The sequence below is a fragment of the Topomyia yanbarensis genome, chromosome 2 (assembly GCF_030247195.1).
Source record: "Topomyia yanbarensis strain Yona2022 chromosome 2, ASM3024719v1, whole genome shotgun sequence".
Lineage (NCBI taxonomy): Eukaryota > Metazoa > Arthropoda > Insecta > Diptera > Culicidae > Topomyia > Topomyia yanbarensis.
This window is the reverse complement of record NC_080671.1, coordinates 80,638,602-80,926,959: the sequence shown is the minus strand read 5'-3', so window position 1 is coordinate 80,926,959 and position 288,358 is coordinate 80,638,602. Positions and strand designations below refer to the sequence as shown.

Below are 288,358 nucleotides of genomic sequence, written 5' to 3'. Positions count from 1 at the left end.
ATGGCTTCCAACTCATCAGTCATCTCCCCTGTATTGGGAAAACAATAGAAATAATGGTAAACAGACGCACAGTGGGACCAATCCAAAAAAGATGGGACAAAACCTATTTGAGGCCTTAGATGTCATTTTAGAGCCAGCATTTCTTTGTAGGATATATTCAAAATATTTATCCTTTAACTTTTTAAACAGAAAATTTTTTGGTTGGACTAAAGTAGAGTACCCGAGCAAAAAAAAATTTTTTTTTAGAGGGTCGATGTTTTCGACAATGTTATAGAACATTATGTTTTAAATAAATTCTTCTAAGATACCACAGACATCAGACCTCATTTTTGAGGCAAAATTGTTGTTTTTGTAAATATGACCAAAAAATCAGTTTTTCGACTTTTTTATGCTAAAAACCTCAACTGATTGATTTAATACTTTCTATAAACTTGCTGGTATCACTAAAATACAACTTTTTGTTGAAGGAACTAATAACGTAAAATCAATTTTTTGGCTTCTAAAACTATTTTTCATATAAATTTGCTCTATTTTCATCAAAGATTTTTGTTTTTTTTTTTGTGCACTTTTGTGCAGCCAAACTTTGGCTATTCCGATACTATATTATTCCTAGAATACATTTAATATTACATGGAAACAGGATATAGTTGGACGCTTTGTTTGGGTTATCATTCATGTACGACGGTTTATAACATAAAATGTATTTATAGTATTTTTAATTTATATACATTATTAGCTATTCCCAAAATCTTATAGTTTGCACGCACCTACCAGCATAGTTCTGTATGTATTGAGATAATGAATTACGATTACAATATGGAAAAGTGGAAAAAATATAAGTTTTGAAGTTAAACTGCCAAAGAACAACGATTGCGGCTAAAAAAATAAATCTACAGTATGTATATGGTATTTTCAACAAAATTGTTCCAAACACAATATTTGGCAACTTTGCTGAAGATCTGAACCATTTAAACAAAATTTGATTTTTTTAGTCCAGGATTTCTACTTTAGTTTAACCAATTTGGTTAGTTCTACAAATTCATAAAAGTTGAACAATACCTATTTGAGGCTTTAGATATTATAGAACCTTGGCGTCTTTGGAAAAAAAAAACATTCACAATATAATTCAAACATTTCTATTTTTTAGATGGTTGAGGACTTCAGCAAAGTTGTATAATGTTCAATTTCGAATATTTTTGTTGAAAGTACCTTACACTTACTGTCGATTTATTTTTTAAGCCGAAATCGTTGTTCTTTGGTAGTTTAATTACAAAATTTGCATTTTTCTTAACTTTTACATGTTGTAACCGCAATTGATCAACTCAATATGTTCTACATGCTTGTAAGTGCGTGTAAATATAAGATTTTGGAAATAGCTAATAATGTATATAAATTAAAAATAATATAAACACATTTTATGTTAAAAACTGTCGTACATGAATGGTCACCCACGCAATGCGTCCAACTATATCCTGTTTCCATGTAATATTAAATGTATTCTAGGAATAATGGAGTATCGGAATAGACAAAGTTTGGCTGCCCAAAAGTGCCCCAAAAAACAGAAATCTTTGATGAAATAGAGCAAATTTATATGAAAAATAGTTTTAGAAGTCAAAAAATTGATTTTACGTTATTAGTTCCTTCAACAAAAAGTTGTATTTTAGTGATACGTGCAAGTATGTAGAACATATTGAATTAATCAATTGAGGTTTTAGCATGGAAAAGTCGAAAAACTGATTTTTTGGTCATATTTACAAAAAAACTACAATTTTGCCTCAAAAATGAGGTCTGATGTCTGTGGTATCTTAGAAGAAGTTATTCAAAACATAATGTCCTACAACTTTGTCGAAGACATCGACACTAAAAAAAATTTTTGAAAAAATTTTTTTGCTCGGGTACTCTACTTTAGTCCAAACAAAAAAAAATCTTTTTAAAAAGTTGCAGAATAATATTGTGTACATATCCTAAGAAGAAATGCTGGCTCTAAAATGACATATAAGGCCTCAAATAGGTTTTGTCCCACATTTTTTGGATTGGTCCCACTGTGAGACGCCTGATGAGCCTCCTCGAGGAACAAAAGCTTCTCGATCATCGATAGCTCGCATTCCGTAAAGGACTCAGCTCAGGAATTCATCTAGACTGCCTCGGTGAAGTGTTAAGCGAAGCCATAGCCAACAACTTGCATGCAGACGTCGCCATCCTAGATCTCGCCAAGGCCTACAACACGGTATGGCGTGAAGGAGTACTTCGCCAGCTGCACGAATGAGGAGTTCGCGGAAACCTTGGCTGCTTCCTCAAGCAATACCTCAGTGACTGAAGTGGGTATTGGAGGAAAGCAGTCGAACCTGTTTTGAGAAGCTAATGGGGTCCCCCAAGGGTCGTCGTTGTTATTCTTGGTCAGCACGAACTCCCTTTTCGCCACGCTTCCGAAAGAGATATACGTGTTGTCTACGCCGACGATATAACACTTATAGCTATCGGAAAAACAATTGGTCGCACAAGACTACAGGCAGTCGTCAGTGCTGTCGGCCGGTGGGCCGACTCAGTCGGATTCAGTATCTCAGCCCCAAGCCATTGTAGCTACCGGCAAGCCAGTTAAACTTGCTGGAACCGTAATTCCTTTCCGGAAGGAGCCTAAAATTCTTGGTGTGGCTATCGACACTTTTCTCCCGCACTTCCGACAGGTGAAAAAAGGCTGCGAAAGTAGAAAACAACTTATCCGCACCATCAGCTCGCGTCACCCGAAGTGGAATAGGCGAACCGCACTCAACATCAGCCAGGTCCTCATCCATAGTCGCCTAGTAGATATCTTGTCACCATTGTATCACGGAGCAGTCAGAATGGCTTCGAACCTACTGCCCAGCACTCTTGCCGAAGCCGCCTGCGAAGAGACCGGCGCGTTTTCCTGCCGATGGGCACTGGCGGTAGCTGTCCTGGCGGTTGGTTTCTTAGAAAAAACATCTGGTGATGAATGTCACCTACTACAGACACCATATTTACCAATTCGCATCTCCCTACAATCGCACAACTGCATCGGGTCCGCAACCGCGCCTGGCACGAGCGTGGCCCAAACGTAGACAGCTGCCTGGCTGTATCCGCCAGAGCAGGTGACACTCTCAGTACTATTAGAGCTTAATTTCTCCAAATGGTTGAACGCAAATACCCTGATCATCAGCACATTTACCCTAACGGATCGAAACTTAGCGAGGGCGTGGAGGCGGGTGTTAGCGGAATTGGAGAGGTCCTCGCTCTGTTTGCTCAGTTTTCTCCGCAGAAGCAGCCGCCATCGCCATTGCTATCATCAAGAAACCTGAAGACACTGCGGCAGTGATTTTATCCGATTCCCTCTGGGTCATCAAAGCACTGGAATCTGGGGAGTCCAAGCACCCCTACGTTCAAGCCACACAGCGACCCGTTGACTACCCGTATATGCCGGGTTCCCGGGCACAATGGAATCCGCGGTAACGAGGAGGCTGATCGTTTGGCCGCACTTGGCCGCCTTTCACGCACTCTGTTTTTTCCAAAGAGGTCCAGTCATCCGACATTATTAGGACATTCAAGGCGAAAGCCTCCGAGCACTTTATCGCCGACTGGAGGAACCATCGAGGTTACCCTCAGAAAGTAAAAAGAGATCTGGAGAAGTGGACAGACCGCGAAAACCGGAGAGGGCAATGAGCACTCTCGCGCCTACGGGTAGGACACACGAAGATCTCCCATACCAACACCATCAAGGATGCAAAATGCCTACCTTTTCTGCGGCTGTAATTTTTCCGCCTACATTCTCATTTCTCTTTTGACGCTGCTGCCGTTCGCTATTTCAGGACGCCCAGCGCTGTATGGCAGTCTGTAAGCAAAGCAGTAACATGACAAAGAAACACTGTCCCCAGTACAGCCACCAGACGCGAGCGATACAGCTTCTCTTTCCTTATTTTATACTTTTCAATATTTTTAATCTATTCAATATTTTCAATCACAAACGACGACAATAAATGCGGTTCGTTTACGCCACGACCGGCATCATCGCTTTCGTGTGCGGGCCTCTCCCTTTGACGATGCAGAGAAAAGTGTACAAAGCGAGAGAACAAACTTTACTACGCCACACTCTCACCGAGCAGTCGGAGTACAGCAGCAAAACAAAAATGTATTCTACTGCTCTACGGGAAAATGTAATCGGTTTGGCTACCGTTCTGGCAAGAGCAGTAGTGATGCGTCGCTGTAGCGGGCTGTACGGCTTGTGCACATGTAATTATATCGGAAAAAATGTAGTTTACAGGTACCGTTTGCATCCCTGAATACCATCACCCGCATCGAACCTCAAATGTGCCCGACTTGCAATACAAGACTCACGGTAGAGCACCTACTCTTAAATTGCCGGGAGCTCGAAAACCTGCGACGACTCCATAACCTGCCCTCCTTGATTCAGGACACACTATCGAACAACTCAGCACAGACACTACTCGCATTCTTGAAGGATGCCAATATTTTTGAAGCCATCTAAGGCGGACCGCTAGCGTACTGGCCTCAAACACCCTACCTACCACCACCAGCCGCTTCACCCCGAGCAAGTAATGGAGATGCTGTTACGTGGCCCCTTATCAGCAACAACATGCTAGCTCATCAACCACCATCTTCCAGTGGGCCCTCCACCACACCCGGGCTGGGTGCTGGGGAGGTTTTTCCGCCCCCTACGTGCGAGCTGTCGCCACCGAGCGCAATATCTAAGCGAAGAACCCCATAACTGTAAAATGCAATGTAACGACTCCTTTTTTCACGGCGAATGACCCTTAGTGGTAAAAGCCTTAATAAATAATAATAATAATAATAATAATAATAATAATAATAATAATAATAATAATAATAATAATAATAATAATAATAATAATAATAATAATAATAATAATAATAATAATAATAATAATAATAATAATAATAATAATAATAATAATAATAATAATAATAATAATAATAATAATAATAATAATAATAATAATAATAATAATAATAATAATAATAATAATAATAATAATAATAATGAATTTATTGATACACTCAGGTTTTTTACGCGGGGATACAGCGTAAATAAAAATCGCGTAAATTTCAAAATCCGCGTAAATGAAAACCCCGTAAATTTCAAAATCCGCGTAAAATACCTGAGTGTATTTACTCAAATATGATTGACCCACTAAAACTACCAAACTCACTCCCGGTTGAAAATCTCTTGCACAGTAAGCTTATCTTATAACTCTCTAAAAAGGCGGCTTGGAAGTACACCCAGGTTTTTTTTACGCGGGGGATATGTACGCGTAAAAAAAACCGCATAAAAACCGCGCTAATTGGAAAATCCGCGTTAAAAAAACGCGTTAATTGGGAAATTCGCGTAAAAACCGCGTTAATTCGAAAATCCGTGTAAAAAAACCGCGTTAATTTGAAAATCCGCGCAAAAAATCCCTCAGCAAAAGAAAATTTCTAAGTCCTTTTTAATGCAAAGAACTTAGAAGAATTTTTTTATTTTGCGCGGATTTCGCAATCGACACCGTTTTTGCAAATAATTTTCAAAGTTCTTTTGAATGCAAAAGACTTAGAAGATTTTCGGAATGATGGAAGAGACGGATCTGAAGACTCCTTATGGCACGCATCTCAACAATATGGGTATTTTCGGAATTGTCTTGAAGAGTAGGTACCAGAAATTGATTTTGACGCCATTTTGAAATCCAAGATGGCGACTTCCGGTTTAGCGAAATTCGTTATAACCCAATAAATATGGATATTTTTGGAATTGTCTTGACGAGTAGGTGCTAGAAATTCATGTTTGACGCTATTTTGAAATCCATGATGGCGACTTCCGGCTTAGCGAGATTCTCTACAACTCAATCAATATGAGTATTTTCAGAATGGTTTTGACGAGTAGCAGACAAATGTCGATGTTTGATGTCATTTTGAAATTCCTGATGGCGACTTCCGGTTCACCGAAATTCACGCATCAAAAATCTGGGCGATCATCCAAAACATCCTCAAGTATAAGATCTAAGCGAAATGCAAAATATTTTTAAGTGTTCATCCAGAAGAGTGCGGTGAGAATGGAAGTGAGAGAAGAAAGCGACTTATGTGGTGTGAGTTGGAGGTTTGAATTGATTCAAATTAAACACATTACTAAAATTCAAGTAAATTAACTGTTTAATTTAAACTATTTGTTCTACAACTTCAACTTCCTGTAATACATATATTGATTGGATTATAGCGTATTTCGCTAAACCGAAAATAGCCATCTTGTATTTCATAATGGCGTCAAAAATCAATTTTTGGAACCTACTCGTTAAGATCATTCCGAAAATACCCATATTTATTGGGTTATAGTAAATTTCGCTAAACTGAAAGTCACCTTCTTGAATTTCAAAATAGCGTCAAAATGTCAAATTTCTGACACTTACTCTTCAAGACCCTTCCGAAAATATCCATATTTATTGGGTTATAGCGAATTTCGCTAAACCGGAAGTCGCCATCTTGGATTTCAAAATGGCGCAAAAATCAATTTCTGGCACCTACTCTTCACGACCATTTCGAAAATATCCATATTGATTGGGTTATAACGAATTCCGCTAAACTGCAAGTCGCCATCTTGGATTTCAAAATGGCGTATAAATTAATTTCTGGCAGCTACTCTTCAAGTCCATTTCGAAAAAACCCATATTGTTGGGGTGCGAGCCATAAGGAGTCTTCCAGATCCGTCTCTTCCATCATTCCGAAAATCTTCCAAGTCTTTTGCATTCAAAAGGAGAATATTTTTTGCAAAAACCGTGTTGATTGCGAAATCCGCGCAAAATAAAAACTACCAAAATTCTTCTAAGTTCTTTGCATTTAAAAGGACTCTGAAAGAAATTTTTTTCAGTCTTAGTCTTATGCGTTCAAAAGGAAAAAAAAAACCGCGTTAATTGGAAAATCCGCGTAAAAACCGCATTAATTGGAAAATCCGCGTAAAAAGCCGCGTTAATTGGAAAATCCGCGTAAAAAACCTCGTAAAAACCGCGTAAAAAACCGCGCAAAAAACCTGAGTGTACACAACCCCTCCTCTTTTTTTCATTTTCTCTACCTCTATATTATTCAGCAATTCATTCTGAACATTTTATTGAAAGGTATCAAGTCTCTGCGATGAATATATCCTCATTTATTTGAGTTTTAAATGTCGATGTCGCACAGTGGCACCTGTTCATGCAAAGTTGGGACAAAATTATAAAAATTGGACTATCTGGCTAAAACTTGGGGTTTTAACCAGGCATGGGAAAAATCATTTCACGAAACGATCAATTTGAAATCATTCACCAACATGCTCTTACTGTGAAACCCGATCTCGGCAACCCTTCTTGTGCAGAGTTACGCGTTCGTGTGAAAGCGAGAAGCAAAACACAGAACTGAAAAAAAGTGACAGCGCCCGGCTATGATTCATTCTCCATCGCATACGTAGTGTTTTGAATGAAAGCAGAAAGGATCGCAAATGAATGCATTCTTTCATTCACAAAGATTCATTTCAAACATTCACCGGATTGTTCTAATAAAAAAAACTTGTCGTTCTTGTTTATAAACCTATGAAATTTTCACTTGGTGATCTCTTATTGTTGAGTAAGTAATTTTCAATGCGCTGGTGGAAAAAAATAACTTAAAACGATTCCGTGCATATCACAATATAAATTTCAAGTGGATTGTAGTGCAATCTACTTCTCAACATTGATTATAGTGTACATTTGCACTATAAAGTTGACCTAACCCAACCAGAGAATACAATGTCACATTCATTTGTGAACTAAAAGTCACTTGTGAATGTTTACAGTACAATCTTCCGATTCAATCCGCGAATGAAGAACACGATCTTCTTCATTCAACATAGTACGTGTCATTGTTTTACTTGGCTCACATCTTCGGAAGTTCATCTCTACCTTCGTTCAGTTGTGTTCTTTTGGAGAGTTTTAGTCGGATCGTGAATGAACGACTGGCTGCTGTCAAAGCAATGAGCGGATTCGCCAAGAATCATGCGAATGAATGATAATTCCCATCCCTGGTTTTAACTAATTTTGGGTCGCTGAATCCATTTCTGCTATCAGTTTTGATGTTCCATATTTCATTTTTTCAACTACTTGAATGCGTTGGTCGTTAAAGGGTTAATATAAACATTAATCATAGTAGCCAATCTCATCGGATAGCAGAAATCGTTAACAAAACTAGTAAAAATCACTAATTTTTCAGTAATATGATGTTGTTTAGGAAATTAATTTGTAAGGAGATTTATGAGCTACAGGGCGTCTCCATATGGGTATTTTCAAAAACATAGATATACCAACTTCGGCGCAAAAATGCGCAAGATGAGCCATATATATCTTGAAACTACACTAAATTTTGAGTCAGATTCATGATAAGTGACCCATGGGAGACCATCTCAAAAATTGGAAGACGTATAAAGATAAATTACTGATAGGATATGAAACTTTTTAATTGATTTTTTTTATGCAGAACAAACGTCAATCAGCTTTGCACAAAAATCTCCCTTCTATAGTTTAGCTTATTCATTCTTCTTTTCAATTAACTAAAAATTGCTCCAATCGGTTGTGTAGTTCTTGAGATATCTCAATTTGAAACTCTAAGGTACTAAAAATTCTAATTAATTGAATTGAACATAAATCCTCGACATCACTTGCTTCAACGACATGTTAAAAATTCATTTTCCATCCTATTATAGTAAAATTTTGAGATACCTTTATTCAAACTGAGAGAAAAATAAAATAAATATTTACAAAACAATTACAAGACATTGATTTTTGGGGTTTTGTCACTCGTCGTGCCACTGTGTGTCGGTGGTGCACTGGCAGTGTTGGAAGAAATAATGAATTTCTGCATTTGAATTGAACCAAAAGTTTTAAAATCGATATAACTATTTTTTGAAAACTCGTAGCTAGTTACCGTCTTCGACAAAGTTGTTAACCAAGGTTTGAACTCTAGTGTTATAACGCTGATTTTTCGTATTGAGTGAAATAGTGACCTATATGAACCTAAATGAAAAATAATTGATTTCCCCATATAAAATCCCATACAAACTTTGAACGCAATGCGCAAACCCGGAAAGCAACCAACCGCTCGCAAATTTTGCAAAGGCAATTTTGACCACAAAAGGAACTCAAAAAATTCTGCACCCGCTAGTTTAAATCATTTTACAGTTTTCCCATACAACCGCGAGCCACTTTAATACACATACATACACACAAAAATTTTCCAATCTCGACGAACTGATTCGAATGGTATATGACATTCGGCTCTTCGGGCCTCGGTTGAAAAGTCCATGTTTAGAGTAATTGCATAGCCTCTCTTTATATAAGAAAGGAAAAACGTGTTAAAATGTTTTAGACTGTATTTTCATCTCAAACAATATCTGAGACTTCAGTTATACTTTTATCATTTTAGAAATTAATTGTTTTAATAACTGACGAAAAACCGCCTTTTTAATTAAAAATGTTTTGCTTCGAGAAAAAAAAAGTCAGAAATGACAGGGATAATCAAAATTTGATTGAATATGAGCTCTTAATGTTAAATTCAAACCATACAGTTGCTTCAAAAATCTATCCTGCGTTTCATTTTCATTCATTCAGTGAAATCCATACATATTAACCATCGACCATATTAATTATCGACACATTTCGGATAGTGGATACACGAACAAAGCTGCCACCCGTGCCGAAACCACCTAATTTGGGGTGAAATCTGTTGCAGATTTTGCCCTCAGTATGAGATCGATACCACAGATGAGATCGCGTTCCCATTCCTTCCCCTACACGAGGCAGTACGCATGTAGCAAACCAAATAATAGCCTCATCGTGTACTATTGACCAAAAAACCGGTATCATGCAAAGCCAAACCGGATGTACTTCAATAGATCGAAGCATATTCGCCGGTTTTTGGTGCATATCCGAGAGGGGTAGGGAGTGTGTGGTGATGAAAATTTAGCAAAATACAGTATCCGCGCTTCCATTTAGTGATGCTACCGCGCGTTATCCCTATTATGGAAAACATCGAGCGAGGACATTATCTCTACCGACAGTGTCAAATGCGCTAAACACGGATTGCTCATAATTGCTGCACTCTAATTAAACTTCCATTTGCTCGATAATGGGGCTGAATTAGAGGCAATAAAGTTGACAAATGATACCTTTCAAATGGATGCTGCTCGGTTCACAAGTGTGAGTTATCGATTATTTAGCGAAGTATTCTCTGTTGGATTCGCGCTTTATAACTTAACTTTCGACGATTTGTTTTTTTTTCTCTCAACCCGCACATAAATTCAGTTTACTGCTACGAGAGCTCACGGTCGTTTATTACACACGATGGAAGCGCATGGTGCTTCCTGTATAACTAGAAAACTCGAACTTTTTCAGCTACACGAAATACTTACCTAATTGTTTCCACGAAGCAAAAGCTCCGGCAAACATCCTTTTTGTGGCGGTTTTTCAAACACTGTAACACCGGATTACACTACAGACCAGACAACCAACGGTGCTTCACTTTAAAATTCATGAGTAGACGAAGGGCGGGAAACGGAAGCTGCTCCCATCCGGAGCGCACTAGTTTTTCTCCACTTGTACGCTTTTTGGAGACTAGTCAGAGCAGCCCTCCTCCAGTGATGACAAGGATGGCAGCGAACGTAAGCTCTTTCTCGGGAAAGTCTTCCAACACCCACAAGAAAAACAAAACATTGTGGTAGTCGAACAGCTTTGATGTGTGTTTTTCAGCTTTTTAGTATGTAGGTAGCTGATAAGGTACGACGGTTCATAGTGAGAACATTGTGCTTTTAGTTTAGTGATTTGGGTTGTCTAGTGTTTGTTACTAGTTTCGGCAAGTTTGCCGCTTATAACTAAGGTTCAGAAACAAAACAAGCAAAATTCGTTGGTAGTTGTTTTCCCGTTCTATAGCACAAACTCGAATGAGTGGCGCTATGTCACTCGGGAAAACCGGAAAAAAGCCGGTACTTCACATTTTAAGACTGAGTTCAACAGACTATGCATCCCTTTACTTTTAGAGCGCAAGGGAATGAAGTATTACCATTTTTATGTGTATTTGGTTTTGACGCTAAGCCTTCAAGAACTGTTATACTAGGGCAGTGTATCAGGATTCGGGAATTCCTAAACTTAGTGTAACAGGGCTTTTTGAAAATATGAACAGTATAGCGGGAATGCACATTAGGGCGTTACGAAAAAAAATGGCCTATTCATCAGGGCCAATGGATCACGTTGGTAGTATGGGTAGTACTACCCACTCGAAAATTACCGTGGGGGTAATAAACCACTCGATACTTTGGAACAAACCAAAACCCGAGATTAACGTACGTATCTCGTGCACATTTTATACATGCCTCTGAAATTCTCCATATTCTATTCTATTCTAACCCTTACACAGCCAGTATTGAAAAGCATCCTGGAAAACACTACAGTTATTCTTTAGTGTTTTTCTTGTCAACATTAATATTTGAAGCATATTATAATATAACGCAAATATTAAAACGGCCAGGCCTACTGTGCAGAGTTGGGTATGAATATATTTCAATATTATGCGGAAACTGAATTATTCATTTAATGAACAATTCAACCAACGAATCGTTTTGAAACTTGAATGAGGAAGAAACGAGGACAACCGTACCAACCGTTTCAGTTTACAGTGGGTTAAGATAAAACGTTGGGAGTGACTTGGCTAAGAAGGTTAATGTCACTCCTTTGGTCCTTTGGGATGGGACAGAGGTATTTACTCCTTGCCTTGGCTGATGAGCCTCGGTTAAAGCGCCTTTACTCGCTCTGCTTGCGTCTGAAATTCTCCATACACATTTTTTTTATTCAGGTACCAATTTCTTTGCTTTACAATTTACTTGAAGGTATGGAATAATAATTAGGATTTGCTTGAAATTTGAAATTATTTTATAAATTAATACATTTTGACACATTTACATCTCAAAACAAGGAATTCAGATCGACATACAAAAACGGTAATGCAATTTTATTCAGAGTAAACGATGTATTTAGAAGTATTTTAAAGGACCAGAAGTGCAATTTGTAATTTTTAACAAGAACTATTATTTGATTAACAATTAAAACAAAGAGAAACTCTAATAGGCTATTATAAAGAAAGCAAAAGACATACACAAGAGGGATTGATTCCAACATCAGAGTAGCAGTGACTGTATCAGGGAAAGTGAAGAGAGGACAGACATCAATGTCGTTATACGTCGGAGATGCGCATCCAACGTATAATGATTGGACGTAACCCAAGATAACACCCGAATAAAGCCACGACACTCATCCATTTCCTTGAAGCAAGGTTTGTTGATATCTTTTAAATTCGTAAACTTCCACTGTTCCACGTAGTAGGCCAATTTTCGAGTGTCCTTTGACAAGAAATACTGGAAAACTCGTTGAAGCTATACGACCTCCCATAAATCTCACCTTCTGATGCCTAAGTATCCGCCTACTCACTACAATTCGAATCTAAGTACCCGCCTTCTCATGCCCCGCAATGCAAATGCAAAGGAACCCAAGCTAAGGTAATCTGGTATGATATTTCAGATAAAGCACTCAGAAACTCCCATGTTTCCCAGTGCTTTTCTCGCTCCATCGAACGAAGAGCCTCCTTGGAACTGTGATGTGGGTGGGATGGTCGTTGATAGGAAAATATAAAACTATTAGTTTTGTTGGGAGGATGTTTGCAGCACAGTTTATTTTACGATCGCCCTTTCCACTACTATCACAATAATCAGCAAAATTAGCATAGAAACGATGCGTAACTGTCATCATCTGACGAACGTTACAGTGATATGCGTGCTATAACGCTCAGCGCGAGCAAAATAATCACTACGTTTATATACAGTATTATCTTTTCACCGCGAAACGTCTAGTGTTTGAATGTGAATCTACATTGAATGCTGCTGCCACCGAAACAGGATTCTGGATTTCGTGCATTCCGCTAAAAGATAGATACACAACAAAGGGTCTAGTCACCAGACGAAACATCGTTTCTCTCGTTAATCCGTCGACAAACCGCTGCCAATAACCGCGTTCTTCAGCTTTCATCAAGTTTTTCATTTGCGTTTGTAACGTCGTGTATATTCGGGAAAAAACGGAGGATCCGACGTTCAAAAAGTATTTATAACCCTTTTCGCGTCCACGATTGTTCGCGCCGGGCATTCGTTTAGTCTGACCTTTGATCGCAGTGTAAAAAATCAACCGTGTACGCTTGTCGAAATTGTCGCAAATATCATGTAGTAAGGTATCTTTGAGAAGACAACTCCATGACGTATTGTAGGAGCTAAAGCCTTCTAGAACCAGCCGAGGTGCGAGTAGGGTTTTAGTACTATCTGAAAGGCGTCGGTGGGATGTATATTAGACTGGTTCAATTTTTGACTTTTAGCTCCACCAGGCTGATTCCTTTTATGGCCCTTAGTAATTTTGCAAATTCTGGTATCGGTTGTGCGTACGGACCCTCCAAAAATTTCAAAGTTTATATGGAAATTAGTATGGAAAATCGGTGAACATAGAAAATAAATTCATAAAAAATCACCTCATCAATCAATTCATGATAACACTATATAATTTTAAAAGTATTCTTCTACTGAACACATTCGTGGAACATTGTAGGTTTGTGAAAATTCGCTGAGAAAAGTTATTGACTAAAGAAGCAGTATGACTTCAAAACAAGTGGATTTTATTATTGATCATAGCAACCCTGTTTGAATATCTCCATCGTTATACAAGTGTAAACTAGGCTTACCACTCACCGCTCTCGTATGGCAGATGCAGCTATTCAAACAGGGTTGCTATGATTAATAATAAAATCCACTTGTTTTGAAGTCATGCTGCTTCTTTAGTTAATAACTTTTCTCAGCGAATTTTTACAAACTTGCAATGTTTCCCGAATATGTTCAGTAGAAGAATACCTTTAGAAATATATAGTGTTCTAATGCATTGATTGATGAGGTAATTTTTTTTAGAATCTATTTTCAATGTTAACCGGTTTTCCATACTAATTTCCATATAAACTTTGAAATTTTTGGAGGGTCCTTAGACACAAGCGATCGGTACCAAAATTTGCACAATCACTAAGGGCCACAAAAGGAATCAGTAGAGCCTGGTGGAGCTAAAAGTCAAAAATTGAACCAGTCTAATTTATATGGAAGCCACACCGAAGTCTTTGCCTTTGATTCGAACCTGACGAGCGACAGTTTCAATACCTGATACCGAGCAAAGGTTAATTCGATTGAAAAAAAGCACATTTTGATTCCCTAAAACGCTCCCCAATAGTGTTTTCTCGGTTCTGGTGAATAATATTAAAATTGTGGAAGTTAAGATCTACGTCTGAAGTTAACCAGGTTTTACACAATGCAAATGTATCACTGCAAATTGTTTATTAAATGTTTCTAAGAATCGATGATACTTCTGAAATCAGTAATCAAATCCGCGGCTTCGCCCGATGAATTATTAACCTGCATGATAGCAATCTGTGCTTTCGTTGCACAAAGACGAAAACTTTCTTAGCAGCAAATTTACGCGGATCGATGGAAAGCACAACGAAAGTTTATTATTTACGTTCGATTAATTCATTGATTTATTTCCACTTCACGTGATTCATTTTCACTCAGCCTATCCTATTTTAATTCTGCTAATAGGTATATACTACAAAGCCTATTTATGAATGAATACACTGCCACTCGAGAAACTGTTTCAAAAACGAATCTAAGACCATATATAAAATTGTTTTTGATTCTTGTATATTTATAGTTTCGATATATGATTAAGACCACTGCATTCGCTTCATTTGTATGCATACTTTAGGAAAGTCACGATAATGGCAAAATATAACTAAAAAGATTGGTCTATTCTTAAAATGGGATTATATTGTCTATAATTTGATTTTTCTTCACCGGTCCGTGTTTTTTACCACACAAAAGTTTTTAAAAGCTGATCTTGTGCTATGAGGACTTAGTTCCAGGTAGTGGTTCGGTCACGGTTTTATGTCTTCTTTCTTCAGATCTTCTCAAATAACTTTAATCGGATTCGATCACCTACTACAAATGAAATGACCTGTTAACCAATAAGGTGTGGTTCAATATGTAACATTCGATGTTGCTTGGTTGTGCTTAAACTATACGTAAGAAAATTGATTTATTATTACTCTAAATGTGCTAAGAAGATAAATACTTTATATTAAGTAGTATAGTCCTAAGTTTACATTTCGCTCAACGCCATAGGGCTGACACTTGTAGTTTTATTTCCAGTGTACGTTATCATATTCCATCTGTCCAGCAATAGGTTCAATCTCTGGCTGCAATATAGTGACACTTGAGGTTTTTGACGTTTCACGCGGAAATTCCTGCTAGTTTCTAATATTTCCGAGCCAAGAGCCACTTGCTTCGGTTTTGTGACAGCACTTTATCAAGTTATTATATTTGGAGGCCCATCAAGGGACATTCTCAGGCCGTTACGAGGAAACTTAGAAGTGAAAACGATTTCATGAAATGAAATTAATAGGCACATTAGAAGATGTTCCCTCAGTGGGATAGTCAGACTCTCGCTCTTTAGTGAACAAGGGAGTGTAAAAACTAGACTAATAACCTAAAGTTTTGATCAATTCGCTTCACCCAAATTTCTAAAAAAGATTCACAAAAAAGTGTTTTTTTTTCACGCTGAGTCAATGTCATGCTGCTTGTGACAATAATATCAAAAACCTAAAATATCACGATGAGGGGAATAGAAATTACGAAAATCGTGACAAAAATTTTGACATCATGAACATAAATCTGACAGAAAAATCCGATAGTAAACTCATGACGGTAACAGAGGAGGAATTACAAAAATCGCGAATAAGCTCCTGAAATCATGAACATCATTTAATTATAGACTGTGTATTCCCAAATTATGAACCAGCATCATAACAACAACTAAACACGTCCGGGAGCATCCACAGTAACTCAACCAAACATTCGCATGTAACGCCATGTATATATTCGGGGCAAACTAGTATTGGGGAAACACAAATTGTTTCAGGAATACTAGGTTTTTAATTCATAATTTCAAGAACTTGATCACAGTTTTTGTAAATCGTCTGGATCACCAAATCATGATCATTTTTTCATGAATTTATGAACGGGTTTTTCCTTATGGTTGACTACCTACAATCGCTTTAGTGTATCTCTCGCAACTTTTTTTAAGACAAATCGACACTGGAACTGTTTCAACATGACTCATTTTTCTAACTAACCAAAATCTCGAATTAAGTGGTTTGTTCTACGTGGATCTCAAAAATAGTACATATTTTAAGATATTCGTAGTAATTTTTACACTGAAATGTTGCTACCTTATTTTATACCTCATGAATGGTGACCATGAAATCATAAACGGTTTATATGTAATGGAAATTTTCTATTTCAAAAAAATTAAATCAGTCGTAACTATTAGAAAGAATAAGACTCAAATATGACTCGAGGAACAAATTTTGAATAACTCCACAAATCAAGAAAGTTCACGAAAATCTACAAAGAAAACGACTCTTAGTAATTTCTTGTGTTCATTTGGAAAATATTATTTAAATACGAGCCGAAAGTTTCTTCATCTTTAACTAACTTTCTCAATTTAAACAATTTGTTCTCCTTTTTTTTGGAAATTCGTATATGAATTTCCATTCCATTCTGTATTCTTCATTTGATCTAGAGTTTCTATTGATTCTATTACTTTTATCATTTTGTATTGTTTCGTATTAGATTCTTTCTTTTTTCCAGTTCTGTCCAGGCTTCTTATTATTTCTATTTTTCCCATTTATTTTTATCTTGCATTTTTTATACATTATGCTTCATTTTTTTCTTTTTTTACCATTTTTGCTTTTTTAAATATTTATCCCCTTCTTATATTTGTCTCATTTTTTCATGTTTTTTCTTTTTATCTATCCTTTTATTTGTTATTTTTTCATTCGTTTGATCAATTTGTTTCTTTAAATTTTTTTAATTTATCTCACTAAACCCCTTTTTTCATTATCATTTTTTGTATTTTTTCCTATTTTCCAATAAACGAATTTTAGTACTTTCTCTATCCTCTTTTTCTTAATGTTTTAATTTTAGATATCCCACCTTTTTTAAATCAATTTCTTCTGGGTTTTCGTTTTATATTTTTTGTGTTATTAATAATGTTCTCGACGCACCAGTTTTTAAATTTTTGTATGGATTTTTTTTTCAATATTCTTATGTTCCGTTACCTATAGCATTCTATTACTTAATCCATTTAAACAATTTCGAATTTCATGTCTTCTATTTTGTTATTTTTTTAATTGAACATTTTTCCCATAATTTAACATTGATCTTTATGCGTTTTGTGAATGTTTTCTGTTTTCCATTCCACAATATTTAAGTTTTTTTTCCACTTTACTTTACCCAGATTTATTAATTATTTAATCTATTCATATTTGTAAATTTCACTTTTTACATTTCTTATAAAAGAAATGTATAGAATTCGCTCAAACTTTCAAGATTTTTTCCAAGGCCCGGAGGGCCGAGTCTTATATACCAATCGACTCAGCTCGACGATTTGGGACAATGTCTGTGTGTGTGTGTGTATGTAACGGACAAATTCTCATTCGTGTTTCTCAGCAATGGCTGAACCGATCTTATCCAAACCAATTTTAAATGAAAGAACTAAAAAACAGTATGAACGCTATTAATTTGTTTTTGATTCCGATGTTTATTTTTTAAGATATAAATGTTTGAATGCGCAAAAATGGCGTTTTTTGCAGTTTTTTTAAATTATCTGCAAAAATTGACAATATAGATTACCAATTTATATGTTTTTAGACAGCTTTAACGAATACCTTTCGAACAAGCTATACATTGTTGAAATCGGACCATTATCAAAAGAGATATTTAACATTAAATGCGGACGAAAGATTTTTATCATTTCCCATTGCCAGAAATATGACCAAAAACATGTAATCTATTATTAACGCCAAAACGGCTTATTTTAGGTCAATTGTATCTTCGGAGAATTTAATGGAGGAAATATGCCCTTTCTTTTGGTATTGTGGTTTTGCTGATTAATCCCCATATGAGTGAGATATTTTCACAAATTTTCTTGGAAGTGATTATATCGAAATGATGCCTTCAGCAAATTTGTAGCTCTTACTTTTGCGAATAACTTTACTGAAGACTTCAAATATCTATTTTGAATACTTTAAAAGTTATGGCTTGTTGTTTGTGGATTACTCTTCGTCGCCTATTTATTGTTCAATATAGTAATAATCCATTGAAATAAGCCAAACATTATTTCGATAAATCGAATTTTGTATTTCATTTTTCTATCTACAACCGCTAGAAATAATCACCGAACACTTCCAAGTTATCTGGAAGGAACTTGATAACTTATCAGTGCAAAAATGTACATTTATGCGAACCTTCTGACTGCAATTTTTCTAACTTATGACCATCGGATCGATCTGAAACCTTTCGGAAAATGAAAAGCGAAATAAATAACTCCAAGCAACGGCGTAGCCAAGAGAAGGTTTTGGGGTTTAACACCATACAGCCCCCCACACACAAAAAAAAAAAAATTAGATTGGAGTTGAAAATTTATTGATGCAAACTGATTTAATTCAATATTACAATAACATTATCTGATCCGTAGATTGATAACCTGTTGTTGTAAACATCATGAGGACTTTTGATAAATTGTCGGAATGGGGTCCTGATATGTAACTGATCTATTGGTCTTGATTTCACAGTTGTCTAATAGCATCAATATCAAATTCCTGCCTGAAAACATTCCAATAGAAAATTCCAGAGTTCTGTAATCAATCATAATCCTCAGATTTATTTTCAAATTTTCAGCTTTTTTCCTACACAATATTACGAAAGCTTATTAAACAATTTTTCCTAATAAGTTTGTGAAAATAAAAACTATTTGAAATTTTTTAATAGTTTTATTTTTTATTCAACCGTGATTTTTTAATAAATAGTGACCATCGCTTCACAACGTAGTCTATTTTTCATGGCTTACGGTGAGCACGATCTCTCGAATTGCTGAACTGAAAATTATGGAATAGAAATTAATATTTAGTATTCTTTACAGACCCGCTGGTGCCCTAAAACGATTTCGCTAGATTTTTAAAGCACTGTGCACTAGGCTGCCCAGAAAAATGATGAATTTTTAAAAACTCAATCGGCCCACCCCTGAGTCGATTCCTAGTCCCACCAGGAGTACTTGTACCAAATTTGAAGCAAATCGGACAAGTCTAACTACCGAACCAACGTGCCTGAAGTTTATATTGGATTTTTCAACAATTTACATGAAGAAAACTCACTAGATCGTATTTTCGCCGCTAGGGGGCACTGTATACATTGTATTATCACTGTAAGTGAAAATAAGAAAGATATTTTAATTATCTACAACTTAGTCGAAGACTGCTAGTGAATCCGGCTATGTTAAAAGAAGTTATTAAACTTTTAACGAAGTGATGTCTGAGTCAGTTTTGCATGGGGCCTAGCAGTGCATGGTTGTGTATCAGTACTCGAGTCCCGCGAACTATATATTTTTGTGAAATAATGGTTAGATTTAGCGGAATAGTATGTTTACAAGAATTATAGTAAATAATACGAGTTATGTTTTGGTTAGAAAATTTTAGTACCACCTGTGACCGCATAGAGGGCGCCACTACTAACTTTTCATAGAAGAGAGATAGAGTATCAAGATGTTCAGAAGAAATACTGAAAAATGCCTGTTCTATAACTTTGTAGAAGACACCATATTTCTATCTCTCTCCGTTGAAAAGTTAGTGTTGGCGCCCTCTATGCGGTAACAGGTGGAACTAAAATTTTCTAATCAAAGCATGACTCGTATTATTTACTATAATTCTTCTGAACATACCATTGAGCTAAACCTAACGATTATTTCACAAAAATGTTTAGTTCGTGTGAATCGAGTACTGATACACAACCATGCACTATCAGGCCCCATGCAAAACTGACTCAGACATCACTTCGTTAAAAGTTTAATAACTTCTTTTAACAAAGTCGGATTTACTTGCAGTCTTCGACTAAGTTGTAGACAATTCAATTATCCTTCTTATTTTCACTTACAGTGATAATACGATGCATACAGTGCCAACTAGCGGCGAAAATGTGTACTGGTGGGTTTGCTCTATGTAAATTTTTGAAAATTCCTATACAAACTTCAGGCCCGTTGGTGCGGTAGTTGGACTTGTCCGATTTGCTTCAAATTTGGTGCAAGTACTCCTGGTGGGACTAGGAATCGACGCAGAGGTGGGCCGATAGGGGTCATTTTTTGCTGTCACCCTACTGTGCACCCAGTGCATTAACGCAAGTGACGGAAGGTTATCGAAAAGTTTCGTGAAAATGAAAATTCCAGTAATGATGATGATTTTCCCAAACGGTTCGTTTTCGTGAGGTTTTTATTTGTTCTTTTGCATTAGGATTAGCGATAATAATTCAAATCAAGAATACTACTGGGAAGTCACCTTTAGAAAAAGTCGATGTCGAAGTAAAATTTGAAACTATGCACGCATGTACTTCAGAGATAGCGTGATATCAGGAGCTGCGATTTCATTTCAACGCTTTTTTTGTGAAAAGGGCGATACTTACAAATGTAAACATAGAGCTTTTTTCATACATGCGAATGAGGGCTTTGAAACGCAACAAATTAACCTAAAAATTTTGATTCTACGATACTGCTTTCTTAAACTACAGCAAAAAGTACAACAGGCGAAACTGTATTTTTGTTTGTTTATTTAAAGTTTCGCCCACCACGCTCCATGCAAACAAACAGGGCGATACTTTTTTTGCTAGCAGTTTGGAGGCGAAACTGTTATTTTCGTATTTTTTAGGATTATCAAACTGATACCAGCTGTAAATAGTAACAATGATCTCTATTGAAAAAAAACCCGGACGAAATCGGTGGTGTAAAACGGTAGTTATTGTAAAAAAACGTAAGGGCGATACTTCAATGCTGATAGATGGGACCGAAAAAGTAAAGAATCGCCAAATGGGCGATACTATCATTTTGTCAATTTCAATAGCAAAAACAAATTTTAATTTAATAATTTCAAATACTTTATGAAGTTTTGGGTTTCGATCACTGAATCATGCAATCTAGAATGCAAAAAATACAATAGTTCTTAAATAGGAAATAAAACCAAGTCTGGAAATATACACTGTTGATTTTCTTTGAATGGTATCACTGCTAGTATCGCCCTTTTCAAGAAAAAGCGTTGATTTCTTAGTTCTCAGTCGCGTTGGAAATTTGAGTAAAATATAAACTTCAAATCGATTCAAAAAAAATTCGTTTTTTTTTGTTTCAGTACAATATATAACCTCTTTAGGAAAATTCAGTTTTCCCACCACAATATAGATATTTTATTAACAGAGCATTAACAATAATTCGATGGTATGTCTATTTTATGGGCCATTTTTTCGCTTTCCCATTGATTTGGTTTGAGATTTCTAGCACTGATGTTGTCCTATGCTGATTTGAGCGATTCTCTGAGTCCTGCCACTATCCCATGTAGTATGTGTTATCAAAAACATCGCGAAGCATCAAGTTCTAAATGCTCTCAAACGATATAATATCCGAAGAGTGATAAGAGTTATAAGAAATGTCTCATCACACTGTTAGGTGGATTAAACACGTTTTTCTTTATTGTAATCTTCCTATTTTACCCATTTCTTCTATCATTTTCATTTTTACCCATTTAAACCATTCTGATTTAACATGTTTTCTAAAAGTTCATTTTTGTCCGTTTTTGGGCTATTTTCACTTATTCCTGCTTACTTTTTTTTCTTCAATTTGTTTCGTCCAATTCTTTCCATTTATTTCGATTTTCATTATTACATTGCACTTATTCAATTCCAAATTAGTTCATTCAAAAAAAAATTAATTTTTTTTATATTTCATAGTTATTTTATTGTTTTCTATTTATTCTTTTCTTGTTCTTTACCATTATTTCTATTGTGAAACATGTTTACATTTTTCTCATTTTTCAGTTTTCATTCTTTCCATTTTTGTATTTTGTTATCAATTTTTATATGTCAACATACACCTTTATATGTCAAATATTGAATATTATTATTTTTACGTCTAACTCAGTGAATCCAATTTGCTTATTTCTATATTTATTTACTTTTTGCAGCTTTGTTTTTAGATTTTTTGTTGCATTTTTTTTCCTTTTGACGTTTTTCTGTTTTCTATAAGTAGGTTTTTGGTTATTTGCATATTATTAATCTTTTGCCATTATTCAAATGTCACTTTTAGTTATCTCGTTTTGTTATGCTTTATATGTTAATTATTTTTCCTCGTTTCTTCCTTATTTATTCTTTTTATTTTTCGCTCTTCAAATTGTACCTCAATTGAATCTTCTTTTTGTTTTTATATTATTCATTGCACTTCCACTTTGCTACTTGTTTCGCAATTTGTACAAAGTTTAAAATATGTCTTTTTAATAATATTGTATTTAATATATAAATGAAGGCCTCACAGAAATCACCTGCTTTAGTTTTCCCTGAAACCGAAGAAAATATGCTACACTATCGATCAAACGAGATGTTGTGTTTTCAGGGGCTGGTAATGTTATAGTGCACCGATTTGAACATATGTTTTTTTCTTTACAAATTTTAGGTGAACCCAAACAAAGATCTGAACAAATCCATGTAACACCAACATCCGGATAAATATGAATTTCTAATAAATTGGGTTCTTTGAAAGTCACTTAAAAATTTCATAGAAATATTTAAAAGGTTTTAGAATCAAAATTTGGTCGACTTCAAATAAATGCATTTCTTTCCGCGATTTTCAAAAAAACATTTGCCTGCGTGCAAAAAGATTCGTCTTTTTTATTTTGACATATGCTCTTCAGCTATAAAAGTGTCGTCCAAGCAAAAGATCAACACAGCGAAATTTCGTTCACGTTTTACCTGAATCCGAACTACTCGCAGACCGAGTTAGCGAAATCGTTAACAGTTGCCAAATCAACTGAGACCGGCGTGATGGTACCTGGCAGGGAAGTGTCCGATTTTTTCAAACATATAAAAAGCTCATACTCAGTTGCGTTTCGGCTTCGCCTCATCAGAAACCGACACTAACTTATTGTCGGAATAGATTAGCGCCTGCTTGACGCAAATCCCTTAAAACTAAAGCACACTTTGTGTTTCAATCGAACGACTGATCAAACGTGATGTCCAGTGAAGCCGAAACTTGTCTTGGCTTAGTAGGCCTATGCGAAAGCACTATACTATATTTCACCCTAAGCTTTGTTACCGTTGACACGGGAACAATGTCTCAGATCCACATTTATTGCATTAATAATTTTGTTAGTTTAATTAAATAATTTATAATATTGTTATCTTTCATTATTTTTTTTGTATAATAATTTTTCATCATTAAGGCTCATCATATTTATTATTAGTTTTAAGAAAATTTTTGTATACTAACATAAAAGTATTAATTAAAAATTTAGGATTTAAGAAACGTTATAAACTCATCCACCCCTGAAAACATATCTACTAACATCTCCATCCGGCGAAGAATAGGTAAATTTTGAACGGGCGAAATTAATCGCAGAACCACTGTTTCCGAATTCGGCGAAGGAGGAAGAGGGAAAGAGAGAGAGAGATGGAAGGAGAGGTGAGAAGGAGAGGAGAAGTGATTGAAACTGAGAGTCGTTGGAAGCCACTGAAAGAAGACGGACGTCAAAAAAATAAGTCCCTCGAATTTGGGCAGAAAATTAAAAAAAAGACGAAAAGGGTGTCGCGGTTAGTGAGACCGGTGAAGACGTTCGACAAAAGAACGGGACGAAGGACTGTGGTGTCGAGTTAGTGTGTCGGCGGTACGTCTCCGTTTCTTCGATACCAGATAGCAGATTCGAAGGAGGTTATCAGGACGACGCAACACCACCACGAGGACCCGGTTACATTCGTACGTCGCATCTCGGACAGGGAAAAGTCTCCGTTCCTTCGAAGCCAGAATCAGCTCCGTAGACAGCGTGGTTCGAAGGAGGTTATCAGGACTATCCAGTCCCACCACGTGTACCCAACCCTTGGACACCAAAAAGGCGCTGGTGGCCGGTGAGACTTACGCTATCGCCGAGTCACACGCTTTCGCTAAGTGCGGGAACGACCGTTTTGGACGTTTGGGTCTATACCTGGACTGATGAGTTCCCCCGGCGTCTGCGAGCACCGTGGATAGAGCAACCGTTACAATTTCCCCGAGCGGCCATCGTCACATCACCTACCGAGTTGGCGGTGTGCTTCATTCAAGCTTAGGATAGCTCTATCCACATCTACGAATCCACTCCCAGTGTGCAGCAACAAAATGTTCCAGCTCCTCACCCTCTCTCCACCATCGAAGCAGCAAGGGCCCCAACAGTTCCTGACGACAGTATACGCCATGTAAGAAAGTTAAATATATAAGTTAAAATGTATCTCTTTTGCTTTGTATACCTTTCTTTTTCATTGAGCCTTATGTCTGTCTTAAATGTCGATCTGTTTCGTTCGTTAAAAGTGCTATCAGGTAAGTCAAGGTTGTGAGTCCTCCCTTGAGCAGTGTGAAAGCCGACCCTGGGTGAAATAAAACCCGATTGAGCTAGTCGTTTGTTACATTTGGCGATCCACGTTAAAAAAAAAATATTCTCAGACTCCGTGTCTGAGAACATTTTTTCCACCTGCTCCGGGAGACTCACGATAGCGCCTGAAGTGTATCGTGAACTTTGTGATGTTTCCTTTCAAACCGTTCAATGTTCTGTGGTAAAGCAAAGTTTGTGTGATCAACATTTGTAGGAAGTGTTCAATATTGTTACCGTTTGAAACGCACCCATAGACACCAAACTGAAATCAATAGTCCGTACGAAAGCCAGTTCACTCTAGCCAAAAATATCAAGAAACGTTTGTAGAACATAACCAGGGCGTTGGTGTCAAAATGGCAGAGCTTCCATCTCTGACCTTTGAGTTGCGTGAGTGTGATTTAAGTAAACACTTCTATGACATTAGGGTAGACCATCTGAACGAAGACGAATTAGACTTCGAACTTGAGATCAGGGAGGTACCTATCCTTCAGAATGATACGATGTCTAGGAAACGTCGATCGTTGAGGGAAAGACTGAAGCAAGAAAAAGAAGAAGATACTCAAAATATGAAAATTCTGAAACGTGATCTTAGTGAAGAGATGAGAGTATGTGAGTCCAAATTGTGGGATATTGAAGACACCATAAAGCAGTGTCCTAAAGATTTGCCGCCTAGATGTCAGTCATCCTTACTGCATCTAGGAAATCGAATATTGTTACTGAAAAATTATGTAGAAGAAGATGCAATACGTGATTTAGATAGAACTCAGGATAAGATTTTGCTATATTTGAATAGACATTTCTACGGAAAACGACAATTCCAAGGACCTGATATGGGAGGGTTGGGAGATTTGTTCAATTTAACTCCAACGGTACCTCCACCGACCACAGAAACCCCATTACCCGCAGTAACGACAGCTTTGGTTCCCCAGCAGATACCAGATACTCAGCAAAACAACGTTTCTCAAGATGACTTAGATATCCTTGGTTCACTAAGCAGATTAGGATTACTTAGCTCCGACAGGGTTGATTCTAAAAACATAAGAGATGCCGTCATCTCACTGGAACACGAAATCTACCTACTACGAAGATTTAAAGAGACCCATATTCAAACCAATCAGCTCGGGAATCCTCGTACTCCATACACACCATATGATAAAGAGTTGTTGAGTAACCCTGTTTTGCCACAATCTACCAACACTGGTACGATTCCGAAAGGTTCGACAGCGGTTGCATCAGCACCGTCGATTCTCTTGTCGACACCGATAATTGGTGCCACAACGTCCCTTACCACAGCAAATAATTACCCTCGTATAACCACTACCGTGAGCTCTAATCCTCAAAATCTCTTCACCCAGGTTACAACCCTGCGTCACCCAACTCCCGTAATCAATGCACCAATTTATACCTCTGGAACGACAGTTCCAGGGACGCTCCCTTACCCAGGACCTTGGTACGAGAGAACTCTCAACACAAGGTACCTAGCACAAGTCTCGAACTGGTCAAGTTATCAAACACCTAATGACTACCTTAACAACCTACGTCCTACGCCTAGCTTGGCAGGAATTCACCCTCCGCGCGAAATACCGCGCTTTTCGGACCACGAGCAGTATCAAGCAACGGTTCCATCTGATATGCTGTTTGAACCCAGCCAGAGAGGTAATTTCAACCATAAATCCTTGCCAGTATCGAAATGGAAAATCGATAAATACGCTGGTACTGACCAGGGCCTTAAATTGAATGAATTTCTGGTCCTTATTTCACAGTTAGCTTTATCTGAACACACCTCAGAGGCTGAACTGTTCGATTCTGCACTACATCTTTTCACAGGACCAGCCCTCAACTGGTACATGTCGATGCGGTCTGCAGGTCGGTTGGGAAACTGGGGACATCTTGTTTATGAGCTTCGTAAGACATTTGTACACCCAGAGTTAGATTCGCTCGTCCGCACCAGGATCTATCAGCGAAGGCAACAGCGCAACGAAACTTTTCAGGACTTCTACTATGACATGGAGAGCATGTTCCGTTCCATGATCTCACCCATGAGTGACGCAGAAAAGCTGGATGTTCTAAAGAGGAACATGAGAATGGAATATAAAAAAGCCCTTCTCTGGAAGCCTATAGCAAATTTACCGGAATTATTAGAAGCAGGTCATGCCATTGACGCTTCTAATTTCTCCCTATATTCCAAGCTTTTTGGTTCCGAAAAGAGCACAAATGCCATATCGGAAAATAAACACAATCGAGCCGATAATAGAAATTGTAACGACAACAAGCCACCATACAAACCCTCGAACCAAGGAAATGGTTCCAACAAACAGAAAGATGGTAATTTCAATAAAAAGGAATTCCGCCAACAGGATTCCAAGGCGCCCACTGAGCAAACACAAAATAAGTCTAGGCCTGGCATGTCCAGTGACCCTAAGGAAGGTCCTTCAAAACCAACCAGGACTTTAGAAACCCTGATCGAATCCCATCGTCCACCAAGAAGTTATGAATGCCTTTATTGCCGACAAACTAACCACACTGTAGAACAGTGTAGGAATTTTAAAGGTTTTATGTGCCTTGTGTGTGGGTTTAAGGGATTTGAAACCCAAAATTGTCCGTATTGTCGAAAAAACGGATTGCAGACGATCGAAATTCGCCGACCGTCCGCCCCCTCTGCGTAAATAAGGACTCTGCGGGAAGTCTTTCTTCCGACTTCTGGGAACCGGTCTCAGAAGATTTGTATGCAGTTGATTCCCCCCAGGCTCTAACGATCTCTTTGTCCAAATTGAATGACAACCGGCCTTACGCCGACATAAAAATTTATGGGATCCGCTCAAAGGGACTGTTAGACTCTGGCAGTCAACTTACCTTGATCAACGAGAAAGTTTTTCTCAAGTTTAATAACAAACAATTGAAACCACCGTCTCGACCGATTTCGGTTCGTACAGCCAGTGGAACTGAACTCGAAATCCTCGGGCAATTATACATCCCCTTCTATTTCCAGGGGAAGATTAAAATCATACCCACATTGGTAGTCAAAGAACTTTCCGTGGATTGTATCCTAGGAATGGACTTTTGGGACAAATACCAAATTTGGTCCACCGGGCTAAACTGCGCACTAACGTACGAAGAAGAGATACCCCGTGTATCACGCGAAGAGAGCGTGATGACGGAAGGAGAAAAAACGCAATTAAAAGCAGTTAAATGCCTGTTCAAAGTAGCGGATCCGCTCAATTTGTCAATAACCCCGTTGACAGAGCATCGAATCGAAATTACGGAGGCATGGAAAGGTAAACCTCCAGCACGCCAGTATCCATATACTCTATCTCCGAAGGTGCGACAGAAAGTAGGAGAAGAGTTAGACAGGATGCTTAGAGTGGGAATAATCGAACGAGCTCACTCGGACTGGTCGTCAAATGTGGTGCCAGTCATCAAACCCACAGGAAAGATTCGTCTCTGTTTAGACGCCCGTAAAATCAACGAGCGGACCGTCCGCGATGCCTACCCCTTGCCCCATCCTGGCCGCATACTAGGCCAACTTCCCAAAGCTAGATACCTAAGCACCATAGACCTATCCGAGGCCTTCTTGCAGATTCCTCTGGAAAAAGGTTCCCGGCGATATACAGCATTCAGTGTCCAGGGCAAAGGAATGTTCCAATTCACCAGGTTACCGTTTGGACTGGTGAATAGTCCAGCAACGCTATCTCGTTTGATGGACCGCGTATTGGGACATGGTGAATTGGAACCGAACGTCTTTGTATATCTTGACGATATCGTAATCGTATCGGAGACGTTCGAGGATCACATTCGGTTGCTACGAGAAGTTGCAAAACGCCTTGCGGAGGCCAACCTGTCCATCAACCTTGAGAAGTCGAGATTCGGTGTTAGCGAGCTGCCATTCCTAGGGTACCTACTTTCAATAGATGGCCTTCGTGCGAACCCCGACAAAGTGCGAGCGATCGTCGAATACGAAAGACCGATCACCGTTACAAAATTGCGTCGGTTCCTAGGGATGGCCAATTACTATCGCCGCTTCATTGAGGACTTTAGTGGGACCACCTCTCATCTGACAGATTTGCTAAAAACCAAAGCCAAAACTTTGTCCTGGAATGGTGATGCGGAAAAGGCCTTCAATATGATAAAGGAAAAGTTAATTTCAGCCCCCATTCTTGTGTGCCCAGACTTTTCGAGGGAATTTGTCATTCAGACAGATGCCAGTGACGTCGCAGTTGCTGGTGTACTGACACAAGTAGTAGATGGACAGGAGAAAGTCATTGCATACTTTTCACATAAGTTGACCACTCCCCAACGCAATTATCACGCCTGTGAGAAAGAGGCGTTGGCAGCCCTCTTGGCTATTGAGGCCTTCAGGGGATATGTTGAAGGGTCACACTTTACTTTGGTGACCGACTCTTCGGCGTTAACCCACATTATGACCACTAAATGGAAAACTGCCTCACGGTGCAGTCGGTGGTGCTTGTCCCTTCAACAACATCACATGACCATTTTGCACCGAAAAGGAAAAGATAACATTGTGCCAGACGCATTATCAAGGAGTGTAGCTGGCTTGACAATCGAGCAAACCTCCTCATGGTATGACGACCTGATCGAAAAAGTACAACAGAACCCTGACGATTATGTTGATTTTAAGGTTCGAGATGGACAACTTTATAAGTATGTTTCCAGCCCAGATCAACTTCATGATGATCGCTATAACTGGAAATTGGTTCCGGGTCCAGAGGAACGTCGAGCTATAATGTACCGGTGTCATGATGAAGCTATGCATCTGGGAGTGGACAAAACTTTAGCTCGAATACGACAGCGTTACTACTGGCCTCGTATGACAATTGAAGTTCGTGAGCATATAAATAAATGCACCACCTGTAAGGAGACTAAAGCCCCAAACATAGCAATGGCACCTCCATTGGGAGATCAGAGACTTACCACACACCCCTGGCAAATAATAGCTCTAGACTTCATTGGGCCATTGCCTCGAAGTAAGAAGCTAAATCAATACATTCTTTCCATCGTCGATTTGTTCAGTAAATGGGTCATGTTAATCCCGTTCAGAAAAATCGACAGTGTGTCCCTTTGTATGAGTCTCCGAGATCAGTGGTTCTTCCGAAATTCAGTTCCGGAAGTTGTAATAACAGACAACGCCTCCTGCTTCTTATCCAGAGAGTTCAAAAATCTTCTGGAAAGGTTTGAGGTGCGGCATTGGCTGAATTCTAGATACCACTCGCAGGCAAATCCTGTCGAGCGCGTAAATAGAACAGTCAATGCAGCGATAAGGTCCTATGTCAAAGGCGATCAGAAACTTTGGGACACAAGGCTTTCAGAAATCGAGACGATTTTGAATTCGTCAATTCATACTGCTACAACTCTTACACCCTATTTCACTACTCATGGGTACGAAATGTTCTGGGCAGGATCAGATCACCGACCCTATTCACATCAGGATATGACACCCGACGAACGAGTCGCTCAACAGAAAAGGCTATTTGGCCAAATACGCGACTTGGTTCAGCAAAAGCTGGAAGTAGCGCACAAAGAAGGGCAAAAGCGATACAACCTTCGTCATAGAACCTACAGCAAATCGTTCGACGTCGGGCAGTTAGTTTATAGACGAAACATGAAACTGTCCAGTGCGATAGAAAACTATAACGCAAAATATGGTCCACAATATCTGCCAGCGCACGTAAAAGCGAAGAAAGGTTCCTCGTCATACGAGCTAACAGATTTGGATGGCAAATCTTTGTGAATTTGGCCCGCCGCTCATCTTAAACCAGGATAATCTGGATTCTCATTTCTGTATATCGTCCAATCCTATCGTGAGCCCCACTACAGAATTTCGGAATTAGGAAGATTACGCCAGCGCATTTTATTGGCTCCTTTCTGACTGATTCACAAAATGCTGCTATTCCTGGTAGATAATTGGTAAACTCTGTTTATCATAAACCTAAAAAGAGAAAAAAAGAAAAAAAAAGTAGGTTAGAGTTGCTCGTTGCAACGACTATGTGTAGGAAAAATACTTATCTGTGCGATATGCAGACGTCCTTCTGATCGTAGACTGTGAGCCTCGAAACCCTGCCGGGTATTTTTCGAAAGGGTAACGGCTTCTGGCAATCCGCGGTGTCCACTAGAAATCTCCGTTGGCCCATTTTTTTGCGACTTTCGATTGCACACGACAGAATCAATTTGACGTTTCCTTTTCGCCATGTTGTGTGTTCGAATAAAAATGGATAACGAGTATTTTGACTAACATCTCTTATTCGCACAGTCGCCTGAATTAGGGTGGTTCCAAATGACACTTTAACTTTAATTTCCAAAAAAAGGAAATTTAAATATTGAAGGTTATTTTCCTCCCTAATTCGCAGTTTATTATGAGACACTTAATTCTTTCAGTTGAAAAGACATTAAGTAGTTAACAAAATAAATACAGCTGGTTGATGTAAATAAATACTATAGCTGAGGCAGACACTTGCCTCACTAAACCACCCAGAGAAGAAAGGATTTCCTGGTGGTAAAACTAAATTAGATAAAGATAGTTCCAAAGAATAGTATGAATGAGTATGCGAGCAAATAGTGTGTGAATGGAAGTGTAGGGTACCCGATTGGTTGAGATAGAGTGTATGCGTGTAGGTTATAATAATAAATAAAGAAAAGTTGGAGTTATATTAAGATGTAGTGAATAGTTAGAGTAAATGAGAAGAAAACTTATGTTTCTCAAACTCTTAACAAAGGAGAAGACAGATATGGCTTACGGGCGGGGAACAAAGGGATAGCTTGTCAATTATGGGGTGCGTTTCCAACGGAAGATAATTAGTATAGACGATCCAAACTATTGCCCCACATGAATTGTTCAGTTGGTCAGGATCCTGCATCGTTAGCGGTGTATTCACGAAAAATTGCTGAGTAACCTTTACAAGGGTTCTTGCAATTTTTCCCCTGGCGGAGGGATGATTGTTACCGTTGACACGGGAACAATGTCTCAGATCCACATTTATTGCATTGATAATTTTGTTAGTTTAATTAAATAATTTATAATATTGTTATCTTTCATTATTTTTTTTGTATAATAATTTTTCATCATTAAGGCTCATCATATTTATTATTAGTTTTAAGAAAATTTTTGTATACTAACATAAAAGTATTAATTAAAAATTTAGGATTTAAGAAACGTTATAAACTCATCCACCCCTGAAAACATATCTACTAACATCTCCATCCGGCGAAGAATAGGTAAATTTTGAACGGGCGAAATTAATCGCACCGCAGAACCACTGTTTCCGAATTCGGCGAAGGAGGAAGAGGGAAAGAGAGAGAGAGATGGAAGGAGAGGTGAGAAGGAGAGGAGAAGTGATTGAAACTGAGAGTCGTTGGAAGCCACTGAAAGAAGACGGACGTCAAAAAAATAAGTCCCTCGAATTTGGGCAGAAAATTAAAAAAAAGACGAAAAGGGTGTCGCGGTTAGTGAGACCGGTGAAGACGTTCGACAAAAGAACGGGACGAAGGACTGTGGTGTCGAGTTAGTGTGTCGGCGGTACGTCTCCGTTTCTTCGATACCAGATAGCAGATTCGAAGGAGGTTATCAGGACGACGCAACACCACCACGAGGACCCGGTTACATTCGTACGTCGCATCTCGGACAGGGAAAAGTCTCCGTTCCTTCGAAGCCAGAATCAGCTCCGTAGACAGCGTGGTTCGAAGGAGGTTATCAGGACTATCCAGTCCCACCACGTGTACCCAACCCTTGGACACCAAAAAGGCGCTGGTGGCCGGTGAGACTTACGCTATCGCCGAGTCACACGCTTTCGCTAAGTGCGGGAACGACCGTTTTGGACGTTTGGGTCTATACCTGGACTGATGAGTTCCCCCGGCGTCTGCGAGCACCGTGGATAGAGCAACTGTTACAATTTCCCCGAGCGGCCATCGTCACATCACCTACCGAGTTGGCGGTGTGCTTCATTCAAGCTTAGGATAGCTCTATCCACATCTACGAATCCACTCCCAGTGTGCAGCAACAAAATGTTCCAGCTCCTCACCCTCTCTCCACCATCGAAGCAGCAAGGGCCCCAACAGTTCCTGACGACAGTATACGCCATGTAAGAAAGTTAAATATATAAGTTAAAATGTATCTCTTTTGCTTTGTATACCTTTCTTTTTCATTGAGCCTTATGTCTGTCTTAAATGTCGATCTGTTTCGTTCGTTAAAAGTGCTATCAGGTAAGTCAAGGTTGTGAGTCCTCCCTTGAGCAGTGTGAAAGCCGACCCTGGGTGAAATAAAACCCGATTGAGCTAGTCGTTTGTTACAGCTTTGGTAAAAACCAAAATTTCTCACTAGGGTGAAAATTTGTTGGTAAAACCAGTCTATAGCATATAAAAAGCTGTCGAAGCTCACACAGAAATATCTGGTTTGGCAGGCTTTCTGTACCTGTGGTTTCCCTTGCAACCGAGACCGTCAACACATACATAAAAGCAGAGAACTATTTCTTTAATACATTCCGAGCTTGATCGTTTCTGTGTTCGTAAAATCTGCAATGATGGAGGGGGCCCTTATTCTGGACCCCCGGGCCAGCAACTTCTCTCTACAACCCTGGCATTGCATTTATCAACCTGCAACTCAGGAATCGAAAGTCAGATCGGACTGCAATTCGATAACAGTCAATGGGGAAATGCGACATCCAGAACCATGGCCAATGTGGTCAAGGTAACTTTCATTGGTCACTGGTGATCTAAACGTGCTAATCTAAGTACAGCAACTTTAACAGGATATGTGTCATCTTGATACACATTATGATGGCAGCAGTTAATGTGCAAATTTACTGCATGACAACAAACTTCAATCCGTGAAATTCCGATGGAAAAAAATCAATCGCAGCTAATGGGAGCGTTATATCATTCGTTTGAAATTAAATTTGTACAAATCAATTTCTAAGAAATTTGAGTGATATTGTTGGACACATATACACATTCACACATTCACACACAGTGTCATTAGAGTTATTATTTCTTTATACAAATTTCATTGATTTATGTTAATGTACCTGTATCTGGAAAAAAGTAAAACATGTCAACGTAGAAATGATCTGAACTGATTCTACTTGACTTCAAATTTCGACAAAGATTGACTTCTTTGAAAATGCAAAGTAAATTATTCCAAGAATGTTATATATGCTCTCAAACCAACTCGACTAACAAGCTCGACCTACGTAACAGCATCTCGCTTGGGAAAGCATCATGTTCTGCCCTTGCCACAGCGACGCTCATTTATTTTAATTTAGAAATTCCAAGAACGGTAATCTGGCGTGTTGAGCTTTTTGAGGCCCCACACAGGAAGAAGGTTATGGCGGTCGACCAATGCAATGGGTGCTGTGATGTGGCACACGTTAATTGAAATCATCTCGACTCGCTTGCCGCTTGCTCGCATTTACTAGTCCTCGACAGGAAGTATTTTTAATTAATTCCCAAACAGCCAGGAAAATTGTTTAGTTCAATTTACTCCCTTCTGTTCTAAAATGGACGCCGCCGCCGCGCCACTGGTGGCGCCAGAAAACCGCAGGAAACCGGCGAATTGTCCGAAAAGCATGCTCCCTTCGCACGACATTTGCATCTCCGCCGCGTCTTGGAATCACTTTCGGGGGAGAGTTTTGCTTTGTCCTCGTCCTGGTTTGCAGATCAGGATGTCACTTTTCGAAGAGATGGAATGAAAGCAAGGTTTGGGTGGCAAGCGTACGTTGGTAAGTCGTCCAGTCGTCCGTTAGTAGCTTTGCGGTGGGGATAAAAAAGTTTGCGGTTTTCCTATTGCAAATTCGACGGTCGTTATTACTATCGCAGTGCTGTGTTGGTTGGAAAACAATGGCATCATTATCGAAAGAGGACAAGTGATTCGGAAACCACAAAACCCGCTAGTTGATAGTTGGTTTGATTGGCTTACCATTCTCGACTGGAGTCGGTTGTTGTGTCAGACAGAAGGTTGTCGTAGTGTAGTATTAAATTTTCGAGTCGGAAGTAACTAAGTGGAAAATATTAACGAGATTGGTACATTGGGAGAGTTTTGAATACCCAATTACGAGTATGCGATGCCGAGTAACTTTGATTAATTAGAAATTCTCATCTTCTTATATTTTTTGTATTTATGTTTTCATAAAACTACATTGTCTTATAATACTGTTAGGATAAGAACCCCCCAAAACAGGTCGAACAATACTACTGAATTGCTGCATTTCTGTCAATTATATTCATACATTGGATGACGTCCTTATTTCTTCTCCTGCAGAAGAAAACGATTCAACTTTTTTTTTTACTTGCGTAACAGTCTGACATCATTATTACCATCGTTATCCTCTACCGTCCCTATGTTATATGTACAAAAGTTACAAGCTCTCCGTAAGCCGGAGGGGGTGCGTGGGGCGGAGAAAGTGAAAAATAGATGACACTCTGTCAGATGGTGAAAAATTGCTAGGAAGCTGCGTGTTGTGTACCAACGAAAAAAAAAAAACGTTACGATGAAAACGCACATTGATCCTTGGCTCTTCGCGAGAAAATCTCGCCGCAGAAAGAGGGTGAGAAAGCAACATTTTATTTTTATTTCCGCCAATCTGATTTGCATATTATTATTCGTGGCTTCACACCAGCAATAAAAGAAACAACAAAGTTTTGCATCAAATGTTCCCCTCTACCCGCGAGTTATCTCTGATTCAGTCAGTATTTTATTTGTTTCGCTTCGGGGCGCTTGGGGACACGCAAATTTTATCTTCCCCAAAACGCATTGTCTATGTCTGTAAACTAATACTCAAGAAAATGTCCAACTTTTCAGCTCACCCCTTGGCAAGAGAAGAACAACAAAATGCACGAGGGAAAAGAGAAAACATCATTGTTAGATCGTTGGAAGTGATTTTCAATCAGAATTTCAATAGGAAATGCACATGTGTCCTCCTCTGCTGGCGTGATGATCGGGAAGGGAATCTTCTTGCCTTCTATTGTTATGGAGTTCGACCGAATGGCAGAAATGAGATTGTAAAGTTTAGTGATTCAATGTGAACGACTTGCAGATGGTATCCAATAGCGAGGGGGAAGAGGACTGTAATCGTGCTCCTGCGAAGTTGCTGCATATAAATATTTATTTCGATTGATATTCCAAAGTATTTTACGGGCTGATTCCGATGGGTTCAAAACATGCATAAAGAACGAGCGATTTCATTACTTACAGTAAAATAATATCAGAGAAACCATTCGATTGGCTTAGTTAAACTTAAACCTTTATTTAGATGTGGAGAGATTTTCATTGGAACACTTCATTTCAGCTGTACCAAAGCGCAAGATATGTTCTTCAACACCAAAATTCAAAAAGTTTAGAAAGCTTAACTCTTGGTCTAAAATTTTATGTTTGGAAAGCCTATAAATGGATTGAATGTTGAATCTGCTGTGAGACATAAACTTATCATCTGAACATTAGCATTGTTGTAGGATAGAAAAAGTGGAACCCCAGGCCAAGTCTGATGCAACCAAAATTTAACTAAATGTTGTCTAGCGTCCTGCGAAATTTCGGACCCTTCGCTTCTATTAAGTTTTACAAGGCCTCTTTGATCATTTCCCTCGCCGCAAAATACAAGCTCCCTTGGAACAATGCATATCGCTAACATCTGTCTTTCACGTCTTCTTGAAGTGTTGCTTGAAGAAAGGCAACAAACGTTTTCCCATACATTCCTGCACAGAAATTGTTTAGCTGATGGGCACCAATTCAAGTCCAATAACACCACCAACAACTTCAATAGAACCAGGTACAACAGAAACAACAACAACCACAACGAAAACAGAAACAATAACAGCAGTTACAACAACAACAACAGACACAATAATTACAACAGAAACAACAATGGACTCAACAACAATCAACATCATTGTTCATCTTGCTCCTGTGAGCGTTCGTGTTTTCGTCAATTTTAACGCACTTCTCAGAGGCAGACCAGGACAAACATGACGCAGCTGGTAACAGTACAATAGGTTTAAATAATACTGCTATGCATAACGAATCACAACCAACTTCTTCGAAAACCACTGAAATTTTAGTTCACTGTCAAAATTTTAATAGAATGAGGACTGCCGTAAAGATGAACGAAATTTATAAGAATATACTAGGTTCCTCATTTTCGATAAGTCTAGGCACCGAAACAAGTTGAAATGAGGATATAAAAAGTGAAGAGGTTTTTGGGAGTGACAATAATGATTTTAGAGATGATCGTGATTTACGACTAACCAAAAGAATGTCAGGCGGAGGAGTTCTCATCGCAGTTTCATCAATAATTCCGATCTTATAGTTTCACCAAAATTCAAAGAATTTGAACATGTTTGGGTTAAAGCACATATCCACGAAATCCACATTTTTGTCTCAGTGTATTTTTCACCGGATCTAACTTGCAAATCAACATATGAGATTTTCTTTCAAGCAGCTGAAGAAATAATCTCCAATTTTTCTCCAGAACATAAAGTTCATATATATGGTGATTTTAATCAGCGTAACCTAGATTTTATTCCTGACTCAGAAAATGAGAGTATTCTACTTCCTGTAGTTGGTGACAACGAAACATTACAATATATGTTTGAGAAAATAGCATTTCTAGGACTTAATCAATTAAACCATATAAAAAATTAACACAATTATTATTTAGATCTGCTATTAACAAACATTAATAAAGATTCCTGTATTGATGAATTTCATTCTCCCTTATGGAAAAATGAAACCTTTCACACAGCAATAGAATTCTCTATTTTTGTGCACAAGAATCATAATTCCATTGACTGTGACTTCGAGGACGTGTTCGTTTATTGAAAAGCAAATTATGAAAATATTAAATCTAAATTAAGCAGTGCAAATTGGCAGGACCTTTTAAAGAATCAAGAGAACATTGAATGTGCAGTGGAGATCTTTTATAATACTTTATGGCAAATAATACAGGAGGAAGTTCCACTCACGAAAAAACGACGAAATCATGCATCCAAAAATCCAGTTTGGTTCAACAAGGAAATTATTAATTTAAAAAATCGGAAGCAGAAAGCTCACAAAATTTACAGGAAACACAATAATCAGGATAATTTGGAAAAATACCTCAACATTCGTGTCTAACTAACTTTGGCTATTTCTTCGGCACTAATATAACTATAATGCAAAAACTGAAAATGAGATCAAGTCAGGTCCAAAAACTTTTTTAATTACATCAAAACTAAGTTGAATTCATGCAACTTCCCATCAAAAATGTCTTTGGATGGGAAAGAGGGTGAAACTTCAAAAGATATTTGTAATCTCTTCGCAACATTTTTTTTCAAGAAACTTATTCTAACTATTCAGACAATGATCGTGACTTTGAATATTTTTCTTATTTTCCTAATTATTCAAGTGGTGCCAGTCACATTAATGTTCGAGATATCTTGTCTGGTCTCAATGATCTAGCTACCACTAAGGCTCAGGACCTGATGGAATTCCACCTACTTTCATAAAGAATTTAGCAACTGAACTCACGTCACCTTCATTCTGGATGTACAGGAAGTCACTAGAATCTGGTATTTTCCCAAAAGACTGGAAAAATCTTTTTTAATACTTATTTATAAATCGGGTTAAAAATCTGATATTCGCAATTATCGTGGAATTGCCATTCTGTCTTGCTTTCCCAAACTTTTCGAATCCATCATAAATACAAACATTTTCAGCCAAGTCAAACATAAAATAACAAATTCACAACATGGTTTTTTTAAAGACCGTTCAACTAGTACAAACATTTTAGAATTTGTTGATTACTCCTTAAATGCTATGGACAAAGGAAATCATATAGAAGCTCTTTACACTGACTTCAGCAAAGCTTTCGATAAACTGGACATTCCCATGTTAATTTTCCAACTTGAAAATTGGGAATCGAGATGAGACTTCTCAATTGGATTAAGTCGTACTTAACAGATCGCCAGCAAATATACTAAAATTCTATGAGATGCAATCTGATATAATTAAAGTTACTTCGGGGGTTCCTCAAGGTTCACACTTAGGACCCCTTCTTTTCATTTTATATGTCAACGACAACGACTCTTATTTTAAAAATCAGTTCTCATGTATACGGATGATATGAAGCTATTTTTAGAAATTAGAAATAATAGCGGCTATAATGTTTTTCACAATGAAATACAAATCTTTTATACATGGTGTTGTAAATGTTTACTGGAATGAAATGTTAAAAAATGTAATCTCATAACTTTTAGCAGAAAACAAATCACGACTTCCGTGTCAATTACATTAGGTAATCAAATCGTTCAGAAATGCGATAAAATAAGAGATTTTGGAGTTATCTTTGACAAAAAATTAAAATTTGTGGAAAATTACAACACAATTGTTCATAGAGCTAGTAATAGGCTTAATTTTATAACACGCTTCGGATATCACTTTCACTGGTCCTTACACAATTAAAACTCTTTACGTAGAATATGTTCGGTCTATTTTAGAATATTGTAATATTGTTTGGTCACCATTCATAAAAAACACGAAGTAAGAATTAAGTCAATTCAAAAGGAGTTTCTATTATATGCACTACGCAAGTTAAGATGGACAGCATTCCCTCTTCCATCTTATGAAGCACGTTGTATGTTGATAGATATTCAAACATTAAAAGAACGTCGGGACTATACTATGATCTCGTTTCTAAACAGGAACAGATGGCCTGCCTCACGAGATATTTCTATGCGAGATTCGTGATCTTAATGTGTTTGAAAATTGCTGCCAGCTTTTTCTTTTCCAGTCGACGTATAATATTCCTGTCCAGGAAACTGTTCAAAGTCTCTCTTGACGGCAGTTACGTCATCCTGTACCACACAATCAAACTTCGTCAGCTTTTTCAAATACTGCTTCCTCGATTGTTTTCAGGTCGATTTGTTTTGTTTATCTTTACGATTTGGAGTCACCACCTGATATTGATCAATAAACACTTTAGGATTACCAGGAGTTGCACATTGAAAGATGTTTCGCTACTCCAAAGCGTAATTATATTTCAATTTACTGTGCAATTTCAGCCAGTCAAGATCGATAACGGAGTAGCAGCCAGGGGTGGTCGCACATGCTTCAGCTCAAGCACAAGCTTATACTTATCGTTCAGTTTAATCGATACAAGCTTTTCTTCTACCTCACACATGCAAAATAAATAATTAATCATATATTAAATTAAAGTAACAGTGTTCAAAGTGGTTGTACTTTTTTTAAACTGTCCGAAAAGATCTCTCGTGGTGCATGATACTTGAAAATTAATGTACTTTCCGAAAATGAATGTCGTGTTTGCCCCTTTTTGGCCCGAGATATGAGAAATGTAATTCTTCATGATATGTTTGAAGGAGACGCTTGGTTATGTTTGATTACCTAGGGCCCCAGGGTTCGTAATGTAATTTACAAATATCTCTCAGAGTTTCCAAAAATTGAAAAAAATGTGTCCTTTTGTTAAAAAATTCACTACACATAATTTTTTGAGAATGAATTTTCAGGTATCGTACATTTTATATTCCTGAATGTTGAATTTTTGAACCACCCTAAATACCAAAATAAAGTTAAAAAAGAGCATCAAATATGAATTCAGCACCACAAAATGGCCCTAAGGCGAAGTTTTCATCAAATTCAGACATCTTTTGAGGTTTTGTCCGACTTCTGCATGGAGGGTGATCACTTAGCGACATCACGGACGGAGAAGCTGGAAACATCTGGTCATTGTTTTCATCGTTTGCAGCCTACGGCTTTCGATTCCCCCTGATCCAGTCTTCCTGGCTGTCGACTAACAATTTCAGAACACATTTATTCCGTTGAGTGTGTCACATCCAACAATTTCACCAACTTGGCATGCGAGGATTTCGCAGGTATTTTCGCGATACGCGAGCAAAATTTAACTCCGTTCCACATCTTTCTTCGATGCCATTTTCACAACTGAAAAGCATATGTTAAAATCACACAGTAGGCATGGTCCTACACACATACATCTTTAACCCCCAAAAGGTACGCGGGTCTTCTAGGCCCGGCGGCTATCGATTTATTGGTTGCAAAGCATTATATATGGAGTAAGAGGGCCTAGCAGGCCCGCTAGGTATACCGACATCAACTATGCATACTGGCGATGCAAATAATATTCTTTGCACGTATGTTTGCATGCAAAAATCAATTTTTATTAATTCATTTCAGTTTTTACAAAATATTTCCTAATCTTTGACGAACTTATCTTCTAATCGTTAAATTGTGCCTTTCTCATTTGTCCAAACTACTATTCCATGGCTGGTTATGTTCAATACAATGGTGGAAATGTATACCACATATTCAGTACGATTTGCACATACAAACAAGGGATCGACAGCCGCGATCTTGAGATACTATGTGTCGACATTGAAACATCGCTTGAAACAAGCGGCGGATCAAGGAGGAGGATCCGGGTGGTCCGGACCTCGCCGAAAATTTTCAATGTGTAAAGAAATTTAAAACTAGTTTTAATTTTAAATTTTGTTTTTTATTCCTCGGCTTTTCGGTCTTTTAAATCAGAGCGGGTATAGTATACTGTCCCGACGTTTCGGCCACTGGTTTTGGCCTTTTTCAAGGGAAATATGTTATCGTTCTACGTCTATAGTCGTTTATCGACGTTGAGACGGTCCATAAGTTTTGCTTCATATGCAACGGTTTGGTAAGTAAAACTGGTTACTTTACACACCATCTTTGAAAGTGTCGTTGAATAGTGCACAGTGGTAAAAAGGTTGATGTGTAAACTAACCAGTTTTACTCACCAAACCGTTGCATATGAAGCAAAACTTATGGACCAACGTCGATAAACGACGTATAAACGTAGAACGATATCATATTTCCCTTGAAAAAGGCCAAAACCAGTGCCCGAAATGTCAAAACAATACCCGTTCTGATTTGAAAGACCGAGAAGCCGAGGAATAAAAAACAAAATTAATAAACATAATCCGGTCGTATTTATAAACTTTAATTTTAAAGTAGCAACCCCTCAATACTTAAATCTACCTACGCCCAGTGGCATAGTAGCGGTGGAGTGTGGGGGACAACACCTCTTCCCCCCACGGAAATATTTAGAAGAAATTTGAAAAAAATTGAACATGTTCAACAAAAATATGCCAAATATTTTAAATAGAATTCTCAGAATTTCATTTGCGAAAGTTATCTTGTGAAAATAGATCCTTGTAGTAAAAATTGGCAGACCTCGACACTTACCTGTCGGCTCGTTGTGGAGGTTAGCTCAACCGCCGAGGTTAACAACAAGTAGATCGCGGTAAAGCGAGGAGCTAAATTGCTCCTGGTATCGTGACAAAACCGGGAGCTTATTGGATCCCGAAACGGATGTCAGTACCGAGAGAAATTTCGTCACATTCTGTAGTCTTTGACTGACGGCGAAAATGGACTGGAGAGCACGCGAGAAGTATCCCCATTGCGACCACCAGGCGATTCGCTACTGCATCGACCAATGGAACCCTGCTGTAGCACGGAGGGCGACCGGCAAGCTAAAGTGGAAGACGAAAGCCTTTAACGAAAACCTCTTTGTTGAGTCACTTCGGTGAGCAGCGGAATCAAGTACGTTGAAGCGGCTGATCTAACATAAAGGATTGTGACGGCTTGTGACGTTTCGAGAAGGTGAGAACTTTTTAAAACGGGATATCAAGCTTAGCAAGCCAATTGTTATAAGTAGCTGTGCTGAGAAATAGACGCCAATCCCTGGGGGACGCGTACTGAGTCGTGATGACGAATATCTTCGGGTAAGCTAAAGATAATCGTTGAGGGTCTCTTCCCGAAGTACGATTCAACTACCTGGTCTAACCCCCGGTCCGGATGTAAAACCAACCGTTGCGCTGAAAGCTGCGATCCTGGCATATCCGGATATGTTTAGGATGCTACTGCTGAAGTCTTTAGGCAATTTCCCCGACATGTAAAAGGTACAGAAGCTGCTGTTGCTACCAAAATCAGGGAAGTCACCGGGGCATCCAGCCTTGTATAGATCAATGCCGCAGTACTGCACAGAAGAATGAGCCAGATCCTGAAGAGCTACTTCCAGAGTAGAGTACTGCTGAACCAGCCGAACAGAGGACAGAAGGCTGTGGCGTTTATTTTTGTGCCCCGAGTGTTCTCTGTGTGTGCTTTTCTCTCGGCCTGCTGTATGCAAGCAGCCGGTACTACGAAAGGCTCGCTTTGAATTTAGGGTAGCGGCCCTGTTTTAAGTCACATGCGCATGGACAATCACAAAACGGAAAACGTGCATTGATTTTACTCACGACCTTTCAACGTTGCTTACTGCATACTGCGGGTGACGACGGAGCTGTTTTTCTGCTGTCTGTCTGCCTGGAACCTGTGCCGAAGTCGTCACCCCAGATTCGCTCGACGTGGTACGGACGCCGCAAATGCCGGTCGAAACCGAAGAAGAAAATGTTGGTTGCGGTTGCGCTGCGGATCGTAGCGTGTCGGCTGGTCTGCCCTGCCAAGGGCGCGGTGATGACGTCAGCGACTTTCTTCCGGCCACGTGTACCGCCGGGAAACTCTGAGAGCTGACGGTGGGGTCAGAAGCTGTCGCTAGCGGTATGGTGTGGTGTGTTGGGCGTTTGACCGTTACGAATCTGTAGAAAAATAGTATCGCACACATGCCGAAAAATAAGAACTTTGCACGTAGGACGAGAACACGAGGCTTACCTTTAGTCTCACAAATACGCACACGACACTGCCTACACTGACTGCCACTGAATGGGATTCTACCTAGCTGTTTGGGAAAGGAAACGTAACGTTTTAGCAAACTGTTAAGGAATCTTCATGTCACTTTGCTACCTTTTTAAACACACCACGACGCGAATTTTAGAAACGGACAACTCCTGCCTCTTCCACTAGTCAGACCAAAGTGAGAAATCTAGCATTGGGAATCCTCAGATTAACCGGGCATTTGGTAATCTTCGTACCGGAACTTGCTTAGCGAAGTTCTTGAAAATCGTGTTCAAATGCACGAAATCCCAAATTGCAGCAAGGGTCATCTTTTTCTAACGGACAGTTTTAATCATACCAAGCCGCTTCCCTCCCACATGACAGAGCGAAAAAGAATCTTTCCCCCGGCACATTGCGTAAGGGTCAGTGGCCTCAATCGGTAGCAAATCTTCATCGTATCAGCGGGTGCGTCGGTAGCAGTCTCATTGGTAGACGAAAGCTAGGAACTCATTTGCTTGTATGTATTATTATGCCAAGTCCTATCCTATATGGGAGCGTAGGATGCGGTAATCCCAATTGAAGATTTGTGTCGACTTAATAGTCGACCAAATCTTTGAATTCAACTTGAAATTATTTATTCAATATTCATTACTTATTTAACATGCATTTCACAACATAAACATTAATGATCTAAACTTAATATACCAAGACTATGTGTATACAACATTGCAGACAATATTTGTATACAACGCTGCAGACAATCTATAGGCATATATGCACTCGTTACAAGGCAATGCGAGTCGTAGCGGACGTTCCTCATTCTCTGTCCAAATCTTTGGAACGGGATGTACGATGGAGTCTTACCACTGCGGCAACCCGGGAAAGTGAAAATCGTGGGTTTCGTGGACGACGTGTCTCTAACGGTGATGAGCGAGACACTTGAAGCAATGGAGGTGTCGGTGCCGGAGACAATAGAGAGCTGGATGAACGGGGTCAAGCTGCAAATAGCTCCTACAAGACGGATGTGTTGTTGGTCAGCAACTGCAATGCGGTTCAGCGGATACAGATCACCGTCGAAGGGCATGAAGCAATTGGGAGCGACAATCAAAAACCACGTTGATTACACCTGCGAAATGTCAGTCTATTATCTTTCGTTTTTCGTCATAGATACTGCGATATGGGGCTCCCGCCTGGGGTGCGGCGCTGAAAACCAAGTAGAACCGCGAAAAGCTGAACAGGACGTTCCGGCTGATGGTCGTACGAGTTGCGATTGCGTAAAGAATAACATCTTCGTAGACAGTATGCGTTATCACCGAGATGATCCCCATCTGCATCACCCTGGCAGAGGGTATCAGGTGCTACAATCAATGAAACGTCAGAAGCGTGAGGAAGATGATGAGAATTGATTCGATGGTACAGTGGCAGCAGGAATGGGACAATACGGAGAAAGGAAAGTGGATCTACCGGCTCATCCAACCCTGTCGACGTGGGTCAATAGAAAACATGGAGAGATTACCTCTACCTGAAACAGCTCCTGTCGGGCCACGGCTGCTTCAAGAAGTATCTTCATCGGTTCGGGTAAGTAACGTCACCATTGTGCTCGGAGTGTGGGAACGTCGAGGAAACACAGGAGCATGTGGTCTTTGAATGTCAAAGGTTTGAAACGTCGTACAGGGCGCTACTGAAAACGGGAGGCCCGGATATCAACCCGGTAGCCTACAGAATGACAAGCGACGTAAGGACGTGGAACGCAGTAAACATAATTATGGAGATCATGACCGTCTTACAGCGGAAACGGCGCGATGAACAGCGAGCAACGTTTTCGGGAGAGCAATCACCGCCAGGAAACTCTCCACAGGAATAAGCTAGATCCACCGCAGAGGACTAGTCGAGTAGACTGCAACAGATCGCCGAGTATAAGTCGTCGAAACGCCAGCGAACCGGACGTCGCGCTCCATCCGGAATCGCCAGACCGACCACGACACCGCATGATTGTTCCGATAGAAATATAGCGAAAACCAAAGAAGAATCGGTATTAGGAGAACTTTTTTAGCCATTTTTCCGTCAGCGTAAGCTAGATTCACCGCTGGGGACTAGACTGAGTAGACCGCGACGAGACACCACCAGTCGTGGGTCATCGGGGCACCAGTGAACCGGACGCCCTGCTTCACCGGATTCGCCGAACTGACCTCGACACCTAGCAGATTAGAACGGTTTCGGGAGAACTTCTCTCGCCGAGGAACTCTCTGCCGTAGTAGGTCAGGTCCATCGTCGGGGACTAGACCGAGTAGTTCGCGAACAAGTCGGAAGCTCAACGGGGAAGTGGTACCAAATGGCACAAGGAAACTGAAGGGCTCAGTAAATTAGACAGTCTAAAGTTTGCAGCCCAGATTGTCCTCATAGAGGAAGAGCATTACGTTGTGTGGATGGTCGAAAACTGGTAGTGTGTCGAGGATGGGTGCTGTAACCCTACTGAAAGGACTAGTTGGATAGGAGTGTGTACTGTGCACATAATAAAAATCTCTTGCCGAAGTAACGCCCTAAGGTAATGCTAGGGAGTAATCAAGTTCCGTGCAAGATTAATTGTATTAGCGGGTGGGGTGACTACCCAACCTCGTTCGCTAAGTTGTTGGTTTTTGTACATTTTTTACTGCTCAGAATGTTTTTGAACCTTTTTTCATACATATGAAAAAATATTCATTATCCCGAAAAAATTTCTTACTACAAAACTGTCTACGCCTAATAAAGCCAAAAAAATTTTGGCCGGGATTAGGTTAACGATTTTTGGAGTGATTGCATAACCTTTTTATATGAGAAAGGCAAAACATTTACCATTTATTTATGTCATGTAATTTTACTCACGTAAACGCTTTCCAATGCACCCAAAACTGTGCACGCATACTAGACCAGCAACTTTTTTGAACTTTTTTCGGAACACTGCTAAATCAAGTGTTAATTAGCTCTTCAAACCATACGCCACTTGTGATCGTTTTCCTATAGCTCTAGTTCACTCACAAAAGTTTTGAAGTTTCTATGGTGAAATATATGGAAAATCGGAAACAAGAAATCAAAATTCAATAAAAATTCCCACAGTTACTCTGCATACCTCAAAACTTCAGGTGGTGTAGCTTTTTTAACCCTCCGGCACTCGTGCGAATGGCTTCCCGAATGCGCAGCCGCTGCTGCTGAAAGAAGATTTCGTTATAGTTTCTGAAGGTGTTGCACTAAATAACGAACAACTTTCTTGAAAGTTGCATAATGATTGGAGGTTACCGGACAATGTTATTTAACTTCGAATATTAGAAGAATTTTTTTTTGTTTGGTTCAAACAGAACCTCACAATTTTTCTTCATTGAAATATGTATCTGAAGAATTGTTTTGTGTAAAATTTCATTCAAAAACAGAGTTGCCATTTCTGTGGTCGGTATGGCATAAAAACAGTTTGTTTGCCATATAGTTTTATTACATAGCGTTGAAACAAGCTGTGGATTCTTGCTTTGGGTAAAATCTAAGACAAGACGTGACAATCGGCTTCTTATTTTTCCTTCGGCATCGGCTTCTTATTTTTCCTTCGGCATTCTTCTTTTCGTACATTTTCATCCTGCCGAAATCTTCCGAACAGTGTTGCTATTTTTATTAATGAAAATGGAGTCTTGTTAATTTATTTTATGCCGGCAATATTTTGCATCTTGAATCCACTATATTGAACAAGGGCACCGTTTTTCCATGTCATGGGTGTTTAGTAAGGTTTTATGAAGCCATTTTCTGAATAATTTTAGATTATGATGTGGTTTCTGTCTTATTTTTGTTAAAGTTAATCAACCACGTATACGATAAATGCATGATAAATACTTGTTTCACTTCGCCGCACAATTTCAGTTCAATTTAGTAACTTTTACTTTTTTAATGATAATAATTTCATTTGTCAAAAGTAATGACAATCTTTTCCTATAAATATAGCAACACTGCCAAACATCATTTCGCTATCCCTGCAGTAACATTGCATACGGTGCAAAAAGTCAGAATCAACCAATCAGGAGCTGGACCATTCTGACGTAAAATTGGAACAAAAACGCCCCCCCCCCTATTGTCACGTCTTATCTTAGGGTAAAATAATGTCAATATACCAGCACACGAAACTGTCATCTCAGAGTATTCAGGTTTGACAAAGTTACACTACCTGTGACCGCAAATCAGATAAAAATCACATAGAAAACTGAACGAGTTCTATAAATTTTGTGGAGAATATTTTTAAAAAATTTGTGATTAAAACACCCTTTAAAATTCATGATAACATTTATCACTGTTTAAAACTTTTTTTTAATTATTATACAGGGTGTTTGGTTCATGGTTAAGAACCTCTCGGGGGTGATAGACTGTCATATTTGGAGAAAAAAATTGTTCTACACATACCATCAAATCTCAACCGTTACAGAGTTATTGAACTTTTTGTGTAAAAAACTTAGTTGTCTTAAAATACCTCTAACTCAAAAAGCATACTTTGTATTTCAAATATTTTAGGTCCACTGGGAAGGTGAGAAAATTTCGCATTGAGTGATGCCCTCACATGTTTCAGCTAATAAGTTTAAGTAGCCTTTTCAAAGTAATTTATTGAAAATTAAACAATTTTGATCGATTTTTCGACCATTTCTTGAAAATCCGAATAGTTTACCTCATCATTTTAATAATCCAGATTGTTAGTCTTAAAGAGCTGCATAGTTCGTTCTTTGACGTGATACACTTACCTTTTCTTATTTTCATGAGTTTAAGCTATTCAACTTGGATATTTTTATCTCATTTTCATTAATACCAGCTCTAATTGAAAAAGTATGGCACTTATTGCATTTTTTTCTTTTTATTCGAAAGCCAGGAAAATTCTACTGGGAAAAATATATTAATACCTTTCAGTTAAGTGAATTTAGTATTCTTTTAGAAGTAAATTAGTTTAAAGTGCCATTATTAGCATTTTCGTTAATTTTCTTAAAATAGTGAATAATAAACATCACCATTATTATCATGGAAATAATGCATCTCAGCAAGTTCTGCAGTTCTTGCTTTGACTCCATTCAATTATCTCTTTTGGTTTCGACGCAAAATCGTTTTTATCACATCGTTTCATATGCAAAAATAACGATTTCGAACCCACTACATTTGTGGCGAGGTCATGCTGTGTTAACTATTAAATAGCCGCAAAATGAAAAGAGATATAGACAAAGTGTCAAATAAAAGATTATAGAAAACATTAAGGGGCATCAAATGAACAATAGTAACGATAAATTTTGTCGATTAATAATTAGAATAATAAAAAAACTCTCCAAAAAACACAAATTTTGGGTTATTTCGTTAGTAAAAAATCATTTAGTGCACTTAACTAAAAGATATTTATAAATACACTGATAGGACGTTTTCTCAGCTTTCCAATGAAATCTTGTAAATAACGATATAAAGCATATTTTTCAGATTAGAGTCTTTTAAGCACTTGCAAGTCGGTTACAGGAAAAGTATAGTAATGAAATTACAAAGAAATGAAAAGAGATATGAATATGATGTCCAAGAACAAATTATGAATCGTCCTAAAACCCAACTTTTGGATAATGGATATTGCTATAATCATACTTCATTATTTCGAGAAAATTAGCAAAAACCTCCTCGAAAACACTAACTTTTAACTACTTTACAGCTAAAAGGTAATTAATACTAATTAGCTAAAAGATATGAGAACACCATTCAATAGGAAATTTTCTCACCTTTCGAATGGAACTAAAAGATCTAAAATACAAAGTATACTTTTAAAGTTAGAGGTATTTTAAGACAAATAAGTGTTTTACGCAAAAAGTTCAATAACTCTGTATTGGTTGAGATTTGATAGTATGTGTAGAACATTTTTTTCTCCAAATATGACAGTCTATCACCCCCCGAGAGGTTCTTAAGCATGAACCAAACACACTGTATATTCTCGATGATTTAGATATAAAAAGTTTTCTTCCAGAGATTCTTTTATAAATAAAATATTAAAATTCATTTTCTCTAGTTTTTTTAATGTCATGTAGCGTCTACACAGGTTATAGAGCATAAGTATCTTTAGTACATATGCAAAAAATATGAAAACAAACAACTTTGCCGAAGAAAGTTTTTTGATAGCACACCTCTGTTAAATATAGAACTGATCAAGATCAGTTTCTACTTATCTAGATCAAAATCAAAGTGGTTAAATTAATGCTCATTACACGCGTCGCCAACTACCTTCGTATCTAAGCTTCTTTTGGTTGAATATGATGTTCCCGATCTCCTATCACAAATTAACCTGTACCCACCAACCCGTGTCTTTCGCTCTCGAATAGGGGAACATGGGGAGATTTGACCGAGCGCAAAATTTTATTATTTGCTATGACGTGTTCTATTAAGTTCTTAAAAATTTTCAAAAATATTTTTATACTTGTTTCGACCCCATAAGGTAATTTTAAATGTTTGGAATGAAAAATACTTTCCTTATAGAAAATATTACGTAAATAATAAATTTGTGTTAAATGATGTAATCTTTATCAAACTTTGTATGAACATATCTACTAGACTAATAACTACTTTTTAAAGCACTCATATATCATCTTATTCTATATGAAGTGGTTTGTTTTACATGAATCGGAACATTTGAATAGTTATTACTAACATTTGCACGATATTTTACGCAATAACTAATGTTGGGGAGACTTGACCAAGTGAAAATAAGCTGAAGAAAGATTTAAAATGTTTGATATCTACTATGCTGTGGTATCTACTGTTAATGTAAAACACGTCACAAAAATGCCATTTCAAACATCAGTCTATATCTTTTAGTACTAGTAAACAAAGTTAGCAGTAATATGGCTGATTTCGTGACATGTGAACATGCAATGTAAGCAGTACAGTTAATCTTTAAAGGAAATGCATAAAAAAATCGAAATTTATGAAATGCAATCCTTTTATATTTTTTACTGGTACGGTAAGGATCTCGAGAATATCTAAAAATATGAAGATAGTATGTTTAGCTCTTAATTTATTGTTTTGATTTCACAAAATTCTTTTAATCAAGTCCCCATGGTGGGGAGACTTGACCAAAAAAACTCATCTCTGAAAAACTTTTATAACTTTGGAAAAAGTAAATCAAAAATTCTGCAAAAAAAATCATGAATACGCATAATACTGCTGCGCATTATGTTTAAATGAGTTTTGAAGGATTGAAAACGTTTTTTTTTTACATTTACGTAAGTTTAACTAAAAACCTGGTCAAGGCTCCCCACTTGACATAAGAATTTGCTTTTCTGATCAAAAATCAATGCTCGTTTAGCTGCTTGAAAAAAATCGTACATCAAACTATTAGAGCTAGATGGCTACACCCTAGCTTAACTTTCCCCTCATCTTCCTTATCACTAATGTATGTAAATTTTCTTTCTCAACAGAGAACAAAAGGACACGACCGGAAAATCATTTACATACATGACCGAAAAAACAAACATCAGATACCCCACCATTAAATGCAACTTCGCCGCCAGCTGCTAACGAACTCCCGAGAGAAGCTACTTCGAAAACCGCAAAATCCTGTGCAGAATGCTATTATAACAACGGTGACTACATCAACCAAACAAAAAAATAAAGCAAGCAAAGCAATGGAAAAGCAACTATCGGTGCGGAAGAAACAACGAACACAATTGCTCCCATAATCTTATCAGCCGTCAGTCCCGCTGAATGACAAGTTGGGCGAGCTTTTGAAGCTTGAAGCAAACGAATGCAAATTTTTGTCATTGATAAGACACAGAGAGGAGGGAAGCGAGGGAGGAAAAGAAAAAAAAAAGACACTGGCAGCGATGGATCCTTCGTTTGAACCGCGGCGCAGTGGCGTAGATAAGGTATTGTTTTGCGGGTGCTGGATTGGATGGTCCGAGGATAAATGGGAAAATTTTAAAATAAATCAGCTAGCATATTATTTTATGTTTATTGTGCGATCTAAAATGACTGTATAAATTTGGAGAGCGATTGCAGCTTTCCGGTTTTGTGTATCGCGTTCAAAGTTTGAATATACATCATTGAAGAGCAAATAAAACAACAAAGGTTCAAGATTGCTCCCTTGTGACACACCAGGTATTTTAATGCAATATGTTACAACAATATTTTATTACAGTATTTTGAATACAATTTGAGGTGCATTGCGCCAAAGTAGTTGTTGTTGGTTTACCTGAGAAAAACTAGGTGAATCTTTCGATAAGTAGGGGAACATGGGGAGACTTGACCAAGCGCAAAATTCTATTTTTGGCTATGGCGTCTTCTATTCGATTCTTTAAACTTTTTCAAAAATATTTTTATACTTATTTCGATCCCTTAAGGTAATTTTAAATGTTTGGAATGAAAAATCCTTTCCTTACAGAAAATATTACGTGATTAATAAATTTGCATTAAATAATGTAATTTTTCTTCAAACTTTATATGGACATATCTACTCGACTACTAATTACTATTAATGAACTAATATACCATCTTCATCCTTGTGAAGCAGTGAAATGATTTTACATAAACTGGAACATTGAAATAGTTATTACTAGAATTTGCATGACATTGAACACAATAACTAATGTTGGGGAGACTTGACCAAGATTTTATGGGGAGACTTGACCAAGTGGCAACTAGCTGTAGAAAGATGCAAAATTCCTGATATTTATTATGCTTTGGTATCTATTGTTAATGTTAATCACGCCATAAAAAATCTCACCTCAAACATAAGGCTTTATATTTGAGTATTAGTAAACAAAGTTAGCAATAGTAGAACTGATTTCGTGACGTGTGAACATGCAATACAAGCAGTACAGTTAAGGGTTAACTGTACATTAAAACAATCATTTTTTTATTTCGATTTAAGAGGTTTTAACCTTAAGGTCATTCGCCTCTTCGGGTTGGAAAACTCTCTTATGAAAAATTTCTAACCCTATATGCGGGGTCGGTACTCGAACCCAGGTGCGCTGCGTACAAGGCAATCGATTTACCAACTACGCTACGCCCACCCCCAAAAATCAAAATTTATCATATGCAACCCTTTTATTTTTTACTGCTGCGTAAGGATCTCGACAATATGTAAAAAAATAATTACAGCATGTTTTATGTCATTATTTTTAATATGATTTTTCCGAAATTCTCTTGGTCAAGTCTGCCCACGCCTTGGTCAAGTCTCCCCGCAGAGGGGAGACTTGATTAAAAAAACGATCACAGAAAAACTTTTGAAACTTTTCAAAAATTAAATTAAAAATTCTGCAAAAAATCATGCAAACGCACAATAACTTTGCACATTATATCTCAATGACTTTTGAGGGATTTAAGTCTAATACTCCTTCCCCCTCAAAATCAAAATTTTTCACTGCGCCTCTGACCCGAGCGCAACCCAACTTCGGATCGTTCACGTCAGCCGCAAACCTTCTCCCACTTTGATATGCATCTTGTGCTCAAATGCACTGCACACATGAATCGTGATGAACTTGTCGGGCGGAGTGGGAAGATATGATGACCGAAAACCGGTGGCATATTCACATGTTCCGAATTGGAAAACTGTTCGTTCCACGGATGTACTGTGTATCTGCTCATTCCGAGGGAACAGCTTCCGTGCTGGTACCCGCTGTATTTTTTAGTTCCATTAATAGGACAGGACTACTCTACACAAATCCACTAGAAGGGAAAAGTATTGTTTTGCTGCCATCTGCTCCGAGTTAGTAGGAAGCTTGAAGCATGATGATAAAAAAAACAAAACCCGCCATTTACGCCGTTTGGGGTCAACTAACAAGAGACCGGATCAACAACGTCATCGAAGATGGTTCCGATGTCGAATGTACAGAGACTCGATGCTTTTGTACGTTCAAGCGGTAAAATAAATGGTTGTCGATAGGTGACGCTTCGAAACAGTCAACTACCAGGGACGGACCTTATGATAGTGCTTTTTGTTTTATTATATTCTGTGTAATATTTTAGAATAGTTTTAAATCCTTTTCTCATGACTCATGAGGAATGGGAGAATCAACATCGCAAGGTTTTTTTATGGTCATTCGCCTCTTTTCAGGTTAGAAAAATCTTCAATCTTATGTGCGGGGTTGAAAATCGAACCCAGATTACCAGCGTACAAGGCAATTTGATTTACCAACTCCGCTATGCCCTCCCCTGCATTCCAAGATTATTTCACAGTAGATGTCGATTTGGTTGGTTAGTCAATTCAAAAACAAATCTTTCGAACTACAATCACTGCAGTATTTTTCCATTTTCAACAGTCTGCTTCTAAGCACATAAAACAATTATTGTATCGATTTTGTTGGCTATTTTCGGCAAATTTGAGACTAAGAGAAACGAAAGCAATGAAATTGAAAGACGGATAGGTATTCTAGAGCGAATCAGTTATAAACTTAGAACGGAAAACTAGAACTAGGCAGGCTCATATGGGCATGATCGAAAGGAAATGTGAAGAATTTTTTGCCTTCTGCAGAGTAGGAGTTGGGCGTTTCGCCCAAGTCTACCGCATGGTCTATGGTAGAACATAACTCATCATCATGTTTTACCGCCGAGCTGGCTATCGGCGGTAAAACATGATGATGAGTTATGTTCTACCATAGACCATGCGGTAGACTTGGGCGAAACGCCCAACTCCTACTCTGCAGAAGGCAAAAAATTCTTCACATTTCCTTTCGATCATGCCCATATGAGCCTGCCTAGTTCTAGTTTTCCGTTCTAAGTTTATAACTGATTCGCTCTAGAATACCTATCCGTCTTTCAATTTCATTGCTTTCGTTTCTCTTAGTCTCAAATTTGCCGAAAATAGCCAACAAAATCGATACAGTAGAACCTTGCGGTAATTAAAACATAGTAACATAAAACAATTATTGCAGGCAAGTACAAAACCGATTCTATTGTACATCCTAATATTTAACATTTCATTAGAACTAACAAAGTCGGATGCTAAAAAATAAATGAAATAAAATGACTAGCCAGTCGTTTGGGAATGCACTAAGTTCAACTCTGTTCCGGCCTCCGATACCAGCATGCAGTTCGAAATGATGTAACTAGCAGATAAAAAAGTATACCACACAGAACGTGGAACGAAGGCGACCCGTTGATATGTTGTGTCCCGTATAGATCGCCTGTGCTCTTGTGGCGCCGTAATGGAGTTAGTAGATAATGTCACTCTCAAAAATGTCATGTGTTAATTGCAAAAATGTTCATTGAACTAGCTTAATACCGACCAGTATGCAATACATGGGGTCGAGTTTTTTTCCATAGGAAAGTGAAGGATAGCTAAAGTTAGTTGCTGCTAGTGATATAAAAATCGGTTCTCTATGGAGAATATTGGTTGTTTTGTAGTTTCAGCTTCTGGCGACATGAATGCACAAATGACTACACAATGGTCCCGAATGAAATTTTAGCAAGAATTTAAAGTTTTTGCTAAAATTAAGCAACCGAGCCTTATTATGTCTTTGGGAAAGTTCGCGTAGTTTATGAACTCCTTCTTTCTATTCTATTCTAACCCTTACAATACTGGCTTGAAAAGCATCCTGGAAAACACTGCAGTTATTCTGAATGGCTTTTCTTGTCAACATTAATATTTAAGGCATATTTTCATATGTCGCAAATATTAAGACGGCCAGGCCTACTGTGAAGAGTTGGGTTTGAAGATGTTTCAAAATTAAACGGCAATTAAATTTTTCATACAATGAATAATTATATTAACGAATTGTTCTGAATCTTGAAAGAAGAAGAAATGAGGACAACCGTATCGACCATTTCAGTTTAAAGGGGATATAATAAATCGTTGGGAGTGACTTGGCTAAGAAGGTTAATGTCACTCCTTTGGTCCTTTGGGATGGGACAGAGGTATTTACACCTTGCCCTGGCTAATAAGCCTAGGATAAAGCGCCTTTACTCGCTCTCAAACTCTGAAATGAAAAATAAAGCAAAAAACTAATGTTGGCTACACATTTTTGCGTTGCTGCCAGGAATGTAATGGACTAGACGTCACTTTCAATCGAATGTTGCCCATTCTATAATTTAATCGAGAAAACAACACATGCTCCGAAACAACGAGAATCCACAATTAAAACACTAAGTAAACTAAATTATTTTGTGAGAAACGAAAATTAAAAGAAAGGTTCACATAATACCATAAAAAAGGTTCACACTAAAAGAACGACTGGTGATTCCGGTTTTCCAATCAGAACCGACGTATATCCAAACAATTGTCGAATGTTTACCTTTTACAGTTCGGCTAGTACAGTTTGCAAGGACCTAGATTTCTTTGCGATCTGTAGGGTTACCAACCGTCCTTATTTTAAAGGACCTTATTTTCGAGGTTTTTGGAAAGCGTCCTTATTTTAATCCAAATGTCCTTATTTTTAGTCTCAAACCTTGGCATATACAGGGTGGTTCAACATGATGTTTTTGCCTTTCTCATATAGAAAGGTTATGCAATCACTCTGAAAAACGTCAACCTAATCCCGGCCCGGAGGGCCGAGTGTCATATCCCATTCGACTCAGTTCGTCGAGATCGGAAAAAGTCTGTATGTGTGTGTGTATGTATGTATGTATGTGTGTGTATGTGTGTGTATGTGTGTGTATGTATGTGCGTATGTGTCAAATAATGTCACTCATTTTTCTCAGAGATGGCTGGACCGATTTGCCCAAACTTAGTCTCAAATGAAAGGTGCAACCTTCCCATCGGCTGCTATTGAATTTTGGATCGATCGGAATTCTAGTTCCGGAATTACGGGTTTCAGAGTGCGGCCACACAGAAATTTCTCATGAAAACTATAGGAAAAATTAAAAATAGAATTTTTATTTTTGATGCTAAATGTATTCAAGGTGCATAAAACGTCGAGATTTGATGCAAACACGAAAAAAATTTGACGAAGATTCACTTTTTTGGATTTTGCACATTTTTGCCTTTCTCATATAGAAAGGTTATGCAATCACTCTGAAAAACGTCAACCTAATCCCGGCCTAAACCTAAACCCGGGCCAAATTTTTTTTTCGACTCGCATAAGGTTTCTGGATTTTAACAGGGGCGTAGTTGATGGTTTACGGAGAGGGGTTACACTCCCCCTCTACGGAGAGGCGTTACACTGTCCTCTCCTTTAAAAGTCTCCTTAAATCACCCCTCAGACCACCACCTCATACCCTTCCCTTTCAACGCCATCATCTTTAAACCACCACTATATTACAAAGCATACCAATTTAAGCTGGGGAGTCGTTCGTTCATGGGACTTTTGCCCTCCTCACATACCCATCCCCGCATGACAAAATGAGTTAGCAAGCAGATAACATTGATCTAATGCTGATTAGGCTAATGGAGTATGATATTTTTTTGTTTCAAGTGTTTCACCGTCGACACGTGGCTCATCAAGTTCGTGGCTGGCATGCCATTGTGTATAAGTGCAAAGTGTACTAAGAATGTAATGAACATTTCCACAATTATGTTGAACATAAAAAGCCTCCGTACCATAGTTTAGAGAAATGAGAAAGGCACAATTGCACCGCTAGGTGGATTAAAACAGGTTTTTAACAGGGCATGTCATGTTATTGTAGTTTAGTATTGTTTGCCACCACAGTATGCTCACCATTTTCAAATTATTCAACTATATTTCGAAAATCAGCGATCTGTGAGAAATGTGTTTCGTGCACTCCGATAATAATATGGTCGACTTAATCGGCCAACTGACTCCACTATTCGCCATACAATCAAAGAGTAAAAGTTGCAATTCTCGTTATTGGATGATTAGCGAACAAATCGACCACACCACGCATTGAAGAAAACATAGCGGCGGTGACATTCCCAAGCATCAGAAACCAGCATTACTCGCCTAATTAGCCAGATACCACTTGAAATCCGTCATCAAAAATTGGACCAGTCGAATGGATTACCTCAAGCGCCAACATGGTCAATATTTAAAATAAATTGTTTTCAAACAATAAATGGAAAAAAATATTCTGTCGATTGACAAATAAATATTTCGCGATTTACTCAATTTTTCAAATTGTTGCGAGATCAAAAAAACGTCATGATGAATCGCCCTGTATAAAATTATTCAGATCACCTTTATTCCAAGAGAATCAATTTCGATTGTCAATTTCAAATACTTCCAGCGATTGTTTTTGTTAATGAATACTCTCTACGACTCATTCCAACCAAAAGTCCTTTTCCTCAGTAACCAAAATTTGTTGGATAGCTCGATATGATATGGCCAAAGTGGTTATCTTCGTTCAATATTGGCACTACACCATTTAAATTTGTCCCAGATCAACTGCTGGAAAATAAGCCAGAATCCCGACTTTTTTCAGAATTCTGGCTCAAGTGACAAATGATTCAGGCTCAAATTCCGAATATATTTGGCAGGGATGTCCTTAATTTGCTCTCAGTCCATTTGGTAACCCTACGATCTGCTGAGAGCGAATAGGGTCGTGCACAAAAATTCTATAAGTCCATGCAAACAGTACTAGTGAACTGGCGACAAACTGAGGTTACAGTATCAGTAAAGAACGTAATACAAAACTATAGGTACAATGCAAAACCATGCTGTTAGACAATCACAAAATAAATTAGATAGCTCTCACCCTATTGCAGCTGAACTCCTCTCACGGTAATCCTATTTGTCAGCTGCCTGCCTCAGGTCAAGAACTTCTAGCTTCTTTTGCTTTCTGTAAACATACCCTGTCAGGAACCGATCTCATTCTACGCAGAATAAGTCAATCAGAGATAGAAATATTCCTCCCACACGCGCACATATTTTTTACAAATCGATCGTGAACCGACAAATGGGCCTAAATAGCAAATGTATACAAACGGAGATTTCAATAATATCTTAAAGAGGAGTAAAAATACTTCATAATAAATATAAAAACTCATTTATAAATGTTTCACCTTTCATGAAAAGCAATGAAAAATAAAACGGCGGATCCGACTTTCAACTGTAAACAAACCGCCAGGCGGGTTACGTCTCTGCATTTCTAAGGTAGTGTATACGGGCGAAATTGACAGCATCATTGTTTACAAGGTCCGTAAACAGAATCACCCTAAACAAAAACCAAATGCTTGTTACGCCCCGAGGGAATAACAAAATTTCTCCTCCGGCGAACACGGCGAAAACCACATTTGATTTTTGTTTTCTGGCGACACTGCAGGGCGAAATTGAGAGTCGTCAAAACAAGAGGGCGACTCGAAAATGGCCTAATCAACATTTCATAACAACACTCGGCGAAATATTTTTTTTTCAGTTTTATCAACGAAAGCCTTACTATATAAAACATTTTAGTTATGCTTCCGAAAAATAGTATTGTTTTAAAGTGTTTCAATACATTTGAAAGCGCAGTATGCAGACACTGTTAAAATACGATTTAATTTTCTGAAGCGAATTTTCAAAGCTATTTTCCTCGATTCGATAACATTGCGACTTCGGCCCTTTGGATCGAAATAATTTCTAAGACTCTATTCTACTTACATTCCGTTATTGGTGTACGGAAAATGCTTGAATTTTCAAGAGAAAATTTCAGATTTAATCGACGCCTACGTAGATTCATAGTTTATGAACTCCTTCTTTTTGGTCAAACAACAGTTAGGTTGGTTATAATTTCACCAATCATTCGTTTTCGAGCTCTCCATCGAGTCAGAGGTTGTTTTTTCTAGTCCGTAGTGCTGTGTGAGGCGATAAAGAATAGTTTTAATCCGCATTCAAGGTTATTTTGCCAGTTCGGTTCGGTCCTCAGTCTTTTGTTCGCGTGTGAGGATTAAACAATAGCCAGCTGTATAAGCTGGATCGGTTCGTCGTTGGACACCAGTTTAAAGCTAAGTGGTTTTTGTCTTTTGTAACACATTTATTGCTTTCTTCCGTCTGCGCGGGCGCTGACCCCGTGCGTTGACGTTTTCTATGGTTCCCTCTCCGGATGGTCAAATGGAAGTTGAATCGGGTTCAACTTCTAAGGCTCCCCCCCGGCCCAAATGCTATCCAGAACTCTCAACTGGTCCATTTGTGGTCTTCTTTCGGCCCAAGACTAAATCACTGAATCTTCTTCAGATTTCTAGAGACCTGACGGAACGGTTCTCGGCTGTGACCGAAATTTCGAAGGTCCGCTCGGACAAGATAAGGGTGTTGCTAGCCAACTCAAAGCAGGCAAACGATATTGCTTGCTGTGAGCACTTTACGCGGGATTATAACGTGTATATTCCGGCTGTAAGAGTACAATCCGAAGGCGTCGTAACCGATGAGAGTTTGACGTGCGAGGATCTGCTGAAGTACGGGGTTGGCCGATTCAGAGACCGCTTGCTTCAGCCAGTTAAAATACTTGAGTGCAAACGTTTGCACTCAGTAGTAGTTGCGGGGGATGGTTCAAAAACGTACCCCCAATCAAACTCTTATCGGGTGACCTTCGCTGGTACCGCTTTGCCAAATTTCGTCCTCTTGCACAAGGTTCGTCTGCCTGTGCGTCTGTTTGTGCCGCGGGTCATGAATTGCACAAAGTGTAAACAATTGGGTCACACAGCCACCCATTGTAGTAATAAGGCCCGCTGTGGAAAATGCGGGGAGAATCATCTGGATGATTCGTGCAGTAAGCAAGCCGAAAAGTGTCCTTACTGTGCGGAGAGTCTGCATGATATCTCGGCATGTCCCGCGTACAAACTACGCGGGGATAAACTGAAACGTTCCCTTGCGGGACGATCCAAACATTCTTTCGCAGAAATGTTAAAGAATGCTACGCCACCATCCTCAGCAAACATCTATACTCACTTGCCTCCTGACGAGGGCGAGGCTGATAACCCACAAGAGGGAACATCTACTAGGGTGCCTAGAATTTATAGGAAGAGGAGGAACACTTCCTCTCGTAAAGTTCCTTGTAAAGGCCAGAAGGTGTCCCTTGAGGGGGCTCCGAAAGTCACATCTATTGGAAGTGTTGCAACCAAACCGAAGCAATTAGCTCCTGGTCTCGGAGGATTAAGCTCAGAGAAGGAGTTCCCAGCACTTCCAGGAACATCAAAAATCCCAAGTGTTCCTTTGTTTCAGTTCGAGAGTAATCACAGCACTGGAATTATAAAACTCTCGGACATAGTGGACTGGATAATAAAAACTTTCAATATTACTGATCCTATTAAAAGTCTTATGTTAGCTTTTCTCCCTACAGTGAGAACATTTTTGAAGCAGTTGACTGCTAAATGGCCCCTCCTCTCAGCGATTGTATCCTTCGATGGCTAACTCATCGAACGAGGTCACGGATTTGATCACTGTTCTACAGTGGAATTGCAGAAGTATCATCCCGAAAATCGATTCCTTCAAAATTTTAATAAATAATTTGAGTTGTGATGCATTTGCATTATGTGAAACTTGGTTAACTTCCGACATAGATCTCAACTTCCACGACTTTAATATTATTCGCCTGGATCGAGACACCCCCTATGGAGGAGTGCTTTTGGGGATCAAAAAGTGCTATTCCTTCTACAGAATTAACCTTCCCGCGATAACAGGTATTGAAGTTGTCGCTTGTCAAGTAACAACCAAAGGCAAAAGCCTTTGCATAGCTTCCATATATATTCCCCCCAACACCGCGGTTGGGCACCGACGGCTACAAGACATCTTAGAATCTCTGCCAGCACCGCGACTAGTTTTAGGAGACTTTAACTCTCACGGTACAGCATGGGGTTGCCTCTATGATGATAACCGGTCTTCCTTAATTCAGGATCTTTGCGATAACTTCAATTTGACAATTTTAAACACGGGTGAAATGACACGGATTCCTGCTCCTCCAGCGCGCCCGAGCGCCTTAGACTTGTCCCTTTGCTCAACATCGCTGCGGTTAAATTGCACGTGGAAGGTAATTCCTGATCCCCACGGCAGCGACCATCTGCCGATTGTAGTCTCAATCAATAACGGTTCAAGGCCATTGAAATCAATCAATATTTCGTATGACCTCACACGAAATATCGATTGGAAGAGCTATGCTGCCGCGATATCCGACAACATCGAATCTACCCAAGAACTTCCTCCGGAGGAAGAGTACAGCTTTTTGGCTGGCTTGATTCTCGACAGCGCGAATCAAGCTCAGACTAGGCCAGTACCCGGCGCGAACATACAAAAACGTTCTCCCAATCCCTGGTGGGATAAAGAGTGCTCAGACGTGTACGCAGAGAAGGCCGCCGCGTTTAAGACCTTCCGGAACGACGGGTTACCCGCTAGTTTTCGACAGTACGCGACGTTAGACAAGCGAATGAAGAGTTTGATGAAAGCCAAAAAACGCGGTTATTGGCGCCGGTTCGTCGACGGATTAACGAGAGAAACATCGATGAGCACTCTTTGGGGAACAGCCCGACGTATGCGAAATCGAAACAGTACTAATGAGAGCGTGGAATATTCAAACCGTTGGATATTCAATTTCGCCAAGAAGGTTTGTCCGGATTCCGCCCCGGCACAGAAGATTTACCGCGCCGCGTCTCCTCACGATAGCGCGAACGAAACACCTTTTTCGATGGTGGAGTTCTCACTTGCTCTCTTGTCGTGTAACAATAAAGCTCCGGGGCCAGACAGAATCAAATTCAACTTGTTGAAGAATCTGCCTGACTCTGCCAAGAGACGCTTGTTGAACTTATTTAATAAGTTTCTCGAGGCTAACATTGTCCCACTCGATTGGAGACAAGTGAAGGTCATCGCCATCCAAAAACCAGGAAAACCAGCCTCCGACCACAATTCGTATCGTCCGATCGCAATGCTATCCTGTATCCGGAAGTTGTTCGAGAAAATGATCCTATCCCGCCTCGACAATTGGGTCGAAGCAAATGGCTTACTGTCAGATACACAATTTGGCTTTCGCAAAGGCAAAGGGACGAACGATTGTCTTGCGTTGCTCTCAACTGAAATTCAAATGGCCTATGCTAGCAAAGAGCAGATGGCATCAGTGTTCCTAGATATTAAGGGGGCTTTTGATTCAGTTTCGATCAACATTCTTTCAGAGAAGCTGCACCAGCATGGTCTTTCAGCGACTTTAAACAACTTTTTACTAAACTTGTTGTCGGAAAAGCACATGCATTTTTCGCATGGTGACTTATCGACATCACGATTTAGCTACATGGGCCTTCCCCAGGGCTCATGTCTAAGCCCCCTTTTATACAATTTCTATGTCAACGACATTGATGAATGTCTTGACAATTCCTGCACGTTAAGGCAACTTGCAGACGATGGCGTGGTGTCTGTTACGGGACCCAAAGCTGTCGATCTACAAGGACCATTACAGAATACCCTGGACAATTTGTCTGCTTGGGCTATTAAGCTGGGTATCGAATTCTCCACGGAGAAAACTGAGCTAGTTGTATTTTCAAGGAAGCGTGAACCAGCACAACTACAGCTTCTATTAATGGGTCAAACTATCGCTCAGGTCTTCACAGTAAAATATCTAGGGGTCTGGTTCGACTCGAAAGGTACTTGGGGATGCCATATTCGGTATCTGAAACAGAAATGCCAGCAAAGGATCAACTTTCTTCGTACAATAACCGGAACATGGTGGGGTGCCCACCCAGGAGACCTAATTAGGTTGTATCAAACAACGATACTGTCGGTAATGGAATACGGATGCTTCTGCTTTCGCTCCGCCGCGAACATACATTTCATCAAACTCGAAAGAATTCAGTATCGTTGTTTGCGTATCGCCTTAGGGTGCATGCAGTCGACCCATACGATGAGTCTCGAAGTGCTGTCGGGCGTTCTCCCGTTGAAAAATCGATTTTGGGAACTCTCATATCGATTGCTCATTCGATGCGATATCTTGAACCCGGTCGTGATTGAAAATTTCGAAAGGCTTGTTGAGCTCAATTCTCAGACCCGTTTCATGTCCCTGTACTTTGACTACATGGCGCAGAATATTAACCCTTCTTCTTACAATCCCAACCGTGTGCATTTCATAAATACTTCTGAATCTACTGTTTTCTTCGACACATCCATGAAAGACGAGATTAGTGGAATTCCGGACCACATACGCCCACAAGTGGTTCCAAACATTTTTTATAATAAATTCCGAGAAGTCGACTGTTCTAAGATGTTCTATACTGACGGATCAAACCTCGAAGGATCCACTGGCTTCGGTATTTTCAATCAAAAGTTCACCGCCTCCTACAAACTCAGTGACCCTGCTTCAGTTTACGCCGCAGAACTAGCTGCCATTCAGTATACCCTTGGAGTCATTGAAACATTACCCGCAGACCATTACTTCATCGTTTCGGATAGCCTCAGTTCCATTGACGCTATTCGCTCGATGAAACAAGGCAAGCACTCCTCGTATTTTTTGGGGAAAATACGGGAGCTACTGAGTGCTTTATCTGACAACTCTTTCCAGATTACCTTGGTATGGGTCCCTTCTCATTGCTCCATTCCGGGCAATGAGAAGGCAGACTCCTTAGCTAAGGTGGGTGCCTTAGAAGGAGACGTTTACGAAAGACCAATTTGCTTCAGCGAATTTTTCAGTATTACTCATCAGAGAACCCTCGAAAGTTGGCAAACTTCGTGGAGCAGTGGAGAGCTGGGAAGGTGGCTACATTCGATAATCCCTAAGGTATCGACGAAACCTTGGTTCAAGGGGATGGATGTGGGTCGTGACTTCATTCGTGTGATGTCCCGACTCATGGCAAACCATTACACGCTGGATGCACATCTCCGGCGTATTGGGCTCGTGGATAGTGGTATCTGCGCTTGTGGCGACGGCTATCACGACATCGAGCACATTGTCTGGGCGTGCACCGAGTACAGTTCCGCTAGGTCTCGGCTAATGGATACCCTGCGGGCCCGAGGAAGACCAACCAACGTCCCGGTTCGAGATGTGCTGGCAAGCCGCGATGTTCTCTATATGTCCCTTATATACACCTTTGTGAAAACCATCAATATACAAGTCTAACTGCCCCTTGTTATCTCCTTATCATTCTCAGAACGCTCTTCCACCTGTATCAAACCATCTGTATCGAATGAGCCAACAAACACGGGACCTACGGCACGAACATAACACGCTTAACTCGAAATGTAGCCGATCCACATCTGAGCCGTACTACGAAATCGTCTGGAAAAACCCCTGCCATCTTGAGGAGGACCACCCGGCGTCCCAGTACATGATTCCCCTGATGAAGGCCACCCGAGTTTGTGATCCATCCGTTGATCTCACGATGCCTGAAACTGAAATAATTTTCTCTCCCTGCCATCTTTGTTTACCCTCCCCTGACTCTTATACCCAGAAGTAACACCCCTACCCCCAATATCATCACGAAGCATTTAGCTCTTCTTGTCTCTTCTAGTTTTAACTATTATATTATATAATCTCGTTGAAAATTCCCAACTCTACTACCCACAAAAATAACTATAATTACGAATCTTTACAAAATTCAATCATGCCCTCTAGTTATTCCTACTTTTAAGATAGTCGTAAAAAATTGTCCCCCTTAGTTAAACATTATTTGCTCCAATAATCTCACTGATAAAAATGTCAAACCATATTGCCACAAAAACTAAATGACCCCCCTAATCTTACGAAAACAATATTATCCCCTTGTGTAGATATATAAGATAGCTATAAAATCGCATTAGTTTCATTTTTAAAAAATCAATATGTAATCCCCTAGTTTTAAGCAATTTAAAATGTGAAACAAAACAAAATTGGCACCTTTAAGCTAACGCAACGTGCCTTATCAAATAAACGATTTGAATAAAAAAAAAAAAATAATTTCACCAAGATCAAAAATTAACTTTTTAATCATTCAAGATAGAGCCATATAACTTTCAGTGAAGTTGTAGAGCAACAAATTTCAGAAATGATTGCTGTAGACATGTTAGCTCTGTATGTCATACTTTTCATTTAGGAAGAAATTTAAAATCAAGGTTTAAGGTGTCTCTTAGTATTTCCTAGAAAAACTGTATTATTGATATAACTTTTGCGGTATTCATTTAAGGGGGCACCTGGTGTAAAGTGCTCAAACTGAAAGTTTATTATTTTTACGATTTTGAAACCAAGGCACCAATAGATCCTTTGTGAAACGTTAATCTCTTTTTACATTCATTGTGCACAAAAAAAAATTTTCGGTCGCGCAGTGCCACACATACGAGCGTTCCAAGAGTAGACGTCCAACACTTGATAAAACTGTCTGACACAGGAAATTCAATAAGGTTTGTAAAGCTTAGACTTGTAGTTACCCGATGAATAAAAAAAAAACCTGTTTTAATCCACCTTGCGGTGCAATTGTGCCTTTCTCATTTCTCTAAACTATGGCTCGGTGGCTGGTTATGTTCAACAAAAATGTGGAAATGTCCATTACATTCTTAGTACTTTTTGCACTTATACACAATGGCTTGTCAGCCACGAATTTGATGAGCTACGTGTCGATGGTGAAACACTTGAAACAAGAAATTATCATACTTAATTAGTCTAATCAGCATTAGTTCAATGTTTTTTACTTGCTAACTTATTTTATCATGTGGGGTGGGTGTGCGAGGAGGGCGAAAATCCCACAAACGAACGACTCTCCAGCTTAATTTGGTATGCTTTGTGATATAGTGGTGGTTTAAAGATGATGGGGTTTAGAGGAAGGGGGGGGGAGTACACGGGCTGGTGGTCTGAGGAATGATTTTAGGGTATTTTAAAGGCAGGGGAGTGAACAGTAGAGGGGGTAACCCCTCTCCGTATGCCCTCAACTACTCTCCTGTTAAAAATCCAGAAACCTTACGTTAGTCAAATAAAAATTTGGCCGGGATATAAGGTTGAGAGTTTTCAGAGTAATTGCATAACCTTTCTATATGAAAAAGGCCAAAAAAATCGAGTTTCGGAAAATGGCTTCATGCAAACCGAAAAATCTCACGTTTTACTGGAAAGATCGCTCACTTTTCTTCAAAATAACATGGACAATTTTTTTATTCAGTTTTCTGTGGTTCATCGACAGGTTTCATATGTTGTGAATTCTCATAAAAAATCAAGTCAATTCGTTGATTAGTTTTTGAGTTATCGTGTTCGCCAATTTGAAAAACGCGGTTTCAAGAAAAACGCTTTTAGAGGGTGTCCCACATAAAATTGCATCACGGAAAAAACACAGTAGAAAAAGATGGGTAGGTAATGTCAGAGACATAACCGACGTGAAGTAGAATACACTTAGGCTGGTAATTCGAATGCTGTAATTATTACTATCATCTGCATGGTTGCATTAAATTCAACTATCAAGTATTTGCTACACGTACATCACTTGCGATGCGCTTATGCAAATGAAATTTTGGTCCTACCTCGAAACATGCAAACGTCAACCCGAGACACATGTGTGGAAAAATTCAAATGCTAGGTTTGTTCCCAGTGGGTAATTATTTTTCAAGTGGATAGTACTACCTTTACTACTCACTTTATGGAATATTTCATTACACATATGTGTAGCGGTATCAATAGGCATTCGGCTAGCTGCTTTATTTTAGATACTTTTAAGCATTACATGCACAAATAAAGTAAATTAAAGGCCAAATCGGATAACAAATACTATTTGGACTCACTGAAAGTTAAACTCACTCCACATTTAAAAGCCAGTAGAAGGGCATTTGTACGTGGAATGTCAGCATTAGAGAGTTCAGGCGCATGTCCTATAAAAATAACATATTCAAACCTTAACCAACCAGGTTTCTTCGCAATAACCCTGCAATTGTCACGTATGATAATAACCGACAACAAATGTAGTACCAGGACAGTACTTTCAACGGAGCATTTTACTTGTAGAGCAGTGAAATTTGCATACAAAATAAGTAAAATGAAAATCCCGTATCGCATTTCCCAGCTTGCCCCCAGTATCAAACCACCAACAGAGACAACAAACCAACATAATCTCCTTCAAATCGTCAATCGCAGCCACACTACCGTTTGCTAGAAGAAAACTAATAAAAGAGCACACTCTTTCGCAGTGCACTCTGAAGTGCGCGCACTGGTGAATTTAAAAGAGCAAGAGAGCGCTGTCTCTCGCACTCGACCACCCCATCGCTTTGAAATTCGTTTATTTAACTCCGAAAGAAAGAGCGTTCTGTTTTTTCTGTGACCATTGTATGCATAAAACTGGCGCGCCTGTATATCATTGAAATGATGCCTGGCGGTAGTCATGGAATGCATTGCTTCGAGCTGACGAAACGTAGCAACTGCTACGAGGTCAGAAAGCAAACTGACTATTTTTTGCTTATGTGCTGCTTTTATATGTGTGTCGCGGTTCATTGGATGGCAAAAAGGCGGTCCTAGCAACCCTCGCTGCTTCGATGAATTGTTCGGACCAATCAGCGCTGATAATTACCACTTTCACAAAACATTATTTTTGTTAGTTTATAGTAATAGTACATTTTACGGAATAAAATATAATATACGTGCATATATTTCCAAACAGATAGTGCAAAAATTAGCGATTTCGAACAGTACAACAGAAGTTATTCGCATTTGAAAACTGGGAAAATATCTCAGCTGAAACTTTGAAACGCGACCCCTATATTGAAACGTTAGAAGTATTCTACTTCAAAATGACCTATTGGGTATTTTGAGTAGAAGTATCTTATAGTGTATTGTTTACACTGCACTGATTTTGTTTCATACGATTTTCTCTAATGTTTTCGATGATAATTGCAAAAGATGTTTTCGATTTTCACAGATGCATGCACAGTGTGCACTCTCATGCTATGCTATAAAAAGCACTTTGACTATTTCAAAATTTTGAAAATATTTGAAGGTAAGTGCTCACACCAGTGACGATACAAATTGATTTCATTTTCTTATAATATACAACAATATAATGAGAAGTCCACGTGGACATTTCCTACACCCCCATTTAGGGGATGTCCTCTAAATGGTTTTGCCTTTCTCATATAGAAAGGTTAGAGGGTGGGGGGTATCCCTCTCCGTATACCCTCAACTACGCCCCTGTTAAAATCCAGAAACCTTGTCAGTCAAAAAAATAGGGATTAAGTTGACGGTTTTCAGAGTGATTGCATACCCTTTCTATATGAGAACGGCAAAAATGTGCCAAAATCCAAAAAAAGTGAATCTTCGTCAATTTTTTTTCGAGTTTGCATCAAATCTCAACGTTTAATGCACCTTAAAGACATTTGGCATCAAAAATAAAAATTCTATTCTTAATTTTTCCTATAGTTTTATGGGAAATTTCTGTGTGGCCGCACTCTTAAACCCGTAATTGCGGAATCAGAATTCCGATCGATACAAAATTCAATTTAATAGCAGATGGGAAGGTTGTACCTTTCATTTGAGACTAAGTTTGGGCAAATCGGTCCAGCCATCTATGAGAAAAATGAGTGTCATTTTTTGACACATACGCACATACATACACACACACATACACACACAGGAGAGGAGGAGAAACCGAAGAAGCCCAGGAAGGTCGGTGAAGGACAGCGAAACAGCCGACAATCGCAGAGTGGCGAACCGTAGAAACCACAGAAGAGAGTAGGAAAAAATAGAAAGAAAAGGAGGAAAAGAAGAAAAAGAACAAAGAAGACCTTCGGCCACGCCAGCAGAAGCATAGGGGAGACGCTCTAGTCGTCAAAGCAAACAAAGGCGTGACATACGCTGCGATCCTCAAAAGGGTGAGAGAGGATCCCAAGTTGAAGGATCTGGGGGAGAACGTTATAAGAACCAGGCGTACTCAGAAAGGCGAAATTCTGTTCGAACTCAAGAAAGATCCATTGATCAAGAGCTCGGCCTATCGCGAACTTCGATATCTCATATGAGGTCTGTCAGATCATCAGATGTGGGATGTAGGGGGTCCTATACTGCCTCAAGGTACAATATCATTCTATACGGATGGTTCTAAAATGGGTGAGCTGACTGGCTCGGGAGTCTACGGACCAAGAATTAAAGAAGCGATATCAATGGGAAAGTGGCCTACAGTTTTCCAGGTAGAGGTATATGCAATATACGCCTGCTCGGAGGTCTGTAGGAAACGAAACTACACACCCAAAACGAATCGTTGAGAGCGGAATTGATTCTGTTTTTTTCGCTCTCGAACTGTGAGCGAAAAGCTCCCAAACGATGCATTAGTGTTCAACCAACCTCATACTTGTGGAATACAATATCGTACCCCATAGCTACACACTGTTGGCTCATGTAGTGCAGGGATAACTTGAATAACACATACCATCGTCTTCATACTGTCCCATTTGTGATCACTGCTGCAATGATGCGAAGTTTATATAGCCCATTCGAACGACTGCTCATTACGTGTCGTTATGGCATAAGGTGTAAAGCAGGCGTTTTAGCGAGTGAATGTTTGTCGGTTCCAGTCTTGATGCTACCCGTTAATTTTTTTTTCTAGTAAGGCTCAGTTCCCAACACATACATACAAACAAAATATTAATAACAGCGGGGAAATGGTACAAAGCAAAATGCGCCAATGACGATGCCCAAGTAGCACGCTTTGTTACTGTATAGTATTTGTAACTCTCTTGGTAACAACTATGTTATGGAAAAAGCGCACTTTGTTTGTATGTTGTGCAACATGTTCCTAATTGCAGCAAAACAATGAAAACAATAGCTGTGCCATTTGTCGAGCACTCGGTAGTTGGACAGTTCTGTTTTAGGGTGGAATGGCAAACAAAGAGGCATTTGCAACTTGTTAGACTGTTTGTGCAAGTTAGCAAAGTTTCTGATTAGTTTCACAACTGTAATTGGTGTTTACATACTTAACACTATTGGTCAGCTCTTTACTTACATAGTTGCACAATCAGTTTAAAAACCCGTGGAAATTATTTTCAAATATATCCAACAATAAAAAATATTGTTTAGCATTTGTGCAACATTTAAAACCTCCAACAAGTTGCAACTGCTACTTGGGTGCTGAAATACCGACGCGGCGGCGGGATGCAAACGATATTATCTCACTCATCATAAGTGTGAAGCTTTATATACGCCATTATACTACTCCACCAGTGTGTCGTCATGGTACGGGCAATAAAGAGGTGTTTTTACCGATTAGAAGTTTGTTGGTTCTAATCTTGAAGCTGATATAAGATTTTTTTTACTAGAAGTTTCAGGTCACGAGTTATTTATAGCAGCGAAGAAAAGAATGAAACAAAACAAAAGGCAATGCAGCAGCAATGGAGATGAGATTGCTTGTGGTGGTTGGGTGGGGGAAATGTAAGGTGTAGAAGAAAGATACGAAACTAAATACTAACAAAGTTTCCTTGTGTGTGAGTGTGTGTCATCGTATTTTTTTTGCGGGAGCGTTGCGCTCATCCCGAATTGTGCGTGAACAGCTCAATGTTCAAAAAGGATTGCTTTTGGGAATGAGATTGTGAGCCCAAAAACAGAAAATCTGAGCTCACCGTTTTGGGTGCAGACATGCAAAAATCTACTCGGACAGCCAAGCAGCACTGTTGGCATTAAGGTCGTCGAAATGTGAGTCCAAACTGGTTTGGGAGTGCATCACATCTTTACAACTGGCAACTCGGAAATAAGTAATGATATTCTGAGTACCTGGCCACCAAGGAATCGATGGTAACGAAGTGGCCGACGAATAAGCCAGACGTGGTTCATCAAACACGTTTGTTGGACCAGAACCAATTGTAGGTATATCTACCTGTGCCATTAAACTAGAACTTTCGGCTTGGGCAAAAGACCAACTACTAAACGACTGGCGTAACGTAGAAGGCGCTCGACAAGCTAAGAAATTCATACATCCAGATACAACGAGAGCCAAAAAACTAATGGATCTAAAACGTAAAGACTTACGTATAATCACAGGTTTATTTACGGGACATTGTCCTGCTAAGTATCATCTAAAAAAAAATGGCAAAAGTCAACATGACATTTGTCGATTTTGTAACTACGAGCCCAGGAGCTCGGAACATATTCTCTGCCAGTGTGCAGTACTATTTCTTCGAAGGGAGCGAAACTTCGGAAGGCATCTTATGACGCCTCACGAGATATGGCATACCTGTCCCAAACGGATCCTCAGCTACATTAATAATGTACTACCCGTTTGGGACGACACATGTGGACAAACTCGCTTACAACTACATTGGATTCGGGCAATTTGTAATATGTAGAGCAAACAGGGGCAGCTACAAAAGATAACAGTGGTCGCAGTGGCAAAGTTTCCCCTAATAAAAAAAATCATTTCTACCGCCGATAGCCGGCGTCGGCGGTAAAACATGATGATGAGTTATGTTCTATCATAGACCATGCGGTAGACTTGGGTGCAACGCCTAGCTCCTATTCAGCAGAAGGCAAAGGATTCTTCACATTTCCTTTCGATCATGTCCATATGAGCCTGCCTAGTCCTAGTTTTCCGTTCTAAGTTTATAACTGATTCGCTCTAGAATACCTATCCGTCTTTCAATCTCATTGCTTTCGTTTCTCTTAGTCTCAAATTTGCCGAAAATAGCCAACTAAATCGATACAGAAGCTTAGGGTTTACCGGCGACTTAACCCTTTGTCTGCTACCGTAGGAGTAAAGATATTTTGGCAATAGAAATGCTAATCACTTGAGTCTGCGGCATGTCCGGACAAGCGTAAAGTAACTTGTTACTTCATGCTGTCGGAACCGATAGTCGGTGACTCAGATTCCGAGTGCCGATGAGCTATCGGAATCAGTAGCTTGGGCATGCGATATAACAGTGAGGAAAATGGAGCCGACCCAACAAACATTTCGTGGTTTTATAAACGTTTTAACAGTTGCTTTATTCAGCTCTAGCTGAACATGGGAAGTATAGACGTAATCATATATCGTTTATGCCACCCTTAAGCATCTGGATTTGGAGAATTTATTCAGGTTGTCTGATTAAGACACATTAAAGAACAATTCTTCAGCATGCATACAGCCTGAAGAAAACCACGGTTCAGCTTTATCAATAAACCTTTTCGTTACTGCTATTCAGCTGAGAGTAATCTCATAGGAAAATATTAAAAAAGATATTTAATTTCAAGTTACACACGCCAACAATCAAGTGGATCTATCTTTTATATTAATGTTACGTTACAGTTAGAGAACAATTGCATTACCTTGTTGGATATCATATCGCGTACCTGGATTCGAACCCGCAACCTGTTGAATACTAAGCACTTACCTTACTGTCTGCACCAATCTTGCATACATCGAATGCTTAAGATTTCACTGATGTACCGAAAAGTCTAGGCTGCTGAATAGAGTCTGTACAAAGGCTACTGTAGCCTTTTATAGATTTGAGTGAACCTAGTTGGCTTGAGTTCGAATCCCAACCTACGATAATTTTTTTTATTCGATGATTTTTTTTATTTGATGATTTTTAGAACATTCGGGAATTTTAAATTAGACAATTTACTAGTTTCGAAAACTGATAATTGTAGACGTTTTTGTATTCAACATGAGGACCTACAGTTGTAACAAAACATTTAGATAAGTAAAAATGGGTGTCATATGCAAGAGGTGGTAACTGAATGATGGATTGAAGCCATTTATAATTCTAAGGTGGCAATCTCCTCGATTTATTTTCCACTCCCTGTAAAATGATTTTCTTTCCAATGTGATTTTTTTTGTTAAGCGGAAGTCGCTGTTCGAATTTAATAGTTTATATATTTATATTAATTATTTTTTATTGGAATGAAAATACGTTTAAACTCATTGTACCTTTGTCTGTAAGTCGATAAGTAAAAAAATCCATGGCAACAATGCAGTATCAAAAATTTACAGCAACGTTCGAACAAATAGTTTCTCTTGTGATCCATATAAGAATATTCATATTTTACAAGTAAACAGACCATTTAGATTAAAAAGTAAATTTACATACACAAGGGCGCGTGTGATTTAGTAAGCTTGCACATTGAAAAATTTACTTATTACTCGGCTGTGCGGGGCTTTAGCTGAGTTCAACTAAGTGTGTATGTATATGCAAGTCATTGGAATGAATTTTTTAAGGTTTGCTAATGCATCGAACCAACTCGATAACATCTTTTTGTTAGCAATGACATTTTTTCAGGACGAAATTAAAATTGTCAATTACATGAAATTATAAAAAACTGTATAAATGTTATAAGAGCAAACCGTTGAATCAACAAATATAACAAGAAAAGGGTTCTAAATGTGCTAATTTGAAAAGTTTTTCACTTAAAAGTAAAAAAAAATAATGTGCGCGTATTGGGGCTCGAACCCAGGTCGATTGGTGTTAATTTTTAAAGTAGGAACAATTACCTTTATTAAACACATAATTCAGCTAAAAGTCAAAAATGGTATAAATGCAAATGTATAAGTAGAAACAACATTTTGAAGACAATAGTATTGGCAACATAATCATTTATTCAACTCGTAATTCAGTCTAATTGGGATGGTTGAATAAAAGCATTAATATTGCTGCTGCTACATTTGTTAGTAGTATAGTTCAGCCTAGTTTGAACAGGCGAACACTGGAGTTTAAATATACCGAATAAACTGTTAATGTTTAAATAGTTCAGCGAAAGTTTTATTCAGCTTTCATAGCCCTTAATCTTCTTTTAATCAGACAAGTAGTCTTATAGTACAGCTTCTAATGTTTGTTGGAGAGGAACTACCGGCGTCCGGCGTACTGGTGGAACGAAAGGCTAAGTATCCTCCGGGCTACTTGCCTAAAAGCCAGAAGACGCGTTCAGAGAGCAAGATCTGCGGCGGTCAGAGAAGAGTGTAAGTTAACATTCCGGGTGGCCAGGGCCACTTTTAAGCGTGAGATAGTGCTAAGCACGTCCATCTGCTACAAGGAGCTGTGCAGAGAAGTAGACGCAAACCCCTAGGGCAATGCTTACCGCGTCGTTATGGCCAGGATCAAGGGTCCAATGACGCCAGTCGAAATGTGCGCCAACAAACTGAAAATTATCGTGGAGGGCCTTTTTCCGAAGCACGACCCAACTGCATGGCCGCCTACACCATACGTTGATGCAGACGGTGGAAATGCAGGTGACAATCGAGTTTCCAACGACGAGCTTCTTATAGTCGCAAAAGGGCTGAAAGCGAAGAAAGCTCCCGCACCGGATGGTATCCCCAACGTGGCACTAAAGACTGCGATCACAGCGTTTCCGGACATGTTCAATATAGTTCTACAGAAATGCCTGGACGGATAGATGGAAGATCCTGAAGCTGGTGTTGCTGCCAAAACCAAGGAAACTACCAGGAGATCCAGCATCGTATCGGCCTATATACCTGCTGGATACTCTTGGTAAGCTCCTGGAAAGGGTCATCCTCAACGGGCTGACGACATACACTGAAAGTGAGTACGGACTATCGCAGAGGCAGTTCGGGTTCTGGAAAGGGATATCGACGGTGGACGGTATCCGCACAGTTATCGCGAACGCGGAGATAGCATTGAAGCAAAAGAGAATGGGTAATCGCTACTGCGCCGTGGTAACGATTGACGTGAAGAACGCGTTCAACAGTGCTAGCTGGCGGGCCATCACCGTAGCGCTGCACAGAATGCAGGTTCCGGACTATCTGTGCAAGGTTCTGAAAAGTTACTTTCAGAACCGAGTACTGGTCTACGAAACGAACATGGTGCAGAAGACGATTAGGGTCATGGCGGGAGTACCTCAGGGCTCCATACTCGGCCCAACGCTCTGGAATATTATGTACAACGGAATGTTAACACTGGAACTGCCCAGGAGAGTGGAGATTGTCGGGTTTGCAGATGACGTTGTCCTGATGATAACGATGATGGCGAGATCCTTGAGGAGGTGGAGATGCTGACGGCAGAGACAATAGGCATCGTGGAAACCTGGATGGCTAATGTCAAATTGCAGCTGGCTCACCACAAGACCGAAGTAGTGCTGGTCAGCAACCGTAAAAAAATCCAACGAGTCGAGATCAGCGTCGGGGGACAATCAATCCCATCGACGCGCGCTGAAGTACCTGGGTGTGATGGTCGACGATCGGGTGAATTCCAACAGCCATGTCGACTATGTATGTGAGAAGGCTGCGAGGACAACTAACGCATTGGCAAGGACCATGCCGAATCACGGAGGAGCAAGAGGCAACACGAGACGTCTTCTGGCGGGTGTCTCATCCTCTATACTGAGGTATGGCGTATCGGCCTGGGCTGCTGCGCTGAACTCAAAGCGGAACCGGACGAAGTTGACAAGCACGTTTCGCCTAATGGCTGTTCGTGTCGCGAGTGCGTACAGAACGATATTGTCGGAGGCGGTATGCGTAATTGCCTCATCTGCATCACTCTGGCTGAGGACGTGGAATGCTACCAGAGGAGAAATGCACGTAAAGCAAGGAGACTGGTTCGAGTGGACTCGTTGGCTAAGTCGCAGCAAGAGTGGCAGGTGGACCCACCGACTCATCCAAAATGTGTCTGCTTAGGTACATAGGAAGCATGGAGAGGTGAACTTCCATTTGACGCAGTTTTTATCCGGACATGGATGCTTCCGGAAATACCTAGATTGGTTTGGATACGCTTCGTCACTCCTTTGCCCGGAGTGTGTGAACGTGCAAGAGACACCGGACCACGTGGTCTTCGAATGCCCTAGATTCGAAGAAGTCCGAAGGGGTATGCCTTATATAACAGTTGACAATATAAGAGATGTGCCGCGACGAGCATATCTGGGACACTGTCAACAGAGTGGTTACAAGTATACTCTCCGAGCTGCAAAGGAAGTGGCGAAGGGACCAACAAAGTAACGTCATTGGTTAGAACGCCGCCGTGGAACCACAAATCGGGTTTTGGGAGAAATTCCACCGCCGGGAAACGCACCGACGGTGTAGACTAGGTCCACCGCCGGGGACCAGTTGAGTAGTACGCAATATAGCACCGGGTACGGGTCGTCGGGGCGCCAGGGAACCGGACGTCATGCTTCACCGGAATCGCGGGACCGACCTCGACACTCTACCGGGTAGCTCGTGAGTATGCTAGATCCACCGCCGGGGATTACACCGACTAGACCGCGTCGAATAGCTATAAGTGGGTCGTTAGGGCGCCAGTGAACCGGAAACTACGCTCCACCCGGAATCGCTGGATGGACCTCAGCACCTACTGGCTGACCCGTTGAGTAGGCTAGGTACACCGCCGGGGATTAGACCGAGTAGACGAAGCGGGGAGCTTAATGGATCACAGAAACGTACATCGGTATCGAGAACAATCTACCGCTGGGAAATTCACGATAGGGTGGATTCGGCGCCGTAGATTACCCGACAGAATCGTGATGAAAAGGGGAGCTAATTGGCTTACGAAACAAACACCGGTAACGAAATAAATGCCGTTGTCGGGGAACTTTCAGTCGGAGTAGGGTGAGTTCACCGTTGAGCACCGTCCAAGCAGATCGTGATAAGGCCGCTTTCCAAGATGGCCGCTTGTCCAAGCTTTCTCAGTTGAACCTTAACCTGCAATTGCGCTTAAATAATATGTTTTATGCTAATCAGATCGAAACAAACAAGTTTAAAAACAGAAGTATTCGTCACAATGTTAGACATACCTGATTCATACATGTCTTTCGTTTCCAAAACATCCTGCCTTTATTCCGCGTAGAATCACCGCAAACGATACTGTTACTTTTCAACAAAGACAACCAAACCGTTCGATTGTTTCAAAAGAAACCAAAACAAAAAGTTTTCCCGGACCAATTCCACGTTCACACTTCATCATCTTAAATTCCTGAACCATAGCAGAAATAACATTAAACTTTTCCTCACTTCGGTTCGGTGGCACCAGCCAAGCCGTCGTCAGTCAACAGCCGCAGCCGCTATCAGTAACCAGCTGCAGTCTCTGCGAGAACGTCCCTCTCTCTCTCTCTAGCCGTAAAATCCGGCGATCCGTGAAATTGTCACAGCGACTCCCAAACAATTTCGATCAAACGCCCGATCGGAGTTTGGCGGCAACATGCTTCAACGGAGCCCACATCCAGCTCGACCAACTCTCCTCTCTGGAGTTGGTTAGCTGCGGGGAACTAGAAGAAAAAAGAAACAGTACATGCACCAACGAACGTAAAAATCGACAGACGACTATTTCCTTCCGGTCGTTGGGATTTGGTCTTTGTTCGTTCTTACGCCTGCCTGTCTGCCTGCGTACATATGGGGATGTGAATTTTCCGCCGACGTAATGCGATAAGTGTGTAATATTAATGGGAAAACTTTGCCACTTAATTCGGGCGTTTGTTCTGCCAGTGGGAAAAAAAGAACAATGTGCTTCGGTGGACGATTCGGAAAGTCGACTGGATTGGGGTTTTATTTCGGAAGCCTCCAAATGTTTTTTTTACGGTTTTATCTTTCTTGTATCAGAAAAATACGGAAACCGATTTATTTTTTCGCATATAAGATGGGACAAAACATTACTATTTCGACCATGTCCAATGATTGCAAACCAAACTGCAATCCTTTCACAATCCCGATTGTCGCAAAAACTAAAACAAGGAATAAAAACAACTGATCCAACTTAAGGCGACTCGAAACTGAAGTCAAATATTGGGAATCTAGTTTAAATTATTCCGACTCTTGCCTAGTTGAAATCAGTTGTTAGTTGCCATGATCATCAACTTGAAATTTCACACGACGACAGTCTCCCACAAAACCATCGTCACGCCGCAAAAGTGAACCGACGAAAGACGCCTCGGTTACATGCCGAAACTTCCAAACCGTGGGATAGCTGACACCCATCAAACAGCGACGCTATGCCGAGAGCCAGCCAGCTTCATTGCTCGATTTGTTTAAACTGTAACCGAAAACCGTATTTAACTAGAGCTTCATCAAGCATCCGGGTTTTGTGCTAAAATCCCAACCAAAACGACCAGAAGACTGATGAATATTCAGAACCGGGAGTATCGGGACTGCACCCTTGCACCCCACTCGACTTGCCGCCACCGGAAACTACTGCTTGGTTTCGTTCCGAACCGCTTTCGGGGAAGACAGAAATCGAGCCAAGGAAATCTCTACCCGCTTGGAATGCATAAATAATCCCTCATTTCGATGGTTTTCCTGCGAGTTTGTAGACGGCGAGACACCGGTTTCTGTCTTTGAGAAGAATGATAGAGAGAGAGAGAGTGGGAGCTCCTGCTACGATACGGTTCTTAACCCCTTCATGTCCATGATGTTTATAAATAATAGTGTTTATTTAGCAACATCTCGATTTTGCAACTATGGGTTAGTAAGGGTAATTACTGATTACCTTTTATTTAAGTACTAATCATCATTGTAGGGTCGTAGAGAAAAATCCGGGCCCGGGGGGTCCAGCATAAGTGCCTCCACCCACTGTAGATTATTCCACCATCAAAATGTTTAAGCTCATAGATTCATTTGAACAAATAGTTCTTTGTTATGTACAATGCACTGTTACTTTTTAGATATGCACCAGTTTCTGCTGTTTTTGTTTGTAATACAGTGTATCAGTGAAAGAACCAGATTTGAATAAACTTTAAATTTGATTTTTCTAAAGTTTTGCTCAATACTTCTCGTCATGAGCAAGAGCTTGATGACCGTACAATGCGAACATGCCACAACGTGATTGACCCAAATAAGCAAAAAACACATTAGATCTGGTCGATGAAATAAATTTTAGTTAACATAAAAATATAAAAGTTGCACAAATTAAGAATGGAGGAAATAAAACAAAAAAAAATCAAAAAAAGGAATGGCCAAAATTAAAAAATAGAGTACTTATCCTTCTGCTGTCTTTTGGCGAGTTATGTGAAATTCGCTGTAAATTTTTTTAAATATGATTGTATGTTGTAACTATTACGAAAACCTTTTCGAAACATTCCCAATGAAAATTAAACAAAAATTAATGAAAAATCCGTAACTTTCGTGAAGTGGCAATTTTTTTTTGCTTTTCTGTACAATCTACAATGGCTTCGTTAGTCAAAATAAAATTTTAGAGGACAGTGAGTTAAGAAATGAAAAGAGCGAAAAAATGGAAAACAATATTGGTTAAAGTGAAAAACGTAAATAAATCAGTCAAAACGCGGTAATATCAAAAATAGAAAACCTTCTCTAAGCTTAGATCAATAGAAAATCGGAAACATTAAAGCTATGAAATAATTGACAATTTTAAAAATTAACAAAATAGAAAATAGCAAGGCCAGCAAAAGATGAAAACATGATTAATAGAAAATGAATAAAAGAGAAAACGACAAGAAGAACGAAAAATTGAAAAAAAATCGTGCAGCTAAAAAAACTAAATTGCACACTTTTAAAAAACAAAATAATGTTGAACAATAAAAAAATTAAAAAACTAAGAGCGCTGCAAAAATAAATAGAACAATTAAACATTAAAGAAAAAACCACAAAAAGTATGAAACCAATGGATGTAAATGCAAAATGCATCGAAAATATTACAAATGTTTAGGAGTGAGTAGAACGTTCGTTTGTAAATGCTGATCGCCTTGAATGCAGCTCACCTGGGTTAAATTCGAACACTGCACAAAGGGTCACAGATTTTTAAAAAGAGATATTTCTAACAAACAAGAGCTTAAAAACTTTATAATCGAAGCAAAACACATGTTTATATTGAAAAAACTGGACTATTTAAACTGTCAAATTTACATAAAAAATGGGGAAAAAAGTCCATCAGTATAAATGTATAAAATTAGAGAAATGAGTAAATAATAAAAATAAATCAAAATATGAAACAAAAAAACAACATGACTAATTTTAAAAAATTAGATAACATGGACGAAAAAAAAGCTAAAACTGGGCGAATACATGGATATGACAAATTGAATTGAAAAATAGACGAAATATTGAGAAATTTGGATTTATAGATGTTAAGGATTGAACAAAAGTATAATAAGCATGAAAAACTGATTCAAAATAATATAGTTCGGAAAGAATGAAAAGAAGGAAATGGAAAGAATGAAATAAGATTTTTTGGGCGGGGAACACAGATCGAAATGGTGAGTTAAACGAAAGCAATTATGTGAAAAAATCGCCTCAGAGGTAGGATTCGAACCTGCAACCCTTGGGACTCCGGCCTAATGCACAAAACATTATGCTATCCCTGAGCTATGAAGACGTCCCAGGAAAAACACATGACTATCGCATTGGCGACAGCGATCGTACCCTGTCTCTAAAGGAGATTACAACCGTAGCTGCCACCCAACACATTTAATCTATTTAGGAAGAAAATGGAAAGAAGATTAACAAAAAAGGAGGAGAAATGAAATATATAAAAAAATTAAGAAAAGATAAATAAAATAAGTTAATAATCGGAAAAAGAAATTAATAAACCAATAGAAAAAAACGAAGGAAGGTTTGCTACTGCGTGTTTAGAACCTCTTACTTGGCAGCAAAACATTAGCTGCCCTGCCTGCCGCAACTTGGGGATCATTTGGTTCGGCTTCTCTCGTTCACGTCCATGTCGTCATCGGTCATCATGCATTCATGTTGCTCACGGTCGGATGTTCCTGTTTAGCTCTTGTGCTTACGGGTCGCTTTTGTAAATCCGTCTTCATCGGCAATCGATCGGGAATTAAATTGTAATGAAGTTTGCGTTTCGACTTCGTTTCATCAGAATCCGACACTAACTTAGTGACAGGACTAAGCTAACGCCGGATTAACGCTAGCTCCAAAAAATGGAGACACAATCGGTGTTCCTGGGCAAACCACTAGTCAAGCGTGATGTGGTGAGGTTTGCTCAGGAACACAAGTTTGATGGTTTTAGTACAAAGTTTTCCATAGGTCGCAGACTGTTCACATAATTGACACGTGACAGTTTGTTGGTCATAGGTATACAGCGTGGTCTGTATATAGGGTATGCGTGGTTCCAGGGTTACGAAAAATGGGATAGAACGTGTAATCTGGTCTCCCAGCTCATCCAAGTGCTGTCCTTACCGAAGACCATGTCAGCATATTGCGATAATAATACTGCAATCAAATGAACCCGGGGACGCATCATCTGATCATTCCTTGACAGCACCATCCTCCATATACACGTGGTTCTTGTTCTTAACGTAATCATGTTCTGCAAAGTATGTCACATTGTGCTTGTTGACAAATTGATCTATTGTGAAACGAGTTTAGGATTGTACCAGTACCACATTTCGTATATGTTGAAACTGAATAAGTGTAACTTTATTATTGGCTATAAACATTGTCTTCTGTAACAGATGCCCGTAACAATGACCATTTAAAAAATCACAGTACTTATTCTAGGAATTCCATGGCTCAGTGTTCACGAACCAAACGTGACAAGTAACTGTTTCTTGTTCCTCTTTTGTTCTTCGTTTGTTTTGAGCGTAACCAGTGTCACTGGAAACAGACTGACCATAATTTTCCAATTGCTAATCGCAAATAGAACTTACCAACTCATTCCAGCATCAGATTTTGACAATACCAAATATAATAGGATTTTTGCCTAAACTCGACCTTCGAACCTCTCTATTTGTAGTGAAATAAAAAAAGCAAATGTTGTTCATATTATTTTGTAGAAAACTCGTAGAAAGCTTGGTCTAACGGGTTCAATATAAAATGAGAATTCGTTCAGTCATGTAATTAAAAAACAAAACAAAAATTTCAGCTGATTCAGTATTTTTTATTAAAAACATAATGTTTATTCTTCAAAAAAAAGTCAAATAATATTGGAGAAGGGGCCCCGGTCAGCCATACGACGCAACTTAGTCGCGATGCTCTCACAAGAGCGCTGAACGGCACTGACGTCCATCTTCCGGATACAATTCCTGATCCTGGTGGTCAACTGCTTCGTATCCTTGGCCCGCTTATTATACTTGTACACTAGGGCACTGAGGGAGCCGAAAAATCCTCAATGAGACGGCACTGGGGCAAATGGGTCGGGTTCCTTTCTTTCGGTACATACGGTATCTTTTTCTGCTCAAGATACTCCATACTACTACGTAATAGGAAGATGCCTTGTCCGGCCAGAAGACGTACTTCCCATCCGCATGATGCTCCTTTAAGAACAGCAGCAGAATTTTCTCAACACACTCCCCCTGGTACACTTGTTGATTGATGGCCAGACCGCTCGGCTTGAACCACGGCTTTGAAATCCTTCTGTCCGATATGGCGATGTACAGCATAACATTTATTTCAAATTGATGCTTAAACTTATATTTTACTTCAAGCGGTGTGGCCGACTTGTTGATGGAATAGTTGCTGTCATTTCCTGGAATGTGGGTCTTCGAGAGCGGAAAGTAACTTTCGTCGTCCAGTACGAACGACGTCCCGCGGTAGTTCTTCGTAATCCACTGGCACTGCGATTTCACGATCGCTATCTGCTCGTCCGTGTACTTCGCCAGACGGCCACTACCGGCCTTCCGCTCGACGCTCAGGGATGCCAGGATCTGGTAAATTGTATTCACGGGCATGTTTTCGTCTCGTATGTCGTCTACCGTAAACTTTTTCCCACGATGACCATGCGTTTTGTAATACCGTACAGCACGCTCGCGGAGTGCTTGCTGTTTCGACGCCATATTCGATTGAACTGACAGTATCCGAGCGAAAAGAAACATGCCACCCATTTCTAAGGAGCCCAGAGATAAATTCTCTTGGAGCGAAAAAAATATTACGCTCTTTACTTTCATTACAGAATGGTATTGAAATCATTCTCATTTTTTATTGGACATCCGTTATGAAAGCTTCTGAACCAAACCATACACCGTTATCGTTCTATCAGTTTGTGTAGTTTGTTTGGTTCTGTGTACGCAGTTTTATTTGAGTAGTACCGAGATTCCTTTTCTTTGATATGAAGAATTTTCGGCACTGCTCAATAAAGCTGATTTTTTCAAAGATGTCACATTCGTCGTGTTAGTTGTTTTGATAGTTACAGTTGCTAATCGATCTTCTGTTCGAAGAAGCGAGCAATTTGTGTTTGTAACTAGAGCTAATGAAACACTTATTTATTCTATTCCATCATATTAGAAATGTTGTTTTCATGAGAGTTGTCCTACTAGAGCTGTAGAGCTGTGTTCTCGGAAGGGCTCCCCATCAGAATCACTCACTACAATAGCAGACGAGACGGGAAATGTCAGCCACTAAAACACTTGTTAAGGCCAATTGTAGCGGGCAGTGATTCTGATTGTGATACTGAGTGTGCAGTTCAAATGTGAGGGCGTGCGGAGTTTACGATCGCGTGGGAATGAGTGTTGATTTGTTCGCTCTTGAGACCGCGGTAATCAGACGATAAGTACTATTGCGTTCACTAAATCGTTTCTGTTTGTGTACATGGGCATAGTTGAGCGTGGAAGATCGCGATTGCATGATCTGTAAGTTAACCCTGTCAAAAAAATGCGGACGAACATGGTCAGGCGATTTAAAAAGTTTGACGTTTGACTCAACTCGCCTGTGCTAATTGTCCCTAGGAACAAATGCAACTTGCGAATGCGATTTAAAGGCAATTTCAATACTTAGATAAATTTTCTGGCGGCTGAAATGGACTTGGTTGTTTTTTGCGTTTTTCAAAGATGGCGGTTCATGTTTGGCTTAAGTTTAAAATTGTTTTTTTTTTAAACAATTGGCGTGTTCCCGCTTGTATTTTGTTTGTTTAGTGCACTTAATTTAGCCAACGAATGTGGAAAATTGTGGAATCGTGTGTAAGTATAGTGGAACGAGATCTCTGAGTCTAAATGAAAGTCATATTGTGGTAAGTTTTGATGTGCAATACGAATTTCACCATCGATTCTTCCTATAGTCTGGTGGTGATTACTTAGTGTACCGATAAATTTATGTGAGTAGATAGTGAATCCGAAAATAATTATTATTTTTAATTTTCATATCAGGCAATTAAGGGCGATTAAATGGCGCGTTCCCTGGGCGATTCAGGGGCGATTTAAGGGCGGGTAGAGCGGCAAAAAAATGACGGCCGCAAATCGCCCAAATGTTGCATATAAAATAGCCCCCTAATTGCCAGCAAATTGCTGGCAAATTGTAGGGCAATTAGCGCATCCGAGTTGGCAAATAGCTCCCCGCTTAATCTGGCGAACCGAGCAACAGACGGCGGGCACGGCTAACTAGTGATTGGTTAGCTGGAGCGAAAAAGGCCAAGCGCAAAAAAAGGGAGTGAATGGTCTGTTCATGCCGAGGTAGGTTTGGCGCAGCGACTGGCAACCGCGTAAGGGGTAAACCCAGCCACCCCGAAGCAAGACAGAAGAGTGAGTGTATAGGCGTATAAGTGGACTGCCTCATGCCAAGACGGGAGGGTCGTAGCGTAGTATGTTGGGACTTAGCTATCGATACCTCATGGCGTGGCAGAGGAGTGAAAGGGTGAGCATCCAAGTCAGTCTCACACGGCATGTTAAGGGTGAGGACAAAAGTCAGCCTCACATGGTATGGTAGAGGCTAGCACAAAAGTCAGCCTAGCAAGGAATGAAAAAGGTGAGCACACAAGTCAGCCTCGCATGGTATATCAGAAGTGGGGCCTAAGAAAAATGTCCCACATGGGATGCCAGGGGGAGTGACAAAGGTACAATAGAGTGGCACGATTGAGAGTGAATCAGGTGATAGGGTGAGCACCCAAGTCAGCCTCACATGGTATGGGTGGGGCGAGCACAAAAGTAAGCCTAGCAAGGAATGAGTAAGGTGAGCACACAAGTCAGCCTCGCAAGGAACGAAAAAGGTGAGCACAAAAATCAGCCTCATGTGGGAGTGTTTGATAGTGAATCAAAGTGCGATTGAGAGAGCACCCAAGTAAGCCTCATACAGGATGTATGAACGCGTGAGTGAGAGTGAATGAGTACATTTAGTACAGCCATCCCCCCAGAAGTAATACCGAGAGGTAGTTCCTGGGAGGAATGATGGCGGAGCCCAATGGAGTTTAGTCGGTATTAATGGTTGGTCACCATTCGAGTCCGACACGCCCCCAGTGCACCCCGTGTGGTAGATTGGACCCTACCAATAGCACGTGTACTGGGCTAGGACGTAAAGGTCTTCTCCATTGTAAAAAAAAATGGCCCCCCGCTAGCCAGCAACTTGCCCTTTTGACTGGAAAGCCGTTCGATCGCGTGGGCGTTTGTATGTCGCGTGTAGTAGCGTGTATGTAACTTCACGTGCATAAATTGGATTTTGTAACCGTGGGAATGCGCAGGCCGTGAATCCGATACTTAATTTTCAGTGTATGGTTCCGATACTAGAAAACATTGAGTAGCGGACTGGGACGCTAGAGTTGCCGGTCACGTCACCATGCAACGTGTTGTTTAGTGCATAGTCGACGTGTTTTGGATTGATCCAACTGAAGGCATGGACCTTTGCTACTAACGTTTGTAGGTTTACTCTTGAGAACGTTTGTAAATTTATAAGTGCTAAAGCATACACTTTATTACCGGGGTGTTATCTTGTTTACAAGATCGCGAGCGTAGATGTGCGTGGATGATCGCGAAGAACTCGAGCGTTTATATGTTAACGCGTTTGTTGCTTCGCGTGCACAAATTCAATTTTATAACCGTAATTGGCATATTCGCATTCGATCATGTCGTCATGGAATGTGTTGTCTAGCGGATATGAGCGACATTTTTGTAGTCCAACTGAAGGCATGGATCTGTACTACTAGGGTCGAGGGTAGGAACCTTCGGACGTAACCGATTTATGGTCGAGCGAGCGGTGGGTTAATCATTGAAACCGCGTTTGTAAATGCATAAATGCAAAAACGTTCACTTAATTAGCGGCGTGTTTAATTATTTGCGAGATCCTGGGGGTAAGTATGGGTGGATGATTAGAATTGCAAGTTCATGTTTGTGACAAAGCTTGTGTTATCGCGAATGCCAAGATCGTTTGTACGATTGGAATGAGAGAGAGAGATTGTGAGTGAGTGGGCCAGATCGCGGGCGTAAGTTTGTGTGGATGATAGGAATTGCAGTGTATGTTTCAGGCACTAGAAAAGATTTCGCAATATCACTAGAGTTTCCGGTCATGTCACGTTGTGTTGCCTACTGAATATGAGCAATAATTTTATTGGTCCAATTGAAGGCATGAATCTAGGCTGCTAGCAGCGTATATGAGAGAATATGCAATTGATTGTGATATTGAAAATTATCATGAATCTATTTTAAAATATAGTAACAAAAGGAAAAATAACATGCCGCAAAAAGCTGCAAAAAAATTAAATAGAAGCATATAAATTATCCGACATTCTGGCATACATAAATAGTGGCAAAGCAAACTAATAGCAGACTAACGAAGAAGAAGAAAAGAATACATGTAATAGGCTATCAAACTATTTCAACCCGTCTAAATGCCAACAATTATTTCTTTTATTGTGGAAGTTTTAACCTTAGGGTCATTTGCCTCTTTTCGGGTTAGATAAATCTCTTTTTGAAAAATCTCTAACCATATGTGCGGGGATGGGAATCGAACCCAGATGAGCTGCGTACAAGTTAATCGATTTACTGACTACGCTATGCCCGTTCCCCTACCAGCAAATGTAATTTAGTCTGTCTTGTCTGTCTTGTCCGTCTTGTCCGTCTTGTCCGTCTTGTCCGTCTTGTCCGTCTTGTCCGTCTTGTCCGTCTTGTCCGTCTTGTCCGTCTTGTCCGTCTTGTCCGTCTTGTCCGTCTTGTCCGTCTTGTCCGTCTTGTCCGTCTTGTCCGTCTTGTCTGTCTTGTCTGTATAATTTGCTTTGTCCATTATGTGTGATTTTTTGTTCTTTTACCCGCATACATGTAATTTTCCCCTGTAATTGAACTTTCAATATAAACGCTATTTTCAATCTCCCCAATACCTCGTTAACGATAGAATCACCATTTGTGCCATTTCGAATAATCTACTCAATTAAGGCATGGCCAAAAAGGCGAGAAACAAAATTGGATCGATGGAATACAACCCTCGCTGCCCACTGTTTGTGGTTAGTATGCTGAGATTTTTTTTATCCACATTTTCACCAATCGACAAATAAATTGCGTGTATCGATATCCGAACAATTCGATTTATCCTCTCCCCGACAGGATCAATACATTTTCAATGGCATGTACGACTTGTGGTTTTTCAATCGTCGAAAAATTGCATCACTCAATGTTGGGTAGAAAGGGAACGCGAAAAAAACGCAAAGTGTAGGAAATAATTTGATTAACTCCATCAGTTGTTTCTGGTTTGTTAAAAATAGTTCAGCCATAACAGTCGTTTTTTGGGGAAAAAATCAATACTATTACGGATGGCCATACAACTACTTGATATTCTCATCGAACTATTGTGCTGATTTGAATAACGAGAAGCCTTAGTTTCAACGGCACTATTTCAAATCAGCGCCGATTCCAAGCAATCAAATCCCAAATCATATCCAGGCACTCAGACAACACAATCAAGCCGAGAATCCGCCAACCAGCAAATATGTTGGTATGAAGGTACCTCCGGTTCGGGCAAACTTTGCCTTTCTCAAGTGTTTGTTTATTTCCGAACAAACCGTCGTCGAACAGAGCCCCGCTCACTTTCCTTCCGCAAAACAGTAAAGTGGCATCCCACTCGTTCGGATTTTTTTCTGTTTTGGAAAGTTCCCGATGGATGTTCAGTAGCAGCATAAAATGACAATTGATTGGATTCGCATAGCTTTTTCCGTTGCTGCTGCCACTTTCTTCAATACAAACTTTATTTGCCCTTTTCTCAGCCCAGGCTCGTCCAATCTCAAGATATCGATTACCCAATCCGCCTGCTCGGTGGTATGTTTGCAGAGTAGGTACTTCACAACACAGCGCGTGGATCCAACTTTTTCTTCTCTGCTGGATTGGGGAAAGGCGGCAGAAAATCGATGAAGCCATAAATTTAAGGATTTGCGCATAGAAATTGCCGATCGAGCCGAAGCGATAAGAGTTTACTTGTTTAGATTACGTCGTTTCCCTGTTTAAAGTTAATGCAGATTTTCCTTTGTGGTGATGCTTCCCAAAGCGACCGGTTTAACTTGAATTGATTTCGATTTAAAATCTCCCAACAGAAGGAGAGATTGTGCTGAACAACAAACCGAAAGAAGCCGGGGGGAAACAATCCCGCAAATTCCACGCCCGAATCACTTTAATGAATCGACGCTGGTTTCTGGGCGAGTTTTCGCCAGTTCTGCCGGCGGGAAATTTTGAGCGCTGAAAACAACTCTTCAATCGGATAAGAGAACTTTTCCGGCAGACAGACAGACTTCCGAACTACATACCTTTCCAGCAGAAGAATGATGGACTCCTGCTCCAGCCCTACTGCGTCTCAGTTTAGTGTCCAGCTAAAAGGGCTAACGCGAAGGAAAACTTTCTGTGCCGAACCAGCAGCGGAAGCAGCCAACTTTAGCAAAGATTAATTATTTCGCAACTGCAGCGGCAAATTGAGCGTTCGTAATTCAATTACTTTCCCTTTAACAATTGGCTATCTCTTGTGAATATGTATTGATATTGTTTGCGCTTGGAAGAAGAGTACAATTTAGGTATATCTGGGTACAACTGAAAGTTCGCCAATCGGACAAGATTGATTCTTCGATAGGCATATTATTTCTTATCTATAGATTCTCTAATTTGTTTATTGGACACACCTAGCTCAACGGAGCCGTGGATTTTTGATATGATTACAAGATCTATATCGGTTTTGTTGTGTTGCGTTGCGTTGTGATGATGCTTTTAGCGGATTTCACACTCCAGATTTAGAAGGGGTATTGCCTAAAAAAGCTAATCTTATATAACCGGATCACTATCCATTGCAACAGTATTTAGGCAGATTTCGTTAGTTCAACTCTACTATATATTCATTGGGTAGGAAGCCACCAAATGATAATGATGATGATTATGGTTCCACCTCATACCGCCACCAAGGCGCGAGCTGAACGATCTATCTTGAAGATAATTAATATTTTAGCTCATGACAAAACCAGTTAACAAAAAAACGGACTGGTTAAATTTTCAGACATAGCCTTTCCTTCAAAAGAACGTAACCAGACACATTGCAAATATTTCGCCAACAACCAGGGTCCATCAAGAAAATTTCCATTCCCGGAAGATACTTTATGGAATCAGAAATTGAACCCAATAGCTTCCATTTCCGATAATTCTCTTACCAAGACATCGGTACCACCCCCTCACAGTGGTCCAGAATGCGAATTTAGCAGGAATTTTAACTTTTTGCTAAAATTAAATGACTTAGCCTTACAACATGTTTGGCAAAGTTACTGCACTTTGCAAAGCCCTTCTTTTTGTTAAAACCGATGCTAGGGTGGTTCTAAATTTAGCAATATTTAAAATAGAACTTTTTAACAGTTTGAGATAGAGCTTTACTGTCTTGGATGAAGTTGTAGAGCAACACATTTTAGACAAATTTGCTGAAGACATGCAAGCTCTAGTTTTTACATTTTCTATTGCACGAGAAATTCAAATGTAAGCTTTAGGGTGTTCCTTAAAAAAACGGTTTTATTTCAATAACTTTTGAAGTTTTTATTTTACGCTAAAGTTCCCTTTGGACAATTTGAAGATTATTTTAGGACGCATAATTTGCTTTAAAACACAAACAAAACACAAACTTTTTTCGTTTTAAATTTATAAGAACTTTCATATAAAAAATATAACTTTTTCAAATAGAATTATTTTCGATTCGGGCACTGAACATTAAATACTGTTGCTTTCATATGAAATAGCATGCTTTGTAGTATAGATCACCAAAAAATAGCAAATGCGATAATTTTTTATATCTTGCAATATTTACTCAAAAAATACGCTATTTTTATTAAAAAGTATATATAACTTTCTAACGAGCGAAGCTAGAGGTTCAATATATTAAGACAAATTGTTCTCCCTCAAAATATCTGAAAGTATTTCAAAAGTGATCTTAATTAAAAATCAAAACTGCAAAAGTTATACAAAGAAAACCATTTTTTAAGAAACACCCTGAATTTTTTTGGTAAATTTCTTGTAAAATGAAAAGTACACGACATAGAGTTTAAGGGTCTTCCACAAAGTTTTTTAAAATTTCATTTTCTTCAATTTTCTTGAAGACAGTGAAACTCTATCTCGAACCATTAAAAAGTTAATTTTCCAATTTAAAAAAAAAATTAGAACCACCCTACTCACTATTAAAAATAATAGAAAAGTATTGTAAAGTGCAATATTTTATCATGAAAACGAAACTACATTTTTTATATTGTTCGCCGTGAAAGTAATTTAAACATATTACAAAGAGTCAATTATTTTTTTAGTTTCAGTAAAATCTCAAAATTCCTGCTAAATTTGCATTCTGGACCACTGCGCAGTGGGACGAGCCCGGACCTAAGTCCATAGTATTTTTCTCGTATCAGCTGAGCCATCAGAGACACTTTTGCGAGATTTTAGGTGATTTGAACGTAAAATGAATTTTTGACAGCTTTTTGAAGGGCATATGTGTTTTTTGCATAATTTTACCATAACAACTAGGGTAACCAACCTAATTTGGACCCTTACATATTTTGGACCCTGTTAATGTATTTGCTTCCTGCTTTGCCAGGTTTCTCTGCATTTGTTTGGTTTGATGCAGAAATTACATCCTTGTGTTGTCTATTAAGTCAATATCATTAGTTCATCTCTAATTGTTTAAAATTAAATCCAAAGTTTAAAAAAATATCTCCGAAAACTTTTCATATTTCTACGATAGCTAAGAGGAACCGGTGGAAGTGATACATTTGGATTTAAATATACAATTGTAACATTTTTTTTATTGAATCAATTAGTTTGTCTGATTTGGTATTATGCATGTTACGTGTTTGAAGATGTTTCTTTGTAATGTTTTATCTAAATTATTGTGTAAGGGTCCGGAATGTGGAAAATTCATGTTATAAAGAAATGTCATTTTTGAGTTTATGTCATTGTATAAAAAAATCTATTGACAGTTTTCTATCAAGAACAGTAATTTTAGGGCAGACTCGTGCATGTATTGCATTAAAAACATAGGCAAGCAAATATTATTGACGTTCACGTAATTCCACTTCCTCTAGGGGTCCAAAATTGGTTGGTTACCCTACATCCCGTTATTTTCGTTTTTCAAAGAAACGGTTGGCTTTATACATTTCATTACTTTATTAAAATTACCCGCGTGATGAAATTACATCGTAAAATCGTCAAAAATAAGTTAGTAGCTGGTTTAGTTAGTGTTTAGATAACTGTTTGTCATGAATTTTTATTGAAATCGAACTTCTAATGCGATAACAAAAACGACGCCCGTGAATACCCGCGATCACACTATATTTATTCGTAAGCTTTCAATTTTCTCTTTAAAATAAGTTTATGCTAGTTTTGCGAAAACTTTCGATAAACTGTCAAAATTTTAAAAACTGTAAATGGAGACGCATGGTTAGTACAGATATTGAATTTGAATATGGTTTTTTAGATGGTAAAGTTATTCAAAATATTTAAAAATCAGTAAATATTTTTAACCAATTGAAAAATTGCCATAAAATGTTTTAGCGATATTATCCAAATAAACTAAGACCATTTTTAAATGAACCATGCACGCGAAAAAGGGTTTTTGTTTTATTTTTATGTAAAACTAGCTGATACCCATCGCGCGTTGTTGCGACTTTCAATGAAATAAAAGGAAAACACAATTTGTTCCGAAGCGCCATCTGGCGGGGCGATAATACTCAACCAATAGCACACAAACACGCTCCATAACAAATTCCTACTATGTATAAATTTTGACGACAATCGATTGAGCTGTTTGGGAGTCCATAAATCATATACATACAAACTTTGACTTTTATATATATATAATAATAAAAATAATATACTAGCTAATACCCATCGCGCGTTGCTGCGACTTTCAGCGAAATAAGAGGAAAACACAATTTGTTCTGAAGCGCCATCTGGCGGTCGGATAATCCCCACCCAATAGCACACAAACACGCTCCATAACAATGGCCTACTATGTACAAATTTTTACGGCAATTGATAGATAGATAGATAGAGAGAAGATAGATAGATAGACTAGCTAATACCCATCGCGCGTTGCTGCGATTTTCAACGAAATAGGAGGAAAACACAATTTGTTCCAAAGCGCCATCTAGCGGCATATAATCTCCAACTAATAGTACACAAACATGCCCCATAACAAATACCTACTGTGTATTATTTTTTTACGGAAATCGGTTAAGCCGTTTGGGAGTCTATAAATCATATACATACAAACTTTGACTTTTATATGTATAAAGATAAGAAAGATAGATATAGATAGATAGATAGATAGATAAATATGAAATAAAGAATACAAGTATTTAAAACACACCTACGAAAAAATTGTTGATTAGTGAATGTTATTAAACATTCCACTAAGACGCTCAAAATGTTTGTTTTGAAAACTAAAGAAAATGTAGCTTTGATTTTTTTTTATTCAAATCGTTTATTTGATAAGGCACGTTGCGTTAGCTTAAAGGTGCCAATTTTGTTTTGTTTTACATTTTAAATTGCTTAAAACTAGGGGATTACATATTGATTTTTTTAAAATGAAACTAATGCGATTTTATAGCTATCTTATATATCTACACAAGGGGATAATATTATTTTCGTAAGATTAAGGGGGTCATTTAGTTTTTGTGGCAATATGGTTTGACATTTTTATCAGTGAGATTATTGGAGCAAATAATGTTTAACTAAGGGGGACAATTTTTTACGACTATCTTAAAAGTAGGAATAACTAGAGGGCATGATTGAATTTTGTAAAGATTCGTAATTATAGTTATTTTTGTGGGTAGTAGAGTTGGGAATTTTCAACGAGATTATATAATATAATAGTTAAAACTAGAAGAGACAAGAAGAGCTAAATGCTTCGTGATGATATTGGGGGTAGGGGTGTTACTTCTGGGTATAAGAGTCAGGGGAGGGTAAACAAAGATGGCAGGGAGAGAAAATTATTTCAGTTTCAGGCATCGTGAGATCAACGGATGGATCACAAACTCGGGTGGCCTTCATCAGGGGAATCATGTACTGGGACGCCGGGTGGTCCTCCTCAAGATGGCAGGGGTTTTTCCAGACGATTTCGTAGTACGGCTCAGATGTGGATCGGCTACATTTCGAGTTAAGTGTGTTATTTTCGTGCCGTAGGTCCCGTGTTTGTTGGCTCATTCGATACAGATGCTTTGATACAGGTGGAAGAGGGTTCTGAGAATGATAAGGAAAATAAGAAGGGGCAGTTAGACTTGTATATTGATGGTTTTCGCAAAGGTGTATATAAGGGACATATAGAGGACATCGCGGCTTGCCAGCACATCTCGAACCGGGACGCTGGTTGGTCTTCCTCGGGCCCGCAGGGTATCCATTAGCGGAGACCTGGCGGAACTGTACTCGGTGCACGCCCAGACAATGTGCTCGATGTCGTAATAGCCGTCGCCACAAGCGCAGATACCACTATCCACGAGCCCAATACGCCGGAGATGTGCATCCAGCGTGTAATGGTTTGCCATGAGTCGGGACATCACACGAATTAAGTCACGACCCACATCCATCCCCTTGAACCAAGGTTTCGTCGATACCTTAGGGATTATCGAATGTAGCCACCTTCCCAGCTCCCCACTGCTCCACGAAGTTTGCCAACTTTCGAGGGTTCTCTGATGAGTAATACTGAAAAATTCGCTGAAGCAAATTGGTCTTTCGTAAACGTCTCCTTCTAAGGCACCCACCTTAGCTAAGGAGTCTGCCTTCTCATTGCCCGGAATGGAGCAATGAGAAGGGACCCATACCAAGGTAATCTGGAAAGAGCTGTCAGATAAAGCACTCAGTAGCTCCCGTATTTTCCCCAAAAAATACGAGGAGTGCTTTCCATGTTTCATCGAGCGAATAGCGTCAATGGAACTGAGGCTATCCGAAACGATGAAGTAATGGCCTGCGGGTAATGTTTCAATGACTCCAAGGGTATACTGAATGGCAGCTAGTTCTGCGGCGTAAACTGAAGCAGGGTCACTGAGTTTGTAGGAGGCGGTGAACTTTTGATTGAAAATACCGAAGCCAGTGGACCCTTCGAGGTTTGATCCGTCAGTATAAAACATCTTAGAACAGTCGACTTCTCGGAATTTATTATAAAAAATGTTTGGAACCACTTGTGGGCGTATGTGGTCCGGAATTCCACTAATCTCGTTTTTCATGGATGTGTCGAAGAAAACAGTAGATTCAGAAGTATTTATGAAATGCACACGGTTGGGATTGTAAGAAGAAGGGTTAATATTCTGCGCCATGTAGTCAAAGTACAGGGACATGAAACGGGTCTGAGAATTGAGCTCAACAAGCCTTTCGAAATTTTCAATCACGACCGGGTTCAAGATATCGCATCGAATGAGCAATCGATATGAGAGTTCCCAAAATCGATTTTTCAACGGGAGAACGCCCGACAGCACTTCGAGACTCATCGTAAGGGTCGACTGCATGCATCCTAAGGCGATACGCAAACAACGATACTGAATTCTTTCGAGTTTGATGAAATGTATGTTCGCGGCGGAGCGAAAGCAGAAGCATCCGTATTCCATTACCGACAGTATCGTTGTTTGATACAACCTAATTAGGTCTCCTGGGTGAGCACCCCACCATGTTCCGGTTATTGTACGAAGAAAGTTGATCCTTTGCTGGCATTTCTGTTTCAGATACCGAATATGGCATCCCCAAGTACCTTTCGAGTCGAACCAGACCCCTAGATATTTTACTGTGAAGACCTGAGCGATAGTTTGACCCATTAATAGAAGCTGTAGTTGTGCTGGTTCACGCTTCCTTGAAAATACAACTAGCTCAGTTTTCTCCGTGGAGAATTCGATACCCAGCTTAATAGCCCAAGCAGACAAATTGTCCAAGGTATTCTGTAATGGTCCTTGTAGATCGACAGCTTTGGGTCCCGTAACAGACACCACGCCATCGTCTGCAAGTTGCCTTAACGTGCAGGAATTGCCAAGACATTCATCAATGTCGTTGACGTAGAAATTGTATAACAGGGGGCTTAGACATGAGCCCTGGGGAAGACCCATGTAGCTAAATCGTAATGTCGATAAGTCACCATGCGAAAAATGCATGTGCTTTTCCGACAACAAGTTTAGTAAAAAGTTGTTTAAAGTCGCTGAAGACCATGCTGGTGCAGCTTCTCTGAAAGAATGTTGATCGAAACTGAATCAAAAGCCCCCTTAATATCTAGGAACACTGATGCCATCTGCTCTTTGCTAGCATAGGCCATTTGAATTTCAGTTGAGAGCAACGCAAGACAATCGTTCGTCCCTTTGCCTTTGCGAAAGCCAAATTGTGTATCTGACAGTAAGCCATTTGCTTCGACCCAATTGTCGAGGCGGGATAGGATCATTTTCTCGAACAACTTCCGGATACAGGATAGCATTGCGATCGGACGGTACGAATTGTGGTCGGAGGCTGGTTTTCCTGGTTTTTGGATGGCGATGACCTTCACTTGTCTCCAATCGAGTGGGACAATGTTAGCCTCGAGAAACTTATTAAATAAGTTCAACAAGTGTCTCTTGGCAGAGTCAGGCAGATTCTTCAACAAGTTGAATTTGATTCTGTCTGGCCCCGGAGCTTTATTGTTACACGACAAGAGAGCAAGTGAGAACTCCACCATCGAAAAAGGTGTTTCGTTCGCGCTATCGTGAGGAGACGCGGCGCGGTAAATCTTCTGTGCCGGGGCGGAATCCGGACAAACCTTCTTGGCGAAATCGAATATCCAACGGTTTGAACATTCTACACTCTCGTTAGTACTGTTTCGGTTTCGCAAACGCCGGGCCGTGCCCCAAAGAGTGCTCATCGATGTTTCTCTCGTTAGTCCGTCAACGAACCGGCGCCAGTAACTACGTTTCTTGGCTTTCATCAAACTCTTCATTCGCGTTTCTAACGTCGCATATTGTCGATAGCTAGCGGGTAACCCGTCGTTCCGGAAGGTCTTATACGCGGCGCCCTTCTCCGCGTACACGTCTGAGCACTCTTTGTCCCACCAGGGATTGGGAGAACGTTTTTGTATGTTCGCGCCGGGTACTGGCTTAGTCTGAGCTTGATTCGCGCTGTCGAGAATCAAGCCAGCCAAAAAGCTGTACTCTTCCTCCGGAGGAAGTTCTTGGGTAGATTCGATGTTGTCGGATATCGCGGCAGCATAGCTCTTCCAATCGATATTTCGTGTGAGGTCATACGAAATATTGATTGATTTCAATGGCCTTGAACCGTTATTGATTGAGACTACAATCGGCAGATGGTCGCTGCCGTGGGGATCAGGAATTACCTTCCACGTGCAATTTAACCACAGCGATGTTGAGCAAAGGGACAAGTCTAAGGCGCTCGGGCGCGTTGGAGGAGCAGGAATCCGTGTCATTTCACTCGTGTTTAAAATTGTCAAATTGAAGTTATCGCAAAGATCCTGAATTAAGGAAGACCGGTTATCATCACAAAGGCAACCCCATTCCGTACCGTGAGTGTTAAAGTCGCCTAAAACTAGTCGCGGTGCTGGCAGGGATTCTAAGATGTCTTGTAGCCGTCGGTGCCCAACCGCGGTGTTGGGGGGAATATATATGGAAGCTATGCAAAGGCTTTTGCCTTTGGTTGTTACTTGACAAGCGACAACTTCAATACCTGTTATCGAGGGAAGGTTAATTCTGTAGAAGGAATAGCACTTTTTGATCCCCAAAAGCACTCCTCCATAGGGGGTGTCTCGATCCAGGCGAATAATATTAAAGTCGTGGAAGTTGAGATCTACGTCGGAAGTTAACCAAGTTTCACATAATGAAAATGCATCGCAACTCAAATTATTTATTAAAATTTTGAAGGAATCGATTTTCGGGATGATACTTCTGCAATTCCACTGTAGAACAGTGATCAAATCCGTGACCTCGTTCGATGAGTTAGCCATCGAAGGATACAATCGCTGAGAGGAGGGGCCATTTAGCAGTCAACTGCTTCAAAAATGTTCTCACTGTAGGGAGAAAAGCTAACATAAGACTTTTAATAGGATCAGTAATATTGAAAGTTTTTATTATACACTCCACTATGTCCGAGAGTTTTATAATTCCAGTGCTGTGATTACTCTCGAACTGAAACAAAGGAACACTTGGGATTTTTGATGTTCCTGGAAGTGCTGGGAACTCCTTCTCTGAGCTTAATCCTCCGAGACCAGGAGCTAATTGCTTCGGTTTGGTTGCAACACTTCCAATAGATGTGACTTTCGGAGCCCCGTCAAGGGACACCTTCTGGCCTTTACAAGTATTTTGACTGGCTGAAGTAAGCGGTCTCTGAAACGGCCAACCCCGTACTTCAGCAGATCCTCGCACGTCAAACTCTCATCGGTTACGACGCCTTCGGATTGTACTTTTATAGCTGGAATATACACGTTATAATCCCGCGTAAAGTGCTCACAGCAAGCAATATCGTTTGCCTGCTTTGAGTTGGCTAGCAACACCCTTACCTTGTCTGAGCGGACCTTTGAAATTTCGGTCACAGCCGAGAACCGTTCCGTCAGGTCTCTAGAAATCTGAAGAAGATTCAGTGATTTAGTCTTGGGCCGAAAGAAGACCACAAATGGACCAGTTGAGAGTTCTGGATAGCATTTGGGCCGGGGGGAGCCTTAGAAGTTGAACCCGATTCAACTTCCATTTGACCGTCCGGAGAGGGAACCATAGAAAACGTCAACGCACGGGGTCAGCGCCCGCGCAGACGGAAGAAAGCAATAAATGTGCTACAAAAGACAAAAACCACTTAGCTTTAAACTGGTGTCCAACGACGAACCGATCCAGCTTATACAGCTGGCTATTGTTTAATCCTCACACGCGAACAAAAGACTGAGGACCGAACCAAACTGGCAAAATAACCTTGAATGCGGATTAACACTATTCTTTATCGCCTCACACAGCAAAAACAACCTCTGTCTCGATGGAGAGCTCGAAAACGAATGATAGCTTTGATATTAAGTAATGAATTAAACGTTCCAAAATTAGTCGAACACATCCTATTTTATTTGAATTATAGAGGTTTTAATCTAAAGGTCATTCGCCTCTTCGGGTTAGAAAAATCTCTTATGATTTTTTTTAACCCTATGTGCGGGGTCGGGACTTGAACCCAGGGGCGCTGCGTACAAGGCAATCGATTTACCAACTACGCTACGCCCACCCCCGAACACATCTTAATTGATCCATACAAACTAAATAATCTTTTCTGAAGCACCATATTGAGATGTAATTCAATATTTCAATATGGAAAATAAATTCAGCTTACCATAATTACTATTGAAAAAATAATTATAAAAGACAAAAAAATACTTTTGAGCCACTCTAATGAGTAGTAAAGGAATGCAGTGTACAAAAGTTATTTTAATTTTAATTCGCTATAAAACATATATTTTGAGCCACCCTAATATATAATGAACGTTTTGCCTTTCTCATATAAAGAAAGGCTATGCAATCACTGTAAAAATCGACTTTTTAACCGAGACCCGGAGCGCCGAGTGTCATACACCATTCGATTCAGTTCGTCGAGATCGGCAAATGTCTGTGTGTGTATGTATGTGTGTGTGTATGTGTGTGTGTGTGTCATTTAAACTCACACAATTTTCTCAGAGATGGCTGAACCGATTTTCGCAAACTTAGTTTCATCTGAAAGGTATAACGCTCCCATAAGCTGCTATTGAATTTTTAGTTGATCCGACTTCCGGTTCCGGAGTTACGGGTTGAAGAGTGCGGTCACACAGCAAATTCCCATATAAACTGGTACCACCATGATGTTAAAATGATGTAAAACATATTAAAATTGATGTAACATTACTCTAGTTTGCAGGTCTGGATCACTAATGATCAATCAAAGCAGTTTTGACCACATTGGCCACCTATGACGGTTCATGACGCCCCCGGGGGAACCCGCCAAGTTCCTAAGCTAATGTCACACCCATTCCACAACGAATTCTCTACCGATTTTTACAAACTTGATTTCAAATGAAAGATACATTAATGCCATTGACTGCTGCTGAATTTAATTCGGTTCTGACTCTTGCTTCCGGAGTTACAGGGGTGTTAGTAAGGATACACTGGAATTTCCCATATAAATCGGTACAATCGTAATAACTCAAAGGCTAAAAACTATTGAAATGGTCACCAAATTACTTCTAATCGCAGATCACTGATTGCCAATCAAACATTCTTTGAATACATTGTCCACTATCGACGATTCCGGAAGTCCGGAATTCCGGGCATATTCCACAATTAAAGTCATATCGGTTCATCGGTGATGACTGAACCGATTTTCTCAAACCAAGTCTCAAATGGAAGGCAAAATATGCAGTTGAGTATTGCGTCGCCGCACCTCCCTCCCGCCTTGCCCTTACACCTCCCTCCTTCATCACTCCCCTCCTCTTGGATCACCCTCACGCCCGCATTTCCTTCATCCACCCCGTTTACCGAAATAAGATGAAGGATTTCTGACGCATCCTCCACACCCACTGTACTAACCCCCCATTCCCAACACGTTCAAACCCATTCCATCAACCTTTCCAAATTATAATCACATGAAGATAACATTGAACTCATGCTTATTAAGCTAATTAAATATTATTCTTTTGCCTTTCTTATATAGAAAAGTTATGCAATTGCTCCAAAAACCGACTTTCTATCCGAGGCCCGGAGGGCCGAGTCTCATAACATTCGACTCAGTTCGCCGAGATCGCAAAATATCTGTGTGTATGTATGTGTGTGTGTATGTATGTATGTATGTATGTATGTATGTATGTATGTATGTATGTATGTATGTATGTATGTATGTATGTATGTATGTATGTATGTATGTATGTATGTATGTATGTATGTATGTATGTATGTATGTATGTATGTATGTATGTATGTATGTATGTATGTATGTATGTATGTATGTATGTATGTATGTATGTATGTATGTATGTATGTATGTATGTATGTATGTATGTATGTATGTATGTATGTATGTATGTATGTATGTATGTATGTATGTATGTATGTATGTATGTATGTATGTATGTATGTATGTATGTGTGTGTATGTGCGGATTTGTTAACAAAATGTACACATCGGTTTCTCGGAGATGGCTGAACCGATTTTTACAAACTAAGATTCAAATGAAAGGTATAATATTCCCATAGGTTGCTATTGAATTTCATTTTCAACCGATTTCTTGTTCCGGATTATGAGTTGAAGAGTATGGTCACAAAACAAAATTTGTTGATTAGTCCACATCGGTTTCTCGGAATTTTCTGAACCGATTTTAACAAACTTAATTTTACATGAAAGGTCCATCAGCTGCTATTGAATTTTGTGTGGATCCGAGTTCTGGTTCCTGAATTACAGGTTGATACGTACGATCACGCAGCAAATCCCGATTCTAACGAATTTTGCGATGAATGTAAAAAGGTGAAATTTTTTCCAAAATGTAAACACAACTGTTGAATTTGTAGATCTAGGTCCCCAACAGTCATTCAAAGTCTCTTTGGCCACACTGGCCACCATCGACGGATCCTGAAGTAACCAAATTCAGAATAACGGTTATATTGGTTTCTCGTAAATGGCTAGACCGATCTGATCAACTTAGTCTCAAATGAAAGGTGTTGCGTCCCCGGAAACTGATATTAAATTCCATCTCCATCCGACTTCCGGCGCCGGAGTTACGGGTTGTGGAGTGCGATCACATAGAAAACTCCGATTCAAATCGATACCGCGATGAATGCAAAAACGTGCTCTTATATATACTTACTAAGTGTAATAAGAATGAAATACATTTCCATAATGTTATATTGTACGAACAAACTATTAAATCATAGTTTGGAGAAATGAGAAAGGCACAATTGCACCTCTAGGTGGATTAAAACAGGTTTTTTTACAAGTGTTAATATCAAAAACGATTTGTCAATTTATATACAAAAATTTTAAGAACAAATTCGACAAAATGTATATTTTTGAGACACCCTAATTAATAATAAATGTTTATATTTAATATATTTTAATATCAAAAACGAATTCAACGTACAAAAATTACAGAAAAAATTACAAGCACAATTTAAAAAAAAGTTCGATAAGTATAGCTCATAGCTATTTTTTTTTTTGAATTTCGCTGAATTTGGCACCACTTGCATCTGGTATACTCAACCTGCACAAAACGTTGCATAACGTAAGGCTGATGATTTTTGAAACAACTAGTATTCTCATTCAGCCCTTCATTATGCAAATTTTCGATATTATGACAGATCGGTTAAGCGCGGTGTTTCACGAAGCGCGCCCGTTCCTTTCGATCGGGAAAGGCCGTGTGGAATTTTGGGTAAATGCGCTAATATATTATACTCCCCATTCATGTCTCTTTATTATCCAGCACTGGGCCCCAGACCCGTACAAAAGTACAATGCCACTGACAATGATTCAGCGCGAGATGAGACGGAGGTCGAAATAAAATCCTCGACTCAAGCTACATCCATGCTTCTCAAGCGGGCCTTATGTGATCTTCTCCGGGTCAAAGGCAACAAAATGTTTAAATTTATTGCAGATTTCTCGAGTTTGGTCGTGACAGAAATATCGAAAATTCGGGTGGTGGTAAATTTGCTGAAGTAGGAAAATGATATTGCTGTTTCTGATGGAGTACATAGTATATGTACCAGCTAACAGGGTTCAAATTGACGGGATCGTCTCCTTTCGTGTTTAAATTTCGCGGATCTGCTGACACACCGGGCTGGCTGCTTTAAAGACCCCATCCCTAAGCCAGTGAAGATATTAAACTGCAAACGTTTGCATTCAGTAGCAGTCGCAGCTGATGGAAAGAGGATATAAGACATCTCAGACTCTTATAGGGTAACCTTCGCCGGGTTAGCTCAACCTGACTACCTCCTCTTTGACAAAGTTTACCTGTTCGCCTTTTTGTGCCGCGGGTCATGAGGTGTACTAATTGTTGGGACACACAGTTCCCCATTGTAACAATAAGGTTCGTTGTGGGACATGCGGTGGGAATCATGTGCATGATTCCTGTGAAAGTTATGTCGAAAAGTGTCTCTACTATGGGGAAAATCCACATGATTTACTGACAAGTCTCGCGTACAAACAGCGCGAACTGAAACTGATGCACTCTCTTCGGGGGCGCTCTAAGAGATCTTTCGCAGAAATTCTAAAGATAGCTACGCCATCGGATCCTACTAACATCTATACCAACTTGTCTACTGACGAAGACGACTGTGATGAACCCCAGGAAGGAACACCTTCTGCTGTGCCTAGAAGCAACAGAAAAAGGAGGAACAACTCAGCTCCCAAGCTTCGTTGTAAAGGCAAGAAGGTGTCTCTTCAATGTCCTCCAAAAATAACTGCTCGAGAAAGTATTGGTGCAAAACCAAAGCAAGTAGCTCCTGGTCTCAGAAATCTGAGTCAGAAAAGAGGTTGTCAGTACTTCCTGGATCATCAAAAACCCCAAGTGTTCCCATATCACAGCCGGAGAAGGAAGCCAGTACTGGATTAATAAAATCCTCTGACATCGTAGACCGGATTTTCACTGCTTTCAATATTTCTAACCTTCTTAAAAGCATCTTGATAAGCTTTCTCCCCCCAGTAACACCATTCTTGATGAAGTTGATTGCAAAATGGCTCCTCCTTTCAGCGATTTTATCCTTCGATGGCTAATCCATCAAACAAGGTCACGGATTTGATCACTGTTCTATACTGGAACTGCAGAAGCGTTCTCCCGAAAATCAATTCTTTTCAAATTTTAATAAATTATTGAAAATGTGATGCATTTACATTATGTGAACCATGGCTTACTTAAGAAATAGACCTCAACTTTAACGATTTTAATATCATTCCCCTGGATCGAGAAGACTCTTGCGACGGAGTTCTTTTGGGGATCCAAAAGTACTATTCTTTCAAGCGACTCGACCTCCCCTCGACACAAGGTTTTGAAGCTGTTACTTGTCAAACTAGAAAAAAAAGCAAAGACCTTTGCCTTGGCTCCATCAACCTTCCTCCTAGAGCCTCAATTAGCCACCGACGGTTTTGTGATATTGCAGAACTTTTTCTCACACCGAAACTAGAATATGATCATTCTGAACACGGGTGAAATGATTCGGGTTCCTGGTACCACAGTGCGCCCGGGCTCAATGGTGGGTCAAAAAGTGCTCAGACGTATACGCGGAGAAGACTTTTTGGGAAGATGGGTTACCTGCTAGCTATCGACTGTACGCGACGTTAGAAACGTGAATGAATAATTTGATGAAAGCCAAGAAACGAAGTTACTGGCGCCGATTTGTTGACGGATTAATGAAGGAAACGTCGATAAACAATCTTTGGAGCACTGCCCGAGGTATGCAAACAGTACTAATGAAAGCGTGGAATATACCAACCGTTGGATATTCCATTTCGCTGCCGCGTTTGCCCGAATTTCACCCCTTCGAAGTCACGACTTTCACATTGCTAGTGAAGCATACCGGAATCTCAACGCTGTTCTGTATAGATCGTATGTACAACGAGTTCAAGTAGGCTTACGAAGTAATCCTAAAGGATTTTGGAAGTTTGTGAATTCTAAACGTAAAAATTCCAGCGTTCCTTCCAATGTGTACCTCGATGAAAAGGCAGCGTCGTCCACTGCAACAGCCTGTGAATTGTTTGCCAATCATTTCGCCTCCGTCTTTGCTCCCTGTTCATCGTCTGATCAGGAAACCGAAATCGCATTAGGACCTGTTCCGCAAGATATCGCTGATTTAAGTACCTTTTTGGTTTCACCCGACATGGTAATAACAGCTGCAAGAAAGCTCTTTTTCCCCTGAACCGGATGGGATTCCAGCTGCTGTTTACTGCCGTTGTGCCATCGCTTTGGCTGAACCTTTGCCTCGCATCTTCAACCAATCGCAAAGTTCCCCGACGTTTGGAAGCAATCCTACAGGTTCCCGGTGTTCAAAGCCGGAGATAAGCGAAATATCAACCAGTACCGCGGAATAACGAATCTTTCAGCTGGATCTAAGTTGTTTGAAATTGTTGTCAATCAATTCATCCTCAGCAGTTTCATCTCCCCAGACCAACATGGCTTCACGCCCGGGCGATCCGTTTTAACAAACCTGCTCGAATTTACGTCAACTTGCATCAATTGCATGGAGAAGAAAACACAAGTGGACACTGTATACACAGATTTGAAAGCAGCTTTTGACCGAATCGAACATGAAATTCTTCTCAAGAAGTTGTACACGTTAGGAGCGTCCGACAAGCTTACATCGTGGGTACGCTCCTATCTTACGCACAGAACGCTTTGTGTGAAATTGGACTCTTGTATATCGGCTCCGTTTACCAATAGATCAGGTGTACCGCAAGGCAGCAATGTGGGCCCACTACTTTTCTCACTGTTTTTTAATGATGTAGCAGTAGTGTTAGGTTCCGGGTGCAAGCTCATATTTGCTGACGACCTTAAGCTGTACTTAGTCATCCAGTCAGTCGAGGATTGCCGCCAGCTGCAAGCACTTTTGGATCGCTTAGTGAAGTGGAGTCGAATGAATTATCTTACCGTAAATATTGCCAAATGCTCCGTGATGACGTTCCATAGGAAGAACGATCCGTTAATCTTCGAGTACAGTATCGACGCGGTTGCGCTACAAAGAGTCAATGAAGTCTGTAACCTGTGTGTAATTCTTGACCACAAACTGTCCTTCAATTCTCATATGACCAACATTATTGCGAAAGCAAATCGGCAGGGATTTATTTCGAAGATTTCACGGGATTTACGGATCCTTACTGTCTAAAATCCCTATACTGCGCATTGGTTGGACCAATCAGACCGGTTTGGAATCCGCATCACCTAACTTGGTGTTTAAAATTGGAAAGAGTACAGAAAAGGTTTATACGCTTAGCTCTTAGGAACTTGCCTTGGCGGGACCCGCAAATTTTACCACCGTATCGTGACCGTTGCCAGCTGCTCAATTTGGAGACTTTAGAATGTCGTCGTAGTATCCAGCAAGCTACTACCTTGGTGAAAATCATAAATGTGAAGGTGATGCGCCTGAACTGCTGTCCCGCTTAGATTTCCGAGTAGCGAGGAGAACACGAAATACATCATTATTATTGGTTCCATCGGACATCTTTAGGATTTCATGAGCCACTGTCATCAATGATTCGAACCTTTTCTCGTGCTGACGCTGCCTTTGAGTTTGGTGACTCCTCGAAAATATTTGCAAGCAATTTAAGAAGCTTGCGTTTACTGTGATTATTATGTGTATTAGTAATAAGAAACCTGACATGTAATTTTACTTGACTTTATACTTTCAACCTTACGAAAAGATAGTGGTGTTTACGTCCATTTGAGGGTGGTGCCTGGTAGGAGGAGGCCTACTCAAACGGACTTTTTTCCACCCGAATCATTTAGACTATAATGTCCGATGATAAATAAATCAATAAATAAATAAATAAATAAATAAATAAATAAATAAATAAATAAATAAACAAATAAATAAATAAATAAATAAATAAATAAATAAATAAATAAATAAATAAATAAATAAATAAATAAATAAATAAATAAATAAATAAATAAATAAATAAATAAATAAATAATTAAATAAATAAATAAATACCCTTGGGATTATGAATACTTTCCGCGTAATCATAACAGCCTCAGCTCAATTGAAGCTTTTATTTGTGTGATCTCGCGACTCGTGTCCAAGGATGCAACATGCCTACCTTTTCTGCGGCTGTAATTTTTTCTGCCTACATTCTCATTTCTCTTTTAACGCTGCTGTCGTTCGCTATTGCAGGACGCTCAGCGCTGTACGGCAGTCTGTAAGCAAAGCAGTAATATGACAAAGAAATACTGCCCCCAGTACAGCCACCAGACGCGAGCGATACAGCTTCTCTTTCCTTATTTTACACTTTTTTAATATTTTTAATCTATTCAATATTTTCAATTACAAACGACGACAATAAATGCGGTTCGTTTGCGCCACGACCGGCATCATCGCTTTCGTGTGCCGTCCTCTCCCTTTGACTATGCAGAGAAAAGTGTACAAAGCGAGAGAACAAACTTTACTACGCCACACTCTCACCGAGCAGTCGGAGTACAGCAGCAAAACAAAAATGTATTCTATTGCTCTACGGGAAAATGTACTCGGTTTGGCTACCGTTCTGGCAAGAGCTGTAGTGATGCGTCGCTGTAGCGGGCTGTACGGCTTGTGCAAATGTAAATATACTGAAAAAATTTAAGGGTTGTGTACAGGACACGACCACGGTGACATTAAAAATATAGCTTTTTTCAAGAGCGTGAAAATGAATTTTATCTATCACACGTATCGACTCACGTTCTTGTTCACTCGCCTGTTTTCATATGTTACAATTTGCTATATACCCTCCCCATCAAAACATAATTTATTGAAGGTCTTTTAACGGTAATCTATTAATTAATCAAGTATCTCACTAGGTGATTGGCATTATTTGGCTGATCCATCTAGTAAAAATAGGCTGGTCTGTCCAGAAAATATATTCAAAAGAAAAGTTCCATATTGAGAGTTGGGATGAGGAAGCCCACGCCCGCCAACGGAAATATACAGATTCTCCATGAAATATGAAATTCCATTTTCCATTTAAATTTTCAATAATGTACTAATAAACTTAAGTAAACAATCTTAAGTTTAAGTATTTCTTGACGATTAGTGGTGGAAAAAATTAAATTATTTGATAAATTACATTGTTATGCAACGTTCGCACTACCAGTTAAAACGGGTTTTTATGCTATCTTGGTGACATTTTTCTTGTTGCTAATTATTAACACGTGTTATAACTCTGTAGTGTAAACATTGTATTATTAAACCAATTCTTTTTATGTTATATAGGTGTTTTATGTGGTAATAGGACTGACATAATTATATCTTCAGTACAGCAGTTTGTTTCATAATTTAAAACAGATTTATTTTTAAATTTAAATTAGTATATCCAACCGTTCTATTTGTTGTATACTTTTAAACGCAATTAGATTTGTGTTTTAAATACATAGGGTAGGACAGATATTCTGACTGGATAAACTGGGAAAACAATTTTAAGTCCAGTAACGCTTAAGACATGGCTTGAATTTGAATCGAAAAAGAACACCCGCTTAAACTGCTGCTGAGACGGTAAGTTCTGTTTTAAAATTTTCCGTTGTGTGCAGTACGAAACAAAAGTGTTTGAAATTAGAAAACAAAAAGTTCTGCTGGGAATGTGATTGTTTCCGATGCAATTACACTCAGATTTTTCATGCAGGGGATACAGACCGTGTAAATGAAAACCGCGTAAATTAAAAAAAAACGCGTTAATGAAAACCGCGTAAATTTCAAAATCAGCGTAAAAAACCTGAGTGTACTCTCCTATATAAAATACTACGCTGCTGAACAGTGCAATAACTACAGAAGCACGTTGTCAGATGCCTTACTGATAAAGAACATATAACCGAAATATGAAACATGAAAACCAATAGGCTCTTTACCCTACGCAGCTACAAAGCGCCGTAAACATGGATTAACAAGTTACAACGCACACGCATTCATAAAAATAAATATATTTTTTTCAAACGCAACACTCTTAAGCAGCACACACCGTATTGAATTAAATCCAAACCACCCCGCCCACCCACTTTGCAAATCATTCTGTGACACCGCGCTGGTAGCCGAAAAATCCGCACACGGCCACCGCTGTCGAAAATGCATAGCGTCTACCGCTTATTGTAGTGCCCAGACGCTGCAGCCACGATCTTACCCGTTCGACATAAGAAGAACAAAAACTGATTCAAACGGGTACGCGTCACCTCTATTTATAAACTAACCGTATATGGTTTAGTCACTTAGATGCGAGTGTGTGCAAATGCCAACGTTACCGAAAATCGATAGCGCTTATTGCATCGCCCGGAGACGATGTTGCTCATACGGGATAAGAACAACTGATTTAAACGGACATGCGTTGCTTCTATTTATGACTTTTCGTGTTTCATTGAGCAACTAAGCTGCCCTCTCTTGACGGCTGTGTCTGAGAAATCTGCCTCACGAATGGTGATTTTCTCGTTTTTCGTGAACTTTTTAATTTTACCATTTTCCAAAAGTCTACTTTTATTGGGGAGATATTAAATTATTACCAATATTTAAGTTAGGTGTTTCTGAATCGGTTGGTGTATGAATGATTAAAATCCATCTAGTAATATCGGAGTTATAAGCGTGCAAACCTTACATAGTTTCGTTACATGGGAGATAGTTTAGATTTTAGAATGACACCTAGCCCCAGATAGTGGAGTAAGACATTTTTAATGTCAAAAATGTAGTTTACCAGTACCTTTGGCATCCCTGGTCACTACACGTTAGACGCTCATTTCTGACGTTTCTAGCTCGCGAATGATAATAACGCTATGGTTATCATGATATCGAACATATTGTCTGGGCATATTGTTCTGCCAGATCTCAAGTAATGGATTCCCTTCAGACCCGAGGAATATGACGCAATGTACCGGTTCGGGATGTACTCGCAAGCCGTACACCTTCTTGAAAACCATCAATCACATCTGTCCCTTTTCTTATACTTCTCAGATGGTTAGATGGTGAAACGAAACATCTCCGTCGTATAAGTAAACAAACACGGAACCTACAGCACAAACATCATACGCGTAACTCGGTGTTGCCGATCCGCATCCGAGCCGTACTACAAAATCAACTGAAGGTTGCGGGGAACCGCCCGGCGTCCGAGTTAATTATACTTCCAGAATCCAGATGAAGATCGTCCGAAATCGATGCCACTGATCTCCCGAAACTGGAAGTTAATATTTTTCTCTCCCCTATTATCATTGTCCACCCTGTCTCTGGTAACCAGATGTAGGAATTAAACCCCCACCCCTCCTCACCCCTGAATATCTTTTCGAAGCATATTTACCGTGTCTGTCATTTTCTAGTTTTAATTGTATCCCTTTTGACGCCTTATAGCTAACGCAAACTGGCTTGATAAGGCAAATTGAATAAAAAAAATCTGTGTTGAAAAAGACCAATAACAAACAGCACACTTTTGTAGAGATTGCGCATACAATTCTACTGACACTGTGTTCCGAACATTCGTCAATCAAATTTTCCTGAAGCGCGCGGAGAGTGTGTGTGTGTTCGTATTCGTCCCGGTGACCAACCGTGACAGAGCCCCAGATTTTTATTGATAATTTCCTTTGTTTCAGCAACAGAAAGCGGGGACACCATCAGATTGGACATGCACCAACTGTCATGACATCCTTCTTTTTACATTGTGCCTACGCTATTATCACACGACCAGAGTAGCACATGTGTATGCAAAGTGTGGAGACCCAGTACCGAGAAGATTTACGACAGTGACACGAGTGCGGAGTAATAAAATATGATGAAAAATGGATGCAGAATAAATAAACGATAAGTAATATTGTATGCTGCTCCCCTAAATACGTCCGATGTGGTTCTTGTTGTAGGGGAACATGTTGGGTAAAGGGGTTCCCGCAGGACAATGTAACTTTGTTGATGCAAAAAAAATGGAACCCGCAAAATGATGGTCATGTCTATTCACTGTGTTGCACTCAGCAAGAAGTTCATCAAAACTTCATATTCCTGTCGAACAAGGGTCGGGAGCAATATGATTGCCTCGTAAAGTTTGCCGTCTCTTCAGTTTAAAATCGTAAAAATGATTATATGACTCATAAAGCCTAGCTGGTTGCCAGCGCGTCCATTTGGTCTCGAGTAGTAGCGAAGCAAAAAAACACATGCGGAAGGATCCTTTCAATTTCGAGAGGATCACTTGAGATATCCCTTCGAAGTGGGCCATCCCGGAGGGGGAAATGTTCCTGCAGAAAATAAACATGCGAATGAATGCATCATAAAGTCCGCCGGAAGCCCGATTTTGATTTAATTTTGACAGTATACGCTTATGATATGCAAAACAGTGCCGGAGGCGGAAAATGTGTTGTTGGGAGGAAGCGCCAGCCCCTAAAAGCGGTATGTTACGGGTCATGGGTGGAATGTTTCATTTCCGTTTTTACTCCGACCTTGCTGCTCGTGCTCGTCGGTAGCTTTACATATTTATGTGCCGAAGTTTATAAACATCAACGGGAAATCTGGTAAAACACGAAATCAATCGAAATAAAAATGTTTGTTTTAAGATGGTTGTTTTCTGCACTTGGGTTTCGCGATCTGGGTGAATTTTAGATGCTGCTTAACACCCTTCCATTTTTTGTACATTTTAAGTATTTGAAACATGTATCCTTTATGTGTACCAATTTGCGCACAACATCTAACTTAGCGAAGTTGGATTTGAATTTTTCGTGTTCCACTCGTCTGTAACTGACATCAACTTACTGCCAACTGGACGATATATCCAAACTAACACCAAATTGGCACCAGTTAACTGGCAGCAAGCTATTATCAGTTACTGATGAGTGGAACATTTGAAACTTATTTTAGTTTAAATTTTAATTAAGGACGCGTTATTTATTTCAGTGCAAACGGCTTTGTTGAAGGTTACATATTGAGTAACAAACTTCAATGGCATTCATGACTGTTTAAAATGTACAATTGAGGGAGAGTATTCGCATGTATCTAGAACCGTTGTGTTTCCAGAGGTCCGTTGTGAATTGAGAATCGATGAAAAATTTCGTCTTCAAGCGTATGGTAGATACCACAAAGGAAACTCACCGCTGTTAAGGTTGCACAGAGAATGCGCAAAATTCGCAAACGAAAAAAACAGTTTTTTTTCCACATCGTATGTCAGATCTTCATAAAAATCAATCAGCAGTACTGTAACAAAATTCTACATACGCTGATTGATTTTTATGAAGATCTGACATACGGTGTGGAAAAAAACTGCTTTTTTCGTTTGTGAATTTTGCGCATTCTCTGTGCAACCTTAAAGATACCCGGACTAGACATGGTGAAGGACTTCGTTGTTGCCGATTCCTTACACTTGTTGGAATTAGGTGTAATGAAAAGGTGCCTTACCGGTTGGTTAGATGGGACTTTAGGATTTGAAGGGAAACTTTCGGCTAGAGATGAACAAACACTATTAAAATTAAAATTAATTATTAGAACAAAACTTCTTTCGGAAATTCTTCGGACGATGCGGGGCATGGATTGCCTAGTTTTCTGGAAAGGTGTGGAATGGAGAATTTTCTTGAACTATATTGGCATTGTTGTGTTGAAAGATATATTATGTGAAAACATTTACTCACACTTTTTACTTCTTTTTGTTGCTGTTACAATATGGATCGTGCGAGGTTTATGCAAAATATCGTTCTGCGGCTCAACATATTTTTGAATGCTACATACAAGACTTCAAATCTATATATGGTGGACAATACATCACCAGCAACATCCATAATTTGGAAAACGTGGTCGATGATGTAAACAGGTTTGGCACATTGGAAACCATTTCTGCATATCCTTTTGAAAATGCGCTATTGCAAATAAAAAGACTATTACGTCATGGACATAATAATCTTGAACAAGTTGCCAACAGAATATTTGAAAGAAGTGCTATTATGTCAACCTCGAAAATAAATTATCATTTTCAACCGGAATTGAAAATAAGAGATAACATCGTTCAATGTCATATTAGAAACGATTTTTGTTTAAGCAACGTTTACAAAAACTCATGGTTTTTGACGAAACAAGATGAAATTGTTCAGATGAACTCCGGACCAATCAATCAATAGAGCGAAATAATCATACACGGTCGGCAGGTACAACAAAATGAAATGTTCTTCTTGAAACCTATTCGTTCATCTTACTTACACATATACGCTGCACAAACATCATGCATGAAGCAAGAAAAATCTTATACTATAGAAGATATATTCTGCAAATTAGTAGCTGTAAAGTACAACGAAACTAAAACTGTATTTATACCACTTCACCATACTTTTCCAAAACAAGGTATTTGAAGTACATCACGAGATGTCGAATAAATTAAAAATAAATTCGTGAAAAAACAACACTCTCCGTTTTATATTATTTTTCAACAAATATCAGCTAATTCATGTGTTTAGGTTGTGTTCGAAAAATTCATTTAGGCAGATGAAAAAAAAATCATGAATAGGAATCACGGTCGACTGTTTTCATCCTTTTCGTCGTCATCTGAAGAACTAGTAGAAATAGGTGGTTCGGCAGTAGATTTCCAAATCGGCCTCTGAAATGAGAATTTCGTTATTGGCACAGCAGCGAAATATTTTTAGATCTATAACCTGGGTTAAGCATAATGAATTTTCCGATAGATTTTGTTTACTCTTCGGTGGATACTTGAGTTTCGTAATCCTCTGCTTTCGCTCCGTTTCTTTGCGTTCCTTATGATGGACTTAAAAAACTCCTCCATTATATTTACTGAGAAGTTGTCGTTTGTACTTTTTATTATTAAAAAAACACATTAAGAACGTGGCTAAACTTTTGTAAAGCACATTTTTGTTCTTCTCCTCGACTTGTTCCAGTGCAGGAACAAACAGTCATAAACTTCCTATCAAAAAAATTATCCACCAACTCATAACATGTGTTGTTGACATTATCGCTCCTGTTTCCGATTATATTCTTCATGAAGGACACCTGAGAAGCAATAAAAACATTTTTACCTCGATTTCTGTAGTACGATATTGGAAACAATGTTGGAAAACTACACCACATGAATTTAATAACATAGCCAGCCTTTTTTTTATAACCACAACCAATTGAATTTAATGCTAGGTTTTGTTGACTTACCACGTTTTTAGCGTAGTCTGCATTCTCTAATTTACTGTTCTCTTCTTCGAACCGGCTAACAGTCGATATAGGCAGGAACTGGAAGTTTGCCATTCCTGATAATTGTGGCTTAACGTCTTGCAAAAGAGCCAACTTCGCATCAAAATCACTTTTTACGACTGAAATAGTTTTTGTTATAATGTTCTCCATCGCATGCAGAACAGTCGACACTACTTCCTCTTTGGCTTGATCAATCTTATCTAGGATTTCCTGTTTCGTTTTCTCCTATAAACGTGGATAACGTTTAATGACAAAATGTTTGATTCTTGGTTTGATTGGAGAATCAATATGTGCTACTTACCTGTGAGATACACTCACACGTCGTATTTTCTTCATTGACAAAAACTTGCTGCATAATTGGAAATGTTTCGGATTCAACTAATGGTGACCCATGGCCACCAATGACATCACTGAGAGTTGTAGACTGAGTGAGCGATATGCTTGGAGTCTCGTGAATTTTCACAAGTGGTGTTAAGATTCCAATGTTGTCCATTCCGGACTGATTTAGCGTAAGCTCAAACGTACCTGGCATAATACTATTTGAAGGGCCTAAAAGAAGATAACAAATATTAGTTTTTTATAATGCTTGATATTTTAAACCCGAGTCATATGCATTTTGTAAACATTGCCAGCGATACTCTGGCTCGTATTAAAATCGAAAAATCGCTTGATGTTTTTGTAAAAGGAAATCTACCCAGTATAGTTCAACCGGACAATGAGCCAGAATTCTAGCTGATTCTAGTTAGTATTCCGACTCCTGTGACACAACCGATGATTCTAATTAGAATCGTTTATTACCGGAACCAGAATTCTAACTTGAACTTACTGAGTAGGTGGTTTAAATCAATGCTCGCTAGTTTGCGGCCCGCTTTGGTCTTCACCTTCTTTGTAGGTGGGATCAACTGTACATCTGATGTATCGGTAGTGTGACCCGAAAGATATGCTGCCTCAGTTTCAGCTTCGTCAAAGGTGGGGATATATTTTCGTTTTTCTTCGCATTTTAATCTGTTCCAATTTGGAGATGGTTTCGATGATGGATCTCTTATAAGTAATTCCAACCGCTTTGGTGGCCATAATAGATATTTTCCATCGATCCATTGATGTGGAACTATTGAAAGGACCGGTCGACTCGCTTCGATGGTTTGCACAATGCAGAAGAAGTGACCGGTGTCTAAAATGCAGATAACATACCGATAACATTATAGTAACTAGCGTTAAAAATACAGTGCTAATCGTGCGATTTATAGTAATAGTTATTGATTCAGTACCAAATAATCACAATGCAACAATTTCCAATTGAATAATTAGCATTCAGTTTGGGATTATCAAGTCTACATTGTTGCAAAACGAGCATATTTTTAACGTTAAATAAAACATTATTTCCACAGACCACCGTCGCTGAACAAACATAGTTTGCAGCACCTGTAACCAACATGCACTGCGTTTTGTTATATGCGATTTGGGCTGCAAGTTCATAAATTTTTGAGAACAATCCACTTACCTGTATCGTGGATATGACACTGGCTCATTTTATTAACTTTCAGCAGCACAGTAGATGAATGAAATCACGACTTTTAATGCCAAATGATTCGAGGTTTTGAAAAAAATGCTCCGATGTAATGAAAAAAATTATCGACAAAAATGACGTTACCATCCGAGGTGTAAGGTTGCACCTCCTGTTCTAAGGTTACACCCACTGTTTGAATATACATATTTGAGGCTGTTATAAAGCAGTTGATCAGCGCTGTTTTTGAACTGTCATTAACACAACGCTGATTAAAAATATCAATTCAGCTATTAATATATGACTATATGAATACTTCCTTGATTGGTATGATGACCAATTTTTCATGTGCTAGTAGAAAGGCGATATGGCTTAGCTGGAAGAGCGACGAATGTAGTAACACAATGTACCTGGGTTCGAATACAAATGCTGGAAAAAGGAAATGGATTCGCAAAATTTCATCGTGGAAGGTAAGGTTTTGTGGTGCTGATTGATTTTGGGGGGCCCAAGCTCCGTTAACCATTACGTTAAATTACGAATGGAAAGAAGATTAAATTTATTGAAAAAAATGCCGAAAATTGTTGGTGAAAAAAATGTTTTTACCATTAGCTTTTCAAGCGCTTTACAACAAGCTGAACGATTGCTAAATAATTGCAGCTTAAACTTAATCAGCAACTCCTTGAAAAAGCTGAACAAGGTACTGAACAAGTTTTGTTTGCGTGTGGAAAAAGCTTGTTTTCAGCTTACTTTGTCAGAAACAGTTGAACGAATGTTATGAGCCACACAGAACTGCGACTGAAGAAACTAATCAGCAAATGCTGAATGTCAACTGGTCAAGCATTGAAGAGCAGTAGCTTGAATATTTCAAAACGCAGCTAATCAGCATAAGCTGATTAAATATCTTGCACATACGTTTTTTCAGCAGAAATTGTTCCTTGGGCGGTCTTCCGAAGAAAGTAAATTTTTGTGTCGGTCTAATGACTAGTCTTGGCATAAAATAATCGATAAAAAAAATTAAATTATTTTAATAAATCAATAAAAGAAGCTAAAACCTAAATTGCGGATTTAAGATCAAAAACAACCCGCCAACGCGTAGGATATCCAGATCACTAAATAACCTTTTCCCATGCAGAAACGAATCGCCTAAATAAGCCAAATAAACTGGGACGATACATTCCAACACGCAAAAAAGGGGTACATTCGAGGTTTCGTTTGGTGTTGTTTGAATTTATTTAAATGTCTTATCTCTGTTGCTGGCGCCCTTCGGCGACTTGCTTGCCCCGAAAATATACAACAGGACAGGACAGAAGGAAACATTCGATGAAGCTTTCCTATTCTTTCTGGGAGCTACATATAGGCTGGGAGTGCCGCCTATCACGAAAAGGAAGAAAAAAATGTAAAAATCTTTTCCCATCCCTGCCGCCGGCCGAGTGCAAATAAAACATTTTAAATGTAACTGAAATGAGGGAAATGAAGTGGTCATTCGATTTCTTTTCCTGCCTTTGCTTTCCCCCACGTTTCTATCGCTACCGGAGGCTTCCACTGGGGGGCGGGGCGGATTGGGTTGCAGAAGTGGCAATAAGGGATCTGTGATACTTTTTCGGGTGGTTTTTGTTTTGAGAAAGGGGCTTTTCTTTTCCATCTATGCCAGAAGATCTAGTCGTGTCCGCAGGGGAATTGGTTTGAGCGAGGAATTAAAATATTACGCTACTTAGTTTGCAGTTTTTGGTGACCTATTTTCGTGAATTGCGCTACACAATTTTTTAAGCGGTTATTTATATTTTATCGGAACGAATTCAACTCAAGGTTTACAGCAAAAGAGCCCAACATTATGCAAAATCGTATACAAGTTGAGTAAATGAAGTGTAAATGTGGCAGAATTCTACCTAGTTCCTAGGACATTTAACGGAATCAAAATTGTATGTATTTAATCCATTCATGCCCATGTTGTTTGTGGACAACAACGTTTTTAAACAGCTATAACTTTTGATTGAGGTGAGATTTGCTCACAAAAACAAGTAAGATTCATTAATGTGACTATTGCCTTTAATTTGGGTATTAACAGTTACACAGATCAGCTCTAGAACTGAAGTTATTGTAATTAGTCTGATTGGATTCCGATGGAGCAGTGCTGCCAGGGACAGTTCACGTTGACGACGGAAAATGATTTTTTCATATATCTTCGTTATGGTGCAATATTATTGGAAACTGATAAAACTTATCAATTTAGACTGCCGTTGGCTACGTTCTCCACGTAATTGGACTATTGCACAGTGTTTTAAAACGTCGTTTTCGTGCTCAAAATTAATAGCGTCTAAACCGTTGACTTTAGAGGTATAGTTTGTTCGGATAAGTTGTTCTTATGATTGCGCATCCACAGAAGTATACCGTTCAGTGATTAATTCACCTTTAAGTGATATACGAAATATATTTTCCGTGCTAATTAAGATAGAGACTTTGTGTCTTCGGCGAAGTTGTAGCAAATGTTACAAAAGAAATTGCTGAAGAAACCATATATCTAGCTTTAGTAGTTTACGAGTTATGGGACATATTATATCGAAGACCCCTTAAAATTAGTTTTTCATGATAACTTTTTTAGACATTCTCGTATCTTCTCGGAATCTTCCACAAAGTTATCTGTTGAATTTAAAAAGATATTCCAAATCTTACGATTTTTTTTTGGGTAACTAGGTAAAGGAGCAAACAACATCATAACATACTGAAAGCACTAGCTTTTTACTTTCATATAGTGGCCCGATTGTTAGTCGACGCGATTCTCCCCGAGTGTTATGTTCAATACAATATGCCATCGCAGTGGTATAAAATGCATAAAACATATTTATAGATGTCCAAAAAAGGAAAAGGAAACTTTGACCACAATCAAGATCAAAGTACGAAACGAAGCATATCGTGCGTTCGAGAAATTTAAACAATCAGTGGTAAGCTTGAAAAAAACGATGGAGGATTTCCATCCACCAGAAGGTTTATTAATGTCTTTCGTGACATTTATAAGGGAGCTTGATTAACGTCACCTGTTCGCAATGTGGATCCTGTCGTGACTGAAGCTCGGGGATGGCTAAAAAAAATCATAAAACGATTTTCAGAAGACGCCAAAGCTCTTCTAGTGGAAGAAGAAAGCTTTGAAGATGACGGAGAAAACGATAATTAAAAATAAATTTATTTTTCTACTTTATAATGAAAATATCGACATTATTAAACACATCCAAAACTACACTTTGATTTTTGAAAGGCAAACCATATGCATTGCATGTTTTAGGCGAACGTGTTCTATGCAATTTACCATAAAAACATGAAGCTGTTTGTCGCAGTGCGCTTGAATATTTCATTTTATACCACTGGGATGGCATATTGTATTGAACATAATACTCGGGGAGTATCGCGTCAACTAACAATCGTGCCACTATATGAAAGTAAAAAGCTAGTACTTTCAGTATGTTATGATGTTGTTTGCTCCTTTTTGCTCCTTAACGAATTATTTAAGGTGGAAGTTACTCCAAAATATCGTAAAGTTTGGAATATCCTTTTAAATTCAACAGATAGGAAGTAACTATGTTCGGCAAAAATATGTGCTTCGATACTGCAAATAACTTTGTGGAAGATTCCAAGAAGATACGAGAACGTCTAAAAAAGTTATCATGTAAAAACTAATTTTAAGGGGTCTTCGATATAATATGTCCCATAACTCGTAAACTACTAAAGCTAGATATATAGTGTCTTCGGCAATTTATTTTGTAGTAACATTTGCTACAACTTCGCCGAAGACACAAAGTCTCTATCTTAATTAGTACGGAAAATAAATTTCGTATATCTCTTATAGGTGAATTAATCACTGAACGGTATACTTCTGTGGTTACGCAATCATAAGAACAACAACTTCTCCAAACAAACTATACCTCTAAAGTCAACGGTTTAGACGCTATTAATTTTGAGCACGAAAACGACGTTTTAAAACACTGTGTATTGTAATTATTATAGGAGAATTGTATTGAGCATAAGAAGGTAAAAATTGACCAGCTTCTAGCACTGCCATGGAAGCATCTATCTTTATGAAAATAGGCTTTTCGTGTATCTTGACCCAACCATTTTCAAGGAAAAATAGTTTTGAAACCCTACATGCACTAGAAAAAAGTTGGGCATGGAAGGGTTAAGGAAGTTGACAAAATTGGCTGATTGATATAAAGTAATCAATCAAACTGTTCCAGGATTTGGATCATGAAATGAAAAATAAAATTCGTCTTTTATTATATCAATGGACAGAGCTCAAGCTTCTAATGTAACGATACATAAAACCTTTAAAACTTCAAAAACATTCTTATTGATTTTCTACGAAAATCTAAAGATGTTGTTGTTTGACACAATTGGTCTTACTTGACAAAAGTTGAATTACTTGACCTGTGAATTTCGAAAAATTACATCATTTTACGCAAAAGAAGCTCGAATACGTATTTTTTAAAATCGGCTGCATCAGAAACACTGAATGACTTTTGATACAATTAGGAAGGGAACCGCACAATTTTTTGAACAACTTTTAAATGGAGCTATATTATCTATAACCTTGCTCAGTACCGTCTTTACTCGTGGGCATACTGGGCCAGAGTCAACGCGATTTTGGGTTGTGGGTAATAATTGATTAGAAGCAGCTAGGAACCATACATTGCACATTATCCCATGTGAATAAAGAGGTAGTCAAGCGGAATTGCGGTAGCGGTGCATAATAGAGTGAGAAGAAAAAAAATGACCCCTATCGGCCCACCTCTGAGTCGATTCCTAGTCCCATCAAGACTTCTTGCTCCAAATTCGAAGCAAATCGGACGAGTCTAGCTACCGGACCAACGCGCCTGAAATTTGTATGGGATTTTTCGACAATTTACATGAAGAAAATACTGTAGATCGAATTTTCGTCGCTAGGTGGCCCTGTATGCATCATATTATCACTGTAAGTGAAAATAAGACAAATAATTTAATTGTGTACAACTTTGTCGAAGATTGCTAGTCAATCCGGCTTTGTTAACCCTTGTGAAGGCAAGCTAAAATCCTAACATTAAAGGGCAAGCCGGGCCTCTCAGGCCCGTCTAAATTCAAGCTCCTTTTTGCCGTTCTCATATAGAAAGGTTATGCAATCGGTCGAAATTTCGACTTTCTAAACGAGACCCACAGGGCCAAATCTCTTATACCATTCGACTCAGTTCGTCGAGATCGTAAAATGTCTGTATGTGTGTGTGTGTATGTATGGATGTATGTATGTGGCAAACAATCTCACCGATTTTTCTCTGAGATGGCTGGACCGATTTGTACAAATTTAGTCTCAAATGAAAGGTGCAGCCTTCCCATCAGTCGCTATTGATTTTTTTTATTGATCCAACTTTCGGTTCTGGAGTTACGTGTTGAAGAGTACAATCACACAGTAAATTTCCATAGAAATTGATATCACCATGATGTCCAAATGATGCAATATATATTAAAATATGTGCAACATTACTTGGCTTTGCATGTCTAGATCATTAATGACCCACCGAAGGCACTTCGACCACATTGGCCAGCTATGGAGGTTCTTGATGCCCCGGGGGAACTTACTAAGCTCCTAAGATAATGTCATACATATTTCTCAGCGAATTCTTTACCGATTTTTACAAACTTGGTTTCAAATGAAAGGTACAGCATTCCCATTGGCTGCTGTTGAATTTCTAATTGATCCAACTTCCGATTCCGGAATTACAGGATGATGAGTACGAACACGCAGCAAATCCCGATTTCAGCGTATAAGGCGATGGATGTAAAAAGGTCAACTTTTTTCCAAAAGGTGAGTACTCGGAAGATCACGTCGACTGTCGATTGGTTCTGAGATCCTTTTCGTTTGAACACGACCAATAAATGTTTCTTGGTTGCTATTAATTTCTTCTGATGCATAACCGGAGTACATATTCATATTTTTCTGCATCAGATTCATCGTCGAAAGCATCTTCTTCCTCGCTTTGCAAATCAGTTTCGGAATCGTCTGCTGTTGAATTTTCTCGAATTTCTTCCATTATTTCAGATTCTTTGAAACGATTGAAAACATGGGCATATCGTCTCATAGCCATTTCAATTTTTGTTGCTTTTAGATCCTACAATTTGAATAATTACGACAACTATAACACAAAGAATAGACAATAAAAATAGACAATAACGACAGAGATAGGTTATGTTGTATCCAAATAATTGTCAAGTAGACCACAGTGGGTGAAATAAAAGTATTTACCCAAAAAAATATGACACACGTCATTATCGTATGCTATTTTTACATTTCTTATAAAAGAAATGTATAAAATTCGCTCAAACTTTCAAGATTTTTTTCTTATAAAAAAAGTAAAAAGATAAAATCAATCGAAACATGAAAAAAATTCCTGCTAATATGAAGATGAACTAATAAAAATGTTTTTTTCAGATAAATATTAATGTATAAAACCCGTGGTATTCCTAGTAAATATTGCATGCACACCGGGCCTGCCAGGCCCGGCTTGCCTTTTTGTGCATGTAAAAAATTCAAACATAGCTGCGCATCTTCCATAGATGAAAATTTCACAATTCTTTATTTTTGTTATAGATTTCAAAGCTACTTATCAAAATGTCCATGCCCAAGCTTATACTGCATACACATTTTTTTGTAACTAAAAAATTGTAACGTGCCGGGCCTCTGAGACCCGGTTGCCTTTTTGAGGGTTAAAAGAAGTTATTAAACTTTCAACGAAGTCATGTCTGAGTCAGTTTTGCATGGGGCCTAGCAGTGCATGGTTGTGTGTGCGTCAGAAAGGGAATGTAGTCTAGGGACGGGTTTGTTTAGAGGCTGATATCTTGTTTCCATGACAATATTTTTTAGCTTGTAGTACACTATTTTGTAGATATATTATGTGGCTTAATGTCTGCGAATGGAAGATGTTTACTTGCAATTTTAAATAAGACTTTAACTTTAATGCCTTATATTTATTTTAATGCCTTATATTTATTTTTTGGTTAATATTTTTTTGTTAATTGGTATTTTGGAATAAGAATAAGTAACTGAAAGACTTATTTACTTCCATTTGACAAAGTTAATCAGACTACCAGTTTTTACATGTAAAACTTGTACGCAATCTTTTACGCATGCGTAATTGTATGGTGTCCCAACCTATACGACACGCTTATCCCAAACCAATCTTTCGAAGAAAAAAAATCCAGTGAAGCAAACGCAAAACCCTGATCGGTAATAACATTCTAGTTACTTCTTCACACTTTGAAATTATTTACGTTGCAATTTCAATGAAAAAGATTCAAGTTAAGATGGCGCTAAAATCAGCACAACAAAAGATTTTTCGCTCGTTTTTTGACACTGCTTAGTGCAGCTGTGACAATAATGAACTATAATTTCAACTTGGTATAAAAAGTGAGCTACGATCGAGTCTAGTATGTGCTAAAACCAGATGGTAACACTGCATAGGAACGAAAATATCGAGCTGTCCCAACTTATACAGCGTCCCAACCTATACGACAATCCCTTACTCTGTTCCCACGAACTAAATATTTTTGTGAAATAATGGTTAGCTTTAGCTCAATAGCATGTTCAAAAGAATTATAGTGAATAATACGAGCCATATTTTGGTTAGAACATTTTAGTTCCACATGTTACCGCATAGAGGGCGTCAACACTAACTTTTCAACGGAGACAGATAGAAATTAGGTGTCTTCTACAAAGTTGTAGAATAGATATTTTGCAGTATTTCTTCCGAACATCTCGATATCCTATCTCTCTTCTATGAAAAGTTAGTGTTGGGGCCCTCTATGGGGTCGCGGGTGGAGCTAAAATTTTCTAACTAAAACATAACTCGTATTATATACTACAAATCTTCTAAACATTCTATTCAGTTAAATCGAACCATTATTTCACAAAAATGTATAGTTCACGGGACTCAAATATTGATACCCAACCATGTACTGATAGGCCCCATGCAAAGCTGACTCAGACATCACTTCGTTAAAAGTTTAATAACTTCTTTTGTCAAAACCAGTTTGACAAGCAGTCTTCAACAAAACTGCCACCAAGCGGTCAATAGTGGGTTTTCTCCATGTAAATTTTCGAAAAATCCCATCCAAACTTCGGGCGCCCTGGTCCGGAAGCTAGACTTGTCCGAATTGATTCAAATTCGGTGCAAGTACTCCTGGTGGGACTAGGAATCGACTCAGAGGTGGACCGATTGAGTTTTCAAAAGTTCATTATTTATCTGGGCAGTCTACTGCATAATCAGGGTGGTATTCAAACAAACTTAAACGTCAGTTAAACATTTCAACCGGGGTTCGTCCCTTGCAGTTCTTTGAACCCGACACTCCGTTCTTTGGGTGCCCGGACACTCCGGTATTACTGGAAATGAATGGGCTGATGAATTGGCCAGGGCAGGTTCAGCGATTGACTTCGTTGGTCCTGAACCCGCCCTGCTAATTTCGACAAGTTGGATAAGAGAAACAATATGGTCCTTGGTTTCGTCCGAGCACCGCAATTTTTGGAGAAATCTACAAACGTGTCGCCAAGCAAAGGCGTTTCTAGAACAACCGTGCCCAGTGACTTCGAAAAATCTCCTACATTTTTCGAAGCTCCACTGCGGCATGCTGACCAGGGCTTTAACAGGCCACTGCAAACTCAATTACCACACGGCAACTATTCAGCACGCTGAGTCTTTTTCATGTGATCTTTGTGAATCCGACTACGTCATTTGATATGCAACTGTTCAGCAGTAGCGCAATGGTGATTTCGAGTTTTCGGCCGTCCTTACATAGACGACACCATGTTTGGACGACTGAAACTCAGAGACATACTTCTTATCCAATGTGGTAAAGAGCTTTAGGCTTACTCGCAGGCGAGTTGAATTACTTGTGAGTTTAACTTACCTGCTGTTTGTTTTTGTGTTTGTGCTGTCATTTTTCCCACCCTTCCAATTCTATTTCCTCCCTCCTCCTTTTCCTTTCTTTCCGTTCAGGTAATGATGAAAATACACGGCAAGGCACAAATCCCCGACAACATACGGGGAACGTACCATTTAAGCCAATATATTCTGATTCCTGATTGGTAAGCGATACGCGGGTGTTGCAAATTTTCATTTTATCGTCACATCTGGGACCGCGAAAGGACAAATTGTCATAGAGAAGCCTCCAAAAGTGACTTGTGGACTTCCGGAAGTCTCACATCGACTCGATATTCTCTCGGTCGGTTTTGGCAGCTTTCACTATGTCGTGTTCAGGGGCGGTGAAACACTTTACGCCCGAGTGGGTAGAAAGCATAGGGTGAGGGGTCCATTAGTAAGGATTTTTCCCTTTTCGCAATGCACACGCTTACATTACATTCACATTAAATCACGTTCGTTTATGCAAATGGAATTATGGTACATTGATGTTTTCAAATGTGTGTAGTGCGAGATACATGCGTTGCACATCTGAATTTTTTGAAATGGTTCAAAATTTCGAGTGGGTAATTACTTACTCGGTTATTTTCGAGTGGGTCGTACTACCCATACTACCCACGCTTTCCGCCGGCCCTGGTCGTGTTAGACTGGTACAGAAAAAAAATGTTGCTTTTCCACTACCAAAAAAACTTTAAGTCGTCATGAAGGTGTAAAACCCCAAAAAAGCTCAAAAATGCCTTTGTGAAAGTGTGACTGAAATAGTCTACACCAATCGACCCTACCTTTAGCCTAAATCTGATCATAGGAGTGAAAGCAAATGTTGGTACCTTTCAAGATATTTGAAGAACTTCGTGTATTTGGTCACTTATGTTATTTTTTTTTCGATTCAACCCAATATTTTTTCCACGAAAATTCTTGTACTGCAGAAATGAAATAATTTTAAATTTTAAATTCAGTTTTGATTCAGTATTCAGTATCTCAATTTACGCTTAAATGATAAAATCACATTCATATTATGCATCACAGTGACGTGCAAGAATCAGAATCAGGAATCAGAATATAAAAGCTCAAAAAGAACGTTCCCCGTATGTAAGTTGGGGAGATGGGCACAATGTGTTTTCTATTTCGACTGTTTTACATGACTAGCAATGGAATGAATTGTACCGCTTATATTAAAAGGATCGAGTGATTTCGATGTTTAGATATGGAAACATTTTCACAATGTAACTCTTGTAAGTTTCATAGTTGAAAATCTGAAATACATACGTTTCTTGGCATTATCATGTTTGGATCGTAAATAAAAATATATTTACAATTTGAATTTTATTGGCTTTTTGCTACATAATTTTAGTAAATTGTCATAGTCTATTGTCAAGACAATTATAGTGGTTGTTGTGGTTTAAATCGTGTATATTTCAAAACATTTATTAGAGTCTAAAACCCTAGAGAAGAGTACTCAAAAAATATATTGAAAATACAAACGAAAAATTATTGTTTCCAAAATTTGACCATTAAAAAGTTTGATGTTATCGTGATAGTCTTCGAAAATAGCACTGTTTGTCCTTCTGTTAAAGTTTGATAATTGCTGACATTAAATGACCTCAGTGTTGCGAAAATCAGATTTAACATGTGGAAACTACATGAAGTGTTTCTTAAAATACATATTAGAAGCAGTTCGATTCGTTTGAGGTTACGCGCTATGGAGTTTGTACGAAAACATTTTCACTAGTCTGGATAACAACATTCAAATAATGGACGTTTAACCCGCCCTACTCCATCATTCCTACTTCTTGACAGAGACACTCTTAAACCTCAAACAACGTCTTACAATTACGAAGATTAGAATCTACCATCTTGGGATGGTAAAGCGTAGTTGGTAAGTCCATTACATTGTACGCAGCTCACCTGTGTTCGATCCGCATATAGGCTCTTTGCCATTATCGGTCAGAAGTGCTAATAACTGTTTATTTGTTAATTTATTTTCGTCAAGCACATGTGGACTACATAGAATGGTATTACAATATTTACTAACATCTTATACATTATTTCTACGGTTAAGTTCAGATTTAATTTGTTTTCTAGATATAGAAAGGTCAATTATTACACAATTTTTATTATAATGACACATCATTCTATTGACGGGGCTCTTTTCAGCATAGTTGGCCTAAAAGATTGTTCTTAGAATAAATTACAAGTTCTTAGTTGGCGGCTAAAATTTTATTTGCGAAGGTAATGATTGTACACGTTGAGAAATAATGTCGTTGATAAAGCAAGCAAAGCATGGGAAATTCGCGGCATTCTTTGAGTGTTTGTATATTAATGAGCATGCAGCGTACTTTATACGATGGAAGAGGAAATGTCGTCCAGTTTAGTTTACGAAGTGCGTACAAAAGAAATTGTTTTTAGACTGATTCGATACGTTCTTCGTACAGAACAGTATGTGGGTTCCATACTACGCTAAAATATTCCAAAGCTGGCCTGACATATGTATTGTATAATGATTTGATTGTGTAAGAGTCTTCAAAATTGTGGGTGCAACGTTTAATTAAGCCCAACATACTATTTGCTTAATTTATTATTGTATCGTAATGTTCCACAAATGTGAGCTTTGAGTCTAAAATTACGCCTAACTCTCGTACAATTTTGGATCTACTCAAGCTATCTTCCGTTTTTCGATTGTACTTGTACGAAATAAGAAAATATCGATAGTTTTCCTTAATCGTCTATGAATTGGTAGGGAAGCCCAAAATTGGTAGGACTGCTAATAAATCGATAGATCTGGTAACACTGTGTAGATCCCTTCTTTAAAGATGTATGCGGCAGTGACTGTTTGATTGTGACAATTGCTCGTCAATTGCAGAGATTAATTTGGATTTCACAAGGAAATATTATATGCACGAGAAAATGATAAAATTTGATATGTATAACAAAAGGCCCTATAACCCCAACTTTTTGTATTCGGACAAAGGTCAAAAAGGTTCCGTTCGATTTCTAAGATTTTTTCACATTGGAAAAACTGCAAAATATTTGTTTGCATCACGGTGCAGAAAAATTATTAAAAATAGAGAATTTTGGGGACAAAAAGACCCAGTACCCCACATTCCCGTATTTTTCGTGAAACAGAAATGTCTCCATTCAAATACTAAGGTACTATTTACTTTAACAAGAGGTATAAATTGTAATTATCTAAGTGCTACTTCAAAAGTTATAGCATTTAATATATTGTTCCTCCATATTTTTCCATAGCACAAATTTCAAACATTTCAAGCGAAGTGAGCTCTAGAGTCTAGAATTGTCCAAATGATGTGAGATTTAGCATCTGAGCTAGGGTTGTCACCGCTCCGGGTTTGACCCGGAGACTCCGGTTTTTGGGAGCGATCTCCGGGCCTCCGTGTTTTGCATCAATTTCTCCGTGTTTGGTGGGAAGAAGCATATTTTCTTTTTTTTTTGGAATTAATTGATTCTTTACAAAATATTTAAAAAGTCTAAGTTAACTATTACCCTGGTTCAGATTTATTTTGCCCCCGACTAACCCTTTGTTTCAAGGTGGCGAAGATAAGTTCATCAAATATTGCTGATTTCTTAAACAAAGAAATGAAGATGAGAAACAAATCAAATTTACTACAAATTAAGGAAAATAATATTTCGCTGTATGCTACAAATGAAATGTAGCATCCCACTAAGTCGCTCAAAATGGTGTAAAAAATTTATTTTGATGCAATTTTACCAAATCACTTCACTACTAGTGGTACTTATCACCAGCTGCACCAAGGTATGGCATATTTGTTCTAATCTAACTGACTAGGTCAACATCAAACAAGTTCTTCCCGTGTTGTTGCTACTTCTGCAGCAACCCTTAACTGTTGACAGGTAAGGTGAGTTTTGCTCCTTTGTTGCGGCCTCTGGTGATGAATAACTGACACCATGTAGTGCTTCCCATGTGATGCCGCAGCCCTGCCTACTTTGCTCTTCTTTTCCTGTTAGTTATGGAGGAGACGAATCCTCGTTTGACTTATCCTCCACAGCGAGAGTAGCTGGTGCTTTTGTATTCTTGGCACTTAGTCGGGAAAATAAACCAAATTAAACCGACAAAACCGTTCGCAAACGTGAAAAATTTACAGCTTTACTGTAACACAGTAATAAAAAGCGAATAAAGTGCTCTAAAATGCCGAGCAATTGCTTTGATTCCCCCAGGTCAGTGAAAATCTCCGGGTCAAAGCCTCTCCAGAGGTGGCAACCCTAACTGAACTTACTTTGACGTTGGCCTTTGAAATTCAAAAAAAAATTTTTTGCTGTGACATTATGAATATTATGCGGCCAAGCCGCATCACATTGCCTTCACCCTATACATCAATTTCTAATGCGCAATACTACTGTTAGTTATGGTGATAGGAACAATTTTTTTCTGTTTAAACTACTTTAAAACTTCCCCCGATTTTTTCATTGATTGTTATAAAATAGGCCATTTAGAACCATTTCCAAATAAATTAACCCATTTTTCGAAAAAGCCATTTAGAGTAAAAAAGTTATTTTGGCCCACTTTAGGACATAGTTTTTAAAAATTTGCGAATAAGACATAAAGACTGCAAAAGTTGGTAAATATACTCATACACAACATCGGCTTACATCTGACCATCAATACAGATCCCTTAAAAACGTATAATTTACTAAGAAATCAATAAAAGTTGTATTTTTCATAAAATACTTTTTTTTCTATTTCCGCCACCAAGTCGTCATACTAGAGATTCAAAGTCTTTATTTCTATGGACCATTGCAAGATGACGTCAACTGAATAAAAATACTCGTGTCTAATATGTACATATGGTTGTTTTTCTCGTAGAAGGCTATTTGCACAAATTTAGTTGATTTCTAAATCTTACGTCAGTTTCAACTACTGGTCTACTATAGAAAATGTCAGGGTGAACATCCATCTCGAGCTATTGATTTGAGTAAAATCGAATGGATTATTCAAAAGTACTGCCTTTTGACTGTATTGACAGCTTATACCGCTAGTTTGGAATATACTGGTACGGCAGCGAAAGTGTTTCAACGGAATTTCATTCAATTGTTTACGAAAGTATTTTATACATATTTTCTCGAATATGGAAGTCTATTATATGCAACAACAGTATTTATTCAAATGAGCTGAATAATGCCGCGAGCAGCAACAAACACGAGATCAACAACAATCGGGCCCAGTACCACTAAACAAACAGCCATTATCAAGAGTGAAGCAACAATGATAACACCAAATGCCTCCAAACTAACAACCAACACCATCAATAAGCTACAGTCTATTCTCAACCACCAAAGGCATCAGTCACAATACCAGTGTGCTCTCTGCTGCTACCCAAGCCAGCGCAAGCAGATGCTTTTTTCTTGTGTGCTTTGTCTGAAGAACAAAGGGAACCGTTACTATTATTCTATCAAGATGACTGAGTCTCGACAACAAAATGTGATTCTTCGGGCCAACACGGTGGCCATTGACTTCCGGTCTTTCCGCATAAGACCGAGTATTGGTGATGTGGAACATTTGCTGAAGGAGAAAATTCAGCTTCGGTTTTCAGACGTCAGTTTCATTCAGTTGGAGCACATCAGACACGCGGTGCTGATAACGTTCAACAAATTCGCCCAGGCAAAAAAAAATCATTTCGCAAAACAACTTGAAACACGTTCTGGATTGTGACTCCGCAAAAATCAAGATCCCTGTGTATATGGATAACGGAAACGTGGAAGTTAAATTACATGATTTGGCACCACGTACTTGCAAAGTGGCCATTAAAAGATTCATGTCGTATTTCGGAGAAGTGGAATCAATCACGGAGGATACGTGGAGGAACTACTTTCCAGGTATTTCAAATGGTGTTTTTGTGGTGAGAATGCGGGTAGACCAACCCATTCCCTCTTACCTTACCCTGCAGTACACAACAGAAGGTGTGATACCATTATACAGCAAACTCTATGTACATATCAAGGACAAACTAACACGTGCCAATTCTGTGAACAAACGGTACATTACGGACAACCCTGCCCAGAAACCGCTAAGAAAAGCTCATCTACAGAAAGAAATACCAACACTCAGTCTCCAATATCATTCCATGAGCCACAAACGGTTGCCAAATTTGTGGCTGCTGTTCAAGCAATAATGACAACTGCGAAAGCCGCTTCAAGTACCACAAACTCAACAGTTAATTCCAGCAACGAGGAAGCTACTAGCAATGACGGAGGGTTCACGGTCGTGACCCGAAAGGGAAAGAAGTTAGGAACAACACCTGATACCGAACATCAAGGCAGTAACCCCGATGATGACCCGGACAAGTACGAAGACGACAAAGATACAAATGCCCCCCTTGATATAGTTGACGTGAATGCAAGGATTTCCCCGACACGAAAACGGATCTCCGCGCGCAATGGCAAGTCGCGCGTACGGCATCGATCTTAGCATTAATTGTTTGTTATTTTTATTGTTTACATCATGTAAATATATAAAAGACCCACGGCTCCGTGAAACTAACGCCTTGACCCGTGCCAAATAAACGAATTAAAAAAACACCATCAATAAAGAATCAAATGCCGATGGAAACGGATTTACAAAAGCGAGTTATAAGTTCAAGAAGCAAATAAAAACATGCGACTGTTAGCATCATGAATGCAGTACCGAAGACGACATGGACGTGAGCAAAAACGCGTGACAAGACGGAACGAATGATCTCCATAGTCCGGGCGACAACACAGAATGTTTCACAGCCAAGGAAGAGAATCTCAACACGCAGCGTCGAGCTGTGGCAAGACCCGATAGGCAGGCATTTAGAAAGTTAATTTTAATTTTTACATGGTATAAAAATCGAAAAAGTCCCACGGCTCATTTATGCTTACACATCGAGCCGTGTCAAATAAACAAGAAGGAAAAATATGCGAAACAACAAGCTTTGCCGCCTACATTCTTCATTGAGTAGCAATAACGTCAAGAAACGGATGAAAAGGTAAATTGCAGAAGATATGGCAGAAATGTGTTTTACCCTAAATCGTACAATACAGGGTGTTTGGTTCATGAGTAAGAATCTCTCGAGAGGTGATTTACTGTCATATTTGGAGCAAAAAATCGTTCTACACATACCATCAAATCTCAACCGTTACTAAGTTATTGAACTTTTTGTGTTAAAAACTTAGTTGTCTTAAAATAGCTCTAACTCAAAAAATATACTTTGTATTTCAAATATTTTAGATACATTGGATAGGTGAGAAAATTTTTCACCTAAAAATGTCCTCAATTGTTTCAGCTAATTAGGTTAAGTAATCTTTTCACAGTAATTTATTTAAAATTTAACAATTTTGATCGATTTTTCGTTCACTTCGCGAAAATCTTAATAGTTAACATCACTATTTTAATAATTCAAATCGTTAGTTTTGACAAGTTGCATAATTCGTTCTTTGACATGATACACTTATCTTGTCTTGTCTTGACAAGTTGTATAATTCGTTCTTTGACATGATACACTTATCTTGTCTTGTTTTCATGTGTTTGGGTTATTGAACTTGGATATTTTTATCTCATATTCACTAATACTAGCCCTTATTGAAAAAGTATGGCACTTATTGTACCATTTCTTATTTTTGTTCGAAAGTCAGGAAAATTTTGCAGAGAAAAATGTATTATTACCTTTCAGTGAAGTGAATTTAGTATTCTTTTAGAAGTTAATTAGTTTAAAGTTGGTGTTATTATTAGCATTTTCGTTATTTTCTTAAAATAGTAAATAATAAACTTCACCATTATTATCATGGAATTAATGCATCTCAGCAAGTTCTACAATTCTTCCTTTGACTCCATTCAATTATCTCTTTTAGTTTCATTTTTATCTTCTCGTTTCATATGCAAAAACAACGATTTCGAACCCACTGCATTTGTGATAAGGCCAAGCTGTGTTAACTATTAAATTGCAGCGAAATGAAAAGCGATAGGGATAAAGTGTCAAATAACAAGTTGTAGAGAATATTAAGGGGCACTAAATGAACAATAGTGACGATAAATTTAGTTGACTAATAATTAGAATAATTACAAAAATCACCAAAAAACGCAAATTTTGAGTTATTTTACTAGTAAAAAGTCATGTAGTACACTTAACTAAAAGATATCTGTACATACATCGAATGAAAATTTTCTCAGCTTTCCAATGAAGCCCTGATAATAGCGATATAAAGCATATTTTTTAAATTAGAGTCTTTTAAGAACTTTCAAGTCAATTACAAGAAAAGTTTAGAAGTCAAATTACAAGGAAACGAGAAGAGATAGGAATATTATGTTGAAGAACAAATTATGAATCGTCCTCAAACCCAACGTTTGGATAATAGGTATTGCTATAGTCATAATTCATTATTTTGATAAAATTAACAAAAACCTCATCAAAAACACTAACTGTTAACTACTTTACAACTAAAAGGTAATTAAAACTAGTTATCTGAAAGATATGCGAACATTATTCAATAGAAAATTTTCTCACCTTTCCAATGGCACTAAAAAATTTAGAATACGAAGTATACTTTTTGAGTTAGAGGTGTTTTAAGATAAACAAGTTTTTTACACAAAAAGTTCAATAACTCTGTAACGGTTGAGATTTGATGGTATGTGTTGAACGATTTTTTGCTCCAAATATGACAGTAAATCACCTCTCGAGAGATTCTTACTCATGAACCAAACACCCTGTATATTGTGGTCATAGCTTATTGTATGATCTGCGATGTAATTTTTCGTATAATTTACGCAATTTTACTTTCGTCAATTAGTTATGATTACAGTAACATGATTTGTTCAACAAAAAATGACGTATTTTAATAACAATATGTTTTGAAAGTAGTTCGCAACATTGCTACTTCCTCCAGTTTTTCCATCATTCCTGTATAGAGGTTGATGAGTTTCCACAATTTTGCGATTTATAATGGTAATATGTATCTGCAACAATAATCTTGGTATAAAATAACTGTAATAAGAGTTTTTCAAGAAAACTGCGACTAGATTTTCAAAATTTTATGTAAATTCGTTTAATAAACATAAAAAAGTGATTGGGTGGGCCAAAATATGTGAGGTGGCCAAAATACCTCTGTTACCCTACCAAATAGCGTGACATCCTAATTAATGAGATGAAAAAGGGCTCGGCTACCCTATATGGAGAGTTGCCAATTTTGTTCATATATTTTGATGATTAGTCAACTTTACACAAATTTCAAGTGTCTCAGAAGGTCATGAGGAATAAGTGGCTGGTGCCATGGATATTTTTTGGGTCCTCTTACTATACACCATTTCAATTATAAGGGCCCGAGTGGTCTTAGCCGTCAGATGTTTATAGACTAATAATTAATGGATCATGCACTACCTGCCATGGCACATATACGCGATAGGCGAAACCGCTTAACCCACATTTTTTAGAAGTGAAATAATCAGAAAATATACTAGTAAGACAAAAAAGGAGTTCAATGTGCTGGGTCGAGATGGGATGTTAGTTACTCACAAAATTTGTGTCTGATTCTATTTTTACAGTTTTAAATCAATGCGTGAGCCATTTTACTGCGAGGCGGAGTGTGCCAAAATGTGGCCACTCTAGTTTAACTTGACAGCAAAGATCTATACAGTAATTTTATTGCATGATCGCATAATCCAAATATAACTGTTACCTTTTTTACACTTTATCGGTGTGACAATGAAAAACGAAAACGTAATCATTAAACCAAACAACATCGAAAACAACCAATCTAACGACAAAATCAAACTGCCTCACGGCCCCAGTCGCACGATCCCTCTGGTGTTCGATCCCTGAACATTTGCGCTACTTTTCAATGCATGTTCCATTCGGTGGACCCCTTGTTTAAACAACAATTTGACACTTTATGCTGTCGGGCAAAGTGTGGGTGAAAACTTCGAATCAGGAATGCACCAACACGCATATAAACAGGCAACTTGTGTTGAAGCAAAAGCAGGCAGAATAGCAAGCAGCATAAGCGAAATTGATATCGTAGTATATGTGTTCGTGTCTGTTTTGAATAGGTACAAGACAATCATCTGTGGGTGCTGGCAAAATAAAATTCTAAATACCTAGAAGCAGTTTCGCCCTAGTGAGAAATTTTGGTGCTTATACAATTTTCCTCCTTAGGGTGAAATATGGCATAGTACCTAGAAGCAGTTTCCCGCTCTGGTTATAAAATCTATTCCGAACATAACGATATCGTATATGCAGTAATACGAATAATACAGTCAAATTGTTGTAGCAAAAATTCATCGTACCTCCATTCTAGAACCTTGTTTCCCGGTACCTTCGCATCTGAGTGCATATAAGGAAATTGGAAACAATTATTATTTGTCAGTGTCATTCCAAACGAGTCAAATTCATGTATTTTGACAGGTCGTTTGTTCGTTTGGAATATCACTGACGGATAATCATGACAGTTGTCTTCACTCTCCTTACATACACTCTGCTTCGCATGTATACACAAAAAGCATCGAAAGGCACTGAGGAAAGCACCGATTACAGCGAATTGAACGGGACAGCGAGTTGTTTTTATGCTTTTGTTGGGTTCTCTGCCCTGATACGATAGTGTTAGTGCATTCTACATGGTAAAATAGTGACAGCTTGTGACATGTAGGCAGTAATAAAAAAATAGTGACGATGTGCGACGGTGTTTGAATTTCACGGGAAAAAGTCTGTTTTTAGGATTCGGGTGCAATATTATCGAAGTCAAAGACCGACTTTGGTTGTCGACGTCAACGACGAAGAAAGTGAAATTGTGCTGTTGTGTTACTAGTGGTAATGATACGGCTAATCCGTAATCGGTTGTGCTAAAAATCGTGAATATAAAATTGGTCGCAAAAGCCTAACCAGGGAAGAAAACACAAAGATGGCTATCGTCATGGGAGCTAGCCGTGCCCCGAAGCATTGATTAGTGAAGAACAGAACACTGTTTACCTGATTTGTGCCTGTCTGGTCTGCATCTGGATTTCATTAATAACAGGTTTCATTCTGATACGCGGATTAAAAAAGGTACGATTTAAATTCTTGGAACAGCTCTTTACTAAGAGCAGTCAACAAACGTAACCGTTGTTCATTGTTGGAAATGTGTGTGGCATGTGAGTACAATAAAAGTTGCAAGATTACGGGTTTCTTATCAATGTAATTCGGTGAACCCTAGTGGAACTAAAAACATTCAAGACAATAATAGCATTTTCGTTTTTGCCTGATACTACACCGATGTAGGGTAAAAAAAGATAGCAAGAGTGCTGATTCAAATGGACCTTAGTTACAAATGTAAACAAACTGAGTTATTTGCAGCACAGCATGTGATTACAACATAGCTAACGAATACCGAAAACCAGGATTCATTATACACAGTATTTATCAAAATAACAAGCATTATATAAAAAGTCGCAAAGTTTTCATGATCATATTTTGAAATTTTGCACTTGAGACCTTTTAAAATGAAAGGACCTATGCGCGAAATATTTCAAAACCTCTGCAACTGTTCATAGGCGCCATGCAAAAACGACGCAAGATTCATTTCATTCCATGTTTTCCCCACTGCACATAGGTACCTAGTAAAAACGTCCTAAGCATCAAAATAAAAGAAATTATTTTCTTCTGTTCATGCGACTTATTTTCGAAGTTAAATTTAATAAATATAATAATTAAATGATAATTGGAAAGCTTAGTTATTCTAAAGTAACATGCCATTCGTTGGTTTTAACCACTTCCAGCCAATGATTTGTTAATATAAACTAAAGTTTCCCGCATTTTTTTTCTGCAAGACTTCTGTTAAATCCAGTGCAACTATTTACCATAGTAATGAAGAACATTCGTATTCCGGTGCTCATTTTGTCGAAAACTTTGAAGAAATTCAATATTCGTCGTAAGAGCTACCTTTGCTGAAAAAAGCCGTATGTGCAGCGTCGTATGATTCTTGGGCCCGAAAAGAAGACCTATATGAAAGGTCCTATAATTTTCAAAAGGACGCATCATTCTAAAGCGCTTAAAAACTACATTAGCACTAAACATTTCATATTTTTAGCATTATTTACTTAAAGAGCATAGTCCTTAGACTATATTGGCATAATTGTTCCATCAAAACGCATATTTGTTCTTTAATAGGGATTTGTTTTAGGTCCATGAAACTTCAGCCTCGTTTTTCTCAGTTCGAGCTCAATGTCACTTAGGACCTTTTGAATAAGTACTCTTGAGATTGATTACACACAAGTTTGAATGAGTGTAGCACGGGCAGCACCGGTGCAGTGCAATGTTAGGAACAGAAATGCCATTACAGGGAAAAATATAGATTTATTTTATAGATTAAATTTACGTATCTTCCATGTCGCATAAATACAACACCCGTTTTGGAAAAGTGCATCAGGTAGAGCTTTGATTGAAAAAAACCCATCGATTGTTCTACCTGAAGGAGGTTTTATTGTCTATAGGACCAGCGCAATAGCTCTATACTGCCTTTGACCGTATTTTTGTCCCATACTGTACATTCTTCTCTATTCACACGGGACTGTCTTGCGTTTATGGGTTGTATAAACATTAAAATTTTCCAAAGGGTTTGAGACTTTCGTATACAACTAAGTTTGTTTTTTAATTTCACTGCAGAGCAAAAATTCAAGAACAAATCTCAGGTCATGGAAATTTTAGGGATCGGTTGGGTCGTCGCAAAAACTTGTGTTGAAATTTTTGCAAATTCAGAGGAATCAACTAAAAAATCAAAGCCTTGGTACTACATTCCGTAGTGGACATTGACAATCTCTTTCGACCGCAACCCATATTCTAAGTAAAGGACAATTGCAAGGCTAGTGTTGCGATCCTACTAGCGACTAGGAATGCTACCAGGCTGGAGCTCGAGAACATACGACCGCGTTACCAATTAGCTAAATGTTGAAAAATTTAGTTGGACTAGCTGGGTTTGTATAGACGAAAGTTAAAGCTGGATTTCGGTTGGAAAGTCTTGTTTCGCCAAGTTGTGCCTTAGGCCAATTCCATAGTTGATAACCTGAATATTACAAATGAGAATAGATCTGCTCTTATATGGTTGTATTACTCGAACTGCAATCGATGCAATGCCTATAAATTGACCCCAACATAATTGCATTCTTCGTTAAATTCAAAATAATAAAAATGACCTGAAAAGGGCGAAGTGCCCCAACTATGAGAATGAGCTAATGAGTTTAACACGGTATCTTTTTGTGCTTTTCGAGAATACGGCAAAACAATCCTACTTTGTTGCCGGCTTTCTTGATAATGGAGTACCTACATATTTTGACACTTTTGTTTATTTCTTCTAAAACTAAAGATTATCGTGAGAAGAAGAAAAACCTGTTGAATTTTCTCGTAAAAAATATTCTCATGTTAGTCGAGGGAAGTGTGGATTGCTTATCTATACTACTTCCGACCAACATATCGCATTGAAGATACACTTGAAATGTGCATTGACGAATGCAATATGAAACCAGGGAATCTTATTTCTTATTGATTGTCTGCCCTAGAAATCGTAAAATTTTAAAGTCAAATATCACATCTAATGCCAGTGATAGGTGGAGAATACGAGGAAGATAGTGGAAGAGCAGTGGGTATAAGACCAAGTTCTTCCCGGGTATTGGTAAACTGATAAGGTAGAGAAAGTTAAAGGGATAAGTCTGGAACAAGAAATCATTATCCTGTTATTTCATACTATTTCATGAGGATTCTGTTTAGCGCTATACTGAATCGGGCTTCTGAGATCAAATATATGATCTGACGGCTGTCTGGGGTTGTAGTCTGGTTAGGTGACTGTAGGCGACATTGGCATTAGTAACTGCTTATTTTTGGTGTATGTTTTGTACTAAAACATAACCTCACGATAAATTTAGATAATCTCTCATCCACATCCATAGCGCGTGCATGGTCAATACATTTGTAGCAATCTCAGAAGTTGTATTAACTGGTGTCGAAGGGGGTCAATTAAGGTTTTCTGTTGTATTCGTGATGGTCACATAATCATCATTTGTTCATTAAAATCGGCATATCGCCACGATTCATTGTCTTTCTCTTCAGATTATTGGTAGATTCGGCTTGTAGAACTACATCGACGTCTCAAACACCAGCTCCGAAGGGAATGCTGAGTTTAAGGTTGCACAGAGAATGCGTAAAATTCGCAAACGAAAAAAGCAGTTTTTTTCCACACCGTATGTCAGATCTTCATAAAAATCAATCAGCAGTACAGTAACAACATTCTACATACGCTGATTGATTTTTATGAAGATCTGACAAACGGTGTGGAAAAAAACTGCTTTTTTCGTTTGCGAATTTTACGCATTCTCTGTGCAACCTTAATGACAGCGTTTCCGAACCTATGAGGTGATCAACCGACGGTGTCGAAACGTTGGAAGAGCTGAGCAGCGGTAGACTGCAGTTGGCCTAAAAACGTACCGATACAGATCGTGTTGGACAGTAAGCATCCAATCGCTTCGCTCAAACGCGAGCATTTTACATTTGTCAGGAAAAATTTTAACTGTACTGCTTCTTAGGAACGAAGCCAAGATGATGATTCCTATTTAAGCGCAATCCACTTGATTACTCTAAATTGTATTATCAACGAAAGAGTGTGACTTCCTGACTAATGAGATGAATAAGGGCTCGTCTACCTTGAAGCATCGCAGCTACGATAAAAGTAAAACAAAAGCGGCAACTAAACTCAAAGTTGCAAGCTGAAACAGCCCACCAAATAGTGGCTTTGGTGGATAACCCACAACTGAACTGCTCTCGAAGAGCGCCCACGGCTGATTTTCCTATTTCTGATCTCGAGGAGGACGATATCGTACAACTTTTATCGATTCCTCTGCGGATGCCGAAAATACGACGAATCTAACAAGAATTAAACAATGAGATAAACAGGTTGCTGCATGAATCGAATGGAAACGATGAAATGCTGCATACTATTGATCCGTGTTCGGGAAACGTTCCTAGAATTGAATACAAATTTCTATACCAACGCCGCTCGCGAAGAGATATTGATGAAGATAGTTCCATCGGGTTTTCCCTTTTTTCATATTGGTTAAGACAGAATTTTCAATTTTGAACATTTCTCTCCGCAAAGGATAGCGTAAAACTCAACAAACTAAGGTAAAGTATATGATCAACGTCGCTGTCTGATGGCGGCACTGGACTCGTAGAATCTCTGATATCTAATATTTCCGTTGTCAACGCTTTAGTCAAGGAAACCGTCACTGTAATATGAAGATACGATGTGTGGTAAGGAAAAGTCTTGCTGCCAGCTTCAAGGAATGTCCCTTTCGGTTGGATTTCGTCAAACGACTAGAAAAACGTATTCCTCGTCCAGTTTTGAATGGTTCATCAGCCGCGCTAATTTCTCTTGCAAATCTACCTCAAACATAGTGACCCGCAATCGTTTGTTCACTGGAATCACCTCGGGCCCTTCCTCGGCGGGAGTGAGATCAGAAAATATTCACAACTAACATTCAGCTGTAGCAAAGAAAATCGCTTCTTTCTTTCCGGGTTTCACAGCCTAGGAAGAAACATGTTCAATCGCTTCAAAGGAAGCACTAACAAGAAAATATTGTTGGCTTCTACAGGAGCTGATGGCGAAATATGTGTATATTCGCTAACCTGCAGGTAGTGAAAGTAATGAATTCGAATGGTAGGTCCGTTTGGGACAAATCCCTAGAGTTTGCAGTCCAACGTACATCCAAGCGGCCGCCTTTAAGTTTTGGATATACTGCCTATAATCGAAAGTCAGCCCCACATAGATAGGGATTCCCATAGATCATGGAACAAATATAGGCAATTATAGGCAGTATAAAGCTGTCAAATAATGAAGTGAACATACCGTTTTCAGCAGCTCATCATGAGCTCTCATCGGATCATTTTCTAATCACGTTTAAACTTGATTTCGGGGAGAATATCGTTTTGCAGAATAAGAAAACCTATTGCTATGGTAAATCGTTTTGCGAAATAAGGAAACCCATTGCTATGGTAAAGCAAACTGGAATCTATTTAGATACGAACACCGTTGACGCTACAATCAGCAAACTAACATCAGTGTTACTTGAAGCGGAGGACTGCTCGAAACCGCTGATAGCATTATAAAACCCAGACAAAATCATCCTACCAGATAGCGTCAAACTGCTTATTTGATTCCGGAATTCCAGAAGACGCTAGTACCACCGTTCTAGGGGTTCCGCAGTGGGAATGTTGGCCAAATCGTTAAACGACAGTATCCAGGAAGAATGTGTTGAAATCCGCTACAAAAACTTTGATGTCACAAGCTAACCGAAACAAGAAAAAATAATGGGAAGCCGGTAATCTCCTGCTTGCACTCTAATGGACAATTTTTCGAAAGCATACGACAACCCGTTAACTGGACAATTCTCAAACGCGTAGAGGAAGCAATAGCTACCGCATCGGGACTTCCAAATGACAACACCGATTTTTTAATGTATACCAAACTACAGAGAGTGAAAGGTATCACTTAGGACTTAAAGCAAAGAAGTCACCAAGCATGGATGGTCCAAAGAACTTTTGTCTAAAACGCATTCCTCAAAATGGTTTGGTTTACATTACAAACATCTTCAATGTTTGCATCAAGTTATGACATGTGAACTATCGTCCAATAAATCTGCGGAGCACACTGAGTAAAATTCTGGAACGGTTGGTTTCGAAGAACTAGAGCCACTATTTTGACACCATGCAATCATTCCAAACTGTCAAACGAGCTGCATTTTAAAAATTCTCGAAGCATAAGACACTAACATTTTGAAAACACTACTTTCAACTCAACTACGAATACAAACAGCTAAGTAGACGTGCCTTCTTCAGAACCTAATTAACGTCGATCCTCCACTGAAATCACAGGTAAAGTTCTGAAAGCATGTGAATGAACATCGAAAAGAATCCGACACTAAGGAAATTTGCCAGCTGTTCTCCGATAAATTTTTAAGTTTTTTCCCGTGAACGTCTTACGCCACATGTGAACGTCTTACGCCACATGTCGAATCTCACTCCTTCTTAAGGACGCTCCATCAACCAATAATGTGTCGATAATGCTGTTATTTTTGCAGCAAACTCCAAGCTGAAGGTCTAGATGGTGTACCCACGATTGTTGTCAACAAGTACATCAGTGGACTTCTTGTAATCCTTTGACGTGTATTCGAGCTATTTCTTGCTACTGGAATATTTACTGCCAATTGGGAAGCAGCCCACATATTTCCGGTTCATCAAAAGGGAAACAAATCGAACAACGTTAACTATCGAGAAATTTCGTGTTTAAGTGCGGTATCCAAACTATTCGAGCCTGTTGTTTCAGACCCTATTTTCTTTCACTATGAGCACTACATCGAAGACGACCCCGGTTGGGCACCGAGCGCTTAGTAATATCGCGGAACTCCTACCAGCACCGCGACTAGTTCTAGGATACTTCAACTCGTACGGTACGGTATGAGGTTGTCTTCACGATGAAAACAGATCAACATGAATCCAAGATCTTTGCGACAACTTACATATGACCGTTCTAAACACGGGTGAAATGACGGTTGTGACCATTTGCCTATCGTTATTTCAATCACTAACGGTTCAAGACCACCTGAAACAATCAATACCTCGTATGATCTCACATGAAACATTGATTGGAGGAGCTATGTGACCACGATATTCGACACTATTGAATCAACACGAGAGTTTTCTTCGAAGGAAGAGTACAAGTTTTTGGCTGGCTTAATTCTCGATACCGCTACTCAAGTACAGACGAAACGAGAAGATCTACCACGCCGCGCCCCCTCACGATAACGCGAACGAAACATCGTTTTCGCCATCCAAATACCAGTAAAACGAGCGCTCTGATCACAACTCGTATCGGCCGATCGCAATACTATCCTGTATCCGGAAGTTGTTTGAGAAAATGATCTTGTTTCATCACAACAATCGGGTCGAACAAAATGGCTTACTGTCAGATACACAACTTGGCTTCCGCAAAGGCAAAGGGACGAACGATTGTCTTGCGTTGCTATCGACAGAAACTCAAATGGCCTATGCTAATAAAGAGCAGATGGCATCAGTTTTCTTGGATATAAAGGGGGCTTTTGATTCAGTTTCTATCAATATTCTCTCTGAGAAGCTGCACAAGCATGGTCTTTCACTGATTTTAAAAAAACTTTTTGCTAATCCTGTCGTCTGAAAAGCACATGCACTTTTCGCATGGCGATTTAACAACATTGCGATTTAGCTACATGGGTCTTCCCCAGGACTCAGTCTAAGTCCCCTACTCTACAATTTTTACGCGAATGACATTGACGATTGTCTAGCCAATTAATGCACGCCAAGGTAACTTGCAGACGACGGAGTGGTCTCCGTTACAGGGACCAAAGCTGCCGATTTGCAAGGACCATTACAAGATACTTTGGACAATTTGTCTGCTTGGGCTCTTCAGCTGGGTATCGAGTTTTCCACTTTTTTCTAGGAAGCGTGAGCCGGGGCAAGTTCAGCTTCTATTAATGGATCAATCAGGGCTTCACATTCAAATATCTCGGGGTCTGAATCGACTCTAAAGATACCTTTTGTCACATTCGGTATCTAAAACAGAAATGCCAACAATAGATCGATTTTCTCCGGGCAATAACTGGAACATGGTGGGGTGTCCACCCAGGAGCCCAGGTTAGGCTATACCAAACAACTATACTGTCAGTGACGGAATACGGATGTTGCTGTTTCCGCTCCGCTGCGAACATACATTTCATCAAACTGGAGAGAATATAGTAATGTTATTTGCGTATTGCATTGTATTGCGTTGCATGCACTCGACCCATACCATGAATTTAGAAGTGCTGGCCGGCGTCCTTTCCCTAAAAAATCGATTCTGGGATCTCTACTATCGATTGCTTGATTGATGTGATATTTGGAACCCGTTAGTAATTGAAAATTTCGAAAGGCTACATGGCACAGAACGTTTATCCTGCTTCGTATAATCCCAACCGGGTCCACCTTCTTTATACTTCTGATTCAACTGCATTCTTCGATACATCGACGAAAGAAGAAATTTGTGGAATCCCGGATCACATCCGCCCGCAAGTGATCCCGAAAATATTTTTTAATAAATTTCGAGAAGTCTACTGTGACAAAATGTTCTACACTGACGGATCAAATCTCGATGGGTCTACTGGCTTCGGTATCTTCAATGAGAATATCACCGTTTCCTTCAAGCTCAATGATCCAGCTTCAGTTTACGTCGCTGATTTAACTGCTATTCAGTATACTCTTGGGATCATCGACACTTTGCCACCAGATCACTACTTTACCATTTGGGACAGCCTTAGCTCTATTGAAGCTCTCCGTTCGATACAGCCTAGAAAGCACTCTCCGTATTCCCTGGGGAAAGTACGAGGGCTTTATCTGAAAAGTCTTATCAGGTTGCCTTAGTTTGTGTTCCCTCTCGTTGTTCGATCCCGGGTAACGAAGAGGCGGACGCTTTAGCTAAGGTGGGCGCAATAGAAGGTGATATTTACGAAAGACCAATTTGCTTCAATGAATTTTTCAGTATCTGTCGTCACAGGACGCTCGACAGCTGCCAATCCTCATGGATAAATGTGGAGCGTGGACGATGGCTACATTCTATTATCCCGAATGTATCGACGAGGCCTTGGTTTAGGGGCATAGATGTGGATCGTGATTTCATTCGTGTGATGTCTCGGATTATATTCAACAATTACAGGCTAGTTGCGCATCTGCGGCGTATTGAGCTTGTGGAGAGTAGTCTGTGCGCTTGTTGCGAGGGTTACCACGACATCGAGCACGTTATTTGGTCATGTGCTTAGCATTGTGACGCCAGATCTCAGTTGAAGGATTTGTTTTTGGTCCGAGGGAGACCACTCGATATTCCAATCCGGGATATACTGGTAAATATACTGGTATTATATGTCTCTCATTTGCCGTTTTCTAAAAGCAATAAACATACGAATTTAGCTCCCCTATTTATATTTCTCGTTCTCATCGTAAATTGCTTTCCGGTCCTGACCCATACCAGAGTGTCATTGCGTGCCGTATTCATCCTCACCACAGTGTCAACATCAACTGCGTTAGAAACGAGAGCGACCTGACCCACGGATGTGAGGGGGACAACCTGCTCACACGGTTCAATATGTTTTGGCAGTCCAAAACGGTAATTGATGTAGCCGATCTTCCATCTGTAACAAATCCACAAGTCTTCACATCCCTGTCGTCGTTGCCGTCTCCTCTCCCCTGCTTCTGTTACAATTACTGCTACTATCAAATTAAAAATAAACCCAGTTGCAAACAAAGCAATTTGAAAATGTCTCTCCAGTTTAACCGCTCTATTTAAAAATCTCGATTGTTAAAAAATGTATTTTAATGACGTCAATATCAAACTACAAGAACCCCGCCTCTCCTTCGCCGACGAAATGGATTTCTTTTGACAGGTACGGGATTCAACCGATGCAAACTTTCATCAAAGTGAACTAGCTTCAATGTGTGGTGTGATTTGAACAGAGCGTTCTATCCGAGTAAATGTTCAACCGACACGTGTGCACAAAAACGTCGTCCGATCCAGTTCAACTACCGTTTGTTCGAGTCGAGCATTCCAAGACACTCTCACGTAAAGGATCTTGGATCCATTTTGGATTCAGCATTAACGTTCAAACCACATACTTCATACATTGCAGACAAGGCGTGAAGACAGCTTCGGTCCTTCTTCCTATTTGCAAAAAACTTTAGGAACTTATACTGTCTTAAATTGCTTTATTGCGAGTTGGTCCGCTCAGCGCTAGAATATTGTTCTGAATCCATACTACCAGAACGGGGTTCAACTGCCAAGATACGAAAACCGTTCAAGCCTGCATTCGAACACTACGTAATAACTGTCTCCTGCGGCGAGTACCTTTCACGAGAATCAACTGACGTCGTTACAACGCTGTTACCGGATTTCAGTGAATTTTAAATACATTTGCCACAAGATGAAAAATAAGTTTTTGTCTATCCTTAAATGTAGTTTATGTTACTACCATTGGGGCCAATGGGTCTGTTGGTGTAGATACAACCAGCCTCCTGGCAACCCTATACCATCATATGGAGTTTGACAGCGACCAACATATATGGGGCGTTATAGCTATAAAGCCCCAAACAAAGAATTATGTTCGGCTCTATACACGATATTCAAGCATTCCACACGATGTGTTGCATCTTGTGGGATGATTTAATACCATATTATTCAGAAAATCGACATTTAGTAACTAATTACAGCTTTTAATCATTCGATTCAAAATAATGTTTTGATTTTCATGACAGTGATGCTGGCTGTACAGAGACGTCGTCCTTGACAGGAGGCTGGATACAACAAATAAACGAATAACTTGTCAAGAAAGCTGCAGTGTCAGAGAGTGCCACAGTGGATTGAACTGCACTGAGTTTCAAATTTTATTGACATGAAGTCTTCTCAACGGATGTATATTTATATTTGATGAGCTTTTTAACATGTTCCAATTATGTTATTTAGGCATCAAGGCGAATTGGACGAAATATAGCTGGTCAACAACAGAGGAAGTCATCAAATAGTATAGGTGCCCTATTGCCACAGTTTATATTGAAGTGGTCCGATAAGTATATCGAACTAGAAGATCCACAGTAGGATGTAAGTTTGTTTTTTGGCATTTTATTTACCAATTGATAATTGATGAATAATTTTTGCAGATGCTTATGCTACATATATGCGATAAATTGGATTAATAGATATCAATAACTGCTTGGTACGATATTCAGGGTGATGTACCTGATTTAACGCTATTATGTGATTAACGTCTGTGATATAATTTACATCATTTAACCTTTGAATGGTCAGTAATATTGATTTGCGGTGCGTTTGTACAGCAAAACGACTAAACTTCATAAAGATTCAGTTTTTTGTTCTACTGAGGATGTTGGTTTAATCACCACTAAGCTAGCGTCTGTGTTTACACTGGGTGCAACGACAATGGAAAGTAAATATGTTAAACCGTATCCTATTTGCTAGGTAAAAGCGGAGTCACAGATGCGATGATAATAATTCCGCAGCGCTGTGAGCACACGGAATCTACATAGATAGCAAGCGTGCTGGTAGGCGGGCTGTCTTACCTATCCACTGAACATGCTTTCAATGAAAACCATGTCGCTGACTGCAGTAGTCGGATGATTTCTCAATTACGATGGTCTGCGAACTCAAGTTGACCCAGATTAACGGTATTTACATATAACGCCATTTGTGAACCATTTCGGCTGTCGGCACAACTAATGTTCCTAAAAGTACCTGCGGGACCATAATGCACGTGGAATTGTATAATGACAGGATAGATCTACTGAATGGAATTATTCAAAACCCATCACTACAGTATAGGTAGACAGTAATAAACCGCTTCCATCGTCAAAAATAGAACCAACGCTACCTGCATTATCATACGGATACAATCATAGATTCGAAAAGCTCAGCACAGCAATTGTAAATCTATCGTTCAGTGATTCAATGAATTTTTCATTCGCACAGTCTCGAACCCGTTCCTCCGGTCCCAGGCTCGGCTGAAATAATCTCAAAAACAATCTCTGTGCAAACAATGAACGCCTTACCCGCCGGTGCCGGTTTATCACTGTAACCCAATCGACCACGACATCTTGGCTGTGTGGTCACGCAACCCTGCCTGCCCGCCCAGGACCTGGTACCAGGCCAGGTTGTTTTTCCCCAGCTCGGAGTGAACATTTAATGCGCTAATTGTTGGTTTCGCCATTTGATTGACAGGCAAATGATGCACTGCGCAAATATGCTGACGGGGTCGTGTGGAACCGTTAACGAATGCAACTTTCTTGCGCTGATAGCAGGTTTGCTGCGGATTTAGAGCCAGGAATAAAACCAGAATTTGCAATATTTTAGGTCATACATTCACTTTAAAAGTGTTTTGTGAATCGATTTGGTTTTTTTTCTGGTTGTGAAAGCCCGTCGGGAAAATAATAACTTGATGCTTAAAAATCACAATCATGTATCGATCAGTCGAACACAGTATACTTACACCACCAATTATGCTACTTACAATGCATTTTGACATGTGAATAAATGATAAATTTCGTCCAAACTTATTACTGAATCCATCGGTATCAGAGTCGGGCGGTTTATGAAGGTCGATTCATTGCAAAATATTTGCAATGCAGTTCCTCTGATTGGCTCTGAGGTATGGTTGCATGCTTGATCAGCTCTAATCTGCTAGCCCAGTTCTCCGTAAAAGTTTACCTCAGTCTGGTAATAAGTTTTCGTGTTTAACGAGTATATGCATGTCAGATACTCCATCTATTTATGTATATTTAAAATCTTATAGCGCACGCTACGTATCGAGTATGATTATCGAACGATGTTTTTGCTAAATATGATTGCATTTCATTCATTCTGATATCTATTCTGACTTTATACATAAATGTTGGTGTGTTAAAGATACCTATTAATTTTTTTGCGCAGCAACAACAGCTGATTGAATTTACTGAGTCGCGCCAATTATTTCCGTAAAAACTAAACTCACAATTGACAAAAATAATCCTTTATCGTTGGCACATTCTTGCAGGCACAGAAAAGTAAACAAATTTTCCTAAAAACATAGTGAATTGCCAACACCTTCAACTGCTCACACCCCACGCCTACCGGCAGCCGGGAGGCAAAGGTACCTTTTGAAGTCACAGTGTCAAGGTGCTGACCATGCATATGCACTGCATTTGCACAATTGCATAGCCACCACCTAAAGATACCTATCTCAAGTAGGATTCGTAACGAAATTACCTACTGCCATGCACGAAACACGCGGGCTGGTTTTGTCTGTGTGTGCAATCTTCAAACAACACCTGTACTCACCCTGTGACCTGAACGCCATCCCCCCGCACATCATATCCCTGCTCTACAGAACAGACGAGCGTGTTCGTTTGATGTGTAATTAATCTGCACGTTTCCGTTGCGTTTGTTTATTCGATTTCCCATTTCGCTTGGCTACATATTTTAAGTGTTTTGACGTGAAAATTAGCTTGGGAATTGCGTCTACAGAAGATTCGAGATATAGCAATTCTAACTAGAATGGCCAATAAGAGTGCCGTTATAGTATGGATCATCGTGTTTGTGGCGCCTTGGGTTTGCCAACCCGAGCAAATCCTCATAGGTTCAAACACTATACAACCCCATAAAACTACCATCAACATAATCCGCGCTAAATTTTACGACCATCAAAGCACCATTTTTTTGTTTGGAGACGAGTCAAAACACCATGAAATTGCCTTGAAAACCCATAAATACATCAGAATATGGTTTTAAATGGGATCTTCCGGACCATGACGATGGTGTTTTCATGAGTTGAAGCCATTTCAATCACGATCGAAACACCATGCAGTGGGAGTGTACTTGGACCATGATTATGGGGCTTTATGGGCTTTTTGTTTTGCTCGGGAGCCCCATGGTGTATTCTAGGATGACAATAATTGGACACTGGCAGAATCATGACATATTATCTCTTTCTTTTTGACAAAACTGTTAGGCATTTTTCTCCGGTTTCTAGGAACGATCTGCGTTCACAAAATATTTTGCGCGGAGCGCTCTCTTTATTTTAAAGTATTCAATCCCGGAAAATTAATTTAATTTATGAATATCTAACACAAAGTGTGGAAAAACTGCTTTTTTCGTTTTCGATTTTGCCCATTCTCTGTTCAACCTTAATAAGGAATCTCACTACTGAACTGTCTGGCTAAAGTTCTGGAAAAATGTCTGTACACTGCATCTTTCAACATAATTAATGAAGGTCAACACGGATGCCTCACAACATTGCTGTAGTTGAACGGTACCGACTAGGCTTTTCTACATGAGTAACTGCATTTGAACCTCTCAGAACGATAGACTTTTGTTACAATTGGCACCACACACTCAAGCCTATTTGAAACGTCCACCGGCCAAGGAAGTCACCTAGGGCACCCTATCTTTCTCTTGTTCATCAACGTCAAGCCATCAAGTCTGCATGAATACTATACACTGATGATCTGAAAATCTTTCGTTCAATTGCCTCAGAACTCGATTCTGCTGTCTCTCAACATGATAGGGTAAAGTGCCTATTTTCACCATACTAAGCAAGGTGCCTCACTTATTCGTTAATTTCTCGCCCTACAAACAATGGAATGCGTCGAAAATGGCATCAACAGCTTTGTTTCGTTGCTAAGAACCAATATAATAACACAAATGCGCTGAAAATAACAAAATTCTCGTGTTTGAGCGCAACGAAAACTCGAATCGAGTGCCCCTATTGTTGCGCTACCATTTGACTCGATGCGTTGAACAAAGATGGCAGACACTGCCCTAACCAACGGCTTCAAATGGATAGGTTGATAATAGAAGTGGTGCTCGCTGAATGGCGCCCAGATCAACGTCGATAAGAGTAAGGTAATAAGTTCTGGGCGCTCGACAATTCTAAGGCGTTGCGAATATCCCCTTCAAACCTGTATGATCGAGAGGGCGGATACATTTTTGATCATTTCGTTTATGTGATAGGCACATTTGTGTTAGCTTTGCAGTGTCAATTTTTTACTTTTTAAACACCCTAATACTAAGATATTACAATTTTGAAATAATTTTTAATGTTATGTCGAAGTCTCTTCTCTAGGTTGGCAGGCTCGACGGTATTGCAAACATCATGAAGCATATTTGTGCATGTTTTAAAGAACCTCTAGCAGACAACTGCTTTAAGATGTTTATTGCATGGCCACACTCTGCACCAGTCCAAAACTAACGGTCAGCCAATAGTCTGTGCACACTGGTGTGGCCGATTTGCTGTTCACCGTTGATTGACTTTTTCTGTGCGCTAGTAGTATGTCTATCTGTGTATGTGTTCGTCTGAGTATTTGTAACAGATGGGTCAGTGAACGGATGCAGAACTGACGTTTCCTGGGATTCGTTGGGCACTTTTTACCGGTGTCCAATCATCAATGGTGTTGACATGGAAATTGCATAACAGGGGGCTTAGACATGAGCCCTGTGGAAGGCCCATGTAACTAAATCGTGACATCGATAAGCCATCATGCGAAAAATGCATATGCTTTTCCGACAACAAGTTTAGTAAGAAGTTGTTTAAAGTCGCTGCAAGATCATGCGGGTGCAGCTTCTCTCTCTGAAAGAATGTTGATAGGAACTGAATCAAAAGCCCCCTTAATATCGAAGAACACTTATGCCATCTGCTCTTTATTAGCATTGGCAATTTGAATTTCGGTTGAGAGCAAGGCAAGACAATCGTTCGTCCCTTTGCCTTTGCGAAAGCCAAATTGTGTATCTGACAGTAAGCCATTTGCTTCGACCCAATTGTCATTTCATTTTTCGAACTTCCGGATACAGGACAACATTGTGATCGGTCGATATGAATTGTGGTCGGAGGCTGGTTTCCTTCAAGAAACTGGGCTGGGTTACCTCCAAGAAACTTGATTCTGTCTGGCCCTGGAGCTTTATTGTTACATGATGAGAGAGCAAATGAGAACTCCACCATCGAAAAAGGTGTTCAGTTCGCGTTATCGTGAGAGGATGCGGCGTGGTTGATCTTCTTTGCCGGGGCGAAATCAGGACAAACCTTCTTGACGAAATCGAATATGCAACGGTTTGAATATTCCGTGATCTCGTCAGTAGTGTTTCGGTTTCGCATTCGCCGGCCCGTGCCCCAAAGAGTGCTCATCGCTATTTCTCTCGTTAGTCCGTCAACGAACCGATGTCAGTGACTACGTTTCTTGGCTTTCATCGAACTCTTCATTCGCGTTTCTAACGTAGCGTATTGTCAATAGCTAGCGGATACCCGAGCAAATACTCATGGGTTCAAACACCACATAGCCCCTTGAAAAGACCTTAAGCATGCCAAAATTCATAACCATAAAGGCGTCATAAAATGGTCTCAATAACCCATAAATACATCAACATATGGTATTTTATATGGGATCCACCGGACCATAGGGATGGTGTTTTCATGGGATGAGCCCATTTCAAACCCCATAATAATGGGGGTATTATGGGCTTTTCGTTTGCTCGGGTAACCGGTCTTATACGCGGCAGCCTTCGTCCCATCACGGATTGGGAGGATGTTTTTGTATGTTCGCGCCGGGCACTGGCTTAGTTTGAGCTTGATTCGCGCTCTCGAGAATCAAACCAGCCAAAAAGCTGTACTCTTCCTCCGGAGAAAGTTCTTCAGTAGATTCGATGTTGTCAGATATCGCGGCAGCATAGCTCTTCCAATCGATATTTCGTGTGAGGTCATACGAAATATTGATTGATTTCAATGGCCTTGAGCCGTTATTGTTTGAGACAGCGATCGGAAGATGGTCGCTACCGTGGGGATCAAGGATTACCTTCCACGTGCAATTTAACCGCAGCGATGTTGAGCAGAGGGACAAGTCTAATGAGCTCCGACGCGCCAGGAGAGTAGGAATCCACGTCATTTCACCAGTGTTTAAAATTGTCAAATTGAAGTTATTGCGAAGATCGTGAATTAAGAAAGATCGGTTATCATCATACACGCAAACCCATGCCGTACCGTGAGAGTTAAAGTCACCTAAAACTAGTCGCGGTGCAGGTACGGATTCTAAGGTGTCTTGTAACCGTCGGTAACCAACCGCGGTGTTTCAATTTGGCAACTTCAATACCTGTTATCGAGGGAAGGTTAATTCTGTAGAAGTGTTACTAGCTGGCAGATGGCCAACTTAGTCCCTGGTCAAGCCATGACGACCGCCTGGGGTGGACTTTCGCGGTCTCTTCACTGGCTAGCCCGATCGTGAAAGCACGAAGGCTTTCAGGGTCGGCTCTGGGGTCTACTTTGGGATCAAGTGTTCGGATAGTAGTAACTGAAAGGCCTCACTTATAATTGCATATATTTCTCACAATGGGTGTGTGTGCGTGTGTGTATCGGGATGCACTTGTCTGCGCGTGGTTGGCCGACCTGCTGCTGGTGGCTATTGGCAGAATATGCGTTGTACTGCTCGTTGCTTCTGTAGGTGACTGCTTTGGCGTTGAGGACTTCGGAGGGTCTCCCGCCCTTGACTGCATACGACTCCGAAAGCGGGAGAAGGGCCGCAAGCGCGGTTATTGTGATTCAATTAGCGGGTAGGGATCGGTTGTTTTCTCTAAAATCCTACATTGGAAAGGGTTTCGCGATCATGAATCGGTCATGTCCGGAAATCGTTACCCTCCGCCTAAGCAACTTAGGTCCATACATTCAGTTGGACCAATAAAAAAAATAATGCTCATATCCACTAGAAACACCTTCCATGGTGACATGACCGGGAACTCTAGTGATATGGAAGATCTCACTTTCTTCTAGCATCCAAACCGTACACCGAAAATTAAGTTTCAGATTCACGGTCCGTGCGCGATTATTATCATGTAACAATAAAGCTCCTGGGCCAGACAGAATCAAGAACACACGCGAATATGCGAAAGGCACACGGTTATAAAATAGAATTTAACACGCGTAGTTACATGCACACTTGCAGACGCGACATACAAACGCACACGCGACCGAACACATCAACGTACAAACGCTCGGGCCCTTCGCGATGATACACGCGATCTCGAAGTCTCTACGCCCGCACATATCTGAACCATACAATGAATATCACATTCAGAATCACAGCCCGCTGCAATTGACCTTAAGCGGTGTTTTAATAGACGACGTTGCCTGTCTCTTCTGCAATTGTAGTATGTGAATTTGACGGGGAGCCCTTCCGAGAATCTAGCTCTAGTAGGACAACTCTTTGAAAAAAGAGGGTTGTATCGGATTTTTCTAACAGAGTATTTTGTGATTTATGTCTATGCTTTTAGGATCCTAGCTACAATTCACTAGATTAAATCCTTTCAATCATGGATTAAGAAAATTCACGAGAAAATATGTTTTGATTTTGTGAACTAACGAAAACCAGATCATATTCAAGTTGTAATAAACCAGGAATCAGTTCACGTGGTATTGTCTGTCTCTGAATAATGTTCCTAAATCAATGAATGAAATTACGAGTAAATCTTTGGTTTTATGAATAATGTTCATAAAATTGTGAACTAGTTTGCGTACAGAAAATGGCGCAAACGGTGACTCAAGTTCCCAGATCGAAAACAAATATCTTCACTAATAAAAGCGTTATGCAGGCGTTTCTGAAGGGAGCTTGATAAATTTTATAACTATAAAACGCACGATTTTTATCAAGGTCCTGTTTTCGTAACGTAAAAACATAATTGTTTCAAAATTTATGGCACTTTATTCACGACCTTGAAAAAAAAGTTTTTTTCCCTGTGCGAAATCAATTCCTTTGTATGTCCGAAAATTAGTGATTCGAGATGTGATGTGAGAAACGACGGTTCACAGCGGACTATTGGAGGAAATTTCGGTTTTAACAAAACAGCAGTTTTAAAAATTGGAAAGGCGGTTCAAATTTTTATCACATTAATGAAGGAAATCGCCCAATATATGCACTATTTGGAAGGAAAAGGTGTTAGATATGACTCTCTGTTCCTACAATATTACACAAGAGTTTATCGAACAGGCGAGCTAACTTACCACCGTTATCTTATAATAAACACATCTTCATTGAACATTCAAACGTTTCGCTTGATATTTTTTAATTGGGACCCCAAGTAATTAGGCAAAAATTTGTGATTCTAGCTCTTATCTGGCGTTGAACCATGTGACTGAGCATACAACGATTTCGAGCTGAGGGTGTGATGGAGTAATATGTGCCCAAAAGCTCGACGAACGAATCGATGATCGGCCAACAAGAGATAACCTGATCGCAGCGTGGCAGCAGGTCCATGGTGCAGTCAGTATAACAGACACAGATGTGGTGAGTATCACACGTGAAAACCAGTGAAATGGCAGGTTCGATTCTGAGTGCCAAAGAGCGACGGGCCAAGCAAACCAGAACAGATACTGAATGCCTGTAGTGGCTACACGTCAGAAAAGAGAACGTGAAGTGAGCTGAGAGCTGCCGAGAAAAACGACGTCGATGTATGAATCGTGGGTACGACAAAAAGGTGCACGTTGAAGCAGAGGGAATTTCCACGGCGAATGCTTTAGAAAACAATCAACATGAAAAGGACAAGCACCAGTATACCGATCAATATTAGCAACTGGAACGGGAGTCTGCTTACAGATCGTACAAACATGGATAACAGATGGAACCAACGCTTTGGGTCGCTAATGAACGGACAAACGAATAGTAAGGGCACAAACAGAATGAGTATTGGAAATAATGGACAGCCTATGCCATGAGAAGCACAAAGGGTTATTCAAGAGTTGAATATCGGTAGCATGATCTGATTGGAAAAATAATTGTCTTCAGATAGGTTAGATGGCATCATATGGCCTATCTGCAAGAGGGTGCCCTCCTGTATTCTGTTTAGCAGACTGCGCCCATTGGCTGAATCCTGTGTCAGCGAGTACCATAATGGATTTCGAGAAAAACGATTAAGGACATGCTGAATAGAGTCACAAGGTGGCAGCTAAAATGGCTGCCGTCGTTTCTGCTTCTTCTTTTTATATCATCGTCAAAATCCAAACATTGCTATGGCGCGCAAGACAAAATCGTTTGTAACTCAAATGTCTTATCTCAGATTGCTTAGAAATTGTATCACTGTATGTAAGCAGGTTAGCACATGCAGATGAATAGGTTCTCTTCACGGAATTTTGTTTCGTTTGGGAAATTTGTACCTTTCTATTTTTCAAAACAAATGAAACACGTGCTACAAAAATCATTCAGCTGACTGCTGAATGATACGCTTGTGTGCGTGCCATCTCCTATCGGTATAGTACGTTCTAGACGCACACAGATGCTGAACGTAACCCGAACATCCCCGAACATAACCGAACTTTTGTTATGATTTTGGCATCGTTTCACCTTAAAAACGGACCAGATTTTTACCCTGCGACAAATTCTGGGTAAATTTCTGGAATACAACTTTCTACTCCGTTATCCGTTTGTAGATTTCAATGCTTCGTACGATTCAGTGAAATGGAACAAACTGTTGCAGATAATACTTGAACATGGCTTTCCGACAAAACTGATTAAACTGCTTCGTATGACGCTGGATGGGTTAAAAACAACCGTCAACATATCTGAAGTGACATCCGGGTCGTTTGTGACATTAAATGACTTCAAGAATGGCATTCTCTAATCTAGTGTTCAACATAACGCTCGGAGGTGCTATATGAAAATTTGATGTGCAAAGGAACGGATCTCACATACTTACTGGCGTCGCGGACGACTGGAAGAATTGAACTGACTACAGATTCTGACAAGGCAAGGTACATGGCTGCTGGAAGAGAATGATGGGATCCTAATCTTGTTGGTTCCGAGGTAGATACGGATGTGGTACGGTACGAGCTTGTCAACGAACTAAGATACCTTGGGACACTAGCAACATGTGATAACGCCACAATTTAAAAAGGCGTGTTACATCTGCGAATAGAACTTGTTTCTGTTTGAGTGATCGGTGAAACTTCCGTCGTCGAAACACGTACATAAAATTTACTCTATATGACGCATGCATTACGAGCTGTACCAAGTTTCTAAACATCCGAAGATGGATGTAGCAGGGCAGACTATAATATGCTGGACATGTAGCACAAATACCCGAATACAGACTAGCTAAAGTTATATTCAGTAGATAACCTAGTCGTCGACGTATAGGCCGATTCTATTCTCGTGGTCTGAGTGCGATTGATTAAGAAGGCCGTGCGGCGGGCGTACAAAGAGATGGGAGACTACCGGCCTAAGATGGTGTAACATGGAAATTTGAAATACATGATTCGAACCATCCCGATTGTTCGGTCACCGTGATGTTCGTGGGTTTTGTGATTAGTTAATAATTACTATTTATCCCTGATACAATGGAGCACGGCATGAAAGTTAACCTAAGCCTGGAAGCCTTTCGATTTAGTGTGTTATTTTTTTATGGGAACTTGCCAATTGAGCCAACATATTCTGAATCGTGATTCCCGTTGGCCTTGCCAAATTCTCTAAATTCAAAATAAGTATTCGCTGGCGGTGTCGTTTTCGCTTGAGTCTACCGGAAGGTTAACAGGAAATAATATCTAAAAAAATGTTGACATAAGTCTTACAATAATAACCCAATTTGATTACACTATACTAGATTCCAATTTACATAATCGAGAAATATTTAGAATAATGATAATGAAATTACAACCAACAAAACAATTTGTTCTGCTTCGAGCTGAAACTGCAACGCTTATTTTGTTTACACTTGAAAATGCACGCGATTCTGTGCGTTTTTTTACTGCGCATTAGAAATACTATCACGCATGTCGTGTATTCCATTTGAAATCAAACTTCTAATAATCCCATAACACGATACAGTAATTTCCAGTGGAACGAAATCAGCACGCTTCAATCGATTCAACTGTGCGTTCTTGTCAGACAGATTGGCGATAGCGCGATGTAAATCGCGCTGTCTAAAGTCAGCTATTCTCCCCGTCCCTTGTTTATTTATTTTATTTACGTTTTGCATTCTCAAGCTATCGTATCACAATTACGCGCCTCTCTAATGCGTCGGTAAACAGTGAACTACTTGCTCCGGTGAGCTTTCGTTTAAATTTTCTACTTCAGACGGCAAATTTGCACTTATCAACAAATGTTTCATTTTTCCGTTTTTCTTCTTTTTTTCAGATAATTGGAGCTGCGGCAATCGACTGGCCAAGATTCCCTTGTGCGCTGGATATCGTGGAGAAGCGACAACGAAAATCACTCTCCTTGTAGCGATATACATCTGATTAGTTGAGCCCGATAGATCGTAATGTTGACATCGCATCGGGTCGACACTAATTTTGATTGAGTGTTTAGTTAGGGACGCGTGAACATGCCAGTTGCCACGGTTTCTGCCTTGCGCTCCAATATCCGTCGAATCTTGATATCGATAATGTTCCAGTGATGGTCCGTGACTTGCGCGGCGTGATTTTGTGCCTCGCAGTTGGAGTGCTATTAGGGTAAATGCGCTGTCCATTGCTAGCGCAAAAATCAGTTCGAATAGCATTCAAATTCAGCTACTAGCACGTGTGTTATCTCTAATGATAATTAGCTAGGGAACAGGCAATAGTCAGCGATTCTACCCTAGGGCACAGCAAAAGCAAACCGAATGCAAAGTAAAACAGTTCGAAGCTCCATTCAACCGTCGCTGGCCGACCGTGCGGATCGATTACGTTGGGCGGCTCCAAGTGGTAAACAAATGTGATGTTATTTTTTCAGTGGATGTAATTGGAGTTTCCCGTCGTGCTGTTTACCAGAGTGCGCATAAATTTGCACCATAACAATGAGCGTTTAACTGTGATAACAAACCCATTGCAGTTGGGTAGTGCAGAAGAAAGTTAAAACAAATTTTTTGCAAAAATGGACGATAATGGTTGTCAGTGAAAAGTTGCAGTGCAGTCTAATGCACTTTCGAATGTCGGTTTAGCGTGACCTCAGCACCAATCCGCGTACTCCCCAAGTCCAAAGACGATGTCCGATGAGAGTAAATGTCAGGTGTACATCTATTTGAGCGAAAGTTTCATCGATATCCCGGTCAGTGAAGAAGATACTTGTGAGGATCTCTGCTCGCAACTGTGCAAGCGGTTCGGAATTGGTCCTCTGGTACAGCTACTGGTGGGCTTACGGATACACGACGAACAATGGTTCCTGGCGCCGAGTGCCCGGCCTCAGGCCGGCAAAAAGTACGAGTTTCGAGTCAGGTTCAAGGTGGGTAACACTTGATAGCTTATGTCTCAAAAAGAAGCTACAGCTGTTGACTAATTGTTGTGCAAGTTCTAGTGAAATGGTGTGGTTACTCCTCCCACTCATGATGTACTGCTTATTATGCAGAAAGATCTCGCTATTCCATCACTATCTTCTCGGTATTGTATCCGATTGCAATATCTGGTAGTTAATCTAGTCCTCCTTAATTATAAACAAGTTTTTGCTTACGAATCATGCCCGAGCCCTAAATAAGCTCCCCTGAACTTATCTAAGCAAGCAAATATCTGATAAAATTGTCGAATTAAAACCAAGTAATTCGGACAAAATGTGGGATAATACGGTGCAGAAACTAAGCAAGCATAAAATAGCAACACACGCCTTCAGACTCGAACACCTGTAGGAAACGAGAAAATCAGGAAGTCCTCGGACATGTTTGAATTCGGGCATCAATGATCAATAATCTAATAATGAATCGACCACGTAACTCAAGTCTTCTCAAACTTGTACGTTTGAGAATAAATTTAAGATTCTGCCTGCGATTCCGTTTATCCCCAATCGAGAAATTCTGAATTCTAATAATGGTAGAAGCCAAGAATTGATCCTGCTCCCGTGTCGTAAGAAGCGACAAAAAAACCGGACTCTCTTTTTCGCTTCCTACAACTAAATTTTGGTGTTAAATTAGTAAAATTCCCTACCTTTCCCTAGGTTGATGTGTTTGATGGTATTGCAAACATCATCAACAGGCATTGTAATTCCCTCTCAATCACGCGAGAAGAAGCTTATCCGATGTCCAACTTTCCCGAGATAAGATGAGTCGCAAAATTCTCCGTCTCCACAAATAGCGTGAGAATGATTTTCCGGATAAAATTTATTTGACTTTTTCCTTCTCACCGGAGAAGGTGATAAAATTTTAATTTCGCGAAATCAATTAAAACTTCAAAAAATACACTTAATTACAAACAAAAGCGGCAAAGAAGTATGATAGACTTGTTTTTTTCGTATTTTGGAATAACGACAGCAAAGCAGCGAACGCAAAGAGGATACCGTGATAAACTCATTCACTCATTCTCCGGCTGTTTTATTTATCCGGAGAAATAACACGTTGTATTTATCCGGAGAAGTTGTGTGAGTGCCAATAACTTTTCGTGTGAAAATGTGAGTTTTTATTGTCGCAGTAGCAAATCCGGGCGCATTTACTCATATGAGCGATAAATGCAATGCCTGATCATCAAGCATATTTCGTGCATCAGTTTTAAAGAACCCCTGATAGACAATTGCTTTAATATGGTTATTGCATTACGCCTCGATAGTGGTACATCGAGGATACTGTAACGGTTATGCCCTTTTTATGTTTCGTGATTTTTCATACTTTACATCAGCTCAAACTATCAAATATTGGATAACGATACCAGTAGAAACTTATTTATGTTCGTGCAGTAATAATTGTAGTTTTTAGTACTAGTGTATACTTGTTATGTGCTAGTCGTATGTCTATCTGTGTATGTGTTCATCTGAGTATTTGTGACAGCTAGGTCAGGAAAGGATGCCGAATTGGCGTATATGATAGAATGGTGGGTAATTTATAGTCCCGTGCGCAATTCTTCCCTTCGTAGGATTCGTTGGTAACGTGACTTCGAGCATTCGATCCGATTCATTCGGGAAGATCGGTTTGGATAAATTAAGATACAATTAATTTACTAATAGAATACAACTGTCGTTAATGATAAAAAATGACTTTTACTGGCATTAAGACTAGTTCTTCTAGGTCACTAGTTTACTTTTGTTACGCTTCTATTAGTTTGATTTTCCACTACTCATGTATTCCAAAAACCAATATTGGTCATCTTATACCCTTCTACTTAAACTCTTTGCATTTTTTAACTTAATTCGGCACGTTATTTATGCTATATCTTAAATTAGGTTCATATTAACACTTCCCAAAACAATCAATTGCATATTCTCTCATTAACCTTCACAATCTCGCTTATTCTAAACGCTCGTTCCCTTCACGTTAACACAAATCTGACCACAAACGCGAACATGCAATTGCAATCATTCAAACATACCTACGCCCGCGATTTTGTCAATATTAAAAAACCCCGATAATTAAGTGAACGTTTTAACACTTCTAAATTTACAAAACGGTCTCAGGAGCAAACTTAAAAACGCCCGTGTTCGCGCGATCATGAGTCGGTTACGTCCAGAAGTCACTACTCTCGACCCTAGCGGCCCAGGTCCATGCCTTCAATTGGACTAATCAGAAAACGACGACTCATATTCACTAGACACCAGGTTCCATGACGCCGTGACCTGGAACTCTAGTAATATGGGAGAGCTCATTCTCTTCTAGCATCTGAACTGAACGCTGAAAATTTAGTATCAGATTTATGACCCGCGTGATTATCCAGGAACAGATGCGATTATGCGAATAGAGAAATGGTTATAAAATCTAATTTATACGCGCGAAGTTACATTCACGCTAGCACATGCGACATACAAACGACCACGCGACATACAAACGTACATGCGATCGAACACGTTAACATACAAGCGCCCGATCCCTTCGCGATGGTGCACAACTACGTCTGAGATTTCGCAAACACAAAAATGACTCGATGATTTAGCGAACGCTATAGCACTTATATCTGAATAACACGGTCTCAATAGCGCACAAATGAACGCTCATTCCCACGCGGTCGTAAAGTCCTTACGCCTGAACCGTACACTCAATTTCACATTTAGAATCATGGCCCGCTGCAATCTGCCTTAAGCAGCGTTTTGGTGGGTGACATTTTCCGTATCATCTGCAATTGTAGTGACTGATTCTGACGAGAAGCACTTCCGAGAACCCAACTTTGGAGCTGTAGTAGGACAACTCTCGAAAAAAAAGAAGTTATTTTAAAGGTTTTCTTTCACAAATAGCCAAAATATATATTTCACAAATAGCATTCAAGTCAAGTGATTTGTAATAGCACCCTTGAAAACTATATTGAAGACATCAAGTCTCGAGCTAATTTTGTTTGAAGGGTAAATTCTCCATGATTATTTCTAGGAGGGTTTATGCGAAAATTATTTTATTTATCAGGAGATGTGCTGTTTTACGTTGTACAATTCGTCGATGATACTAAACCTCTGAAGTTGCCAGTATCGAAAAGATGTGATCTTGGCATTAAAGAACTATTTTTGAACATTTATCCCATCCATTGATATTATTATTCATAAACACAACAAAAATCAAATGCTCATAGAAATCGATCATGATCTGCCAGAGCCAAACGGTAACGCCATTTTTCCAAAATGTTCTTCTATCGGAAAGTGTTATTCTCGTCATTATTTATTTATTATTTATATTAAAAATTTGAATACTTTTTTTTAATTTTTTTAATGTATAAGTGTCTACTTAATTGTGTTAAACGGATTTTTCGATCCGCGCATCCAAAAATTTTCTATCGGTCGTTGCTCGAAGAGGCGTCCTGACCGCCATGGAACGCTTTCGGCTCGAGATGTGCGCCTCAGGTGGAAACCTTTTCATGGCATTATGTACGTCCCCAAATTGTTTGGCCTTGCACTGTACATGTGTACAGGTCTCGAGAACGTATTTCACAACTTGATCTGTAGACGGAACCACTGCTACTGCGGCGGCTGAACTGCGGTTGCTTGTAGCGTATCTAAATGGTTAGAATTCCAGTGCTTTCCAATAAATGTTTCAACGGGCGTGCATGGAGACTGGCTCTGAAACAGTTGCATTTTGCTTCTCAAACTATGGAAGGTGCTACTTGTATAGCTGCAAACTTGTTCAATGAAGGAAGCTCGTCATTGCCGAAGACTTTAAACGCGCTGGAAGTTGCTGTTGGGTTTAAAGCAACCCATTTCGTCCGGATCTTTGATAATCAACCAAGCTGCCGAGCGCAGTGTGTCCGGCTGCGCAAAGACGGCTTATCTGGAGAAGCCATTTCTCTTCAGGCACAATTCGAGGTCGAGGAAGGACTGTTTTACGGGCCTGATATCGCAAACTAGTCGTGAGTGTTGTTTGATAACTCATAGAACACAGCGCAAAACGAAAAATTTTGGTCAAAATTGTTAGTTATACTTTATTACGCCATATTGGAGTCACCATTTTGATTTTTTTGATTTTTACACTTCACTCAAATTCGTGTTTATAAATCACAAAACCTTTTTTTTCCGATTTTGGCTGAAATACCACTCATTTTTTATGGGTGTCCGCCACATTAGATCAGCCATTTTGAATTTCGCAAAACTGACTTTAGATTCGTATTCAGCGATGTTCAAAACCCATAATTAAATATAATCGATACAAAATGTTGACATTCTATCAAAAATAATGCATCGAAAGTTTTCTCAAAACTACAAATGCGTTTATCTCAAAACATGATTTTTTCAAAACTACGTACAATTGAATCTAAAACTGAAGCATGCCAGAACATGTCCTTAGGTGGTTTCCTGACCTGACTATCGTTTTAGTTACATGATAACTGTACAACTGTGTCAATGCCAACACTACCAAAACTACATGGTAGACACCTCGTACACAATTGAACCGTGTGAAACTTGGACCCGTTTCTCGGCTGTGTGCGAAGTCTATCTTGCGCCCCCCCCCCTCCGTGCGACCCCAAACCCTACATGTACACGAACGATTCTACCATCCAGACGATACAGTCATGATGTTGCTCATTTGGTATTCGAGCGACGAATGATTGAAACGTACACGTGGTACCTCAACATTTGGCGAAATTTAATTCAAAACGCGTGCACACATTTCCGATCAGATAGTTCAAAAATATTGCGATTTCGTTCAGTACAACGGAAGCTATTCGCATTTAAAACCTGGGAATATATCAAGTATTTTTGAATTGGAAGGACCATGAAACGTTGAAAGTATTCTAATTCAAAAGTGATGAGAAATTTTCATTTTTTCATGAAAAATCGTATAACAATGGTTACCTTCATATTGTTGTTCCAAAACCGCACAGTATTTTTAAACAAATAACATAACATGGCATACCCTTGGAAAGGTCATTTCTTCTTCTTTCCAGAACACTCATATTACATTACAATCGGTCGAAAAACATTACAATATTTTAATAAAAGCACTGTGTTTTGAGCGACTTAGTGGAATGTTAATGTTTAATTAATTACATTATTACAAATTACAAATCGGTTGAAAATCAAATTTTACAAATAGGTTGAAAAACGACCGCGTAACTATTTTTTTGTACCGAATGTTTCGAAAAATAGTGTTGTTTGCTATAAATCAAAATTTTGAGAGCTAATATGCTCTTGATCTAACGTTGTTTTGTGTTGTATTTGACCAGACCTACAACATTCACTAGATCACTTGGAAAGTACATTTAATTTTTTTTTATATTTTGTAGAATCGTGTAATCGTATTTGGTCTTATTACTAGGAATGAAAAGATGATTGAAATCTTTCGTCCGAGTTCAAAGTTAAATATGTTCTTTCGACAATAGTCCGCTTTTAAGAATCTGTTGCTGGATGGAAAAATATTCATATAAACTTTCTGGTAATATGCGGAAATTCCGTTGTCAACTTTGACAGTTAATCTAGAAAAACTGTAAAAAGTATCTTCTATAGTAACACAATTATCCATATCTTGAAACTTAAACATCACAATAAACTAAAATAATAGCGTTTTGGTTGAGTATTAGAGCTTTCATTTTAAATTGGTTTGGATAAGATCGGTTCAGCCGAGAAGCACGAATGATATTTTACCACATACATACATACATACACAGACATTGTCCCACATCTCTCCTGGTATCAGAAAAGTCTTAAAAATTTTATGTGGCCGGATTTTGTCAATGTACCAGTTTTGTCAACCTACGCACTTAATTTTCTCTGTCGAATCTCAGCGTTTGTTGCAACTTTTGCCGAGATTTGAATTTTGTAATTTTTACCGAGATTTCGCTGAGATCTCAGTAAAAATTCCAATTGTTTGCTGAGAATCGAGAAATTTTTCGCTGCCGAGCTCAACTAAGTGTGTAAAATTCACCAAGGGGTTGATGAAAACGGGTTTTCACTGTAGTCATAAAAGCACCGCTACTTAGCTTTTTATTTATTCGTAGTATACTGTTTCATTCATTACCGGATAGATATAGTACAGCTGTTATTTATCTGCAAGGTACTAAACGTAAGTTCATTACTTTTTAATTTTACGACACAATGTCGTCATTATTGTAAACTGATTCGTCAACGCAATCAGAACTTTCGATGACGCCAGTGAACCGTACGGTATGTGACATAAAATGCAAAATCTGCATTACGCTAGCAGGAATGATTCAAGATTATAAACGATCATTTGTGGTCAATTATTGATCAGCAAATTACCTCTCTTAGGTTTATTGGATTGACGATATTGCAAACAGCACCAAGCAGTATTTTATACCAGTTTGAATAAACGTATTGCATCAATTTTTAACAACTAATACTAATTTAATCGTTAATCTCCATTTAGTGTTTCAGCTATCAAAATAGTCATTAATATTCTATAGAACATTAATGTAACTCTGCACATTGACCTCTTACAGAAAGCTGCTTTAATATGTTGATTTCAATACGCCTTGACAGTGGTACAGTGAATGCCCGATTTTATTAACCCCAGATTTTGTCAATCCGTTTGATGGGCTTCTGTCAGACGAACCTATTCATATTCGAGTAAATAATAAGCATTTTTTTTTTCTTATCTTGGAGATGCGATAAGGGAACATGGGGAGACTTGACCAAGCGCAAAATTCTATTTTTGGCTATGGTGTATTCTATTCGATTCTTAATTTTTTTCAAAAATATTTTTATATTTATTTCGATTCCTTAAGGTAATTTTAAAAATTTGGAATGAAAAATCCTTTACAGAAAATATTACGTGATTAATGAATTAGCATTAAATGATGTAATTTTTTATCATACTTTGTATGGACATATCTACTCGACTATTAATTACTATTAATGTACTAATATACCATCTTAATCTTTGTGAAGCAGTGAAATGATTTTACATAAATTGGAACATTGGAATAGTTATTACTAGAGTTTGAATGACATTGAACGCAATAACTAATGTTGGGGAGACTTGACCAAATGGCAATTAGCTGAAGAAAGATACAAAGTTCCTGATATTTATTATGCTTTAGTATCTACTGTTAATGTTAATCACGCCATAACAAAAATCCCATCTCAAACATAAGTCTTTATATTTTAGTATTAGTAAACAAAGTTAGCAATAGTAGGACTGATTTCGTGACATGTGAACATTAGACTGCCCAGGAAAATAATGAATTTTTGAAAACGCAATCGGCCCACCCCTGTTTCGATTCCTAGTCCCACCAGAACTACTTGCACTAAATTTGAAGCAAATCGGACAAGTCTAGCTATCGGACCAACGTGCCTGAAGTTTGTGTAGGATTGTTCGACAATTTACATGGAGAAAACCCACTAACTCGCATTTTCCCTGAGCTTGGGTGGTGAGCCTGATGGGCGCGTACTCTTGCTTGGTCGATAAGAGTAGGAGATCCAAACGAGTGCTGGTTCATTGATCTCATGAATCTCATGACTAATAATCATTCGATCGAGTGTTTTGGCGGATGACTGATATAGATGTTTCTACTTTCAAATGGGGGAACATACTGTTTCGGTTGTTCGGGGACTTATTTGATCTTTAGCATAGTGATCGAGTCATTCGATTCGGATCAATGGACTGTCATCTATAAGAGATGATTAGACATTAGACTGAAGGTGGGTGTTTTTATCTCTTAAATCGCTCTGTCGCTCTGGCTCGTGAAGATGGCGAGTAACACTATAACGAATCGGATTCGCTGTTTTCAGAAACAGAGCTGACAATCTCTTATGGATGGAACCATCTCTTAACCATACTGTTCAGCCACTAGTTAATGCTTAACTAGATTAACATGTAGTTTTTGAAGATATCCAATCCACGTGAACCACATCACCAAACACCTAAAAGTAGTTTAGATGCATGTAATATCTATTTCTATATCGCTCTCGCAGGTTGATGGGATTGACGGTATTGTAAACATCATCAAGCCACAATAGATTCAATAGAGTTATCTAAATATAAGGACCTTCGCTCTTTTTAGTTTCTAATTGTACCAAGTTCTACTACTAGAGGTTAATTAGTACTCATGTTAATAATCCACCAATCATTATGATTACTCAGGATTTTATTTATATAGGAAGTCCGCTCCAAGATATTGATTACAATAGGCCTCGGTAGTGGATTATCGAGGAGGTCGGGAGGGCTGATATGAGCCTTTTTTGTTCTATACCTTTCCTCTATTTACCCGCTCAACACCAACAATGCACCAGTAACAAATAGATAATTGAGAAAGGATGTGCTATGTGTGGTGGTTGGCTATTCAAATATTGGTATAGTTTGAAGTACTAATGTATGTCTTTCATGTGATGATCATAACTTCAGCTGTATCTTGTACCTATCTAATCTATTACGTCTCTCATATATTGTCTTTTATTTCTTCTTTTCGAGTCCTATACTGCCATTCTACACCCGCCTTCAGCTGGGTCAGCAAAGATGGTGATAGTGAACGTCTTAACACTCACACATTCTCAAACGCGGTCTCAAGCGAGAAACCTACGAAAATGCCCTCGCGCATGCGATTACGAATCGGTCACGTCCGGAAGTCTATCCTTGATTCTAGAAGCCTAGGTCCATGCCTTCAGCTGGACCGGTACCAACAGTCTAGGTCCATGTTAAAGAATAAAAAAATAAAATAAAATTGAAAAAACTAAGAAAAAAATAACTTCCATATCCACTAGACAAAACGTTCCATGGCGACATGACCGGGAACTCTAGTGATATGGGGTATCTCACTCCCTGTCAGAATGTGATCCGTACATCGAAGACTAAATATCAGAATGACGGTCCGCGAATAAATGAATAGCCGCAGCGTTTTAAAATCGAATTTATACACGCGACAAACACGTCAACATACGAACGCTTAAGCCCTTCGCGATCATCTACGCACACCTGTGCCCGCGATCGCGTAGACTTGATAACACTCCGGTACTTACGAAGTTACAAACGCGGTCTCAAACGCGAACCCGCAAACAACGCGCTATCATGAATCGGTCACGCCCGGAAATCGTTACCCTTCATTCTAGCAATTTAGGTGACATGACATTCAGTTGGATCAATCAAAAAAATAAAGCTCATATCCACTAGACCACACGTTCTGCGGCGATATGACTGGGAACTCTAATGATATGGAAGAACCCACTTTCTTTTGGAATCTGAACCGCACACAAAAAATTAAGTATCATATTTACGGTCCGCCCGCAATCATTCTAGAACACACGCGAACATGCGAAAGGCACGCGGTTATGAAATATAATTTATACACGCGAAGTTACATACACGTCAGCACACGCGACATACAAACGCACACGCGATCGAACACGTTAACGTACAAATGTTCGAGCCCTTCGCGATGATACACGCGATCGCGAGTCCCTACACCTACCCATACCTGAACCGTACAATGAATATCACATTCAGAATCACGGCCCGTTACAATTGGCCTAAAGCAGTGTTGGGCGACATTGCCTGTCTCGTCTGCAAATTGTAGTATGTGATTCTGACGGGGAGCCCTTCCGAGAACCTAGTTCTGCAGCTCCAGGTGGACAATTCTCGAAAATAAAAGAATACTAACCTGATACTAAGACTAACAGTTGCGATCATCCATGCTCACCTAGGCCCGCGATCTCGAATAAATATTCCCCGGTTAATCCTTTCTAATTTTTAAACGCGGTTTCAAGTCCGAACATATAATCGCTCGTTATAACGCGAGCATGAACTCTCCATCCCCGATTCGTGATATGTTCGAAACTAACTAGGGTAATAAACCTATTTTAATTCCATTAGGGTGGGACGAAGTTCGTTAATTGTTCGACCTACAATCGATGGAATGCATATAAATTGGTACCAATTTACTTTATTCGTTTCTAAAAATCATTTTAATAACAAATTAGGCTTCAAAATGGCGGAATAGTCGTGGTTGAGTGCAGTATTAGTTCTAATTGGTTGCCTCGATATCATTTGGGACAACACGATGAACAAAGTTAATATGACACTAATACTGAGAATTTCATAATATCACTTTGCAAAATGAATACAGAATTGTGTGTCTATAACCGGCCGCACTAACAAAAACTTCATTCTGTTATAATCGTGGTGACCTTGCAAGGTTGTCAAGCCAACATTCTCTTCACTTGGATTTCGATTAACGATTTTGATTGTCCTGGTCAGTCCCAGAACAGTAATTACGAATCAAATGCTTATGTCAATTCAAGAGCTTAATCCAATAATGTTGTTATCATTAACAACACAAATTCGTGGACAAAGTTACTTCGATGGTATATACGGTTTTCAGCTACAAGTTTTAACGATAACTTCTCGTGGAACTCGTGACTTTTTTCCGTAATTGGTGATTACCTGGACTATCTGAACTAGACCCATTTTTATATTAGTCGTTAAAACACTCCTACTTAGATTTTTATTCATTCATAGTATTCTTTTTCATTCATTACCGGATATATTTTACTGTTGTTGTTTATCGACAAGGTACTAAACGATAGGTTTACTACTATTTACGTAGGCTTACTACTATTTAATTTTATGACCCAACACCGTCATCATCGTAAACTATTCGCAATTACAATCTCCGATGACGTTAGTGTACCGTACGGTATATATCATAAAATGTCAAAAGCTTCATTACGCAAACCAAAATGATGCAAGATCACAAACTAAAAAGATGAGATGAGAAAAAATTTACTAAGCCGTTAAGTTAGGGTTTTCGTGTTTCTGATTCTCAGCTGACATGCGTCCCAGTTAACTGTTAGTTACTGACGAAAAGACTCTATAGCATGAAACAGGGTGGCGATTCCTGAAAAAAAAACCTGGAAAATCAGGGAATTTCAGGGAATTCTATTTGACCTGGAAAAACCTGGATTTTTCAGGGAATTTGTATTCAAATCAGGGAAAAATTTCGACCTGGTGCTAAGGTTTTGCCTTTCTCATATAAGGAAAGGCTATGCAAATCACTGTAAAAATCGACTTTTTAACCGAGGCCCGGAGGGCCGAGTATCATACACCATTCGATTCAGTTCGTCGAGATCGGCAAATGTCTGTGTGTGTGTATGTATGTGTGTGTATGTGTGTGTGTATGTGTGTGTGTGTCATTTAAACTCACACAATTTTCTCAGAGATGGCTAAACCGATTTTCGCAAACTTAGTTTCATCTGAAAGGTATAACGCTCCCATAAGCTGCTATTGAATTTTTAGTTGATCCGACTTCCGGTTCCGGAGTTACGGGTTGAAGAGTGCGGTCACACAGCAAATTCCCATATAAACTGGTACCACCATAATGTTCAAATGATGTAAAACATATTGAAATTGATGTAACATTACTCTAGTTTGCGGGTCTGGATCACTAATGATCAATCAAAGCAGCTTTGACCACATTGGCCACCTATGACGGTTCATGACGCCCTCGGGGAACCCGCCAAGTTCCTAAGCTAATATCACACCCATTCCACAACGAATTCTCTACCGATTTTTACGAACTTAATTTCAAATGAAAGATACAGTAATGCCATTGACTGCTGCTGAATTTCTTTCGGTTCTGACTCTTGCTTCCGGAGTTACAGGGGTGTTAGTAAGGATACATCCCATATAAATCGGTACAATCGTAATACCTCAGAGGCTAAAAACTATTGAAATGGTCACCAAATTACTTCTAATCGTAGATCTAGATCTCTGATTGCCAATCAAACATTCTTTGAATATATTGTCCACTATCGACGATTCCGGAAGTCCGGAATTCCGGGCATATTCCACAATTAAAATCACATCGGTTCATCGGTGATGACTGAACCGATTTTCTCAAACCAAGTCTCAAATGGAAGGCAAAATATGCAGTTGAGTATTGCGTAGCCGCCCCTTCCCCCCCCCCTCCTCACCTTGCCCTTACACCTCCCTCCTTCATCACTCCCCTCTTCTTGGATCACCCTCACGCCCAGATTTCCTTCATCAACCCCGTATACCGAAATAAGATGAAGGATTTCTGACGCATCCTCCACACCCACTCTACTAAACCCCCATTCCCTACACGTTCAAACGCATTCCACCAACCTTTGCAAATTATAATCACATGAAGATAACATTGAACTCATGCTTATTAAGCTAATTAAATATTATTCTTTTGCCTTTCTTATATAGAAAGGTTATGCAATTGCTCCAAAAACCGACTTTCTAACCGAGCCCCGGAGAGCCGAGTCTCATATAACATTCGACTCAGTTCGCCGAGATCGCAAAATATCTGTGTGTATGTATGTGTGTATGTATGTATGTGTGTATGTGTGTATGTATGTGTGTGTATGTGCGGATTTGTTAACAAAATGTCCACATCGGTTTCTCGGAGATGGCTGAACCGATTTTTACAAACTAAGATTCAAATGAAAGGTATAATATTCCCATAGGTTGCTATTGAATTTCATTTTCAACCGACATCTTGTTCCGAATTACGAGTTGAAGAGTATGGTTACAAAACAAAATTTGTTGATTTTTCCAAATCAGTTTCTCGGAATTTTCTGAACCGATTTTGACAAACTTAATTTTAAATGAAAGGTCCATCAGCTGCTGTTGAATTTTGTGTGGATCCGAGTTCTGGTTCCTGAATTACAGGGTGATACGTACGATCACGCAGCAAATCCCGATTCTAACGAATTCTGCGATGAATGTAAAAAGGTGATTTTTTTCCAAAATGTAAACACAACTGTAGATTTGTAGATGTCTCTTTGGCCACACTGGCCACCATCGACGGATCCGGAAGCATCCAAAGTCAGAATAACGGTTATATTGGTTTCTCGAAAATGGCTAGATTTGCTCAACTTAGTCTCAAATGAAAGGTGTTGCGTCCCCAGAAACTGATATTAAATTCCATCTCCATCCGACTTCCAGCACCGGAGTTACGGGTTGTGGAGGTCGATCACATAGAAAACTCCGATTCAAACCGATACCGCGATGAATGCAAAAAAGTGCTCTTATATATACTTACCAAGTGTAATAAGAATGAAAGACATTTCCATAAAGTTATATTGTACGAACCAGCTATTAAATCATAGTTTGGAGAAATGAGAAAGGCACAATTGCACCTCTAGGTGGATTAAAACAGGTTTTTTTTTTATAAATGCGACTGGAAAATATTGGCTCAAATATTTGGTTGAACACACTTACTCCCCTCAACACATTTTATACTAGGGAGAATAACAATATTCGATCCATCTCATAATTACAACTTCTCACAACAATGGTTATATGGGTCATCCCCCGTCAGATTTACAACCAAAATTTGACTTCGTTCCAAATTTTTTTTCTTGCATTCTTTAGCTAAAAATAATTGACACGTATTTTTTGTTTTGACTGAATATGATACTTTTTTAAGTTGTTAGATTTTTAACTTTTGAAGTTTATAAAACCGAATACTTTTCAATCACTGATAACTCGAAAAGTATTTGATGCTTGGAAAAAAATATTATTTACAAAAAGTTGTTTTTGCATGAGCTTACCGAAACAAAACATAAAAAAATATCTTTGTTATATAACTTATGAAATCTGCAATTATTATAATTATTGTAAACAAATTGATTAAATATCAAGAATTATGTTTAATCTTTTTTTTGTGAAAAAATCTGGAGTGGATATCAAAATACTATGCGAGATATTACAGTTATAAACTGAAGACAATCCAATTTTACACTAAACGACCAATGACCTATTATAATTGTATTATCTCGTGAAGTACTTGGAGATCCATTCCGAATTTTTTATCTAATCTGAATGATTTCAAAAAATAATAAAATGCTTTTGGTTCAACTTAAAAACTGCTTCTAGTATTTGCAGAATACATAAGTTACATAGCAAAAACAAATATGCATTGCAAAAACAATTTCGTTGAGCTCATGCGAAAAGGCAACTTTTATTATTTTATATTTTTTATACAAATTGAATAGTTTCTGAGTAGAAGATTCTTTGATTCCAGTGGATACTGAGTAGGTGTAATTGCCTACGGGTCCGCTACAGTGGTATACAGTGGTATACTGAATACAGAATTGTAACGAATTTTGAGCGTACTGTTAAGTGGAGCCGGTGCAGAGCAAGGCTCGAGCTAGGATGGTGGCTACCAACATACATGCATACAAATTGAATAGTTTCTGAATTATCAGTGATTGAAAAATGTACAATTTAATAAAATTCAAAATTTTACAAACTCGCGAACAATTTTCAGCTAAAGATCGCAAAAAAAATAGGTTGTAACTCTGACGTGGAATGACTCATATATAATATTTAATATGGATGCCACATTGATTTATCGACGGCCTTGTTGTGATTCATCTGACTCTGTAAGGTGAATACATATAAGTACACTTGGTGTGCACAGGCCGTTTACTTTGACACGGCTTAATGCATTAGCTTGGCCGAACCGTGGGTATTTTTTATGTTTACAAATTGTAGACGAAAAAGATGGGTCAATAATGTTAGAGATACAGAGTGGTAGAGTAATTATGCCTATTAAATCGGCCATATTGTTGATAATCTAGTTGCATTTCCAAAATAATAAGCAATAAATTCTTTAAAAAAATGCCGATTCTTGAAATATGTCTTCATGACCGTATAACAGTATATCGCATTGTAGCTGATCTCTTGTTTTGCGGCAGCTTATTTTTTGCTTATATAACTTATATTTTGGGGTTTGTAATCAACTAATTCTCAACAGCGTAAACTTGTTTTATTCAAGTTCTTTCGTGTACTAGCCATCGAGTTAATTCTAAGCGCAACTCAATTCCACTCGTGTTAAGTGCTAGTCCATAGCGGCATTAGGTAACGCACAGCTTTCATATCTGATAGACAGAATTATTAAGCAACTAAATAAAGTTGTGAAGACCGCTCCGGGGTCAAATTATCAGATAGTCCCATGACGATTGTTAACAATCTCTGTGGCAAACCAAAGAATTTTAACATTCATATTGCTAGGATTCTTTGAAATTTACAAATAGTATTTCAAAGCTGGGACACACCTCCAGGACCGGGTGTCCGGAAACAAGATCTCATACGATTCCTTATAGCAGGTTTAAAAAAGCCATTCCATCTACAAATATTTGAATAAGTTTAAAATTGTAATAGTAATGACCATTACCCTGTCAGTCTGCTATGTGAAAGAAATGACCAAAACGTTCACCTCAGGCCCATTTACTACATCTTCAATTTTATCTCACTAAAATTTATGCCCAGTGATTTACTATGATGTCACCAAGTTTCAGGTTCTAGTTATGGAAAGCAAATTGTAATTTTAATTGAAATCTGGAAAGGTACTGGCGTACTATATCATTACCTAACGGTTAAACACTCAACTCCGCTTAAAAATTCAACGTTTTCGATATGGGTTTCCGTATATAATAGAACTGTATGAAGATGACTTTCGCAAGCTCCAGTCCAGACGGGCGGATACGACAATATTTAAAATCAACAAATAGTGTATTTAACCGAAGTTTGCCTCCCTTTTTTCTGCGAAGCTTCACTCATCTCACAACGTGCTGCTATTGCCAGATAAAAATCGCTTTATTTATTTATTTGTTTTTATTTATTATATTCCAAGATGGAATTTCCAACTGACTTTTTCACTGCCGTTCAACGCATAATTGTCTTGTGTATAGAGGGAATCTCATAGAACATGGGATGAATACGATCTCAACGGCAGTTTAGAGGGTACTTAATTTCTGAAAGGACGAATTGGTGGGAAATGGCAGGCAAATGAGACACTAAAAAACTGTTTGTATTAAATCACAAGTAAACTTATCAAAAACTGGTTTCTATAATTTGTTCGCAGACCTGTCTGTTTTTTCTTGTGATTATTCGACATTTTCTTGAATTATACCCTATTTTAAAGTTTTGAAAAAGTGCTGGATGATTTTGTATCAACAACGCAATCATTATTAACCCTCCGGAAGTCGCGCAAATGGCCCACTGAACGAGCAGCCGTTGGTGCGCTCAGACGATTTCGCTAGATTTTCAGAGCAGCGTGCACTCAGTGCACTAGCATGACTTCCGGAAGGTTAAAAAGAAGAATCCAAATCTAACCAGAACATAAAAAGCGGATTATTACTGCACAGAAGTGGTTAAACCGTTTCTGTAAACAATCTTCTTAGTACATATTCTGGGATACCTTCCCACTGTTGCAGAAGACCTGCATAACCAATTATTTCTTGAGAAACTTGGACTTCTCTATCGTTCAGTATTACTTTAATACTTCTTTTCGTTACATGCCATGAAGCTTGGTTGAAGTCTTCTACGTCCAAGTTTTGTAAGCCATTGCCACACAGGAAAAATTGGTAGAATATCCACGTTACAATTTTCGAAGAAGTGTTTAGCCCTCATATTTTGCCTATCACTATAATTCGAAATAATCAATACCTTCAATGACTTCGTTCCTTGATGATGCTTCGAATTATGCACAAACACATTTGACGTTTTTATTTTATTATTATTTTATTGGTGTACGAACAGAATGTTTGTCTCACTATCGAATCCATTTAGTCGTTTCTTAAGATTGTATTTTGCATTTCTTTTATATGTAGCTGATGGCAATCGAGTATTAGATGTTTTGGAAACAGTGTGAACAGAGCTTGCCGATTAGCCAAGCTTTTTAGAACTATTCCAATGAGATATCTTTTGATTTCCGTTTGGACCGCACATATTATTTCTAATACGCATTTCTAAAAAAATATTTCTTTTTTGGTTGAATACATCAAGAGATCTATGTGTTTTTAGGTTTCCATATTTTGTCACGGACAAACTTTACATTGAAAATTGACGTAAGAGTGGGTTACGACCACCTTCAAGGGTATTTGTAATATGATAGAGTTTGTTAAAACGGTGCCTACTTAACCCTCCGGAAGTCGCGCATATGGCCCACTGAATGAGCAGCCGCAGTTGTCCAAAGACAATTTGCTAGCTTTTCAAAGCAGCGTGCACTCAGTGCACCAGCGCGACTGCCAGAAGGTTAACGGAAGATCCCAGACTCATCACAATTTCCGCACAGACTAAAAGACATAACGCTATGAGGAAATTCATCCCTAAAAAGCCAATCCGCTATTTTTTCCAGAACACTAGCTCCTCCTTTTATACACGGTCCCATACACTCATTTGCTTGTCGGTCATCCCTCGGGCCTGGTAACAATTTTTCACTAGTGGTCTATCCTCAGCTTACTTGTGCATATGCCAGAGGCGGCCTTATCGCAAATACGACCACAGCTCCAAGCAAAACTATATTTAAAATAACCGTTATATTAGGCGAAGCATTGTTTTCGAGTGTTATGTCTGTTGGTCTTTGATTTCCATAAGCACCACGATGCAATGCATTGATCCAAGATTCGTCACAATCAGGGCTCTAGAAAACATATTTTTATTTAAAATTATGGAGGATGAAACTTGTTTAGATTTGGAAATATTTAAATTACATGGCAGTTAAAAGACCAAAAGTGGTTTAATTGAAATGGAAGATACAAAAGGATTAAAACTAACTAAAAATGCAAAAATGGTGTAAGCTCGGAGGCGACGCGTGGTTCCGCCGTCAACCTGTTCAATACCACAAAATCCCTCAAATTCGACGATTCTAACATCGAACGCATAGTACCAACGAAAGATGTTCGGCGGACGGGTTTTTCTGATCGCAGGAGTTGAGTAAAACAAATTTGTTGTCAAAACCCATCGGTGAGTTATAAAACAAACAAACAAGAGTCCCACAGAAAAAAGCAAAAAAGATATATTACATCCGTATAGGCAACCACTTACTTCGTATTGAAAATGATTTCTCACTTTAATTTCAACACATGGTATTATTGAATACTCATAAGTCATGTTACGATTCGAATTAACCTCCAATGTAGAATCTTATTTTCTACACCGAGAATTATTCCTTCTTCTGTATAAGATAGGTTGAAACATTTATTAACCTGTTTGAAATCATCTATTAATTCTACCAAACAGGAGAGAAATTTAAATGTTCCATATGCAATTCCAAAAAAATCATTTTCCTCGCAAAGTGTCGTAAGAAAGAGACTTTTAACATTTTTGCAATAGAACGCGAAACGATTCGAATGGAATCCATTATGCTCATTTACATTTTCAGTAGACATGTTATCAATGTGTAAATGCGAAGAACAAACAATTTCTACGAAGCAGAAAGATGGTTCATTACTTTCGTTGAACCAACCAAATCCATACGTGCTTATAACTAATATGCCCCAAGGGCAGAAACATCTGGTTGGACTACCCAAGAAAATAAGCGTTCGACCGACAGCTGTGAACATATGGCACAACTGCGAAGCGTGTTGGAAAATTAAAAAGCGCGCTCGTTTCGCACACAGACCTCTAACGAGCAAATGGACATCGCTACAATGCACGCTGGTTCAATATTTGATTTGAACCGGTTCAAAAGAGAATAGAAAAAAACCGTCGCCCATGGCTCTCAGGCTGCTGTTGCAGCCATCACCCATTCTGCTGCTGCTGCTCCATCCAAAGCGTGCGGTGAGAGTACGAGATGCGTGCATGTTTGAGGATGAACTGGTAAAACCATTTTCTGAAATTTTACTGGAGACCGGTTGGTTTTTCGTTCAAATCTGAATAACTTTAGTGTTTTACTTTTCCCTTCATTGAAAATATTTTGCAGGGTTCTACAGTTAATTTAAACTTGAAATGGGTTTCGGTTTGTCTGATTTGGCTTTCCTGTTCAATGAACAGGTTGAACGTACCGACGCGTCGCCTCTGTGTAAGCTCAAACGATAGACATTGAAAAATGTGAATTTAATTTGATTTGTTTGAGCACTCTGGAATTTTTTTAAAAAGATCTGGAAAAACCTGGAAAATCAGGGAATTTCATTTTCAAAAATGAGTCGACACCCTGATGAAAGCCTGCAATTAACTATAAGTTGGTATGTACACCAAACGGCTTTATTCAGAGGTTAACCCAAATTTAGCTTTCTAGGGAAAATAAGACCAAAAGGTAGTCTACGATTCCATGGTTGGTTGGTATGGTATATGGCACTTCCGCCGGCCGGGATAGGTTGGCGATTTTTATAGTGATTGCATATTCTTTCTACATTTGAAAGGCAAAACAAGTTTAAAATATTATTTAGTTTTAAATTCAAAAGAAAAAGTAATTATACTGCGATCCACAAAAAAATTGGGGGGAAGAAACAAAAAGAACCCAAAGTTTGGGATCCCTAAAAAAAACACGCGGCGAAGAAATTTTTGAAAATCAAATGGAACGAAGTTTCATAGTTTAAAACCAATATTTATATGAACAATTAGGAATGTTCAATAGGAATCCCCTACCCTAGGATCATGTGTTCGACGGTATTGCAAACATCATCAAGCATATTTCGTGCATCAGTGCCAAAGAACCTCTGACAGACAATCACTTAAAAAATGGTTATTGCATTGCGCCTAGAAAGTGATGCATCGAGTAGGCCTAGAGGGCTTATGGGCCTTTTTTGTGTTTTGTGTTTTTTCATGCTCTGCGCTAGCCCAAACTAACGATCAACCACTAGCCTGTGTGCGCTTGTCTGGTCGACATGCGGGGCGGGTCGACGTGGATTGACTTTTGCTGTGGGTCGTGTTTGCAAACATTGTTCCACAGCTTAATGCCGGTGTTGGTGGATACCGCTCACAATGGAGGTCACCGTGTGTCAATTTATCGGTCGACTTCGTCATCGTGCACGGGCTAATTAAAGAAATGTAAAAGTAGCATATTAGGGAGGGTATCGGATGTAAAGTGCTCAAACCGAAAGTTATTTTGTTTTACGCTTTTGAAGGCAAGGCAGCAATGAATCTTTTGTCCCTCCCCAAGGTTGAGGGGTTTGACGGTATTGCAAACATCATGAGGCATATTGCGTGCCTGAGCGCTATAGAACAACTGCTTTAAGATGGTTATTGCATTACGCCTCGATAATGGTGCATCGAGGAGACAGAGAGCGCTTATGCGCTTCTTTTATGTTCTATGTTTCTACATACTCGGCACCTGTGCTTACAAACGCTCAGCCACTGGTCTGTGTGCGGTGATGTGGCCGACTAGCGGGTCGTCGTGCATTGACTTTTGCTGTGTGCCATGTTTGCAAATATTGTTCCACAATTTGATAGCGGTATTCGTGGACGGGGATCACAGTGGGAGTCATTGTGTGTCCATTTATCGGTCGAATTCGTCAGTGTGCATATACTAATTAAATTAATTTAATAAATAGATAAGTAGAAATCTATTAGTTGTCGCTTTGTAATAATCGTAGTTTTTCGTACTAGTGTACGATTGTCATATGCTAGTCGTATGTCTATCTATGTATGTGTTCGTCTGAGTATTTGTGACAGGTGGGTCAGGGAATGGATGCAGAACTGGCGTATATGATAGAATAGTGGCTAATACTTCTGGTGCTCAATTTATGCATTTGGTTCTATTCATTTGAGAAGGATTGGATAAATTAGGGTATAATGAATTTACCGACGCACGTGAGTCATCCATTCCCGACCAGCATAGCATGATGAAACTCTAACAGCATGCAATTGTCGTTAATGATAAATATACAACATTTGCTGCATTTATACGAGTTTATTTGCGTGTTACATATGTTTTTCTATTCTACTTCATTAGTCTGTACTTTTGCACATCTATAAGTTTGCTTTTCCATTACTGATGTATACCAAAATAGTATCGATCAATTTATACACTTCTAATCAAGCTATTTGCATCTTTTTTTTATTCGGCATGTTATGATTCCTTTTATTGGTATATCTGCTATGCGCTATCCATACTCATATAGGTTCAAAAGCTCGTGGCCTTCGCGATAACACAAACCTGGCCACAAACGCGACTATGCAATTGCACTAGTCCACACATACTTACGTCCGCGATTTCGCCTACATGAAAATCCCCGGTAGTTAAGTAAACGTAGCATCTTTAAACTTCCAAACGCGGTCTCAAACATTATCCCACCACTCGTTCGACCATGAAACGGTCACATCCGGAAGTCTTACCGGTCCTAGCAGTCTGGACTAATGTCTTCAGTTGAACCAATCAAAAAAGTGACGCTCATATTCACTAAACAACACATGGTGACATGACCTGGAACTCTAGTGATATGGGAAACGGACTCTCTTCTACCATCTGTACCATACACTAAAAATTAAGCATCAGATTCACGGTTCGCGCGCGATTGAACAAGAATACACGCTACATCATTATAAAATCGAAATTATACACGCGAAGTCACATACACGTGACAAACACGTTAATATGCAAATGCTTCAGCCCTTCGCGACCATTCACGGCACCATCACCCGCGACCTCGTAGACATGATAACATCCCGGTGTTAAAAAAATGTCTCAGCTCCTAGAAATATTCAAACGCAGTCTCAAGCGTGAACCTAAAAACTCACTTCCGGATGTTTCTATCCTTGATATCAGCAGACTAGGTCCATGCCTTCAATTGGTCCAATTAAAAAAGAAAGCTCTCATATCAACTGGACACCACGTTATATGACCGGGGACTCTAGTGATATGGGATAACTTACTCCCTGTCAGAATGTGAATTGTACACCGAAAACTATCAGAATGAAGGTCCGCGTGACCATCCAAGAACGCACGCGTATATAGGAATGGCCACACGGTTACAAAATCCAGTTTTGTACATGCGAAGTCACATGCGCGCGAGCACACGTGACAAACACGTTAATATACGAACGCTTAAGCCCTTCGCGATTAACAACGCACACCTACGCCCGCGATCGCGTAAACTTGACAACACCCCGGTAATAAGGTGAACGTTTCAGCACTTACGAAGTTTCAAACGCGAACCTACAAACGTCCGTTTTCGCGCGATCATGTCCGGAAACCATTGCCCTCTGTCCTAAAAACTTAGGTCCATACATTCAGTAGGACCAATAAAAAATAAAGCTCATATCAACTAGACAACACGTTCCATGACCACATGTCCGGGAACACTATGGAAGATTTCACTTGCTTCTAGCATCTGAGCCGCACACGAAAAATTAAGTATCAGATTCACAGTCCGCGCGCGATCATTCTAGAACACACGCGAATATGCAAAAGGCAAACGGTTTTAATATAGAATTTTTTACACGTGAAGTTACATACACGTTAGCACACGCGACATACAAACGCATACGCGATCGAACACGTTAACGTACAAATGCTTGAGCCCTTCGCATTGATACACGCGATCGCTAAGTCTCTACGCCCGCAGTTATCTGAACCGTACAATGAATATCACATTCAGAATCACGGCCCGCTGCAATTGGCTTTAGGCGACGTTGCCTGTCTCGTCTGCAATTGTAGTGTGTGATTCTGATGGGGAGCCCTTCCGAGAACCTAGCTCGACAACTCCAGTACAACTCTAGACAAAGTATAAACAAAACAATTGTAATATCATTTTTAAAGATTATCCTAGAGTTCGCCAGTTCACGGATGAGAAAGACAATTGCACCAAAAAATGGATAAATACTGGTTTTATAATTGGTGAAATCACCAAAATTATATACAAAAATATATTCCAACCCATATTATGAAATATAGTGTTCATGATGACATATAAGTTAATTTACTAAATTTTTGTGATTCCAAAAATACGTGTGTCAGACTCAATCTCTATTTTGGTCTTGAGGCCATAAAAATCTGTGGATTGATAATTTAAGTAATTAATAAATGGCGCATTTAAAGGAATTTAAAAAATAATTTTAAATGAAAACCGTTAAACGCATAACAATACAATACACTGTAAAATTTAATGCAAGTGGGACTATCACACAAGATAAATCCTGTACTTGTGTGCTATGCTCTGTGCTATGTTGATGGTTGAATTAACCAATACTAATTCTTGCCCGCTTTCGTTCATCCCTCACAGGTACCGAAACTCTCGAACATGAAATCACTGGATCGCGCCCTGTTCAACTACTACTACTACCAGCTGCGGCACGATCTGCTCCAGAGCAAAATCACCGAAATCGAGTACGACGAGTACAAGAACAAAATCCTGGGCTATGTCGTCAACGATATGTACCGGAAGATGGTCGAGGATGGCGTGACCGTGACCGATCTGAAGCGTACCTACGATGAGTACATTCCGCGTAAGATCAACAAGGAGCACTCGTTGCTCTTCTTCAACTGGGCTCGTTCCAAGGTGTTCAACTCGTTGCATAAGATCTCCTACAAGGAACATGATGCAGAGTAAGTGGACAGCACGAAATACCCATGTCTCCTTACCCCACTAAATGGTTTTTCTCTTCTAGTTATGTAAAAAGTGTATATATCGACGACATCGACAACATTGCGCCCGGTTATCTATACGAAGAGTATAATGTAAGCATCCCGTACCCTCCGGAGGATGGTATGCGTAAACCGGGCAAGTGCCGGGTTAAGGTCAGATTCGTACCTTATGCCCATAGGGGAACCCCCAGTGCAAAGTCGGGCAAGAATGTGCAAAAGAATGACAGCGAATCGCTGCCAGGGCTAAAGGTGTTCTATTCGCGAGAGTGGAGACACGTCGCGAATATCGATGAAATTTTTACTATACTAGTAGAAAACCTAACGGTGAATATTTCACTCAAGGATCAATCGAATCTTTACTCGATAGACTTTAGCAGTCAGACTGAATTAGATTCATTCGTAACATGTTTAGCTGGTTATTATAGGTAAGAATTGGATGAATCTGTTCTAATAATTTAATCCTAACATATGTCACTCTTATTTCCCAGGTTAATGTGTAAGTGGACAGTGTATCTTTGTAAACCTTATCTGTACTCACCATCGTTGAATAGACTAACGGAGCTCAAGTGTCATGGTCCTATTGGGTAAGTGTACCCCATTCAGTTTTAGCACAACTGGCAGTGACGTCGTAGCTGATCCATTCACTAGCTCAGTGCAATCATTTTTTGATTTATGAACCATTCCAAACTATTTATCGTCGTTTCAGAGGAAAGTTCTCCTATCGTAAAATAGCAGAAAAGAATAGCAGCATCGGTGCTAATATCGTACGTCAATGCGAATCCCATTATGACACATACTATGTCGATATTCTGGAACGCGAGTAAGTAGATTTCTAAGTTGCCTCTCGGTAGTCAATGAATGAAATCGTCATCACCCTAGTTTACGAGCTTATCGGTTTTACCGTCACCGCGTCATTTTATTACGTTATTCCGCAGGAATCAAATGAAGACTTATAAGCTTACTTACGGCCAGTGCCGTTGGCATGTGCATCGAGACGCCGGGGAAGTAACTACCTACGACGAGCTACTGGACGTGCTGCGGAATCTTAACCCCAACATCAAAAACCTGTACCGGCTGTCACCTACTGAGCACGACAAGTCTTCGAATCTGCTGTTGTGTATACCCCAGAGTGACATGATATCAAAGCGATTGCTCGATGTGCAGGAAATGCGCCAGGTTCGGCCACAGATTGTGTCTGCGGCAAAGGAGCTGGTTATCAACAGAAGTAAGCGGCAATCTTCCAAATGGTTCCACAGTTCTTGTTAAAGGTTCGCTCTAATTTTTAATTTCAGATGCACTCAAGAATGAAAACGATGGCTTTTTTGAAAGAACCAGGGCTGAATTACTTCTACCAAATAATACTAAAATGGAGGTTACGCTGCGGTTACTCAAAAACGATAAGAAGGACGATTTTTTAAGTGTAAGTTTTTTAGGTGACGTGGTATTTTGCATAAATATCATAAAATAAAAATACATCTGCACGCACGAGTTATTCGACGCAATATCGAATCGCTAAATTTTCAATTCTGTTCTTGATCTACTCTGCAGGATTTTCTGCAACTAACCGACTTCTGGGCGAACATAGACTGCAAGGACATCATCAAACTGTACGGCGTAACACTGTACAAACCGATCTCAATGGTGCTGGAAAGCTATCGGGACGGTCCGTTGGATGAGTTCCTACGACGGCACCGGCACGTGTCGCTTTCGTCGTTGATCGACGTCGCCCACTCGTTGGCACTAGCTCTCTATTATCTGCAGGAAAACGGACTCATTCATGGCCGGATACGTTGTTCGACGATGCTTGTAACATCGTACAATCGTGACGAGAATCGCTTGATTGCGAAGCTCGGTGATCCTGGCTTGCAGCAGCAACGCCAGTATACCGAGCAAGATTTGTTTTGGGTACCGTTGGAGTACCACGAGCTTGGGCCGAGGGAAGTGCAATTGTTGAAACAGGACCTAAAGGCAGATGTCTGGGCCTGTTCGACGACTCTGTGGGAAATTTTCAGCCGAGGCAAACGGCTGATAGTGAAGGATGCCAAAAAGTTTTTGGCCACTGGGCACCGGTTACGGGTGCCCCCCGAGTGCGAGGATATCAAAGAAATCTACCAGTGTATGTATAACGGTTGGCTAGCAGATCCTGACAAGCGGTTTGCTCCGCAGATGATTATATCCAAGCTGGTGCAAGCTAGTAAGTTAAATTTAATACATCACTTAATTTTTTGCTAAACGCTATTTTTTCAGAACAAAAAAGTAGCTACTGTGTGATAGGCCATAGCAATGTAAACGGAACAACGAAGTCAACGAATGGTTCTTACTCTAAGCAAAGCGTTCTCTCTATAGAAACAGGTACATTCCCCGAAAAAATTCGAGCTACTTCAACTGATTCGTTATTTTCCTTCCAGATTCCACCTTATTAAACTCCCACACAGATGTTTCCAGTTCATCCTACGTAAGTCATGGCAGCGAAGCCGGTAGTAGTGCATCGAGCGAGTGCAGCTCGCATCCTCTAATCTCAAATGGCGGTTCTAGTCAGTACAGTGTCGGCTCGTACAGTGGCTGGGGTCAATCCCAAGCCGAACGGTTCCTGTATGATTGCCCAGACTTCATTGAGCTGCCCCGCGGAGCCAAAGTGATATTCCAGGGAGAGCTGGGTCAGGGTTACTACGGTAAAGTTTATCGGGGCTGTATAGACGATGGAAAGTACTCCATTGAGGTGGCGCTGAAAACGATCAACAACTTTGGCAATTCGATGGATATAGACAAGGCGGTCAAAGACTTTAAACGGGAGGTGTCGATTATGAAAAGGTTGAACCATAGAAATATTGTTAGGTTTATTGATTTCATCGACGAGCCAGACAAGTTGGTTGTGGTAATGGAGTACGTTGAGAATGGCTCCTTGTTGGATTTTCTAAGCTACAAGCGGTACGATTTGACTAAGTTGAACCTGCTTCGCTTTGCCAAGGATATTGCCAATGTTAGTAAAATGAGGTACATGAATTAAAAGAATACTATTAACATGATTTATACATTTTAGGGTATGCATCATCTGTTTGAAAAGAAAATAATCCACAGGGACTTGGCAGCCCGTAACATTCTGGTGCAAAGTGTAGATTGCGTTAAAATCTCCGACTTCGGGCTGGCACAGGTGACCGACGGCGGTAACTACTATGTGGCGCAGAGTAATCGCGAACTTCCTATTAAATGGTACGCTCCAGAGACGCTACTTACGCAGAAATATTCCTTCCAATCGGATGTCTGGTCCTATGGTGTGACGCTGTTTGAAATGTTCACTTTCGGTGAGACACCGTATCCCAATGTGGAGATTAACAATGGGGATGAGCTGTATGACCTGATAATTCACAAAAATATGAGGTGAGTCTTCTTAACCATGTGTTTAACCGTTTGGTGGATTGATTGAACTCCTTTCGAGAAAATGTCGGCTTTAATTCGACTGAAAACACTGCAATATGCTTCTTAGCACACTGTTTCATACGCCGTGGGGTCTTCTGTAAACAAACTTAGTGTGCCTAAAAGATTCACACCACTGTAAACTTAGAAGAAACCCTAAGAAATTCTTAAGCGGTCTACGTAGGATTTTATAATTTTTTAAATAGATTTTTAATCATTAATTTTTGATTTTGTTTGGTTCTACCTCAAAAATTACGGGAGGGTCGTAAAACCGATCCTAAAAAACAAATTGACGGTAAAATGCTGCACAGATAAAACTGCTTGAAAAAATGTTTTCGCGATTCGCAAATATGTAGTATTAAAATTCCATTTTGAAAGATCTTGATTCTCTTTATTGTATCAAGATAAACCAACTAAATTTTTCCAATTATTGGGACAGCGTGAATGATTTTTTTTCTATATTTTGATTTTTCGGTAAATGGTGTACTCCTTAATACAAGCGCTGAAAAAGTCTGAAATGACAGCATATTGCTTATTTTAAAGAAATTACTGTGAATGTTTACGGCTTTCTCAGTCAATGTAGCTTGAGCAAACGAAGTATTTTTAAAACTGCCCGACGTTTCGACCGTGTTTGGCGGCCTTTTTCAAGGGAAAAAGGCCGCCAAACATGGTCGAAATGTCGGGCGGTTTTAAAAACACTGCGACCCGCTGCTAGCTATTCGACGCGGTCTACTCGGTCTAATCCCCGGCGGTTGATCTAACCTACTAACGAGCTACCCAGTAAGGTGTCGAGGTCCGGCGATTCCGATGAAGCCTGACGTCCGGTTCACCGACGACCCAAACCCGGTGCTACGTCGCGTACTACTCAGCTGGTCCTCGGCGGAGGGCCTAGTCTACACTGTCGGAGAGTTCCCGGCGGCAGAATTTTTCTCGAATCCCCATTTGTGGTTTCACGGCGGCTTTCTAACCAATGGCGCTACTTTGTTGGTGCCTTCGTCACTTCCTCTGCAGCTCGGAGAGTATACTCGTGACTACTCTGTTGACAGCGTCACAGGTATACTCGTCGTGGCACATCTTTTCACTGTCGCACCAGGAATACCCCTTCGAACTTCTTCGAACCTAGGGCATTCAAATACCACCTGTTCCGGTGTCTCTTGCATGTCCACACATTCCAGGCAAAGGGGTGACGAAGCATGTCCAAACCGATGCAGGTACTTCCGGAAGCATCCGTGCCCGGACAAAAACAGCGTCAAATGGAAGTTCACCTCTCCATGCTTCCTATGCACCCAAGTCGACACATTTGGGATGAGTCGGTGGGTCCACCTTTCTTTCTCTCTTTTTCCTTGCATTACGTGCATTTCTCTGCTGATAGCATTCAGTCAGAGTGATGCAGATGGGGATCATCCCGGCGATAACGACGATATTGTTCTGTAAGAACTCGAGACTCGTACGGCCATCAGCCGGAATGTCTTGTTCAGCTTGTCACGGTTCCGCTTGTTTTTCAGCGCAGCAACCCATGCAGGAACCCCATATCGGAGTATCGATGACGAAACAGTAGATACCAGACGTTTGGTGCTGCTTCTCGGGCCGCCGATGTTTGGCATGATTCTCGCTATTGCGTTCGTTGCCTTCGCCGACTTTTCACAGGCGTAGTCAACGTGATTGTTGAAGCTCAACCGGTCGTCGATCATCACTCCCAATTGTGAAGCACGCTTCGATGCAATCACGTACCCTCCGACGTCGATCTGCATCCGCTGAACCGCTTTGCAGTTGCTGACCAACAACACCTATGTCTTGTGGTGAGCTTGACCCCGTTCATCCAGCTCTCGATCGCGTCTGTTGTCTCCGTCACTGACAGCTTTGCTTTTTCAAGAGTCTCACCCATCACGGTTAGTGACACGTCGTCCGCGAAACCCACGATTTTCACTTTCCTGGGCAGCTGCAGCGTTAAGACCCCATCGTACATCCCGTTCCGAAGAGTTGGACCGAGAATGGAACCCTGAGGAACGCTCGCTGTGACTCGCATTGACTTCTGCCCTTCGCTCTGCTCGTACAGCAGCACTCTGCTCTGAAAGTAGCTCTTTTTGGATCTTGCTTAGATAGTCGGGAACCCTCATTCCTCGTGATCACAGCGCAGTACCGATCTCCTTTACGCTTCTGTTTAGATGACTTCTCTGCACTCTCGAGCACTGTCCGAATTGCATCCACAGTCGATGCTCCTTTGCGGAATCCGAACTGCATCTTGAACAGTCCGCGACCACCATCCGTGAATTTCGTCAACCTGTTAAGAATGATCCTTTCCAGGAGAGTGTGTATGTGTGTGTGTCATTTAAACTCACACAATTTTCTCAGAGATGGCTGAAACGATTTACTCATTTAGTTTCAAATGAAAGGTACAACGCTCTTATAATCTGCTATAGAATTTCTAATTGATCCGACTTCCGGTTCCGGAGTTACGGGTTGAAGTGTGCGGTCCCATATTAAATTCCCATATAATCTTCTACCACCACGATGTCCAAATGATGTACTAGATATTCAAATTGATGCAACATTACTGGAGTTTGAGGGTTTAGATCACTAATGATCAATCGAAGTAGCTTTGAGCACATTGGCCACCTATGCCGGTTCATGATGCCCCCGGGGAACTCGCCAAATTCCTAAGCTAATATCACACCTATTCCCCAGCGAATTCTTGACCGATTTTTACAAACTTGATTTCAAATGAAAGATACAGTAATTCCATTGACTGCTGCTGAATTTCATTCGGTTCTGACTCTTAGTCACGGAGTTACAGGTTGTTTAGTAAGGTTACACTGGGATTTCCCATATAAACCGTTACAATCGTAATACTTTACAGGCTAAAAACTTTTGAAATGGCCACCAAATTACTTCGATACGCACTTCTAGATCACTGATTGCCAATCAATGATCTAGAACGCGGATTTTGAAATTTACGCGGTTTTTGAAATTGACGCGGTTTTCATTTACGCGGATTTTTTAATTTATGCAGTATCCATTAACAAGGTTCCCATTAACGCGGAATCTAAAATTTACACGGTCTTCATTTACGCGGATTTGAAATTTACGCGTATTTTGAATTTTACGCGGTTTTCATTTACGCGGCGTGTATTTTTTTTATTTTTTTACGGGGTCAAGGGGGGGGGGGGTTACCGTCAAGCTACATAATTACCAAGGAGCATTTAGGGGTTTGTGACGATATGCTAGGATGGGGAAGGGGGGTGTTAAAAATCACTCAAAAAATGCTATGTCATTTATGGATGATCCCCAACAGCATTTCAAAATATGATCACATAAAAATAACATTAACCGTCATGTGTCCAACAACAAAAAAAAACACCTTTAACAGGTCGACGAGGGTACCTGGGTACCCACAAATTGAAATGCTCATAACTATGGCTTTCTTTAACCGATTTGAACACTTTCAGATGTTTTGGATTCAGGAACACGTCCACTTTTAGATTTAGCAAAATTGAACCGGATCAATGAATCTGGTTCTCAATTATCCGGATTTTCCGGAGTAATATTCCTGTACTGGGGTATGATTTGTAAATTATGTCATAAGCAAAAATAGCTATATTTCAACATTGAGCACCATTATCTCCGTAGCAACTAGTCTAATTATTTGCTATATTATCTAGAACACCCCATGACGTCACTTTCTCATTAGCAATTTTATCCGACGAACAGGATTCTACCTGAATTTTGATCGCTCCGTTCCGCAACCGCGAATTCAGGTGGTTTGGCGTGAATTAATTGTCACTTATTCATTGCGAATCAGATCTCTTTTCCACCTCATCTATATTTTTTAAATTTCCCAAAATTTATCGTCTATAGGCCTAATAAATATAAATCACAACAATATTCCATTTCTCCTACTTTTTGTGATGGTTCACAGCGGTTGTATACCATTCCCCCGAAAGCCATTTCCCAGAAAGCCATTCCTCAGAATTCCATATCCCAGAATGTACCATACCCCAGAAAAACATTTCCCAGACTGTACCATTCCCTAGAAAGCCACTATCCAGAATACCCCATTCCCCAGAAAGTCATTCCCCAGAAAAGCTAATGTTTTGTTCATTTTTTGTGATGATGCCAAAGGTTTGCGCATTACCTAAGTCAAGGAACTGATGCGGTGTAAAGCTGCGGAGCCTCTCACAAGCAAACCTGTTATCCACTTGTAAAACCAGTTTACTCGAACATAGGAATTGATTCCTTCTTTCAAACATGAGCAGTTCTTTGAAATGCCAATTAACTCTTGCGCGCAAACTAGTGATATTTTCGTCTGCCCGGTTTATTCAAACATAGGTGTTGATTCCTTCTTTCGAGCTTTCCTTAAATCTATATCAAAAGCGAAATGAATGCACATCCCACCAAATGGGTGTGTTTTTAGAGCATTTATCTTTCTTTTGCATTGGAAATGCAAATTTACGATTAGCTCGGTTTACTCAACACTAATACATTCGAAAGTTTTTCTATAGCTTATGCCAACTGGTACTTATACCATAGAGTAACAGACATAATACTCGACATCAATTCCTCACCAACGTTAGCGGTCATATTGAATTGAATAAATTTTTAATTGGTACTGTTATCGCATTTGCGATTATAGCGCCACTGATATATGCGCAAGCATACGGAGGATAGACTAGTAAAAAACTGTTCTTGGGTCTGAGTGTTTCAGAAATGTTGGTTATAGGCAAAACGTCTGGATTGGGGAGAAGCCGAAACGATGACAAAAAGGGTGGCCAATGGTTTCAAGCGGAACACCAACCGCTCCTACTGGGAATGTCGCGGAGTTCTAAATTATGTAGCGTATGAATTATCTGGCGGAATTTTCCTTGTAACCGGGACTGTCAACCAGAAAAACGTCTCCTTGATATAGCCGTCATATGAATACGACCAATGAAACGCATCAAATAAGAAACTTCGGTCGTAGTCACTATCTCGAAAAACTCTAAATAAACATTGCGTAACTTCAAAGGTGTATCAAAAGAAATATTCCAAAAAATGAAACTCAAAGGAAGAGAAGGGAAGCTCTTTCAGAAAATGTATTCAAAAGAAAAATAATCAGCACTAACAGTGCAACATAACACTTTAAACATTGTCCTAGCTGCTTGACACAAAGCCATTTGGCATAATATCGTTTGACATGAGACATTATATGGTAAAAGTACCATTTACTTTCGAGTGGATTTAGTGCCACATGTTTGAGTAAATCGAGTAATCGGGTGGATCGTAGTTTTACGTACGAAACATTCCAATGCAAAAGAAGGATAAATACTCTAAAAACACTCCAAACCGTTTCTCAAAATGTGCATTCATTTCGATTTTTATATAGATTCAGGGAAAGCTGGAAAGAAAGAACCAACACCTATGTTTGAATAAACCGGGTAGACAAAAAGATCAAAAGTTTGCGTGCAAGATTTATTTGGCATAAAGATATAAAGAACATGTTTGAAAGAAGGAAACAATTCCTATGTTCGAGTAAATCGGATATGCAAATGGATAACTGCCTTGTTTGCGAGGAGCCGCCGCTTTCGACGGCTTATCCCCAGCAGCTTAACACTGTATCAGTTCATTGACTTAGGTAAAGTACAAAGTTTTGGTTTCGCCACATAAGCTTACTTACATTCTTTGGGATCCTAGGAAGGCGACTACCGCTTTCTATAGTTGTTACCAAATGGCTCTCAAAAACACACCTGTACTGAATATTGCGATTTGTCCTATATGTATATTTATATTATTAAAAGGTATGTAAAAATATTGCTTTTGTCTAATGCTGGTAGCAGTGCACTCTTCGAGGGAGCAATATGGCCAACATTCTGAAAGATTTATGATTTTCATCAAGATTTTTTCCCACTTCAAAAATATCGTCTGGAAAATGGTTATATCGGTGTAACTTCTAAGCATTGGTTCATTCTGGATGTGGATTTCTGGAGAATAGTTCATTCTGGGGAAACACTTCGGAATTTTAGTTTCTGAGGAATGGTTTTTGGGGAAAATCAGCAAATTCTTTATTTTAATTCGGAATAAATAGTGTCCTAATTTTCGGTTTCAACACAATACAAATCATTTAAAATGTGACCTATCGAAAGCGAAGAATGTCGTTTGATAGAAGATCGGAAGGAAATAAATAATTTTTCTAGGGAATGACTTTCTGGGAAATGCTGCATTCTGGGGTATGGAATTCTGGAGAATGGTACAGTCTGGGAAATGACTTTCTGGGGAATATTATATTCTGGGGGATGATATTCTGGGGAGTGGAATTCTGGGGAATGGCTTTCTGGGGAATGATTTTCGGGGCAATAGTATACAATCGTTCACAACTGCCAACCAAACTAAAAAATGCCGATTCCACGCATTTCACGCAATCTGCCATATTTCAACCGATATATTGATTATTTAAAACTGCTTTAACCTTACGGTCATTCGCCTCTTCTTATTGGTTGAAATGCTGATAGAAAAATAGTGAGAACTTACATCGAAATGGCTCTTTTGAACTTTTACGTTGTTTTGCGGAATTTTAAAAATGTCAAACTAATTTGGTACGTTAATTTCATGAAATTGTACTGTTATCAGTCATTTTCATGTTTCAAATAATTCTGGGGTCCTAGGAGTAGAAGTGAGGCTTTTTCTCCCAGTGGGGCGTATTATACCCTATTACCATACATTTCAACAGGACTTAAATCTCTTTGTTTACTTTCTCTTTCGATTATTACGACTTCACCAATTTTCCTTTACACATTGAAAGGCGGCAGTTGCTTCGTTGCAGTCGACTGCAGGTAATACGAAGACTCCTACCAGTGGCTGATGCTAGTATCATCATAGAAAAGTGACTTTTTACTGCCTGTAGGTAGATTTGGAAGATCAGAGGTAAAAATATTGTATAGGATTGGTGCGACGCTTGATCCTTTAGAGACGCCTGCTCTAACTGGTAGCTTATTAGATTTACAATTCTGATAAGAAACCTGCAGGGTACGGTTAGTAAGATAATTTTTAATTATCTTTATTATGTAAATTGGAAAATTGAAATCCCACATTTTGGCAAGTAAACCTTTGTGCCAAACACTGTCGAAAGCTTTTTCGATGTCTAGAAGAGCAACTCCAGTGGAATAGCCCTCTGAGATATTTGCCTTTATCATGTTAGTTACTCTCACAAGTTGATGAGTAGTTGAATGTCCAATACGAAATCCAAACTGCTCAGGAAGAAAAATAGAATTCTCATTGATATGTGACATCATTCTAGTAAGGATGATTTTTTCAAATAATTTACTAATAGAAGAGAGTAAACTAATTGGTCGATAGCTAGATGCTTCTGCTGGGTTTTTATCTGGCTTCAAAATAGGAATAATCTTGGCATTTTTCCATCTTCCAGGGAAGTATGCTAATTCAAAACATTTGTTGAATATTTTGACCAAGTATCTCATGGTGATTTCGGGAAGGTTTTTAAGAAGAATGTTGAAAATTCCATCATAACCTGCAGCTTTCATATTTTTTATGACGGATTTGATCTCATCCTAGTTTGTTTCAACAATATCGTCTAGAGACAATACTTGATTTGAAACGTTTTCATATTCTTGTGATACTCGATTTCAAAAGGACTCACAATGTTGAGATTAAAATTATGGACGCTTTCAAACTGCAAGTTTTTGAGCTTTTTATTCGTTTATAAGAAGTATGTGGTCACCTTCCTTCAAAGCTGGAATTGGTTTCTGAGGATTCTTAGGAACCTTAGAAAGTTTCCAGAAAGGTTTAGAATTTGGCTTGATTTGTTCAACCTCTTTCGCGAAATTTTCATTTCTTAAGAGTGTGAATCTATGCTTAATTTCTTTTTGTAGATCCTGATAGATACATTTTATAGCAGGATCACGGGAACGTTGATATTGACGTCTTCGAACATTCTTCAAGCGAATCAGAAGTTGAAGATCGTCGTCAATAATAGGAGTATTAAATTTTTTCTGTGTTGTTGGTACTGATAAATTTCTAACACCAACTATAGAATTACTTAAATTTTGTAATGCCGCATCAATATCCGCTTTATTTTGTAAATCAAGGTTATGATTAAAATTATTTTCAATATAAGTTTTGTACCTTTCCCTATTCGCTTTGTGATAATTGAACAATGAGCTAATGGGATTGGAAACAGCTTTTTGAGTAAGTGAAAAAGTTACTGGAAGATGATCAGAATCAAAGTCAGCATGTGTAATCAATTCGCTACAAAGGTGACTTTGATCTGTCAAAACCAAATCAATTGTTGATGGATTCCTTACAGACGAATAGCACGTAGGACCATTCGGGAACAAAATTGAATAATAACCAGCAGAGCAATCATTAAAAAGTAGTTTACCGTTGGAATTGCTTATTTTATTTTATTATTCCAGGCTTGGTGTTTGGCATTAAAATCACCGATTATGAAGAATTTCGACCGATTTCTTGTAAGTTTTTGTAAGTCTCCTTTCAAAAAATTCATTTGCTCGCCAGTGCCCTGAAAAGGCAAATAGGCTGCAGCAATAAAAATGATACCAAGATCAGTTTCAACTTCGATACCCAAACTCTCGATGACCTTGATGTCAAGAGACGGCGTAACGGAATGATTGATCCTGCAATTAACCGCTATTGCGATTCCTCCGCCGAATCCAACTATTCGATCAAATCGATGAATAACAAAGTTAGAGTTACTCTTCAAGTTAATATTTGGTTTTAAAAAAGTTTCGGTCACAACGGCTATATGCACATTATGTATCCTCAAGAAGTTGGAAAATTCATCTTCGCACGTTTTTTAATGAACGAGCATTCCAATTTAATAAATTTAAATGATTAAAGTCATTGTTAAACTTTAATTTAATTACAATTTTGTTAGCAAATTCCCACCCCGCTTGAAAAGCTTCACACATGGAGGTAGAATTTCATAGGTAACATAGAGTCTTGCAAGTATTTTAATTTTTCTTCCGTTACGCTACCTAGATCCATTGGACTAAAGGAAGCGTTGGGTGTAAACGAGTTTGTAGGCGTGGTAGTGGTAGCCGTTATTTTGGCCTTGTTACCTGCCACTGAAGCATAAGATGACACACCATTGTAAAATGGTGTGACGGAGGTAGAAGAAGTTGTTAATCTATTTTGAATCGGATTAACACGTTTGGGCGTGTTTCTTTGAAGTGTACCTGAAGAAGTAGGTACATTTTTTATTTGTTGTTTTTGTTGTCTAGAACGAGAATTTATAATTTTTTCTCGGACTGGACAACCCCAGAAATTCGATTTATGATGTTCGCTACAATTAGCGCATTTGAAACTTTTTGTGGTTTTTTTTTCACTGGACAAGTATCTTTCGTGTGCGATTTATCACCACAGATCATACATTTGGAATCCAAATGACAATTTTTGTGCCGTGCCCAAAGCCTTGGCATCTACGATACTGGGTCAGATTTTGAATTCTGCCCCATTGTCGTCTATAATGTTCCCACTTTACTCGCACGTAGAACATAAAACGTGCTTTTTCAAATACTTTCAAATTATTTATTTATTTATTCTTATTTTTCATCTGACCTGTGTTGGTCTACATGAAATGTTTCTAGAATGGGAAAAGCCCATTTCAGGATATGCTTCAGAAGCAATCCTCAAATGGGCGTAAAAACCCATCATCTTTTCAAATTTTTCACAGTTGATTACAACGATTTTACACTACAATTAAACTTAATCACATAGTACACAGTATTGCAAGAACAAAAATTACAAATATTACAAAAATGGAATCTTAAAATCTAAGTCAACCTTCTTAGTCTATTTTTGAAAACATCACAAGATACAGAAAAGTCAAAATGGTCATAAACACTATTAAAAACATTACACATCGCCCTAATGGGTTCGTTCTGACCATACTCTGTGCGCTGAAATTCCAGTCTTAAGAAGTTATGCGATCTGAGATTTCTAGGGGGCACATAGATATTTATTTGTGAGAGAATATCTGGAGCATCTATTTGACCAGTTAATATCTTCCCAACAAATACTGCTCTAAATGTTCCGCCTTTTCGCTAGGGTTTCCATATCGAGCAGACGACAGCGATCGATGTACGGTGGTAGCTCTGCTGGGTTACGCCATGGGAGAGTTCTAAGAGCAAAACGGAGGAATCTTGCCTGCACTGCTTCTATTCGGTTGATCCAAATGTTCGTATAAGGACACCAAATGGGTGCTGAAGCTTCCAGGACAGATCGAACTAGTGAGAAATAGAGTGCCCGTAAACAATATGGATCGGTGAATTCTTTGGCGATTCTTATAATGAAGCCGAGGTTTCTATTTGCCTGTGCTATAACATGAGAGTAATGATTTCTGAATGTCAGTTGTGAGTCCAGGAGTACTCCGAGGTCTCTGATAACTGTCATTCTCTCTAGCGATTCCCCTGAGATGGTGTAGCTCCAGAGTATTGAGAGTATTGAGAGCCAGCAAGTTGCGACTACACCAGTTACAAAAAGCATCTAAGTGTCGCTGCAGTGCCACGCAATCTTCTATTGACCGCACAATGAGAAATAGTTTGAGATCATCAGCGTATATAAGTTTACACCCTGGAGGTATAACATAGCAAACGTCATTGAAGAACAACGAAAAAAGCAACGGTCCTAGATTGCTCCCTTGAGGCACTCCCGACAAGTTAATGAAGCTGTATGACTCGCTATTTCCTAATTTTACAGATAGAGAACGATTTACGAGATATGATTTAAGCCACCCTGTGAAATTTGACGAAGCGCCCAGCCGCTTTATCTTTGCCAGTAGAAGAGAGTGATCTACACGATCGAATGCAGCCTTGAGATCCGTGTATACAGTATCAACCTGAGATCCAACTTCAATATTTTTAATACAGAGCGAAGTGAATTGGGCTAGATTAGTAGTTGTCGATCTGCCTGAAAAAAAGCCATGTTGATCCTTCGATATGTATGCTTTGGTCTCACGAAACAGCACGTTTCCTACTAAAATCTCAAATAACTTTGATCCAGCGCAGAGTGAGGTTATGCCACGATAGTTCGCAATATTTTGCTTATCACCTTTTTTAAAAACGGGAAACATAACTGATTTTTTCCAACACACGGGAAACGCCGATTGCAATAGTGATTGATTGAAAATTAGCCTTAAAGGCGTACACAATGCGCTTGCGCATCTTTTCAGTATAATGGAAGGAATACCATCTGGTCCTGCTGATGTTGAAGACTTTAGCTTTCTCATGGCAGTTAAAATGTCTTCGTCAGTAAATTGGATATTACCTACATTAATTACATCATGAGGGACATTCTGAAGGCCATATTCCACCTGAGTGGAGTTAGCCGAGTCCTTTTTAAACACACTCGAGAAATGTTGAGCGAATAGGTCACAGATGCCGCTTGGAGTGCTTGATGTTTCACTTGCAAGGAACATACTGGAAGGAAGCCCATTTTCTTTGCGTTTTCCGTTAACGAAAGACCAAAACTGCTTTGGATTTTGTTTCAGGTTTGATTGGGTTTGTGCCACGTGTCTTGAATAGAGGAACCGATTATATGTCTTGTAACTGTTGCTAGCTTGAATAAACTCTCGTTTTGTAATGGGGTTTCGTCGGCTGGTGTAATGCCGAAGCGCAGCTGCTCGCAATCTTTTCAGCTTACGTAGCTGACGATTGGACCATGCCGGTTTTGGTCGGGGACGTGGTGCGGGAACTGTTATTCTGAATAGCTGTTTCAGGACCAGTGAAAGTTTTTCTACGGCAACATCTACATCGATCGCGGAATTTAACAAAGTCTCCCAATCAATTGCCTGTAGCGAACTTTGAAGCCTAGAGAAATCAGTCTTCGAAAAGTTGAGTCCCTGACATCCAGAATTTCGTCAAAAATAACCAACTGGGGACAAATCTGCGTTACTAGAAGAGGAGGATGATATGCGTCACAGGCAACTAATGGCTCAAGAGCTTCTGAAACGGCGCAGTTAATAGAAGCTTCTTCATTTACGAACAGGAGATCCAGGGTTCGATTTCGTCTGTTATTTATGGTACACATTTGCAGCATGTTCAATATAGACATTCCGTCCAATAAGGCAATACTCGCTCTCGAAAAGATAGATTCAGAAGGATCTGGAAAGGCATAACCGGAGGGTGTACTCTTCCAAAGAAGTCCTGGCTGATTATAGTCACCAAACAGTAGATGAGCCATGTTGGGTTGAATGGAAGTTGCGATGTCAAGTGCTGAGTCTATGTGCTTCTGAATAATATCTATATCACTTGCGGAATCAGGGGGAATGTATACTACGCCTACACAAATATTAGTATCGCGCCCGCGAATATCTACCCATAGTTGTTCGAGATCGTTACTATCCGTTTTATGTTTGGACGAGAGCCGGTTGGACACTGCAATAAGCACACCACCTCCACGTTTTTTCCCTGTACTGTCTGGATCGCGATCTTTACGGTAAACCGTGTACCTTGGGCCGAATAACTGGATCGAATGGATTTGATCATTCAGCCACGTTTCGGTTAGAACAATGACATCATATTCGGCCTCTGAAACAGCGACGAACAACTCGTCAATTTTTGTGCGTAGTCCTCTCACGTTCTGGTAGTAGATACTAAGTTGTTCCTCCAGATAGTGTCCTGATGGTTGAGCGGTAGAAACACGAGCAGCGATGATGGTGGCGTCTGGCTGTAATAGGGGTGGATTTTCAGCGGGAGCAGCATCTGTATGTCCTACTTCGGAAGAACATATACATTCATTGCATTTACCTGTGTAAACAAAAGCAGGAACTTCAAATTGCTCTAATTGTTTTAGACTGCTGTTATCTGACCGGAACATATCGTAGTCTCTGCTTTCAGATTTTGTTGTCAACATACAGGCGTCGGAGTTAAGCTGATCACGTCCAGTGGTAAGCTGCAATTGATCTGACCGGGAAGGGTCGCTGCCAAGTTCCGTGGCAAGCAGATGGGCGTCGGTGATGGGTTCTAGCTGATTGTGCCTATCGGCAAGCTGCAATTGTGGGTCTGGCCGGGAAAGGTCGCTGCCATAGCATACAAGTTCCTTAGAAAACAGATGAACGTCGTTGATGGAATCGGCCTGATTGCATCCGTCGACAAGCTGCAATTGTGGATCTAATTTAAGGTGCGCAGTATCTTGAGTAGCTTCGGGAGGACATATACCCTCCTTAGCTTTACCTGACCGGGAAATGTCGCTGCCATAACACACAAGTTCCGTGGAGAGCAGGTGAACGTAGTTGAAGGAATCGGGCTGATTGCACCCGTCGGTAAGATGCAATTGTGGATCTGGACAGATGAGGTCGCCATCGTTGCTGCTTCGTTGTTCTAACCAAGATTCATTCTCCGATGGCGTCGCTGCCACAGAAGAAACATGGTTGCTGTGGTTGTTTTGTCGTTTGACCGGAGGAATTATTTCACGAACAACGAAACCGGTTTCACGGTGTTGTGTTAGTTGCTAGGTGTTGTAGTCAATGATTCGACGTGACTGCCGAAGACGAGTTTGGTACAGTGGACACTCAGAGCTCCAGGAGGCATGATCTACTTGTATTTGGTCAGCATCAGCTCTCGCAGTATTGGCATTGTGGCAGTTTATGCATTTTCGGAAGTTTGAAACACATTCTTCAGAATTGTGTCCTTCGACACAAATTGGACAGCATAGGGGCTTCGTGCATGCTTCAGCTTTATGGCCGTACTCAGAACACCGAAAGCAGCGAAACACGTTGACACATTCAGTAATTTTGCAGCGCATCCAACCTAAGTTGACACGTTGCAGCTTTATCAGTTCTTCGAAGGTTTTGGCATCGGTTTCAAGAACAGCAGACATAGGATTGTCTGTGTGTTTTTCGTTTCGCACAACTCGTATCACCGTTAGGTTAGCAGACTCCGAAAGATTGTTTTGCTTTACCAATTTTTCCACGAAATTCTCCGCAGTGATATCGTAAGTGAAACCAGCAATTTTTACTCTGGGTTTCAGAGCTTTTTTAACGTCAGCATCGTACTTTCCAGACAGATTTGCTTTTACTGAACTAAGCAGTTTAAGCGCTGATTCTTGGGAATCGCATCTAACCGTTGCTTCACCGTTGGATCGGAAAAAGGTTTCTTTAACACCCAACATAACAGGGTCGAGCTTGCTTTGGATGTCTTTCTTTGTTACAGTCGCGTCTTGGTGCTCAGTAGGTCTAATGACTACTGTTCGCTCTCGCTTTACTATTGCATTAGACTTCACTGAGAGTGTTTCTGCAATGTTCTGGACGGGTACACTCTTGGGGGTGTTCTCGTTGGAAACTTTATCACTTCTAGGGGGAACAGTTAGACATCGACGTTTACCCGACCGCAGTTGGCCTATTTCCAAAATATCGCTGCCATTAGGATTGGACTGTTTATGCACCGGACAATCGCCAGCAGATATCATGGGACTTTTCCTTTTTCTGTTTGATGCTGGGTCGCTCACACAAGCTTGAACGACATTTGCGTATGACAAGGTATTTGTATTTTCACTGGTATTCAAATTCACGAGCGATTGCTTCATAAGCTGGAGAAAGTCCGAAAGTTGTTGCTTGATGTTGTTCTCGATTTTGCCCACACACTCATTCACTAACTTGTGTGTCAGCTCATGTTGTGCCTTCTGCAATTCAGAAACCGCGTTCTGCAGTTCCCCACACTTTTTCAGCACATCATTCAAGCAAGACTGTTTTTTACGACAGTCAAAGCAAACATATCGTAATGCATTATTGCTTTTCAGGGCACTTGCACTGGCGGTATTCAGATCGGCACATTTTTCATGCAGGATATGATCGCAGCCGCCGAAACAGTAAACACGATCATTCACTGATGAAATTTTATTCGCACACGCACTGCATAGAACAGTGGTCATGATATCGCTATCGGTGCTTCACACTCTTCTCTGCTCCGCCCCGAGACGGGCTAACGAAGCAAACCAAACAACTAATCACTGGTTGGCTATTGTTTTACCGGACCAACAGATAATGCAAATGTGTTTTTCACTTCAGATTGCGTAGATAACCGTCGATTCTTCAGGCAAACTATTTCACCAGAGAGAACACTTTTTCACACATCCGCTGGTAAAGTTTCGCGGCGAAAATTACTATTTATCACGAATAAATGAGGGTTTAATTTCAACGCAACGGATCACATCACCATCACACACAGTAAACAAATCAACCTCATTACGGTTAAAATGAATTAAATTAAGTTCCTGGATAATTCCAGAGCGTACTGGCGTGTTATCGCCGCTAGCCTTTCTCTTCGTAAGAATAACTTGTGAAGGAGTAAAGCCAAGTACATTTTTCAATTCGTTGGATATTTTATCCAAACTTTGACCTTGAGGTAGCCCTTTCAAGACAGCCTTGAATGGTCTATCTGTCTTGAAATCATATGAATAAAATTTATATAACTTCTCCGTAAGATACTGGAGTAGTCGTTTGTGGCCAATCAATTCCTCCGCTGTAACTCGACATTCTCCTCTTCGGCCAATCTGAAAACAGACTTTTATGTCCGGAAGGAACGTCGAAAGCTCAGTTCGAAAGGTTTTGAAGTCGGAGATCATCACTGTTATAGGTGGAGGTGATTGCGTTTTCTTCTCATTTCGGATTCACATTCGGATAAAACATCGAATGAGTTGCTGCAGTCAATTGAATTTTCGGGTGGAGAAGATACCCTTTTCCGTTTAGCTTTAATTTTTGGCACACGGCCTTTCTGGGAGGACCCAGGCATGTTGGAAGAATTAAATATTTCTTTAGGCTGAATTGTTCTTGAAAAATGTTTTAGTCTTGAAAAAGACTGATTGAGTAGAAAAAGTAGGTAGTCTTGAGAAAGACTAATTGTCGAAAAAATATAGGTAGTCTTGAAAAAGATTGATCGAGCGAAAATATAAGTAGTCTTGAGAAAGACAAAAACTCTGGGTAAACCAGGAGCTATCAAGATTTGTGACCGGTTCGAACGAAAGCTCAAGCCGGTATGATTAGTAGAAACTCAATATAGTCAACCGAGAAGCATCGATTGTCTTTTCCGAAAAGCTTCTAACATCTATACATTTCAAGATATTCAATCCCGAACATTAAAATCGTCTTACTCGAAACGGGTTGAATGGCGCTTGTCATAAGATAGCACATCAACGACGAAATGTGGTTGCATTCATGAAAGCTTGCATGCAATGTTGTATCCGATTTGAATAGAAAACGTGTGGTCATACCTCGACAGGGAAATATGGTGCACACTACCGAATTAGTTTTTCAGGGTTTTTCGTCTCTTCTCTGACATTTTATTTTGAGAACTGCACGATACCTGGCTGTTAGTATGTCAGGCAGAAGGTTGTGGGTTTTTGTAGCTAGAAGATCTTCCAACTACAACACTTGTAGTACTCCTTTGGATGCTAGTTTACTTCTGCTTGTAACAGCTTTCCTTGCCCTCAGCCCACTCATTATTTGTTTTATTTTCTACATCTTTCAGATTGGAGTTACGCGGTCAAGATCGGGACGTGTACGATCGGCTGATGGTACCCAGCTTCAATCTAGACACCCAACAGAGGCCTACGTTCATGCAGTTGCTGGAAAAAATCGAAGAACTGATCAACCAATATGGCGAATCCATTCAACCGCTTAATTAGAAGTTATACGGTTACAATACCGCATAATAATCTTCGTGATGATACAATTTAAACGGTTTCGTATATAGCGTAGTTTTGCCAAGCACCACTGCACTCTGATTATAGGCTAGGATGAATAGTTAAATTTTAAACAAACAAGATGAAAAAAGATTGCATTTCTTTTTGGAGTACGTACTACACATTTTTTACTAGTTTTACGCACCGCTGCTGCAGTTCCACTTAGAACTTATTGCAAATGCATGTTTACACGAAATGCACTTTTAGGAACTGATTGCAAACTATTTTCTCGATTTTATTCAGTTTTAACTGGTCTATTTGTACATGTAAATAAGTGTAGCTCAAATCTTTCCACAACTGAAAAGGAAAACAGTGCCCGTCTGTGCATATGTGTCTTACGTATAGTTGTTACATTATCTACGTTAAGAGGAGCGTCGCCTCTGAATCCTGACTTTTTAGCAAGTAATTCATGTTAATTATTAGCCATTTACCCAAATCGGAAAGCATAGCAAAGATCAAACCGTGTCGACATAAATCGGAAATATATTCTCAAAGTGCCACACCTAGATGAGGTTTTTTTTCTTCGTTTCCCACCCTCCTGAACTAGATTTAATGATTAAAATGAGCTTATTTTAGATTCGTTTTCTATTTTGTTTTGTTCTGCTGCGTTATTAGTTCTTAGTCTCAAAACAATTGCGGAGCTTCCTGTGGGTGTGTAAAAAAATTTAGTTTATCGTTTCGCATGAAATAGTCAATCAAGTAGAAAAGAGTAGAAACGGTACCAGAGTCCATCTGTCTGATAGGTTGACGATCAAGACATCATGTAATCAGAACAGCTACTAACGCTTGCATTTGTACATTTGAGCTTAGGAAAGCAATTCGGATCCTGTTATGAATTATTTTAAATTGTTGTACTTGTTTATTATGTGCTTACTATCGCTACCAATCCACGTTTACGAGAGTTGAAAAATCTGAGTTGGTTTAGATAGATTTTATGAGTTCCAGGAGAAGGAAATACATTGACCTGAAGCATTGCGAAATTTTATGACAAACACGATCAATCCTTAGATAAGAAAATATATTTCGAGTTTACAAATTATACTAATGTTTCGAGGAAAGAAAGAAATAGAAGAACTAAGTGTATATCAATGTTCCAATCTTTTAATTCTTATAAGTTTATAACTTCTAAATCTATTCGAACATTTCCAGGTCTTCTGTGTTCTGGTAGCAGCTGTATTCGTTTTTGTTTCTGAACTAATCGAAGGAGGGGCGAACCAACTGCGCCTAAAGGGTCAAGTGTAACTACAACTCGCTCGCTGCACAAAAAATCCAAGATTTGGTAGATTTCTGTTTGACAATCAATCTTTTGTGTCGGCATAATTTTTGAAGACTCGAATCTGCGCGCCATCTCCGAAAAATAATAAGTTGTACAACACGTGAAGATAACAACAGCAATGAACAAGACATTTTATATAGTGATAAAACGTTCAGTTTTTCTGTTAATCCCGTGTTCGCTTCTCACACTTACTCAAATCTCATATTCGTCTATTTAAATTACCTATGACATCAGGGTTCGTGCAAATAAATTCACTGGGTATCAGAAAAAAAAACTCGTTAGGTCACGGTGAAAGTATATATATTTGTTTCAATATTCAAAGGAAAATATATTAACACAGAAACAGTTTCGATATTAGTACGTGTTATGATTACATACACATGAGTTCTGAGGACATTGTGGTGGGCATGTCTTTTGTTCATTCACATCTTGTTACTCAGCTTCATCCACTAGAATGCGATGGTTCATCATTCGTATCATCGCCAGCTTCGTGACTTGAGGTAGCATTGCTAGGAGTTGGAAGAAGGTCTTCAACCTCTTCGAGAATTTCCTCATCGGACACGAGAATCAATTCGATCGGTCCGTCTGAGGGTATAATGGTCGTATTTTCCAACATGACGGTCTCATTCGAAGCTGTCAGTGGAACTATCCTGTGCTCGACAGGCTGAGCGGAACATTCCCCTCGATTTTCAATTGCTTCTTTGGCTTTTGAATCTTTCGACTGAGCATCATCACTAGAACCGTAACGAGAGTGAAGCAAATCCAGCTGAGTTGTCAGTCTGGATCCTTTCTTCAAGGTTCGATTCATTTGATTGATGAGAGATTGGCTTTGATCCTCCAACTGCTGGAGTCTGTCGGACCTGGTTTGAGTGTATTCTTTTTCTCGGTTGGTTAGAACTTCTAAATCTGCGAGCGTTCCTACTGTTGTTTTCGGAGTGACCGACCTGGTGTCGGATGAACCTCCTGGCAATGGCGATTCGGACTGTCTAGCTATGAACCCGCTGTGGATTTCATCGATTTGGGCAGAAATTTCACTTCCGCGGTTAACGGTTCGAGAAAGTTTGTCGTGAAATTCTTTGGCTTCTCGTTCCAATCGTTCCAACCGAGCGGCTCTCCTTTGAAGATACTCTTCTTCGGTTGCGGATAATGCCGTAGATGGACCAGGCTCAACCGAATCTGTTCTGTCCCCAGCGGTTTCCGTTTCTTTCAAACATCCCGGTGTAGAATAACTATCCAATCTTGAGTTCAGCTCAGCCATCCGTTTCAACCTAGCTTCCCGTTTCATGTTGAACATCTCTTCACTACTTAGCTCCGGTTCTTTGGCAACCTCTTCGGTAGCAATCGAATCTCTTTGTTCGATCTTTTCGATTTCTGAGCATTCAGAATCCTCACTGATGTCATCTTCTGATTCATCATCTATCTCTTCATTGTTCTCCGGCACCAAACCAGCAAGTCTTAGAAACATCTCTTCAGCTGTTTCGGGGCCGGTTTTCTTTTCATTCTTTTTCTTCAGCTTAGACTTGGGTTTCTTTTTAACTGAACACTTAATTTCTTCCTCTGGAAGCAAGGGCAGATCTTCTATTTTTTCGTTGCAAAACTGATTGGCTCTCTCAACGTTGATCAGTGACTTCATATCGGTTTCACTGCGGCATTTTCTCATCCCTAGTGCCACCTGAATAACGTTCGTTAACGACGTGCTCCTACATCGATCAACGTGGCTTCTAAACTCCTTTGATCGTTTCGTCATCTCCTCCCCAATAGAGTAATCCTCATCCTCATCATCCGTTGGCTGCTCGTCGCTGTATCCACTTTCACCGGAGTTATTCAACGAATCCTGCTTCTTGCGGGCCGCGAAATCCGCCTTCAAAATTCTCCACTGATCTTCGGACTCGATATTCTTTTGTCGAGCTGCGGACCACTTCAGACGGCAGTATTCTAACTCTTCCTTCAGTTCGCTCAGCAGACGTCGCTTTTGCTGCAGATGATAGCGCAGAATTTGCTCTTGTGTGTGCAGTTGCCGATGTTGGCGCTGTGGATGGGTGAACTTGAGTTACAAAAAGATCGTTCAACTTTGAAAAAGATGCTCTCGGACTTACTTGCATTTTGCCAACCATGTGCCATGTTTTGGTTAACTCCAAACTTACGGCGCTGAGGCGTTTCTCCTGCGTTTCCAGTCGACGCTCCAGATGGGTGTTGAGTGTCTTCAGCCGGTTGGTTTCCTTTTTCAGGGATTTCTTTTCCATGATGAGGTCCTGCAGGACGGTAAAGAAATGAATAGGCAAAATTATTTTTCAAAGTTGGCTCTTCCTATGGGGAAAATTGAAATGAAAAAAAAAAATATATATATTTATTTTTATTTTTGATACAAATTCGTGTGTATTGGTTGCTGGTTTTAATCATCCCATCTTGGTCAATTTGAGTACGATCGAATTTAACCCTTTTCGTACAATCCAGTTTTAGCATTTTGTCTCAATACCTTAGAACCTCTGGTAACATCGTAATCACGAAACATCTATAATACAGAGATACCTTGTATTGAAGATCCGGACAAGAATGCATCACAACCGATGGCCCACTCAAATATGCACACTAACCCTAAACACAGTCTACAACGCCATCACTGGAACCACAAACGGTTGTCAACTTTGTGGTTGCTGTTCAGCTCCTAATGACAAGTGCAAAATAAGCGTTCAACACCTCCCTAATCAACAGCCAGCGCCATCAGTGAGAAACTAATAATGGCGGCTTTACGCCGATGACCCGTAGGTACAAAAGGAATGGAAGAACCTCTTATCGTGAGCACCAAGACAACATTACCCAGGATGACATAGCACAGTGGTTTTTTGCAAAAATCGTGCGGTTTATTAATTACGCCTAAATCGTTGAATTTGGGTCAATGACGTCTTTGGAGGTATTTGTGGACATTACAAACCCTTTCATATGGTGTTGTTATTTTAAAGATTATTTTACCCAAACACGAGATATATTTACCAACTTTGTTGCAATTGTATATATTAAAAGTAAAAATTAAATCTTCGGTAAAGTTGTAGAGCAAGCTTTTGCCAACAACTTTGCTGAAGACACAAAGTCTTTATCTTTAATAGCTTCATTATTACTGGTTGTTTGTGAATGCCTTTAAGACCAACTTATTAATATAACTTTTAAATATCATTCAGACAAGTTCGGCATGCTCCGTAAAAAGGTTTGAATTATCAAAATGGATAAATTTCTATATTACAATAAAGAATAAAGTGTTTCGAATAATAATTGGTTGTTGACGTGGAAACGACTGATTTTACGTCAATGGTATTTTTGCACTACTCATCAAAAATAGCACGGTTATTGATTTACTTCTATAATTTTCGTGACTAATCCTCCTATAAGTGAGATTTTCCAACTATTTTTTTGGGGGAAGCAATGAACTAACTTCTTTGGAAAAGTTGTTGAGATATCTTTCGTGAGTATCTTTGTTGAATACTTGAAATCTCTTTAAATGCTTAAGAAGTTATAGCTCGTTATATTTGGATAACCCTCAAACATATTATTTTTAATAATCTTTTCAGATATCATTCCTACGGGTTTCATATATTCTACGAAATTATTTCAATGGTCAAAATACATAATTTTCATAAACACAATTATTTTTAACTCGAGTATTTACGAAGATATTGAACATTTTTTGAAAAACCATGAGGATTAATCGCTATAACTATATTATCAAATTATTGTCCGTGATTGAATTCGTTCGGGTGATGTTAATTGTTGTGGTCTAATAAAATCAATTTTCGATCGGGAAAAAGATCAATTACCGCCGCAAAATTGACAACAGCGGATGCGCAAAAAAGATTTCTGTAAGGTGATACGGTTTGTTTAACGTTTAAAGTGCAATCTACTTAACTAAAGCGATAAAACGCTTTGCTATTGCCACCGGTCAGACACTACAAAAGCCAACCAGTGATCAGTGGCAAAGAAGCAAAGAAGAGCGTGAAACACCGATAGTCAGATATGACTACTGTGCTGTGCAGTGCGTGTGCCTTGAAAATTTCGTCAGCAAGTGATCGTGTGTATTGTTTCGGCGGCTGCGATCACATCCTACATGAGAAATGTGCGGATCTCAATACCGCTAGTGCAAGTGCCCTTAAAAGCAATAATGCGCTACGATATGTGTGTTTTGACTGTCTTAAAAAAACAGTCTTGCCTGAATGATGTACTGAAAAAATGCAGGGAACTACAGAGCGCGGTTGCTGAACTGCAGAAGGCACAACATGAGCTGACCAACAGGTTGTTGAATGAATGCGTGAGCAACTTGCGGACCTTTTCCAGTCTAGCAAACAAGCGTCCGTGAATGTTAACTCCGGCGAAAACTTAAATGTTCGTTCATCTGCTGACGTCGTTCAAGCCAGTGTGGGCCACCCCGCATCAATTAGAAAGAGGAAAGCTGCCGTCATGACTGCAGGTGATCTTCCGGTGCACAAACAGTCAAACTCTAATTGCGACTCCATGGAAGTAGGTCAACTTCGGTCGGGCAAACGTCGATTTTTGACTGTTCCACCTAGCAGTGATAACCTTGGCAATGAGAATACGCCAAAAAGCGCACCCCTGTGTAACTTTGCAGAAACACATCCAGCTAAGTCCAATGCAATTGTGAAGCGAGAGCGAAGTCATCATTAAACCAATCGAGCAGCAAGTTGCGACTGTTACAAAGCAGGAAATTCAAGGCAAGCTTGACCCAGTTTCATTGGGTGTCAAAGAAGTATATTACCGACCCAATGGAGAAGCAACTGTTAGATGTAACTCCCGTGAATCAGCGCTTAAATTGCTCAGTACAGTGAAAGCGAATCTGTCTGAGAAGTATAACGCCGACGTCCAGAAAGCTCTAAAACCCAGAGTAAAAGTTGCTGGTTTTACTGACGACATCACTGCGGAATACTTCGTGGAAAAACTAATTCAGCAAAATAATTTTCCTCAGCCTGCCAACCTGACGGTGATACGAATTGTGCGAAACGAAAAACACACAGATAATCCGATGTCTGCCATTACTGGAACTGATGCCAAAACATTCGAAAAGCTGATGCAACTACAACATGTCAACTTGGGTTGGATGCGCTGCAAGATCTCTGAATGTGTAAACGTGCTCCGCTGTTATCGCTGCTCGGAGTACGACCATAGAGCTGCCACTTGCAAGAAGTCCCCATGCTGTCCGATTTGCGCCGAAGGGCATGAGCACAAAGAGGGTGTCTCAGACATCCAAAATGCATTAATTGTCACAATGCAAATGTGACAAGAAAACCTGAAGATCAAACGCCAACTGATCATGCTTCCTGGAGTTCTGAGTGCCCCCTGTATCAAACTCGACTTAGGCAGTCACGCCGTATTATTGACTACAGTACATAGCAACTAGTGCAACACGGCGAAGCTGCCCAGTTTTCCGACCGATGTAATCAGCAAGAATCTGCCACCGACGCCCATATGATTGGCACTAGGGTTGTTAATACGATACATTTTTCGCGATAATTTATCGGCGTTACTCGTTAACGATAATGTATCGTCATCGAAAACTCCGTTAACGATAATGTATCGTCGCATTCATCGTCATCGTCGATAATTGTATCGTCGTATTCATCGTTATCGTCGGTTCATCGGTTATCGCGATACATTTTGCGTTACTTTCCCGTTTATTGGAGTTGAAGTTGATGCGATTAACTTTCAGTTGTTTAGAAATAAATACCTGTTGAAGGACATGTTGTTGGCAGTTGAATATCAATAGTTTTGGACATTTTCTATGCACAGCGGAGATTTTTTTTTCAACTTTTCGGGAAAGTGTATCATACTGAAGGAAAAGTTGTTGGCAGTTGAAAATCAATAATTTTGGACATTTTCAATACGCAGAAGGGTCCGACGATGTGTCAAAATGGATTTTTTTTAACTTTTTGAGTAAGTTGGTGCACAGAAGAGTCCCAGGTGCACAGTGCGGCAAAAAGGTGATCAAAATTGTTTTGACCATGAAGAAAAATTTTGAGCTATTGTGTAATTAGTAATTTTTATCACGCAAAGACATATAATGAAAAAAACTGCTAAACCACTATTATTAGGCCATTAGGTGATTAACATATTTTATTATAATTTTAATTTAAACTAGAAGATTTTGAATTTTAAAAAGGAGAATATACATATTTCCAATGTATATTTTTTTCTAGTTGGGAAGCTTTTAGCCCCTCCTCCGTTTCTTCTCTCCACTATGTAACAAGATGCTTCATGCTTCCTTCTTTTACCCTCAAATATGTAGTGTAATTTATAAACGGCCTCATAATAGAGTTTCAGTCGTTTTTGAATAAAGTGAAGACCCGTTTTTATCAGCCCCTTGGTGAATTGACATTGACAAAATCGGCACATATTTTTTCTGGTTCTGAAGAGACGATGTCGAAACGCAAACACCAAGACTAATATATTTTTTCTTTTCTTTTTAATAAACCGCAGTAAATAAAAAAAATCTTCCTTAGTCCCTCGACAAAGCCTCATAACCCGTTCTGATTATTTAGTAAAAATTTCCCTTAGGAGGTCTTACAGTACAGTAGTATTATTTTTGTATATTTTGCATCTCTCAGATAAGAAAGATATGCTAAAGAAGGAATTTACTCGAATTTGACTTGAACGTAGACTAGAGACCACCAAACGGTTTTGATAGTGTTTGTTTTACAGATTCGTCTTGGTGAAGCTATTCTTGCGGAAATTTGAGGCTTCCATACCAAAACATTGCTTTTTGGACACTAAATCATTCGATAACTTCTAAGTTGTAAGAGATACAAATAAACTAACATTACAAAAAATTCTGCATTTTCTTATGCTGAACGAAATCTTGGAACATTTTGAAACTCTACAAAATTACCAGGAAAAGTATTTTGAAATAAGCAATTTTGTGGGATATATCAAAGAAATATTCACAAACGTATAATTAAATCGACAGATAGACACATAGTCTCTTCAGCGAAGTTAATACTAAAGATATTCTCAACAACTTCGTCAAAAAAAGTTTTTTTTTTATTTTCATGAATGACTAAACAAAAATTTGCTTCTCAGCTTTAGAGGGATTAAACACCCAACTAATACTTTTTAAATGCAAAAAAAATATAAATAAACTTTGCTGAAGACACTATAGTTAAAAAATGTTTTTCGTGGTTCAAAGAATTTCTTTCACCTTTTTGCCATTTTGAAAACACTGCACTGGTGGATTCTCCTGTGAATTGAAAATGTCCAAAACTATCGATTTTCAACTGCCAACAACCTGCCCTTCAATATAAAAAGTTTGCGAAAAGTTGAAAAAATTCTATTTTGACGCACCGACGGTACATGCCCAAAACTATTGATTTTCACTTATTAATAACTTCTTCAATATAATAAACTTTCCCTAAAAGTTGAAAAAAATCCATTTTGACACATCGTCGAATCCCCTTGTGCATAGAAAATATCCAATACTATTGATATTCAACTGCCAACAACATGTCCTTTAATAGTTATTTATTTCTAAACAATTGAAAGTTAACCGCATCAACTTCAACTCCAATAAACGGGAAAGTAACGCAAAATGTATCGCGATAACCACCGATGAATTATCGACGATGACGATGAATCTGACGATACATTATCGTTAACGGAGTTTTCGATGACGTTGATGGGTGGTTAACGTTATCGACAATGACGATTAATTATCGATTAACAACCCTGATTGGCACGGAACATAGATGTTATAGCAGCGACCTTTCCCGATCAGGTAAAGCTAAGGAGGGTATATGTCCTCCCGAAGCTACTCGAGATACTGCGCACCCTGAGTTTGATCCACCATTGCAGCCTGCCAACATACGTAATCAGGTCAACTCCGTCACCGACACCCACCCGTCTACCACAGAACTTGAAGGACACGACATCAACCTTTTCCGGTCAGATAACAACGCTCTAAACAAGTCAGACCAACTCGAAGGACATGGAATTCCTGTATCCGTTTCCTCAGGTAAATACAATGAATGTATATGTCCTTCCGAAGTAGAACATACAGATGCTGCCCCCGTTGGTTGAAAGCCCACCACATTTACAGGCATTTGCTTCCACAATCACTCGATCTACCACCGTTCAACCGTCAGGAGAAAACTTGCAGGGACATCTTAAAATCTACTATCAGAACGTGAGAGGGCAACGCACAAAAAATGATGAGCTGTTCGTCGCTGCTTCGGATGTTGATCATGATGTTATTGTTCTGACCGAAACGTGGCTGAATGATCAAATCAACTCGCTCCAATTATTTGGCTCAAGGTACTCTGTATATCGTAACGATCGCGATCCTAATAGTGCAGGGATGAAACGTGGTGGTAATGTGCTCATTGCAGTTTCCAACCGACTCTCATCCAAACACAAAAATGACACTCACAATCTCGAACAACTCTGGGTAAATATCCGTGGCCCCTACACTAATCTCTGTGTGGTGTTGTATATATTCCCCCCGATTCCGCAATTGATGTAGAAATTATTCAGAAGCACATAGACTCCGCACTTGACATTGCAACTTCCACTGAACCCAACACGGCACATCTACTATTTGGTGATTACAACCAGCCTGGACTTCTTTGGAAGAGCACTCCCTCCTGGTATGCTTTCCCAGACCCTTCTGAATCAACCTTTTCGAGGGCGAGTACTATCTTACTGGACGGAATGTCTGTACTCAACATGCGACAAATGTCTACAGTGAATAATAGGCGAAATCGAATCCTGGACCTCCTGTTTATAAATGAAGAAGCTTCAATGAACTGTACCGTATCAGAGGCACTTGAGCCTTTAGTTGCTGTAGACGCACATCATCCTCCACTTCTGGTAACGCAGATTTGTCCGCAGCTGGTTCTCTATGACGAGATGGAGGATGTCAGGGAGTTCAACTTTTCGAAGACTGACTTCTCTGGGCTTCATAACTCAATAGAAACAATCGACTGGGAGACTTTCTTGAATTTCGCGATCGATGTAGATGCTGCCGTAGAAAAACTCTCACTGGCGTTAAAACAGCTTTTCAGTATACGTGTGTCTGCACCTCGTCCCCGAACAAAACCACCATGGTCCAACAACCGGCTACGTAAACTGAAAAGATTGCGAGCTGCTGCGCTTCGACATTACACTATTCTAAGAAATCCAATCACAAAAAGAGAGTTCACTATAGCCAGTAACAGATACAAAACATATAACCAGTTTTGGTCCTTTGTAAATGGGAAACGTAAAGAAAATGGGCTTCCTTCCAGTATGTTCCTCGCAGGTGAAACGTATCTGTAATTTGTTCGCAAAACATTTCTCGAATGTGTTTAAAAATGAATCGGCTAGCTCAACTCAGGTGGACTGTGGCCTTCAAGATGTCCCTCGCGATGTAATCAATTTTGGAAACATTCAATTTACTGAAGAACATCGACATCGGTGGGGCCAGATGGGATTCCTTCCATTATACTGAAAAAATGCGCAAGCGCATTGTGTACACCTTTATGACTAATCTTCAACCAATCACTGTCGCAATCAGTGTTTCCCGTGTGTTGGAAAAAATCGGTAATGTTTCCCGTTTTTAAAAAAGGTGATAAGCAAAATGTTGCGAACTATCGTGGTATAACCTCGCTCTGCGCTGGATCAAAGTTGTTTGAGATCCTAGTAGTAAACATGCTCTTTCGTGAGACCAAAGCATACATATCGAAGGACCAACATGGTTTTTTTGCAGGCAGGTCAACAACCACCAATCTAGCCCAATTTACATCGTACTGTATTAAAAACATCGAAGATGGATCACAAGTAGACACTATATTCACTGATCTTAAAGCTGCCTTCGATCGTGTAGACCACTCTCTTCTTCTGGCAAAGATCGAGCGACTGGGTGCTCCATCAAATTTTACAGGATGGCTTAAATCATATCTCGTAGATCGTTCTCTGTCTGTGAAATTAGGAAGTAACGTGTCATATAGCTTCATCAACTTGTCGGGTGTACCTCAAGGGAGCAATCTCGGACCGTTGCTTTTTTCTTTTTTTTCTTCAACGACGTTTGCTATGTTATACCCCCAGGGTGCAAACTCATATATGCTGATGATCTCAAACTCTATCTCATTGTGCGGTCAATAGAGAACTGCATCGAACTTCAGCGACATCTAGATGCTTTCTGTAACTGGTGTAATCGCAACTTGTTGGCTCTCAGTGTGTCCAAATGATCTATAATATCTTTCACGGGCAGAAAAAATCCAATTCTCTGGAGCTACAACATCGCCGGCCAATTGCTAGAGAGAGTGTCAGGTATCAGAGACCTTGGTGTACTCCTGGACTCGCAACTGACATTCAGAAACCATTACTATCACGTTATAGCAAGGGAAAAAGAAACCTTGGCTTCATAATAAGAATCGCCAACGAGTTTACTGATCCATATTGTCTGCGGGTTTTGTATTTTTCACTTGTTCGGTCTGTCCTGGAAGCTTCCGCAGCCATTTGGTGTCCTTATACGAGCATTTGGACTAACAGAATTGAAGCAGTACAAGCAAGATTCCTCCGCTTTGCTCTTAGAACTTTGCCGTGGCGTAACCCAACAGAGCTACCACCATACATTGATCGCTGTCGTCTGCTCAATATGGAAACTCTGGCAAAAAGGCGAAATACATCCAGAGCGATATTCGTTGGGAAAATATTGACTGGCCAAATGGATGCCCCAGATATTGTCTCACAAATCAACATTAACGTACCCCCCCCCAGAAACCTTAGATCACGTAACTTTTTAAGACTAGACTTTCAGCGCACCGAGTACGGTCAGAACGAACCCATAAGGGCGATGTGTAATGTTTTCAATAGTGTGTATGACCATTTCGATTTTTATGTTTCTAGTGATGTTTTCAAGAATAGGCTTAGGAGATTGACTTAGCTTATAAGATTATGTGAAAATATTTCTGTAATGTTATTGAAATGCTGTATACCTTGTATGTAATTTTATTAATTTGTAATGTCAGTTCATTGTAATTGTAGAAAAAACGTGCGAAAAGATTATGGGTTTTTACGCGCATTCGAGGTCTGCTTCTGAAGTGAACCTTGAAATGGGCTTTTCCCATACAACAACATTAAATTTCATGTAGACCAACATGGGTCAGATGAAAAAAATGGAAATAAATAAATAAAAAAACGAAGGTCTTGGATCATCATAAAACATCCTAGAAGACATCATTGCTGTACGCTTTACCATTTACGCGTGAATAATTTTTCGCACATTTTTGGCGAGAAAAACCACTGTTCTTTACCGTGAACGTAATAATTAAATGACACCTAATATACAGTAGGCAAGCAGACAAATGTTTGTCCGCCGCCCAAAAAGGTCTCCACTCTCAATATCAAATTGCGTACACCTTCGAGTTATATTGAACAACAAATTAGAAAGTGTATCGCTCTGCATCAATCGTCAACTGATGCACCAGCATGTGCTATTAGATCCCATGCAAAACTGACTCACTTCATTAAACGTTTAATAACTTCTTCTAAGAAACTTGAGTTGATTTGCGGTCTTCGACAAAGTTGTAGACAATAAAATTATCTTTCTTATTTTCACTTGCAGTGATAAACTGGATGCATACAATGCCATCTAGCGATGATAATTTAAGTTAGCGGGCTTTATCCATGCAAAATGTCGAAAAATTCCATACAAACGTCGAGCATATTGGTCCGGCATCTAAACTGGTCCGATTTGGTTCAAATTTGACTCAGATGGCCCGATGGAAGTTGTTTTTTTTCTTGGCACTCAAACGGACATGTATTAATCTCACCTTCATAGGTACATATTGTTGTTTGAGCGTTAAGCATGTCGCTGTTATCCGATTAATTTGGACGATCAAAGTACATTCACATATTTAGAAAAAAAATATCTTATCAAACGAAGAAAAAAATGCTACCTAAACGTATCAGATCACTTTTGGTTGCAACAAATCACGATCATTCAATTGTTTTCAGTAACGGTATTTTGTTGCATCCTATTTTGTTTAAATACATATTAGAAATTAATGCTTCGTAGAGTATAAAATCAGCAGAAATTTTGAATCAAAATAAATATACAAATATGCAACTATACAGTTTTACATTGCAGAATGTTGTTTGTGTACATGTTTGAGAATTGAGAAACGTACGAGATACATCGGTAATGGTAACCAAAAATCAATAAGCAACACCAAATACGCGTGCGATCATTTAAGAACCCTGCACGGTGTGTATAAGAATAATATTATGACAAAAAAATAAGCATCGCTGAATTGTTAATTATTGGACGAAAGAAACTTTTACCTTTAATTTAAAACTAATTCGGAAATAATCCACCGAGGGATCCAGAACAATTTTTTTTTAGTTCAAATCTTGATATCATGATTTATGAAACATACTATATTAGGCTGTCCCAAAAAAAAATCGATGTGCGAAAAGTTATGGTGCTCAACCCTATAATGAAAAATAAGCATATTTTAAGCATTTTTGTAGAACAAATCAACATTCTAAAAAAAATCATCTAGAGGTGCCACAAATGCGATTTATGAAAAAGGGCAATTTTTGAGTAAAATTGTCGTATATAAGCAGTTTTTGGAGGTTCGATTATTTTTTAAATATTTTTTTTTATTTTTCTGTAGACCTTGGAGAATAAATTCCATTTAACAGTTTTTCACAAAAAGTGCTTTTTTCAATGATAGAACAAAACGATCAATGATCAATGATTAAACAAAGCGAAAACAATATTTTTTAGTAAATTATGAAGAAAATCCTCACAAATCAATATTTTTTTCATTAAACCAAAGGCATGTATTAGAAAGTACTATTCATTACAAAAGTTTTCGTGAATAAATTTTGTGAAAATTCGGTCGGGAGGCTGAGATATAGCATTTTTAGTAAATGCTTTCAAACCATGAAACTTTGTCACATTTTTTTTAAATTTATCAATATCTCAACCTTAACTTGACCAGTGTAGGCATTTTGGGTGTCAAATAAAAAGGATTTCTCTCTCTCTTACAAAAATTTTCCGTATGTGGAATTTACCATCTTATTCTAAGGTAATTATTGAGATATTTGTGGAATTGTGCATGATCAACAACTTTTTCGAATAAGAAGTGATAACTTTAATGATGCTATAACCAGTATAACATTCACGATTCATTAGATTTATTTATTAATGTAAATGTATGATAAGTCTTGTAATAAAACACTTAAATATAATTTTAGGAACGTGTCCACTGGAAAACAGACAGAGAAAGAATGACCGGAACGGTGAGAATGAAGAAACTTCAGCTCTAGTATTTCCATAGAGGGTCGCCTTGGGGAGATCTGATTTTTCCAGCATTTGTTGTTCTTTTCTTGAACTTTAATTAATTAAAGTGGTTTGCCCATTTTGGCCCGTTTAAAAGTTATCGCCATTGGAAAAAGACCTATTTTCATTCAAAAAACGTGAATATCTCCACTCATACTAGCGATAGCAAGTTTCCGTCTTCGGCAAAGTAATGCAGTTTATTAGTCCAAATAATGTTCTAAAACATTTATATACTGGAAAAATTCTAAAAGAAAACTTATGAGGAAAAAACTGATCTTAAGGGGCCTTTAACCAATAATGTCCCATGTCTCTAAAAACTTATAAGATAGAGAGTTGAAGTCTTCAAGTAAAATGTTTGTAACGAGTTTCTCTACAATTTTTCTGAAATAAGTATTTGTGTATCTGAATCATTGACGAAAAAAAAATTGGTAACTCACTATTAGGGGGATTAATCATCAATCCGATAAGGTAGAAAGAAGGGGAATTCTATTCCAAGAAACTTTCTTGAAGACACCCTTATGCTAAAGTCAACTGTTTTGACGCAATCTATAAACACCCCTTTTTTGCTCTTTGGGACCACTGTGCGTTCCGGTCATTCTTTCTCTTTCTGTGTTCCAGTGGACACGTTCCTAAAAACTCCTGAAAAAGGAAAAAACAAAGACTCACGTCAAAACAAGGAATATATACTCAAATTGAAACCATTTCATATGTTATCGAATACATATGGCATGCTTGATTATTTTGGCCCCTTCTTCTTTTTGCGATAGTTCGCCAAATTTAATTGAAAAAATAAAAATGTTCGTCGACCCTCGGTGGATTATTTTAAAACAAGTCTTAAATTAAAGGTAAAAAGATCTGCTATCGAATAGCGAAAGATTCAGCGATGCTTATTTTTTTTGTAATTAGGTCATTTTATATACACACCATGCCCTGCGTCTCTCAGTAAATGGGAGATTCTGATAGAAACGCAATTTCACTCGTTTCCATCGCAAATAGAGCATTCTCTTCAATTTAATGAAAGCCTTTCTATTGAATTGATTAGTATTGAGCTTGAGGGTTGGGTAAATTACCAATAAATTAAGCATTGTAATTACCGATATGGTTGGTTAATACTATCAGAGATCTGCACAGTCCCTTCTCACGCATTCACGAATCAGACATATTCCATAGTAAGTAAACATTTGCTAATTACTAGCATAAATTACCTTTAACTTGAGATACGTTTTGCTCACACTAACAACCGTCCTCGGTCCATGCGCGGTTTGCTCCGACTTCAGACAATCTTCGCTTTCACCGTTTTCCTGCACGACGTCAGCCCGAAACGTAAACAAAAAAATAATTCATCGTGACATCATTTATCAGAATTATCCAAATGATTAAACCGCACAACAAACTACTCACCACGAAGGGAACCTGTTCAGCGCGTTCCTGATGATTCACCAGCTCAATCAACACTCGCCACACTTTTGGCAATTTGTCAGCAATTTGCTCCGGTGAAGCTTTCTGTCCGTCGGTGAACCAGCCTCCAACCGCTCCCGTTTCCGCCCTTTCATCCCCCTCGGATCCCACACTAGTCGGTCCATTCTGCTCCTCGTCCACCTCGGCAACCAGATCGTACAGGGCACGCGGCAAAAATGCCCCCAGATCGATGGTTTCCGCTTCCTGCTTGGTCATTTCGATTAGCAACCCGCGATTCTCCTCCAACACTTCGGTCAGCTTGTCCAACTTCACACCGCTGGTCGTCTGCTGGCGGTTCATGCCGAGCAGGAACTTTGAAATAAACTGATTTACGACGGTCATTTCGGCCTGCAGCTGTTTCGTCTCGGCAACCGATTGGGTTAGCTTTTCCTTCGTTTGATTCAGCTCGCTCATCGTGGTATCCAGCTCCGTCTGCATGCTGGCGACGTGCGATTCAAGATTCTTGTTTCTGCGTGTGAATGTGTTCGGCGCGGGTGGAAAACATGAAAAGAAGAAAGTAGAATATTATAGGCTCTAGTTAGTGCTACAAACATACGTAATCATTGAATGAAAGCCCTACTAATTCGGCTCTGTGTGGTTTCAATATTCAATTAGGATATCGTCAAAGGTCAAACGAAGCAATCGCGTTCTATTTATAGAGATTCTGACACAATGCAAACGATAACGCCTAACAGTTATTTTCTTTCTCTTTAATATTTTTTGGAAAAGGGAATGTTATTTTACCGAGTCAGATTTTCAACCCAATTTTTAATTTCTCTGCAAAGTTCTTCGGACACTCTCTTACGTAAAATAATCGACCTGTATCACTTTTCAATATGACATTTTTTCAAGTTTTGATTTTTTGAACTTTTAAAATATTTTAAAGTATTGTAAATTTTTCAGTTATGTCTGTTTTGAATTTTAAAAGTTATAAATTATCTTAAAATTTAGCACATATCTCTAAGATGCAAAAGATTGCACTATGTTTTAATTGCATTATTTAAATTAAAAACACGCAGCATTATGCGCGCCAACGCTTCGCTTCTTCCTGTGTATGGTACAGCATTACCCAACCAGGGGACTCCGCCCTGGCAACGGGGAAAACCCGGGAAAACAAATCGCGCATAATTTCACAGTTGATTCGCTTCGTTTACTTACTTCTCCTGTTCCGCTTCGAGATCGTTTTTGCGCAGCTCGAGCTGTCGCAGTAGATTGTCTCGTTCCATCCGTGAGACTCGTTCTCGTTCCTCGTACAGTTCGCGCAGATTGCGGATATTGCTCATTTGTCGTTCGTACTCTCGGCGCAAATCGGTGGACATTATCTTCAGCTCACGCTCATGCAGCGAGTCCTCGATCTGGCGCAGTTTCGCTTTCAACTGTGGACGGCATAAAAAGGGAATGATTAATTACGGTCTTACACAGCGTTGACACAGTACAAAGATATGGATGTTTACAGTGGAATAATTCCGCATTAACTTTATAATTACGTTTTTGTGAGGGGGAACTACGTCATTTGTTTAAGACCACTGGCGTCCAATTAGTTTGCTTTTTACATTGCCTTTTAATGAACCAGTTCGTAATTAATCCGGATCAATCGAAAATATTTTTATCAAGAGCACCGCTGTATTGGGGTTAATGGCGGTTGCTTTATAACAATAATTGTTTTGGAAATGACAACAAAATACTGGCACCTACATTATGAAAAAGGGAAGGTGTTGTATATGGAGGCACAAGTAGATTGTAGCAAGCGTATTTTGTCATCCATTGCAGCCTTATAAAAACAATGTCTTGTATCGCGCCTGCCTATAGGTAGGGGAAGATGGGGTAAAACGCACCCCCGAGGCAAAATGCACCTCTTGCTTATATCGAAAACAGCTGGAAATTTCTAGAAAACGGTAAGACCAGTCGGAAGTCCGCCATAGTAAACTTACACTGTCAAAATTTGATAATAGTACATCAAGAGCAGCTCGAGAAATAAATAAAACACAATAACGTGCTCTTCTCATGTAATTATTGTGGCTCGTGCAACAAGGATTTTTCGCTCTTATAAAGACTGTTTTACTATTATATTTGAGCATTTCAGTTCTCTTTATACCGTTGTGCATTATTCTGTCGAACTACATATGAAAAATCTACTAAATAATTCACTTTTTGCTAAATTTATGTCTCTGCTCCATCGGGGGCAAAGTGCCCTCTTCTCTGATTTTGCTGATTTTTAATCGAAAGCAGAAAAATCGGTCGGAAAACCTACCAATTGCATAACCTAAGGCTATTTAATGGCACACTTTTGTGAAATCTCGTCAGAAAACAAAACTACTTGCTTGTTCGCTGAGCATTATGCCCCGTTGTTGTGATGCATTCTACCCCGTTGTTGTAGTGCATTATGCCCCATTGTTGTGGTGCATTTTGCCCCCGCACAGGTGCGTTTTGCCCCGCTTATTTTTCAAAAGGTGATTTTTAATGATTTTGAAGAATTGAATTATTTTCACGTTTTTGAATATTTTTCAAAGCGTTATGATTTTGATAACAGAGAAAAATGTTGGCTAAACGATATCATTAATTAAATTCTCCCAATTGATGTTCTATAGCCTAGTTATGATCATATTTCCTTAGGGGGTGCGTTTTACCCCATCTTCCCCTACATGCAGATACGCAAAACAAAGTCAAAGTTATTCGGAAGTTAAGCGTTGTTCCCGTGCTTTTAGTTCAAGTTCAAAGAGCATTTATTTTCACAAAATGTTTTCATATTCGAATTCCTTGAATCACGTGAAATGAAGCTGTGTTTCCTACCCAGATATTCAAAATCGGTTTAGTTTAGCCCACATTCATTTCTATTGTAAGAAAAGTAAAAAGTGAAATTTGTCAATTTTTGCTGTATTCTCGTTAAAAAATTAAAAATAAATAATTTATCATGCCAATGTTAGCTACATATACTGTTCGAAAAAATAGTAGCGCAAATATTCTTCGAGTATAATGTAAGATACTCCCACATGTTCTATTCTCCAATAACATTATATGTTTTTTTGTAAATGACCTATGGTACGAAGAGTAAAACACGCCACCATTTGGAATCATTGGCTTATTGTTTACCAAACACAGCTGTCATTTCGGAAGATATAAAGCTGTTCGTTAACAGTTATGTGTCCAACAAAAAAAACACCTTTAACAGGCCAACGAGGGTACCCGGGTACCCACAAATTGAAATGCTCATAACTATGGCTTCCTTTAACCGATTTGGACACTTTTGGATGTTTTGGATTCAGGAACTCGTCTACTTTTTGATTCTGTACAATAGAACCGAAATAATGGATCTGGTTTTTGGTAATCTGGATTTTCCGGAGTAATGTTCCAGTACTAAGATATGATTTGCAAATTTTAATAATGTCCTAGCAATATGAGTATCAAAACACTTCAAATTGTCTCGGAAGTCTGTTTTTTATTGTTACGGGACCCTATGGAAATTTGAAAAATGGAATTGGAATTGAATGGCCACTCACGGCCCCACGGGAACCTGCTCCGGAATGTCCGTTCCGGGGTCTAACCACCAAATGGTTCCAGAACCACGAGATACAGCCTACTGATGCAATTCCAAGAATTTTGATACCCATATTGCTAGTATTCCACTGAAGTTCGCAAATGGTACCCCAGCACTGGAACCTGCTTCCGGAAACCCGGATTCCCGGGAACCGAATGAAGTAACCAGATTCATTTTTACCAAGTCCAAAAGTGGATGAGTTCCTGAATCCAAAACGACCAAAAGTATCGAAATCGTTTGGATACTACCTTAGTTATGGGCATTTTAGTTTTGTGGGTACCCGGGTACCCACGTCGGCCTGTTACGTAGTAAAAAAATTCAGGAGCCCCTCCTCACTCCCACCCTTACTATATCAACAATATTATTAACCCAAAAGCTTGACTTAGTGAAGTTCTAAGATGTCACAAAATTTCAATTTCCAGCTATGGATAAAACATAGGAATTTAATTGATTGAAACTTAAAAAGGTAGCCGGGTACCGCGTCGGACACACAACGGTTAAAATAGCAGCGCTACCACAAAGTTTTCAAATCGCTAAAGTTTCCAAGATTTTCAGTTTAGTCAATCTATGTTGTTCGGAATAGTATTCCTACGCTTACAATTAACCCGAAATTATACGTTTGCATATTGTAGTATGGAGGAGCGACATCTCATCAAACGGTTGAATGCTAGTGGCAACACATACCGTGAGGTTCAGGAACTTTTACAGTGTTCTGCCACAAAGATACACAATGCATTGCACTGGACAAACAAATGTGAAACTAGCGATAAGCGAACAACATCCGCTCAAACTTAACAAACTGATGGGTCGGATGGCAAAATAATATTGGGCTATGTCTTTGAGAGAATTATAGAAAGACCTGGAACATTCTATTGCGACGTCAACGAGTAGAAAACGATTTATTAAGACAAATTTGCACGCAGGAAGTCCGAGAAAAGTACCACTACTCACAATACAGCACCTACACAATCGTCCGAACTTTGTCGAATTTCACGCCAAGTGGACCGTCGAAAAGTGGCGTAACATTTAGTGAGCTGATTATAGTAAAGTGGTATTATTAAAATCGAAAGGTAGGCGTCAGTAGGTTAGACGACCACCAGGAACTGAATTTTTATCACTATACACGATGCGAACATGAGAAACATATTCAAAGCCAAATCACCATACTCGAAAAAAAAGCTTACGCTGCTATTATTTCGAACAGCACTGTACATACCTCCAAACGTTTTTCGGATAAAGGAAATCATATCAATAGAACAAGTCTTGTTCCTGCCGTTAGAAGAAAAGACATAAAAAATATTCGAGAAAACTTCGCCAATTTTGAACCAATTTTTATGATAGAAATGTCGTTTGATGCGGAAATAAATGTTTTTTCGATTCATCATTACTACGAGAACGTGCTTTTGAAAAAAAAGTTGAACCAATTGCATGTTTATCGTGGAAAATCTCTAAAAATGGCAATTATCGTATGGTTGTCCAGATATAGCGCATTTATTTTACAAAACAGCATCGTGTGGCATACCATTGGAGAGGTCTTTCTAGAACTGCTAAAAAATCTGCTGAAAAATAATAGTACAGCTAATTGTTAAGTGTAGAAAGTCCCATAAAATTGATTTTTTGCTATAAATCAAGATTTCATGGTCTTTTCCCAGGCAACCAAAAGTTCGTATAAGAGAGATGCACAAGCTTCTCGTTTTAAGTAATTTTGCAATACGTTTTGTGTTCTAATAACGGCTTAAACTGCTTTCAAGTTCCATTAAAGCTTAAGCAGCTGGAAAGTTCGCTAAGAACTTTATGTGAACTTTAAAGTGTGCTTTTTAAGTATTATCCGAACTTCTGGTTGCTTGGGTTGAAAAGATCAACATGAACTCGTGAGCTAATTCATGATTTCTAATATATTAAATACAATCCAATATCCGTGCTCGTGAAATAGTTCACAAAATCATAAAATATTATTCATTTATCCGTGAACTGGTTCATTATTCTTAGTATATTAGTCACGGCTGACCTGCGCGCCCGTAAAACAATTCACAAAATCATGAAATAATATTCATGCATTATATCAGTGGTTTTCCACCTTTTTCGTTCCATGTACCCCTTTCCGAATATTTATCCCCATGATGTACCCCTTTCTGAAAATTGTTTACCATCATTACCCTGTTTGGTTGCTATCCCTCGGGGTTTGACCCAGAGACTCCAGTTTTTGGAGAGGATCTCATGGCCTCGGGGTTTTGCATCTATTTCTCCAAATATAGTGATACGATAAATAATTTGTTAAAATAAGTTTCTCCGGTGTTTATGTTGCTTCAGAAGCAGACCTTAACTGTTGGACAGGTAGAAAATTTTTGCTACTTTGTTGGAACCTTCCTAGCTACTGTGTTGACGAATAACCGAATATTTTGTGCCCGGCAAAAATTTCGGAAGACACCGCAGTGTGCTTCACAGATGCTACCGCTTTCATGCCTGCTTCACGGTACTTAGCTGTGGCAGAAAGCAATGGTTGTTCGGCTGCTCTTCCACAGCGTGAGTGCTTTTGGATTTTTTTCGATAGCCAGGGAAGTGAAATTTAACACGTATCTAAATGGACAATACGGTTTACAAACGCGATAAATTTACAGATAATAAGAAAAGCTCAAAGTAGTGGTGTGCATCATGCTTTGCCAAAAAAAAAAAACAACAAACGGTTAATGTGAGTCAATATTGGTGATTGATACTTCGACGAGTTACAAAAAGAATGAAAGAGTTTATACTTGTCTAATTTAAACTCAGCAGATAGGTCAGATAGGTTCAAAGTGATTCTATAAAAACCTACTCCAGGTCAGTAAAAATTTCCGGGTGAAAACCTTACCAAAGGTGGTAACCCCTGTAAAAAACCTGTTTTAATCCACCTAGCGGTGCAATTGTGCCTTTCTCATTTCTCTAAACTATGGCACGGAGGCTTTTTATGTTCAACATAATTGTGGAAATGTCCAATACATTCTTAGTACACTTTGCACTTATACACAATGGCATGCCAGCCACGAACTTGATGAGCTACGTGTCGACGGTGAAACACTTGAAACAAAAAAATATCATACTCCATTAGCCTAATCAGCATTAGATCAATGTTATCTGCTTGCTAACTCATTTTGTCATGCGGGGGTGGGTATTAGGGTGGGGCGTTGTTATATGGAAAAACGTAATCATAGCCACATCAACCGAGCACAGAACTTTTTTGGTACCTTTTGGGATCCCAAACAACTGTGCAAAATTTGGGGTCGATTGGTGTTGACCCGGCGTGGCGCATTGCGTTTGAAATTTGTATGGAGATTAGTATGGGAAAACCTACATTTTTGCATTTTTAATTCTATATACTACAATTCTTCCTGTAGTATGCCAACAAAAAGATAGAAGTATAGTCCAGGATATGCTGAACAACTTTGCCGAAGGTGGTTTTATGGTGCTAGAATGTCTCTAAGCCAAGTTATAGCTGTTCAAAGTTCGATAGATCGAATTAAATGCCAAAAATCAGTTTTATTGCCAACACTGCGGGTGTACCAATGGTATTTCATATAGCATTCCAAAATAACATTATATATTTTATATTTACCACATTGGAATGTTTGGATGAATTATTCAAAAGCCTCAGCTCAATTTCATGAGCGCAGGTAGTTGAGCAATAGGGCGTAGTGAGGGGTGAGTGGGGGGGGGGCTTTGATATGCAGAAATTCGAACTGGAATGTTGTCGAGTTGGAATGTTCAGACGAATTATTTCAAAACATTTACACAATGTCCTACGCATAATACTAACGAGGAAATAAAACATACTGCATCCTTTTGCCTTGACTTTTATCAATAGAAGTTACGTTACAGACTGAATCAACTGATGTCCAGTTGATATGTCAGAGGATTGCATTGAATAGATTTCAGTTTAATACGCACTATGATTTGATGGGATTCTCATTTCGATGCTGTTCGATCACCTGAAGCAAAAATTGATGTAGGGATCTGGTGGATTTCATGTTGAAATCCAGAAATTAGCTTCACGCCTCGTGATCGAACAGCATAGAAATGAGCATGCTATCAAATCATGCATATTATACCGAAATATAATCCTCTGACACATCAACTCAACATCAGTTGATTCAGTCTGTAACATAACTTCTATTGATAAAAGTCAAGGCAAATGGATACAGTATGTTTTATTTCATCGTTACTATTATGCGTAGGACAATGTGTAAATGTTTTGAAATAATTCATCTGAACATTCCAACTCGACAACATTTCAGTTCGAATTTCTATATATTAAAGGACCTCCCCCCCTCACTACACAGTACACCCTATTGCTAAACTACCTACGCTCATGAAATTGAGCTAAGGCTTTTGAATAATTCATCCAAACATACCAATGTGGTAAATATAAAATATATAATGTTATTTTGGAATTCTATATGAAATTGCATTGCTACACCCGCAGTGTTGGCAATAAAACTGATTTTTGGCATTTAATTCGATGTATTGAACTTTGAACAGCTATAACTTGGCTTAGAGACATTCTAGCACCATACATCCTTTGGCAAAGTTGTTCAGCATATCCTGGACTATATTTCTATCTATTTGTTGGCTTACTACAGGAAGAATTGTAGTCTGTAGAATTAAAAATGCAAAAATGTAGGTTTTCCCATACTAATCTCCATACAAATTTCAAACGCAATGCGCTACGCCGAGTCAACACCAATCGACCCCAAATTTTGCACAGTTGTTTGGGACCCCAAAAGGAACCAAAAAAGTGCTGTGCTGAAAAAACGATCATTTTGCCCCACCCTAGTGGGTATGTGAGGAGGACGAAAGTCCCATGAACGAACGACTCCCCAGTTTAAATTGGTATGCTTTGTGATACAGTGGTGGTTTAAAGATGATGGGGTTGAAAGGGAGGGGTATGAGGGCTGGATGGGGTGGTGGTCTGAGGGGTGATTTAAAGAGATTTTTAAAGGAGGGGAGTGAACAGTAGAGGGGGGGTGTAACCCCTCTCCGTAAACCATCAACTACGCCCCTGTTAAAATCCAGAAACCTTATGCGAGTCGAAAAAAAATTTTGACTCTCCGCCGGGATTAGGTTGATGTTTTTCAGAGTGATTGCATAACCTTTCTATATGAGAAAGGCAAAAATGTGCCAAAATCCAAAAAAGTGAATCGTCGTCAAATTTTTTTTCGAGTTTGCATCAAATCTCGACGTTTCATGCACCTTGAACACATTTAGCATCAAAAATAAAAATTCTATTTTTAATTTTTTCTATAGTTTATATGAGAAATTTCTGTGTGGCCGCACTCTGAAACCCGTAATTCCGGAACCAGAATTCCGATCGATCCAAAATTCAATAGCAGCCGATGGGAAGGTTGCACCTTTCATTTGAGACTAAGTTTGGGCAAATCGGTCCAGCCATCTCTGAGAAAAATGAGTGACATTATTTGACACATACGCACATACATACACACACACATACACACACACATACACACACACATACACACACATACATACACACATACACACACACATACAGACTTTTTCCGATCTCGACGAACTGAGTCGAATGGGATATGACACTCGGCCCTCCGGGCCGGGATTAGTTTGACGTTTTTCAGAGTGATTGCATAACCTTTCTATATGAGAAAGGCGAAAAGATTTTCAATTGGATGAATGCCACAATTTTACAATAAGAAACCTGTTCCAGGGCACTCTCAGTAAGCATCTCAATTCTTGACATACTGACACAATATGTAAAGACAAATACCCGACGGGAATGTTTGGATAACAAGTTAAAATTTGTCCCGCATAATTCACCCCCAACAATCATCCAATTTACCCCTGGGGGTGAATTTACCCCCGGTTGAAAATCACTGCATTAAGTGATTCCTAATATATTAGATACAATTCAATATCCGTGTTCGTGAAATATTTCACAAAATCATGAAACGAGATTGTTACGGTAATTTGAATTTGAAAAGGTTCAGTGTGACGTCCGGTCAGAAAAAGAAAACTGAGTTGAGCACCACATATCCTATTCGTGATATAGTTCACAGAACAAGATACCGCGAACCAATCACACTTTTATATTTCATTTCATGTTGTCTCGGTACTCCGAGTGAAAAACCTATAGTAACACAAAATAACTAATCGCGAAATTACGAATACCATGGTACAACTGCTGATATCATGAACATGAGTCACTTTACTCCACGTATCAAAAGAAATCACAAGAAAGCTCACACCTCTCGCGACAAAATTATCAAAAGTCGTGAAACCATGACCATGAATTACTCTACTCATGACTAAAATGACTAGCGTAAATAAAAATGACGAAAATCGCGACTAAGATCACCAGATAGTAAACTCATGTATAAAATAGCACGGTAACATGATGAGAAATCACAAAAATCGCGAATAAGCTTCTGAAATCAAGAACCTCGTTTGACTGTCGACTGTGTATTCCCAAATCATGAACAAGAATCACAACAAAAACTAAACTTGTCCAGGGAACAACATTCGAATGTAACGTTTATTGTTTATTATTTTTAATTTCAGGAACTTGGTTACAATTTTCGTAAATTGTGCAGTTCAAGCAAATGTGAATTCATGAATTTATGAACAGATTTTTTTCCGTGTAAACGCCCAATACGTTAAGCCATCAACATCGAAGCCTCTTCTTCTTCTGAATAAAATCGCAGGAAGCGAAGCTGTAACATACATCAAGGACAGTCGGCAGTACTGTTTTGTATTGCACCAGTAGTACTATACGGGTCGACGAAAGAGGTTAGGATCTATGCCTTTATCGACGATGGGTCTAAATTAACTCGGATGTAGAAAGTGCCTGGCATCAAAGTATCCAGAAAGCTCTTGTGATTGAAGTGGACTGGTGGATACTTTTATTCAATAATTTCTGAAATGAGCAGTTAAATAACAAGTTGTTTGGAGTTAAGAACCAAAATTAAGAAGATTCCCAAACTGAAAATACTATACCAAATTTATAATATCATAACATTGATGAATATTCAATAATAATCTGAACTAATATGATCTCGTTGGTGATTTAATAATAGATGCAGATACGCTGGTAACCCTTGCCCTGGTTAACATTGTGGCAATATTTAAATAATACCACAGACTAACAGACAAAACACTATGAGGGAATTCCCTCAAAAAACATCGATCCGACAATTTTCCCAGAACACTAGCTCCACCTTTTATTCACAGTCCCAAACACTTATTTACTGGTGGGTTACCCCTCAGGTTTGGGAACAATTTTTCACTAGTGGTCTATCCCCCATATGCATGTTCATATGTCAGTGGCGCCATAATTTCAAATGTGGCCACAGTCCCAACTACAAATACATTTAAAATGATCGTTAAAGCGGGCGAAGCTTTGTTTTTGAGTGTTATGTCTGTTAGTCTGTGATAATACTTCCAAACGAAAGTCAGTATTGTTTTCCATACAATTATAAACAGGGCAATATAATTTAATGACAAAAAAAAAATATTAAAACAATCCTAAAGCTACATTAATACAATGATTTGGAACAATGAATTTGGAGATTGTGGAAATCTGAATTGTCAATTGTAATAGCGTAAACTGCTACTAAGAAGAAACTCCTATGTAAAAATCAGGAGCGGATCCAGAAAAAAAATTCGGAGGGGGTCCGAAATTTCGATTTTGAAATGTTCATTGTACAATACGTAATATGATAGAATTTAGAATGAATTGAAAATAGAAACTGCTTTAAAATTTCTCATGAAGTTAAAAATTTTCGGGGGGGTCCGGACCCCCAAGACCCCCCTCTGGATCCGCCACTGGTAAAAATGTCTTAATAAGATATATTTTCAATCATCTGATTAAAATTTTTGCAACTTCTCACGAGTCTACAAAGTATACTAATGAGTTCCTTCGTTCAACAACGCGAAACTAAACGATTCAGCCACATTCAATTTTTGTCACCCTCCACACTCTGCATTGTTGGACTGTGACTGAACGTTGTTAACTCAACTATTTTACGATTACTTTTCTGCGTTTTGCGCACTGCGTATTGTGAACTGCTTCAAGTCTAGCAATAAAACTATCATGCTATCATAAAACTTTCTCCATTCTTGCTAGAATGGAGATTATCATCTGTACTCACAGTCAAACAAGTTAAGACGAAACCACACCGCACTCGAATTTAGTAAAACTTGACATAGTATGGCAAACCATGAGCAACAGTGCACATAGCGAAGAAAGCAGGAATTCACTAATCCCCAATAATCTGTCCAATACTTCAACATGCTTCGCCACCATCAATTAAAATTCCGATCACATGTTTCTCCACCAAAGTTCAAGTTCACCCTCGTGACAACAAGCCAACATTTTGGCAACGTTTCGGTAAACATGATCATGATCTATAAATTTTACACCTGTCTACCAGACGGCGCAAAATTTCCCACAAAACTTGCCATAGACACTGCGCAAACCCATTTTTTTGTTCACCATACACTTACCTGCTCGACCTGATCTTCCCGAATGATGATGATTTCCTTACCGGCCTTGATCACGTCCTTCAGTCCCTTGACCTGATTATTCAACTGAGTGATATTGCTTTGAAGAGCGAGCACTTCGGCGTTTGAAATTTGCAACTCAAACTGGGACTCGGCCAGTTCCGCTTTCAGCTTCCGGAATTCTTTGTTCCGTTCAGTTTGGGCGGCTTCCTCTTCTGCGGACGGCGTCCGGAGGGTTTGAATTTGCGATCGTAACTGATCGACCACGTTCTGCAGCGTTAGAATCTCCCCGTTGGCCATCTGAAGCTGAAGCTGTGACTCAGCAAGATCTTTCTTCAGCCCGAGGCGTAAATCATCCGCCGTGCTTGCGAGGGCGGGGATTCTTGAATCAGCATCGCTTTGTTCTAACTGTTTTTGCTCGTCGCTTTCGCTGTCGTCGTGAGACAGCTCCACGCTTTTCGCTAATGTTGCGTCGCTGTTAGCCGGCAAAATAAACTCGTCTACAGCTGTTCTGCTAACTAGTTCCGTCGTTTCCTTTGTCTGCTGTTGACTCTGGATATACCGTATGAGAGCTCGATTTTTACCTTTTTCATCCGCAAGATTCTTCCTCAGCTGATCCATTTCATGCTTGATATCCGCCATTTTTGATTTTCGCTGTTCTCGTTTTATGCCTAGCTCTTCGCGAAACTCTGCCAGTTCAATACACTTTTCCCCACCGTCACAGGGACCATCATGGGGGCTACTTCCCACAGTTTTGTTGTTTATCGTATCAGTTTTTGATTTATCGCCTACTATTGCACAACTTTTGTCCCCGGTAGAAGTGGTAGCCGAGCTGATACCAACATCAGCGTCATGTATTTCCCGCTGTGTCTCGTCATCTTCCACTTGCACCACCAGCCCGTTCCGATTTGCTCGACCGTGGGTCGACAGCACACTTCCCATTTTTTCCTTTCGTTTTTCGTTTCTGCTTTCGCGGAAATTTTATCGCTGCAAATGAGTAATGTTTATTCGTTCTTCGTCGCCAGACGTTCGCCAAAAACAATTATTATTGAACCATTGCACAGTTTAGTGTTCAGTTATAGTAGTCACTCGGAAAATGATTAATAATTGGGAAAAGGACCAAACGAGATGGAACTGAAACGCAAACAATGAGGAAAACGCGGTAAATTAAATCTTTTCGTGTTCGAGTGATCGCAACGACTGAGCTATTTTTGGCTCGCTCGTCGGAGCACCCGATACAAGCATTTGACCGACAAAATGCGGACCGAAAGCATCTTTCGGTCTACAGCCGCTGAAAACGACGCCCGCGTCGTTATATTGCGATCATTGCGGTTCGGATGATATTCCCGATCCACCTGTGGGGAGAAAATCTTCCCCTTTTATTTAGAATTATTAGTGGAAACAGATTACAATACTTTTTCGAAGGTGATTATCGAAGCAAAACCGTAGCACAAGTTCGCGTTTGTTTTGATCTATTTTTATATTTATCAAATAACAGGTATATAGGTCTCAAATAAGCGTCTGAAATTTGATTCCACATTAAGCAGATTTGCTTGAACGATCGCATGCTTGCAAATAGATTAAGATCATGAGATATTTTTTTTAGCAATGAAACACAAAATTTTGTCAAATGAATGGGTTAATTAGGGAAACCGTTGGTGACTTGACTAACCTCGAGATTCTAATTATCGTGCTAACGTGTTTTATTTGGTCTTAATTTTTTTTATTATTGTTATCGAAACACGATCCCTTTGAGTAATTTTAAAAGTTTGGAATGAAAAATCCCTTACTCATACAAAAAATCGCAATTGATGAATTTGCGTTTAATGCTGTATCTTTTATCAAACAGTGTAGGAACATATTTTTTCGAGTGAATATTTTATAGTATGCAAACTATATTTTTCCTTAAAGGAACAAAAATGCATATACCAATTTGCACTTAAGGGCACAAAACCTAACCTAAAGAATTTGGATTTGAATGTTTCGTGTTCTACTCATCAGTAACTGCCGCCAACTTACTTATAGTGCTTTTATGTCATGTTATTCCTTATGAAGTTGCGAAATGAGTTCACTGAAATTAAATAAATGAATTGCATTTTCGTAGAAAAGTGCAAACAACATGTTCAAATGACACTTCTGCTTGAAAGAGCATAGCTAATCTGCCCTTGTATGCAAAAGCGACGTTAGCGCCACTTTGATCAAATTTCGTTATTTCATATTTCTGTTCTCTACAAAAATCCACGTCTTTCAGTGTAATTGTCTATCAAAAATTCTGCAAAATGGCCTTTTGAAACGCGAAAAACAAAGTGTCGTAAACGCCATTTTTACCATAAGTGACGTACTGGTGCCATATAGCACGGGACGTGTATTTAACTAGGCAAAACAGTTTATTCTTAAGCTATATTGAGGAGCTTAAGTAATATTGAGGAGCTAGATAAGCACTATTTTGTGATGTAAATGGCTAGGGTGGTATTATAATTAGGCTAGGGTGGTATTCAAATTAGCTTTTTAGGTCGATCAAATTTCAGCAATTTGTCGATAGAATCTTATTTTTCAACAATTTATATTTTATAAAGAAGTTAGAATGTTTCTGTGAAGCAGCGAGCTTAGTCTTTTTAGCATGGATTTTTGACACAACAATAATGTACGAACGTCTCTTGGTGGAAACGTTTGTTAAAAATTTTGACGCTGTTGTTCTATTTCTCATTATTTTGGTGCAGATTTCTATTCTAATTCCAACCAAACCAGCTCCGGAATTGATTCAAGTTTCATAAACCGTATGAATTAAACTGTTCAGATATCCGGTTCCGAATTTATAAGAAATTTTCGAGGCAAATTAAAACCAGTTTCTTTAATTTTTCAAAGTATAGTTTGAAGATTGGTATTAATATAAAATGAACATTAATAAATTGTATATGTAAAGGATCTAAATTAATGTTGAAACCATCTGAGAGACGTAGTAGACCCATAATGAGTAACCCATACCTGTGAAATGCTTGTACCTGAATACACCTGTTATTCGACACACTTGATCTACTAACAAAATGCAAACAGATGTAAATTCATCAGATCACACGGGACAGATTACGACCAACTCCTGAATAACCGTATGCTCAGAAGACTTCAAATGTTCTTGAATAGTTTATAGACAACCGAAATGATGTGTTTTTATGTGCCGTGTAACAGAACGTGCATTCACTAAAAAATTCACCAAATAAGCGGAATCCGGAATTACCGGGACCGGTCGTTAAGTGGGACATTGTATCCCAATGTCTTCAAATATGATTGCATTCTTCACAGATCACAGAATTTGGTGTGCCGCATGACAGGATTTACTGGAATTGTTTGGTCCGAACTTCCGTATTCCGGAATCTTTAATAAAGTGTCCCGATTTGACTTTGAATTTGTATTGCCCATAATTTATGTTGATGTAGGGTTGATGTTATTTAATATGTCGCATGACAGAAATATTTAACAAAAATGTTTCATCCGAATAACCGGATTTCGGAATCGATTAGAATATGTTCCTGTGCTCCCGGATGACTTTAAATAGTATTGTTCGTATAAAATCAAGCTGGTGTACTTTGATGTGCCGCGTGACAGGAATATTTTATATTCACTTAAAATTTCGTGCGATGAGCAGGAATCCCCGGAATGACCCGTAAAGTTTCCCCGTGTGTCCGTATGACTTTACATGTTTGCATTGTTCATAGATCATCGTTCAAGTGCCGCATGGCAAGTATTTTCAAGTACAATTGTATCACAGATATATTCACTAGATCCTCCAGCCCAGAACCGCTTCCACGTTGCGTGAAAAGGTCTGCATGATACCAAATCGAATTCATAGTGTTCATACGCACGATAATATATTCAATAAATTTTCTAATAATGCCAGACTTGCAGCTAAATTAAAAATTAATTAAGAAAAATTAATGTTGAAATTAATTAAATTAATGAAAATGCACTAAATGGCCCTCGTACATAATCCACGGAAAATCCGCATAAATCCAAAATCGAACATCTGGCCAGACAGCCACATACAGCCAAGGAAACTTGAATGAATTAATTATCATTTGCAGGTGATTCAATTCAGTTGAAACGGATGAAATTACACAATACGCTTTACCCGACACTATTGATTTGTATACGTAAAAGAGATTATAACTATTAGAGAGAGCAAAGCGCTGCTGTCTCCATGTATTCACGGACTGAAATATGGGGTCTCGCTCTAGCATGTTGTATCCCATTACTTTGACATGTGTGTACCCGGGGCAATAGGTGTCAAACTAATGGGCCTAGCATATGTGAGAGCGAGATGATAAATTTTCAGTGTTAGCAGCGACATGCGACCTCTAGTAGTTATAATCTCTTTTGTATACGTACGTTAGAATTGCGTAAAACAGTGGAAACAGTTTTTTGCAAAAGTGACGTTAGTAAAAATTTTAGAAGGTTTTCGCAAAAAAAAATTAAAATAAAGTAATTGGCTCTTATCTACGATGGATTGTACACATTTTGTACTGAACAGATAGTTGAAATATTAATTGTGCTTTTGAAAACATCACGAAACACAAAAATTGGTTTCCTGACAAAAATTCCTGTTGGCGCTAACGTCACAATTGCATAAAAGGGCAGTAAAATGCGCTTCACCCCCTGCCCAGTCGAGATCCTGAATGTTGCAATTTTGCACAGATTTACTATTCATGCAAAACCCAATCTGATCTGCAGCTGAATCTTAAATTTGATCAACAATTTAACCTACCGTTTAAATTTTAAGCCTATTTACAACACACGAATCGCTGTTTGGGTTTGAGGGACGTCGGATTTATAATACCACCCAAATGATTCGACGATTGGCATTAGTTGCACTCTGTAATATGAAGCAGGCAATGTTATCGGCGAAATTGAAATAAGTTACTTGAGCATGTGTGTATATTTTCTGAGCACGAGTCATTTATCCATACGCACATGTATTCGAGTGAAAGTGTTATTTGCATGTGTATTAGTGCAGGGTTATTTGAATACTATTACTCTGATACCGTTGAATTGATCAACACGTTTCTAATTGTGGGATTGTGTAGGTTTTAACGGTGTAATATTAGTATATATGCATTATACCAGTTATAATGCATATTTTGCATCAGAATTATACTTTTTTGCATGTAAATCATGCGGTTTGAGTTTTGAATGTATTAATAAAATTTGCATGACATTGAATATATGAACTAATGCCGAGGAGACTTGAAGATTTTTGAAGGAAACCAATATTGCGTTTTTTGGAAACACCCTCCAAAGAGTACCTAAAGGTATAAAAGACAATCTTTTGTTAGATAGAATCTTTTGAAAAAGAAGTTTCGAGAATGGAATGGAATTATTGGAACATTTTTATCGTTAAGAGGTTATATTCAAATAATCTAATTTCCTACAATTTAGTACAAACCATCTCTTTCGTATATTTACAAGCACCTAAAGACATTCATTAAATGAAAAATTCACTCCCCAGGCCTTGGTTTTGTCTTCATGATGTGAGGAGATTTGACTACAGTAAATCAATTATCGAAAAAAATTCATATTCGTTTGGCAGATTGTTCGGGCATGTGGAAGTTTATCGAAGCAGCCTCACTTTAAGTGTAACAGTTCAACAAAGCTGAAATCATTTTATTTCGTCAATAGCTTGAGTTAGGATACAGATTTGACATTTACTTACAGTAGATCTTCTTCTATCAAAGGTAGATAAACCAATTGAGGTTTAAGGTAACTTTTTTGAGTAAATTCAACAGGTGAGTATGCGATACACGTGAACATAAGGTAAGCAATTGATGGGTTTAGCTTCGATCTAAACGTTTTCAGTATGGATCATTCTTTATGGCTAACAGGAAATTCAGTTCGTTCCCTCGCACAACTTCTCTTTGCTGCGATAACCGAGTTCTTATTGCTGAAACTTGTACCACGGTGATAGTTCGAGTCTTTCGTATTCTATCAAATTTAGCAATTGGGTCCACGGGCAAAAGAAATATTAATTCATATAAATGGACTTTCACTAAGCTCGATAACGTTTCTGTACTAGTAGTTCACATTTTTTATTTGTCTGGTTTCTTCTCCGTGACCACTGACCAGCGATGACGTTACCATATTTTCTACTTACGTTTATTGGTAATCCGGTCCAGATGTCAGCGTTGCCAGATATACTGATCACTTGGTATTCATACCGATGTTTATGCTCAATATCGATATACCGTTAACAAAGAGAGACTATGGTCTTTTTAAAAACTTTGTGTATCATTTTATACAGAGTTGTGCATTACGGGACTCTTGAAGTGAACAGACTCTAGGTCTAGTTCTGTTATACGTACATTACATATATATTCATATACCTAGATGGAAAAAAATTATTCCAAAAATCGTGAATAAAGTACTACGCTATATTTCACCCTAGTGAGAAATTTTGGTTTTTGCCAAATTTTCCTCCTTAGGGTGAAATATAGCGTAGTGCTTTCGCATAGGCCTGCTAAGCCAAGACAAGTTTCGGCTTCACTGTGTCTCATCGGCAAAAAACAGAACTTCTGCTCGAATGGGACATCACGTTTGATCAGTCGTTCGATTGAAACACAAAGTGTGTTTTAGTTTTAAGGGATTTGCGTCAAGCGCCGGCTAATCTATTCCGACAATAAGTTAGTGTCGGTTTCTGATGAGGCGAAGCTGAAACGCAACTAAGTGTGAATAAAGTGCCATGAATTCTGGAACAATCACGTTTTTCGGTACGAAAACAAGACCATAAACAAAAAAAACATTTATAATTATGTTCAATTTCTCTTCAGTAACACCTGCATAACGTTTTTATTAGTGGAAATATAGATTTTTGTTTTGTGAACTTCAGTCACGGTTTCCGCTCTGTCACTATCAAATCGATTTTCTATACGTGAACTAGTTCACAACTTTATGAACAGTATTCATAAAACCAAAGGTTGACTCATGATGTTATTCATATATTTAGGAACATTAGTTCACAAAATCAAATCATTCTGGATCTCGTGAAATATTTCAGAAAACTCGGAATATTATTAAAAACCTGTTTTAATCCACCTAGCGGTGCAATTGTGCCTTTCTCATTTCTCTAAACTATGGCACGGAGGCTTTTTATGTTCAACATACTTTTGGAAATGTGCATTACATTCTTAGTACACTTTGCACTTATACACAATGGCATGCCAGCCACGAACTTGATGAGCTACGTGTCGGCGGTGAAACACTTAAAACAAAAAAATATCATACTCCATTAGCCTAATCAGCATTAGATCAATATTATCTGCTTGCTAACTCATTTTGTCATGCGGGGGTGGGTATGTGAGGAGGACGAAAGTCCCATGAACGAACAACTCCCCAGCTTAAATTGGTATGCTTTGTGATATAGTGGTGGTTTAAAGATGATGGGGTTGAAAGGGAGGGGTATGAGGGCTGGATGGGGTGGTGGTCTGAGGGCTGATTTAAGGAGATTTTTAAAGGAGGGGAGTGAGCAGTAGAGGGGGGGGGGTGTAACCCCTCTCCGTAAACCATCAACTACGCCCCTGTTAAAATCCGGAAACCTTATGCGAGTCGAAAAAAAATTTGGCCGGGATTAGGTTGACGTTTTTCAGAGTGATTGCATAACCTTTCTATATAAGAAAGGCAAAAATGTGCCAAAATCCAAAAAAGTGAATCGTCGTCAATTTTTTTTCGAGTTTGCATCAAATCTCGACGTTTGCACCTTGAACACATTTAGCATCAAAAATAAAAATTCTATTTTTAATTTTTCCTATAGTTTATATGAGAAATTTCTGTGTGGCCGCACTCTGAAACCCGTAATTCCGGAACCAGAATTCCGATCGATCCAAAATTCAATAGCAGCCGATGGGAAGGTTGCACCTTTCATTTGAGACTAAGTTTGGGCAAATCGGTCCAGCCATCTCTGAGAAAAATGAGTGACATTATTTGACACATACGCACATACATACACACACACACATACACACACACATACATACATACACACACATACAGACTTTTTCCGATCTCGACGAACTGAGTCGAATGGGATATGACACTCGGCCCTCCGGGCCGGGATTAGGTTGACGTTTTTCAGAGTGATTGCATAACCTTTCTATATGAGAAAGGCAAAAATACATTCAACCCTCGTGAACTAATTCATGATTCATAATATATTGGTCACAATCCATCTCGGTACGATCTGGAGCGACTGAAGCAACCAGATGTCGCCACTGCCTACGCGCAGCACCTCGAGGCAGCGTTACCGGACGAGGGAGAGCTCGACGTGGCCCCTCTAGAGGACTGCTGGAGAAGAGTAAAAGCAGTCATCAACAACGTAGCTGAGGATATTGTCGGGTACGAGGAACGGAGACGACGGAACGATTGGTTCGACGAGGAGTGCAGAGCGGTTTCGGAGGAGAAGAGTGCAGCGCGAGCGATCATGCTGCAGCATGGAACCCGACAGAATGTGGAACGATACAAACAGAAGCGGAGGCAGTAGACACGCCTCTTCCGGGAGAAAAAAAAACGCCGCCTGCAAGAAGCGGAGTGCGAGGAAATGGAACTGCTGTGCCGTTCTCAAGATACACGGAAGCTCAACGCATCCCGCAAAGGCTTCGTGCCGCAAGCCGAAATATGTAGGGATAAGGACGGGAGCCTGCTGATGGACAACCGTGAGGTGATCGAAAGGTGGAAGCAGCACTTCGACGAGCACCTGAACAGCGAGGAGAATGTAGGTACAGATGACCAAGGCATCGGAGGATTTGACTACGTCAGTGCAGTTGAGGACGGGAATGAACCAACTCCCACGTTAAGGGAAGTTAAGGATGCCATCCAACAGCTCAAGGACAATAAAGCAGCTGGCAAAGATGGTATATCAGCAGAACTCATCAAATTGAGCCCGGAAAAGTTGGCCACTTGTCTGCACCGGTTAGTAGTCAGGATCTGGGAAACCGAACAACTACCGGAGGAGTGGAAAGAAGGGCTGATCTACCCCATTCACAAGAAAGGCGACTATTTGGAGTGTGAGAACCTCCGAGCGATCACCATTTTGAATCCCGCCTACAAAGTGGTATCCCAAATCTTCCGTTGTCTATCACCTAAAGTAAATGAGTTCGTGGGAAGTTATCATGCCGGCTTCATCGATGGTCGGTCGACAACGGACCAGATCTTCACCGTACGGCAAATCTTCCAGAAATGCCGTGAATACCACGTCCCAACGCATCACCTGTTCATCGATTTCAAAGCGGCATACGACAGCATCGACCGCGTAGAGCTATGGAAAATCATGAACGAAAACAGCTTTCGCGGGAAGCTGACTCGACTGATCAAAGCAACGATGGACGGTGTACAAAACAGCGTAAGGATTTCGGGTGAACTTTCCAGTCTATTCGAATCTCGACGGGGACTGAGACAAGGGGATGGACTCTCGTGTCTACTTTTCAACATCGCTCTGGAAGGTGCGATGCGACGAGCCGGGTTCAGTAGCCGGCGCACGATCTTCACGAAATCCGACCAATTTGTATGCTTCGCGGACAACATGGACATTATCGCCCGTACATTTGGAACGGTTACAGATCTGTACACCCGCCTGAAACGCGAAGCTGGTCTATGCTGGTAGGCGGAACTGAAAACGACAGGACCCGGCTAGGAAACAGCGTTACGATCGACAGGGATACCTTCGAGGTAGTGGAGGATTTTGTCTACCTAACGGCTGACAATAACGTGAGCCGTGAAATCCGAAGACGCATCATCAGTGGAAGTCGGGCCTACTATGGGCTCCAGAAGAAACTGCGGTCAAGAAAGATTCATCCCCGCACCAAATGCACCATGTACAAAACACTTATAAGACCGGTGGTTCTCTACGCGCACGAGACTTGGACCATGCTCGAGGAGGACCTGCAAGCGCTAGGAGTTTTCGAGCGACGGGTGCTAAGGACGATCTTCGGCGGTGTGCAGGAGAACGGTGCACAGTGGGACGAGCCCGGACTTAAGTCCATATATGAATGTTATGCGATAATCTCGCTAGTATTTTTGTCCTATCAGCTGAGCCTTCGGAGACATTTTTGCGAGATTTCAAGTGATTTGAACGTAAAATGAATTTTTGGCAGCTTTTTTAATGGCATAATTCAAGTGGTTTTTTGCACAATTAGACCATAGGAACTACATCCGGTTATTTTCGTTTTTCAAAGAAATGGTTGATTTTATGCATTGCATTACTTCACCAAAATTATCCGTGTGATAAAATTACATCGTAAAATCGCCAAAAATAAGTCACTAGTCGGTTTAGTTAGTGTTTAGATAACTGTTTGTCATGATTTTTTATGGAATTCGAACTTCTAATGCGATAACAACAACGACGCCCGTAAATGCCCGCGATCACACTATACTCCTTCGAAAGCTTTTAATTTTCTCTTTAAAATGAGTATAAGCTAGTTTTGCGAAAACTTGCGATAAGCAATCAAAATTTAAAAAAACTGTGAATGGAGACGCATGGTTATTACTGATATAGAATTTAAATAATCACTTTATAGCTAGAATAATGACACGAATACATGCACAGCTTTCAAATAGCATTGAGAGCATGATCTACAAGGGTTTTACTAGTGATCAAGAGTAACGAGCCGAGTGGGAAGTATGTTTTTTTAGATGGCAGAGGTATTGATAATGTTTGGAAATCAGCAAATATTTTCAACCATCAGAAATAGATTATAAAATGTTTCTGGAACTATTTCTTGCTAACTTACGCAATAACTGTCAAATAGAGTGAACACAGTTGAGTTCTAGTCATTTGATGAGACTATTTTGATCCGAATTTGCATAGCACTGCTATAGCTTAAGGGTATGCGATATTATCCAAATAAAATAACACCATTGTTAAATGAACCATATACAAGAAAAAAGGGTTTTGGATTTATTTTCATTAAAGATATCAAATAAGCAATCTACATACCTTAAAACACACCTACGAAAAAAAAATCGTTAGCCATCTTGTTGATTAGTGAATCTAATTAAACATTCCACAAAGACGCTCAAAATGTTTGTTTTGAAAATGATAGAAAATGTTACCCACTAATGAATTAAATATTTCAAAATTAGTTGAACACATCTTAGTTGATCCGTAAAAACAAAATAGTCATTTCTGAAGCCCCATAATGAGATGTCAATTAATTCGTTTCAATATAGAAAATAAATTCCAAAATTACTATTGAAAAAAATAATTATAAAAGACAAAATACTTACTGTATATCAATCGACATTTGCTATTATTTTACAAGCTATACGCCCGACATTTTGACTTCGACACGTACCGCGCACGGAAAAAAAACCTTTCGTAAATTCATGAACAAAACATCACGATTTCGTGACCTGAACGATTTACGAAAATTGTGACCAAGTTCTTGAAATTATGAATAATAAACCTCGTATTCATGAAACTATTTGTGTTTCCAAAAAACTAGTTGACCACGAATATATACATGGTGTTACATTCGAATGTTTGGTTGGGTTACTGTTGTTGTTCCCAGCACATGTTAAGTTTTTATTATGATTCTTGTTCATGATTTGAGAATGCACAGTCGCCAGTCACACGATGTTCATGATTTCAGGAGCTTATTCGTGATTTTTTATTTCTCATTACGTTACCTTACTATTTTATTCATGAGTTTACTATCGGATTTATGATCATGATCTCAGGATCTTAGTCGCAAAATTCGTGTTATCTATTCACGTTATCGTCATATTTTAGTCATGAGTAGAGTTACACATGTTCATTATTTCAGGATCTTAGTCGCGATTTTTGACAATTTAAAAACTCATAATGTGATTTATGTTCATGATTTCAGGAACTTTGTCATGATTTTCGTAATTTCTATTCACGTCGTCACACTTTAGTCATGAGTAGAGTTATTCATGTCTATGATTTTAGGATCTTAGTCACGATTTTAGACATTTTTTTCACGAGTTGTGTGGTTCATGTTCATGATTTCAGGATTTTAGTCGCGATTTTCGTAATTTCTGTTCACTCTATTGTGATATTTTATTGTAGAGCTTGCTTTCGAAATTGACACGGAGGCCCACGTTCATGGTATCAGCAGTTTTATTCTGTGAAATATATCATGAGTACGATTAGTTGTGCTCAACACAGTTTTCGTTTTCTGTCCAGACTAGGCTTATTATTTGCTCACACAATGTGCCACAAAGAGCGAAATACAGTGATGAAAAATAGAGCAGCACAAAAACACTGCGATGTGCAAAACGACTACAACAAAGAGAAACTTGAAACTTGAAACTTGAAAACAAAAGGTGGACTAAAGTCCAAACTTTGCCGAATCGGTTCAAATAGGGCGATTTTATGTAATTTTGGTACGCTGAATTCGTTTTTGATATTAAAACAATTCAAAAATAAGCGTTTACTATTCATTAGGGTGTCTCAAAAATATTTTTTTTCGAGATCGCTCTTAAAATTTGTGTATATTCATTTTCGTGTGATAAATCGTTTTTGATATTAACACATGTAAACAATTTTTTCATTATACGTTAGGGTGGCTCAAAAAAATATGTATTTGTGAAGGTTCAAACATTAAAGTTTTTTTAAAGAAGTTTTTAAAATAATAGCAAATGTCGATTGATATACAGTTTTATTCAATTTAAATTTAATGGCTTACTTGCTAGCGACCGCCAACTTAACCCATAGTTGCAAACACCCAACTTACTCCAAAGCAAATACCCAACTTACTTTCTTTCTTTTTGGTCATATACTGTTGAATTTATTTATTGAAAATCGGGTGCGAGTACGGATTTTTTAATGTCCCAGTACGGGTCGGGACCCACCCATCTCTAGTTTAATCACACTATTGTTTTAGTTTTAGCGCTGTGGACATTTTGTGAATTAGCATTCACATTACGAGTAAAAACATGTTTCATGTTTAGAAGAGGTTATTTAAAAATTAATTGAATTGAAACCCTATTATCAAAAACTTTTTATGTAAGATTTCTGAGTAAAATATTTCAAAGTAAAAGGGCTCTGCGAGCAGGTGCTAGTAGCTATTCAAAATCTTGCTTGCTGTCGGGTGAATTAGTTATTCCCACGTTTTACGATTCATGTTCCTGTCCATCCGCTTTAACGATGTAAACCGACAAGTTAAGAGTTTTTCACGGGAACGGAAAAGAAAAAAAACGCAATTATATATCATGTCACCGCAATTTCGTGCCTCGGTTCGTTGGTCAATACTATTTTTAGACGATATATCGCAATTTCGTGTACAGCGTATTGACCACAGGGATTTCGCGCTGATAACTGGTCGTTTGTCGTGTACCGCGGAATAGCTACATCCACTGCTCGTCCCCTTCCGGGATTATCATTATCGCGGACGCCGGCCAGCCAGTCCGAACTCGCGAGAGGATGCATTCATCAACTTTTGTTTGCTGAATAGTTGATGAGGTTCAATTGTGAATTTAATTTTCGAGACAGTAAAAGCGTTCAAATTAAATTTGGTTTTGCATAGTTGATGGTTCGCTCTTTGGCTTGCAATTGAGTTCAATTATAACTTGACGCTGCTCGAATTGAATGTGCAAGAATAGGTGCAATTAAGTACGGTGTTTAAATTTCCTGAGAGAAATTTAATATCATCCGATTATGCTCCGATTTCACGGTGGGTGGTGGAGGGTGTTTGAATTGTTGGCTGGTGAATAGCATTTTTTTCGGAACAAGTCAGGGAAAACTGGTTTTGAGGGCATGTATGGCTCCCCGGGGAAATGATGAAAATACACGATGATGGAAGGTTTGATCAAAGTAATTTATTTTTTTAACACTGCAAATAATCTGATCAACGTCGTAACGATGTACGTAAATAAAAAAATAAAAAAACAAATAGCATCGTGGGATGAATACCGCAGGTAAATTTAAACTAAAACTATTTTTAGGGAAACCTTTGAGAACTTTTTGGAAGAAAATTTGCGTTCGACAAAATGCAAAAAGTTTAGCTATTGATTTATCGTGTTTCTGAATCCCCGTTTTTTTATTAAATATCATACCTGACTGCTATGCACTAATTAAGTTTCATCTCAAGAATCGAACAAAATTAGTTTTATGGTATGAAAATTTTGGGTATCAAAGTATTCCCAAAATCCTCTAATTTGATTAAATTATATACATCTGTATACATTTCCAACATAAACAATTTAGGAAATCGAAGTGAAATATTTTCGTTCTGGGCAGAATGCGCGAAGTTGGCATGATATTCAAATGGAATATTTTAGTTCAATAATGTATGCTACATATTCGTGAAAACAGTACGAATTACTTTTTGTCGTAGTTCCTTGGTTGCACTCATTGACGCTTGACTCTATTTTCTATCTCGTAAACGATGAACGTTGTTTTTTTCTAGTGCACACCCAGTTTTGATCCATTGAGATCTGGACAGCTAATCGAGAAAAGTTTTCTCGTATTTCAAATTATCATAGTTTTTATCTCCGGTGGTACTTACTTAACTTCAACTTTTTTGCTGCATCCATGTAGCCAACGACGCATTTGTTGAACAAGTTGGGATACTGAATACTGTACAGTCAGTTGTACTTCTGCTTGGTTGCCACGAGGAACTCAACCACCAACCAGAGTTTTCTTCTTTCCACTTCTTGCAACAGCTTTTCTTGACTCGTTCAATAAATTACTCCCCAACTTTGCAATCAAACATCGTACCACATAACGAACGACTGTGTTTCCGTTCATTTACATCGAAATTAACCCAGTCGAGTATCGGTATGTTTGTGTGCACATTATAGTCAGACTGTTGCTGGTCGGCCAGCAGTCGGGAAGCACTGCCTCGGTTGCCAGGCAGAATCGGAAAAGCGCTCGCATTACTATCACAAAGTTTTACTATTTTTGCCAGGGTAAACTCGTACCAACTCTGCAGTTTGGTGCTAATGCGGAAACCGTAGCGGGAAATGGAGTGAAATACGAACTCCAGTCCGCATTGGTACATCCGAGCTGCGGGGGTGGGGGGGGGGGGGGTAAATTATGCAAATGGTATAAAATAATCAACCGTAAAACTATAGACCGACATCCTCAGCCTTTTCCGCGAATGAGAGGATAGCTTTTTAAACTTCGAACGAACGTCCTACTCCGCAGGATCACAAGTGTAGTTGGAAAGTTTTGCGATAAGAAGCAAGTAGTTAAAAGTTGAATAAATTACGTTATAATTAATTCGTTTGGGCTCAAAGATCGCGGTTTGACGTCCGCACTTGCGAGTTTTAGCTTAGATTTTGAATCAATGCCTAATCGGTAAACAACGCCTAAACCCGATTGGGATGTAGACTCAGTAGCCTGAGGGTAAAGGAATCTTTCTGCGGCAGGAGGCGATTGAAGAAACATTGCATTCCGAAAACCATAACTCCGTCATAAAAAACACAATACGAGCAATTAAAACATGAGAGTATCGTGCCATTGAATGCATAAAATAAAACAAACGCATACCAGTCAGCGATAGGTCGCTGACTGTTGTCTAGTTCGTGTATGGGTTCATCCAAAAATGATGCAGCATTCTATAGAGGAGGGGGCTCTTTGTATTTTGCGACGATAACATATGAATGGCTGGTGTCCAAAAGGGGCTAACCCACATTTTTTTCCGAAATCGACATTTTTCCATTTTTGATAGTTCTAAGTAATCCACCGTCATTTAAGAAATTTGAAAATAACTTTTAGATTTAGCAGCCAAAGTTGACCATGGAGGTAGCCCCAGTACTAGCTGGCGTCCAAAAGGGACATTGAGTCTTATGGAAATTCTAGTTTTCTCGTCCGTTTTCCGAGGTTATAAGAAAAAGTAGTACATGGATTCGCAATCAGTAAATTTTATGTTGTAGCTCACATATCGGTGAACTCGACATAATACAGTTTATAGCTGGAATGTATTCTACATTGACGTTTCGGTCCAAACAGTCATTCCTGAAGGTAAAGGCCACTCAAACACTTGCTATGCATGGCTATTTTCTATCTACTATATATTTCTTGCACGAATCTATATTATTGAGCGTTTTTTTTTAAATTCCAGTGAAAGTGTCATGTCTCTACATTGAAAATTGACCGAGCAAAAAGGGATTAAGAGAAAAACGGTACATTGTGGTCGGAAAGCTAAAAATAGTGGAATTTAATTATTATCTTTCGTTTTAGAGATATGGTGTCTTCGGAAAAGTTTATGCATGGCACTTCTGGCGCTTTGTTTGGTTGAATCATACTATATTTAATTTTTAATAAAGCTAGATAGAAATGTGGTATCTTCGAGAAATTTGTAGGTCCTATCATTTTAAACATATCTTCTGAAGATACAAATTTTGTAAGTCCTCTATGTTTAGAGATAGAGAAGATTTAATTAAAACATTAACTTACAGATTATGTTTTAAAAATGCGCTATATTTCAAAACTTGTAGGACCTACACAGTTGGTACTTTCAAAAGATATATTTATAGTTATCTGACATACAACTTTGTCGTAGAAACCATCTTTCTATCTCGTTCCATTAAAAAGTTTATAACAGCACCGCCCTAGTGACTGAATTTCGAACAAATATGAAATGATCAAATAAAGCGCTAGATGTCACACAATAACTTTGCCAAAGACACCATAACTCTATAATACGAAAGATAAAGAAAAGACGTGTGAATTGTGAGTTAGCCCCTTTTGGACGCTAGGTACTTCCGGGGTTACGAAACTGCTCGTGAATTGAAAAGTAGTACATGCAGTATTCTTATTTTTTGTAGGCAACATGAGTCAATGAACTACTAATAAAAACGTGTATTTTTGCAATAAAAACAATTTTAATTTGAAAATGAGGAATTTTATTCCATTTCCTGTAAAAATGCAAAATATGGGTTAGCCCCTTTCGGACGCGGGTGTACCCCATTAGGCATAAATACGTTAGGCATACGAACGTTTGGCATACGTACGGTAGGCATTATGGATATTAGGCATAAAAACGATAGGCATAATGGACGTTAGGCATAATAAACGTTAGGCATAATGGACGATTGGCATAAAGGACGTTAGACATAAATTATGATATTGAAGTATAATTGTAAAGAAATCACTTTTGGCTTTGACGGCCTCGGGTCGTACTAGCAAAAATGTTTGAAATTTTTGATGTTGTAGAATTACTCTGGAAGCTGATCAAATTCGATCAACATTTTATTCTATTGTATATACTTGAAGAAATCTTCACTCATATAAAAGATGCATAACGAATGCTTGGCATGCGGAAACGCAGCTTGCGCTAATGTCTTGGCCAACATCCGATAAATTGCACATGACTAAAATAAGCTAAACACTCTTGTTTAAAATCAGTTTCATACGTATTAGGATATAAATTACGCACATTAACCCTTTCATGCCCATGTTGCTTATAAACAACAACGTTTTTAAACAGCTATAACTTTTGATTTAGGCAGAATTTACTCACAAAAAGAAGTATGACTAGTAACAGGGACGATTACCTTTCATTTCGTCGTTAAAAGTTCATATAACTGAAGTTATTGCTATTAGCCTGATAGAACTCCGCTAGAGCAGTGCTACCAGCGATATTTTCAGTTAGCGTTGATAAATGGAATTTTGATATATCTTCGCTATTTCTATTGTTATTGAAAACTGCTAAAACGCATCAATTTGGACCGTCTTCGACTATCTTTTCGTATCCTATTTCGTAACTCGTACACAAAAAAAAACTCAAAATTTTCTAGGAGAATTGTGTTGAGCATCGGAAGGTAAATATTGAGCAGCCTTCAGCACGGATTTTCCAAACGTGTTTTTCCTTTTTTTCTTAAACCCCATGAACGCTATAAACAATTTGGGAATGAAAGAGTTAACTTAGAATAAATCCTACATGCATGCATGGAGTAATTGTCCAAGAAGAATATATATAACCTTGAAGAATAACTGGTGAAAGAAAAGAATGATGCATTTTATTCTTCATTCAACGAATATACGAATATTCCTGCTTCCATATTGATTATCTCACATATTATGAAGGTCAATGATTATATTCTCGAGACCATCAAAAATAGAAATACTCGCATAAGGTTTCTGGATTTTAACAGGGGCGTAGTTGATGGTTTACGGAGAGGGGTTACACCCCCTCCCTCTACTGTTCACTCCCCTCCCTTAAAAATCTCCTTAAATAACCCCTCAGACCACACCCCACCCAGCCCTCATACCCCTCCCTTTCAACCCTATCATCTTTAAACTACCACTATATCACAAAGCATACCAAATTAAGCTGGGGAGTCGTTCGTTCATGGGACTTTCGCCCTCCTTACACACCCACCCCCGCATGACAAACTGAGTTCGCAAGCAGATAACATTGATCTAATGCTGATTAGGCTAATGAAGTATGATATTTTTTGTTTCAAGTGTTTCACCGTCGACACGTAGCTCATCAAGTTCGTGGCTGGCAAGCCATTGTGTATAAGTGCAAAGTGAATGTAATGGACATTTCCATAATTATGTTGAATATAAACAGCCTCCGTACTATAGTATAGAGAAATGAGAAAGGCACAATTGCACCGCTAGGTGGATTAAAACAGGTTTTTTTTTCATTTTGGAGTCTCTTTTTTCTTACCCGAAAAAAAACAAACGTAAGGTTAAAATCTCTATAATAGCGAACCTTGCGATTATTTTTTTACTTTTGTGAATTATGCCTATCGTCCATTATGCCTAACGTACATTATGCCAATTGTCCATTATGCCTAACATATGTATGCCAAACGTACTTATGCCTAACATATTGATGCCAAACGTCGCGCACCCTTTGGACGCCAGCCATTCATATGTGACGACAGTGAGGTAGTGGGTCATATCAAGCTGCGTAGCTCATTCAATGACCAACGTCCGCATAAATGTGCACCATATGCCAACTCCATACTTCCATACTCGACAATACAAACAACGGGTCGCTAACATATACAGTACCAGGTTATATTTTTTTTCGAAAAATATGATTTTAATCCTTTAATTTTCATCAATTCGTCAATTTTTAACTGATTTGGATGATACCAGCTATGAGATCTCTGGAATTTAGTCCAATTTATGTGAACTAAATAGCGTTCAAATCCATTGACCGGTTCCGAAATTAACCCGAATTCCCGTTGGCTATATCAGGCATTCCAGTGGGGTAACGGACGAGTTTTGAAGAAACATCTCATAAATTTGAGTAATTGATTTTTGAAATGGTGTACATGTGATTATTTTGCATTGATACTTCACAATAGACAGAAATTGGACCAATCATAAGTTCATAAATGTATACGAAATGCAAAGTTCTCTCAATCATACGGTCCTACAGCTCACTCAACATGTAGCCCTTCCGGCACCGGTTCTGGATGGAATCAAATGGAGACATTTGATGTTATTTTGATAACCAATAAGGCGGCTTTTGGTTACGACAAAACATTGAAAACCACCATCAATATGCTGTCGTTATAAGCATATTGGTCTCATGTTCTATGGGAGTCCCTATATACATGGGTCAATTATGCGTAGAATGGCAGTATGGGTGTCATTCGAAAGAGGTTGGTCAGTAGAAGACGGAAATTGATCTATGACGCCATTTTGAAAACAAAGATTGCAGATTCCGGATACCACAGAACAGTAAACGCCCACATCAATAATAATGTCATTGTAAAGCGGGTGGACAGCAAAATCCGGAAACTGGATATTGACGCTATTTTGAAACTTAAGATGGCGGGTTCCGGTTCAAAAAAAAACTGTGAAAACTATCATCAATATGGGTATCATGTGAAAGGGAGTGGTCAGTAGGAGACATAAATTGATTTTCGACTCAATTTTCAAAATCAAGATGGGCACTTCCGGTTACCACAAAACAGGCAAAACTATCAAAATGGGTATCGTTTGAAAGAGGGTGGTCAGTAGAAGAACGAAATTGATTACACGGTGCTACAGTGATTTTGTACTTTTTAAGTGACCTAGTAAAGGTTGTCAATCTCGCCAAATGCAATACAAGACAACCCAAGTAGCAATTGCAACTTGTTGAAAGTTTTAAATGTTGCACAAATGCTACACAATATTTTTTATTGTTGGATATATTTGAAAAGAATTTCCACGAGTTTTTAAACTGATTGTGCAACTATGTAACTATAGAGCTGGCCAATAGTGTTAAGTATGCAAACATCAATAACAGTTGTGAAACTAATCAGAAACTTTGCTAACTTGCAGAAACAGTCTAACAAGTTGCAAATGCCTCTTTGTTTGCCATTTCACCCTAAAACAGAACTGTCCAACTACCCAGTGCTCGGCAAAAGGCACAGCAATTGTTTTCATTATTTTGCTGCAATTAGGAACATGTTGCACAACATATAAACAAAGTGCGCTTTTCCATAACATAGTTGTTTGATTTTAAAGACAACATTCAATTTCGCATCCAACCCAGACAACATTCAATTTCGCATCCAACGACCCATTTATCATCAAAATTAGTAGAAAAACAACAGACTAATTAATTTTTTTCCAAATTAGAAACCTGATCGCATAAACTCTTAAGGGGTTAATAAGGCATTGTCTCGCACTATAAGATGCTACAATTATGTTTTCCGTTTTTCCAATGTCAAGCTCATAGTTGACACACATACTTTTAAATGCATACATAATTGAGCAAAAGAAATCTATTTTTTGAAAATTTTATATGAGACAGTCTTCGTGAAAGTTCATGCGAGCAAGTTTCTAATTTGGAAAAAAAATTTATAACGCCATTTTTCACCAGATTTCAATCATAAATAGGTCGTTGGATGCGGAGTTAGGTTCTTCCCCAACAGTTTTCAGGTAGCCTAGATTGGTCCAATTCATGTCTAGTGTGAAGGATCAATGGAAAACAGTCATATGTACAGTGTTTCAAAAAACAATTACTTAAATTTATGATATGTTTCTTAAAAACTCGTCTGTCACTCCACTGGGACGCCGGATATACCTCACGGGAATTCGGATTAATTCCGGAATAGTTCGTCGAGTTCAGTAAATGTCTGTGCGTATGTATGTATATGTGTGTATGTATGTATATGTGTGTATGTATGTATGTGTGTGTACGTGCGTCTGTGTGTGTATGTGACCAAACATTTCACTTATTTTTTCAGAGATGGCTGAACCGATTTTGACAAACTTAGTCTCAAATGAAAGGTACAACGTTCCCATAGGCTGCAATTAAATTTTTCCAAAATATAACCACAACTACTTCGATTTGTAGTATAAGGTCACTAACAGCCATTTAAAGTCTCTTTGGCCACATTGGCCACCATCATCGGTTCCGGAAGCCCCGGCGGAAGTATCCAAATTCAGAATAACAGTCACATCGGTTTCTCGGAGAAGGCTAGACCGATTCAACCAAACTTAGTCTCAAATGAAATCAGCAAAAAAAAATTTTTTTGATTTTTTGACGCAAGTTTTGAAATTCTTGGTTCAATATACAATTACAAGTATTATTATCACTTATACCTGAATATTTCAGATTTTATAAACGTGGGAGAAAAATGTAAAGTTTTTAATATCATTGGAGATTCCAAACTAATGTGTTCTCAAATGGACATGTCATAATGAATTTAATGCTTACAAAATTTATTTATTAAATTTTAATTGAAAATTTTTTTTTATTGATTTTTGTATGGAAAAAGTAAAAAACATGATAAAGTAAGCTTACCCTATTCATAGGGTTCTAGAGTGCCATGCACCAAACCTTCTTAGCGTTATTGTGCATAGTTTAGAAAGTTAAAAAAGTGCCTGTTCGTGAATTTTGGTTTACACCTTTCTTTCTTATACATAGTTGAAGTTGGTGAAAAAAATGTAAAAATCTTCAATAACTTTGAAACAAATGTGTATTTTTACATACAGTCTTGGAAAATATTATGTAGTTTTATTACCTACACATTTGTCTAGAACATAGTTTGCACGAAAAGTAAGGGGGTTGCCATAGAAAACGCCTTATAAATCGATAACCTTTACTCCTACAAGCTCAAGTTCTTCAACAAAATTCTTCACTATGAGCATTCCTAAAACTTTGTCGAAGATACCAACTTTCTATCTCGTCAGCATAAAAAGTTATTTTTTTTAGTTCGATCATAGTAAGCCATGCCTAATTTCAATTATCAGATTGTGGGGAATATTTATACGAACAATTCCTCCCAAGACACCCTGTGAATATATTCGATGGTTTGGCCTCTAGTGAATTAAGTTCACGTTTTTGGCGTTTCCGACCACTGTGCCGTGGGATTACCGTGGCTGTTTTTTCTTTTGCAAAATTTTAGAACTCGAATAATGATTTCTTTTCTTGTATATAGTTGCCAAGTCATGTATAATAAAATTGTAATGTATACATTTGAAAGCTTTTAATCAATATAAGAAACTAAAAAATTCTCGTGTTCATGATTGAGAAAGGCACAATTGCACCGCTAGGTGGATTAAAATAGGTTTTTACTTTGTGGTAAAGATTTTACGCTGACTTAGCATACGTTCAGTAGTTAGACCAAACTACCGATTTCGTCCATCGTGTGCTAGAGTGAGGAACTCTGAACAAAGAATCACCCTGAACCATACTCCTCTAACATCCACCAAGAGTCCAACATTTGCCTGATCCACCCGGATTCTATTTGAATTGACTCGGGCGGATGTGCTCATGAACTTCGCTTGATTTCAGGTTTAGCTGGTCGTGCTTATTCGCTGGCATCATAACCGCCATATCAGTCCTGCACGGCGTGATAATTTACATGCGCTCCTCACTGCGTTGACCACTTGGATGCCGTGGTCGATCCAGCGATTCCGGTTCACTGGTGCTCCGACGACCCTATACTGGTAGTTTGTCGCGTTCGGTGCTATCCAGTGATTCCGGGTAGTGGATTGTTTCCGGTTCACTGGTGATCCGATGATTCGCTACGGACTACTCGTAATGATCGCCGACGATGGATCTTTCCTATTCCGACGACGATGCCCCAGGCAGTGGAAGATCTTTCAAAACCGATGCTACCCGGTCAGATGCCGAAGTCGGTCCTGGGCTTCTCGGTGGAGGGTGACTTCCAATTCATAGGCGTCCCGACGACGACGATTGGAGTCGAACTAGTCCCCGGCAGCGGGCCTAGTGTACTCCGACCGAGAAATTTCCCGACGTTGAAAGTTCTCTTGAAACTGTTATCTCGACGCTGGTCGGTTAGGTGTCAGTCCTGCGATTCTGGGTGGTGGATATCACCCGATTCTTAGATGCCCCGACGACCTATCGTCGACGACACATGCGCTCAATATAGTCCCTGGCAGAGGGTCTAGCCTACTCCAATCACCCTCACTGGTCTCCTTTATCTCTTTTAAGCAGACTGACTTGTCGAATGGCAAGGTCGGTCCGATGGTACCGGTTGAAGTGTGACCTCCAGCTCATCGATACCTCAACAACCCGAAGCCTTGTACTGCTACGTTGCTAGACTTTTCTCCTTTCGCCATCTTCGTGGTAACAGTGACATGATCAGAACGACTGTTCTGTTCACAGCATCCAATTTTTCTTCGTGCCCACACATTCTTTGGGCATTATTGCTCATGTTTACATCCTCACCGACAATGGTTCTCTTTTGGTTTCGCTTGTGCTCGAATCGCGGGCATTCGAAGACCGTTTCCTCTGCACGCGATGTAGAATGGCGATCTCGCGTGGCCGAACCTGTTCAGATACTTTTTAAAAGAGGCATAACCAGACAAGATCTGCGTCATGTGGAAGTTCCCTTCACCGTGTATCTACCATTTACAGCTGATGTTGCGACTTATATAAGGCATCATCTCGGGTTCGTTTAAGGACTGGAGAGGCTCGCCAGTAGTCGTTTTTTACTGCTACTGATGGCCAAATTGTTGGATATGATTCGAGATAGTGTCTAGATCACTCGGCTCTCCCGCATGCGTGGTCTATGTGGCTATTGAAGGAGCCGATCGATTATCGTCACTCCTAGTTGTCCAACTTCCCACTTTGAGTCGATGGTACACTCCCCGACAGAAATTTCCGCCTGCTGCACTGCCTTTCGGTTGCTTATCAAAACCATCTAGGTATTAAGGTGAACTAACGCCAGCTTCTTCTCGCACATCCAGTCTTCCACAGCATCTATCGCACCCGTGGTGACGACTTCTACTTCCTCCAGTGATTCGCCGATCACTAAGAGAACTTCTTTTCCAGCGTCAGTTTCGTAGATCAATTGCCGAACCTGAAAGGAGCTTCTCAGAATCCTTCAGAGGAAACTCGCAGTTTGTGCAGCGAATCGACGCTTGCATACCAACTAGCGCTGTTGAAGGCGTTTTGTACGTCCAGTGCACAGTGGTCCAGAATGCAAATTTAGCAGGATTTTTTAGATTTTACCAAAACTAAATAACTTAGCCTTATTAAGTCTTTGGAGAAGTTTTCGTAGTTTATGAGCCCCCTCTTTTGTTAAAACAACAGTTAGGGTGGCTCTAATTTCACCAAGATCAAAAAATTAACTTTTTAAGCATTCTAGCTAGAGTCAAACAACATTCAGCGAAGTTGTAGAACGACAAATTTTGGAAAAGTTTGCTGAAGACATGTAAGGTCTATCTGTCATACTCTTTATTTTACAACAAATTTAAAGTCGGAGTTTAGGGTGTTTCTTCGAAATGAAGTTTTATTCCAATAACTTTTGCTGTATTCATTTAAAACTGACGTAGTCTTCAGATAACTTTAAGATTGTTTCAAGGCGAATAATTTGTTTCATGGCACCATATATCTAGCTATTTCCGTTGAAAAGTTATGAGCACTTGTTCGCCAAAAATGGGGTTGTTTGGAATAACAATATTACTCACTTGGGGTAAATAAAAGATAATTCTTTTTGAACTATAAATAAGGTCATGATTAGAGTTATAATTGAGCAAAAAATGGCGAATATGATATTTTTTAAAAATTCATAAAATTGATTTAAAAAAATCTTTTTTTGAAATATTAAAAGCTTATATCTTCTGATCAATAAAAGCTAGAGTTTTGATGTATTAGAAGAAAATGTTCGTCTTCAAAAACTCTGAAAAACATCTGAAGGATAGGTTGGAAAAAAATGAAAACTGAAAAAGTTATGTTAAAAATTTGGTTTTTCGTGAGTTGACTCTTTGTAATATGTTTAAATTACTTTCACGGTGAACAATATACAAAATGTAGTTTCGTTTTCATGAACAAATATTGCACTTTACAATACTTTTCTATTTTTTTAAATAGTGGGTAGGGTGGTTCTAATTTTTTTTAAACCAGTACATTAACTTTTTAATGGTTCGAGGTAGAGTTTCGCTGTCTTCCAGAAAATTGAAGAAAATGAAATTTTAAAAAACTTTGTCGAAGACACCGAAACTCTATGTCGTGTACTTTTCATTTTACAAGAAATTCACTAAAAAAATTTAGGGTGTTTCTTTAGAAATGGTTTTCTTTGTATAACTTTTGCAGTTTTGATTTTTCATTAAGATCACTTTATAAATACTTTCAGATATTTTGAAGGAGAACAATTTGTCTTAATATATTGAACCTCTAGCTTCGCTCGTTAGAAAGTTATATATACTTTTTTACTAAAAATAAATTATTTTTTGAGTAAATATTGCAAGATATCAAAAATATCGTATTTTCCATTTTTTGGTGATCTATAGTACAAAGCATGCTATTTCATATGAAAGCAACAGTATTTAATGTTCAGTGCCCGAATCGAAGATAATTCTATTTGAAAAAGTTATATTTTGTATATAAAAGTTCTTATAACTTTAAAAAGAAAAAAGTTAAGTAGTTGGTATTTTAAAGCAAATTATGCGCCCTAAAATAATCATCAAATTGTCCAAAGGGTACTTTAGCGTAAAATACAAACTTCAAATGTTATACAAATAAAACCGTTTTTTTAAGGATCACCCCTAAAGCTTACATTTGAATATCTCGTGCAATGGAAAATATAAAAGCTAGAGCTTGCATGTCTTCAGCAAATTTGTCTAAAATGTGTTGCTCTATAACTTCATCGAAGATGGTAAAGCTCTATCTCAAACCGTTAAAAAGTTCTATTTCAAATATTGCAAAATTTAGAAACACCCTAGCGTCGGTTTAAACAAGAAGAAGGGCCTTGCAAAGTACAACAACTTTGCCAAACATGTTGTAAGGCTAAGTCATTTTATTTTAGCAAAAAGTTAAAATTCCTGCTAAATTCGCATTCTGGACCATTGTGCAGTCTAACCGCCGGACCAGAATTAATTTATAAACCCTATCTTTGAGTAAACCGGGCAAAAGGGTGAATAACAAGTTTGCTTGCGAGGGGCCGTCGTTTCCAACTGGCTAATAATAAAGCCGGTAATAGGGTTTCTAATAGAGCTGGCTGGACAAAACGTTTTACATTTTATATAACTCGAAAGAACAGCTCATGATGAAAAGAAGGATATAAGCAAATGGTTTAGAAGCAAGCTAAGCAAATAATAACCGAGAATCTTTGACAACTCGGCAGGAAACGCTACGACTTATTTTCCCTCTCAATGTTAAACATCCGGTTTGTTGGCCTTCGGGCTAATGCCCATTCGACATAATGTATATTCGAACTACTGTCCATGTCTACCTAATGTCAATTCGGTAAAGTGACCGTCGGCTTAATGGCCGGACACCGTCATTTGTCAATGGGTGTATGGAAATTCGTGATGAAATGTTATGGTGAGGGAGGGGGTGTTGAAGGTTACTCAAAAAGCTACGTCATTTATGGATGCACCCTATGGAACGAAAAAGGTTGACATCTTGACCGGTCAGTTCACATAGTAGATAAACGGGACACACTCGAGGTCAATGGCAGAACAGTATAATTCAAAGCGCCTTACCCCGGGGTGTAAGAGTGTGAAAATGTCCAATAGACTGGAACAGACAACGGTTATTCTCGAATCCGGCCCCCTAACTGCTGTAGCTGATGGTGTCTGAAGAATTCCATTGCAATAAATTATACATGCTCTATTTGAGAATTCAGCGCGGCGAACTGGAGGAAAATAGATAAATAATGTACTAAATTCAAGTTTGAGCATTGTTTTGAACCGATATTTTCCGGTAGTAGAAGAAACGTACAGTGTGCTCGGAAAATCAATTTCCTCCAATTGATCCAAATTGTTATGCAAAACACGAACATCTTTATTGAACGAAAGTTATTCATCTCGGCAGTAGCTAGCTAGTACTAGATTCTAGATCTCGACATTGACGTTCTCCCAGCTGTCGGCATGGGCAATTTATTTATTCCTATATCATCGACGGGCACTCCACCTTGCCGGTCACAATTTGCATTGTGAATTACTACCCTGTTTGGTCCGCCCCACGAGCAAGTGCATACCGGTCGCGAGCGACGCACATCGAAGGGAACCATAACAATATTATTAAAATTCAATTTTCACCACCAGCGAATAGCTGAGCGAAACGAGTACCGGTGTCCTGATGGTAACGCCAAATAAATAGTAGGTACCTATGTTGTGCAGCATATGGAGCGAACTAGGACGCTGGGAGGCGAGAATTTTACTCAGTTTGGCAGCGGGCAAAGCAATCATTGGATTTTAGGTGCGAGGAAATGGATGAAAAATAAAATCAACCTTTCGGAAGGCGGAAATGGATAAATGTGGAAATGGCGGTTTAAGGGGAAGGATAATACAACTTACAACTGGGTGGTGCAGGGGAGAGGGCTTGAAAAATGTGGCGTGAAAAATCGGAGCAGCCGTTTCGCCATAACTCAGTCATACGCGGTTAGAGGTACTGGGATGAAGTTGGAATGGATTCGGCGAAATAAAAAATAACTGGATTTATAAGATAATTTGAAAAGTGTTTTTAGATTTGTTTCACCCGTTAATCGTCAGATTTGAGGAAGGTTACTCTTTTGGTACGGGATCGAATCCCTCAATTAATCTTTGTTTATTGCTTTTCCCATTGCTCTGAGTTTCTTTTATTTTATATTTGCCGTTTATTGACATTCGAAATTGCTAGTAAACGTATTTCCACTCTGCTGGTTTGGTTGATTAAAAAAAATGCTAACTGGTAAAAATATTGCCTGAGTATTATCATCGTTGTCGAATATACATGCTGGTTGTTGTGCTTCAGCTCGTTCGATTTGCATAATTACCTCTGGGATGGTTGAACGATAATTTTATTCTTGTTTACTTGGGTTGTACGAACCTTAATAGCCGCATTATCGTGATGTTTTGGTTGGTGTTCTTAGTAGTAATGCAGTAAGTAGTGAAGTCACACGAAAATCTATGTTCCATACAAGTGTGCATCTGTATTGGCCAGAGAAGATTCATATATGTAAGAATTCGCGAGAAACAAAAAAAAATTATAATCCTCCTAATGGGATAATTATACCTTTCTCATTTATCTACACAAGGAACATATCGCATACTTTACATTCACACGATCATTCCAACACAAATATCCTAGAAAACATATACAGTAAAGACCCAATTTGATCAGCTCCCGATTTTATCAGCTCCCGATTTTCTCACGAGATGATGACTGGTTCCAGGAACTTCGGGACAAAGTTCCCAAGACAATTTGTTTTGGAAGATCCAGTCGTTCACATGACAACAAGCAAATTAACTCGATAATGAACACTTACACTGATAAAATAGATTCATTAATGGAACGAAAATGATTATACAATGCACGAATCCTTTCGTCGTTTTCTGCAATGAAGCATTTTCGTTCATTGTAAGTTGCATTATAGAAAGAATATGATTCATAGTGATGAGTATTTTGAAAAAAAAATCGATTATGCCAGATCGATTTCTGTAATATATAAAATCGATACTACCAAACATCGATCCTATAGATCGGATGAAAAAAATGCGAAAATTTTGCTCGATCAACGAAAATAAAATAGTGCGAACTAACGAAATATTCGTACTTTATACAAACATGTAATAAAATAACGAAAACTTTCGTTTCAATCACGAAAAATTCAGTTTCATTTTCGACGATACACTTCGTGCAATGTACAGTAAATATTTCAAATGACGAAAATTTTCGTTCTATTTTTAGATCGTGAAATAAACGAAACCAACTATTTACAATGCTCAAAAATGCTCGGATCCGTCGATAAACCTATTCGTATCAGATTTACAAATAAATTCGTTCATCGATATGAATTTTTAGGGCAAAAGAATTTTGTAGATTCTTGTTAAAAATACTTCTTATTACGAATGATATCAAATACACTTTTGAATATTTCACGAACAATTCGTTTAATTAGTGAAAAATATTCGTGGTTTGTACAAAAAACTCGAAATAAAAATAAAAATGCTTTTAATCCACCTAGCCGTGTGATCAGACATTTATTACAACTTTTAGAACTTTTTTTTTGGTTCAGTGTATTCCAGCCGATTAGTTGTTTACATAAACCGCTCCAACTATTTTTACTTATTGACGAGATTTGTGAAGTTTTTATCGTTGTTTGTCGTGTTAATCAACTGAGAATTTTGTTTTTAACATTGTTATTGTGCAGTGTGAAAGTGTCTCCTGTTTGCTTTTGTGTTGCGAAAAAACCAGCGAAGAACGCAATTGAGTGAACTTCTGTGACTTAACCACCAAAACTTTCCACTGAACGCAGCGCCATCTATATTTCATTGTTCGCATTCTCAGATCGGCACGCATTATGGCAAGTGCATGCGATCACTGCGCGAAAACCGTCAAATCGGATGACGACTTTATCGAATGAATGGGTTTTGGCAAAAATGTGGTACATATGCAATGTGGGAAACAACTTAACAAGCCGTTTTTGAAAAAAACTTGCGGAAAACCCAAATTTATTTTGGATGTGCAATGAATGTTTCAATCTGATGAAGTTTGCTCGCTTTCGCGACACCGTTTCTTCACTTGGATGTGTTATCGCTGCTATCGCTGGGAAAACGGATGACGTCTGTGCTGAACTAAAGGCAGAGTTATCCAAAAATATCCAGAAAATTTCGCGCCTCGCTAGGAAGGTTTCAACAGCTACTCCAGTCCGGCCAAACTCCGGTACCTCTCGACCACCTAAGAAACGTCGTCGCGAGGATGGCCCTGATCCGAGCAATATTCTTGTTGGTGGTCGAAAGATAGTCGATAATAGCAACATTGTTACGGTTTCACCTCCCGCGCCATTGCTCTGGATGTATCTTTCCCGCTTTCATCCTAGCGTTAGCAAAGAGACTGTCGAAAAAATGTCTAAAGAAGGACTAAATTGTAACGAGGAGATAAAGGTAATTCCGCTTGTTAAAAAAGGCATAGACGCCAGTACTTTGAGCTTCATATCCTTAAAAGTTGGAGTTCACCCAAAGTACCGTGAAGCAGCTCTTAACCCTGACACATGGCCGCAACGTATACTGTTCAGGGAATTTGAAAACAGCCGTACCCAGAACATTTGGAGCCCGCCGACTGATTTTCCACCGCCTCCAGAAGAAGCATGTATTTCTCTAATGCAACCCGGCCCATCAATGGTCCTGCAGAGGACTCCGCAACGATTGGCCATGCCACTATATCAAGCTACACCGCCCTTGTGAAGGAGTATCGATGCCGATCGCATACTGGGATGCAACGCAGTTGGTACTATGGAAGCTCTCGATCCCCCCGCTACAGTCGAGCCCTTGCCGCCAGCGTTCAGCAGTCGTCCCGGTCCTGTATGTGTGGGTGGAGAAAAGGTCTTCCAAGCTGCCTTTCTCGGCAAGTATTATACAAATTGTAACGATACAACGGTTAAACCGATTCACGCTTCTAGCTCATCGTACGACTCTCGCCGTAAGCTGCTACCACCTCGTTCCTACTCTCCGCATTCCGCCATCGGGTTTCAACGCATACTGGGACGCACCGCAGTTGGCACTATGGAAGCCCTCGATCCCCCAGCCACAGCCGAGCACTTGCAGCCAGCGATCATCAGTCGCCCGGTCCTGTGTGTATACATCTGTTCCGTCCCGGTCCTGTGTGGCAAGTATACATCTGTTCCGAACACTTCAAGCGCTGATGCATTCTTCGCTTCCAGTTTTTTTGCTTTTAGCTCCGACATCTTGTTATCAGATGCCAACCATTCCTCTCGACGACGACGATAGTCGTATTTTGTGGCGATGTAGTTGATTCGGGATGCCTCGAATCCCTCACCGCAGTCGACCAAGCGACTGTGAACCATTCCGATACTGTTCGCGGGATTGATGAAAGGATCTTCCTACACGGCAACATGGCTTCGCTCTCTGCTGTACCTGATCCGGCCTCCAACAACATCGAGGTTTACTACCAGAATGTTGGTGGCTTAAATTCATCAACGGACAGCTATTTGCTCGCGGGTTGCTGTTACGACGTTATCGCCTTGACCGAGACGTGGCTCGACAACCGTACTCTGTCTCGCCAGTCGGTTGAATGGAGATGGAAAATTGTGAACAAAGCGTATTTTTACATGTTCTTGAATGTAATTTCAAGTGAATTGTGACGCTCCTTTTATGTGCATCTATCGAGATGTAAATAATTTTAAGTGTGTATTGTAAGTATTTCCAACAAATTATTCTAATTGCACTAACGGATATTATTTCTTATGTGTAATCAAATAAACTTAGCCAGATTCCTGTGAAGAAGACAAAATAAATTGTGAAAAGGTTAACATAAGCATACGTCGCACAGAGGAGTAATTGGGGTCGAATCCTGGCCAAAACTATTTGCTGCTGCAATTGTTGTTATTATGCCTTGATATGAACTAAAAATAGACAATTACTAGTTTTTGGAACAATTTGGCATCTACCCACCTACCAGTGCAGAGGCCAATTTTTTATATCCTTTCGAATACTAGTAATTTCTAGGTGAACTTTATTTGTTTTTCCAGTTGCATAAACAGTTGATCAGTGGGAAAGGGAGAAGAAAAGGGACGCCTGTGCATATTTCCATAGATATACATTTTGGCAAACATAGTATTTTGCCCTACAGCATTTCGGTGTACAACAAAGTAGTAAAAATTTCAATATTCTTAAATCGCTTGGGATTGGTGGATCGGACAAGATCGGAAGAGTGTAAATATTTTTTGCATAGTTGAAATCTTGTTTTGTAAAACTGCTTCAGCAACTTTGCCGGATCTAGCCGTATAATGTAACTTTTTTATCTTTAAAATTCGGAATAAAATGTTCAAAAAAGGTATTTTTTAAAGTTGGTGCAATACACAAGTCTACTATTTTCAGTTAGTTTTAAGCTGAAGTTAAACAAACAGTTGTGTTGAACTTCGTTTGCAATAATATAGTCTTATTTAATACAGTCACCATAACTAGAAAGCAATTTTGCTGAATATATAATGAAAATGATTAAAATATCCCTTAAAATATCACTATTGGGCATCCATGCAAATTTTTTTTGATGTACTCCTAATTTTGCCACGTTATACGGTAGGTTCTTAGGTATGTAAAAAAAACATAACGAAAAAAAATCGAAAAAAAAAATTTTGGTTATTGGCCAAGAATTTGTTCTAGTTACTCCTCTGTGCGTCGTTTGTGCTGCATTATTTGACTGAATCGTCCAAAACAGTTTACAAAATAAACGACAAATAAAAAAATTGAAAATTAAGAGGAAGCAATGTTTCAAAGCGAAAAAAGGTGTTTGATTTATTTATTTGGTTTTAATGTAGACTATCTGAAACAGAATAAATAGGTCACGAAAGATACTACTAAAAAGTGTTCCACATAGAGATAAGCTCAATACTCGTATGACTAAGTAATTCACATTTTTCATAAGCGTATAGTACCTGTAAGTACCTTCACACCGAAAAGCGCGTTACGCACTCTACTCAGATTTATTTATTTTTTCGTCACTCTCATATTGCTCCATTCCAACTGAATATTTGAACGTCACTCCGTGTCGACAGAGTTTGCCTCACCGTCATTTCCCCGGCGAAAACGTGCCTCGTTTGCTTGCCCGTTCGTCAACACTCGCGCTAACGGAAGCAGGAAATGGGTAAATGACTTTATAGGTAACGGGGAATACTTCCTCGTATCGTTCAAATATGGCACACATTTAATCTGATTGAAATTGTCAAATGGAATTGTGAAGTAGTTCTTTACCAATCTCTCGATTATATCTTACTACCCCGTATTTTTGATGCCATTAATTTTTTTCGCCACTGAACACCACAAAAGTGCGGTTTGTTAAAGGCCTAATTGATGTTCATCCGTTTTTGTGAAAAGAGCAGTCTTCATCAATTGAAATGATACAATATGTAGGAAACTGGGGTAAAATTCACTCCCCAAAAAGTATGTATAATTACCTTAGATGTTCTTTACAAGAATTTATTGAATGACATTCTTCTTCCAATATTTTGCTCTGTAATCGCAATCAAATTTCGCGCCTGAAATTTTCAGCGTATTTCGAGAATAGCAGGAATGTTCACGGCCCTCTAGGTTTAATTCATACCGTCTATCCCGCTGTACCCCTTCTGTTTCAAAAAAAAACAAGATGGTTGTGACGAAGATGTTCCCGACCGTAATAGGTAATAATAAAACCATAAGCCATTATTACGGTTTATAATGGAATGTAATGACCTGCTTCTAATACGTAATGATAATTTATATTCCTTTCACGTATGGAAGGTGAAAATTGATGCCAATGTATCATCGGAAATCCGATTATTTTTTTCTGTTTTTGTCATCACAACCGTATGTTTCGCTCACAAGCTCTTCTTAAACCTTTGATTTCCATCCTCACATATACTGCAGTATTGTTGTCAACGAGTGAATAGCTCTCAATGCCCTGCATTGTGTGAGTCCTTTCTCTAGGGCGGATTGTATTTATCCTGCATGAGATATTTTATCACCAGCTATGAGATTTGCAACGAATCCTCTTGAGTCCTGGCAACCATCATCGAAGCGAAATTATTTAAACAGTGTTGGTCTGTTGCTGCTAGTCACACCGCCAAGCCAACCCTCGCCCTGGAAAAGTCTGAACATGACGGACCCTGGATTACGTTGCGTTGCGTTGCGTTGCGTTGTGACGATGATTTTGGCGGATTGCACACTGACTTCATCATGTTTGACTGCTGATTATCTAATAAGAGTTGCTTAGGAAGTGGTAAGTAGGAATTCATACCAATCCGACCCATATTAAAACCTCAACAGCATGATAGCCATCATTGCCGGCCGCCCCCATCTCCATCGTTCACGGGGAAGGATAAAGGATAAGGTAGACGGGAAGTGTTGATGCTCCACCTACTTAACGGAAGGACGACGATTCATCAGACTCTTCCATAGGTGTCGCGGAGTTGGTGGTTTGGAAGGGTATCAGGTCTAGGATTCGCTCCAAGCAAACGATGCGACCTGTAAAGCATGTTTTATTAGGTAGTTGTTTAGTTAGTCTTCGAGTGCACGATCACTCGAAAAAGAGATGATCTTGTTTAGTTTTTGGTTATTTTTAAACTCTGGGCAGCCGGCTACCGAGAGTATACTATGTTCCCTAAACAAAAGCAATTTGAACTCCACACGGCCGACCGTGGGAGTATTGCCTAGAAAAGCTAATCTTATCCGCGTAATGGGCCGGATCACTATTTATTGCAACAGTATTTGGACAGAATTCGCTACTTCTTCTCTACGATATATTTATTGGCTTGAAAACTACCGAGTGATAACACATTATACAGGCAAAAATAGCGAGAGATGTTATAAATCAAGGAAAGTATTTCTTATTTTCCATATCGGATTGTTTGTGGAATACAAGTATACGAGCGATAATACCGAACACTGAAGGGAAATATAAAGGATTGTTAACCTGATGCACGGGCTTGTTAGCAATAACGGAGCTTTAAATTAGGTTCATAAAAACAGACGCGGCGAATTTTCAATACGTATTGACCCTTGTTCATAGATACTAGTCAGATTAGTCGTATTGGGGCTAATTTCCGATCAACTATTCATTTTTACGGCAATGTTTTCTCGACTAGATCTGTTCGCACCCTCTCATTCTGTTCGCACCCTCTCATTCTGCGGTCTAAGGACCAAATGTCATCAATAGACTTAGACTCGCGTGGAGGCATGAGATAGGAAACTTGTAAGAATTTTGCTATCCCACCGTTTGACTACCAGAATGGATGGGAGAACAGTAATACTAGCAAATACCGACTACCATAAGAGCGGTGCAAATTTGAACGAGTGACGTAGAGTACTGCACTGAAAAAAGGACCAGGAGTGCGATTTTACGAAGTTTTAGCTTCCGATGGCCCTACATTTTCTGACAAAGTGAAGTTCTTGAATGTTGAGATTTTTATTACTGTTTAGAAAAGCAAAAGTATCATAAAGCTAGTGTCAGGCCTTCATGAGACCTCAAGGAGTCACTTTTGGAGGTATTCGTAAATGTAGATTTGTCGGTAGACGGTTCCAAATATAATAGAAAAATACCTAATTTAACACAACTACAGATCACTTGCAACATAAAAAGCTTTTTGTGAAATTCGACAGCTCCATCTTAGGCCAATTCAATAAATTTCCTACAGGAAAGTTTCCATTTTTTAAAAACGGTTTTTAAACCAAAGCTTTGGAAGTTAAACCTTGGCGTGGAAGTGCCGGTATATTAATATATTCTGTTACTTAGTGTAGAATTAGATTTCGTCATTTACGGCTAATATACAACCGCCAGAAGAAACTTAAAACGTTGGTACACAATCAAGAAAGGCGAATCAGAAAAGGTGAGTATATGTCAGTGATTCACTAAATACAGACTGGAAAGAGGGTAATATGGAAAACCTTAAGGTCCGTCCAGATTAAGTCTTCGGTACGGAGCAAAACGTCGGCCTAGGAACTCCTAGCATGTTGTTAGTCGCCTCTTACGACATGGGAGCAGTTCCCAGAGGTTCTATTCTTGGTTGAAATAGTGCAAAAAGATTTCAGCCCGCCGGACACCACACGGCTTAACATGACGGACCCTGGATTACGGTAGTAAAAGTATAATTCATGAGTTAAATCTCTTGGAAAATTGGTTAATCGCGCTGGGTAAACCCACCAGGGATATTGATTTCAATCAGTGCAGAGCGGAAGGGTAGAGACCGCTCGCTGTCCAGGCGAAGGGAAATGAGTTATTTTGCTTGGAAATTTATTACCATAGTGAGAGTATAATTCGATAATAAAACGGAAGTTTATTTTCGAGAGCGCAATCAGTTGCCCGAAAATCTTCCGCTCGTTTGCTGTTTATGGTTGAACTAGAGTGAACAACTGCTTCTAGAAGGGGATTAGGTATCGTTATGATTGGCATGAGCGAAGCTAAACGAAAATAATATGACTTTTTCGAGTTTTATAGATTTTAGTGAAAGAATCAACAATAGTGAGGTTGGTATCCAAATTTCTTTTTGAAAGAATCTTATAAATAATCTTAAGGGTATTATCACCATACGCGTCAATGGTGACAATTCTGGGATTTTCTTCGGAAGTATAGCGAAAACTGTCAAATTTTCTTTTCAATTCGTTCGCATTCAAGTTCAGCGTACAAAAACAATGATTTTTGTATATGTGAAACTAAGCTGTCAATACAAGTTTTACTAAGGCAGTGGTAGTGGGGAAATAGATCGAAAAATGGACAAGTGAAAAAGCGTAGATTGATACCTGTGACCAAAAGATGGGTGCGTTGGGTAATATCAGACACATTACCGCAATGAATTAGAATAAACTTAAGTTTTTCACTTTTATTTTGTGCCGTGAATTGTCATCGGAATCTCCAAGAAATTCGTCTGGGATATCATTTTTTTATATTTTTAAATAACAATCGTTATTTAGCAAATTCGCAAAAAAGTACCTTCGTGTTCAATTTTCTGGAATATGCGACCAGGATGATATTTGCGAGGACTGTACCTACTTTAATAGAATAGCAAGATTCCGTTTTTGGCATGCTCAGCTTTTGGCAACATAGTTGTTGTGCCTAGTAAATCTTTTAAAAATGGTGCATATTTTGTTATAATACTTGATATCATATTTGACTCTATTTTCAAACTTCAGTGATACTTATAAATTTTTCATACTAAGTATGTATAGTATGTGAATGTATAATGTACGTAAAATATGACTAGGCCTAGACCTACAGTCTGTACACTTCAAGAGTCCCGTACAGGGGAATGCGCAACTAAGCAGTTCTGCAGAAAATTTTCAATAATTTTCCAGTACATATCGAAAGCTTTTACACTATGGTCACAAAGCTGTATTGAGGAAGACAAAACTGCTGGCGCCCAAGGAGTTTCCTTTAGTTAAATGATGTTTTTGGAAAACTTTGTTAGTATCGTGTTGGCGATTTTTCAAAAATAGTGCAATTAGGGTGGTTCTTGTGGTTGCGAAATATTCGACAATGTTGTAAAACAATTGAATTGAAGCAACTTTACTGAATAAACTGGCCATATGTAATGCTTTATTAATAATTTAAAAAAGTAGAGTATTTGTAGAGATTTGTAGAACTTTCATTGGCACAAATTTTTACCTTGTAACTAGCCAGCCGAACCGCTCCTCGCTGTTAAGTGGGTGATTTAAGCGCCACTCTCTAATTGAGAGACCACCCACCAGATGAAGGTTTGCCCGGCCTGAGACCTTTCAAGGGAAGGTTCTATTTATCCCTAATACGGGAAGGGAAGCGAGCTAGCTGACTCAAAACGTGTCCGATGTACTCGACTTAAAGACCTAAACTGCAGTCAGGATGTCCGTACATTCAAATACAATGTCCGTTGCCACGGGTTTTCTAATCACTGGCAATGTACAAATCTCACCACAGACTAAACCAATGACAGAATTGGGATTTGTCCCGGTTGTTCTCGGAGTCAACCTTTCCAGTAAACAGCAAACTACAAAAAAAATAATTAAACGAAAACCGACGACATGAAAAAAACAGCACAATAAACTAAGACGGGACTATTTCACGCAAGGCAAATCTAATGCATTCTGGGTGCATCTAAAACGGAGAAAGCTTCATTCCGGGACACATTTGTATTGCTTCTAAACAAAGTTTAATTTGAGCTTTTACAATTTTTATTTTCCATCCTTACACATAGGGGAATATGGGGTAAAACGCACCCCCGGGGCAAAATGCACCCCTTGCTTATATCGAAAACAGCTGAAAATTTCTAGAAAACGGTAACACCAGTCGGAAGTCAGCCATAGTAAACATACACTGTCAAAGTTTGATAACCGTACATCAATAGCAGCTCGAGAAATAAACAAAAAACAATAACGTGCTCTTCTCATGTAATTATTGTGGCTCGTGCAACAAGGATTTTCCGCTCTTATAAATACTGTTTTACTATTATATTTGAGCATTCCAGTTCTATTTATACCGCTGTTCATTGTTCTGTCGCACTACATATGAAAAATCTACAAAATAATTCACATTTTGCAAAATTTATATCGCGGCTCTATCGGAGGCAAAATGCCCTCTTCTCTAATTTTTCTGATTTTTAATCGAAAGCAGAAAAATCGTTCTGAAAGCCTACCAATTGCATAACCTAAGGCTATTTAATGGCACACTTTTGTGAAATCTCGTCAGAAAACAAAACTACTTGCTTGTTCGCCGAGCATTATGCCCCGTTGTTGCGGTGCATTCTACCCCGTTGTTGTGGTGCATTTTGCCCCCGCACAGGAGCGTTTTGCCCCGCTTATTTTTCAAAAGGTGATTTATATTCATTTTGAAGAATTGAATTATTTTCATGATTTTGAATATTTTGCAAAGCGTTATGAGTTTTATTACAGAGGAAAATGTTGGCTAAACGGTATCATTAATTAAATTCTCTCAATTGATGTTCTATAGCTTAGTTTTGAGCATATTTCCTTAGGGGGTGCGTTTTACCCCATCTTCCCCTACCTCTTCGTTCATTCATTAACTAGGCCTAATCTAATTTCCTTTCCTTTCCCATTGTCTATCTCCTACATATTATTGTGATCACTGGGTGGCGTCTATTTTCGTGCCTCGAGTGTTCTCTGCGTGTGCTTTGTTTCGGCCCGCGTTTGCAAGCGGGCGGTCAATTACAAAAGGCTCGCTTTGAACTTAGGCTAGCGACCCTGTTTTAAGTCACATGCGCATGGACAATCACAAAACGGAAACGTGCATTTATCTACTCATGACCTTTTGACGTTACGTGCTGCTTATTGCATTTTGCGGGTGACGACGGAGCTGTTTTTCTGCTGTCTGCCTTCGCCTTGAACCTGTGCCGAAGTCGTCACTCCAGATTCGCTCGACGTGGTACGGACGCCGTAAATTCCGGACGCAACCGAAATCGTAGATGTTGGTTGCCGATCGTAGTGTGTCGGCTGGTCTGCTCTGCCAAGGGCGCGTTGATGACGTCAGCGACCCTCTTTCGGCCACGTGTACCGTCGGGAAACCTTAAGAGCTGACGGTGGGGTCAGAAGCTGTCACTAGCGGTATTGTGTGGTGTGTTGGGCGTTTGACCGTTACGAATATTTAGTCTCACAAATACGCACACGACACTGCCTACACTGGCTGCCACTGAATGGGATTCTATCTAGCTGTTTGGGAAAGGAAACGTGACGTTTTAGCAGACTGTTAAAGAATCTTCATGTCATTTTTCTACCTTTTTAAACCAGCCCCCTGGCAACCCTATACCATCATATGGAGTTTGACAGCGACCAACATATATGGGGCGTTATAGCTATAAAGCCCCAAACAAAGAATTATGTTCGGCACTATACACGATATTCAAGCATTCCACACGACGTTTTGCATCTTGTGGGATGATATAATACCATCTTATTCAGAAAATCAACATTTAGTAACTAATTACAGCTTTTAAACATTCGATTCAAAATTTATGTTTTGATTTTCATGGCAGTAATGCTGGCTGTACAGAGACGTCGTCCTGGACAGAGGGCTGTTTTAAACACACCACGACGCGAATTTTACAAACGGACAACTCCTGCCTCTTCCACTAGTCAGACCAAAGTGAGAAATCTAGCATTGGGAATCCTCAGATTAACCGGGCATTTGATAATCTTCGTACCGAAACTTGCTTAGCGAAGTTCGAGTTCAAATTCACGAAATCCCAAATTGCAGCAAGGGTCATCTTTTTCTAACGGACAGTCTTAATCATACCAAGCCGCTTCCCTCCCACATGACAGAGCGAAAAAGAATTTTTTCCCGGCACATTGCGTAAGGGTCAGTGGCCTCAATCGGTAGCCGATCTTCATCGTATCAGCGGGTGCGTCGGTAGCAGTCTCATTGGTAGACGAATGCTAGCAACTCATTTGCTTATATTATTATGCCAAGTCCTATCCTATATGGGAGCGTAGTATGCGGTAATCCCAATTGAAGATTTGTGTCGAATTAATACTCGCCCAAATCTATGAAGTTATTTTGAAATAATTCCATATTTATTATTCATTTAACATGCATTTTATAACCTAAACAATAATGAACTAAACTTAATATACCAATACTATTAATACACAACATTGCAGACAATATTTGTATACCACATAGCAGACAACCTATAGGCATATATGTACTCGTTACAACCTGAGCAATGCAGGTTTTTTATTTCGATTATAGAGGTTTTAACTTTAACCGCTATGTGTCCGACAAGGTACTCGGGTACCTTTTCAGTTTTCAATTAATGAAGTTCCAATGTTTAATCCATAACTGGAAATTTAAACTTTGTGACAACTTAGAAGTTCACTAAGTCAAGCTTTTGGGTTGATGATATTGTTGATATAGTCAAGAGGGTAGTTAGGAAGGACTCCTGAATTTTTTGTCTACGTAACAGGCCGACAAGGGTACTCACAAAACTGAAATACCAATAACTAAGACAATTTCCAACCGATTTCGACACTTTTGGGTGTTTTGGATTCACGAAGTCATCCAGTTTAAGACTTGGTAAAAATTAACCGGGTGAATTCATTCGGTTCCTGGGGATCTGGATTTCTGCAAGCATGTTCCAGTACTGGGGTACTATTTGTGAATTTCAATGGAATACTGGCAATATGGTTACCAAAATTCATGAAATTGCATCAGCGTGGTTCTATCACGTGGTTTTGGAACCATTTGGTGATTTGACCCCGGAACAGACATTCCGGAGCAGCTTCCCGTGGAGCCATGAGTGGCCATTCTGAAGTCAAATTGCCGTATGGTCCCGTAACAATAAATAACATTTCAATTGGTCATCTGAGAGGTTTCCATATCCTCGTTACAGTTCTGTATCCATAGTTATACTGTAGTGTAGGGTAATGGTTTTTCTTCGGATTCGCTAAGAATGCTCAGTAGGGTGGGACAACAATTACATTCCAGCTCCGAGCAACTTTTTAGGTACCTTTTGGGTCCTAGAACAAACTGTGCACATTCTTAGCTCGATCTCTGAAACTATATTTTTTCGCTCGCTGTTTAAAGTTTACATGAGATTTTGTATGGGAAAATAAACATTCACAAAACAATTCCTCCAGGAATCGCCCATTGCTTCCTAAAAATAAACCGCTATGTGGCTTTTATAGGAAATTTAACAAAGAAACAAAGTCTCGAGAACCACGATACGATCTGACGCTTGAGAAAACAGTAATTAAGCTGAAACCGATTGATGCTCTGAATGTTGATAAAATATGCTTTTTTTCTATCACCACTGCAGTTGGTTGTCCAATTATTTGAAATTTTGTTTTGATCTTTTTGATGTTTGGCCACTTCACAAGAGTTTTGAGGGATAAATTGAGGTTTATTTTGTACATAATTAGAGAAAGTTGAACATTTTGCATATAATTTGATCGTCAGTTGCAGTGATGCTATGCAAAGTGAAATTTTCATCGATATTCAGGGCATCAATCGGTTTTTTCTTAATAACTTATTCCACATACATCAGATCGTTTCGCAGTCTTCTAGACTTTGTTTCCTTAACAAATTTCCTATTAAAATTAGACATCTATTTATTTTTAGGAGGTAACGGGCGACTCTTGGACGAATTATTTTGCAAAACACGTTTTCCCCATACGAAATCCCATGTACACTTTAAACAGTGAGCGCAAAAATATAGTATCACCGATCGAGCTTAAAATTTACAGAGTTGTTCTGGGAGCTAAATGGGACCGAAAAAGTCACTCGGAGAAATATTTTATTTTTTTCATACAACCGTGTCCCACTCTAGTGCTCAGTTCGAATTCCAGCTAGAAGAGCGCAACAATGTTTCACGAGTTACAATCTTCCCTATTCTAGTTGTTCATTTTCAATTTATTTTCCCGTTACCACTTACTCAGCACAGAATCATTTTTGCGAGTACCCGGATATCCTGTAAAAAACCAAGATATCCGTTCTCATGTCGCCATATCGATTTTATGCCACCAAAGCTATGCGTGGTGTTGTTATAAGGTGTCGCTAAGTATCTATTTCCATATTGGGAAAGAAAATTACAATTTGATAGATTTAAATTTCAAAACGTGCACGGGTAGCCTTTCTAATACATATATTTTTTTAGAGTGGTCCAACTGTAACTGTAGACCTTGGATCTCGGAAGAGCTCCCTGTCAAGATCTCTCACTATGATTGCAGACGAAACGGGAAATGTTACACACTAAAACACTGCTTAAGGCCAATTGCAGCGGGCCGTCATTCTAATTGTGATATTGAACATACGGTTCAGATGTGCAGGTGTCGGGACTTCACGATCGCTGGGAATGAGTGTTTATTTCACTAAATCATCAAAACGTTTTTGTCTGCGAATTCTTAGGCGTAGTTGCGCGTGGAGTAATTTCGAGTAATTTTATGTTAACGTGCTCGACCGCGTGGGCGTTTGAGTGTCATGTGTCACTCTAAAAATCGTCAACCATATCCCGGGTCGGAGGGTCGAGTATCATACGCCATTCGACTCAGTTCATCGAGATCGGAAAATGTCTGTGTGTGTTTGTATGTGTGTTTGTGAAAAAATGTCACTTCTGTTTCTAAGAGATGGCTGGACCGATTTGCACAAACTTAGTCTCAAATGAAAGGTACAACCTTCCCATCGGCTGCTATTAAATTTATATTTTATTGATTGGATTTCCGGTTCCAGAGTTACGGGTAGAAGAGTGCGGCAACACAGCAAATTCCCATATAAACTGAAATGAAAAATTCTCAAAGAGGGGAGTAAGGGAAAATTTCGAAATTGAATTTGCATTTTTGATGCTAAATGACTTTAAAATGCATAAGACGCTAAGATTTGATGAAATGTCGAAAAAAAATTTTTTGACGAAAATTGACTTTTTTGACTTTGGCACATTTTTGCTTTCTCATATAGATAGGTTATGCAATCACTCTAAAAATCGGCAACCTAATCCCTATATAGACTTAGGTAGAAGTATGCAATGAGGGGTTAAATTAAAACTAGTTTAAAATTTCTTAACAAGTTGAAAATTTTCGGCAGGGTCGGAACCCCCCGGATCTTCCTCCTTAATCCGCCGCTGGCTTCAAGCGATGTTTCAGTGTCGACACATAATATCTCAAGATCTTGGTTGTCGATCCATTGTATGTATGCGCAAATCTTATTGAATATGTAATATACATTTCCATCATTGTATTGAACATAACCAGCCATGGAATCGTAGTTTGGACAAATGAGAAAGGCACAGTTAAAACACGTTTTATCATATTGTGCCAACTAAAGGCCTATACGTGGGATGCTAAGATCGAGAATAGGGACTTCCAGACATGACTGATTCTAAATCGTGCGAACACGGGTGTTTGTATATTTTGTAGCAGTTGCGGGCGATATTCAATCATAATAAGTAAATTTTCTTGATTTTAAAAATATTGTGTTAAACTCACTGTAAAGTTTGAATTTGTTGGATGAATGATTATATTTTTCGATAGTACTTGAAAAGTGCTATCGGTATCCATATAGGTATTACATATATTATTATTTTAATGCCTTTTTATAAAATATGCGATTGAGGTACGCCGGCGGAGATGCGCGTTGTACTACTCAGAGTGCGACAATAGTCATCAATTATTTTTATTTCTCCAAAGCAAGAAAATCGTTTTGATGTGTATCTTGTCTATACATAGGACATTCACTTTAACCAATCGCCGGAAAAATTTCGAAAAATTGCTTTTGAATATAGAGTTATAGACACCGCGATTTTAATTTCGAAGTGCTACCACGTTAATCGCCAGGACGTTTATGTGATTGCGAGATTGTGAGCCTAGGTACTTATGCATTAACGAATGGGTTTGCGACCGGGTTTGTATTATCGCGACAGGCTCGAGCGTTTGTATGTTATTGTGCGCGTATTCCAAATACCTCATATATATCTAAAACCCTAATGGCTGCATATTGGTTTGGGTCGACGAAGGTGCAATCGACATCGTAGAGCAACTTCCCATTAGAGGTCAATTTGAAAATAATGTTCAATTATGTTTAATAGAAAATGAATTGTTATTTCACAAGTACATACTTTAACCGATACCCCTGCACTCATTTTTGTCTCTTAGGGGGACTGTTGACCAAAAATATTGTCTATTTTAACTATGTAGTATCCAAATTTTTGCTTGAAAAAAATTATAAATTGAGACTGTAATATGAAAACTGAAAAACATAATGTTAGTTCACGAAAGCTACGAATTTTTAATTTGAATCTCAACTGCCCAACACCGCCATTTCAAGGCTTATGTATTTTTGGTTAATATTTATTATTTCTGATAAGTTTAATACAGAATTTTATAACTACGGTAGAGTACTACTAGTAAGTAACTTACCATTTTTTATTTTTCCCAATAACAAATAAAAATATAATACATTTTCAACGCAAAATAGTTTTTTTTCGCATTTTTTTTTAATTTTTGACTTCTAACAAAAAATTCATACAGAATGCTGATTTCAACAAGCAATCAAGGGGACATTCATAAATTACGTAACACTTTTAGGGGAGAGGGGTATGACCAAATGTGACATATTGTGACATATGGGAGAGGGGGAGTAATCTAGAACGTTACGTATTATGTCTTTACGGAAGAAGACAATTTTTTAAAGGGTTCGTTACGTGCTTGGGGAGGGGGAGGAGGTTAAAGAAATTTATGGCTATTTGTTAAATTTGGGGCAATACGTTATTTTTAAATGGTTCACAATGTATGATTGGTGGGAAAGTTGTGAGGTTTTCGTAGTAGTGACACCATATAATTATGTTTTGAATATTTTACAGTGAATATCATGGAACGCGCCATAAGGCGGAGTTGGGAACTAGTGGGTTAAAGTTAATGACATTATGACTATTTCAACAATAGCTGATTGTAATATCTACTGCCCATAAAAGCATAAGAGTCCCATATGAAAAAACAGCAAGCCGAGAAAAACGCTGTTGAAGATTTACATTTTCATTGAGCCTTATGGATGGGACAACCATGTTTTGTTATTTTTTCTTCGATATTTCCTAAACAAACCTGGTAATCTTATTTTTGCATTGTGATTCAGTGGTGATACAGAATACAATCCATCAGATAACTCAATTTCGACAAAAATCTATATGGGACTCTTATGCTTTTATGGGCAGTCTAGGTACGACACCAGACAAGCTAAAAATAAACTTACCCTAATCTGTCTGTAAATATTCCAACTTTGAGAAAATAGATATCCTACCTCGTTTCGTCTGCTAAACTGCAGAATAAAAGTACCAAAACCTCATTAGAGCTAATTCTACTCGACGATTCAGTCGGCCAGGACGAGCAACAAACCTACTTACAGGCGAAACATAATCAGCAATAATTTCTTTTTTCGTTGCTTGATTTGAGTTTATGCCCGAACATTCCGCACTGATTCACCACCTTGTTTCAGCAAAGGTTGTCGCAAATGTATAGTTAATGTTGCTGCTTAATGCGAAACGTGAAAGCCCGCACGCCTCACAGTAGGTATACCTACGCGCTTTTCAGCAACACGATTCGGGTTTTCTGGCATACACACTTGCAGCATTGCGAATATAAAAAGCAAATTTGTAGTGCGCATTACGGCTGTAAAGTTTACGGGCGGAAATTTCATTTCTGCTCTTTTGTCACCCTGCTAAGTGCTTTCGTGAATGGAAACTTGTGATGAGAAGGATTTTCTTCGGACGGACTGGCATGGTCTGCGATTCCAGTTACTGCTTGACTCGGTAATTGATTGTACGGAAATGATGGGATTTTTTTTCTGTTTGGAAGTTGTTTTTCTCGCCTCATTGAACGGGTGACGTGAAGATTCGCAGAAGCGGTGTTCGGGTGAAATACAACCTTTTTCCATGGCACACTGATTTTCCAGCATTCCCAGTAATAAAACGCGAAACCAAATTACTCAAGTTAGAGTTATGACCCAATTGCTTCGGAATTTAGGCTGTTTCGCCGAAGCTAAAGTTTTTTCCCGCTCATGGCAGAAATATTGTTTGCGTCGAGTTAGTAGTTTTGCTTCACTTTAATTAACACCCTTTTTCGGGAAGAACCCTCATAAATAAGTCCTAATAATCCCTGCTGGTTCTTCTAGCTTCCAACCTTTTCGCGAGCTGGCTCATTTTAACTCAATCCTCGAAGATGCGGTAATAAAGGGCGGAAAGGCGACCGGTCATGAAAACAACCTTCCATGGTAGAACGGTCACGATATAGCGGTAGGTGCTGCAGCACAGCAGCCGTGACAAAGTTGGAAAATATTTCGCAATCATAAAGTTTCCCGGGAAAAGGTCGACCGAAACCGAAGAATGTTTTGCGTGCTTAGTTTGAATTGATCAAAGCTTTCGTTTTGGGTTGCGGACTGTTCAAATTAAATCAAATTCTTCGCGTACAACATTTGCTGAGAGGTTTCCGTTTGGGTATGCAAATATTTAACACCGAGTAGGCGTTAATGCTTTTCCGAGAACACTCTGGCAGGACCAATAAATTGCGCTGCCGGCACGGACTAAATTAGTACAATAAACTTGTTCTTTCAGACGAGCATGGTGTTATATTTACAGTTATTACCAAAAAATGTTCTATCAAAACTAATAACGCATTTTCTTGCATTTAACTATTCAGAATCTCTCAGCAGAGTTTAGTTTAGTTAAATTTTGTTGAGCTAATTTTTACTTAAGTTTAATTTAAATTTGTAACAGCAAAAAAATTCGAAAAATAACACGATGCTATAGTGATTTTGTACATTTTAAGTGAGGTAGATCTCATCAAATGCTACACAAAGTAATGTATGAAAAATGTTGTATGGTTAATGTGCACTAATTCATCTTAGTTCTTGTATTCATCTCACCTATTTAAATTCTTTAGTCAGAGCAGTGTCTACTCTCTCCATTCAACGCATTAGGTCAAATGGTAGGATGAATAAGGGTGCGTTGTACTCGACTTTTCACTTCGATCAAACGCGAATATTTTACATTTTCCAAACCAATTTTTTCATGTTACTGTTTCTTAAGAACGAATCGTACTTTCGGTACTAAACAAATTTCAACGAGTTCATTTTTCAACCGATTTGGAATTTTTTGCGTGTTCTGGAAAGAAGAATAAATTACCTTTCCAACAGTATGCTAAGTTATGTTCTTTTGTCAAAAACACTTTGCGGTTTTGAGGCAACAATTTGAATATTATTTTACGATTTGTTAATTGAAAATGTGAAAATTGTTCAACATTTTTATAAGAAAACGCCTTTGATTTCATAGAAATATGACCGTGCAATTTTGCATCCAACGACCTATTCATCATCAAAATCCGTTGACCATTCTTTTAATAGCATCCGTAAAATGGAACACGCAGTTCGCGGCATATTGACTGAATTAACAATAGTAATTTGGCCCGTCCACTGGAAAACAGACAGAGAAAGAATGACCGGAACGATGATAATGAAGAAACGGTGAAAATTCACCTTTTTGTTGGAAACACTGAGAAAAGATATATCCTCAAGCAGAGATCGAACCTGCAACCTCCCAGTCTCTAGTTGGATGCGTTAACCACTCCGCCATCGAGGAACTGTGATGATGCCATCACATGTTCCCAACAGTTTTTATGATCACCGCTGCAGCATCCAATACCTCCTAATTGACCTATCTGTGTGGTTCCGTGCATTCATTTGCAGTACAACACTATTATTGTAACATGTTACCATGCGTCTCCGTTACTATGCTCGTGTTATTTAGTTCAATAGCAACGATCAACCGAATTTCCTCATTCGTTCGTTGGTACCAGTAAAGGTAAGACCTAATAAAATATCGTGGAGCGTGTTGGATGATTCTACAGGTTTGGCACTATCGACCCCCAATGTCTCCTATAAGCAGATCGTCACCTCTTAATGCAATCCATAACAAAATTGAACCACAAATCCTTCTCCGAAGGAGGCAGAGTAACAGAATTTTAATGAAATGCAGTTTAACGTGTAATATTCATGTTCTGTAAAATTCATGACATTTTGGCTTTGGTGAGATTTCTTTCTATAAATCAACAAACAGAAAATTTAAAAAAGCAAACTTTAAAAAATCAGCTCGCGCATCGCAAGAATTCGAAATTATCCCATCCCAAACTTAGAAAGGACTCGGGGAAGTGAAGTCCACAGTTTCGAGAGTGTCTGATATTTACCGCCAGAGATAATTTCAATTAACTCCGAAACACACAAACAATAATTCAAAATTGGTCATAATTTTTAATTGGTTTGGCAAGCGATCTGCAGTTGCGACATACGGAATCATTAGCAGGATTACGAACCACGGTAGGGAACTTACCACAAAGATTACCTTCCAAAACGTTGACTATCTCTTTAAGACAAAAATGTGGTTCTTCGGTGTTTTGGCATGATGTGGATTCGTGCCGTTATTCAAAATCAGTTCTAGAGTTGCTTAAAGTCATCAAGATAAATTTTGTGCCCGAACACTGCTGTACGCTAAACTATCCATAACTTATCGAAAAATACTGGGCAATTGCGAAGCAGCAGCTAAAAAAGTCAGATGTTACTAAAAATGAAATGAAAATGTAATGAAAGTAGAAGGAAGCTGGAAGAGAAGTTGCAGATCAAGTTATTGCTGTGTAAAAGTTCATGAATGCCATTTAAGGAGGGGGGTAAGGGTTTCAGTGTTAAAAAAATCAGTTTTGACGTAGGACTACGTCTTTGTTTTCGATATGAGAGTACACTTTGCAAATTCCACAAAAATGGTATGTAACGAAAAGTGGTACAATTTTAAACGCATATAATTCAGCCATCTCACGATACATTTTCAAATTTTTTGCACATGTCGCCCCGAAATACTTTTAAGAATAGATTCCAATAGATAAACCCAAAGATTTTTGATATCATGACATTAAAAATTTAAATAATGTACAACCTAGTCAAAATATCGCGCATTTACACACAGAAGATAGCGCATCCCAAGTCTGGCACGACAGATTTGTGTACCTAGCGTGCTACGCTTTGATGAATGACGTCTTCATCGACTATTTAAAGAACGGATTTGGCCAGACAAGCTCAGTGTGGTTAATCTTGCTTAAGACAATCTCGTCTACGAATGTAAATATTTATCTTAAATTACCTAGCTCCAAAGATGTATATATTCTGTATCACTTAAAACAAAAATTGATATGTTAGCCATCGACAACTACCCTGAAATAAAGAAAAATTTTCATCATTATCAGACAAGCTCAGTTGCCTATTGAACGGCAGGCGGAGCAGATCACTGCGCTGTGTGTTTTCACAGCCAGTGTAGCTGAGTTAGAAGTCCGTTACACTGGCTATGGAGCTACGCTACCCAGTGGCGTCCAACACACGACTGAGCTTGTCCGTTCAAACGCTATGCTTTCTTTTGTGTTGTGCTCGTTTCCAGCACACTTTTATGTACAATCTCTAACACAATTTTTCGCACACAAAATCGAGCTCCATTTGCAAACACGGTTAACATAGTGTCGTGGTACTAGTTGTCTTTTTCGCTCTACTCATCATCGTCAGCGTTGAATCATTTTGTTTGTGCACTTGGGTTCAATGTTTCAGGCGAATGTGCGGGTAGGTATATTCACAGATTTTTTCACAATTTTCGATAACAGATTCTTTTTCACAGATGGCAGATTTTTGGCATTTGGATAAAAAATTTCACACATTTTTTAAAATATTGTGATTTTTCACAGATGTTTTTCCTGTTTCAGTTATCACAGATGGTAAAAAGATATTTTTGACCGGAAACACAGATTTCAATGTGGCATCCCTGTTCGTTAGCGGTTGCATGCGTAACCAATCTGTGCTTTCGTTGCGCAAAGACGAAAACTTTCTTAGCAACAAATTTACGCGGATCAATGGAAAGCACAACGAAAGTTTATTATGTACGTTCGTTCAATTCATTGATTTATTTCCACTTCACGTGATTCATTTCCACTCAGCCTGTCTTATTTTGATTCTGCTAATAGGTACATACTACAAAGCCTATTTATGAATGAATACACTGCCACTCGAGAAACCGTTGCAAAAACGAATCTAAGTCTATATATATAAAATAGTTTTCGGTTCTTGTATATTTATAGTTTCGATGAATGATTAATTTTTAAAATTTAAATTTTTAAAAGCTGATCTTGTGCTATGAGGGCTTAGTTCCAGGTATTGGTTCGGTCACGCTTTTCTGTCTTCTTTCTTCAGATCTTTTCAAATAAGTTTAATCGGATTCGATCACCTACTACAAATGAAATGGCCTGAGAACCAAGAAGATTTAGTTCAATATGTAACATTCGAAGTTGATTGGTTGTGCTTAAACTATACGTAAGAAATATATTTTATTTATTATTACTCTAAATGTACTAAGAAAATAAATATTTTAGATTAAGTAGTATAGTCCTACGTCTACAGTTCGTGCAACCCCACAGGGCTGCCCCTTGTTTTTTTCTTGTTTATTTGACACGGTTCCTTGGACCTTGCGTTAGCAGAACTGAGCCGTGGGACTTTTATGATTTTTACAATATGTAAAAATTAAAATTAACTTACATGTGTTTATCGGACCTTGTTGACGCAGCTTGCTGCTGCATGTGCGTGCTCTTCTTTGGTGGTGAAACATAGTGCCGCATCTTGGGGGTTATTCGGTCCGTCTTCTCTTGCATTTTCGTTCACGTCCATGTCGTCATCGGTACTGCATTCATGATGTTCACGGTCCGATGTTCTTGTTTGTTTCTTGTACTGACGGGTCGCTGTTGTAAATCTTTCGTCGTCGGTATTTGATTCTTTATTGCTAGTGTTGGTTTGGAAGTATTTGGTATAATCGTTGTTACTTCGCTGTTTGAAATGGCAGTTGGTTTGGTGGTATTGGGCCAGATCGTTGTTGAGCTGGTGTTTGATACTGCCTGGTCTGCAGTTGTTGGTTTAACAACCGGTTGTGGTTTAGCATACGATGATTGTATACCGGTTTTGGGATACAACAAAACTATCTGAGAACGAGTTACAGGGAACGAATACTTCTGTACGAAAAAATTTACACAGAAAAAATTTTGTGTCATTTTTATCAAAAGCGAAAATTTATGTTAAAAATTTAAATTGCAAAAAACCCATTTTTTTAATTCTTTTATATTTTGTCAATGAAAACCGACAGAGAAAAGAAACATGTTGAATGTGTTTGCATGATGGAGAACTTACCAGAAAAAAAGTTTTCCTAACAATAACTTAATGCATATTTTAAAATGTCATACTAATCGGCATACAAAACTGTAATTTCATTACAGAATATAATTCCATGCATCATTTTAATTTAAAAATGTATTTACCAAAAACCTTCCATAATGCGATAGTTTTCGAGATATTCGTAATTTTGTTCCAGCAAAAACAATTAATTCGTGTAAATATGCCCTTTTTATAAGTTTTTCACGTTACCCCATCATAAAATGTCACCAATCTAATGTTTACCGTTTTAAAAACGTAAAAGGAACTTTTTAGGGGTATTTGGATTATGGAGAAGTTTTCAATAAAAACAGTTTTCCTAACAACAACTTTTGACATATTTTTATAATTCATATTATTTGAAGTTAAAAATACAATTTGACGCCATTTTGAATCAAAATGCGCATAACAATTTTTTTTAATGAAATGTAGTTTCCGAGATATTTGAAATTTTGTTTTAACAACGCACAATGTCGCCTAGCCGGACAAAACCTCAAAATTTTACTTTAAATTTCTCATGATTTAACATTTTCTTTCTTAACAAGTTGAAGAGAGTCTTCTCAAAATAATAAGTCGATTTTTTACAGAACTTCAAAAGTGAAATAGATGATAAGTTCTGAGAAAAACTGTTTTCAAACGTAAGTTATTCAAATGAATACCTATATCTTTTTAGCTGAGATTCCAATTAGAGTCGAACTGGTTTCATTTTAAAGGTTATTTTCTGGACTTATAGCTGCCATACGATTTAGTCGGTACAAGCCTTTCCTCTAGCTCAGACATGAAAAACAAATAATAAATCGTGCAATAAATTAAAGTTATAATGTTTAAAGTGGCTGTACTTTTTTTGAAACAGTTCGGAAAAATCGCTTGTTGTTCATGATACTTGAAAATTTGTGTCATTTCCGAAAATGAATATCTTATTTTGCCCCTTTCTGCCTTGAGGTATGAAAAAAGGTTATTTTTCATGATATGTCTGAAGGAGACGTATGGTAGCCTTTGATTACCCAGGGCTCGTAATATAATTTATAGATGTGTCTTATCATAATCAACAATTGAAAAAATGTGTATTCTGCTAAAAAATTCACCACACCTAAATTCTGAATATGAATTTTCGGATATAGTTCGGATTTATATTCGTGAATGTGGAATTTTCGAACCACCCAAAGTGCCAAAATTTTGAGTTAGTAAAAAACAAAAAATAACCATCAAATATGAAATCAGCGTCACAAAATTACCTCAATGTGAATTTTTCATCAATTTCGGGCCACTTTTGAGGTTTTGTCCGACTTTTGAAGCACTTCTCCCGCAGTGATCTTTTTTTAAAAATGTTCGTGCAAATTTGATAATTTTTTTTTTCGTGGCGAAAACCATTTCATAGTATTTTAGAAACTTGTCGCAATTGATAAAAATGATTTCATCAATTATTGAATGGTTTACTTTGATGCAGGATTGATTTTTAGAAATGTGCGGCAGCTCTCTCCAAATTACCCTATGAAATTTAAAAACATGTGTAAAGTTATTGTTAGAAAAACCGTTTCATTGATAAGTTCTCCATCATGCAATGACATTCAAAACTTTCCATTTCTTTTGTTTTTGTTAACAAGATATAAAAAATTGGAAAAAAGGTTTTTTTGCAATTTGAATTTTTAACATATTTTTTTGTTTTTGTGAAAAATGACATATTTTCTTTAAAGTATATTTGTTCGCGTGAAACTTCTCATTCCCTGTAACTCGTTCTTAGATAGTTTTACTGTATAAAATAGCGAACAAAAACATTTTGAAATTAATGCACGTAGAAACGTCTGCGCCCTTTTAAAAAATTGCGCTTGTGTCAAAATAATCTTATTGACTATGTCTTCCATGCCGGTTAAACCTGTAAAGTTTCATTGAAGAAGATCGTCGGTCACGATTTTAGAGATTTTCGGACGGATCTTCGTGGAATTCCTCTAAAAACCATGAAATTTATGGTAGATAATTAAAATAATAAACAAAATAATTTTTTTTGGAGCAGAACAAAAAACCATAGCGAAAGTTTGTGGTCTCAGGGAATCCCTGATGAAGAATTTTTTGGTAAAAAAATGGAACAGGGTTTCACAGATTAAAACTAAAGTTTGTATGGAGAACTAGGGGTGTTCAAGAGGACAAATGGTCATCCTAAATTTTCGCATAAAATCTTGCATAAAATGCTTATTACATCGAAAAGGTAATCTATGCCATTTTTTTAACTCAATCGGACATCATTAAGGGGATGTAGAGTTTAAATATTGATTTTTCAATATTCAAAAAAATCCAATCGTTGAAAGTCGACTCAAAACTTTGGTTTTTAATTTTGAAGTCCCGTTTAAATTTTTTTTCAAAAGTTTCACAACGATTTAGGTGGAACCCTATATCCCTGCCATTTTCGATTGCTTTGACACTAGACGGTGATGTTTCATGCTATTTTTCGACATATTTCGACAAAAAAATTATTTTCAACATTTCATGTACTCCCTTGGATTTTTTCGAATATTAGAAAATCAATATTCAAACGCCGCACCCTCTTAACCCTTTCATGCCCAACTTTTTTCTAGTGTATTTAGGGTTTCAAAACTATTTTTCCTTGAAAACGGTGGGGTCAAGAAACACGAAAAGTCTATTTTCATAAAGATAGGTGCTTCCATGGCAGTTATAGAAGCTGGTCAATTTTTACCTTCCAATGCTCAATACAATTCTCCTATAATAATTACAATAGTCCAATTACGTGGAAAACGTAGCCAACGACAGTCTAAATTGATAAGTTCTATCAGTTTTCAATAATATTGCACCATAACGAAGATACATGAAAAAATCATTTTCCGTCGTCAACGTAAACTGTCCCTGGCAGCACTGCTCCATCGGAATCCAATCAGACTAATTGCAATAACTTCAGGTTTAGAGCTGATCCTTGTAACTGTTAATACTCAAATTAAAGGCAATAAACACATTAGTGAGCCTTACTTGTTTTTGTGAGTAAATCTCGTCTCAATCAAAGGTTATTGCTGTTTAAAAACGTTGTTGTCCACAAACAACATGGGCATGAATGGGTTAATGATGTCCGATTGAGCTAAAAAGTTGCATAGGTTACTTTTTCGATGTAATAAGCATTTTATCTTCATACAAACTTTGGTTTTAATCTGTGAAGCCCAGTTTCAATTTTTTTTCAAAAATTTCTTTATCAGAAGTTTCCTGGGACCCCAAACTTTCGCCATTTTTTTTCGTTTTGCTCCCCGATCGTGTGTTGAACAGTGTAATTAATAAGGATATTAATTGATTCATAAGAAATCATCAGTATGAATCAAATAATTCAACAAGAATGGTTTTAGATACTTGTCATAATGATTGTTATAAAAGCTTCGTATGAGCCCATCAATATGGTAGGGTAGATATACCAATGGTAGTACGACTAAGCGTTACCATATATCTTTAAAATCAAAGACAGTTTTGTAGAACATTTCTTGTGCATATATTACAATGATTCGTAGAAAAAAGCTAAAAAAAACTACTGGAACACTCACCCTAGGTAATCGGTAGAAATTCTGCCAACCAGACAATTCAATTTAGCACACAAATAGTTTGTCTCGTACTACCGTCTCGAGGGCACGAGGTGCTATACTCTATACCGAGGTCGAAGTGCAACGTTCACTTGCCGGAAATCAATCCAAAAGCTGCAGATTGCGCCAACAGATAAAGGAAACAATCGAACGTGCATTGCATGGTGTTGCACATGACGCAGATAGCGATGTACATGTACAGTTTTCGGAAATTAATCATTGCCACCAGTACGACAAGCAGACGAAGTTAGACGCTTCAGATACCCGGAGCGAACAATTCAAATGCGGATTCCAAATTAATGAGTTGAATTCCGCCAATAACCACTTCACTTGGATTGTTGTGACATACAGTCAGCACTATCTTCGATGATTTTGCATCGCTGGCTTCCCACGATAGAAGTGTATCAACCACAGCAACTATTGCTGATTGCTTTCCTAATGAGAAAATTTCCACTCGAAGAAGTGAACGAACAAGTTTGCTTAAGTTCGAGAAGGCTGTCATGTCAATAAAATAAAAACAGCATTAGCAACCATTTCAAACATCAAGCTATTTAACTAATTTCAATTGACTTTTGTTTTCATTCAGCTCGCAAATCTGGAAAGAAAAATTCCGCACGCTAATTACTGACAGTTTGGTTCGAAGTGGAGGCAAGGTTCACTCGATAAAACATTTTTTTTCCAGTTGCTTAGTCGGGTTCGTGGCTTTGTGCGGTAGTTAAAAATCGGCTAATTAGGGAAGTATCCTCCTGTTACTGGATGCATTTCAAACTTTGGACGTCTCCTGTCGGTTTTTTTTTGAATGGTTGAAATCATGCTAATTAACTTCATCTGTTTCTGAAAAAACGCTGTTAATCCACCTAACAGTGTGATGAGACATTTCTTATAACTCTTATCACTCTCTTCGGATATTATATCGTTTGAGAACATTTAGAACGTGATGCTTCGCGATGTTTTTGATAACACATATTACATGGGATAGTGGCAGGACTCAGAGAATCGCTCAAATCAGCATAGGACAACATCAGTGCTAGAAATCTCAAACCAAATCAATGGGAAAGCGAAAAAATGGCCCATAAAATATCTAAATATCTAAATTGTGGTGGGAAAACTGAATTTATATATTGTACTGAGCCAAAAAAATCGATTTTTTTTTTGAATCGATTTGAAGTTTATACTTTACTCAAATTTCCAACGCGACTGAGAACTAAGAAAATTTAATGAAATCGCAGCTCCTGATATCACGCTATCTCTGAAGTGCATGCGTGCATAGTTCCAAATTTTACTTCGACATCGACTTTTTCTAAAGGTAGTATCCTTGATTTGAATTATTATCGCTAATCCTAATGCCAAAGAACAAATAAAAACCTCTCGAAAACGAACCGTTTGGGAAAATCATCATCATTACTGAAATTTTCATTTTCGCGAAACTTTTCGATAACCTTCCGTCACTTGCGTTAATGCACTGGGTGCACAGTGCTCTGAAAATCTAGCGAAATCGTCTTAGGGCACCAGCGGGTCTAATTCAGAGCTATCTGCGCGGCGAGTTAAATCTGTAAAGAATACTAAAAATTAATTTCTATTCCATAATTTTCAGTTCAGCAATTCAAGAGATCGTGCTCACCGTAAGCCATGAGAAATAGACTACGTTGTGAAGCGATGGTCACTATTTATTAAAAAATCACGGTTAAATAAAAAATAAAACTATTAAAAAATTTCAAATAGTTTATAATTTTCACAAACTTATTAAGAAAAATTGCTTTCGTAATATTGTGTAGGAAAAAAAATTTCAGTATTTTCTCTATCTGCAACATATAAACCCTTAAGTATACCGATTAATTGGTATACGAATTGGAATAGGTTCGCCAAATTTTGGAAGAACCCCTTGAAAACTACCTAAAAATTGTTGTAGTTCGATGCAATAAAAAAAAACCCCAAAAGTGAAATATACCTATTAATGTGAAACACAGTGAATAATACATGCAATAAAGACCCATTTTTATCAGTCTCATGGTGTATTTTAGGCTGACAAAATGGGTACATTGACTAAATCGGGCAATTTTTTTCTTTATAATAAACTGAAGCTGTTAAAATATTCTTCCCGTCCCTTGATGTAGTCTGATAACTATTTCTGATTATGATGAACTTTTTACTTTACATATTTCCATCTCCATGATAAGGAAAACGTGCTCAAGAAAGGATTTACTCGAATTTTGTCTTGTTCGTCTGCTAGAGCCCATCAAACATATGTTCATATTTGGCTGATAAAATCGGGGTTTTAATGTATTATAATAGATATTCAGCATTCGAAGACGTTTCTTGTGAACGAGTGTAGAACGACTTTGTTTTTACTTACTGGAAGTCAGCGGTGTAGCCAGAAATTCGGTTTGGTGGGGGTTTGGTGAAAATCGATCTTATTGTCCAAACGGCATAATTCCGAAACCGTAATTTTTGAAGTTATAAAATTATGCAGAATTAATTTTTCAGAAAATAGTAACAGAGTTCGTGTCTTTAGCGAATTTGTTGAGACTTGTCATGAATATTAACCCGAGAAAATTCACCATAAATACTTCTTGGACGATATATCGTCAAAATTATTTTATCAAATGATGCGCTGTTTAACGTTTGTAAAACCCATTGAAGATACTAAACTTCCGAAATTGGCGGTTTCAAAATGATGCTATCTTGACATTAAATTACTGTTTTTGAACATTTGACCTATACATATAATTGGTCATACACCAAAAATCAAATGCCCATCAAAATCGATCAGGACCTGCTAGAGTCGAATGGAAATCGTCATTTTTCATAAATTTCTCTCTACATTCGGAAAGTGTTATCCTCGTTATTAATCATATTACGTTTTCGTCTCAACTCGACGTATTCCCAAAACAAAAACCTGTTTTAATCCACCTAGTGGTGCAATTGTGCTTGTCTAATTTGTCCAGACTACGATTCCATGGCTGGTTATGTTCAATACAATGGTGCAAATGAATATTACATGTTCAGTACGATTTGCACATACATACAACGGATCGACAGCCACGATCTTGAGATACTATGTGATACTGAAACATCGCTTGAAACCAGCGGCGGATTATGCAGAAAGATCCGGGAGATCCGGGTCCTGCCGAAAATTTTCAACTTGTTAACAAATTTTAAACTAGTTTTAATTTTAAAGTAGCAACCCCTCACTGCATATTCTCTCCGGGCCGGTATGATTGACGATTTTTAGAGTGATTGCATAACCTTTCTATATGAGAAAGGCAAAAATGTACCAAAGTCCAAAAAAGTCAATTTTTGTCATGCATTTTAGTGTTTCATGCATTTTAAAGTCATTTGGCATCCAAAATACAAATTTGATTTTGAAAAATTTTCATTTCAGTTTATATGGGAATTTGCTTTGTGATTGCACTCTTCAACTCGTAACTCCGGAACCGGAAGTCCAATCAATAGAAAATTCAATAGCAGCCGATGGGAAGGTTGTACCTTTCATTTGAGACTAACTTTGTGTAAATCGGTCTAGCCATCTCTGAGAAACAGAGGTCAAGTTTTTTTTTCCACATATACACATACACGCATACAGACATATACATACACACAGACATTTTCCGATCTCGACGAACTGAGTCGATTGGCATATGACACTCGGCCCTCCGGGTCGGGATTAGATTGACGAATTTTAGAGTGAATGAGAAAGGCAAGAACATTTTTAGCAAATATTGAAAGTTATGCAATGTTTTGGTGAGCAGTTCTATGTTTCATAGACACTAAATAAATTTTAACTTCGCTTTCTATTAAATAAAGACCCTTATTATAGTACATCTCTACAAAAGCGAGCTCAATTTGAAAAGAAATCTGAGGATTATTATTGATTACAGAACTCTGGAATTTTCTATTGGAATGTTTTCAGGCAGGAATTTGATATTGATGCTATTAGACAACTGTGAAATCAAGACCAATAGATCAGTTACATATCAGGACCCCATTCCGACAATTTATCAAAAGTCCTCATGATGTTTACAACAACAGGTTATTAATCTACGGATCAGATAATTGTTATTGTATTATTGAATTAAATCAGTCTGCATCAATAAATTTTCAACTTCAATCCATTTTTTTTTTTGGGTGTGGTGGGGGGGGGGGGTTTGTATGGTGTTAAACTCCAAAACCTTCTCTTGGCTATGCCGTTGCTTGGGGTTATTTATTTCGGTTTTCTTTTTTCGATATGTTTCAGATCGATCCAATGGTTATAAGTTTGCAGTCAGAAGGTTCGCATAAATGAACATTTTTACACTGATAAGTTGTCAAGTTCCTTCCAGACAACTTGGAAGTGTTCGGTGATTATTTCTAGCGGTTGTAGATAGAAAAATGAAATACAAAATTCGTTTTATCGAAATAATGTTTAACTTATTTCAATGGATTATTACTATATTGAACAATAAATAGCCAACAAAGAGTAAGCAACAAACAACAAGCCATAACTTTTAAAGTATTCAAAATAGATATTTGAAGTCTTCAGTAAAGTTATTCGCAAAAGTAAGAGCTACAAATTTGCTGAAGGCATCATTTAGATATAATCACTTCCAAGAAAATTTGTGAAAATATCTCACTCATAGG

The 288,358-nt window shown here is 38.9% G+C and overlaps 3 protein-coding genes across 7 annotated transcripts; 1 reads left to right on the top strand and 2 right to left on the bottom strand.

Moving 5' to 3' along the window:
• Positions 1-112,161: 112,161 nt before the first annotated feature.
• On the bottom strand, positions 112,162-114,476 carry LOC131679552 (uncharacterized). The gene is made up of 4 exons (XM_058960293.1): positions 114,349-114,476; positions 113,149-113,396; positions 112,809-113,072; positions 112,162-112,248 (listed from the first exon to the last, which is right to left on the bottom strand). The coding sequence occupies exons 1-4, from the start codon at positions 114,374-114,376 to the stop codon at positions 112,162-112,164; spliced, it is 627 nt and encodes a 208-aa protein (XP_058816276.1). The 5' UTR covers positions 114,377-114,476.
• A 19,432-nt stretch (positions 114,477-133,908) lies between these two features.
• LOC131678619 (tyrosine-protein kinase hopscotch) lies at positions 133,909-201,649 on the top strand. 5 transcript variants are annotated; one of them, XM_058958839.1, is made up of 14 exons: positions 133,909-134,305; positions 155,987-156,303; positions 156,563-157,051; positions 180,086-180,408; positions 180,471-180,872; positions 180,936-181,031; positions 181,154-181,267; positions 181,383-181,672; positions 181,740-181,867; positions 181,996-182,641; positions 182,695-182,799; positions 182,856-183,427; positions 183,488-183,825; positions 200,331-201,649. In XM_058958839.1, the coding sequence occupies exons 3-14, from the start codon at positions 156,815-156,817 to the stop codon at positions 200,485-200,487; spliced, it is 3,408 nt and encodes a 1,135-aa protein (XP_058814822.1). In that variant the 5' UTR covers positions 133,909-134,305; positions 155,987-156,303; positions 156,563-156,814; the 3' UTR covers positions 200,488-201,649. The 5 variants fall into 5 exon arrangements, with proteins under 5 accessions (XP_058814822.1, XP_058814821.1, XP_058814825.1 ...); XM_058958838.1 differs by having other exon boundaries at positions 155,987-157,051; XM_058958842.1 differs by lacking the exon at positions 155,987-156,303 and having other exon boundaries at positions 133,910-134,071.
• A 454-nt stretch (positions 201,650-202,103) lies between these two features.
• Positions 202,104-229,838, bottom strand: LOC131678618 (restin homolog). Its single transcript, XM_058958837.1, has 6 exons — positions 228,643-229,838; positions 217,758-217,975; positions 216,543-217,068; positions 216,347-216,442; positions 203,917-204,072; positions 202,104-203,849 (listed from the first exon to the last, which is right to left on the bottom strand). The coding sequence occupies exons 1-6, from the start codon at positions 229,579-229,581 to the stop codon at positions 202,263-202,265; spliced, it is 3,522 nt and encodes a 1,173-aa protein (XP_058814820.1). The 5' UTR covers positions 229,582-229,838; the 3' UTR covers positions 202,104-202,262.
• Positions 229,839-288,358: the final 58,520 nt, after the last annotated feature.

Bases quoted from the DNA above. Each gene is read 5' to 3' on its own strand.
- LOC131679552 (XM_058960293.1), bottom strand. From the start codon at position 114,376: ATGAGCCAGTGTCATATCCACGATACAG. The intron at 113,397-114,348 runs GTAAGTGGATTG...ATCTTCTTTTAG, and splicing joins GTGTCATATCCACGATACAG to GCCCTTCAAATAGTATTATG. The intron at 112,249-112,808 runs GTAAGTCAACAA...TTCTCATTTCAG, and splicing joins CAGACTACGCTAAAAACGTG to AGGCCGATTTGGAAATCTAC.
- LOC131678619 (XM_058958839.1), top strand. From the start codon at position 156,815: ATGTCCGATGAGAGTAAATGTCAGGTGTACATCTATTTGAGCGAAAGT. The intron at 181,032-181,153 runs GTAAGTGTACCC...TCGTCGTTTCAG, and splicing joins AAGTGTCATGGTCCTATTGG to AGGAAAGTTCTCCTATCGTA. The intron at 182,800-182,855 runs GTACATTCCCCG...TTTTCCTTCCAG, and splicing joins CGTTCTCTCTATAGAAACAG to ATTCCACCTTATTAAACTCC.
- LOC131678618 (XM_058958837.1), bottom strand. From the start codon at position 229,581: ATGGGAAGTGTGCTGTCGACCCACGGTCGAGCAAATCGGAACGGGCTG. The intron at 217,976-228,642 runs GTAAGTGTATGG...TGCCGTCCACAG, and splicing joins GGGAAGATCAGGTCGAGCAG to TTGAAAGCGAAACTGCGCCA. The intron at 204,073-216,346 runs GTAATTTATGCT...ACCGTCCTGCAG, and splicing joins AAACGTATCTCAAGTTAAAG to GACCTCATCATGGAAAAGAA.